We start from the raw sequence: 265123 nt of genomic DNA on the forward strand, positions 1-265123 counted from the left end.
AAACTAATTAAAAAAATTTACGCTTCATGTATGTCAATGTGACAGATTTCGTAAACAAATTACATTAATGTTTACTATTTTGTTAGGGTATCCCATCCTGTCAACTTCGTATTACTGCAAGGAGGTCCACTACGACTACCGGTTGAAATAATGATTAATAATTTATGCGATTATGGTTAATTTTAATGTATCTACATATGGTAAAAATTAAACGAAATTGAAGTGGGACCAAATGTTGACCTCAACTTTGATAAAAAAAAACAACAACTGTGCTTTGTACGTCGAATATCTGGTCCTAAGCAATGGTACCATCCTCGACTAATTTGTACAGAATTTACTATTTAACATTTATTTGGAGAGATATTCTCTATCTTTTCCTTGGAACCTGATTTGAGCACTAACGATAGGTCAGTTGGTAAACTACATATGTAGATACAGTAGGGGACCTACCATAATTCATACTCCGTCAGTGGCGTATAAACTTTTACTTCGATTTCTTATTCCATACGTCCGGGCAAATTTCAACCAAATCTGGGGAATAAGTTTTTTTTTTTCCCAACCAAATTTAACGAAGGTATCGCGCCCCGTAGGCCAATGGTTGAAGCACGTCAGCAGAAACTGGGGAAATCGGCTTCTCCCATATACCTGAATAGATTTCAACCAAATTTGGTATGGTTGGTGAGACTGTTTCGAAATGGGAAATTAGCTAAATTTTTGCATTAAAACGCTACATCTCCTTTATATGTGAGGAAATTACACGTGTACAACCATTTGTTCTGAAACATCGTTAGGGGAGGACAATAAATGAGGCTTGTTCGACGCCTTGGGACAAAAGAGAATGACCCCAAAATTGCCAAAAATTGAAAATTAGTTCAAATGCGACTTTAATCCTTTCAATGACTGAAATTACTGTCGAGTAATGCCATTATTGAAGACAGAATCTTAGTGCCATTTTACCGAGTGGTCTGGATATAAAAATTACTTTTCATGTTGTAAATCTTTGTAGTCAGTTGACCGTTTGTGCCCGCGGGCCTCTTGTGTATATTTACCTGGAGTTGTTGGAACTCCCATTACATCTTGTTGCTGTTGAAACTGTTTCCACAAAGACATCACCTTGACCTGGATGTCTGTTAATGGAATCACTTATTTATGACTACCTAAATCTATCCTTGGCTGTTTTGTTGGTTTAAAAACTTAGTCTGTCCAGCTTCGGCAGATCCTCGGGGCAAACGAGTGACTCCATAGAATAAAAGCCGTTGTTTGATAAATGTTTAACTAAATTGTAATTCGAATAACTATAATCCTTTAACCCCGTTTTGGAAAAAAAAAACCCATTTTGGAAAAAAACCTGATAATAAAGTTCACAATCCTCACTACTAGCCCTATCTACTTCGTCGTCAAACATGTTCATATTCATCAGCCTTGGACTCGACCACCTTTGTCTTTGTAATGAGGTAAATGCCCCAATATCACTGTGTATCATCTCCAATGCATCACCACCGGATATTGCATTAGCTGAAGCGATAAAGTTGAAGCGGGCGTCTTTGTTGATGATAAGATTTCATATATTTCCCCTATAAAATATTGTTCTTGCAAGTTAATACTATTTGTGTGCATATATAAGAGTTCCACCTTTACTATGTATTAACGATAGAGCCTTGATTACGATTCAAATGTTGTTTTGACGAAAAAATGTATCGCCTAATGCAATCCAAATGTCACTGGTGATCATGTTGTTTCATACAATCTGTGTCAAAATTAATTAGTTTATGCTTTTAATTGGCGGAAGACATTGCATATAACAATAATATTATCACAACTCTGAATACATTAGATACTGTGATGGATTTTGAGAAAGAATATACTCTTTTTATATTAAGTGAAATTTTCTGAACGTCAAAATACAACTTCCTATTGCAGTCGATTCGTAATTGTGTGCTAAAAAACATCTCCAAACAGTATAACATAAATTGCCCAAAAAAGTAATTGATTGACAATGACAATATTGATATGTAATTTTTAAAAGGAAAACGAGCACAGGGGGAAATCTGTTTTGCATTGAAATATTATACAGTGAACTGAAATAGAACATATTTATATTTGGTTTCATTAATACACAGGGACTGACACCTACACTATAATAACCAACTAATCAAATATTGTTCTTAAGAATGCCGAGTCAATTTTCTGACTAGAATGCTACATGATAGTTTATGTTGGTTTACACATTAAACCACCTGATATGGAATCCAATATGGCTTCCTCGTCCTAAAATCTGATTGACCATATCAGTATTGGTCTACATCGTAATTTCAATATGTCCAAGTCGACCATACCTAATACATGGAAGATGACGGTTGGTAGCGAAGTCTGCATTACTTGAGGTTTGACTTAACCTTTTGGATGCAAAGACTTGGTGGTTTCCAAATGCATGTATCCTAAATAGTTGATGATAATGGCCACGTGGGGGTGATTCTCTTTACAGTAGGACACTGGCAATAATAATCCTTTATGGGATTAATGGTGTCGGAGCTGCCATGTTGGGTCCAAACATTGTACTTTACATTCCTCTTATGCCTTGAATGGATATCTACTTTATTAGGTGTTTAAAGACTTCGTCAAACGCTGTTTTATAAATAGGATAGAAGCGCTTTAATAAACTAATATTTCAAATCGTGGAAATGGAAGCTATTTTCATTATCAAGAATTAATGACAAAAGAACAATGACATTGGCGTATATGGGGTATGTTGTTGCACGATTTGTTTAGTCAATATCGGTCATGTAATATATCGTATTTAACGTCCTAATTATAATTAACAGCGGTGGCCATATAAAGAAGTGACCTCCATGTCGGCATCACTTGTATGCGTGCTACGGGTTGTTCTATATTAAGAAAGGCACATGTATATAGTAAGGTTTGGAGTGTAACAGGGTGGTCTGTTATACCCTCTATGTTCATTGGGATGACACACATCAAAGCCAAAATTCAACACTTTGCACAAATGGTAAAGCTTCGATCTTTGTGCAAGATTAAGGAAAGTAATACAGCTCTCTATACGCTAAATACTTTCGAACGGACTGAATATGGAAGACATTCAAAATATCTTTTGTTCACAAAAGTTTGACGTTTTTTCCCACAAAGTGCTGAAAAAATAAATATTATCGGCGATATCTTGTTTTAGTATTTTGGTATTGAGTTTATGGTTCAAACTTTTCTATTTCGTTAAAATAAATAATTCATTATTATCCAATTTGTGTTCTTAGTTTAGTAATCAAGTTACGCAATTACTTACTTAGGCAAGTGCATCATCAATTAATTAGGGTTAAATGTATAGCCAAGGGCACCAACTTTGATGTCGGAAAACAATGTATCCGTAAGTGGTGTAAAACAAGAAATATCTTTAAAAAAGAAAAACGGCATAGTTTAAATGCTGGTGGTTATAATGTAAAACTGCTGGTGAAATAAATTAACGTTTCAGCACGATAACAAAATTATATCCGCTTGAATCATTTTTGGTTGAAATAAGACTGCATTTGAATCAGGAATATAATTTTATTAATGTGTCACTTGACAAGACACACCCACTTATTCAGTTTGCATTCTATCTTAACTTTGTTTCGTTTTTAACTGCACATCTGCATTTTGCATTTACCGCTACATTGACCAATCACATACCTCATCTTGGCCAGTAACGCCACCTGTCGCGTCTTCAGGCCGAGCCCTGTGGGAAAGTAACTTTGCTGGAAACCCCACATTTCGTATGTGATCTTTAAAGTAGATCATTTTAACAAACCTGGTAGCCCTTCATTACAACATACATGATGTACAATATAATGATAGATGAGCCAAAACATATTGTGCTCTTTGCAGTTCCATGCGATATAACAACTTAACCTCAGAGATAACATGGGCAACTCTCCAAAATTTTGAATGTTAACAGACATACCTATAAGCACAGGTAATGTTTGTTGGATACACCTGTCTCTTATGTAATCCAGGTCACATCAGTAGGTGTTACATGCTGTAGCACAAAGTTTTGGTGGTTAAGTGTAGGCCATTGACTAATCTTGCCCCAAGATGAATTAACCGACACGGTCAGTATTCCACAATATGTTTGTCAAAATTTGATAGAAATGCAAATTACAAATTAAAACAGATACAGCACAGAATACTGGGACACTGTACCTCAACTTAGTGACCATTGGCCAGTTGAAACTTAAATAAGCTGACAACACTATGCTTATATTTTCATAAAAGTCCACAAAATCCCATTCCCACAGTTCAGAGATATCTCGGTCAACTCTGCCCTGAAACTTCAGTTCAAAAATGTCTTTGTCAAATTCTGCCCTAAACTTTCAGTTCAAAGATTTTTTTTAAAAGCCTCAGCGCGCGAAGCGCGCTCGGCAAAGATCGGCCGGAGGCCGGTCTTTGCCGAGAGGCTTTTAATCTGTTTTTGCCCCTCTAAAACGGAAGTAACTGTAAACCGGAAATCGCGGTTTCGAGATCTCGCGGGTTTTATGAATAAGAAACATAAATAAACTGATTTCAAGAGCTAAAATCGAGAGAATTCTCATACAATAGATATTTTATTATAAAAGTAAATGTGTAGTTGAAGTTCTATAGTATTTTAGTAGAAATATCTGTCGGACAGTTGGATTTGGTTCGAGATTAGGCCGGAAATCGACAAGGTGTCATGGTTGCCAAGTGGAAGCAGACGCTCGGCGATAGAGAGGAGAGAGTTTGTTTTGCGGGAACAATTTGAAAGGTAAGTTCGTTTATAAGTGTTTATATCAGCTAATTTTGGTCTTCTTATGCCACTTACATCTTTAAATAAGGATATAATGGACTTTTCAGGTAAGATAGAAGACTATTTGTGCTGACTTGAACGTTCATTGATAAAGTTTATTGAATGAAGTGATACTGAACCGATCATATTTATGTTTACATACACTTCGGAAGGCTCAGTTGCGGTAATTTGAATATAGAATATTAATTGAAATATTAACTGGAAGTCTAGCAAGAAAGTGCGGAGAAAAATGTTCATCCAGATCAGACTCTTTGTTATTCTTTGTTAGATACAATTATTGCTTAAAATTTCTAAAACGTTTTACATTGAAAATTGTCATGTGTGCATCACAGAATATTACTACTGGAGTCAACAGTTTCGTTGTTCCAGAAGTTCTTGCTTGTAGTTTTTGTTGCATTTCGGTGTATTGGAGAATGGATATATCTAAATTGGGTATATTCTAGAGCAAATAACTTCTCTTTCGGACGAGAAATCTTATCCCCGAAAGATTGCAAAATTTGCTATAATCTTTTCATTTTCCGAAATTTTAGCCTCCGGACCTCTGGCCAAAAACATTCTGCTCGCGCCTATGGCGCTCGGATTACCACTAAATTACTGGAACCCCCCTTTATCCAGTAGATTAGAATATTGGGTTTATAATATGTAGGGTTGCATCAATTGAAGTACAAAGGTTGACTAATGTAATTATAAACTCACATAGTATTTTTGTAAAGATTGCTGCAGACATCAATAATTGTTTACATAAATATCCAGCTGTTTCTAATAGAGATTTGCTTTAATCCATTCTGTAAATAGTTATGATGGATTATACGTATAGATATATATACCTTATACACTTTTTTACCAGTGGGTGTACATGTAGCTATTTGGACTTGATTTCTCTATGCAGATAGTGATAGTACCTTAATTTATCAAATGGATTTGTGCGTATGCTGTTAAGGGATATGTAATATTGATCAATCACAATATTGTTGCTAAGCCTTTATATTAGTCCATTCTTAAATATACTGAAACGAAAAAGAAACGCAACATGGAAAATTGTGATTAATTTTGTATTAAATATACATATCTGTATAAAAATCGCGGAAATAAACATGCACCCTGCCTAACACCCATACCAATCTTCAAAATCACCCAAGTGTGACTAGAGACCTATGCACTTCCGGCGCGGTAAAAACATCAAAAACCGTGCCTGTACAAACATATGCGTTCTTTTTTCATTCAAACCAGTATCAATTCATCACTAACATTGAGCCACATCATCGCCAATACTTTTGCAAACAATAATTCCTTTTACAATTATGCCACGGTTATCAAAGGTTGATAGAGGACGTGCTATAGCGATGCTTCTGGCAGGGAACACGCAACTTCACGTCGCTCGACAATTCAGAGTTCACAAATCGACTATTAGTCGATTAGTTTCACGTCTTAACGCAACAGGAAGAGTCGATGACCAGCCGAGATCAGGACGTCCACGCGTAACGTCGCGACGTCAAGACCGGGTTCTTAGGTTGGCACACCTGCGTAACAGGAGATTAACGGCCGCTGAAACGGCAAGAAATACGATTGGCAATCATAACCGTCGAATTCATCCCCAAACAGTGATCAACAGACTGCGTGAGGCTAATTTGCGTGCAAGGCGACAGTACGTTGGTTTACCACTAACACCGCAACGTCGAGCACGTCGTATGCAATGGGCAACGGCACATATGCCCAGACGTTTTCCTATGAGACGTTGGAGGTCTATGCTCTTCACCGATGAATCTCGATTCACGTTATTTCGAGCAGATGGCCGTCAACGTGTGTACCGGCGTCGAGGCGAACGTTTTGCTGACGCCTGTGTTTTGGAACACGACCGATTTGGGGGTGGATCAGTTATGGTTTGGGCGGGAATCTCCCATGGTTTGAAGACGCCTTTGGTGATAGTCAATGGGAATTTAACGGCCGTACGCTATCGGGATGAGATCCTTAGGCCCCATGTTGTGCCGTTTGTTAGGCAGCATCATCTAACCTTTCAGCAAGATAACGCGAGACCACACGTTGCAAGAGTCTGTAGAGACTTTCTTGCGACACAGAACATTGTTCCTATAGATTGGCCTCCATATAGCCCCGACCTGTCCCCAATCGAGCATTTGTGGGATGAATTAGACAGAAGAATTCGAAATCGCCGTAACCCCCCCAAATACCCTCCCTCAGTTAGCAAATGCACTCGTCCAAGAATGGAATAACATTCCAATACGGAAAGTCAATGCCCTGATGAACTCAATGCAACAAAGAATTAGAGATGTGATAACTGTTCGAGGAGGATACACACGATATTAGGGCACGGTTTCAAAACTGCTGCCATTTCAACTTGGATTCACGTAGGGTACTACCAATCATGACCTTCTAGCAAAGTGACCTGTTCTTAAAAATCTCTAAACATTTAAAGGATGTTACATCAATATTCAATATTAACTATTACATATGAAATTTAAACATAATGCTCACAAGTATTATTTTATTAAACCTACAATTTGAAGTTGCGTTTCTTTTTCGTTTCAGTATATATAGTTTTGACGGATGGTTATAGATTTAGCTAGTGAAAGTTTTATGATTGCCAAATGAATTTTCGATAGTTTTAATTAAATGGATTGATTCAATGACTTAATGGTTCTGCTGATGAAATTAGTTGTGAGGAAAGGAGGAATAATTTATATCTACTTGTGAGAAATTGAATTGCTTTCCATGAACCACACCATGCAAGAATCCTTGATAATTAGTAAATGAAAGTAATACACAGTTTAGAACTTAAATACTTCTAAAGAGAGATAATTTGATGATTGACTACTTTCACTATATTGATTAGTCATTTTAAAAGGATAATGAATCCAAAGAGAAATTGTGTATCATTTGAAATTAATATTTTTATCTTTAAACTATAACACACTTATGCTTGCAAAGTTAAAAATTTAAAACTTGTATTTTGCAGATTCAACAAAAAAAAAAGTAACTGTAATTACAGGATGGACATGCACTTAAAGCCACATACCCACAAAGAAACATATACCGGTATATCAATGTTTACATTTTGAGCTTTTTACAGTTTTCGGACTTGATGCATACCTACCAGATTGATGTGAATCAGAAACTGAAAGAAAATGTGTATTTATGAAAGTATACGGGGAATTCCCAAAAATAATAACTGTGGCTGCTTGACCAAGTTTCTCTGAAAATTAGCCCCACAATGCAACGGCGGGTTTTACAGTCCATACAAAATGGCGGAACGCCGCAAGCGTGGAACTGCAAAAACGCAGACAGATTCTGCCAAAAAAAAAAAGACACAAAAGTGTGTGGAATCTGCAGAACCCAAGTATTTTCTTAGGGAAGGAAATGATTCACTGGAACTTAATGAGAGAAGAAAACGGAATAGACTCAAATTCCGATTTTTCTGGACGTCTATTTGATTGCTGGTTAGCTTTTGAACATTGTCAACTTTACCGATCTATGATTTTATCAATGTGTGGTTTGCATTTTGCTACATTATAGAATAAAGGATTTAAATGTTAACTTTGTTTATTTTGTTCAGTTACCTGTGTATTACGCGAATATTCTGTTAATATGTTTAAGCATTATTAGGCTATTTTATACACTGATGTCTCAAGGACTCCCTCGGTCAAGCGTCTAAGCCAGTAGTCATTTTAATGTTAGGAGAGCGTGAATGAGCATCTTGGATTGCTATTAATGCATGTGTGCAACTAGAATTTTAGGTTGTTCGGGAGTATGTGGCTTTAAAGACGTCCGACTATACGTAGGACACTAACATTTTGAATGGTAAATATCTCTTGAGATTAGTCATTAGTGATGAATAAAACAATTACATGATTTACTTGTCTTTGAAGATTTTTTTTAATGAATCTATCCAGCAGCTTTGCTGCATTTTCTTGTTTAGTCAAACTCTTCCCTGAACCATCTTGGTTAACAATGCCCTGAAACTTCAGTGCAGATAACTTAATAAAACTTTCCCTTGAACATTCAGAAGATATTTCTTGGTCAAACTCTGCCCTGAACCTTCAGTTCAGAGACGTTTTGGTCAAACTCTTCTCTGAACCATACTGGTAAAGTCTGCCCTGAACCTTCAGTGTAGAGATATCTTGGTTGAGCTCTGCGCTGAACCTTAAGTTCAGAGATATCTAACTCTCTCTTGAATCTTTCAAGTTCCTGAACCTTCAGTGCAGAGATATCTTGGTCAAACTTTGACCCAAACCTTCAGTGCAGAGATATCTTGGTTGAGCTCTGACCTGAACCTTAAGTTCAGAGATATCTAACTTTCCCTTGAACCTTACAAGTTCCTGAAAATTTCAATTTATCAAAATCTTGTGCTATGGGGAAAAATAATGAAAACGAAAATCTTGGGATCACATTTTTAATCCTTTGTTCTTAATTATAAAAAAGACACATATGTATATATTTGGGTTTTACATAGAAATTCATCACAAATAAATAGAGCACTCCTGTCCTTTACCACATCACTTAACGCTTTCATCAAGTGTTGGATTTTAACAGATACTTTCTCTTGTTTATCACCACATAAATGTTCTTGGATTTTACCGGACTAAATCTGATGGGAACTAACAAAATCCACTTTGTTCTTTACAATGCAATTTCATGAGCGACATTTTACAGAAAGAATTTGACATTCATGAAAAAAACTACAAAGTTTTGAATATTGCATCTTGCTAATGAGACAATGAGAAATATGAACACAATTTTTTCCTTCATAGAATGCAGTTCAGACAGAAATATTCTGTGGAATTTTGTATTATTCTAAAAAGAAATGCCTCTGTTATTGAAATGTTTGTGTAAATCCTAATCCTTTTCGGTTGTCGACTATTCTGGTCCCTCAGGCTGAGGTGCAGCTTCTTCGTCTTTCTGTCGGGGAGCAGGCATGTCAGCATCTGACATCTTCTTAGTTCCAGAGACTATATCATCAATTCTTAGAAGTAGCACAGCAGTCTGTGGAAAAAATGAAATAAAGTATAATAAATTGTAGCCTTACTGTTGCCACTTTGTTAAGTGGTATCACACACTATAATCCTACGTCTCAAGATATCAAATTTTAGATTTAGTTGAAATTTTGGCTTTGAAAGATTTCTTTGTCAATCCAAAGATATTTCAGATAGCATGTGCTTCCCTTCCGAACCAGAAGTGAATTATGTCACATGCATGACATGACTGAAAAGACAGAAATATTCCCCTGATGGTTCATAGATATTTACAGACAAATACTGTTAACTGTATCAACACTACTACAATTTGGAACCGATAAGTATCCAATTCAAATGACTATTCTATATCATGACCCTTTGACCTTGAAAGAAGGTCAGGTAATTCATTTCAGCACGTAACTGGCCCAGAAACATAACCCTTGGCCTCTTGATGTATCTTGTATAGTAATAACCTTTGTAATATTTACCTCTAATGCAGTCTTGATTGTTTGTACTTTTACAGCGAATGGTTCCCATATTCCGTAATCTTTCATGTCCACAATCTTGCCATTCTCTCCATCAACACCCCACGATGTACAGTTGGGTGCTGCATGTTTCGCCTGTTGACAACAAATACAGCCAAAATAACCTTTTATTGTTTTTGAAGATACAGTAAACTCAGATAAGTCGAAGTTGACGGGACCAAGCAATATTTGAGTAATCCGATGGTTTGTCGGTTTGTATACGGAGACAAAATACACGAGTATCATCGGCTGTATGCCGAACAAGTGCTTGATAACATGGTCGAAAATAAGCAATAAAGAGTAACAAAGAAATTAATTGTAGATGATAACAATTATTCTTTTATCTAATAAACAATATTGTGCACACTTACAGATCAAAACAAAATACATGAGTAAAATTATCTTTGCCATACACAAACGGAGTCGTACACATAATATTCTAGGAAAACATTAACAATACGTACATTATAAGAATATAAATGTATATATTGTACCCACATTATTTCTCCTAAAATCCATTAATATTGTTCTACAATTAAGCAATATGAAACAATGAACAGTTCAGGAAAATTTGATTGACCCTACGCATGCTAATTTTGTATGAGAGGTGAAAGCCGCAGTTATTGATTATCGGCAGCATGATCATGTATTACTAGATGTTTAGTACAGAATAAAAACATCCTGCATATTATTGTTACTATTGCATCAGTGTATTAAGAATTTAGGCATAGATTAATAAATCAATGACGGACAAGTATTTTTACTGTGCATATTTCGGGTGGAAATGTGTAATTTATCATTTTTTTTTCCTTATATTTTTCTGCGGCCATGTGTATTCAAACAGTAAACAGTAGGTCATGATGTTTTGGATTGAAGACTAAAACATGTACATTTTATTCGAAGTTTTACTTCAGCTGTGCACAAGTTTAAACAATGGGATGATGTGTGACTGACAGCCATGTTTGCAAATTTTACCTGAGAAAGCATGATGCTTTTGATGTTCCTCTACCTACCCTGAGAGCAGTCAGTGTATGTGTCCACCTACCCTAAGAGCTGTGAGTGTATGTGTCTACCTAACCTGAGAGCTGTGAGTGTCCATGTCTATCTAGCCTGAGAGCTGTGAGTGTCCGTGTCTACCTATCCTCAGAGCTGTGAGTGTCCGTGTCTACCTACCCTGAGAGTAGTGAGTGTCCAAGTCTACCTACCCTGAGAGCAGTGATCATGAGTGTCCATGTCTACCTACCCTGAGAGCTGTGAGTGTCCGTGTCTACCTACTCTGAGAGCTGTGAGTGTCCGCGTCTACCTACCCTGAGAGTAGTGAGTGCCCATGTCTACCTACCCTGAGAGTAGTGAGTGTCCATGTCTACCTACCCTGAGAGCTGGGAGTGTCCGTGTCTACCTACCCTGAGAGTAGTGAGTGTCCGTGTCTACCTACCCTGAGAGCAGTGAGTGTCCATGTCTACCTACCCTGAGAGCTGGGAGTGTCCATGTCTACCTACCCTGAGAGTAGTGAGTGTCCATGTCTACCTACCCTGAGAGCAGTGAGTGTCCATGTCTACCTACCCTGAGAGTAGTGAGTGTCCATGTCTACCTACCCTGAGAGCTGTGAGTGTCCGTGTCTACCTACCCTGAGAGTAGTGAGTGTCTGCGTCTACCTACCCTGAGAGTAGTGAGTGTCCGTGTCTACCTACCCTGAGAGCAGTGAGTGTCCAAATCTACCTACCCTGAGAGTAGTGAGTGTCCATGTCTACCTACCCTGAGAGCAGTGAGTGTCCGTGTCTACCTACCCTGAGAGCAGTGAGTGTCCAAATCTACCTACCCTGAGAGCAGTGAGTGTCCATGTCTACCTACCCTGAGAGCAGTGAGTGTCCGTGTCTACCTACCCTGAGAGCAGTGAGTGTCCATATCTACCTACCCTGAGAGTAGTGAGTGTCCATGTCTACCTACCCTGAGAGCAGTGAGTGTCCATATCTACCTACCCTGAGTAGTGAGTGTCCATGTCTACCTACCCTGAGAGCTGTGAGTGTCCATGTCTACCTACCCTGAGAGTAGTGAGTGTCCATGTCTACCTACCCTGAGAGCAGTGAGTGTCCATGTCTACCTACCCTGAGAGTAGTGAGTGTCCATGTCTACCTACCCTGAGAGTAGTGAGTGTCCATGTCTACCTACCCTGAGAGCAGTGAATGTCCATGTCTACTTACCCTGAGAGTAGTGAGTGTCCATGTCTACTTACCCTGAGAGTAGTGAGTGTCCGTGTCTACCTACCATGAGAGCTGAGTGTCCGTGTCTACCTACCCTGAGAGTAGTGAGTGTCCATGTCTACCTACCCTGAGTAGTGAGTGTCCATGTCTACCTACCCTGAGAGCAGTGAGTGTCCATGTCTACCTACCCTGAGAGCAGTGAGTGTCCTTGTCTACCTACCCTGAGAGTAGTGAGTGTCCATGTCTACGTACCCCGAGAGTAGTGAGTGTCCGTGTCTACCTACCCTGAGAGCAGTGAGTCTCCGTGTCTACCTACCATGAGAGTAGTGAGTGTCCGTGTCTACCTACCCTGAGAGTAGTGAGTGTCCATGTCTACCTACCCTGAGAGTAGTGAGTGTCCATGTCTACCTACCCTGAGAGTAGTGAGTGTCCATGTCTTCCTACCCTGAGAGCAGTGAGTGTCCGTGTCTACCTACCCTGAGTGTAGTGAGTGTCCATGTCTACTTACCCTGAGAGCAGTGAGTGTCCGTGTCTACCTACCCTGAGTAGTGAGTGTCCGTGTCTACCTACCCGAGAGCTGTGAGTGTCCGTGTCTACCTACCCTGAGAGCAGTGAGTGTCCATGTCTACCTACCCTGAGAGCAGTGAGTGTCCATGTCTACCTACCCTGAGAGCAGTGAATGTTCATGTCTACTTACCCTAAGAGCTGTAAGTGTTCTGATAGGGTTGCCACCACAGTTTTGGATGAGTGTCCTTGGGATGACCTCCAGACCTTTGGCTACTGCCCGATATGGCCATTGCTGCACTCCAGTGATACTCTTGGCCTTCTCGTTCAGGGCCTACAACAAGTACAGTGACAGTTTCTAGTTTGATAACAGTTTTGAAAGAAACAAAATACAAATAACTTTCACGGAAAAATATTAGTATGTTAAATAGTGATCAAAGCAAAAATCTACACAAAAACCCCCTCCTCTTTCATTTTTCACCAATGGACCTGTATCGTTCTTTGCTTCAGCGTTGAAGTTAGTCTAGGTCACTTATGTGAATGCTATAAGCTGTAAACCATTTTACTCACACTTTGTAGCCCTTCATCCCAGCCAGCTACTGGCCTCAAGATACATTTCCTTTTTGTACCGTTACAATGTGGTAATAGCACTTTGTCTTCAAGGATTACCTCAAACAAAATATTACACCAAGAGAAGGTAGGAAATACCATGGTGAAGGATGATTTTCCCCTGTTCTTACATAGGTTCCCCTTTATTGTCACACTTAGTTCCTGTACAGAGCTGTATACTATTACCTGTGCTAACATTACCAACAAAACCCTACCTGTGAGAGGGCCATTTCTGCTGCACCACCCCCTGGAACCAGGAGAGGCTCGGTCATCACATTACGGGCGACATTCATGGCATCTTGGAGATTTCTCTCAACCTCCATCAAAATGTCCTTGCTAGCCCCTCGCAGGAGGATTGTACATGCTTTTGGTTCCTTACACTCGACTAGGAAGGTGAAGTACCTGTATACATATATGTAATATTGTAAATAGGGAGCAGAGGAGTTGATATTCAGGCAATATTCACAACGTCAGAGAAGTCAATATTCAAAGTGAGTACCCTCCTCTGTACTAAAGTGAAGGCATTATTATCACAAGTATATACTGTATTTCAAACAAGAGGCCCATGGGGCCTGTATCGCTCACCTGGTTGGATCGGGCCAAATGTCAAAATAATGTTCATATTCAATTTGTTTTTGTAAATCTCTAACAATGCTATATATGGTTATAGTGTGGTAATCCGAACTGCTTTAAAGATTAATGAAGTCCAGACTCTCTAAGGTCTGAAAGACCTCAAGAATTGCTTTTAGAACATGCATTCATCACTTTATGACTAGTAGCGATTCAAAGGAATTACCTCTATTTCACTTATTGGGCCCCGCCCCTTTGGCCCCTCGGGGGTCAGAGTCACCATTTATGCAAAATCTGTTCCCCTTCCCCCAAGGATGTTTCTGACCAAATTGGGTTCAAATCAATTCATAACTTTATGACAAGTAGCGATTCAAAGGAATTACCTCTATTTCCCCTATTGGGCCCCGCCCCCTTGGCCCCTCGGGGGTCAGAGTCACCATTTATGCAAAATCTGTTCTTCTTCCCCCAAGGATGTTTCTGACCAAATTGGGTTCAAATCCATTCATAACTTAATAACTAGTAGCGATTTAAAGGAATAACCTCTATTTCACCTATTGGGCCCCGCCCCTTTGGCCCCTTTGGGGTCAGAGTCACCATTTATGCAAAATCTGTTCTTCTTCCCCCAAGGATGTTTCTGACCAAATTGGGTTCAAATCCATTCATGACTTTTTGACAAGTAGCGATTCAAAGGAATTACCTCTATTTCCCCTATTGGGCCCCGCCCTTTTGGCCCCCTCGGGGGTCAGAGTCACCATTTATGCAAAATCTGTTCCCCTTCCACCAAGGATGTTTCTGACCAAATTGGGTTCAAATCCATTCATAATTTTATGACTAGTAGCGATTTAAAGGAATTACCTCTATTTCCCATTATTGGGCCCCGCCCCTTTGGGGTCAGTCACCATTTTATGCAAAATCTGTTCCCCTTCCCCCAAAGATGCTTCTGACCAAATTGGGTTCAAATCCATTCATAACTTTATGATAAGTAGCGATTTAAAGGAATTTCCTCTATTTCCCCTATTGGGCCCCGCCCCTTTGGCCCCTCTGGGGTCAGAGCTACCAAGCAAAATCTGTTCCCCTTCCCCCAAGGATGTTTCTGACCAAATTGGGTTCAAATCCATTCATAACTTTATGACTAGTAGCGATTCAAAGGAATTACCTCTATTTCCCCTATTGGGCCCCACCCTTTTGGCCCCTCGGGGGTCAGAGTCACTATTTATGCAAAATCTGTTCCCCTTCCCCCAAGGATGTTTCTGACCAAATTGGGTTCAAATCCATTCATAACTTTATGACAAGTAGCGATTTAAAGGAATTACCTCTATTTCCCATATTGGGCCCCGCCCCTTTGGCCCCTTTGGGGTCAGAGTCCCCATTTCTGCAAAATCTGTTCCCCTTCTCCCAAGGATGTTTCTGACCAAATTGGGTTCAAATCCCTTCATAACTTAATAACTAGTAGCGATTTAAAGGAATTTCCTCTATTTCCCCTATTGGGCCCCGCCCCTTTGGCCCCTCGGGGGTCAGAGTCACCATTTATGCAAAATCTGTTCCCCTTCCCCCAAGGATGTTTCTGACCAAATTGGGTTCAAATCCATTCATAACTTTATGACTAGTAGCGATTTAAAGGAATTATCTCTATTTTCCCTATTGGGCCCCGCCCCTTTGGCCCCTCTGGGGTCAGAGCTACCATTTATGCAAAATCTGTTCCCCTTCCCCCAAGGATGTTTCTGACAAAATTGGGTTCAAATCCATTCATAACTTTATGACTAGTAGCAATTTAAAGGAATTACCTCTATTTCCCCTATTGGGCCCCGCCCTTTTGTCCCCTCGGGGGTCAGAGTCACCATTTATGCAAAATCTGTTCCCCTTCCACCAAGGATGTTTCTGACCAAATTTGGTCAAAATCCAATAAGAACTTTTTGACTAGTAGCGATTTGAAGCAAATGTTGACGGACGACGGACGGACGACGGATGCTGCGCCATGACATAAGCTCACCAGACCTTCGGTCCAGGTGAGCTAACAATCTAGTCATTAATAGTAGGCTACAGCGTCTAAAATTTGGGAATTTTTTAAACATATAGCATCAATGAGGCATACTTCATATATTCTTGTTTCAAGAAGATATAAATGGAAGCTTTGACCCAGCACTTAATATTACAGAAATAATAATAATAATAAAAAAAATAAAAAACACAAGAAAATGTGTGGGGGTATAAAACATGAAACTTACTCATCACCGAATTTCTCTATGTTAAATAGACCACACTGTGTTCCCACATCTTCTTCTTTAATTTCATCAGTACGATTAACAATGGTGGCACCACAGGCTCTGAAATACATTCAACACACAATGAAGCAAGAGACAATTTCTTAACACTTCAAGTCACAGGATCTACAATATTCCTGTTAAAAACATACCTAGTTTTCAGGGAAATGACTCCATGGTTAAATAAAGGAATTTAAAATATACCTCACTTATTGTTTTCACCATCATAACTGTAATGAAGGATATGTTGACGATTTTTTCCATCCATTCTTTATAATCATACAGAAAATATCTAACTACTGATTTTCAACATACAAAAATCATATTTCTTGCTTAATATTCAAGGTGAAAGAAAGTTTCTAAGTTTTTTTCATAACATGTTATATAGTTATGAAAACAATGTTTTTGTGATAAAAAATTGTAAATCATATGCACTTAAATCCTTTTTTGAATAAGAACTATACAATTATATGCTAGTTCACTTTACCTGAACACTTCCATTTCCCATTTTTAGTTTTTTTGTGTTAACTTGATAATGTTATGAGTGTACCTGGCAATCCTGTTGTTGTCGGACTTCCTGACACGCCTGATTACACTGACTCCTGCCTTGACAAAGAAGTGTTGAGCTAAATCAGACACACCCTTCTCAGTGATAACAAGGTCAGGCTTGAAAGCAAGGACTTCATCACAAACTCTCTTCACATATTCCTCTTCCAACATAAGGATCTTACTGCAATACAAACAGGAAATGTTTCACTTCAAATCACCACGTTAATATCTATCAAATCTAAAATGCCTGAACATACCTTGATATAATTACTTGAAGGTATTGTTATAGTTGAATATTTAGGACGCAATTTGAAAACTTTTTTTTTAAATTGCACTGTCACCTTTAAGACTTCATGCTTAACTTTCTAAACCCCTAAATCACTCAGCATACAATATCCATTTATTGAATTTTAGGTTTTGAACAGCTGTTCTGAAACTACTCTGTAAAACTTACGCAAAATCTTCTTCCTTTGATATCTCTATATTTGTCTGGAATGAAAACAAGGAAATAAAATTCAAATTTTTTCTACATTCAACATTAACTACATTCAACATTAATTAATGTCTTTGTGACTTACTATGCAATAAAACATGAAATGCCCACAACCTAACCTGTATAAACTGTAAGGGATGGCAAACAAGATCTGGTACAAGATCCAGCAATATTCGTAATAAAACTGTTTTAATACTGAACAATATTCATAAATTCTTTTTTAAATTTTTGATCTCTGGTGATTCTAACAACAGCAGAAATTCCATTAAATCGGTATTAATGAATAGGTTTTACCTGACTTTCTCCTTTCTTGTATTCTAATGTACAGTCTAGTAAAATAATTCTTGGGTTTTCTAACCTCCTGAAATGAAAATAAATACATGCATAAACTTGGTGCAGCTTGAAACTTTAGACAAGTTTTAGATGAAATATCAAAGGTACTTGTTTTTTCTAATCATGGTATTGTAAAATTTAGAATAAATCACTGATACAGTAGTTAAGACAGTGAATGTGAAAGGTCACAGTACAGATACGTGTAATTTTAACAAACATTTTTTTCTTTTTCAAATAGAAAACAAAATGAAAAAGGAATAATTATCTATAATTTAAGCTTAATAATTTATTTACAGCTCTGTGTAAAAGAAAATTTAAATACATATGTCTATACAATACAAACAGCTGTAACAAGAATAAAGACTGGTAAAATATAAGCCATACCTTTTCATTTTAGGGTGGACAACATCTTTATTTAGCATGACTCCCTTCAGTACTTTAGAGTCCTCCATGGTTCCCCCTGGGACCTGCAAATAAAATATATAGTTTTACACTAAATCCTCAGTATTGTTTCCAATCTATCATTATCATCACACATAAAAATTAGGGTACATTAATGGCTTCTATGACAATTTATAGATAAATTTCAATTTTTATCTGTACCTTTTCTACTTTTGCATATCGCTTGATGTCAATTTCCCGTCGACCGTTCTCCTCGATTGCAACTGTTGCTGTGGCATCTAAAGCAATCTGGCAGGCGAGATCAGACCTGGAAACCAAAAAAAAAGATGTTTGTAAACCACTTGCTTGACATTGCAAACACTAATTAGTAATAAATGATTCATCAGAAATACTCAAATCTGATTTAGTGAAAAAGTAAAAAAGATTAGGCTCCATAGATTGAGAGTTCCAGACCGGGTAGGGCATGAATCATGAAAAATTGTCTTCCTTCATCATTTGTGTTACTATGTTATATACCATACATATACATATATGTTATATACCATACATATACATATATGTTATATACAATTTACCTGTGTCTTGATAAAGGGGCAGATTGCCTTGAAAATTCGACAATTTACTTGTCTGTACTGTCATTATTACTACTTGACATATATCTATTTCTAGTAATACGCATCCAACATTTGTTTGTTAGGATCCAGTACCTATATTGGTTTATACCGTCGTTATTACTTACTAGACCCTATGCTATATACAATACATATACATATATGTTATATACCATACATATACATATACATATGTATTATATATACATATATGTATTACATATACATATATGTACACATATTTAATTATACACTCCAGGATTTCAAAACTTCCAGCATAAGCCTCCTTTACTTAGTACAGTCAAGCTAAAATTACATGTCGCAACAAGAATAGAAAGAAGTGTTACAATGTCAGTTAGAAACAAGGATGACTGACATAAATAGGACAACACAAAATGGTGCCATTTGTGCTCGGCAGCACTCCTGTGGCAGTCCATAATACATAGACTTTAACTGCAGCTTTTATACATACCATTTACTAATGAACTTTGTGCCAACACAACTTTTGACAATTTTCATCATGTCATCTTTGTTGGTCAGATCCACGGGTACACTAGAAATAAAACAGAATAGTTCTTAAAGAAAACTACTCATAAAAGTCTTTGTAAAGAAAGTTAAGACACATTACTAGCATATCATCAATTGGAGATGAACAATGAATCTTAAATTAACCTCCTGAACTTATTAACATTGAGCACCACTGGAAACCTAACTTAACCTCTCAATCTTATTTCACTGAGCAATGTTGGAATCCTAACTTAACATTGACAAGTATGGGTCTATCCCTTTATCTACACTTATGTATGAGTAAGCCTATCCCTATATCCCAAAACATTGACAAGTACGAGTCTATCCCTTTATCTACACTTATGTATGAGTAAGTCTATCCCTATATCCCAAAACATTGACAAGTACGAGTCTATCCCTTTATCTACACTTATGTATGAGTAACTTAGTAAGCCTTTCACTATATCCCCACTTCGTATTTTTTACTTAACTCTTTCCGTACTCACGACGACTACAGACGTCACAAAAATGTGCTCTTGTATCCTTCATGACGACTACACACGTCACAATTAACATGCCTTCCATCCTTGTGACGACTCAAATCGTCGTAAAACATCGCGAAAGATGTTGATATTACTTGCTGGTTTAGCATAGTCATACGAAGGAATTGACACGGAAATGATGTTTTTAAGAAATAAAAAGCAATGTAAATATTGTATTGATGGTATATTTTACGTACCAGAAGCATAATTCATTCGTTAAGATTGTCTATTTCAAAGAATTCCGCCGGTTCATGCTGAGCTGTTTACATAGCTACAAAATGGCGGCCTCAAATTTACTTTCGTTTTCTGCGAGATTGTTGAGGTGTTAAACACAATAAAATCATTAAAAACGATAATATATATATAATTGAGTAACGTTTATCATCAAAATAAGTAAGAAATATGTAAAATATTTTTACACACCGAAAAAACGATGTTTTGGCTGCGTGATTTCTTGCACATGTGTGACACATGTGCCGATTAACATGTCATTTCCCGCGATTCTGCCTGGTGATTTCGCCGTATTTTAAAGGAAAAATTGGGTAAAAGAGTTTCCGTACTCAGTACTTGTTCCATATGATAAACTTCATTTAATATTAAGCATTATACAACAGTAAAAGATCAGTAAAAGATCGTTTTATCGACGTCTGATGTGATAGCCATATGCTCCAATACACAAAGGACCTACCCAGCATTCACTTCCGGTAGCGACCGCGAAATTTGAATGAGTACGTAAAGAGTTAAGAGAAATAGTCTATGGTACTTGATATGTTGATCTTGAATACAAACATAAATAAACATAATTATCTGTTAATAATCCCGCAATTCAAGCATTTTTCAAATATGTTTGAAGACTTACCTGATTTGTTTGCGGAGAATGTCGACAAGATCATCGAGGGCCTGCCTGAAGGCACTGATGACAATGGTGGGGTGCATCTGCTGCTCCAGGAAGGGAAGTGCCTGAGAAAGCATCTCACCAGCTGTCAACAGGGACAAGACATTTAGGATTATTCTGTGTTTTTTCTTTCTTGTGTGATTTTCAATTCACTCATGTTTGCAAGAGCTGCCTTCTCAAATTTTTCATTAACTTAAGTTTTTTTTTGAAAAATAATTCTTAAACGGAAAATATTCAAATGGATTATTTATTTCTTCACATACAAAAGTCTTAGAATATCAAATTCATGACATGAAATAGTGCTTTCAAAGCTATATTCCATTTTTTTCAAGGTTTCACTGATTTTTTTTACATAAGTGTTTTGTACAAAGTCCAACAAAATGTTCTTAAAACAAATTAATCAGTTCAGTTGTTAACAGTAAACACTGTGACAGAGACCAAATGATGTAATTTTCAAAACTTAATTCATTAGTAACTTAGGTTGAGATATTGATAATCAAACTGTATGTATTTTAATGCTGACATTGGTACCTACATCAAACAACCAGGCAGTTATCTTTTGAAACTTACCAAGAATGATAACGGAGGTGGTTCCGTCTCCAACCTCCTCATCTTGTGTGCGAGCTACTTCAATCATGGACTTGGCTGCTGGATGCTGAACGTTGATCTACAAGTATAAACGATAAATATAGTGATCACAAGAAATTATATATTTGGCCAAACAACTTAAATGTTTGTAATTTGTTTTTCAGAAAGGTGGGTAGGTACATAAACAAAACTTTAATACCATTATAGACACATTGTACACAGGACATCTTGCATTGTTTTTCTAAATTAATGAAAAAGAATGGAAATATGTTGGGTGCAACATGAATGACACCCCCCCCCCCCCCCCCCCCCTTCATTTGTGGTAGGATTTTGTCAAACCTTCTGTATATTATATCACAATTAGTTTACATATCACTTTATTTATTAGTGACTGACCATTCCTTATCGGTGTAATCAAGTTCTGCTAAGCTTTAGATGTGATGTTTTCTCTTTTCAAATAATATTCAAAATGTTTCATTAATAAAAGATGGAGATTTTAAGTAATGAAAAGCATTTATAATCATATCATTGAAGCAATTTAAGACCCTACAGGAACATTGATGCCAAACAATAGGATCATTACACATTATCTGACCATAAGATCCTACAACTAAACTCTAATCAATTGGATGTTGGCCAAAATGGACAGATGGACATCAGAAAAGATGCGGATGGTAAACAATAACATGCCCTTCAAAATGATGGGGATATAAAAATCATCCTTGAATCATATATATCCAAACACAAAGACAAAAAATTAAAACATAATTGTACTTACCTCACGGAGAATGGCATTGCCATCATTGGTCATAACAATCCCTCCCATAGGGTCCATCAACATCTGTTCAAAAGTAAAAGTCAGCACATTTATTGGAGTACAAGACCATACATTTATCATTAAAGATTGTGTTAGAATAACATTTCAGAACACAGGATGATGGTAAAATATACAGGATATCAGTTTCAAAATCAAAATATATTTTCATTAATTTTGATCTGAAAATTATTTTTTGGCACAAACTTTAATCATAACTGTTGAAATAATTGTGACAAAAAGTAACAAACGTGACACAAAACCTATAAATGAAATAAAGCTTGTCGAATGTTAAAATTGTTTCATCATTAGTTTTATTTTCTTATGTTCTAGCACTAGTACTAGCAATAGTGCCTTTAACATAAACTTTGGTCCCAAACATTCTTACCTTTAACATAGACTTTGGTCCCAGACATGTTCTGATGATGTCTGCGATAGCCTGTAACAAATATATATATATCTAAATCATCTTATATAATTACAAATTTTAAAATGTTATTTCATGAGCAAATTAAACTTTTTAATAAAGTTAGGAAGCACTATCGGCACTAAAATGATAAATGCTTTCACAAATGTTCAAATGTAACCTTTTTATTTATTTTTTCAAGCAATCCATTTTTCACAACTGAATTTGATAAGGACTACAGACTGTTTCAATTCACATGATGTCTAAACAAGAGTACCTGGGACAGGAGAACATGTCTGTTGAATGCCATATAACCTGTAGAGTGGCTAACTATTAATCTCACCTTTCACTACAAAGTCAATGTTCGGTTTTCTAACAGTTTGAGGAAAACAAGTAATCAAAAGCATCATGATTTAAATACCTATGATCAATGGGCAATAACTGTGAAAAATAGTGATTCGATTTTTTTTCCCAGAGAAACGTAACTTTTTATCATGACTATTTATCAGGGAAACGAAACTTTATATGATCGTTTAATATATTGCATTCCAAGTTTCAAAGAAAGTTGACGCCGGATGGATGGAATAATACTTCAGTCAAATTTGATATGCAGATAAAAATGATATGAGCCATGTAGAGAACAGAGGGATGTTTGTGCCCTCCTAATTTGTTTTATGGAAAACTGATAATTTCTCTACTAATTCTCTTTCATTTCCTTTTTTTATAATTCAAGTCAAGGATCAAGACAGGATTTAGGGCAGCATATGTTTTTAAATATCTAGTGGGGAAATGGAGCAAGTGGGATGCATGGACATGATGTCAGGGTCTGAGGAAACTCAGGCTATAGACCTACTAGCTTGATGGATCAAGAAGTTTGTAGATACCCTAGGGAGTTATTGTGATGTGTAGTGGGATAGGATGTCCTGTTTATCATGTAGTGTTTGTTTTTGAAATCTTGTACATTATTCTGGTCTGATGTTGAAGACAGACTGAAATTGTTTAGTATTTCTGATTTTGTTTCTTCAACTGGATCGTTGACTAACTTGCCATAGTGATGGCAATTCGGTGTTACGATGCTATCTGAGAAGTTCCAGTATGACTGTTCTGGGTTTTTTTATCTGGTGTTTAAGTTGAAAAAAATAATTATTGAAAATTGCACGTGCACCCAAAAAGTATATCTACAGTTAACTTATTCATATAGCTACCATATTTTTTTTACTAATGTTACCATTAAAAGGCCTACATAGTCTTATTTATTTTGGTCTTAGCAATCATAAGATATGTTTAATTATTTTCTGAATACAAAATTTCCCTCATAAAAATGGTCAAAATGCTCCAAATTGGACAGAAAAAAATAAATCCAAAGACTCATTTCAAAAGTATAATCGAATAAAATAAGCAGAAATTAATAAAAACAAAAGTTACATTGTTCTTACCTAGCAAATTTTTAGTTAACCATATAATGTTACAAAAACATTATAAACTTCGATTTCATAAACGTTTAAATAATTAAATTAATATAAATAATATTAAATTAATGTCTATATTTTATTTTTACTTGATAGCATAATGGTTGAAGTAATATTCACATTTCTACATAATTGTCTTAGTCGTTCCTAAATAAAAATTAGAAATAAATCCTTACAATACACGTTCTAACAATAATGACTCGAACAAATCTAGACAAGTCTGGAAGCTTCTCTGACGGCCATGGAGACCATGTGAGAACCATGCTTGCTTACTTTGCCGGCTGCGATGTTGCCTTGCTGGACTTTCTTCCCGGATTCCCGTTTTGTGTTCTGGTCTGCAAGTAATTAAAACATTTATGTACCAAATGTAATTGAAGAAATACATTTAAAACTATGTGAAATAGGATATTTACTTACTAAGAACGATGATGTTGCCTTGTCCCCCAAGCATGCTTGTATCTTTCTAGACCGGAAGTGAAGCGCCGCCTGTTGTCGATAAGAGGGATAACTCTATGGACCAAAACAAAAGATCTAGACTCGTCTGTCAGACACCACTTAGCCAATGTAGGTAGCCTGATTTATATTAGATTATATATTGGGTGTATTGACAGATAGGGCCAGTACCTGTGTTTAACAGGTGTTAATTAAAGTTCCTACTACCAGATCATGATTGACCTAACTCAACGTACTGATTGTCAATATAATTTCGAAAGTGACTGCTGAGAGAGTTCTGTTTTTGGACCATGCTGAGAGAGAGAGTTCTGTTTTTGGAACAAAAGAAAGATTTAACAGGTATTGTAGTATTGTATTTTAGCGTATCATCATCAGATGATGGGTTTGTTCTAATCGCCCTTCCTCTGTGGCTATGTCAAGCAGTTCAGGGTTTTACCCATTTAATTAAGATAAAATGTATCTGTATTTAAATTAGAGATACATGTACATTGCATATATAACGTTAATAAATGTTAAAATCTGTCAAATATTAATATTATTCAGTGTTGTTTATATTATCTGTCGATAGTATTAATGACATGTCACAGCATATAGTTAATGAAGAGAGACAAACAATAAAACAGCAGCATTCAATGTTTTCAGTCAATAAAAACTACAGGGTCAGGGGTTAAAAATAGGGAGGGTAGGGTTACCGGTAACAAAGCCATTTTTTAGGCCTTATTAATTGTAGTGTTTGTGATCAAAACAGCCAGCACAAAATGTGTATAATCTGTTAATTTTATAATTTTAGGATGTCAGATTTAAAGCGAAAAGCCAAAGCGAAGCAGACAGATTCAAAAATAGCAAAGAAACAGTGTCTGAATGAAGAAACCGACAAAACAGATTCTGTGAAAAGTCGTTATTTTGACACAGACAAAGAGGAACTATTAAGTCCAGGACCATCTTGTACAGTACAAAACTCTGGCTTTGAAGCCGATAAAAGACTTTCTTCTTCATTCTACAAAAAGTCATGCTTGCAACTAGCAAGGAACCTCCTGGGCCAAGTGTTAGTACGCCGGTGTCCCACCTCTGGTGGTCTCCTGTGTGGGAAGGTAGTGGAGACCGAAGCTTACCTGGGAAACGAAGACAAGGCAGCACATTCTTACAAAGGGAAGAAAACAGAAAAAAATAGTGCCATGTTCATGGATCCTGGGACTGCATATGTGTACAACATCTACGGCATGTACTGTTGCTTCAATATATCCAGTGAAGGTATGTACTATCTGGCTGTTTTTTTTCTCTAAAAACAGTGTCCGTCCGTCCGTCCGTCCGTCTATCTGTCTGTCCATTAAAGGATTAGTATGATTATAGGTTGTGTGGGGTAATGCTGTTTGTTACCACTGACAATTTCCATGAAACTCTGGCATTTGGCCAGTACCTTGATAGTAGTTACAATTTATATAATTTCGGTTTCTGTTACTTCCTTTGAAACTCGATCAGTTCATGGTATATAGAGGGAGTGTTATACCTATATAGTGTTGATGTTTGTTTATTAAGCAGGTATGGGTTTTAGGTCACCTGAGCTAAACCCAGTGACCTTTCCTGTCTATCTTTGTCCACCCTGTGCATGCATTATCAGTTATTTTTTTACATTTTAGACTTCTGTTCAAAAACTACTGGACCAATTTTGAAGAATTTTTGCAGGAAGCTTCCTTGGCCAAAGGTCAACATAAATTGTAAATTGTAAGGTCACTTCCCTCAGGGAGCCTGAATCCTAGGGTTGGGACTGAAAGGGGTCAAATTAACTAAAATTTTAAAAATCTTGAGTCAAGCCCTAGATATGGTAGAATCAAACATTCCTCATGGATTGATGGGTCGTAAAATGCTTGATAAAATATGGAAATTTCATGGCCCCTGAGTTTTCATGTTTCCCCTGGGGAGGAGCTTGATTGATTGATTGATGGGGCTTAACATCCTTGATCCAGTTATAACTGAGTCTAAGACACTGGGGAGGAGCTTGATTGATTGATTGATGGGGCTTAACATACTTGATCTGGTTATAACTGAGTCTAAGACACTGGGGAGGAGATAAACTTTACTATTGTTGATAAAGGATCTGTTTAGAATTACAGAGAGGCATTGTAAATACAACATGTTTAAGACTAAGGTGAATGTTAAGGTCCTTTGGCCGCTTGTCTTGACTTTCTTACTAGATTTCCATACTTTTGACCCCTATTAAAGCATCACATAATTTATATTACTCCTATCTTTTATACAAGATCTTGATCTAATTTTGCAAAACGTGCACACATAAAGATGTACGGTATACATATCAGATACTGAATTGCACTACATCATTTTCATGATTTTGAAAGTGCTTATCAGCATTGTCATATGTTTTAACATATAATATTTATTTTTCTAAAATGAAAAGCATTTCCCATCGTTGAGTGATTTTGTCTGGTTCCTGTCTGTTGTAGGGGAAGGTGCGGCTGTTTTGCTACGAGCCATAGAGCCCATTCAGGGGCTTGAAGCCATGACTTGTAACCGTAGTAACCAGCGTAAGGAAGGGTCCAAGGCCTTGAAGACCAAAGATCTCTGTAATGGCCCGTCTAAATTTTGCCAGGCTCTAGCTATCTCCAAGAATGCTATAAACAAACAGGACTTGGTCAGTTCTCCGGACATTTGGATGGTGGCTGGAGATCAAATTGATGACCAACATGTAGTGAACAGTAAAAGAATCAACATAGGGTATGCTGAAGAATTTGTAGATAAACCATACCGGTTTTACATCCTGGACAATAAATGTGTCAGTGTCCGAGATAAAAAAGCGGAGGAGTTGCTGAGATCAGGTTGAGAGAAGCTTACTCAGTACAATGATAAGTCCCAGTAAATTTGTTTTGTTACTCTCTTAACTTTGACTATGTACTCTTACTGGATACAAATTTTGAGCAATAAATTTCCCCGGTGGAATGAAATGTACCTATATTAATATTTACATCTCTCCCTTCTTCAGCTTAGTAAACTCTGATTGTGAATAAATTAGTGTAAAGCAGTGAAAAAAGGCTCAGTGGATTATTAAGCGCGGGAATTGGTTACATAATCATGACATCATCTCTTTGTGACATTACAGGAACGTCAACTAGACATCGCCATATTGAAAGGACTAATCAATGCAATTTTAGCGTTTTCTCCTGTTACCCTATGATCTCTGTACAAAAAACTAACGTCAAGTGAGTGTTTTGTCAAAAAATAAACTAAATATTGCGGAAATGGGTGCATATTTAACTTCTCCACGAGGTAAGCTAACAACAAATGGCTGAAGCGTACAGTTCCTAGAGAACATTTGACCACGTCACTACTAAATGTGTGTCACTGCATGCTATGCTTGACAACTGTAGTCAATCTGAGACAGATATTGTGGATTGTGAATGTATATCAGTTAATTAAAAATGTAAAAGGTACTAAACCAAAATGTTGAGTTGTTTCTTTTAATTTTGTTAACAATACTTTTGTCTTTACGTAGATTCACTAGAAATTTGCGTTGCCCGGTGCGAGCATACTACTGTATACGCAGTCAAAATGAGGTACAATCCTTAAATGTTTTTTTTTTTTGGCCCCCACAAAGAAGTTTGGGTGTGTGTGTTGAGTCATCGTGTCTGTCTGTTGACATATCTATGTACAGCTGCCAACTAGTACTCCTCCCAGGATTATACATGGATTTCAACAAAACTTTACACAAATGCTATTCATGACATGTACTTTTTGTCTCACTGAAAGCCATTAATCCATAAATATGGAATACCGGAGTTACGTCCCTTGACATGTTACGGCCCTAGAAGCCACTAAGTGAAACTGTCCTTGTGGTAATGCTTAATTATCTTCGTAACAGTAGACGTAAATTGTTTGCGACGCCAGATAAAACTTTATCTCAAGTGACCAAATGAATTAAAATAAGTTTTATTTTCTTTACAATGGAAGTTTGAACCATTTGGTGGTCAGGTGCTTAATATAGCACTTTTGTAGTCATCATTTCTTCATCATCTAATTACACCTATTTGATGTCATAACAAGGTCAAGTCAAGGTCAGAGTAATGTCAATGTCAACCTGAACTACAGAGGAATAAAGCAAGAAAGACATGCCCTATTGGGCCCGGTCCCTCTGGCCCCAGGGGAGCTTCATCCTCCCCAGTCCCTCTGGCCCCAGGGGAGCTTCATCCTCCCCAGTCCCTCTGGCCCCAGGGGAGTTTCATCCTCCTCTGTCCCTCTGGCCCCAGGGGAGCTTCATCCTCCCCAGTCCCTCTGAACCCAGGGGAGCGTCATCCTCCCCAGTCCCTCTGGCCCCAGAGGAGCTTCATCCTCCCCAGTCCCTCTGGTTCCAGGGGAGCTTCATCCTCCATAATTGTATAGAATGTTGGATTCCTTCACTCAACAAGAGGCCCAATGGGCCTGTATCGCTCACCTGGCTCTACTATGTTGATTACCTCTTTATTAAAATATCATAGTAAGCTAGATTTATTCGTATTAAAAGATTTTCTAGTCCTACATTCCAGCATTCTATTGGCCTAATATTAGGTCTTGCAGGCTCTTGGCTATCGCAAAATTATTATTTACAGATTTAAGCCGATTTCACCCCTGTGACCTTTAATGAAGGTCAAGGTCATTTATTTGAACAAACTTTGTAGCCCTTCACCCGAGCATGCTACAGGCCCAATATCAAGTCCCTGGGCCTCTTAGTAATTGAGAAGAAGTCGTTTGAAGATTATAGCCTATTTGACCCATGTGACCTTGAATGAAGGCCAAGGTCATTTATTTGAACAAACTTTGTAGCCCTTCACCACAGCATGCTGCAGGCACAATATCAAGTCCCTGGGCCTCTTGGTTATTGAGAAGAAGTCGTTTGAAGATTATAGCCTATTTGACCCATGTGACCTTGAATGAAGGTCAACGTCATTTATTTGAACAAACTTTGTAGCCCTTCACCCCAGCATGCTACAGGCTCAATATCAAGTCCCTGGGCCTCTTGGTTATTGAGAAAAAGTCGTTTGAAGATTATAGCCTATTTGACCCATGTGACCTTGAATGAAGGTCAACGTCATTTATTTGAACAAACTTTGTAGCCCTTCACCCCAGCATGCTACAGGCCCAATATCAAGTCCCTGGGCCTCTTAGTAATTGAGAAGAAGTCGTTAGAAGATTATAGCCTATTTGACCCATGTGACCTTGAATGAAGGTCAAGGTCATTTATTTGAACAAACTTTGTAGCCCTTCACCCCAGCATGCTACAGGCCCAATATCAAGTCCCTGGGCCTCTTGGTTATTGAGAAGAAGTTCTTTGAAGATTATAGCCTATTTGACCCATGTGACCTTGAATGAAGGTCAAGGTCATTTATTTGAACAAACTTTGTAGCCCTTCACCCCAGCATGCTACAGACCAAATACCAAGTCCCTGGGCCTCTTGGTTATTGAGAAGAAGTCGTTTGAAGATTATAGACTATTTGACCCATGCGACCTTGAATGAAGGTCAAGGTCATTTATTTGAACAAACTTGGTAGCCCTTCACCCCAGCATGCTACAGGCCCAATATCAAGTCCCTGGGCCTCTTGGTTATTGAGAAGAAGTCGTTTGAAGATTATAGCCTATTTGACCCATGTGACCTTGAATGAAGGTCAAGGTCATTTATTTGAACAAACTTTGTAGCACTTCACCCAAGCATGCTACAGGCCCAATATCAAGTCCCTTGGCGTCTTGGTTATTGAGAAGAAGTCGCTTGAAGATTATAGCCTATTTGACCCATGTGACCTTGAATGAAGGTCAACGTCATTTATTTGAACAAACTTTGTAGCCCATCACCCAAGCATGCTGCAGGCACAATATCAAGTCCCTGGGCCTCTTGGTTATTGAGAAGAAGTCGTTTGAAGATTATAGCCTATTTGACCCATGTGACCTTGAATGAAGGTCAAGGTCATTTATTTGAACAAACTTTGTAGCCCTTCACCCCAGCATGCTACAGGCCCAATATCAAGTCCCTGGGCCTCTTAGTAAATGAGAAGAAGTCGTTAGAAGATTATAGCCTATTTGACCCATGTGACCTTGAATGAAGGTCAAGGTCATTTATTTGAACAAACTATGTACCCCCTTCACCCCAGCATGCTACAGGCCCAATATCAAGTCCCTTGGCCTCTTGGTTATTGAGAAGAGGTCGCTTGAAGATTATAGCCTATTTAACCCATGTGACCTTGAATGAAGGTCAACGTCATTTATTTGAACAAACTTTGTAGCCCATCACCCCAGCATGCTACAGGCCCAATATCAAGTCCCTGGGCCTCTTGGTTATTGAGAAGAAGTCGTTTGAAGATTATAGCCTATTTGACCCATGTGACCTTGAATGAAGGCCAAGGTCATTTATTTGAACAAACTTTGTAGCCCTTCACCCCAGCATGCTACATGCCCAATATCAAGTCCCTTGGCCTTTTGGTTATTGAGAAGAAGTTGTTTGAATGAAAAAGTTGACGCCGGACGGCCGGACGGACGGCCGGCCGGACGGACGGACGCCGGACGGCCGGACAGACGGCCGGACGGACGGACGGCCGGACGGACGGACGACGGACGCCGCACCACGGCATAAGCTCACTTGCCCTTCGGGCAGGTGAGCTAATAATGTTCCATTACAAAGATCAAAATCCACTCACAGTTTAGAACTAGGAGCGATTTAAAGAAAATGTTGATTGACAACGGATGCTGCACCATGGAATGAAAGACCAGGTCAGCTAAAGATGTTAAATATAGAACACAGAAAAAAAGACATAAAATACAGGAAAAAAATCAATGTTGCAGGAATCTTTATTCAAACAAGGTAAAAAGACATGACGAGATATCATGGCATTTATCATATATATGTAACAGATGTGGAAAACGGGGAGAACTGTTCTCTATATCCTTGTAATAGATAAACTCCTACACAGAATCAACACGATCATAAAATAAGATGGATGAAACAGATACTATTTCTTATGAATTATTAATAATATATATTAATATAAATATTATATCTATGTCATACGTATGACGTCAACATTAAAAAAAAGAAAAAGAAACAGAAAAAAAAATCTCATATATATATTTATATAGAATTAATAAAAAAGATTGCTGAAAGACTTTAATATGGAAATTCTAATATATAACTGCATTATTCTATTACATATTACATTTTTATAACAATTGATTAAAATTTTGTAAATTCTTGATTGAAACCTGTATACATATACCTACCTAGATATGTACCATCTACTAGTATGCCTGGGAGAATTTTGTTTATATGCTACATAAACTTTATAAATATTTTACTAAATACACTTTAGTACATGTACCAGTGTTTAAAACTTGTCCTGAATTCTAAATTAGGCCCAATCTACCATATGTATCCACAGCTATGGCCCTTCTTATTTTTTTTGTAGAATAAGGGGATAATTTGAAGATAAATACAGCAACTGTTATATAATAGCCATATCAGTTGTGTAATATTTGGCCTAACTTAATTTCTGTCATTTTCCAAACATATACAATTGTAGATATACTGTATCATTATATAAGTACTTGACTGGAGTATACTTTTTTATTTACCATCACTTCCTTTTTTTAGCTTCATGGAATTTCAACACAGAACTTAAAAATTAAAAAGGATCCTTACAATCATAGAAGAGAATGAATGATTTCTAATATTGCTGATCATGTAATCTTTGACATGAATTGGTCATGATCATAATTGTTTACTTTTGCAATACTGATGTTATTTCAAAACACTTTAGGGTGACTTGGTAGGTTAATTGATAATGTCATCAGCCTTTTTCCCTGTTTATCTTAAATTCATCCACCAAGCTTTGTAATTGTCGATTCACTACTCCAGTCTGAAATCATTTTATATCAGAGTATTAATCAACTGTATACAGTGTTTTATCAGAGGTAAGGTTAACAAATATGGATGTTAATGTCGATTTTAGATACTGTTACATGTATTTGGCTTTAAGATGTTGATAACAATTTGACTGGGACACTCATCAACACCCGTACAACTGTACTGGGATGTTCATCAACACCTGTCCTACTGCACTGGGACGTTCATCAACACCTGTCCAACTGCACTGGGACATTCATCAACACCTGTCCTACTGCACTGGGACGTTCATCAACACCTGTCCTACAGTACTGGGACACTCATCAACACCTGTACAACTGTACTTGGATGTTCATCAACACCTGTCCTACAGTACTGGGACACTCATCAACACCTGTACAACTGTACTTGGATGTTCATCAACACCTGTCCTACAGTACTGGGACATTCATCAACACCTGTCATGCACCTGTCCTACAGTATTGGGACATTCATCAACACCTGTCCTACAGTACTGGGACATTCATCAACACCTGTCCTACAGTACTGGGACACTTATCAACACCTGTCCTACAGTACTGGGACACTTATCAACACCTGTCCTACAGTACTGGGACATTCATCAACACCTGTCCTACAGTACTGGGACATTCATCAACACCTGTCCTACAGTACTGGGACACTTATCAACACCTGTCCTACAGTACTGGGACACTCATCAACACCTGTCCTACAGTACTGGGACATTCATCAACACCTGTCCTACAGTACTGGGACGTTCATCAACACCTGTCCTACAGTACTGGGACATTAACCAACACCTGTCCTACAGTACTGGGACACTCATCAACACCTGTCCTACAGTACTGGGACACTCATCAACACCTGTCCTACAGTACTGGGACACTCATCAACACCTGTCCTACAGTACTGGGACACTCATCAACACCTGTCCTACAGTACTGGGACATTCATCAACACCTGTACACCTGTCTGTTGTTACTGGACTGAGACATTATCAACATTTGGGAGTTTTATAAATCAGAGTTAGGTAGTACGTAGCATTAAATGACAAGTTTTGTTACACTAATTAAATGAAGTAATATAATTTGGATTTCATAGATTCTAAATTTCTTACCACTAAAAAACCAAAACTGTCTAAATACTCTGTATATGAAAAGTTCAATGGATTTAAATACAAGGGAAAATTCCCTCAAAATAAACAGAAACTTAACAAACAATATTGATTAGGAATGATAGAATACTGGATTTAATATACATTGTATAAATGAAAAGAAACATACTTAAAAATATAGGCTATATTGCTTGTTGAGAAACTTATAAATAATTGGGATTTCTTTCAACATAAACAAAATAAATCAGAGGTATATGGTATCTTTGTAAGAACGTTACTGTATATTTGTTTACAGCTGTTTAAATTTCTATCATTGGAAAATTTACATATTATCTTTATAAACACCGGAAATATAGTAAGACAGCTCAAATATTTTGTTTTCAGTATAAAATGAATCAATCGCATGTAATTTTAAGTTCCTTTACATATGGCCTGGCTACAGTGGTGATGAATTTAACATATATAGAATTCAATACATTTCAGTATGTAAAATTTTCAATATATTTTTTCTAAATTTGAATATTTTGATCAATTCTATTTTTAATTTCCCGTACTAGCACAATGATCAGATCATATTGTTTTTGTTAAATTCCTAGTTATAAAAAAGATATCCCCAAATCAGGCTTGTAAGTTGATGATAGATTAATGGAATGTGTATTAATCTGAAAGGAATGGAAATTTTAATTGGTCAAACTTGCCCATACCGACAAGTGTATTTCTATACAATAATGAGATGTTTATAAAACTGGTACATTTTCTATATGACAGCTGCTATGTGTAAGCACTATATGGTATTATACATACACCCTTTAACCAACGTGAACATGTTTTATGTACAAGAGATCAAATTGTCTGATTTTGTTTTGCTTGATATTAATTAAAACAATAACTGCAGGAAAAGTTCCAAACAAATTTCCCTAATAACAAGACTGAATTAGTTTGTTTCTGGTAGTTTTACTGAGGGAAAAACCCAGGGCAATTTTAACTGTCTTTGATCTAAATCAAAAGCGTGAAAGAAAAAATTCTTTCGATGTTCTACATCTGCATGCTTTTCTGTAATGATTTCATAAGAGAAAATGTTACAAAATATTACAAAATATTACAAATCACAATCGATCTACACAGTGGCACTCCCACGAACATGATTGGCCATACAACGAAACACAAATATTCAAAAGGAGACAATTCAAACATCAAAAACTAAAAACGTAATAAAAAATTGATTCCACCAAATGCTTTGGCCTAACATATCAGCATAATCTTATGTATATATATATATATATTTAATTAAATTCTCAAAATACAAATACATTAACACTTCTTTATACTATACAAAAGGCATCACTTTTAAGTAATTGAAAAGATTTTAATTCAAAACAATCGTTTTCCTAATTGTATCTTTTCAATGCTTTATACAACCTACACTATTTACACGAATAACAGCGATATCTGAATTCACAGTGAAATTACACTGTATATCAACATAAAAAGCTTGACATTATCTAGTTCATTTTTTCAAGATAACTTAGCATAACAAAATTCCAGATCTCCCAATCTTGTTCACAAACAAACAGTAAAGTGATTTTATAGACTTTTATAAACAAACTCAGTTACCTCCCCTTTTGCAATATTTTTTATAACCACACCAAATTAATTCCCTGTTTTTCACATATCTCCTTTCCTTGATAAAAGGATATATAAATGTTTTCGACTCCTAAAAGTGCATTTTTGTTATATGGGCAGAACATCTTGGAATCAATTTTCATTTTTTCAGTTACAAATACTTGAAACTTGGAAACAGTCCAAGTCGGATTTCAGAACACATTTGCATATGATGCAGTAAAGTATGTTGGGAACAAACTGTTTGATTACTACAGAAATATTTTAATAAAGGCTTTCATTAAGGAGAAATTTCAAACAGTAAGCCTGTTTTACTGTATACACATGTACAGCACTGAAAACTTTTTTTCATAAAACTTAGATATCAGGAGCCAACTGCATGTACATGTATCCTAGTGAAAGAACAAGGAATGAATTTGGATTGGTAAGCTTTTATCGGTACTCGTTGCTATAGTTTATGCAAGATGATTGCATAGTCAACCAAAATATACATGTGATTGTTACATAACATTCTAAAACACATATTTATTTCATTAATTGCAAAACTTTCCAATGATACTTTTCACAAAATCATGTTATGCTTTTAATTCAATATGAAGTCACTTATTTTTTTCATTCATTCAATATCATGACTTAACTCCCTTAGTTAATTTTGTAGTGCAAATGTAATAACTGATCAATTAACACAATTAGTTCACTTTGATTGCACAAAAGAAATCAACAAAATATTCAAAATAAAAATAATCAATTCTAAGCAGTTATATCTCAAAAAAGCAGAAATAAATACACAATCTTGAATTGTAACATTTATACTGTATAACCAAGGGAGGTAATTTTTGGAGGACAAACTTAGTATACATTTTTATATTTATATATTTACTAAATAGCAATCATTATATACTATAGATCCTTGAATCTGCTAACCTACAAAAATATGCTTGGATGAAATGCATTTTTGGTATCATTTGCATTCTAATTAAAATCTAATGATTTAATAATTTAAAACTGTAAGATTATCAAGTTATACTAAATATCAATTTTTTTAGACTGAACAGTTTGTATACAAATACAGTTACTTATACATCAATGATTTTCAAAACTTTCAAATAAATTACCATTCATTTATATATGTAGCATTTTTTAAATAATTCACAACTACATGTATATATTTCCACTGATATACATTATGTTTGAGAGCCTATTTTCTCAATTAGTTATCTCAGAGGTATGGTCGGTGAACAAAAACACCTGGAATTTCGAGGATGGTATTCATACAGAAACTCTGTAGTAAGTTAAGAACTTAACATTCTTTCTCTTCCCATCAATAAGCTCTAACATGCTGTCAAAATACAATAAGATTGCACTGCATTTGAATTTTATGTAAAAGAGTTAAACTATAAAGTAAAATAAAAATGTGAACATATCAAGACAAAATTATCTTCAGGAATGTTTTTGGTACAATTATGTAAAACTTATAGAAATTGCACGTATTGTTAAGAATCTTGAGAAACGTTAGTATTGGCAGTGTTCTCCTGTAGTCCTAATGTAGCTGAGGAAGTACTTCACAACCTTACAACCTTACTAGTAATGCCTGTTTACTATGTCATACAGACTTTTATGAAAAGTTCAGGGGTTTAATTCATTGCATAGAAAAGGAATTACCAAATAACTGTCAAAAACCAGTAGTAATTATTTAAAAAAAAAAAAAAAAAAAACCTAAGAAAGACAACTCGCATTAGTAGATCAGTTCCAGTTTTCAGAATGCTTCCGAGATGTCCCCTATGATAACAATATCCTCTGGTCATTGTATCTGAGCAAGTGTTTCAGTTTATGTCTAGCTTGGTAACAAGTATGGACAACCAAAGGTATGGGAATGGTATCTACGTATATAGAGAAGGCTATCTATATGAACGTGTGATTTTAGTGATTTCTCAACAGTTTCTTACATCCCAGTAACATGAGATTATATGGGTATTGCAGAGGTGATTGTCAAAACAGTATGTTATACGGGTAAAATACATGTTCGAATATATCTATATAATAAAACTCAATCCCTAGTAATCTTAGTGTCATAAGACATTGTATGCTGGCTGGGCAGATCAGTATTGCCATTTATTTTCATCAGGAAAAGTTCCTTAGTCACAGAACGGACAGCTAAACAGCTAAAACTGATTTTACTCATGTGTTGTATTCCATTTTCTGAGGGAATGAAATACCTCAGTGAATTATCTACTCTGGCAGAAGAATTAGGCATGAGTAACATTGCGTGGCACTGCCACACTAGATAGAGTATACACATATTAAATGAAATGGAATGTAGAATACTTTTTAAATTTTGTTTTGAGACAGGAATTAAGATAATAACTGAGAGGAACAGATTATTCCACACCACCCTGCTAATGTCTGTCAAGGCCATCACCCTGCTAATGTCTGTCAAGGCCACCACCTTGCTAATGTCTGTCAATGCCATCACCCTACTAATGTCTGTCAAGGCCATCACCCTGCTAATGTCTGTCAAGGCCATCACCCTACTAATGTCTGTCAAGGCCACCACCCTACTAATGTCTGTCAAGGCCATCACCCTGCTAATGTCTGTCAAGGCCATCACCCTGCTAATGTCTGTCAAGGCCATCACCCTACTAATGTCTGTCAAGGCCACCACCCTACTAATGTCTGTCAAGGCCATCACCCTACTAATGTCTGTCAAGGCCACCACCCTACTTATGTCTGTCAAGGCCACCCCCTTGCTAATGTCTGTCAAGGCCACCACCCTACTAATGTCTGTCAAGGCCACCACCCTACTAATGTCTGTCAAGGCCATCACCCTACTAATGTCTGTCAAGGCCATCACCCTGCTAATGTCTGTCAATGCCACCACCCTACTAATGTCTGTCAAGGCCACCACCCTACTAATGTCTGTCAAGGCTATCACCCTGCTAATGTCTGTCAAGGCCACCACCCTACTAATGTCTGTCAAGGCCACACCCCATTAATGTCTGTCAAGGCCACCCCCTTGCTAATGTCTGTCAAGGCCACCACCCTACTAATGTCTGTCAAGGCCACCACCCTACTAATGTCTGTCAAGGCCATCACCCTACTAATGTCTGTCAAGGCCACCACCCTACTAATGTCTGTCAAGGCCACCCCCTTGCTAATGTCTGTCAAGGCCACCACCCTACTAATGTCTGTCAAGGCCACCACCCTACTAATGTCTGTCAAGGCCACCACCCTACTAATGTCTGTCAATGCCATCACCCTACTAATGTCTGTCAAGGCCATCACCCTACTAATGTCTGTCAAGGCCACCACCCTACTAATGTCTGTCAAGGCCATCACCCTGCTAATGTCTGTCAAGGCCATCACCCTACTAATGTCTGTCAAGGCCACCACCCTACTAATGTCTGTCAAGGCCATGTGTTATGTAAAAAGGACTGCAAAGTATCATATCTCCCGGTCAGTGTTGAAGTGATAACAAGTTTAGAAGATATCCATACTTGTTTCTATGCAAGACATAAACGAAAATGTCTGAACTTCCTTAGATAACCATTTGATAGTGTTACCAGATTGGGCATCTAGGAAAATTATAAGGATTTTTAAATTGCACTGTCAGTTTTAACTTTGGAGTAGTGAATTTCCAAATCTGTGGCCTTTTCACCTTTTTGTTTCTAATTATCAAGGGTTAAATCATTAATGTAAAACTATCATAATAACTTTAAATATCCAAATAAAACACCATGATTGTTTAAATGATTGTAGACAGTATGATTAAGTTAGATGTAGACAATATGACTAAGTTACACCAATGTCCTACCCTGTTAACTATAAAACACAAAAACAACTTAAACACATTAATAAACTATTGATGATATTAACAATATTATTCACAACCAAATATGAGCTCACAATTGTACACTGGAATGACTGCATCCCTTTGTCTGCCTTAGACTTGCACTAGTCCCTAGTTTAATTTCTTTGGGCCTGCTCATTACATCCTCAATGGATCCTCAAGCTGCTAAACCTTAATCTGAATGTGGTCAAGTTTAATATAAGCAGATATTCTGATGACCAGAGCACTTTAAATGTTTGATATCTGGTTAATTGAGCAGGCCCTGTTTCTTAGACTTGCACTAGTCCCATTAGCTCTCAATAACATTTATACAATCTTGAACAAGTCTTGCTGACAGCCAAAATAAGATCATTTCTCTCAATATAGTGGCAATAACTGATGATATGATGGTTTATTAAGACCCTTTACCTTGTTAATGAGTACAAGCACATTGAAAATTAGTGGCCGAATCAATGGAAAATCATGTCTTCATTTATCCCCACGTTTTAGAGACTTGCTCCATAGATTTTCACTGGTGAAGTACAGTAGGGACTTGAGCAAGTCTGTCTCTCCTTCAGGAAAGACAAGTTGACTTTTGACAATGAAATACACAAAAATATACAAAAAGCCCCAAAATAAATCTATAATAACGTGTAAACATTGATACAGAAGACTGTTACCTGTGTATACAGGATCATGTGGAAGCATGGCACACTGTCTAAACCGACAAAGAACACCTCTGAATAGCGACCATCTTTGTATAATAATCACTTGTGTTTAACTTTCAGTCTAATAACAATTGTTCATAGCTTTGTTTAGTGTGTATAATATGGCCTGTGTATATTGACCACCCTTGAATAGTGACCACTTGTTACTGTGTTCTGTAGAGACGGCCTGTAAACAGTGATCACTGTGTATACCGACCACCTCTATAAAGTGATAGGTTTTTGTTACTATCTATCTAAACTCTACACTGACAAGCAGTGGCTAGTTTAATGAGTTCACCTGTCTAAATCGGCAGATATCGGCACCTGTGAATAGTAACCACCTGTATACAGCACTGTAACATATAACACCACAATCCATCCCACAATTCACCTCTGGACAACTTTCTTGTGAGATCAAATGACCATTAGAAACAGGTTAATGGTCAACAAGTGGGAGCTCAGCCAGTTCCGAAGCAAAATCTGTACACAATTAACAAATTCTAATATCATAGATCAACCTTCAGGATATCTCTTCAATATGCCGGCTTTCTGATTTTAATTTCACAAATTCTTTTGCTACTTCGTCATTAGTTCTTTGTGATAGAATTCGTAAAATGGTCCAGCCAGTTTCATCTAAGTGTACTCGTCGACCTAAAGAGCACCAGCATGCACAGCTTCCTTGTTCCACAATATCCCGCAGCTGCATGACCGCCACTCCAATCAGGCGGTCTTCTCGAGCAAAACAATAGTCCTTTGTACAAATGTGTAGTTCATAGGCATCAGGGTCATCTTCATTCCCAAGAATACTGAAACAGAAATTCATATATAGCAAACAAAATTGGTAAAATTAAAATCCAATGGACATCTTCAACACTAAAATTAGACTTGATGAAGTTAATTGTTGATGGACAGACATACGGACCAGGTGAGCTAAAGAACAATGTATTACCAGTATGTAAAGTCTACACTCTGTATCATGTGACATAATGATTCTTGTATCCAAAAATATGGAAATGTAACAAGAGCAATTGCTTAATTACAATGCTGCTTAAAAACCATACGTCATGGTAATATATCATACAATAGTCCATGAATTGATTTAAACAAAGGCAAAAGAACTTCAGACAAGATTAAAATGTCTGAATAAACAAAGAGCAATACGACTCTTTTGAAAATTGTCAAATTAAAATGTTGTTTAGGAAAACACAACTATTAGTCTATATTTATCTTAACTATATTGATACCTTCATAAAGAGTAGTTGAAATGGAGACAGATATATGCCTAGACAATATGGCATATCATAATATTCCTGTCAAATTTTGTGGTTAATTTTATCATAATATTCCTGTCAAATTTTGTCGTAAAATTTTATAATATTCCTGTCAAATTTTGTCGTAAAATTTTATAATATTCCTGTCAAATTTTGGTGGGCGTACAAGAAGTGGGACAGATGTGGCACTTATTAGCATGAGACAAAAGCTAGCAAAAGGCCCAGTCATACATGTATGCTACGATAACTAGGGGCCAGTTTGGACCAAGTGAGCTAACACAGAATGATTTCCTCAAAGATATTTAGTATAGCTGTACTCATATTTAAATTTTTATTTTTCAAGGCGACCTTGGAATAAGACAGTACTCACAAGTGAAATGTTTCATTGAATTTTGGTGACCAGTTGTTACTCTTTGACTTTGTGGAATGTTTGCGCCGCTTGTCACCCATGTGTGGTCCAATCAGATTGACTTCAACAAATGGTCGGAACATGCCTGACGTCTGCCACTTGAGGTCATTAGCTGCCACAACTGTTCACACAAATAAAATTTGATTAGAGAATTTACAAAATAATGTACTTCTTACAAATAACTGATTTTCTGTAAACTCACCTTAAACCATTTTACATATCTAGACCATGTGTTAGTAGTCAATGGAATGCATTTAATATTAGATACAAGAGGCTCAACAGGCTCACCTCCTTCCGATGCAACTTTAAAGTTTATCAAGGTCAATTATGTGGATGATAAGCTGATTATACTTTATATTTGACCTCTGTGACCTTGAAAATAAGTCACTTTAACAAACTCCATAGCCCTTCATCCCAGCATGCTCCAAACCCAATATCAAGACTCTGGGCCTTTTGATTATACCTAAGAAGAAATCATTTAAACATTTTTACATATTTGACACCTGTGGCCTTGAATGTAGGTCAAGCTCATTCAATCAAACAAACCTGGTAATCCTACATCCATGCATACTACAAGCCCAATATCAGGTGTCCAGGACTCTTGGTTATTGAGAAGACTTTACCCAATTTGATCCCTGTGACCTTGAAAGTATATCAAGGTCATTCATTTGAACAAAATTGGTAGTCCTTTCATCCCAGTCTCAATATCAAGTCTCTGGGCCTCGTAGTCATTTAGAAGAAGTTGTTGTTTAAAGGAAAAGCTGATGACAGCCAGACAATGCCTCACCACAGGCAGGTTAGCTAATGAGATCCCAGAGGGATCTTGAAGCCCACATTGAAAGTTCTTTTATTGTTTTTTTTGTAAGATTCATCTTTTTTCTTCTTTTCTTTCTCTTTTCCACATACTGTATTTACCTTCATTACAGAAACCAGCTAAAACCTGTTAAACCTTTCAAAGGTTTTAGCACTTATTAGTGTGCGTCAGCAGCAATGTCTGCGAGAGGATCAATTTCATTGGTTCATTGTTCAAGCTACAACCAATGGGTGACATTAGTCTGCGAGAGGATCAATTTCATTGGTTCATCGTTCAAGCTACAACCAATGGGTGAAATTAATCTGCGAGAGGATCAATTTCATTGGTTCATCATTCAAGCTACAACCAATGGGTGACATTATGTTTGTTAATACTGACATCTGTGGTAGTCTCACCTTTTACTGTAACCTTATGCTCTCCTGTCCCAGGATGTGTAAACAGATCCACCTGTACAGACACTTCCCCAACTGGATCCTCATTACTCGGCTGGTCTTGTGATGTTTGTGTACTGACAAATGTTTTAATAAGCGTGTCTGTTGTTTGCGTATATAAGGACAGGGCATACCGAAGTGACTGAAGTTCCTGACTCTTATCCAGGAATGTCTTCTTCAAACCTTTACCCTGGGCATGGAAGTACTGTTTAATCGTGTCAAGCGCCATATCCAAAACGGCACATTGTTTCGGACTCAGATTCTTTTCTGCTTCTTTTGACATGTCCTGGTTAAAAGAAAATATTCTCAAGGTGAAAACTTTCCAAAATAACTACCTTTCCTAATCATCACAACTTTATCAAAACAAAGGTCTTATTCCAGAACTGGTTTTATACATATTGTATATATATATAATATAATTACTTTTAAATGGCATGAAAATATTAATAATTAAAACTTAATTAAAATGATCAATCAGTCTACAAAAAAAAAAAAGAAATATTACATATAAAAGTAGCTTTTGCAAAAACAAGCAGACAAAAGGAGAGAATTTAATATAAAACGCAACCATTGAAACAAAACTTGAATTTGATTTTGTTTTTCATATACCAAGTTTGGTTAAAATTGGACTATTATTTTTTTACTAAAAGAAAATTTATAAATTGAATTGTTAACAATGCCTTCGCCCCTGCTAGAGTAGTAAGACCTGACGAGACGAAAATCCATTAACTCTCTTAACATTCCAAGTATTGAAAGTAATAACACAGGTTAATGTCAAATTAAATCTGAACCTGCATACATTTTTATATCATCCCCGAAAAAGAAATCATTGAAATGTATTTCTAATTTCAATACTTATAAAACTTTATTGTTACAATGCATTTTGTTACCCCTAACTGATAAACCTCTGTACAATTAGCATAAAAAGGTGTGAAATGAAGAAATTTGAAAGTAGGCATGTGAAGTCTAGACAATAAATAGACACGAAAATTCTAGTATTCTACAAAACATCAATTGGTAATTGAAAATCTATTAAAATTTAACATTTAATTAAACATAAAATTTTAAAGATATGACAGAAAGTCAAATTAGCAACTAAAAATTAAAATATCTGCTAAATGTTTTAACAATAAAATAAATATCATAACTGTATCTGTATCTACAAAAGTTAGTATATTATAATATATAATTCTACCAAACAGAGATTCAAATATGTATAAAAATGTGCATTCTGTTATGTGCATAAGAGTATACAGTTAGTATACATACAATTAACAATGAAGCAAGCAAGCAAACAAGCAAGGAAAAGAACAAATATCATAATACTGATTTCTACAAGAAGAAAAGTATGTCATCAAAACAAATAGTGTCACAGTGTTTAACAACAAAGAGAGAACCAAGGATTTTGGGGTGGGATAAGGATGCGACAATCATGACGGACATTGAAGCGTGGGTTCACCTGAATCATGGGAACATTCATGGGCAATTGGCTGACATTGTTGAATAGCAAACGGGACACATCTTCTATCTTAGCTTGGGCCGTACCAGGTAGAGGCAGGAGCTGAAAAAGGACGGACGACTCTTGATCAGCGATATAAAGTCATAACCACGTCTCTGGCACTATTTTCCAGAATCTAACCTGTGTCACATGACCTTTGAATAGTGTCATGTGGGTGTGGCATCCTTCTTCTTGAGTCTTTTGTCTGTCAAAATGTCCTTCAAATGTCAAGATGTGCAAATTTCTTGAAATATTATGCTATAACAAATATGGAACATTTGTCATCTTTGCATCGTGCAACCTTAACAAGAGGCCCAAAGGGCCTTAACGGTCACCTGAGATTTGAAATATTTCGGCCAACTAAATTGACCCTTTTTGGCCCCGCCCACCAGCCCGGGGTCAACCAGGGCCAACATGTACATACCATCAAACTTTCATACCATGCTAATAATTTGAACTAAGTTAGAATGAATTCCAATACAAATCCAACAAATAATAGTCAAAAATGTGATTTCCCTATATAAACTATAGTAAAGTTTATCCCCTACCCAGGGGCAAACGTGAGACCCCAGGGTCATGAAATTCACAATTTTGGTAAAGCACCTTAAGACCCTTCCATCTATGAAGAGTATTTGATTCTACCATATCTGAGAGTAGAGAAGAAGATTTTTGAAATTTCAGTCAATTTGACCCTTTTTGGCCCCGCCCACCAGCCCCTGGGGGTCAACCAGGGCCAACATGTACATAACATCAAACTGTAATCCAATGCTGATAATTTGAACCAAGTTAGAATGAATTCCAATACAAATCCAACAAATAATAGTCAAAAATGTGATTTCCCTATATAAACTATAGTAAAGTTTACCCCCTACCCAGGGGCAAATGTGAGACCACAGTGTCATGAAATTCACAATTTTGGTAAAGCACCTGAAGAGCCTTCCATCTATGAAGAGTATTTGATTCTACCATATCTGAGAGTAGAGAAGAAGATTTTTGAAATTTCAGTCAATTTGACCCTTTTCGGCCCCGCCCACCAGCCCCTGGGGGTCAACGGGGGCCAACATGTACATAACATCAAACTGTAATCCCATGCTGATAATTTGAACCAAGTTAAAATGAATTCCAATACAAATCCAACAAATAATAGTCAAAAATGTGATTTCCCTATATAAACTATAGTAAAGTTTACCCCCTACCCAGGGGCAAACGTGAGACCCCAGGGTCATGAAATTCACACTTTTGGTAAAGCACCTGAAGAGCCTTCCATCTATGAAGAGTATTTGATTCTAACATATCTGAGAGTAGAGAAGAAGATTTTTGAAATTTCAGTCAATTTGACCTTTTTTGGCCCCGCCCACCAGCCCCTGGGGGTCAACCAGGGCCAACATGTACATACCATCAAACTGTCATACCATGCTGATAATTTGAACCAAGTTAGAATGAATTCCAATACAAATCCAACAAATAATAGTCAAAAATGTGATTTCCCTATATAAACTATAGTAAAGTTTACCCCCTACCCAGGGGCAAACGTGAGACCCCAGGGTCATGAAATTCACAATTTTGGTAAAGCACCTTAAGACCTTTCTATCTATGAAGAGTATTTGATTCTACCATATCTGAGAGTAGAGAAGAAGATTTTTGAAATTTCAGTCAATTTGACCCTTTTTGGCCCCGCCCACCAGCTCCTGGGGGTCAACCAGGGCCAACATGTACATACCATCAAACTGTCATCCCATGCTGATAATTTGAACCAAGTAAGAATGAATTCCAATACAAATCCAACAAATAATAGTCAAAAATGTGATTTCCCTATATAAACTATAGTAAAGTTTACCCCCTCCCCAGGGGCAAACGTGAGACCCCAGGGTCATGCAATTCACAATTTTGGTAAAGCACCTTAAGACCCTTTCATCTATAAAGAGTGTTTGACTCCACCATATCTGAGAGTAGAGAAGAAGATTTTTGAAGTTTTAGTCAATTTGACCCTTTTTGGCCCCACCCCTCAGGCCCCTGGGGGGTGGGGACCATATAATTCACAATTTTGGTTGACCTTCAGCCATAGAAACTTTCTGCCAAATTTCATTGAATTTTGTTAAGTGGTTTTGGAGAAGAAGTCGAAAATGTAAAAAGTTTACGGACGCACGACGGACGACGCACGACGGACGACGACGGACAAAAGGCGATTAGAATAGGTCACTTGAGACTTCGTCTCAGGGGACCTAAAAAGTCATGAATTGCAGACATGTCATGGTCCAAGCGTGACGAGCCATAATGTATGACGTTAGTGAAATGTTGGGAAGTGATACCAGCTTATCGTCATACATTGTCATATTCATCACAGTTGTATTTGACATCATACAACACAATCCAAGGTGGTTTAGAATGTCAATCTGAGTGTGGTCATTGAGTAATAAAAATGTCAGGTCACATGACAGAGAACAGCAGTTCAATGGAGGACATCACAAAATCAATCTGGGCTATACTTGATAGCTTTGTTACACAGCCAGCCAATCCATGGAACCAGTCAGACCCATTCTACAGCAGCCAAACAAATCGGACCAATCAGCTGGTCACAGGGCTCACAATACAGACACACAGACATACAGGTTTACTGTTCCATAGCCTTGACCTTGTCAGTGACCTTGCCTTGACCTTGTCAGTGATCTTCTCAAGGCCAATGGATCAGTACAGTTTCTAAACTACCCTGACACTCAACACTGGGATTTTAAGATTGAAGACGACATTGACCCCCTTCTTACCTCTTTACCTTCAAGTAGACAAGTCCATACAAATGTGGAAGGGTCTATTAGCACTTAAAAGGGATCAGGGATAGCCCATGGGTAAGGACAAAGAGGCATTTACATCAGGGGCTGTCCTGTTAGTTGATATCTTATTTATCAAAGCAAAGATCCTCTGATGAAATCTAGAATGTCCTCAATCCCATAAACTCTACATGTAAATTTATAATTTGTACATGGTTTTTTAGAATTAAAATTATTCTAAATAATAAAGTATTTAAAGTCTCCAAAAATATCCATTTAAGTAAATTTTCACCGGTGAAAGCCAGATTAATTCAAGTCTCATACTTTATTTATATTTCTAGAAAATAGAAATTCAGGTCAAGATAATCCTAATAAGACAATGTCACGGAATGAACAGCTGAATATGGGTCAGAGTAACTGGGACATGATGATACATGGTTTGGTGAGGGACATTGGGTGAACACTCAAAGCTCTGAGCAGAACAGAGATGTGCTGGATTTTCACATTAACACTCCATGGGATACAAAATGTTAGAGCAGACTTCCTTGCATTTCATATCAACAAGCCAGGTTTATTCAACGCATTATATTACCTTCAAATAAAAGTTACACATTTACCAGAACTGGAACATAAATCATATCTCAATTTTCTTGGTTGAAGAGCATAGAGATCCCATAGAGTGCCTTTACAGAGAGAGAAAGAGAGGTCGGAGGTCGCACAGGGTTGGCTAGAGGTCAGAGTACAAAAGTATGTACAATACATAACAAGCCTGAGGTCAGATGTTATAGTTGAAGCTACAATGACTTGAGAGCATGTGACTTACACCAACAAAGAACAAAAACTTGGGCTTATCATCTAGAATGGAACCTTTCCCTTTACCAGGTAGGGACAGAAACTGCAATTACAAACCATGGTAACATACTTGTCAATAATCACGTTCAATAAACTGCCACTGATGTCAAAGATAGTTTCTCTCATTTTCACTCAAATCACAAAATCCAACATTCAAGTAAGGGAAGGTTACTCAAATCCTGATAATTCTTTTTCTGAATTATTAGTTATTAAAGCAAACAGTATGAATCAATGAAAACTGATCACTAAAACAAGTGCAATCAATGATTGCGAAAGCTCACCGGCGGCAGCAATCACACTATGCATTCATTTTTTATGTATGTATAAGCATGTCATTTTGAAATTGTATGTCACATAATATCGCTCATAGACCTCGAATGGATGTATAAACCAAATTAGAAGGGTGTGGACTTACAAGCTTTTCAAAACTAACCCCCAAAATCTTTAAAGTGAGTTTTTGTGTCAAAAAAAGTAAGTCCACTAAATGGTAAAATGCCAATTTTGTTCTGCATGATTTGCCAAAGCATCACTCCTGGATCTCTAATGAATGTATAAACCAAATTAGAAGGGTGATAGGTGTATACTTTTGGACTTACCCCCAAAACTTTAAAGTGAGTTACCCCCAAAACTTTAAAGTGAGTTTTGGTGCCCAAAAAGTTAACTCCACAAAATGGTAAAATGCGAAAAAATCACATTTTTTTTTCTGCATGATTTTGCCATAAGATCACTCCTAGACCTCTAATGAATGTACAAACCAACTTAGAAGGGCATGAGGTGTATACTTTTGGACTTACAAGCTTTCCAAAAACGCCGACGTGACAGCATTAGCTCTCGGTTACTCGTAACCGGTGAGCTAATAAACTGTACACCACAAACATGTAACCTTTCGAGGAAAAACATGCCATCAGTCTTAACAAATATAGAAACAACAAGAGGCCCATGGGCCTTAACGGTCATCTGACAAACACTTACACTTACAGCAGGGACACACACCCCAATCCAGCATTATTACCATAAATTATTTATCGCAGCCAGTTATGTTTTAGATCAAATTTGGTTTTTATCCATTTAGCTTGTCCAGGAAGAGCAGCATCATAAAGCAAAATTTTTAGCCAAGTTCCCATTTTTGGGGCATGCCCCTCTGTCCCAATGGGTCAGACAAGACTCATTTATATCAATTAGGATTGCCTTTCCCCAATGATGTTTCATACTAAATATGGTTGTAATCAATTAAGGCATTAAGGAGGAATTGCATTTTTAAGAAATGTTTAACCTAAGCGCTCCTTTTGCCCCATCTTTTTTTCCCCAGGGGTCAAACCTGTCTCATTAAAAAATATGATTGCCGTCACCTTATGTTTCACATCAAATTTGGTTGTAATCCACCAAAAGGTTAGGGAGGATTAGGATTTAACAGCAAATATTCACCAAAGTTCCCCTTTTTGGGCCCTGCCCCTCAGGCCCCAGGGGTCACACTAGCCTCGTTTATATAAAATATGACCACCCTTCCCAAAGGATGTTTCACACCATATTTCGTATTAATCCACCCAAGGGTTAGAGAGAAGTAGGATTTATAGCAAATATTCACCAAAGTTCCCCTTTTGGGGCCCCGCCCCTCTGGCCCTAGGGGTCAAACCAGCCTCATTTATATAAAATATGACCACCCTCCACCAATGATGTTTCACACAATATCTGGTTGAAATCCACCAAAGGGTTAAGGAGGAGTAGGATTTTATAGCAAAATTTCATCAAAGTTCCCCATTTGGGGCCCCACCCCTCAGGCCCCAGGGGTCACACTAGCCTCATTTATATAAAATATGACCGCCCTCCCCAAATGATGTTTCACAACATATCTGGTTGAAATCCACTAAAGGGTTAAGGAGGAGTAGGATTTTATAGCAAAATTTCATCAAAGTTCCCCATTTGGGGCCCCGCCCCTCAGGCCCTAGTGGTCACACCAGCCTCATTTATATAAAATATGACCGCCCTCCCCAAATGATGTTTCACAACATATCTGGTTGAAATCCACTAAAGGGTTAAGGAGGAGTAGGATTTTATAGCAAAATTTCATCAAAGTTCCCCTTTTGGGGCCCCGCCCCTCAGGCCCCAGGGGTCACACCAACTTCATTTATATAAAATATGACCGCCCTCCCCCAATGATGTTTCACACCAAATTTAGTTGTAATCCACCCAAGGGTAAAGGAGGAGTAGGATTTTATAGCAATATTCACCTAAGTTCCCTTTTTGGGGCCCCGCCCTTCTGGCCCCAGGGGTCAGACCAGCCTCATTTATATAAAATATGATTGCCCTCCCCCAATGATGCTTCAAACCAAATTTGGAAGTAATCCACCCAAGCGTTAAGGAGGAGTAGCGTTTTGAAAGAAAAAGTTTATGGACGGCGCACGGCGCACGACGACGGACGAAGCACGATGACTATAGGTCATCCTGACCCTTTGGGTCAGATGACCTAAAAATGTGTGATTGACTTTGGGGGCAGTTCATGGCCTGATAAAATTGGTGTTCAGTACACAGGTTATAAAGATCAAGTCAACAGCAAGGTTATTTACTTTGGGTTAACCAACTAAATGTTTTCTGAAAGACCAAGATGAATCCAGTCAAAGAAAGTCTTAGATAAGCTGTGTAGTGGTTCAGTCTTTGATATTATGTTTCCTGGTTGTTTTTAGACTTGGAGACAAGATGGATAAATAAAATCCAAAGGGGGACAAACAGGAGTGATATGATGAATAAAAGTTTCAATTTTCCATGTCTTTGAAAGACCAGCCGTTGATATGTATACTGAGGCCTGAAATTATAGCAATTATTTAAAAAATTGAGGTCTAAAGAAAAGTAGTTTCAATCAAAGTACAGCATATTTTTCTCACTTTGGAATTAATTACGACATAATTACCCTTATTAATGCTTATTTTATGATTTATTGACCATATAGGAGATATTGCTATCTGTGTCACTGACTGTGGAATGTCTGACCAGCGAAAGCAATTTTACACAAGCATTATTCAGAAAACTGAAACCAAGGGCACACAACTCCTACTGAACACCAATGGACACAACAAATGCATGTTTAGCTGCCTTGTGGTGAAAATACTTGGATTGTTTTTCAAGGTACTGACTGGAAGAATGGAGAAAAGGAATTTCCGGAAAACCTTAGGGGAATGGAACAACTGTTTTAATTCAAAATTTGTTAATAATTTCAGAACAGAACCAAGATTTGCTACAAATGGATAAGCTTGAACTTTGTTAGGAGTTAATGCCAGGAAATTAAAGCAAGGTTTAGTTATCTATGTACACTGAAAACAAGGTCCCCCTAAAAAGGTAGAAATACGATGATACATAAGGTTATTCGCATTCTATATCGCACACAGGTACACAAACTCACAACTTCTGCTTTCTCTTAGAAATAATATTTATACACTTGAATATTTATCATACATATTTAAAACATTGAATGATACAATACATGATATAAATCAAATAATATTCTGATTTATTTTCATCATTCGTGAGTCTGAAAAGTCAATTTAAACCCAAACCATTATATATCCAATTTCCATGCAGATAGCATCAATACAAAGCAGCCCATCGGACAGATTTTTCTCCTGGCAAGAACTTGTCATTGAAATTTAAATCATCTAAATTCATGTAGATGTAACCATCATATATATCAATCCCCTCTTACATAAATCAATTATCTGCCTTACGAACACCAGTTATCTCCCTTCCAAAACCAGTTATCTCCCTTCTAAACACCACTTACACCTCTTACAAACATAAATTATCTCCCTTCCGAACACCAGTTATCTCCCTTGCAAACACAAGTTACCCTCCAAACAAACACCAGTTATCTCCCTTACAAACACCAGTTATCCTCTAGACAAACACCAGTTTTCCCTCCTTCAAACAGCAGTTATCCGCAATCATGAAAAACTGATCCTTTAGTAATTTTTTTTTACATTAAACTGGAGTTTATGTCATTTAAAATTATGATTTTATTTCCTATCCTAAAAAAAACATTTATTGGAAAATAAATCCATAAACTAAACTGATTTCCCATCTGTCCTCTTGCCCCAGTTCCCATCCCATTCACTCTCCGCTTCATTTATTATCCTCCACTTATCCTGAAGTTATATTAATCTCATTTGCAAAACAGACAAGCTTATCGTGGTAAAGACAAGCACCATAGCCATCAACCGCCAGATACCACCACTCAAGTTAGTACATTTTAGATTCTGATATTCTCACTTTGAACACTTGTTTAGACTTAAATCTCAAAGGAACAATAAAATATATCTTTAACAATATTAAGAAGAAAAGTTACATGCATATTTATTAAACACTCATATCAACAATGAGATTTAAATGAAAATCACATCATAATACATTAGCTATCAATACTGTTTATTGAAATGTTTACATGAACTTTGCATTAACTTTTTTTTTGTCTGAAACAATCATTAGTCTGAGGGTGAGAAATCAGAATCCTGTGTTAGATTGTACAACTCAATCCCAAATATACTGGTTAAAATGGCAGATATATACCCTGACATCAGATTTTGAGCCTTTTTCCTATAAAATAAAGCAATCATATATCAATGCTTCATATTGAGGAGAAATATTGATAAACATAACATCACATGATCAGAAATTAGAATCATAGGTTAAACTGACATATTTACAAGAGTCCTTTACAGAATTTATTTGTATATTTATGCAATAAAAGATTGTTCCAGTCGATCATTTGAATATTTTTTTTAACAAGATTTCTTAGCATGTTACTGAAACAGATATTCTAATTGAACAACAGTTAATACAGGGTGGCTTACCTGTCTGGGGTCAGAAAGGGGTGGAAGTACCACCTTCTTCTCCATTGTATAAATCACTATCCTCCACAGCTCCTGTAAACAACAAACAAGATTACTGACATGTTAGTGTGGGGACCGCAATGTGTCTATACTGAACTTAATCCAAGCCATACGCTGACGTAGAATTACTACTTATATGCTGCAAATATACAAGGGTCTTTTATGATGTACCTTAAAATATATTCCTAGTTATATTTTTAGTAACCTTGACCTTTTTAAACCCCTATTGCACACTGCCTCATCTGCACATCACAGTGTTACACCATGTGAAGTTTCAATGAAAAACAGCACAAACAAATTCTGGATGACCAGTCAGACTGACAGATTACTGGCAAACCTTAAGCATAACAGCCAACAAAATACATAATGATTAATTGATTTTTGACAGTAGAATATGGAGCTAATACCCATGAACACTTGATTTCTATCTAAAGTAAGCACTTTAAGAAAGAAGCATTGTATGAAGTATCATTTTGATTGGCAGAAAGTAAACTGAACATATTGCATGGAAACTGATTTTCTATGTACTAGTAAAAGTGACCTTGACATTTGACACAGAAATGCAATCCCAAGCACTTTCAATAAGAAAGCATTGCATAAAGTTTGAGTTAAATCAACATCCAATAGAAACTAATGTTATTGCAAGAAAAATTATTTTCTATTATAGTAACAGTGACCTTGACCTTTGACCTTTCAAACTGTAAATCAATTTTAAGCAATCATTTTAAGAATGGAAGTACTGAAAGTAGTTAGATTAGCCAAGGCAAACTCTAGAATTTTCATGGAAGGTGATTTGTTATTTATTTTCAATAACAGTGACCTTGACCTTTGAATTTTGATGCTGAAAAGTAATTCTAAGCAAGCTCTTTCAATAAGGAAGCACTGTATGAAGTTTGAGTTTCATCAGTCCAAGAAAACTCAAGTTATTGCTCGGAAACTGATTTTCTATTTATAGCAACAATGACTTTGACCTTTGACACTGAAAAGCAATCCCAATCAAACACTTTCAATCAGGAAGCACGGTATGTGTTTGAGGTAGATAGTTTTGAAGTATAAGTTTAATTGGCAAAGACAACTGAAGCTATTGCAGGGAAACTGATTTTTTTTATATCTAGCAACAGTGACATTGACCTTTGACACAGAAAAGAAATCCAAAAACAGCACTGTATGAAGTTCGAGTTCGATCAGCCCAGGGAAACTCAAGATATTGCATGGAAATAAAAGTGCTAATGAACAGATTGACAGACAGACAAGGTGATTACTATAGGGAACCCACACTTTTGTGCAGGGCCTAATAATCTTTCTGTACCAACATTCACCAAGTAAACAAATCTAAGGCAGTCAGTGAAAACAGCCAAATTTATTTCCCTATATGACTCCATGGCAATCAAATTACATTATTTATGATAATTGTGTTTTTCTGTACAACTGTGTCAAAAATAATTATGACATGGCCATAATGCAGACCAGTTACAGCTGTATATGGTAGAAATGTTTCACAAATATATACAAAATAAATCGATAAATTATCAACTAGACATTTGTCTTTTACTGAATAAAAACATAAGTAGGTTTGGTATGCAGTAATAAAAATTGAAATTAAAACTGACATCTTTAACAATTAAAGAGTTATCACCCAGATAAGATAGCATTGAGAAATTCGCACTCATTTGACCTTTGCCCTGGAGGTCAAGGTCACAGAGAATTAACAGCAGTGCACGGTTAGTGCACTGCACATCAGCATTAGTTGATTCAAGTACTCTGCCAGTTTCGCCAACATAATTATTAAAAGAATCCAAACTTGTATTTACAATATGTCTGAATCCCTTCATTCAAATGACATCACTATCTAAGCTTTGATCATGACACAAACCTTTAACAGGCGTTTCAGAACAGTCTTTTCACAGAGTTGAGCAAACATTGTCAGGCTGAAAATAAAAATAATAGGAACATGTAAAGAGGTTTTCCCAATATCTGTATCTTGTGTAGAATGACGAGTAGGTATAACATCGGTTTTATTGAGAGAGAGAAGCCAGCATGGACGTTATAAAGTTCAATATTACTACTGTTTATCACCTGTTTAGAACATACAATTAAAACAATCAATTGTATCCCCAACTCTCTCAAAAGTGGTCAAGTGTGACCTTTGACCGTTAGCACTGACCAATGATCATCTATTCCAATATATGGCATGAATATGGTATGACGGTATGAACTGATTTAAAATCAGTCCAGCAGTCCGGTCTTGCGCACAAGATGTTCACAAATGGATAGATGTCAAATAACAGTAGACATGAACTTACGATGAAGCTAGCACTATAATGTAAACCATAAAATTGAGAAATCATGGAATACATCAACACATTACAAAACTAACCTGCCATCTAGAAGGTCCATGAGAGGACCTAGCACCATATCCGACTCCTGTTGTATACTGTTCCTCTGGCTGGGTTGGGCCAAGGACACCTGGCCGGCACCTTTCACTTTAGACAACAATGTGCCTAATTCTTGCATACTTTGTTGAATCTGAGGTTCCAAACTTTTGGCAAATATCATTGCGAGATCATCCAGAACTGTGTTGAGTTTTTGCTGCAGTTCTTTCAACATTTCTGAGGCTTCTGTATCCAGCTGTATTAATATATAGTGGAGAACATTATTTACACACCAAAAGGTTTTATTTTTGTTTCCCACAACAGAGATTTCTTCCATGAAAATTAATGCAAAAATTTTTTAATTTCTTTAATTCATCCTTAGGTGGAGAAGCAGGGACTCGCCATTCAAAACAATCGCATGAATTACAACAACATTATCATCTACATTGTCTACATATGACTGGAAAAATAGACATGTGACAAAGAATAATATGTCAGTAAGATCAATCATTAGGCGAGATGGTGGGAATCTCCTCTGATCGAGTAAGATTTTGAATCATTCTTATTTCACTGGTCATAACTTGACACCAAAATGTTACTTAGAATATTGTCATTAATTTCAATCAATTATTATAAATTGCTTGTGTGACTACTGTAACAGTTACATGATTGAACTCTCATAGGATTTACTTTATGATTATCAAAACCTATATTTTATTACAGTTTTATAATTAACCAATTATACCTCTCAATTACAACAAGAGGCGGAAGGGCCTTAACAGTTATCTGGCTCTTGTACTATTCTAATATATATACACACAGTAGCAAGTACAATGCTACTGTTAGCCATGGTGGCCATCTTGGATGTCTGACCGACCCAAATGACAACACTCGGTCAGGACAATCTCAGGATCCAGAAGTTTGAAATGTGTTTTTTTTAAGATCGTAGCCATGGCAACCATCTTGAACTTCACGCTGACCCAAAAAATAATGACACTAGGTCAGGACAATCTAAGGATCATTTCAGACAAGTCTGAGCTGAATCCCATTGATGGAACTTGAGAAGAAGTTTAAAATAGGTGTAGTTCAGGAAAACTGATTGGGTATATAATTATGTTACAAAATGGTCACCATGGAACACGAAAAGAATTTCAAAATAAGGAAATTTTACAGGCAGCTGACAAAGTACAATGGCAATAGGTCATCCTTTAGATCAGATGACATGATAAAAGGTTGTATTTGTCAGGTTAAAACACATGAATATAACAAAAGAAACCCATTCCTGAATCCTCTCCTTATGTTTACATACCTTTTCTCCTCCCATGGATTCAAAAACTTTCTCCAACTGCACTCGTAATTGTTGAATGTTGTTCATTAATATACATGCCTGAAAGATTAAACGATGAATAGATAAAGAATTATAATCCATTGAATACCACTCCATGTACAGAAAAGCCACTATGACGAGGAGGGAGAGAATAGAGGGATCTCATATTCAAATGTTACCATGGTTTACTCGAGGTACTAGAAACATGTAGATGGGGTGATATTGACTCTGTTAAAGAGACATGGTCAGTACAGACAGGTAATTTTATCACAGAAGACATCATTATCATCAAAACGATAGATAGGTGTCCTTTAAGGACAGTTATAAAATGAATACCTCGTAAAAAACTTAGTTCAAAGAATAATAGATAAGGAAACATTCATACAGAATAATCACGAAAACTAAAAACACAAAAAATGTAAACCATTAATACTTACTACTCGGTTATTGTTTGTGTATTTCTCAAAATCTTTTTTCTCTGTATCTGCATAGGTGAGAAGTACTTTATTTACTGTCTGTAAAACAACCATCAACAGAATTAGTACATGGGTGAAGTAATACAGAACATAAAATCACCCTAATTAACAAATGACATTCACAATGTCACAAAGAACATCATTTGCATATACATTTAAGTAAATTAATCATGCAAAACATGAAATATCCCTCAGCTAGTAGGAAATTCAAGTATGGATGCCTAATTCAATCCTCACCTATGTAAAAATATTAAGAGTCATAAATCTTACAAAAATGGTAAAACCCAAAATTCAATACCTCATGCATATCTACCCCGATGTACAGTGGACCCTCGATAATCCGAACACCTTCGTTCCCTGTCCAAACCGTCCGGATTACGAGTTTTCCGGACTGGCGAATTTCGTGTACCAGGTCAAAAAAAGTGTTGTGTAAGAATTATCTCCCCTGATTATATACACTCAGGGACGTTTCATAAACACGTCAGACTTGTCAGACTTTTTAACAATAAATATACTTATGTTTCTGATATGATTCTTGTTTTGTTTTGTAGAAAGTAAAAAATAAACTATGTTTTTAAAAGAACATGTAAAGTGAAAGTCGTTTTATTTATAGCGGGCATATGTGACCTACAAACAACACACATGTGTCACGTCCCGGAGGTTCAGAAACAAGTAGAAATTACAAACGTTAAATACCTTAAATAAAATACCCGGATTTTATAACTTACCGTCAGTCCATGTTTTTTTTTATGATTTTTACGTACCAGAAACCCAAAGCTATCTATTTAAAAGTACGCGACACCAGCGAGAACTACCCAAGATGTCCGATAATTATTAAACCTGTATTCACTTAACAATGTGACGCTTAGTTAAGTATCAGACGACTATTGACTAATTTGTGTGTAATCAACCCAGTTCTTGTGATCACTGCTTAATACGTAAATGTGTATGTAATTAATAACATGCATCTTTCAATGAGTCGTCGTTTCACGTATGACTACGCACAGTGTCAAGCGATAGTCTGTACAGCTGTCGACACGGGTGACTTGCCCCGACATTTTTTTCTCCTCGTGGTGAAAAAATCGTCCGGATTATTGAGGGAAATTTACTAATGAAAAGTACGTTCCGTTCCCAAAATGGGCTTCCGGAATCCGAATCCGAATTTCCGGACTGGTGAGTACAAATAACGTTACGGAAATCCGTTCCCGTGCATTTCCGTCCGGACTGTGAGTTTTCCGGACTATCGGCGTCCGGATTATCGCGGGTCCACTGTATTCTTTCTATCAACTTTCAACGAAATCCATCAAGAAATTTAAGAGGAGTTGCATTCACAAAGAAAGAACTGACGATGATGACATCAATACCGCGTCACTTATTTGACAGAGTGATAAAAAATTTTGATTTTACTCTTTTAGCCGGGATGTATAACTATGAAAAAAACAAAAAACACACACAGAAGTTTAACATACTTTTGCAAACCGCCTCATATAGCGTTTGACAACTTCAGGGTCTGGACACTCGAGCTTTTTGATGACATCAAAGCACTGATTGAGCTGAGTGAACACATCCACCACAGATGTAGAAAACAGAGAGTGCTCAGAACTCTTTTGGAACTGAAAAAGAAAAAGAAATCACATACAAATTATTTAAAAACATTTCAAACATGAAGTTAGGCCACAAATTTACAAAGTGTGGTACACATTATGTTAGTACTTAAAGGAAATGTCAAATTAAGAATGGAAACTTAGAAATAAAGAGATACAATGAATGTATTAAGTAACTTTCCAGACAATTACCTCTCCTAGCCATTAGTATATCCTCCTATTCTATTTTTAGAAACACTTAACGTGACATTCACCCCAGAGACTTATAAAACTTTATCATATACTGTTGTCTGAAATCTGAGACAATTTCTCCAAGAGGGCATTAATTGGCCGAACAGACAGATAAATGTCCAGACAATGACACTGTCAATACTATATATAGCTACCACATACTGTTAATGTGGAAATCTACATTTCCCTTAAATATGTGTAGGTCATTTGGCCCCAAAATATTTTGTGATGTATATGGTATTTATGGAAGAGGTTAAAAAAAGGAACATTTGTGGAAATAACCACAAGCATCTATTATTCAAATCGTTAAACCCCTCATGGAAACAACCTCTGTTACAGCTGCTGACATTAGCTAGCAGTAGCTATTGGAAAAGATAACAATTGTTTTTTCTGTAGTTTTCCTCACCCCGTCTTTTTTGTCGCGTTCATAGGCACTGTGGAGATATTCCATAGAAACATCGTCATTCTCATTCAACCATTGCATCACAAATGGTTCAAACCATCTACAAAGAAAAAGTATGGATGAGTAAATTAAGAGCTTGACATTATAATACAACAAAGCAATCATCGTTAAGCCAATATATCTCCTGAGGTTTTAATTTGAGTACCTTTACAGTGGATACACGAGGACCGTTGATTCCCCCTCATACTAACAGGACGTCGTGTATGAGGTACTACTTACTGTCCTAACAGGACGTCGTGCATGAGGTACTACTTACTGTGGATACTGTGGGACCGTCCCATGGTACTGACAGGACGTCATGTATGAGGTACTACTTACTGTGGATACTGTAGGACCATCCCCTCATTCTGACAGGACGTCGTGTATGAGGTACTACTTACTGTGGATACTGTAGGACCGTCCCCTCATTCTGACAGGACGTCATGTATGAGGTACTACTTACTGTGGATACTGTAGGACCGTCCCATGGTACTGACAGGACGTCGTGTACGAGGTACTACTTACTGTGGATACTGTAGGACCGCCCCCTCGTACTAACAGGACGTCGTGTATGAGGTACTACTTACTGTGGATACTGTAGGACCGCCCCCTCGTACTGACAGGACGTCATGTATGAGGTACTACTTACTGTCCTAACAGGACGTCGTGTACGAGGTACTACTTACTGTGGATACTGTAGGACCGTCCCCTCGTACTAACAGGACGTCGTGTATGAGGTACTACTTACTGTGGATACTGTAGGACCGTCCCCTCGTACTGACAGGACGTCATGTATGAGGTACTACTTACTGTCCTAACAGGACGTCGTGTATGAGGTACTACTTACTGTGGATACTCTGGGACTGTCCCCTTGTATTGAGGCACATCAGCAATGTATTTGGTATACAGCCACTTTAACTTGAAATGGAGATTCATATACTCAGAGCTCTTACAGGACCGTTCCACTTCATGCTCTGAAAAACAATGTATGTCCTTATTACAATGTAAAGATTGTGACAAGGTATAACAATGTATGTCCTTATTAGAATGTAAAGATTGTTACAAGGTAGAACAATGTATGTCTTTATTAGAATGTAAGGATTTTTACAAGGTAGAACAATGTATGTTGTTACAAGGTAGAACAATGTATGTCTTTATTAGAATGTAAAGATTGTGACAAGGTAGAACAATGTATGTCCTTATTAGAATGTAGAACAATGTATGTCTTTATTAGAATGTAAAGATTGTGACAAGGTAGAACAATGTATGTCCTTATTAGAATGTAGAACAATGTATGTCTTTATTAGAATGTAAAGATTGTGACAAGGTAGAACAATGTATGTCTTTATTATAATGTAAAGATTGTTACAAGGTAGAACAATGTATACTTTACATGAAAAAACATTAATGAACAACAGAATTGAGTGCAGAATTAATACTGTGAATGACCTGGCCCAGGTTTCATTGGGGAGGGTTTGGTATTCTACAACCCGAGGTGAGTGTGATTGGAGGTTGAAGTTGAGTGTTACTGGCTGTTTCCATGTTTTCTGATGTCTCCAGAGAGTTCCGTGATGCAGAGGAGAAAATTGTTTTTAGTTTCTCCAACGTATTGTTGTTTGCATTTAGAGCATGTGATAAGGTAGACAAGGTATCTTGTGGTGTAGCTACCTCGATCGTAATCTACAAGTGTATGAGATGTGTAGCTACCTCGTAGTCTACAAGTGTATGAGAGGTGTAGCTATACCTCGTAATCTACAAGTGTATGAGAGGTGTAGCCATACCTCGTAATCTACAAGTGTATGAGAGGTGTAGCTACCTCGTAATCTACAAGTGTATGAGAGATGTAGCTACCTCGTAGTCTACAAGTGTATGAGATGTGTAGCTATACCTCGTAGTCTACAAGTGTATGAGATGTGTAGCTACCTCGTAGTCTACAAGTGTATGAGAGGTGTAGCTACCTCGTAGTCTACAAGTGTATGAGATGTGTAGCTACCTCGTAATCTACAAGTGTATGAGAGGTGTATAGCTACCTCGTGGTCTACAAGTGTATGTGATGTGTAGCTACCTCGTAATCTACAAGTGTATGAGATGTGTAGCTACCTCGTAATCTACAAGTGTATGAGAGGTGTAGCTACCTCGTAATCTACAAGTGTATGAGATGTGTAGCTACCTCGTAGTCTACAAGTGTATGAGAGGTGTAGCTACCTCGTAATCTACAAGTGTATGAGATGTGTAGCTACCTCGTAATCTACAAGTGTATGAGAGGTGTAGCTACCTCGTAATCTACAAGTGTATGAGAGGTGTAGCTACCTCGTAGTCTACAAGTGTATGAGATGTGTGTATGAGCTGACAAAGTGTTTGATTTAGTTTATAAAATGGCAGACTTAACAAAAAAATTTGGTTTGTTGCAATCAATGACTGGATTGTAAAAGTTGTTGCATGGAAACAGCAGAAAACAATGTTTTTAGTTAATTAAGAGACCATAACTCCAGAGCCTGGCAAAAGTGGTAATCAAACATGGCTTTAAACCAGCTTTAAACCTTGTTAACAAGTTTAAAGAAAATCTGTTGACATTTGTTGCAGTTATTGCATGGAAACAAAGCATGACAGACATTCCCCATTTCAGTGAAAGTGGGAGATAGTAAAATATCGACATGACGACATGACGACATGACGTTAGAACTTGAGACTTACCTTGTAAAGCATAACAGGAGTCCTGGGAGAACAAGGCCCACATGTTGGCAGCACTAACTTGACCCACATTAAGCTCTTGTGGAAACCTAGAATGTGAACAGTGAGCTATCAGGACTAGGGCAGGCTCATGTGATTTCAATACCCAAACATTTACACAGTATATATATAGGTGGGGCAGGCTCATGTGATTTCAATACCCAAACATTTACACAGTATATATATAGGTGGGGCAGGCTCATGTGATTTCAATACCCAAACATTTACACAGTTTATATATAGGAGTATCACTCAAGCACAATAAAACATTTTTGATAAATTGATCATATCATGTCCTCATCAGTGTTTTTAGAATTTGACTGTAAAAATATTTCTGAAATGTTTAGATGGAGTAGGAAGCAAAAGATGGAATAATAACTGAAGAATTAAATGAATTAATTCAAAGAGGATCATATTTAAATTAATGTTACAAATTAGTTTAATTGCTGGTTGTGGCTTCCTGGTATGATGTAATACAGAAATAACACCAGGAAGAGGACGATGTCCTTTATCAGTGTTCTGGTGTGACAAAGGAGGCAACAGCTAACAGAATGTCACTAACTGGTTGAGGACCGGCGTGTAGCTGTTACGGTCCTCCTCGATCACAGACACGATCAGAGTGATGAGTTTGTGTAAAAGATCAAGGCTGTTGGCATTTCCACCCTGTTGGTCTGCGTCGGTTTCTGCGGGATCAGTCTGAAACTCTCGCTGGTATAGCTCGTAACAGTTATCAAGCAGAAACTGGTAAGTTGATTTCATGCAGGCAATGACGCAGTCTTTAACCACAGTACTGGCACGGGGTGGACTCGGTAATTCTTGTACCTGTAATGTTACAGTACATATAACATATTAATCTTTACTGCACTTACTTTAATGCTTTGTTAAAGCACATATTTCTAACAACATGACACCAATGATGGGCTGTTTATGATACAATTACCCGATTTATAGTGATGATGAATGTTTAATGTTCAGACCTGTGTCAAATAAGGTGGTCCCCAGTCCTCACCCCCATCATAATTTTTACAAATGCCACAGAGATAACTATTTTTTTAATCTCACACTGGATCCACATAAATTCATGCCAAAATATTTGCAAATATTACTATATCACTAAAAACTATAATATATAAACAAACAAAATCAAGGGTTTTTCTAAAATCAGTTATCAAATTGATATTGTAATAAATTGATATCAAAAACTTAAAAAGAGTATGTTGTGAATGAAATATCAGCACAAAAATTACATTCTGTAAAAAATTAGTAGGTTAGGGAACTGTATGTAATTTGTGTTAGAACATAAAACAAGAAGCTATTGTTGGTACATGTATCAGTGTTAGAGAACACAATAGCTTATAATCGCAGCATTAAAAAGCTGTGTTTGTCAGAAGCAATGGTGCTCATCATTATACTGACATATTTTTCTATAGCAATATTTTCATGAGCGATCAAGTTTATCGGGAGAGATTAAAATCTCACCTGGATTTTAAAATTAACTCGTCCTTGACCTAGATTTGAATGTCATCAATAATGTAGACGACCTTACTCCTCTAAAACACCTGGTCTTGTTCTTGCACCTTTCAGCAATTTCCATGTAAATCTATATTTTAATGTTTATATTTTGCCCTCATTTATTTGATTTTGACTTTGTATAATTTCCACGTTAATATGTCAGTTTGTAATCACTTATACCCTGCATTTACCCTGTTTTCCTTGACAGGTTGGTACATAAACTTATCATTAACATCAAGATACAAGAATATTTTATTGTGTTTAAACAAATGTAACTTAAGCTCATTAGAGCTATTTTTACACCAATAAAGTTGTCTCTAACAAATTTTTAGCTTGTTTCATGTTATATTTCTTTGTTATGCAATTGTGATATGTTAATTTGCTAATAAACATCTGAGGGAGTTATCAATTAAAGAAAGAACTAAAATAAATTTGTTTGTCATGCATAACCATTTGCTAATAATAACCATGCTTGAAAATCAACAGTAGTTTCTGTTTAGTTAATCATGAAAAAAAACATAAAATGACTGTAAACCCTTTAAAACAATCATTTACCTGATAAATCAATAAAAATAGAAAACACAGGTAGACAGATCCAGGTATGCAAATGTGGAAGACCAACTTAAGGTCAAAATTCAATTAAACTAAATGTTTGAAAAATGGAAATCTGAGAGAGGAATGAAAATAATAAATATTAGTTGTTTTTTTTCCAGCAGGAACACAAGATCAAGTTAATCAGAGTTCATACTAGTTAGATAGTAAAGATACGTTAGTTTGTTTAATTTTAAAGATTTTCATCAAATTAACACGATAAATAATCACTGCATTCATAATTAAGGAATTATCCATCATCATATATAATACCCAGTTGTGACAAAATCAATTAATCCAAATCAAATCGTTCCTATCAACTATCCCTTTATGATCATATATACAATCCTACTCATATGTCCTCAAATTAGTGTAGAATTCATTGATTTTAAATATTGTGATTTTCAAAAATATCCTGCCAATCAAGAACGTTGCAGTACTTGTAACCCTGCTGAAAAATGACAGTCACACCACTGGAAGCCCCTCATTGATGCACAGCAACATCATACATTCCAGCCAAACGCGAGGCACAGATTCAATACTCAATACTCAAAATCAACACTTAGAATCAATACTCAGATTCGATACTCAGAATCAACACTAATAACAAATATTCATTACTGAGAATTAATACTCAGAATCAACTATTGCACCCAATACTTATCATACTAGGTTTTAGCTGCACCTGCTATTAGTTCGATTAAAGTGCAGAGATAGCTTGTCAAATTCCTGGTTAAGTTTTTATGTACCTAAGAACTTTGTTAGTCTGGACACAATGCTTTCGATAATCAACTAATTGAAGACCATATTTAAAAAAAAAAAAATAAATAATAATAATAATTCGGCAACAACATAAAATAGCAAGTGAGTTTGAAACACCTCAATCTTTAAACCAGTAGCTCACAAACTATCTGGAGATTACTTGTTTTTGTTGACAAAACATAACCTAAATCTTCAAATCCGTTTTAAAAATTAAGTATGTCCATACTACCAAATTTCCAAAGCACAATAAGAAATAAACGTTGAAATGTTATGTTATTGTGAAATAAACCAGGTTTTGAGCAAGGTGCTCGTGATTTATTGGAATAAGATAGGATACAGATAGAGAACATGTTCAGCTAAAGAGGCAGACAGCAATCCAAAAACAACACTGTGCTACTCACATCTGGGTTTGACACAATCTGGGAAGGATAACAACCAGATCAGTAACACCGCCCACACGCTCTCTCTAGTATACCGCACCAATTACGTTCATTTAGATTTATCTCCCTTCAAACAAAATTATCTCCCTTTAAAACAGATTGATCCCCCTTTGAACAAATTGATATCGCTTTAAACAGATTTATATCACTTTAAACAGATTTATTTCCTTTTAAACAATCTGTTTTTGAATATTTCATTTAATATATATGATATTCCTTTGAAATAGTCTCTATTTCAATTAATTCCCTTTGGATGATCTCCCTTTAAACAAATCTTTTTGAATAATCTCCTCTTGAAAGACCAAACTTACTCTAAATATCTGACAGAAAGTCCACTTAATTCCATTCCCTTTGAATATAATCTCTCTCTAAACAGTATCAACTCATTTTAAACTATCCCTTCTTCTTAAATGAATTATATTTAGATTTATTTTCTTTCATTTTTCACTTTTTAAATCATCTCTTAAAACTATTTATAAATATTTCTCTAGCACTTTGGTAGTTATTTTAATGAATTAGAATTAAATGATTGATTTATTAAAGTAAAAACAATCAAAATATATTATGTTTTACTGAAATCAATGCAGTTAAAAATCAGAACATATTAATAACAAATGCTTTAATAAAGCAAAAACTTTAAGAAGATTAAAAACATTATAAAAGTTTTAAAAATCCATGCTTTAAGTAAAGAAAACATTCACGGCACTTGACTTATTCCTCAAAAATCCTGAAATCCCCACAAATCTGTGTCATTCAAATTACCTGTGATGTAAAACACTTACAGCTACAACAGAGATCTGTAAACTTCAGCAACATGTACAAGTCATTTGGAAGATATTATTTTGTTACAAACAGTCATACCGATGTACTAAAGTGGTATATAATTACTGATATTTGATCTCCAATGCAAGCAGCACAATGAAATTTTCCTCTAGAATTATTTTACTTTCCCTACATCAGAGATTGTTTTGAAATATCTTTTAGCATTTGGAGAGGACTTTTATAGGCTTGCCTTGTTGTCAAATCCAATTGTTTTATAAACAAAATTAGCTGAAACTAAAAAGTGTAGCATTATCTTTGTCCATTCATCTCAGGAAAACACTTGATCAGGTCTTACAGAAATTTCATCAAATAAAACATTTCATTTCAGACAAAATGAGGATAGTACCAATACTATTTATGTTTTGAAGTAAATTTCACAAAGAAAGGGTAAGCAGATGTGGATTACAAAGAAGAATGGACCGACCAATGACCTCTATGTACCTTATAATGATGTAAGATATGTAGAGATACCCTAGACATTTGTTTGAAAATCTTAGAATATGGAAATCTAATCAGGACACAAGATAATTTGTTTTACAGCTGTTTGTAACAAAAAATATCACCACTTTAAAAACTGTGAATATCTGGGAGACAATAACTGAAATCAAATCATTTCATAGCAAAATATAAAAGTAAAAAAGACAAAACAATAAATGAAAAAAACTGGGCCAAGTTGTTCAGAAACCTGATGATCTTACTGTAACTTGTATCCTAACATCTAGGTTTCTGAATGACTTGGCCAAGACTCTGCTGAATCAAGTCATTGTCAGTTAAGCTACATCTTAATTTTAATTTAGAATGCTTCTGTATTTAAACTGAAGATCCAAGAGGGATCTTGGCTGTGAGATATTGGTGTACACCTTTGAATGATCATTATTGGTTCTGTGTAAGACTGATATTTTCTCGACATTTTCTCATATTTCCTTTTAATTGTTGGAAAACAAGAGAGACCTGCACATGAAATTTGAGAAAGATTGATCAACCTGAGAAAGGACCAAGGGAACCTATGCATCAGTTTTCAGAAATATTCTCCAGCACTTCTCTCAAGAAATAATGATAACAATCTTTAAAAGTCAAATTCCAAGATGGCCACCAGTTAGCCATTGTGTTTGCCGAATCAGACTACAAAATTGAACAGGTACAACATGGGGTAAAGGAGAACCTACACATCAAGTCTGAGAAACATCCTCTAGTATTTCTCAAAATTAGGATAACAGACTTCAATTGTCAAATCCAAAATGACCACCTGTTAACCATCTTGTTTTCTGGATCAAATTCAAAACTGAGTGGCCACAACAAGGGACTGGTGAGAACCTTATTGTCAAGTTTGAGAACACTACTTTTAGTGTTTCTCACGAAATAGCAACAAGGCCTGCTTACTGACGGATGACAGACCGCTGATGAAGAAGTTTGAACAGCTCACCATCTCATTATGGTGGGCTAAAAATACTCATCTCATGAGATTCAGAAAGACCATCCATAAAACTTATTCACAAAATTTTCAGTCAAATGAAAAATGACTTAATTTGGATTACCATAGACACACACATGACAAACAATTCCTGATAGAGCTGGAGTCTGACTATCATATATACAGCAAGGATCGGGTGTTCTTCAGTAAGGGTTCATTCAATACAAAAATAAAGATGATCAAAATATGTCTCTAATAAATACTGCTAGTTGTGCTAATACAAATGTACACCAAAATAATTACTGGTTCTTTGGAATTTTGACAAAAAAATGATTAAAACAAGTTCCCTGTAAACTGTAGAATTCTTCTACAAATCTGCAACTGTTTATAAGTATCTAGGTAAAAAGTAATATGTATATGGCTCTGTTTCAAAATATATATATTCTGTAATATGACTTTGGTGATCATGTAAGAATGATGATAAATTATTCCAAATGACCATTGAAGTTTTTCTGATCCAAAACAACCCAACTCCAACTAGAAGGAAAATAATACAGGACAGGTCAAAATTTTATGGTTTTTATCAAAGAAATCTGCCTGAATTACAGCCATGATTTTCATCGAAATGTCAAAGACACCATTAATAGATTTGGTGTCATTTTACACTTAAACCTATTTTGAAATTGAGTCAGTGAATGAGAGTTTATTGTTGGCAGTCTTACCTTCATCCTAAAGAATGTTATACTGGTAAGTAGATCTACTGTCGACTTGAGATCCTGTAACCGAGCTCGATCGGATGCTGGGAAATTATTCTGTGAGAGGAGAAATCATACAATATACTGGGTTATCTGTGATAGAGACAATACAGCTTACTCCATCTGTGACTAGAATACTGGTATACCAAAGATACTGTGTATACTGTGTGGGTACATGTGTACCTGTACACTATATACATAATAACATATATTACAAAGTGTTTATCGCAGCTTCTCAAAGCAATATACTGTTAATTTGGAAATTTATGTGAGGGGGAATTTATGCTAAATACACAAGTCCATTCTGCTGAGGAAATTTTATCCTGCACATAATATTTTGTTTAAGTTGTGGTACATTTATTGTAAATTTATGGAGCAGGTGAAAAGAAAAATTTGCAGAAATAACCCCCAGTTTGCCTGTCGAAATCACAAATTTAAACCCCCAGGGAAATAACTATGTTTACAGTGATCTTTCAAATATGCAATAACATGAGTTGTGAAAGTTTTTCAAATTTTGCTACACAAAATATTAAAATTAAAACTCTATATCTAATACAAGACAACTTACTCTGTACATAGACAAATACAAGACAACTTACCCTGTACATAGACAAATACAAGACAACTTACTCTGTACATAGACAAATACAAGACAACTTACTCTGTACATAGACAAATACAAGACAACTTACTCTGTACATAGACAAATACAAGACAACTTACTCTGTACATAGACAAATACAAGACAACTTACCCTGTACATAGACAAATACAAGACAACTTACTCTGTACATAGACAAATACAAGACAACTTACTCTGTACATAGACAAATACAAGACAACTTACTCTGTACATAGACAAATACAAGACAACTTACTCTGTACATAGACAAATACAAGACAACTTACCCTGTACATAGACAAATACAAGACAACTTACTCTGTACATAGACAAATACAAGACAACTTACCCTGTACATAGACAAATACAAGACAACTTACTCTGTACATAGACAAATACAAGACAACTTACTCTGTACATAGACAAATACAAGACTACTTACTCTGTACATAGACAAATACAAGACAACTTACCCTGTACATAAACAAATACAAGACAACTTACTCTGTACATAGACAAATACAAGACAACTTACCCTGTACATAGACAAATCAATTCTTAGTGAGTTATGTAACTGATCCAACAGCTTCACAAACTTCTCTTTCTGAAAATATAAAAAAAAACCACAATCATAGTTTCTCTTTCTGTAAAAATAAAATCATGACTTTGAAAGGAAGTCATGACTTTTTTATATTCAGACAAACATTGACCTAGAATGTGTTTCATAAAGAAGGAAACAGGCCATATATCTAGTAGAGGTCATTTGAAGGATTCAACAAAATTGACACTAGTGACCATGCATTTTTGTTCAAAAGTATGTCAGGCTTTCTAGACTATTTATAACAGAGAAACGGTTGGATTATTTTCTTATATCAATGACCTTTCTTTTCCTAAAGTTTGTAAGGCTTCATTCCCAGGAAGTATATAACCAAATAACATGATTGTATATATGTAGATCCTGTTATGGTAAAACACTTATTAAGGTCATCCTTACCCCAAAATTGGAAGCAGCAAATCTGTCGCTGGCAGAGACAGCAGTGGAAGCAGTAGTATGTGCGTAGAATGCGTTGATGTTGGCGAGAAGTGTGCTCATTACAGCGGGCACTCCAGGACACATGTACTTAGTGGACAAACATGAAAAATGTCTGAAATGAAGAGTTATTTATTTAAGTACACAACCTAACTCAGCTTGTAACACAGGAGAGGAGTATGATGACAAGAGGCCAAGAAAGCCTGTTTTGCTCACCTGGAATTTTGCAAACATTGCATTTGTTTTTTCTGATTCCAAAGATGATTAAATCAAATGTGAAACTCTTTATTTCCTGTACTGGGCACTGCCTTCTCCCCTCATATTTATCTCCTTTACCAATTAATGTTCCAAACCAAACTTGCTCCAAATTTCTGTATCCATTAAGAACAGGTAGAATTTTAAAATTGTATTGGGACCAGCCCTTATGTCCCTGGGTTTATATAACACCTGAGTCTCCTTCATGCAACATTTTTCTAAACCAAATTTGGAAAAAGAATCCTTTTATCAAAACAGTCGAAGTAAGATACATTCCCATTTTCTCTATTGGACCTGGCATGCCTCCCCACATCCCCAATACTTAAATACAAGAGATCCCAGAGGGATGTTTGCGCCCACCATTGAATGATCTTTATAGGTTCTATGTCAGATTGATCTTCTCTCTATTTTTCCCTTCCTCTTACTAATCTGTGTAAATTGAGAAATTGATGATGATGGGCTAAAAAAGGATATGACCAGAGCAGAAAGAAACCAAGAGACCCAGAGGCATCTTGGTGCCCACCATTAAATGATCTTATCAGCCAATTGAAAGGCTGATCTTTTCTCTGCTTTTCCCTTCTTTCTATCTTCTTTCAAAGCATATGATAATATCATCTTCTAACATGCAATATGCAAAACTAGGCACAAAGGGGAGTCCACAAATGAAATTCCCTTCATTACTTTCTGAGATCTAGCGATAACAAACTTCAAATGTCAAAATCCAAGATGGCCACTTGTCAGCCATGTTGTTTTCCAATCGGTCCCAAAATGGGATATGCACAACTAGGGAACAGCCAGGGTCATTTAAGGACGTGCCAGGTTTTGGAGGATGAGGAAAGCCGGAGTACCTGGAGAAAAACCACCGGCCTATGGCCAGTACCTGGCAACTGCCCCAACATAGGTTTCGAACTCGCAACCCAGTGGTGGAGGGCTAGTGTTAAAGTGTCGGTACACCTTAACCACTCGGCCACCGCGGCCCCACTAGGGATCAAGGGAACCTGCATGTGCAATTTGAGAAAGATCCCTTCAGTACTTTCTGGGAAATAGTGATAACAAGAATTGTTTATGGACAGACGGACGAACCACGGACCATGGACGCAAGGCGATTTGAATAGCCCACCATCTGATGATGGTGTGCTAAAAACAGTAACATAGATTATGTTGGGTATAACTTACGTCATTGCCTGGTATATAGATTATGCTGGGTATAACTTACGTCATTGCCCGGTATATAGATTATGTTGGGTATAACTTACGTCATTGCCCAGTATATAAATTATGTTGGGTATAACTTACGTCATTGCCCGGTATATAGATTATGTTGGGTATAACTTACGTCATTGCCTGGTATATAGATTATGTTGGGTATAACTTACGTCATTGCCTGGTATACGTATTATGTTGGGTATAACTTACGTCATTGCCTGTTATATAGATTATGTTAGGTATAACTTACGTCATTGCCTGGTATATAGATTATGATGGGTATAACTTACATCATTGCTTGGTATATAGATTATGTTGGGTATAACTTACGTCATTGCCAGGTATATAGATTATGTTGGGTATAACTTACGTCACTGCCTGGTATATAGATTATGTTGGGTATAACTTACGTCATTGCCTGGTATATAGATTATGTTGGGTATAACGTACGTCATTGCCTGGTATATAGATTATGTTGGGTATAACTTACGTCATTGCCCGGTATATAGATTATGTTGGGTATAACTTACGTCATTGCCCGGTATATAGATTATGTTGGGTATAACTTACGTCATTGCCCGGTATATAGATTATGTTGGGTATAACTTACGTCATTGCCTGGTATATAGATTATGTTGGGTATAACTTACGTCATTGCCCGGTATATAAATTATGTTGGGTATAACTTACGTCATTGCCCGGTATATAGATTATGTTGGGTATAACTTACGTCATTGCCTGGTATATAGATTATGTTGGGTATAACTTACGTCATTGCCTGGTATATAGATTATGTTGGGTATAACTTACGTCATTGCCTGGTATATAGATTATGTTTGGTATAACTTACGTCATTGCCTGGTATATAGATTATGTTGGGTATAGATTATGTTGGGTATAGATTATGTTGGGTATAACTTACGTCATTGCCTGGTATATAGATTATGTTGGGTATAACTTACGTCATTGCCTGGTATATAGATTATGTTGGGTATAACTTACGTCATTGCCTGGTATATAGATTATGTTGGGTATAACTTACGTCATTGCCTGGTATATAGATTATGTTGGGTATAACTTACGTCATTGCTGGTATATAGATTATGTTGGGTATAGATTATGTTGGGTATAGATTATGTTGGGTATAACTTACGTCATTGCCCGGTATATAGATTATGTTGGGTATAACTTACGTCATTGCCTGGTATATAGATTCTATCCCATATCTCATGGCAAACTCATCCACAATTTCCTGTGATGGTTCTACAAAGTACACTTTCCAAGCTTCATCCTGTCAAAATAAACAAATTCCTAGTAAATGTTATGGCATTTATTGCTGCTTGAGATACAAGTCCAACTTAAGACAAATATCTATACTTTGTATGACCTTAAGTTACAGTCCATATTCTGGCACATTAAATAATCAAATGTTAATAAGACGAAATACTTATCTTGGGAAAAGCTACATAAATGTCAGAGTTTGTAAGTACTTTGATGAAGTTATCTTTAGTGTTGTCACTGGCTCAGGAAGCGTGTCTAATTCCACAGTACTTACCCCTTTTGCATCAGGCAGTTTGACTGCTCCAGCTGCCAACTCACATAAATAGTGGAAAAGATTCTAAAATAAAAACCAAAAAGATCATTACAAGATATCAAGATGTACCAGGTACGCATAATGTCCTGTTATATACACACCTTGGACATAGGAGGCTTGACCATTAGATGTTAGGGACGACAGACTTGACCATCTGATGTTAGGGGAGACAGACTTGACCATTAGATGTTAGGGGAGACAGACTTGACCATCTGATGTTAGGGGAGACAGACTTGACCATCAGATGTTAGGGGGGAGACAGACATGACCATCTGATGTTAGGGGAAACAGACTTGACCATTAGATGTTAGGGGATACAGACTTGACCATCTGATGTTAGGGGAGACAGACTTGACCATTAGATGTTAGGGGAGACAGACTTGACCATTAGATGTTAGGGGATACAGTCTTGACCCTCTGATGTTAGGGGAGACAGACTTAACCATCAGATGTTAGGGGAGACAGGCTTGACCATCTGATGTTAGGAGAGACAGACTTGACCATCAGATGTTAGGCGAGACAGACTTGACCATCTGATGTTAGGGGAGACAGACTTGACCATCTGATGCTAGGGGATACAGACTTGATCATCTGATGTTAGAGGATACAGACTTGACCATCTGATGTGAGGGGAGACAGACTTGACCATCTGATGTTAGGAGAGACAGACTTGACCATCTGATGCTAGGGGAGACAGACTTGACCATCTGATGTTAGGAGAGACAGACTTGACCATCTGATGTTAGGGGAGACAGACATGACCATCTGATGTTAGGGGAAACAGACTTGACCATTAGATGTTGGGGATACAGACTTGACCATCTGATGTTAGGGGAGACAGACATGACCATTAGATGTTAGGGGATACAGACTTGACCATCTGGTGTTAGGGGAGACAGACTTGACCATCTGATGTTAGGGGAGACAGACTTGACCATCTGATGTTAGGAGAGACAGACTTGACCATCAGATGTTAGGGGAGACAGACTTGACCATCTGATGTTAGGGGAGACAGACTTGACCATCTGATGTTAGAGGAGACAGACTTGACCATCTGATGCTAGGGGAGACAGACCTGACCATCTGATGTTAGGGGAGACTTGACCATCTGATGCTAGGGGATACAGACTTGACCATTAGATGTTAGGGGATACAGACTTGACCATCTGATGTTAGGGGATACAGACTTGACCATCTGATGTGAGGGGAGACAGACTTGACCATCTGATGTTAGGAGAGACAGACTTGACCATCTGATGTTAGGGGAGACAGACTTGACCATCTGATGTTAGGAGAGACAGACTTGACCATCTGATGTTAGGGGAGACAGACTTGACCATCTGATGTAAGGGGAGACAGACTTGACCATCTGATGTTAGGGGAGGCAGATTTGACCATTAGATGTTAGGGGATACAGACTTGACCATCTGATGTTAGAGGATACAGACTTGACCATCTGATGTGAGGGGAGACAGACTTGACCATCTGATGTTAGGAGAGACAGACTTGACCATCTGATGTTAGGGGAGACAGACTTGACCATCTGATGTTAGGGGATACAGACTTGACCATCTGATGTTAGGGGAGACAGACATGACCATTATATGTTAGGGGATACAGACTTGACCATCTGGTGTTAGGGGAGACAGACTTGACCATCAGATGTTAGGGGAGACAGACTTGACCATCTGATGTTAGGGGAGACAGACTTGACCATCTGATGTTAGAGGAGACAGACTTGACCATCTGATGCTAGGGGAGACAGACCTGACCATCTGATGTTAGGGGAGACAGACTTGACCATCTGATGCTAGGGGATACAGACTTGACCATTAGATGTTAGGGGATACAGACTTGACCATCTGATGTTAGGGGATACAGACTTGACCATCTGATGTGAGGGGAGACAGACTTGACCATCTGATGTTAGGAGAGACAGACTTGACCATCTGATGTTAGGGGATACAGACTTGACCATCTGATGTGAGGGGAGACAGACTTGACCATCTGATGTTAGGAGAGACAGACTTGACCATCTGATGTTAGGGGAGACAGACTTGACCATCTGATGTAAGGAGAGACAGACTTGACCATCTGATGTTAGGGGAGACAGACTTGACCATCTGATGTAAGGGGAGACAGACTTGACCATCTGATGTTAGGGGAGGCAGATTTGACCATTAGATGTTAGGGAAGACAGACTTGACCATTGGATGTTAGGGGAGGCAGATTTGACCATTAGATGTTAAGGGAGACAGATTTGACCATTGGATGTTAGGGGAGGCAGATTTGACCATTAGATGTTAGGGGAGGCAGATTTGACCATCTAATGTTAGTGGGGACAGAGTTGACCATCTGATGTTAGGGGAGACAGACTTGACCATCTGATGTTAGGGGAGTCACATAAAGTATCACACTGATGGGGGACTTACCCTGTGTAGGTAAGTATAATGGTATGATGTTGTGGAGACTTACCTCATGTAGACAAGTGTACTGGACATGGTAAGGTGCTACCTTCTCCTCTCCCTTAATCTCTACACTGATGTGTAGTCTAATGGCACCTGACACTGCAGACTTGTCCGTCCTCTTCTCTGTAAATATCATTATAATGGTCAGTATGAGAGTGGACATATGCCAGTCATTGTGAGGGTGGACACTGGTCAGTCATCGCGAAGGTGGACATTGTTCAGTCAATGTGAGGGTGGAAATTGTTCAATTGGTCAGTGTGAGGATGGATATTGGTTAGTCAGTGTGATGGTTGACATTGGTCAGTCAGTGTGTGAATGGACATTGGTCAGTCGGTGTGTGAATGGACATTTGTCAGTCACTGTAAAGATGGACATTGGTCAGTTTTTGTGATGATGGACATCAGTCATTTTGAGATGGATATTGTCAGTCAGTTTGAGGATGGGTATTGTCTTTCAGTGTAAGTTTGAGGGTGGACATTGGTCAGTTTGTAGGTGGAAAGTGATCACTTGGGCTAAGTCATGGAGTCAATGAGAAGGTTTGATTTTATTGACTTATTGGAGTTTTAATCTATTTCTATGACCTTTGACCAACAATTTCATGCTGTATCCAGTTCCATCAATTATGGAGATGAGATTGGCCTTAACAAGAATGGTTTGAGGACTTTTATGACTTTTGAAATTTTGAATGCATTATCAATTACCAGATGCAGGCAAGTTATGTGTGCAATTCAATTTTTAAGTATATTTGTGTTTGAATTAAGGATTATGAAACACTCCTTTTGTAAAATTAAATTAATATTCAAAATTTGAACACTGAATATATCATACAAAATATGAAATCAAATGGCTAAATAAGGATATTCTATAATAAGAATCTTGATCTCAAAGGTGATAGTGGCTCAGTGGTTTAAATCTCCCTCATATTTGTTCACATGCTGAAATAATTTGGATTTGATTTAATAAATGTTTGTTTCTAATATCTAGTTATTGTAAAACTCATATCAGTCTTTTGAAATAAAAGAGTGATAAAAGATGAACTTGTTAAAAAGTCAAAATGTGCAGTAGGGTTGTGTCAATGGTATTAATCAATTCAATCAAAATCATTGAATATCACCCTTCTTTCCATGCTGTCTAGCATACACTAATGAAAAGATAGCAGAAGTCCTGAATCTCTTACATCCATATGTTCAGTGTGCAATTTCTAGCGTGACAAAAAAAAACTACAATTAAGTTGAACAATCACCCCAACTAACTCTAAGTGTGTGGTCAAACATTAGTGGATCCATTTGACTGAGACATAATAATATCAGAGCACAATTAAAGATTTGATTTTAATCAGCCTGTATTAAACTTTATGTCACAAGAAAAACTCAGTTTAGAGTTTCAATTTCTGATTATTTATATAAAGCTAAATTGTGAAATCTTGATAATCCAGTCAGCATAAATTCTAGAAAATAATCCACAGTGGTAACTATATAATCTGGATCAGATTTTCTTAATTATTGTTTTAAAGTTCAGACTTAAAGTTTGATGGAGTCAAAGGCAACTTGTCCAATTCTATTTATTGAAGTACTGATTAAATTTTATAAGATGAAACAGTAAAATGTTATGGGATTGTTATCAAAGTAGCATGAAAAATTGTAAAACTGATATAGCAGAAACTTATCTGGAATTCCACAGGACTCATCATTTAATGAAGAAATAAAAACAATTCATTAATTCAAGCCACACAGCTACCAAAATGAAGTTAATATACATATATCAAAATCTTAATAATTTTTGTGTCATATGCATAAATACAACAATGTTCATGACAATATCAGAAGCTGAAAATACACAAGCACCTGTTAAAGTATATAAATATATTAACAGATTGGAAACATTTTATTAAATGATAATACATCAAAATTGTGATTTAGAAATTTGGGGAATTAATTGAAATATTGTCAAGAAAATTGTTTAATATTTAATTTCACAACATACTCATATTTTCATGCCATAATGAAATCATGCTATTGTTTACAGTAAATGTTTAAAACTTGTTTAAAGTGTTTAGAAACATCAACATTCAATCAAACATATTAACTTAAGGTGATAGTAACTAGACTGGCACAGTTGATAGAACATTTTGATAAAGTTTGTGTGAGTTAATGTTTAAACATTTACCGTCATTTATACATATATCATGCTGTAGATAGATTCTAATAAATGCCTTTTTTCACATTGGAACTTCCATTATGGGGTAAATATTTGATAAACACACAAATTAAACAATGATGTAATCATTGTCATTTGGAAACTTTTTAGTGTCAGGCTGCTGACTGAAAAAAATATTGAAATATTTGTTGCATAAATTTATATTACTGTAAACATATTTTAGCAATATTCGTGCTTGAAGTAATCTACTAAATTATGATTGCGCTGGTTGTAGTTTCTGTACATCATTTTCCATGGCAAGCATTAATTGTGATAGTGCCACAATACATCACTGAGTAAGCCAAAGAAAGTTAATATGAAAGAGGGCATAGGTTCTACAGCACAATACACAGAATAAACAAAAATATTGTTCAAAATGCTGAAATAAATAAAATGAATCATTATTCCACAAAAACATTCCCAACACACATTGGCATCCAGGACAACATCACAACAACAAAAATGTCCAACGAAGCTGTGCACGACGTCCCTATACAACCCAAACCTAGAAACAGCCATCACACATTATACAAGCTGGCCACCTAAATCTTCTCCAGTCTGTGTACAAGCCACAATGTCACACTACAGGCCTAAAACAGCATGTCTCTAGCAAGTAAACCTACATACACTCAACGTATCCCATCCATATGGCACATGCTTCTGTTTTTAGGGGCTGGGCGAATGATAATTTTGCAGCAAATGTGAATTTTCAGAAAGAGTCTGTAATGTACCTATGGTTAAGTTTTTGCTTTTTTTAAAATATCTTTTGAATATTTTGAAATTCCATTTATTTTAAGTCAATTCAGGTGATATGAGAGTGGGTCTTTATTTGAATGATTTAAATGCAAACTCAAATATTTGTATGCATACACATCTGTTTCATAACCCTCTCCAATAAACAAATTAATGTTCTTCAATAAGCCTATTTGGGGGGTTAAAAGTCTTTATTATCAGTATTCTAGATATAAATCAGTAACAGAAATTGGAAAAGGAATGCATTTCCTATCCAATCACCAAGTTATACAAGCATACTATTTACATGGCTATAATCCTGCCAGACACTGTTAACTAGATCTGTAACATATTATTACAAAGTCAATACTGTTCAGGTTATTATCTGTAGGCATGACGAAACCTAAAAAAATGTATCATGTGGAACGTCTGATGTGGGAGGAGGTTCAAAGGGACTTTATCATTTGGGACACCTGATGTGGGAGGAGGTTCAAAGGGACTCTATCATTTGGGACACCTGATGTGGGAGGAGGTTCAAAGGGACTTAACTCTATCAAAAAGTAACTGATACTATTCCTGAACCATGTTATGCCCATCTGTATCCTCAGCTTATTGTCTGCAGAAAAATAGACAGAAAACAACTCCAGTTGGACAGATAGACAGATAGAGAAATGGAGGTAAAAACTATTATAACACCCACCAGTTTGAACAGTAACTGGGACTAAAAATAAAACACAAGTACATTGCTAACAGGTTTGAGAAATGTTGGTTCCAAAATATTAAATAACACCACTGAACAATAAATATCTATTTCTTGTTTTAACTGACAAAATTCAATATGGTCATCTGTTGGCCATAATGATTAGTTTAAACCATAATTTATTACATTTCTTTATATTCCATACATATATCAGAATGCACTGCCAAGGATCTTATCATAGGTTTGATAAAATCTGTTTCAGATGGTAAAATACTGTGTAAAACAGCCATCTCCTGATGTGCTTACACAACCAAACTGAGTCTTTGATATTCCACAAACTTCTATACATAAGAATGAGTTGTTGTAATTCTGTAACATGGACAGTCCTCCACCCACATCTGACCTCTAACCACATCAAAAGGACCTATTTTTAAATTACAGTCATATGGTAATACAGTAAACAACTTTATTTTACATGAAGACACTAGTGTTTTAGTTCACACAGGTTGTGGAGACAAAATATTAGTTATTGTTGAATAAGGCAGGGTTCTACAATGAGTTGTTAAAAATTATTTTTGCTGATGAAAACTATCGCTCGATATGTTACAATTTTACTGATCAATGTGTACTACAGTACTTATCTACTTTAAAATTCAGAAAAAAGTGAAGGTGAAAGATTAGTTTAATATGTAGTGTTGAAAATTCCTTAGCAGAACCTTATATACATAACTAAAGTCAGTAACAAAAGGAGTGAAAATATCCTTCTTTTTTGTAATTTATCAATAGCGGTTTATTTATTTTATTTTAAGTTCATTTGAAAAAATATCTAAAAACTGCGAAAAATCCTCTCAAATCACCTGACAGACCATTCTTTACATCCGTGTAAATTTTATCTTCCATTCTGAAGAGTTTTCTTTTTCAAACATAAATTATCTCCCTTGAGACGATTAGTTATGATTAAGAGATTGAAGACCAGGAAAACAAGATATGTTTACATTATACAACAAGCAGAAACAACAGTTCAAAATTATTTTTACATTTCCATATGCAAAACAATTCATTGTTAGCCTTTTTGTCAGAGAGTATTTCTTGCTAAAATATTTGATTAATAGTGCTTAAAGAAAATATAAAAATCAGCTCTTTATCTTTATTTGAGTAAAGCTATACAGGATGGAAACATGAAGTGAATATCATATTTTTAGAGAAGTTCATAATTATATGCAAGGGAGATAACTAACGCTAATACTGGGCTCTTTAATATGATTTATGCAAGGGAGATAACTAATGCTAATACTGGACTTTTTAATATAATTTATGCAAGGGAGATAACTTATGCGAATACTGGACTCTTTTATACAGAGAGAGGAACTAATCTATGGGAATACACCAGACAAAATTATAAAGAATTAATTTCAAATCAAGGAACACACTTTATTGAGGTGAGAAAGGCATTTGTTATCACAAAGAATGGTACTAACAAAAACAGAAACCGGTGAATATTGAAACGCAAGTACATGTAGTTAATGACTATAAAAATATATATAATATATATATATATATATACGGAAGTGTAGAGAAGGAAAATGATGTGGATGCACTATTATATACTGTTAGGCTGCTTGGTGATTGACAGGTGACCACAGATGACCGATGGATGGTGTCCAGGAGGATACTGGACAGAAACTAACCTAGGTTATACCAAACGTCCATTTCGCCACTCAAAGTGGTCACATCTATGATAGTCTGGCCAAGAAAATCATCCGATTCTCGTGTGAATGTTTGTCGCAGCTTAGATTTTATATCATCATCCTCATCCCTGTAACACACACAAAGCACTGCCAAAAATTAACACAACGCAATTAACAACCAACGAATCACGTCAGGACGACGGAATGATCAAACGGAGGCTACGATGCAGGGCGGGCCACTGGACACTCATAACAGCTGCCAGCTCAGGGAGACACACGGCTAAAAACAGAATAACACACTAGGACGAAAAATACATATACCGTATATATATCAACACTAAAGAAATCACTCTGCTGACACCTGTCATGGCCGACACCATTGCCATGGTTACTCACCTAGATTGTACCATACATCCATTTCACCGCTCAGTGTGCGCACTTCAATTATCGTTTGGCCAAGAAAGTCATCAGATTCCCGAGTTAATTTCTGTCTTAACTTGGATTTCAAATCGTTGTCTTCATCCCTAGAATTCGATGGTCATACAATATTGTTGTAGAAAATTAGATGAACTTAAATCTTAAAAAGTCGCCCTTGAATTGTCTCCCCTTGGGAAATACCAACAACATTAGACAATGATGGATTATTGGTGACAGGACTCACAATTGGGTACATGCTTCATTAAATGTAGGTTAAGGTGACAATTTAAACATTTCCTTATCACCTGGAATGTTCTGTAATCTGACAGGGGATATTGGTCCCTGTGTTACCTGAAATAGTCTCTAAATCAGATGTGAGATATTGGTCCCTGCATTACCTGGAATACTCTCTAATCTGACAGAAGATATTGGTCCCTGTGTTACATGGAATACTCTCTAATCTGAGAGGAGATATTGGTCCCTGTGTTACATGGAATACTCTCTAATCTGACAGGAGATATTGGTCCCTGTGTTACATGGAATACTTTCTAATCTGACCGGAGATATTGGTCCCTGTGTTACATGGAATACTCTCTAATCTGACAGAAGATATTGGTCCCTGAGTTACCTGGAATACTCTCTAATCTGACAGAAGATATTGGCCCCTGTGTTACATGGAATACTCTCTAATCTGACCGGAGATATTGGTCCCTGTGTTACATGGAATACTCTCTAATCTGACAGAAGATATTGGTCCCTGAGTTACCTGGAATACTCTCTAATCTGACAGAAGATATTGGCCCCTGTGTACCATGGAATACTCTCTAATCTGACAGGAGATATTGGTCCCTGAGTTACATGGAACACTCTCTAATCTGACAGGAGATATTGGTCCCTGTGTTACCTGGAATACTCTCTAATCTGACCGGAGATATTGGTCCCTGTGTTACATGGAATACTCTCTAATCTGACAGGGGATATTGGTCCCTGTGTTACTTGGAATATTCTCTTATCTGACAGGAGATATTGATCCATGTGTTACATGGAATACTCTCTAATCTGACAGGAGATATTGATCCATGTGTTACATGGAATACTCTCTAATCTGACAGGAGATATTGGCCCCTGTGTTACCTGTAATACTCTCTAATCTGACAGGAGATATTGGTCCCTGTGTTACCTGGAATACTCTCTAATCTGACAGGAGATATTGGTCCTGTGTTACCTGGAATACTCTCTAATCTGACAGGAGATATTGGTCCCTGTGTTACCTGGAATAGTCTCTAATCTGACCGGAGATATTGGTCCCTGTGTTACATGGAATACTCTCTAATCTGACAGGAGATATTGGTCCCTTTGTTACATGGAATACTCTCTAATCTGACAGGAGATATTGGTCCCTGTGTTACCTGGAATACTCTCTAATCTGACCGGAGATATTGGTCCCTGAGTTACCTGGAATACTCTCTAATCTGACAGGAGATATTGGTCCCTGTGTTACCTGGAATAGTCTCTAATATGACCGGAGATATTGGTCCCTGAGTTACCTGGAATACTCTCTAATCTGAGAGGAGATATTGGTCCCTGTGTTACATGGAATACTCTCTAATCTGACAGAAGATATTGGTCCCTGAGTTACCTGGAATACTCTCTAATCTGACAGGAGATATTGGTCTCTGTGTTACATGGAATACTCTCTAATCTGACAGGATATATTGGTCCCTGTGTTACCTGGAATACTCTCTAATCTGACAGAAGATACTGGTCCATGTGTTACCTGTAATACTCTCTGATCTGACAGGAGATATTGGTCCCTGAGTTACCTGGAATACTCTCTAATCTGACAGGAGATATTGGTCCTTGTGTTACATGGAATATTCTCTAATCTGACAGGAGATATTGGTCCCTGAGTTACCTGGAATACTCTCTAATCTGACAGGGGATATTGGTCCCTGTGTTACTTGGAATATTCTCTAATCTGACAGGAGATATTGATCCATGTGTTACATGGAATACTCTCTAATCTGACAGCAGATATTGGTCCCTGTGTTACATGGAATATTCTCTAATCTGACAGGAGATATTGGTCCCTGTGTTACCTGGAATACTCTCTAATCTGACAGGGGATATTGGTCCCTGTGTTACTTGGAATATTCTCTAATCTGACAGGAGAAATGCGTCTCTGTGTTACCTGGAATACTCTCTAATCTGACAGGAGATATTGGTCCCTGTGTTACCTGGAATACCCTCTGATCTGACAGGAGATATTGGTCTCTGTGTTACCTGGAATACTCTCTAATCTGACAGGAGATATTGGTCCCTGTGTTACCTGGAATACCCTCTGATCTGACAGGAGATATTGGTCCCTGTGTTACATGGAATACTTTCTAATCTGACAGCAGATATTGGTCCCTGTGTTACCTGGAATACTCTCTAATCTGACAGGAGATATTGGTCCCTGTGTTACCTGGAATACCCTCTCTAATCTGACAGAAGATACTGGTCCCTGTGTTACATGGAATACTCTCTAATCTGACAGCAGATATTGGCCCCTGTGTTACCTGGAATATTCTCTAATCTGACCGGAGATATTGGTCCCTGTGTTACCTGGAATACTCTCTAATCTGACAGAAGATACTGGTCCCTGTGTTACCTGGAATACTCTCTAATCTGGCAGAAGATATTGGTCCCTGTGTTACCTGTAATACTCTCTAATCTGACCGGAGATATTGGTCGCTGTGTTACCTGGAATATTCTCTAATCTGAGAGGAGATATTGGTCCCTGTGTTTCCTGATCTGATAAGAGATGCTGATCTGTGTTTCATCTGCCTAATATAATATTTGTTTCATTATCTAATCTGATCCAGATCCATTTTCTGTCAATGACATTAAAAAAAGGGACTGTGTATTTCAGTGATTGCAAATCACTTTCATTCAAATTATAGTACAAATACGTTTACACCACTCAGTACCTGCAGTAAATACTTTCCTTTAACATTTATCTTCCTGGTTCCAAAGAAGATTAAAATTAAATAAGCAGAATAAATAACTAATTTTGACTATGTGACTTCGTTTATTGGTTCCCTCTGTCATGTTGCCAAATCAAATGTTATCTATACAGAAGGAAGATTTAAAAAAATAATCTAATTTTTCCCTATGGGGCCTTGCTCCTTGAACACCTGTGAATCCAGTCCTTTGTTTTAAAGAACACCGGATCTCTCACCTGAATTATACTCCAAATCCATCAAATCCTTCAGATAAAGTGCTAGTATTTTGAGCTGCCCCTCTAGTTCATATAGGGAGCTAGACCCACCATTTATATAAAATTAGCCTTAGGCCAACTGTTTAACTACATATTTATTTTTCTCTGCTATAAACTTATGTTGCTTCACATCTAATATGAACCAAATCCATTCATTCCTACAGTAGAGGAAGGATTTTAGAGAGTTTGCTATACTTCCCCTATTGACCATACCTATCAGACCCCTAGGGGGCCAGAGACCCAATGTATATACAGTTATTTCCCTTTACCCAAGGATGCTTCGGACCAAATGTAGACCAAATCCTTCCATTCCCACAGCAGGAAAAGGATTTTGAAGTATTTGCTATATTTTCCTTATAATTTAAAAACCTGCCCCTCAGCCCCCTTGGGGGTCAGCCTCAATCATTTGAACAATTATACATCCCTACTATGTAGAGATGCTACCAGCTAAATATGATATCTAGTGCAGTAGTTCCAGAGAAGAAGTCATTTATAGCAATATAGCCAAACATCATACTTTTGGCTCCATCCCTCAGCCCCTTGGAACCTCGGAAGCCAGCCCCACCATCTATACGATTATGAATCCCTACTGCCAAGGGATGTTTCCAATCAAATTTAGTTAAATTCAGTGGTTAAGAAGAAAAAGTTGTTTGAAGAAACTGTTTATGGACGGATGAACAATGGATGCGATGTTATGGCATAAGCTCACCATGGTCCTCAGGACCAATGGTGAGCTAATAATAGAAATGATAAAGAGACGATAAACTTACCATACTCGTACTTTGATTCTGTCTGAGGAGTTATGGCACTCACTGGAAAGATAAAATCAATCAAAATAATCACATACATGTAATCAAGTGTTCCGTAGTACTGACACACTGTTAACTTTATTACTATGTATGTATTCTAGCTAGAGGAAGATCTGAATTTACTCATATCTAAATAGCATAACTGTGTAATTGTTTCTCACAACAGGTCCATGGGCCTTATCGGTCACCTAATTTCTGATATTAATTCTGATAGATGTTTTGTTTTTAAACTAAGACCTAACACATTGCACCCCTGTGACCTCGAATGTTGATAAAAAATGTTCATTTGAACAAAAGCTCCATCAATAGCCCTTCATCTAGCATGCCAACTGACTGATATCTCATGACCGTGGGCCTCTTGGTTATTGAGAAGTTGATTCAAGATTTTGACACCTTTGACCCCTTTGAACGTAACTGTAGGTCAAGGTCATTGATTTGTACAACTTCATACTCACTCACAGCCTTTACCCCAGCATGCAACAGGCCAAATACCCTCTGGGCCTCTTGGTTATTGGGAAAAAGTTGTTTAAAGAGCAAAATTAACACTGGACGAAGGACACCACACCATGGATCAGGATCAGTGAAAGAATGATCATCTGAATTTTCTGATTTATGTTTATCATATTCTGTGAATTACTTACAAGTAGAACTTCTCATTCCAGACTGGGTTGAGATCCTGTGGCACTGTTTTTGTCCGTTTCTTCACCTTGCCCACTTGGACTGTTACATATGGATCACTGGTGCCAGTCTTATCTTTGCCGATAAGTCCCTGGGCACATATCACTGTGGGCAGAACACATGTACATATATCACTGGATACTAAAGATTGGGGAGGGGCATTGGGGAGGGGCATTGGCCCTATGGAGTAGGGATAGGGACAGCACAAGTAGGGCCATGGGATCAGGTAGAAAAGTACGGCTAGTACTGTAGCTATATCCAGAAACATTGGGACATCAATGTAGAATCAGAAGAAGCAGTTTGAGAATAACAGAATCTTACATGGGCCTGTTTCGTGGACAGGGAAATCTCAACCTGAGTATAAGAGTTTGGTTGGTCAGTATGAGGCTAATTTAGTGCTGACTGCTAGCCAGCCAAACTCTTACACAAGTTCGAGATATCCCTGTTAATGGTATCTGTATCTTTGTACTTGTCTTACTGCTGTATGTGTGAATGCAAAAAGATTAAACAAATATTACTAGAATTTCGTTAGCCATTCATCACAAAATATGTATAGGTACGGAAATAATTTATGTTCAAACAATGACAAAAACATCAATCAGTTATTTACATTTTAAAATTGTATTCATTATTTAAAAATAAAATTTTCTCTAAGTGTCTATTGTTTTTTCTGTTTTGTTTTCTGTATTTGGATGTGTACAAACACTGATGTGACAATGACTGAACAGCTTTAAATCTCCATAGCATTTGTATAATAGGTAATGACTGAAGCTGGTACTTCAGGCCAGAGGAGTAAAAAACGGCAGTCACATATACCATTTGTATTCATAGATCAATGAATGTCTCTCATTTGATACACTGGAAAAATGTAAACATCATATATTGACCATAATATATGTCAGTCATTGACCTATGAATGAACATCCACTTTTATTTACTACTCACACAGACAACAATGACATGTAAATATATAAAACTCTATATATGGTAAGCAAACAGGATATATATAGAGGCATTGTTCAAACCTATTGATGGAAAATTAATAGGTTGATGGTATATAATATGGACAAGCCCATTCCATACTGTGTAATATCATATCAAAGTGTGGCTTCAATTACTTAGACATCATCGGTTCTCAATATCACTTTACTTTCTCACAATGAATGTAATCTAAATTTCAGATGATTATATGGAAAGTTTAGAAACTATTACCGATAATATAATTTTACCAACACAATGTCATAAATTTTGAACATTTCTTTATAAAGTTTAACTTTAACAATTATTATTTACTCTTTTTGTTTACATTGTAACATTCTGGAAAGAATCTCATGAAATGTAAAATAATTTCTGTCAATAGGACAGTACATACTAATTCATCAACACAAAGTACATGTTATCAAGTGTTTCTGTCAATAGGACAGTACATACTAATTTATCAACACAAAGTACATGTTATCAAGTGTTTCTCAAAGTGTACAGGCATCACGTATCTAAACTACAGGCAGTCCTTACACACATCTCAAATCTTAATTGACCTTTGACCTTTGACCTTGAAATGTATGACATATAGCACCAGGTGTGGGTGATGCATGAAGATATATCTCTAAATGTTAGTTATGCCTCAGACATGATTGCAATGGAACAGAGACAATGAGAAAGACAATCACAATGACAACAACAACAACAACAACAACATTTATATTCTCAAACCTAACAATTAATATCATTACCCCATACCCTATATAAATGATAAATACTCATTTTTGACTATTTCTGGCTTTTTGTCAAATTTAGGCTGTATGGGTGAAACAGGCATAACTGTTTTCCTCATAAGAGCAAGTTCCATGCACAGAAATCCCCCTTGGAGACTCTCTCAAGCATATCTTTCCCTTTGGGTAATAGGTTTGAGGAAATAATGCAAGACGTACAAATCAATGCAATGACTTTCAATTTTCAATTTTTTTTAGTTTTCTTGGTTTACCATCCCATGAACAGCCAGAATATATTTTGAGGCTAGGTCTTCTTGTAATAGTTGGTGACTACCTCGCTGAACAACATATGGGAGATTCATCGCATGCCATCCAGAGCAATTAGGGTAAAAAGTCTTGCTCAAGACACAACCAAGACAGCACAGCCTGGCCCGTTTCTCAGCTTCCCGAGAAACATAAACTGACACAGGTAGGGAGTGTCACACCATGCATCTCGATCCTCTTTACCTGAGGTTACGTAGCCAGCGCTCTAACGAACTTATACCTGAGGTTACGTAGCCAGCGCTCTAACAAACTTAGCTAGAGAAGAGCAGCATTGATACTAATACAAAAGCAATGCTTTGTTGTGATTAATTAGTATGCCAGACCGTTAACAGGTTGTATAGACTTTTACTATGTCAACAACTAATGATTCAGAAATAAGAGAAAATCACAGGGTAGTATTATGGGAGAAATAAGTCACACAGTAATATGATGTATCTGTATCTCCAAACAAGAGGCCCAATGGGTATGTATCACTCACCTATATCAAAGTTGATCAGGTCATTTATTTGGATGTTAAAAAGTGATTATCACTGACCTTTGGCAAAAATTGATGGAAGTAAATCCCTACGACTAGCCAATGAAATAATAAAGTTACCAGGTAGGTTTTGTGATAGAGTCAATGACCAATCAGAATTGGAAAATTATGTTCATGTGTATGTTTAAAACATGAACTTTACTACTATGGACTTCCTGAGATTGTGATCAGAATTCCACCGAGATTGAAAAACTGTCAGTAAAACTGAACATTGTTAGATGGTGCAGGGAAAACAGGAATGGAATGAAAAGAACTATAAATTCAAGATGGTCACATTAAACTACAATTGCTGTTAGTCCAGAGTCTGAGTGCAAAGTTTACTGTCTAACAAAAATTCCATAACCAAGCTAGTGAGATGAAACTGCTGAATGTCTCTGGAAAGCACGCTATATATAGGTATAAAAGTCAGCTGACCTTAGACAAAACATCTAGTGGTCAAGTGGTCAGAGCTACCTGTAATGGACACTTTGGCTGACCACTCATGTGTGCCATGTAATACATGTTGTTGGGATTGCCTTAAATGGCCGCAATGTAATGGCCTAGGAACTTTGAAAACGTCTCTGAAATTACAAATCATCAACAACAACAAGTTAATATACATAAACAAGTCCCCATCACAGTCAGGACAGTCAGGACAGTAAGTAGCCCACTTTACCAACTATAGTCTCATTAAATACATTAATTATATGGCTTTTATCCAATTAACATGAAATTCTAGTTTTATTTCATTCAGAAAAGATTTTGTTTGAATTGTAGTAACTTGATGAGTACTATAAGTGGGTATTAGTTGGTGACTTGTATCCTGAAACAACATGTACACAAACTTTAGGCAGATAATAATGAGGTATACAATTTACTCCAATTATTAAAATTATCAACAAATATGTTGGAGATAACACTTTTTGAAAAAAAAAATTTTTTTCTAAAATTCTTCCTTTCCTCCAAATAAAATGTACACCTTGTATTATCTGCCCAAAATGAACAGGTAGAAATAACAAACATCACCTAGTGGACACACAGCATGCTGGACATCAGGTCAGTGGCTCACTGACAACTTACCAGTTATAGCTATTTTTGCTGACCACTTGGACGTTCCGTCTAAAACACTTTGTTTGACCGCCTTCATGTGTCCGCTATGAGATTTTTTGTCTACCCCGAACACTTCCCTTGATAAATAGTGCAGAAAGCATTGATGACATATGAACAAGGCTAATGGGTACTGGTACCTAACCTTCACCTGTGACAAACCCTTCGTGGACAGTTTGGGTGTCCATCACAGGACATTTTCTCAAAAAAGGGAGGTGCCAGAACCTTTTTTAAGGTACATTTAGTTGAATGTGGGCTTAATATTACTGAGTATGCATAAGCTTATCACAGGAGAATAAGAAAATAAGCTTATTTCTAGTATAAAATCTAATGTCTACTTCGAGAATCTTATTGACATGAAGTGAACAACAAATAAATATATAAATAATTACTCCATTGAATCTTACTGATTATAATGATATTCAAATTCATTAGGGGATTTCATCAGTGTAAACAATATGAAAGCTGATTTCACTAGAAACAGAATTCTTGATTAATGAATCATATCAAATTTTGTTGTAATACAACAGGTACCGCCTGTTTCAGCAATGAAAAGGTTGTCTCTGCATATTGCGACAACACTATTACTCTAAAGAAGTATGACAAGTCCTAGCAAAACAGTCCATTTAAGGGTACATAGTACCTAACAATGTAAATAAGTGGAGGTTATCTCCCAGAAATTATTACTATTTATAAATCTAGAAATTCCTAAATGCTTACAAATATTGTGTAATGTTTACATCTTGCATACTACCAAGAATTCAAATATTTCACTGATTATCAAAGTTAACAAGTAGCCATTCCATATAGAATATTGTTAATTTCTTGGTGTCCAGCTGTTTTTACAGGAGATGTTTATAATACACTTTTATAGTATTACTATAATTATATAACATTGCTATGTACTAAGTAGCATGTAGCTTTAGCTAGATCCAAAAGATAATCAAGGCAAAATGGCTGGAAATATTAAACTTCACATTTTTTTCCCCTCCAGAATTATCAAATTATAAAAAGATATATCATGACATACCTAAAATTAAGCAAACAGTCCAAAATATTGTTGAATGCAAGTGAGTATATTTCTAAAAGAATTTTATTTAAGTAATTCAAAGGTAATATCAATTCGCAATGCATTTATTTATATATATATCTTACCTAATTAGATCAAATATTTCCGGTTTATTGCGTTCACGGATCTTCATCCTATCCTTCATGGCCATTATGATATTATGAGTTTTATCTTCAGCTCCATGCTTTAGAGCTCTTCTCGGCCGCTCCTTGAAGGTAAGAAAATACAACAAAGTTAACAAGAAAGCCCATCGGTAGTATCTGGAATCTATAATTTTATTGATCTGAACAACAAAGTTAACAATATTCTACTAATAATATTGCAGGATGCAGGATATAAAACTATTGGCAGATGGTGGTCAAGTTGGTCTGGATATTTATCTGTGAGAAAAGAATCCCATAGGAGCACCTGTAGCAATGTATTGGTAATAGACAAGTTTGTTTCACCCTGTAACTCCCAATTAGGGGATTCAGCCACTTAACTTGACTTGAACAACTTTTCTTCCTTACACCCTAAGATATCTTCTTCTCTGTGACTTTCCTAGTATACATAAGGAGATATTTAAACAATGTGAATACTGTCAAACATGCCTAAGTGATCACCAGAATTAAGCGACCCCCTCTCTTATGTGACTGTATTTACCCCTCACAACGCTATTCACTAGCTTCCTTAACCTGGATTAAGACACCACCTGTCATATGTGACCTTTTTCTATTGCCTCCCTTGGAAGGTCATATATCACAAGTTTGACTGTATTTACCTTTCTTTGGCCACTTAACCCAACACCTAGCTAGGGGATCTGGGTCGGCCATTTTACCATCAGAGAACCCCACTTGCCTCAAATATCAAATAAACCATCTAGGAACATAAACCAAATTGTAGAGGAAGGTTTTGAAACAACATTAAAGATTACCAGTTTTGAGCCTCATAAACCCACCCCTAGAAACAGCACAGTTCCCCTTTCCCCAAGAATCCATTCAGTGGTTATAAAGAAGTCATCAATGTGAAATGTTTACACATTTATCTAAATAGTCTCCCTTTATCTGACTATGTGTGATAGTAACATTATACATTTATCACATGACTTTGAGGGTGATAGTCTGTTTGTATACTTCCCACCTGGAACTATCCTCAAAGGGCAAGGTAACAGGAAAGTATAGCTCTATCAGAAAAGGGCAGATCATTTCTGATAGAACTATTTTGAAAACTTGAGTGTCGTGATAATTCATCTAAATGTCACAATACTCAGCTTAATGCCAGGATACTCCTATTGGTGTCGTACAATTGTACAATTTGATACTGGTATTAATATCGCATTCCAGGTGGACACAGCTTGCTTATAGTGGCGATTTCATTACAGTCACTATAATGAAGCCTTCATGTCAGCCACCAGTATGAGAAATTCACATCCCCCAACCCCACCTCATGATGCTAAATTTTTTTTAAATTGTCCAATCAACCTTCACCATTTATTTCTGATTATTACATTTGACCTTTTGACCTGACATACTTACTCTGTAAACAGTCAGCGTTGAGAAGATCTTTACACTTCTCGTGACATTTCACCCCACATTCTGTACAGCGCACACCCTGCCGCACCATGCCCCATAGCATTCCTTCACATTCGAAGCAGTAGGTTGGAGATGTAGCCGTCCACACAACAAAGTTATGTGGGGTTGTACTGGAGATCGGGTAGATCAATGCCTGGAGGGTCTTCTTGTAAACATGCATTTTCTGAGAGAAAACAAACATTACAGATGTGTCATGTCTCCATCAAACGTTCCACGACAAAAGACATGAAATCATGCTCTTCTAAATGCTTTAAGTATTTGGAAAAGATTCAAAATGGATGATGAATTCAACATTTTTGTTGTCTAAACAAGGAATTATGAGGTGAAACATCAAAGTATAATTCATATTAAATGATTTTTGCAACCAAATGAGTTATGGAATCCTAAATGACTATTCCTGGTGCCACATGACAAAAAAGGAAGATGGCAGTACTTAAATTTGTAATCATATCCAGACTGGGTGAAGTAATTCTCCTTTTTATTGAATAGATGCATTAATTCAAGATGTGCATTTGCATTAACTATACCAGGATTTGCATTTCAGCTGTCTGAATAGTGATGTTCTGAGTCATTAATGTACTGGCTGCATGGTGTTGATGATTTACGAGTTACGGTAACATTAAAGTACGGAATCATTTAGAAACACTTCCACAGAAAACATTGAGAATTATGTTACAGAGACGGAAGGAAGATGGAAAACACGGAAACACAGACATGACATGTTTAAGAGTTCCAGGAGGACATGATATTGGAAGGAATACACTCACTAGTTCTTCGTCCTTCAATGACTGTCTGGCTACCATGGCTGACGGCACTCCAGCATTTCTGTTCTTCACTTGCATGGTCTGAAAGTCCAGAAAACCATGTATCAATCATAAACAGTATCTAACAGAAAAATGAAGAATGATCTGTTTGATTTCTTGGAATCATCCTTTTTATTTAAGAATGGTCTGGGGTTTTTTTCTAAGATAAGTCAATTTATTTTCATAAAATCAAACCAGTCCACTCAGCAATGCTGGCCTGAGAATCTTCTAAATGTAATACATTTCTTTTCTCTGTTTAAAATTAGAATATCTTCACAACTTTACTTCAAACTTATCTATTACTTCTTCCAGGTAATCACGATTTGTAGGTAAAGAATGTCATACATACATGTACAAATTGAATAAAGTTAAAATGGAAAATTACCCCATATCATCTGGTATAAAAAAAAACAATGCTTTTAATATGACTATTATCCAACAGATTTGTTTACATCAAGCATACACAGGTTTTTTGTAAACTATTGAAATACATCATTTAAGATAAGAATTGAAGACAAATATGATTTGTCAAACTATCAGCTTTCAATACAAGAAGTAAAACAATCCCCAACTTAAATGCCATCAAACTTCTGGGAGATATTTCACTTTGTGAAGGTTTAATTGGAACCTAATCTATTAATTATCAACATATTAACTTTCAGAAATATTATGTAACTATGTATAATTAAAACTTTACAACTAGCTGACATTTACAGTCTAAACAGCAAATTATATCTGTGAACATTTTCAAAAACCATTAAACTTGTACACACCTGATGAACTAATTGTTTGATACACCTAATAGGGAACACACACTTGTTCCTTTTCAATGTTAGACTGTAATTGCATTTTAATGATATTGTATTCATACAACAATTAAGATTTTATTACATTCAGAGACTAAAATTACATAAATCCCAAATCTTACTGAAGAGGCAGCTTGGTAATCAACAACCAAATTGTTATAAATACAAAATTAACTGACTGAAAGTTTTTATTCTGAAATCTTTAAATCATTAAACCATGAAAATATTCTGTTTGTGTCTGGTTGTTTTTTAAATATAGTATTGTATACTGTCTCAACAAATAACAAGACAGGTCAGGACGAGTTTTATCTTATATTACTTCTGGAATTGAAGAAGTGTTTTAAGGTGTTTTTCAAGATGGCAGCCATATTGGACACAACATTTGGTAATGACCATCTCGGGATCATTCCTGCTAAGTTTAAACAAATTCCCACATGGAGAACTTGAGAAGTAGTCTCACGATTATTTCAGACTAAATCCCACCGATCAAAGTGGAGGAGTAGATTTTGAATCATTGTGTTTTGCAAGAAAGGTGGCTACATTATACATACTTAAAGAAGAAGGTCAGTAAAACTATGATTTCACAATTATGTGACAAAAATGGCCACTGTGACTACCATGTCATGTTAACAAGCCAAAACATAACACTTCGTCAGCTTCCTTTCATCAATGTTCCATCAATTTTCCACTCAATGGCACCCGAGTGATTCAAACTGGAGAAGAAGTTTAAAATGCATTTTACAATATATATGTAGTGGCCAGCAGATATCTTGGATTTCGGACCAATGTGACAATTCACACTTGGTCAGGATCATCTCTGGGTCAATCGAGCTAATAGACTGACTCCACCAAATTGAGAAGAAGTTTACAATAGGTATTCTTCAGGAAAACCATGATTGAGCAATCCTATTACAAAATGGCTACCTTGGCTGCTGTGTTAAATTTAACAAAGCCAAAAGATAACAACATTTTGCTAGCTTCCTCTTCTTTGGCATCCCCACCAATTTGTTTGGCTAAATGGCACCAGTCAAAATAGTAAGGCTCTGCAAAACAGCCTTGTATGTTGATGCAACTAATTACACACAAAAAACAATGTTAGAAACGTGTAATGATTGTATAAAACAAATCCACAACAATATCAAGCCAAAGAGTGTAAAAGGCACCTAAACCTTCCTATACATTAGAAAAGCCAAACTGTTAGGACATTTTGTGATGTGTCTAATATATTAGATGAGATGAGATGTGGTTAATACACATAAAATTCACAATTTACCAGTCTGGAAATCTACAACAGTAAAAGATTGAAACTATCTCAATTATTAAACTGAACATTGTGACATTTACACATGAAATGCAGATATTAACCTCTTTCTTTTGTATAAAGGAAAGATCAAAATATGTAATATTATAAAAAAGAAACCATGTCAAATACAAAACTAATGCTAATACTAGTTATCTTTTTTCTTTAACAAAAGCTATTCTCAATTTAAAAGAAAAAAAAAACTGGAGACATTATATTTGCTATCTGAGCTTGTCCAATTTGGAAAGAAATAAAGTTCATACTAATATACTATACAACAAAAACATCTTCCATTGTTCTCGGGACAGGACGGAATTCCTTATGTATCAATATTTAACTTCAATAGAGGTCTCCTAGAAATCTACTGAACTCAGTTATGATGTTATTTTTACAGGTTTCAAGATAACAGATCTTTAAGTATGAAATACTGATTTAACAATAACTGTCACCAAGAAGACTGATTTAAATAACCCCTACTCCTTTAAAGTACCCTGATTTTCACTTTACCCCCAACACTTGTTGATTACTGGATAAGAAAAATACAGGCAAAATAGCAAAAGAAAAAAAAAATTATCATATATAAAATTATCATAAGCACCTGTACCTATTTTAGTATACAGGTGTGCTGACTGGCTAAATTAGTTTCAATAAGTTTGGATGAACACTGTTGAATGAGTAGTCCAGACAAAGGATGGCTGGCTAAATCGCTCACCGTGATATTTCAGTGATCTTAAGAAAAAAACTAGTAGATGAATAAATGACCTCTATTTCTCCTATTGGGCTCCACAACAGGGTATCCCTCGATCCTGCCGGCGATGGGTTGAGGGGGAAGTAATGAGTTTGAGTAAAGTTGACAGACAGACTACAGATGCCGCACCATGACATAATATAAAGGGGGAATAATGAGATGGAGCACTGCGTACATGGACACCAAGATGACCGCAATATATTTGTAATGCAAATAGTAATCTCAATTCAATTCACAAACATCAACTTCACAAAGTGGACATGCAAAAATGTAATCATGTGATCACCCGAGAGACACAGGGATTGAACAAATGTAGACATGCTGGAATAGTATCTGTGAAGTAACTTAGAAAAAAATAAAGTTTAAATAAATACAGAACATTCAATCTTACTGATTTGAACTTGGTTGACATCATAATCTATTAACGCAATTTACTTTTATTCAGAGATCCTGATGTGCTGACCTTTGAACTTTGGTCAACAGATTTTCTATGTTTTCTCAGAAAGAAGAAATATGGAATAAAGAATCAGAAGTAACTACACACTAAAACCAGACACAACACAGGACAATGTGTTAACCTTGACCTCAGAGAGATAGTCTATATATACAAAACTAAAGCTACATACACAACACAGGGCCCTGTCTTAACCTTGATCTTCATTCTCAGAGAGATAGCCTAAATATACAAAACTAAAGCTACACACACAACACAGGGCCCTGTCTTAACCTTGACCTCAGAGAGATAGCCTAAATATACAAACTAAAGCTACACACACAACACAGGGCCCTGTCTTAACCTTGACCTCAGAGAGATAGCCTAAATATACAAACTAAAGCTACACACACAACACAGGGCCCTGTCTTAACCTTGACCTCAGAGAGATAGCCTAAATATACAAACTAAAGCTACACACACAACACAGGGCCCTGTCTTAACCTTGACCTCAGAGAGATAGCCTAAATATACAAACTAAAGCTACACACACAACACAGGGCCCTGTCTTAACCTTGACCTCAGAGAGAGATAGTCTATATATACAAAACTAAAGCTACACACACAACACAGGACAATGTGTTAACCTTGACCTCAGAGAGAGATAGCCTAAATATACAAGAGATCCCAGAGGGATCTTGGCGCCCACCATTGAATGATCTTCATAAGTTCCATGTCAGATTGATCTTTTCTCTACTTTTCCCTTCATTTTACTAATCTGTGCAAATTGAGACATCCCTCCAGTACTTTTCAAACAAGGGAATCCTAGCTATATAAGAAATTTGAGATTTAACGATAATGGCTGTTTGTTTGCCAGGTTGTTTTGAGGACAGACTGGTCCAAAAATGCAATACAAGGGACCAGGGGGAACCTACTTATGAGATTTGAGCAAGATCCATTCAGTACTTTGAGAAATAGAGATAACAAACTTCAATTGTCAAAATCCAAGATGGCGGTCTGTCAGCCATATTGTTTTCCAATTGATCTCAAAATGCAATAAACATAAAGAGGCACCAAGGGGAACCTCCATATGAAATTTGAGAAAGATCCCTTCAGTACTTTCTCAGAAATAGCGATAACAAACTTCAACTGTCAAAATCCAAGACGGCTGCCTGTCGGTCATGTTATTTTCAGATTGGTCTCAAAATGCAATATGCATAACTAGGCACCAAGGGAAACTTACATATGAAATTTGAGAAAGATCCCTTAAATACTTTCTCAGAAATAGTGATAACAAACTTCAATTGTCAAAATCCAAGATGGCTGCCTGTCGGCCATGTTGTTTTCAGATTGGTCTCAAATCGCAATATGCATAACTAGGCACCAAGGGAAACTTACATATGAAATTTCAGAAAGATCCATTCAGTACTTTCTCAGAAATAGTGATAACAAACTTCAATTGTCAAAATCCAAGATGGCTGCCTGTCGGCCATTTGTTTTCAGATTGGTCTCAAATCGCAATATGCATAACCAGGCACCAAGGGAAACCTACATATGAAATTTGAGAAAGATCTCTTCAGTACTTTCTCAGAAATAGCGATAACAAACTTCAATTGTCAAAATCCAAGATGGCTGCATGTCGGCCATGTTGTTTTCCGATTGGTCTCAAATCGCAATATGCATAACTAGGCACCAAGGGGAACCTACATATGAAATTTGAGAAAGATCTCTTCAGTACTTTCTCAGAAATAGCGATAACAAACTTCAATTGTCAAAATCCAAGATGGCTGCCTGTCGGCCATGTTGTTATCCGATTGGTCTCAAATCGCAATATGCATAACTAGGCACCAAGGGGAACCTGCATGTGAAATTTGAGAAAGATCCCTTCAGTACTTTCTCAGAAATAGCGATAACAAACTTCAATTGTCAAAATCCAAGATGGCTGCCTGTCGGCCATGTTGTTATCCGATTGGTCTCAAAACGCAATATGCATAACAAGGCACCAAGAGGAACCTTCATATGAAATTTGAGAAAGATCCCTTCAGTACTTTCTCAGAAATAGCGATAACAAACTTCAATTGTCAAAATCCAAGATGGCTGCCTGTCGGCCATGTTGTTTTCCGATTAGTCTCAAAACGCAATATGCATAACTAGGCACCAAGGGGAACCTACATATGAAATTTGAGAAAGATCCCTTCAGTACTTTCTCAGAAATACCGATAACAAGAATTGTTTACGGACGGAGGGACGGACGGACGGACGGACGACGGACCACGGACGCAGGGCGATTTGAATAGCCCACCATCTGATGATGGTGGGCTAACAAAACTAAAGCTACACACACAACACAGGGCCCTGTATTTACCTTGACCTCAGAGAGATAGCCTAAATATACAAACTAAAGCTACACACACAACACAGGGCCCTGTCTTAACCTTGATCTCAGAGAGAGATAGCCTAAATATACAAAACTAAAGCTACACACACAACACAGGGCCCTGTATTAACCTTGACCTCAGAGAGAGATAGTCTATATATACAAAACTAAAGCTACACACACAACACAGGGCCCTGTCTTAACCTTGACCTCAGAGAGAGATAGCCTAAATATACAAAACTAAAGCTACACACACAACACAGGGCCCTGTCTTAATCTTGACCTCAAAGAGATAGTCTATAAATACATAAATAAATCTACACACACAACACAGGACCCAGTGGTAACCTTGACCTCAGAGAGATAGACTATATATACAAAACTAAAGCTACACACACAACACAGGGCCCTGTTGTAACCTTGAACCTTGAATGAAAACCTATACACAACACTAAAGCTTCACACACAACACATATCCCTGTTGTAAGATTTGAAACGGATGATAACTGAGTTTCATTGTTTTGTTGATCTGATAGGATTAATCTTAAATTGTCACACTTTTTGAGTACAAGACACAAGACTTTATCAATCATCTGTAACTTCTTATGCCTGAATTAAATATTCCTAAAATCTTATTCATGTGATCTGTCCAGTCTACATTAAACAAATAGAAGGACAGAAAACTGTGTCAATATTATGTACTGTATTTCTTAATCAGAACAAATAAAAAAAACAAAAACAAACTGAGGGCAAAAAATAAGTCCAACTTGTTTGATGAAAAAGAATTAAACTAAGGAAAATCAAATCTACCAACTGTTTATGAGAAGTCAGATACTACAAGAACTGTTTTCTCATATATATCATACAGCAGCTTTGTCAAATTCTATGGCTCAACACTTTCTTTTATGGACATTTTGTTAAACAGTCCTTATTTGTTTACTATTCTGACATTATATTCCACTTTGATTCGATATACAACCACACTTATGATACAATATGTATTGAAAGGTAGATTGGTCAAGTCTACATAATTATGCTAGCTACAGAAATTGTAATGCTTAGGGAGATTATTAACATCATCACAAGCAATAAGTTTGGATAAAAATCGTAAAAAATGAGAAATTCATAATATTGTCTGATTCCGATGATCTATTCTGTATTCTATACTCATGATTAGAGATTTGTTCAATAATTTCATATGCCACTCGCCTTTAATGAATTTGTAAAAGGCAGTTGTATAATATATAAAAATAAATAGAAAAAAGATATGCCTAATTAAAGTTCTAAACAACAATACAGACAACACTTTGAGTTACCTTTATAACCTGTCAGTGGAATGAATCAGTACATGGATTAGTAGACAAAACAAATCCAGCTATTTATCATATTATTAAACTGTTTTCTTTCAAGTGTGACCTTCAGTACAGCTATCACATCAAGTTATGGATATTGTGTTTTCAAATTATTCTGTTAATGGAACATGTATATCATACAGTAGTGTTACCATCAAACCTGTCCTCTCATACTTACCAAGTCACTGACTAAAGACACTGATTTTCTGCGTGGAGCTCGGATTTCTGGCATACTGTCTATACTTGTATAAAATGGATTGTGTTCAGGAGGTCTAAAACAAAACAAAAAACTAAAATCTGTCAATTAAAATCTCCAATGTAACATTTATATTATGGGCTATGATTAAACTATGACAGTATATCATTAAGAAAGGTCTGTTATACAGAAGGCTTAAAAGTGAGAAATTGAGTGATAAATGCATAAGCGATCAAAAAGCCTACAATTTGATGTCACGACAACTATGATTTAGGATTAATAACAACCCCCTCCAATCAGGTAGCATGCCTCCTTAACACCGAAACCTGACTGACTTATCTCCCCTGTTTTTGATTGACTAATAAGCGTAGACTAGTCTAACTAACATTCAGTGTGCATGTATCAACCTTTGTATTATTGTATACTGGGTGATTGGAAATCTAGCCTAAAGCAGTTTGTTACATTTTCTGATCAATTCTTATAAAAGTTTAGAATATAAACTAGTGAGGAGATAGTAGGGGATTCTAATGGTGATGTTGTTTGGACAGATGTATAAGCTAGAATGACAGAAAGAACTAGAACTGTCGCCAGGATGGCTGACTAATACCCCCGCAATCTGCATGAGTCAATGGTGAATTGGAACTCTTAATTAGAGGCTAACTAAGATAACCCAGTAATATAGTGACCAGTTTCCATAGCAACCATAATTTTGAGAAAAAGAAAGTGAGATGCACATCTACACATGGTCCTCTATATTTGTGTGATGTTTCATTGAAATCAGCCCTTCAGTTTAGGAGTTGTCCTGCACAAACTTAAACTTAAAGTTATGGTTCTTATCGAAAAACCTGTTTATAGTGACCAGTTGCCATAGCAACCATAATTTTGAGAAAAAGGAAGTGGCATGCACATCTACACATGGTCCTCTATATTTGAGTGAAGTTTCATTGAAATCGGCCCTTCAGTTTAGGAGGAGTTGTCCGGACAAACTTAAAGATATGGTTCTTATCAGAAAACCTGCTTATAGTGACCAGTTGCCATAGCAACCATAATTTTGAGAAAAAGAAAGTGGCATGCACATCTACACATGATCATTAATATGTGTGTGAAGTTTCATTGGAATCGGCCCATCGGTTTAGGAGGAGTTGTCCGGACAATCTGAAAGTTATGGTTCTTATCGGAAAACCTGTTTATAGTGACCAGTTGCCATAGCACCCATAATTTTGAGAAAAATAAAGTGGCATGCACATCTACACATGATCATTAATATGTGTGTGAAGTTTCATTGGAATCAGCCCATCGTTTTAGGAGGAGTTGTCTGGACAAAATGTGTCTACAGACGGACGGACGGATAGACAACCTGATTCCAGTATACCCCCCCTAACTTCGTTGCGGGGGTATAAAAACTGAGGAAGAGAAGAAGTATTCAGGGAGAAAAAAGGTTTTCTCCTTTCAGTGAAAAACCAGTTTGGAGTTATCACTATCTCTTGGCACATACATCCTCATGACCTTTTAACCTCTACAACAAGGTGTCAAATGTTAACGAGATACAAAAAGAAACCAGAGGAGTGATCTAGTAGGTTTTAATACACACAGGTACTGTTACTGTATAATCCTCCATAAAAAGGAGATGGAAAGGAAATGGAGAAACTTGAAGAACTAGATCAGCTCAAATCATTCATAACTTCTGGTTAATGAATAATTGGGTATGTTAGCATTCCCAACCTTTCCCTGAATAGCTCAAATATAAGGACAGCTCTCCACAGGGAACAGGAGAGTAAATAGGCAGGTTACACAGCTCTCCACAGGGAACAGGGGAGTAAATAGGCAGGTTACACAGCTCTCCACAGGGAACAGGGGAGTAAATAGGCAGGTTACACAGCTCTCCACAGGGAACAGGGGAGTAAATAGGCAGGTTACACAGCTCTCCACAGGGAACAGGGGAGTAAATAGGCAGGTTACACAGCTCTCCACAGGGAACAGGGGAGTAAATAGGCAGGTTACACAGCTCTCCACAGGGGACAAGGGAGTAAATAGGCAGGTTACTCTAACAAATAATTACACAATATCAATACATAACTGTATACAGCTTCAGGCTTATTGGGGCTGTTCAAAGTGACAGACTCTGGCTGCATAAATTATTCATTCTCTAACTAGGCATGGTAAAATATATCCTATACTGGTGTCAGATATAACACTACACCCAATCACATGGAAAGTATCTTGAGAATACCATGAAAGCATTTTTTAATCTGCTAATGTTGGTTATCTTATACTTCTCTGATAAATTCCTTTATATAATACAGTGACCCTAAAATAGACAAGTGTCCTCAACAGGAAAAAACCAATATCTACATTATATCTATAGATATAAGATTATAGACAAATGTACCTTTAATATTCACAGCCTAATGAAGTTACATGGAGACTTTGTCTGGTAATGGACTACCTAAAACAGGTCTAAAAACCCAGCCAGAATCCACCACAGAAGATGTTATCACATTAGAAGTTTACTAGGCCAATGTTATCTATCAATGAAGTTTGCCATGACTTCGTTCAGTTTAAAGAACAGACAATTATTTACCTAGATGAAACAGACCATGCAGGTCTCAGTCTTGAAGTAAATAGCAAACTTAGTAAATTGATAAAAATTCTGCAATTTACATTTTAAGTAATCAAGGGTACAGGGGAGGTAATTACATCATTGCCAGACACTACATTGTACCTGTGATGTTAGTGGTAAAGGGGAGGTAACTATCTTACAGATGAGGATTACATACCTGTGATGTTAGAGGTAAAGGGGAGATAATTATCTTACAGATGAGGATTACATACCTGTGATGTGGCCTCAGACCACAGTTACACTTCCGGGTCGTTGTACACGAATGTAGTACATAAGTAAATTTCAGGTATTTTACTAAATATTTTTTCCTGACTTAGCTATTGCAGATATGTTCATAATTTTAACATATATTTGTAGTGCAATATCTATTCTAGTGGGAGAATTTTGTTTTGACACCATTTGCATGTTTGTTTGTGAGGAAGGACACAGGGAGTTATAAGGTTTGAGTAGTGATATTTTGTAATTTTCCGGATTTTCCCATAATATAGAGGGGTGGTGGCATTTAAATAAAAATATCTTTCTTAAATGCCGGTCATGAGGTACTTTCCAGCTCACTGCAGATTCAGATTGAACAGTTCTACAACATATATGAAAACTAGATTTTTTGCAATGTTTTGAAATATTTTTATTTTTATTTTTCTTTGGTATAACATAGAGGGAAATTAATTGTGGTCTGAGGCCTGCATAGGCTAGAGTTATACCCCGTCTAAAACTTCCGCTGTAGTCGGCACGTTTGAAGTAGACATTTGACAGGCTGGGATATTGAAGTTGAAGGTTTGTACTAGGTGTCAGTGTAAATTATGAATGAATTTATATTTTATTTGTCTTATTACATCACTTTTTCTATGATTTTAGCAAAATTTCATGTTAAAATTTGATAAAGTCTTATATATTGAGCCGGGTTGTCAGCAACGCACATGTTTACTTCAGTATACGTACTTTCACTTTCATGAACATCTAAAATTTAATTAGATACAGGAAAATGGAAAATTTTCTTGTGAAATATAGGGAAATGGTAACCCAGAAATCTGTGATTTCTGCGAACAGCAGGTGCAGGGTATGGATGGGACCACTGTCTAACAACAAAAAATATGGCATTGTAAGATACCGGCACCCGGACACAGGTGTCTGGAAAACGGTTACCGCACACCGTTTCTGTGTTATGCTGGATAAGGAAGTTTTAGAATTACCTGCACACTTTGATGCATCACACCTGTGTCATAATAATTTATGCACAACTGTTGACCATATCAGTTTGGAGCCACATGTTATTAACAACAACAGAATTCATTGTAAAAACTGTAATAATTGCACAGGACATGGGGAATATCCAGATTGTTTATTAGAATATATACAGGTACATTATCTGAAATATATGCATCAACATTTTATGTACATTTTGCACAGAGCACGGCTCAAGCTCGGCTCATCTCATACATCTCAATCATGGTTATTTCTATTGGTTTTTGTTTTGTTTTTGTTTTATTTTGTTTTTTTTAATGTTTTTGATGATTTCATTTTATGTACACACATATATATTTATATATAACTATTTGTGATAGTTGTGTTCATCATTGTTGGAGCTCAGTCTACTGGTGCTGAGGTCAGGATATGTGTCAAGCTGTCCCTTTTTATAATCAGATCTAGCTCCCTTATTTTTAATGTGCCTCTGAATAGCTTCTGCTTTCAGTTCTAGAGTCCTTTTCTTAAAAGCTGGGGTTTTTTGGTACTCTTGGTGGTAATTTTGCTCTGACTGCATTTGTCGCAGAGAGCGCCTCACTTCAGGTGCTACTGCTGCACCGAGGCACTCCATTTTTTTCATGAGGGAATTTCCCACCCCATTATTTGCTGTGTGGACAGCTCCATTGAATCGTGCATTCATATTCTTGCTATATAGCACATTTTTTGGTAAGCGGCTGTTAAGCAGCCTGAAAAAAGCCTCGCATCTTTGGGTATTTGCTCCAAGAGACATTCCTGTGATACATTCATCTGTTAATTTCATTTTCAGTATCTCGAGCAATAGCTGTTTGTCATTTTCATCTGGGTTCAAGCTAAATAGTTTATGTTTAGACAGGAATATGGACCTGTTCCACCAAGTACCACTACCAACTCCACCATTGCACACATAGGAGTATCTTTTGCACCGGGAACAATCCCCACTGTAGCACCTGAGGGTAGCATCTAGCACATGGGGTAGTTTTTCACGCATAATTTTGGTTTCCCCGGTACAATCTTTTGTGAGCTCTTTACAAATCAAACTACATCGAGCTTTTATGTCCCTGCTCAGAACTTTTTGTGATTCATTTTTTCCCTCTCTAGTGCTCATTCCGGGGAACATGTCTGAGCTGAAATGTGCTCGTATACATTTTCTAAATTGAGCTTGTCCTAAATGGGTGGGATCAGCTAGACGTTGGACTTTCCACATGGGTATAAAGTTTTTATATGCCGCATCTAGACCTGCGACAGATCTCGCGTCTCCATCAGATGTTGCGTACCGTACAATAAGATCCTGTTGGTACAATTGCTCACCCACAAGCTTAGCAGCTTCGAACTCGGATAGCGGTGTCCCCTCCCCTATTGTAGCACTACAGTCAATGTGGCCACCAGGACATTTAGCATCAAACCCTTTGAGCCGTAACCATTTACCCTTCCAGCATATCTGTGATTGGACGGCTATTCCCAAGATATAATTTTTGTCTGTAATGTCCTCACGCGCTATTAGTGCTAATTGTACAGCACTTGTACCAGGCTTGTTACGGCAGGTTATTGTTGACCTATTGTATCTTCCGTCAACTTGTACGTTAACCATGTTGGGGTCTCCCCTCAACTCGCATATCTCCCTTACCTCTTTTGCTTTATTAGCCATATCCTCTTTATTTAGTGATATTATTTTCTCCCCCACCATATTAGCATTTCTCTGCATACCACTACGGCAGGGGGGAACCAAGTTCATTGAATTAAACAAACGCCGTGCACCTGCTGGCCCCATAGGTGTTTCTTGGAGGCCAGCGTGCATTGTCAGATTTGGTACTGCAGGGTTTGGTCCCCTTTTTGGGGATTGAACTTCATTGTACATCTTATGTGTATCAGACACCCAACCACATGTTTTACATGAGACCTGAAATTTACATGTTACTCCTATTTTGATCTCATTGTAAATATCAACATCTGGGTTGTCACACCTGTGTGAGGAGATAATTTGCATGAGGTCTCCAATTTTCTCTGTATTTATTAATCGATTACCCTGATTTCTGATACGAGTTTGTAATCTAGGCTTTTTATTCATGTTTTCATGTAGGTCTAAAGCCTCTAGATCAGTCGCTTTGGTTTTTCTGGGCCTAAGGAGTTTCACATTACCAGGGTTACCTTCAGTGTCAGAAGTGCTGGGAAAGTTGCTACCAGGGCGCGTTACTGTAACTAAAGAAAAGACATTGGGACTCAATCGTTTCCAGGTGCCTGATTCGTTTTTAGTTAAAACCTTACTTACCCCATGTCCTGCAGTTGTTTTACCCTTATTATGTGGTGTGTTACCATACTGGAAAGCAGATTTTAGTCTTTTCTTCCTCCCTTTCATGGTGCTGTCAGGCCAAATATCCCTCTAAAATTGACCCCTATATATCCAAAACCCTTTATTTTACCTGAACTTACATAAAACACATATGGTCTAAATATATACACCACTTAATAAGGATTACAAGCCCACAGGAAGGGGATATCTCATACCCAAATCCCCCTGGTGCTGACCAATGAAGAGAGGGCACCTGCCTACCTGGGTGTGTTTGTCATGTGTTTACTAATTAATTAATTGGGCTATAAAGTTTCAATTACACTCATTTTATAGGGGGAAACTTCCTGTATACAGTGGTATAAAGTTAGACAGGCTGTGATTTTTGAAAAAAAAACTGTTTCATTTTTACTGAAAAAAATTGTGTTGAAAAGTGTATTTTTTTACATGGATTATTAAAAATTCCTTATCAAGTTCATTTTTGTGAAAATTGAAAAACAACATATAAATTTCAGAAAAGTATTGAATAAGCTTTAATTTGATATATGATGTTGATATATTACTTGAATATTGATGGCCCAATTAGCCATTTACATATTGGGTCTCTCAGAAGTCTCATTGGCAGAGTAGAGTTTTACAGAGGATGGGGGTAGGGTAACTGAAAATGATATAACTTTTTCATTTATGAAGTAAATTTCACAATAATTTGCAATAACATGTGTTATTGTATGCCAAATGTGGTGATATAACCAGAAAATTGTATCTCTAAAAAATACATATATACAGGCCTCAGACCACAGTTACACTTCCGGGTCGTTGTACACGAATGTAGTACATAAGTAAATTTCAGGTATTTTACTAAATATTTTTTCCTGACTTAGCTATTGCAGATATGTTCATAATTTTAACATATATTTGTAGTGCAATATCTATTCTAGTGGGAGAATTTTGTTTTGACACCATTTGCATGTTTGTTTGTGAGGAAGGACACAGGGAGTTATAAGGTTTGAGTAGTGATATTTTGTAATTTTCCGGATTTTCCCATAATATAGAGGGGTGGTGGCATTTAAATAAAAATATCTTTCTTAAATGCCGGTCATGAGGTACTTTCCAGCTCACTGCAGATTCAGATTGAACAGTTCTACAACATATATGAAAACTAGATTTTTTGCAATGTTTTGAAATATTTTTATTTTTATTTTTCTTTGGTATAACATAGAGGGAAATTAATTGTGGTCTGAGGCCATGTTAGTGGTAAAGGGGAGGTAACTATCTTACAGATGAGGATGACATACCTGTGATGTTAGTGGTAAAGGGGAGGTAACTATCTTACAGATGAGGATTACATACCTGTGATGTTAGAGGTAAAGGGGAGATAATTATCTTACAGATGAGGATTACATACCTGTGATGTTAGTGGTAAAGGGGAGGTAATTATCTTACAGATGAGGATTACATACCTGTGTTATTAGTGGTAAAGGGGAGGTAATTATCTTACAGATGAGGATTACATACCTGTGTTATTAGTGGTAAAGGGGAGATAATTATCATACAGATGAGGATTACATACCTGTGTTATTAGTGGTAAAGGGGAGGTAACTATCTTACAGATGAGGATTACATACCTGTGATGTTAGTGGTAAAGGGGAGGTAACTATCTTACAGATGAGGATTACATACCTGTGATGTTAGTGGTAAAGGGGAGGTAATTATCTTACAGATGAGGATGACATACCTGTGTTATTAGTGGTAAAGGGGAGGTAACTATCTTACAGATGAGGATTACATACCTGTGTTATTAGTGGTAAAGGGGAGGTAACTATCTTACAGATGAGGATTACATACCTGTGATGTTAGTGGTAAAGGGGAGGTAATTATCTTACAGATGAGGATGACATACCTGTGATGTTAGTGGTAAAGGGGAGGTAATTATCATACAGATGAGGATGACATACCTATGATGTTAGTGGTAAAGGGGAGGTAACTATCTTACAGATGAGGATGACATACCTGTGTTATTAGAGGTAAAGGGGAGGTAACTATCTTACAGATGAGGATAACATACCTGTGATGTTAGTGGTAAAGGGGAGGTAATTATCTTACAGATGAGGATGATATACCTGTGATGTTAGTGGTAAAGGGGAGGTAACTATCTTACAGATGAGGATGACATACCTGTGTTATTAGTGGTAAAGGGGAGGTAACTATCTTACAGATGAGGATGACATACCTGTGATGTTAGTGGTAAAGGGGAGATAATTATCATACAGATGAGGATGACATACCTATGATGTTAGTGGTAAAGGGGAGGTAACTATCTTACAGATGAGGATTACATACCTGTGATGTTAGTGGTAAAGGGGAGGTAACTATCTTACAGATGAGGATTACATACCTGTGATGTTAGTGGTAAAGGGGAGGTAATTATCATACAGATGAGGATGACATACCTGTGTTATTAGTGGTAAAGGGGAGGTAACTATCTTACAGATGAGGATTACATACCTGTGATGTTAGTGGTAAAGGGGAGGTAACTATCTTACAGATGAGGATTACATACCTGTGATGTTAGTGGTAAAGGGGAGGTAACTATCTTACAGATGAGGATGACATACCTGTGATGTTAGTGGTAAAGGGGAGATAATTATATTAGAGACAGAGATTACATAGCGGTACAAGGGAGGTAATTACAAAACAGACATGACATACCTGTAATGATAGCGGTACAGGAGAGTTAATTACATTATAGACAGAGATTACATACCTGATTTTTAATAATATTAGCTGCACACTTACCCGCCATTGTGCTGTATACCGTGCCCATCCCGGTCATCTGACACATCACCGTCCATCAGTGTACCCGGCTGAAAAACACATGAGAGAAAAACTTGTGATTAGTACAAAATATGTAAATTCTGATGACAGCTCCTGGCTGAATTGATGTTCTACTGATGTCAAACTGCTTGTAATATCATCTGGATATTAATGATAATGGTGGACATCAACATGGATATCACATAAGTTATATCTTGATTTTGACTATATGCATAATGCACCGCTCAGACAATTCTTTGTGACATCAATTCCAGAGTAGTGGCGATGACAAGATAGCACCGTCTTCAATGTGAAACAGCTCCAAAGAAACTCATTAGTGAAAGTTTTGATACAACTTTCTGCTCAGGTCACGTAACAATAAGAAGAATGTGACAGTTACAAATTTTAAGAACCATCTGTGAACCATAAATAGCTGATCCATTGAAAGTCTTGTCATGATATTCAGGAGTACTGTGAAAATGAATAATGGGCCTACTCTCTAGAGCTCATATTCAGTGTCTTAAACAATGAACAATGGGCCATGTCCTACTCTCTATCTGAGGTCCAGTGTCTGTAACAATGGGCCATGTCCTACTCTCTATCTGAGGTCCAGTGTCTGTAACAATGGGCCACGTCCTACTCTCCATGGTCCCCACATCACACATTGTTGGTATAACAACATAATACTACACGGACCTCTCCATGGCCCCTACATCACACACTGTTGGTGTAACAACATAATACTACATGGACCTCTCCATGGCCCCCACATCACACACTGTTGGTGTAACAACATAATACTACACGGACCTCTCCATGGTCCCCACATCACACATACACGGACCTCTCCATGGCCTCCACATCACACCTACACGGACCTCTCCATGGCCTCCACATCACACACTGTTGGTGTAACAACATAATACTACACAGACCTCTCCATGGTTCCCACATCACACATTGTTGGTGTAACAACATAATACTATATGGACCTCTCCATGGTCCCCACATCACACCTACACGGACCCCTCCATGGCCCCCACATCACACACTGTTGGTGTAACAACATAATACTACACGGACCTCTCCATAGTCCCCACATCACACCTACACGGACCTCTCCATGGCCCCCACATCACACCTACACGGACCTCTCCATGGCCTCCACATCACACATTGTTGGTGTAACAACATAATACTACATGGACCCCTCCATGGCCCCCACATCACACATTGTTGGTGTAACAACATAATACTACACGGACCTCTCCATGGCCCCCACATCACACATACATGGACCTCTCCATGGCCTCCACATCACACATTGTTGGTGTAACAACATAATACTACATGGACCCCTCCATGGCCCCCACATCACACATTGTTGGTGTAACAACATAATACTACACGGACCTCTCCATGGCCCCCACATCACACATACATGGACCTCTCCATGGCCTCCACATCACACATTGTTGGTGTAACAACATAATACTACACGGACCTCTCCATGGCCCCCACATCACACATACATGGACCTCTCCATGGCCCCCACATCACACATTGTTGGTGTAACAACATAATACTACACGGACCTCTCCATGGCCCCCACATCACACATACATGGACCTCTCCATGGCCCCCACATCACACATTGTTGGTGTAACAACATAATACTACACGGACCTCTCCATGGCCCCCACATCACACCTACACGGACCTCTCCATGGCCTCCACATCACACATTGTTGGTGTAACAACATAATACTACACGGACCTCTCCATGGTCCCCACATCCCACATTGTTGGTGTAACAACATAATACTACATGGACCCCTCCATGGCCCCCACATCACACATTGTTGGTGTAACAACATAATACTACATGGACCCCTCCATGGCCCCCACATCACAAATTGTTGGTGTAACAACATAATACTACACGGACCTCTCCATGGCCCCCACATCACACACTGTTGGTGTAACAACATAATACTACACGGACCTCTCTATGGTCCCCACATCACACCTACACGGACCTCTCCATGGCCCCCACATCACACCTACACGGACCTCTCCATGGCCTCCACATCACACATTGTTGGTGTAACAACATAATACTACACGGACCTCTCCATGGCCTCCACGTCACACCTACACGGACCTCTCCATGGTCCCCACATCACACATTGTTGGTGTAACAACATAATACTACACGGACCTCTCCATGGCCTCCACATCACACATTGTTGGTGTAACAACATAATACTACATGGACCTCTCCATGGCCTCCACATCACACATTGTTGGTGTAACAACATAATACTACATGGACCTCTCCATGGCCCCCACATCACACATTGTTGGTGTAACAACATAATACTATTGGACCTCTTCATGGCATCGATGTTACAAATAGATTTTCTATCCCACTGGTGCCTTGCGAATCTCATATATTCCAGACAATCTAATTCTACATATCAAGAACATTGACCAAATATGGGACTCATTCAAATCCTCCAATAGGATCCTCTGTGTTAGCTTAGTGACATGTTACTGCAAACAATATGCCCCAAAGGGAAAATTGGCAGAATCAAGCAGCTAAGAAATGGCAGGAATTGCAATAACTGAATATAATGTGTTGACCTGCAAAACTTCAATGCTTACAAACCACATAATATACTGTCAGTAAAACACCAAGTTTACAAGTCACATCTCAAATCATTCAAACAGACCACAACAAGAAGTAATAAGTATAATTGTATGCATTGGTCACAAGGAATGACAACATTGTAAAGTATAGATTCTAACACAACATTGTAAAGTATAGATTCTAACACACTACTATACAGCAGAGTCTGGCTATAAACTATATAATGTTATCCTGGCAGTCGTTACCTGAAATCCAATAAACTTGGAGCTTTTTCCTGTCGACACTACACCTGTCATCCCAGGGACATCCCTGAAAACAGGCCCAGGGTCACTTGACAAGGCTTGAAGTAATTTAAACTGTTCCAATTACATACCTATAGGTAGATATACCTATGTGTTGGATGTTGGACAATAGCAAAAATTGGCCGCCACTATACTGTGGTTCAGAATATATACTTGGGAATACACTAAGCGCCTCAGTGATTTTGAAAGTGTAAGTCTACCTGTATATATAGAAAGCATTGGCTGATCAACAAAAGACAACTGAGGTGGACAAATCAATGTAAATATTTTTCCTGAAGTTTACATTTACAACAAGCTTTTTACCTCATTTTTTTTAACATGAATAATAATGCAGAAATGCTTAAGAGCTAAGCTTTACCAAATAATGAACAACAGTACTGCAAGCTGTAATCAATCAACCTGATAAATTACAATAAAACTGTAGTTCTCAACTGCAAAAAGGCTGTCCACTTTTAACCAAACTGCTATTATAAATACTGTATCAATGTAGTAAACATTGCCAGTAGTGAAAAGCTGTGTTAACACGTAACAAACATTTAATTATTAACCAGAGGAATTGAAACGTAAAACTACCAGTCTAGACAGTACACTAAACACGGAAGCTGTAGGTCCTACTATTTTTAACAGATGTCATATCAGATAGTCCCCTTAAAATCCACCTTTATCCAAACAGGCCAGTCAGTAGCTGCCATTCAAATCTCAAATTAGAAAGGATTTTATATTTTAGAAATACTTAACTGTAAACACAGCATGTAAAGCCATGAGACAGTGGCCTACACTCTCCACATCTAGGTAGATCTCTGGACAACTAGAACCTTTTCCTGTATTGCTTGTCGTCACACAAGGTGTGCTAGTTTTAAAGTTTTGTTTATTTATCCTATCTATTGGAATATAATGACCCTTAGTTCCATTAGTGTCAGTCATATTCTTATCCTAACTGGACAGGGCTTAAATTGGTCAACAACTTAGTCACACAGGCTTTTGGTTCAAAACAAAGAGGTGGGAGGAGAATTTGTACACTTAAAAATAACACAGGCCTTTTGGATGGGAGGCGGAGTTGCACACTTGATGGTGACAAGGGGCCTTTGGTTATAAGAACTGATGAGAAGCTGACTTTATAATGGCATAGGTATTTGGTAGAGAACACAAGGGGAGATTTGTACAGTTTAGTGATGTAGGTTTTTGGTAGAGAACACAGGGGAATATTTGTACAGTTTAGTGATGTAGGTCTTTGGTACAGAATACAGAGGGATATTTGTACAGTTTAGTGATGTAGATCTTTGGTACAGAACACAGAGGGATATTTGTACAGTTTAGTGATGTAGGTCTTTGGTACAGAATACAGGTGGAGATTTGTACAGTTTAGTGATGTAGGTCTATGGTACAGAATACAGGTGGAGATTTGTACAGTTTAGTGATGTAGGTTTTTGGTAGAGAACACAGGGGAATATTTGTACAGTTTAGTGATGTAGGTCTTTGGTACAGAATACAGAGGGATATTTGTACAGTTTAGTGATGTAGATCTTTGGTACAGAACACAGAGGGATATTTGTACAGTTTAGTGATGTAGGTCTTTGGTACAGAATACAGGTGGAGATTTGTACAGTTTAGTGATGTAGGTCTATGGTACAGAATACAGGTGGAGATTTGTACAGTTTAGTGATGTAGGTTTTTGGTAGAGAACACAGGGGAATATTTGTACAGTTTAGTGATGTAGGTCTTTGGTACAGAATACAGAGGGATATTTGTACAGTTTAGTGATGTAGATCTTTGGTACAGAACACAGAGGGATATTTGTACAGTTTAGTGATGTAGGTCTTTGGTACAGAATACAGGTGGAGATTTGTACAGTTTAGTGATGTAGGTCTTTGGTACAGAATACAGGGGAATATTTGTACAGTTTAGTGATGTAGGTCTTTGGTACAGAACACAGGGGAATATTTGTACAGTTTAGTGATGTAGGTCTTTGGTACAGAATACAGGTGGAGATTTGTACAGTTTAGTGATGTAGGTCTTTGGTACAGAATACAGGTGGAGATTTGTACAGTTTAGTGATGTAGGTCTTTGGTACAGAATACAGGTGGAGATTTGTACAGTTTAGTGATGTAGGTCTTTGGTACAGAATACAGGTGGAGATTTGTACAGTTTAGTGATGTAGGTCTTTGGTACAGAATACAGAGATATATTTGTACAGTTTAGTGATGTAGGTCTTTGGTACAGAACACAGGGGAATATTTGTACAGTTTAGTGATGTAGGTCTTTGGTACAGAATACAGGTGGAGATTTGTACAGTTTAGTGATGTAGGTCTTTGGTACAGAATACAGAGATATATTTGTACAGTTTAGTGATGTAGGTCTATGGTACAGAATACAGGTGGAGATTTGTACATCACCACAGGTCGGCTGAGTGATGTATGCCTGTGGAACAGATCACAGGAGAGACATGTACAAGCTTCTAACCCACATTTGGATTTATAAATTGGTCACACAGGACTTCATGCAAACTTGCAAAGTCCAAAACTGAGTTACATGCATTCAAGAAAACAGTTTTACTTATATACAGTATTTATATAGTGATGACAGAGCCAGGATATGTACAGTATACTCATGGAAGTAGGGAATATCTAACTAAAGTACTCCATTCTTCTCCTTTGTATTTCCACCAGTTTTATACAATTCTGTAAAACAGAAACTTGCTATAATATACTCCTCCTAACCCTTATATCTCTAGTAGACTTGCTCAAGTCATAATACGCTATACATTTGTACTTACTTACTAAGTTGTTGTACCATCACACGGAGAACCATCAAGAAAAGAGTTGATTAAATTATCCAAACTAAGATGTAGGTCACACAATCCTCTTATCATATGAACTAAGTCTTTTCATTAGTTCTGATCACATTCTTTGTCAGCAATCCTATTATATAACACAAGTGCAGATGCTTCTATACACAGATAGCTACCATTTAGTTTATAAGTGCGACACAGGAATTAAGTACTCTCTTGTTGACAATGGTGGGTGGATGGTTGGGGTGAAGGATTGTCAGGTTCAACAGGGACATTGGCGGGTTGGGTGTTCAACAAATACAAGAGGCGCAGAGGGCCTGTATCGCGCACCTGGTTGAATTAACCAAACGTCAAAATAATGTTCACGTTCGATTCAATAAAAGCTTTATTTGTTGATGTCTTACAATATTCTATATGATGATTGGGTGAGTATCTCAACTACTTCAAAAATATAACATGGAGACAAAGTCCCTAGGGGGTTGGGGAAAGACCCTAGGGCCTATTTTTACAACATGACTGCATTTATCTCTTGATGCCTAGCAATGCTATATATTGTAATGAGGTAGGTATCTCAACAATTTCAAATATATAACCAAGAAACTGAGTCCCTAGGAGTGGGAAAAGACCCCAGGGCCTATTTCTGTTTTAAATACTTTGTACAAATTTGAATCCCAGCCACATAGGGATGTTTCCTACCAAATTTGGTTAACTTCTTATCAGTGGTTAAGACAAAGAAGTCAATTGTTGATGGCTGTACGCCAGATGCCTGTAATGGTATTGCAAAATATGCACTAATAAGTATAGGCTGCTAGTGTAAGACATTGAATTAACATGTTATTTAGTTTTATGCTGATAACTGTAAAGCTGACGAGGAGATAGAATGGGTTAGATGGTAAGATAGTAGTTTTACCTGTGGATAAGACATGCTCAGTGACACACCCCTCTCCTGGGAAAGGTTTTTTGCCCTAGGGATCGTCATTGTCCTCATCAGAGAGCTTCGATACAATGTCATCCAAGACGGAACAGAGTAGGCAGTATCTGCCGTATGCTTCCAAGTTCTCTTTTCAAGTAATTTAATGTCTGATGGATTTATTACAGTTGAATTACGTCTGAAAAATCTTGAATTTTGATCCAAGCTGTTATCACTTGGAAGCACATAATGTCTCGACCTCGCTCCTGCTTCACTTTTGTCATTTTCACTTTTCCGTCGACAAATAGCCACATGGTGCATTTTGACCAGGTCAAACCTCTCGGGAGAACCATAAGCCATTAATGTTTGTAGTCTTTAGAATTAAAACTTCTATTTGCCCAAAGTTTGGATCCCAATATGGATTTGGTCATACTTTTATAAAATTCTTTTAATACCTTTTCTCTAGACATATCCTTAAATAGTAGAAATAATTTTATGAAAATACGACATCTTATGGAGAATTATGAAAATATGACAACCCTTGTGGTATTAAGAAAATACTATATCTCCTGTGGAATTCAGAAAAAAAATTTGAAAATCATTCAAACAAAATTGGAAGCGATATATATCATATACCCATTAAAATAAGTAGGAATATGCACATCCACTGAGGAAGAAAATCAATGAAATTACAAAAAAAATCAAAGAATAAATTTGAGCTCTGTGTTAAGTAAAAATTCACATACATAAGAAAAAATTATAGATCACCTTTCCTCACTCCAGAAACACCTGTTCACTCAGAAACATAATAGGATTTCTGTTTGGAATACATTAATCCAAAGTATAACAACTGTTTTCTTGAAAATATTTCTTCCTACTATAGGAAGACATGGTCTATCCACTGCTAAATGTATCCGATAGAAGCTTTAAAAAGAGATAAAAACCACATCCATCAATATGAGAATGTCCTGTGAAAATCAAGACTCTTCTTGAGAGAGCACTAGATATTTGTCTACATCCGATGTATATTGATCCAAAATGGACACCTATACAACACTGTGACAAAGTTAGAAGAAACCATGCAACAACACCTTTCGCTGATTCCATCCTAATACGACATTGATTTTCATTGATAAAGTTTGAATTGAAATATCACAATGTTCTAAGCAACACACGAGTAGCACTGTATGACTGCTGGCAAACATTGTCAACTTAAACATAATATAAACATTTCTTTTTTTATCCTGCAAAAATCAAGTTACACATGAATAGTAATATAAGAACCATTTAACGTTTAGTCTATTCTGCGATGATTGATGTTGAATACACTAGCTGAAGAATGTCTTTCCTTGCAAAAATTTTATCTCCGCAGAACAACAGATGAATATGTTATGGACCAAAAAATCAATTTCTCAGGATGTTTTGCTGGAGATGTAAAGAGCCGTGAAGTTCTGTTATGCATTGATGAGTTCCTTATCATACTGTAGAACATCTCCATTAACTTGGCCCTACCGACTTGAAATTGAAATTTTTGTTTACGAGATAGTGTTTAACCGCATCGAGGCATAATCAGTGCACTTATAGTAGTAGTAAGAGGGCAGACAATTAAAATACTGTTAAGAGACGGAATATTTCCTAGTGTTGTGACATTAGCGGTTAGAGGACAGACAATTGACAATACTGTTATCAGATGGAATATTTCCTAGCATTGTAACATTAGCGGTTAGAGGAAAGACAATTGACAATACTGTAAAGTATGCGTCCTAAGGATGCAATGTCCTTCAGTAAACTGTGATTAGCTCCCTCAGGATAAGGATTTGTTCCCGACAACCTTATGACAGAATGACTACCTTACTATAGACCTGTCAATAAACTGTCTGTTCTATACTAGCAGTGTTTTGATGGATCCTTTTTGACCTTGACATTTATAGAACTTTCAGAGACTCTCCAGAGAAATAAAGAGAAGATTGTATTTCGGTTCACATGAAGCACTTAAATTTCAAATGGCACTATACATTACCAACATATGTTGATTGGATCAGAACTCCATAACACAAAGGTCATATGCGGCGGCCCAACTCATATTTAATAACAAAATCACTAAATATTTATTGCTATCAATAACAAAATAAGGACACTTTTTCAAGAACCTTGAGATCTATAAAACCTTATATAAACCTTGTATAAAATGTGGTATAAACTGACCACATACCTTACATTACTAGAATACCGACACGTCAGTGAAGCAGCGTGTCCAACTCTAAACAAAAATGAATTGCAATGTGACCTTACATGAATACTTATATAACTGCAAATATATACCAATAACAACATATGCAATAATTCAATATTATAATTATGGTGAGAGAAGTTGATTGAGGGATAAAGTGAAGCCTTTCACCCATTAACATTGAAGAATATCCACGCAAATGTAACAATTTAGTGACCTTGACCCTAGAAATATTTTAAACCTTTATTGCATACAGTCTACCCTCGTTATACCGCCATAATTGACACGGACGAAATGTGGCGATATAACGAGGGTAGACTGTATGCAATAAAGGTTCGTATCGAATCATGAAAATTACAACAGTAAAAGATAATGTTGTACCAACGTTTTTGTTCGCCAATATGTCACCAACAGTTCGTCTTTTAATTGGTAAATCCGACAAAGTTGAGAAATGATTGACAACCTGTTGGTGTGAAACTTTTGGGTTTTCACTCGCAAATTTAATTATCAAACCCTTCTGACCATGATCAAGAAGAACACGCTTTCGTCTCGGAGCAGAAAATCAGTCATGCATTATTACAAATCAAACCATACCTGTGTGTAGATGTCACATATATAAACATTGATACATATATCTACCTGAGCGATAGAAACTCATTCAAGCGTATAACTAAGTTACCTGTGAAAAATGAAATACCTTAATTCTATAAATAGAACACTAAAGAGTTCCTCCATCGCAGAAAAAACGAACCACGATGGCGATATCGTCGAGGGTAATATATAGGGATTCGGGACGTTTGTATTGTTATGAACGTGGCGGATGGCGGTATGCGAGGGTGGCGAACTTAACGAGGGAATTATATAGAAGGGAAATCCGTTCTAGGGGTGTAGGTGGCGGTATGCCAGGGTGGCGGTAGATTCGGGTGGCGATAGGTCGAGGGTACACTGTATCTGTATATCGCAAGCGTTTTATCATGCAGAATTTCACAAAGTTTGGCCTTCTGTATGGGCCTTAGATGAGATTAATCTCACATTTCTGGTTCTATTTGTAGAAACATTGACCTTAACCTTAGGATCTCTTTACATCCCACATCACAATGTAACACCATGTTAAGTTTCAGAAAGTTTGGCTTCCTTGATTCCAAGATAATCCTCGGAAGCAAATGTGTTGACAGACAGACAGACAGGTGGACACCGTGATAACTACAGATCCCCCGTGATTCCAGGCCCCAATTAAATATAGACACCACTTGGGCATTAACTCAGGACAACAGTATACAATTCACGTAAATTACCTTGACTAGTCAGCCAACCAAAAGTACAAATTTTTATACCGTTCTAATTTTTGTTATACAAATGAAATAAAAGATTTCCCATTTATCAAATCTACCCTAACTTAATGAGTGATTTGCGGATATGACTGCCATCAGGGAATGCCCTAAAGTGTTCCTTGGCTATCCCTGACAACTTTGCCTGGCTTCCTCTTCACTTTCTTAGCGATACGTAATTGTACTTTAGACCCGACTATTTGACAGCAGCTAGGAACAACTCGTATGTCCCTACACCAATGGCTATAAGCCTTTCTTTGAGGGAGCTGTCATTATTCCCATATACACAGCATCTAACAACTAACAAAATTTTTGGGTGTGTTTTAGCCAACTTCCTATGCTATTTTTCAATTGAGACTGAGAGAGTTTACTGCAGTAACATTAGTAAGGCAATGGTAATGTCAAAATTAGTTAAAAAATACATTTTTAAAACAAGCATATGTTCAATATCTATTCCTGAATTTCACAAAAAACTTTTAATGTTTCTCGCTGAATTCACAGAGCAGTTTTCCAATGCTTTTATGTGTATCATTATTTAAGTTACCATTTCAAAATCCACTTATACTGTATGTCACTTAGTAAATACCTGTCACACCCAGATGAATAATTAGATATAATCTGACAATAAATTGACAAGTCATTAAAGGACACATGTATGGCTGCCAATAGAACTTTTGTATGCCTGCTAATAGAAGTTTGTTTGCCTGCTAAAAGATGTTTTGTTTGCCTGCTAATAGAAGTTTTGTATGCCTGCGAATAAACGTTTTTGTATGCCTACTTATAAATGTTTTGTATGCCTGCTAATAAACATTTTGTATGCATGCTTATAAAAGTTTTGTATACAAACTGATAAAGGTTTTGTATGCCTGCTAATAGAGGTTTTGTATGCCTGCATGCAAATAGACAAACTTTGTATGCCTGCTAACAGAAGTTTTGTATGCCTGCCAATAGAAGTTTTGTATGCCTGCTAATAGAAGTTTTGTATGCCTACTGGTGGAGGTTTTGTATGCGTGCAAATAGAAAAATTTTGTTTGCCTGCAAATAGAAGTTTTTGTATGCTTTCTGGTGGAGGTTTTGTATGCCTACTGGTGGATGTTTTGTATGCCTACTGGTGGATGTTTTGTATGTCTACTGGTGGAGGTTTTGTATGCATGCTGGTGGAGGTTTTGTATGTCTACTGGTGAAGGTTTTGTATGTCTACTGGTGGAGGTTTTGTATGCTTTCTGGTGGAGGTTTTGTATGCTTGCTGGTGGATGTTTTGTATGCCTACTGGTGGAGGTTTTGTATGTCTACTGGTGGAGGTTTTGTATGTCTACTGGTGGAGGTTTTGTATGTCTACTGGTGGAGGTTTTGTATGCCTACTGGTGGAGGTTTTGTATGTCTACTGGTGAAGGTTTTGTATGCCTACTGGTGGAGGTTTTGTATGTCTACTGGTGGAGGTTTTGTATGCTTTCTAGTGGAGGTTTTGTATGCTTTCTGGTGGAGGTTTTCTATGCTTTCTGGTGGAGGTTTTGTTTGCCTGCTGGTGGAGGTTTTGTATGCTTTCTGGTGTAGGTTTTGTATGCCTACTGGTGGAGGTTTTGTATGTCTACTGGTGGAGGTTTTGTATGCTTTCTGGTGGAGGTTTTGTTTGCCTGCTGGTGGAGGTTTTGTATGCTTTCTGGTGGATGTTTTGTATGTCTACTGGTTGATGTTTTGTATGTCTACTGGTGGAGGTTTTGTATGCTTTCTGGTGGAGGTTTTGAATGCCTACTGGTGGATGTTTTGTATGCCTACTGGTGGATGTTTTGTATGTCTACTGGTGGAGGTTTTGTATGCATGCTGGTGGAGGTTTTGTATGTCTACTGGTGAAGGTTTTGTATGTCTACTGGTGGAGGTTTTGTATGCTTTCTGGTGGAGGTTTTGTATGCCTACTGGTGGAGGTTTTGTTTGCCTGCTGGTGGAGGTTTTGTATGCCTACTGGTGGAGGTTTTGTATGTCTACTGGTGGAGGTTTTGTATGTCTACTGGTGGAGGTTTTGTATGTCTACTGGTGAAGGTTTTGTATGTCTACTGGTGAAGGTTTTGTATGCCTGCTGGTGAAGGTTTTGTATGTCTACTGGTGGAGGTTTTGTATGTCTACTGGTGAAGGTTTTGTTTGTCTACTGGTGAAGGTTTTGTATGTCTACTGGTGGAGGTTTTGTATGTCTACTGGTGGAGGTTTTGTATGTCTACTGGTGAAGGTTTTGTATGCCTGCTGGTGGAGGTTTTTGTATGGCTACTGGTGGAGGTTTTGTATGCTTTCTGGTGGAGGTTTTGTATGCCTACTGGTGGATGTTTTGTATGCCTACTGGTGGATGTTTTGTATGTCTACTGGTGGAGGTTTTGTATGCATGCTGGTGGAGGTTTTGTATGTCTACTGGTGAAGGTTTTGTATGTCTACTGGTGGAGGTTTTGTATGCTTTCTGGTGGAGGTTTTGTATGCTTGCTGGTGGATGTTTTGTATGCCTACTGGTGGAGGTTTTGTATGTCTACTGGTGGAGGTTTTGTATGCCTACTGGTGGAGGTTTTGTATGTCTACTGGTGAAGGTTTTGTATGTCTACTGGTGGAGGTTTTGTATGTCTACTGGTGGAGGTTTTGTATGTCTACTGGTGGAGGTTTTGTATGGCTACTGGTGGAGGTTTTGTATGTCTACTGGTGAAGGTTTTGTATGCCTACTGGTGGAGGTTTTGTATGTCTACTGGTGGAGGTTTTGTATGCTTTCTAGTGGTGGTTTTGTATGCTTTCTGGCGGAGGTTTTCTATACTTTCCTGTGGAGGTTTTGTTTGCCTGCTGGTGGAGGTTTTGTATGCTTTCTGGTGGAGGTTTTGTATGCCTACTGGTGGAGGTTTTGTATGTCTACTGGTGGAGGTTTTGTATGCTTTCTGGTGGAGGTTTTGTTTGCCTGCTGGTGTAGGTTTTGTATGCTTTCTGGTGGATGTTTTGTATGTCTACTGGTGGAGGTTTTGTATGGCTACTAGTGGAGGTTTTGTATGCTTTCTGGTGGAGGTTTTGTAAGCCTACTGGTGGATGTTTTGTATGTCTACTGGTGGAGGTTTTGTATGCATGCTGATGGAGGTTTTGTATGTCTACTGGTGAAGGTTTTGTATGTCTACTGGTGGAGGTTTTGTATGCCTACTGGTGGAGGTTTTGTTTGCCTGCTGGTGGAGGTTTTGTATGCCTACTGGTGGAGGTTTTGTGTGTCTACTGGTGAAGGTTTTGTATGTCTACTGGTGAAGGTTTTGTATGCCTGCTGGTGAAGGTTTTGTATGTCTACTGGTGGAGGTTTTGTATGTCTACTGGTGAAGGTTTTGTTTTTCTACCGGTGAAGGTTTTGTATGTCTACTGGTGGAGGTTTTGTATGTCTACTGGTGGAGGTTTTGTATGTCTACTGGTGAAGGTTTTGTATGCCTGCTGTTGGAGGTTTTTGTATGTCTACTGGTGGAGGTTTTGTATGCCTTCTAATAGAAGTTTTGTACATCTGCCAATAGAAGTTTTGTATTCCTGCTAATAGAAGTTTTGTACACCTGCCAATAGAAGTTTTGTATGCCTGCCAATAGAAGTTTTGTATGCCTGCTAATAGAAGTTTTGCATGCCTGCCAATAGAAGTTTTGTATGCCTGCTAATAGAAGTTTTGTTTGCCTACTGGTGGAGGTTTTGTATGTCTACTGGCGGAGGTTTTGTATGTCTACTGGTGGAGGTTTTGTATGTCTACTGGTGGAGGTATTGTATGCCTACTGGTGGAGGTATTGTATGTCTACTGGTGGAGGTTTTGTATGCCTACTGGTGGAGGTATTGTATGTCTACTGGTGGAGGTTTTGTATGCCTACTGGTGGAGGTTTTGTATGCCTACTGGTGGAGGTTTTGTATGTCTACTGGTGGAGGTTTTGTATGTCTACTGGTGGAGGTTTTGTGCTCACTCATATCAGTTGTGTTAGCCTGCTAACAGACATTTTGTATCCTGCTGGTTGAGGTTTTGTATGTTTGCTGATGGAAGAACATCTGTAGCAGCAATATCATTAACTTTATTATGTTGTCAGGTACCTAAATAAGACAATGCTGATGTAAATTTGAATTCAATTATAGAATTGAACTAAAACACCAATTTCCTTGGAAAGCTGGGATATAGATTTAGATATATGAACAGCGTATAGAATAACAATGTATTTTCGTTTACAAAGTTAAATGCTGCTTTCAGGAAGTTCTCTGTTATAGATTATTTAAATATCACTCAACTCATTAATATTTGAGTTAATTGATCTATCCTTCCAGATGACAAGCATGGCTGCTGGCCAGCAGGTGTCGACATGAATGATCTGGGTGATCGAAAGTCCTCGGATCACAGACTGTTATAGATGTGACGACAGGTATAAATAATTACAAACCTCTATATTATTGTATTACAGTTTACCTGGTTTCGTCTGCTTTACTGGAGGCAATTGGAGTGTTATAGGCATGAATGATACAATCATGTTATTCACTGTATACCTTTCATTGAGACAAATAATTAGCTGGGGAAAATCTATCAACACAGATCCTGATTAAACAGGACAATTTCTTGCTCTCCTGATTGAAAAAGAAAATTTCTTAATCTCCTGATTGAAAAAGAATATTTCTCATTCTGCTGATTAAACAGGAAACTTTCTTATTCTTCTCATCAAAATGGGAATTTTCTCATTTTCCTTATTAAAATCAAATTTCTCATTCCCCTGATTAAACTGTGAAATTTTTCATTCATAAATGTTTTTTATTTGGGATAAAAAAAATCTTCAAAGTATCTTATCATTAAGAAAATACAGACACTGATGCTATCTCTAAGCTATTGACTGTTGATAACAGGAAGTAATTTTGAAATATCAGAGTCTGAAAACAATAATCTGACATTCAGTATTTGAATTTAGTTGATAAGAATAAATTACAACTTCAGAACTTGATTCAAGCCTCCAACATGTCATTAATATGATTGAATATAATGCTCAGTTATTTACTACGTCTATTCTAGGTAACTCATAATCAGCCCAGCCCAGCGTTGATTTAGCAGCTCAGTGATTTATTCAGCATCGAGAATTAATCATAGTCATTCCCAGGCACCAGTGACAATCCGAAATCAGTGTTTGCTCAAGTCATGTTGAGCCATAATGAGAAAATTCCTTGACTTAAAAGGTCATGTGTCCTCCCAAACGAGCCAGTAAATGATGATGCCCTTAAAAGGAGTAGGGTAATCACATGTGTAGCAGGTGAAATTACAGCCACACCAAATCCATACACTTCATTCTCAACTCCACAAACAAAAGGTCTTCAATCCTTTGAATACAGCTTCTTTACAATTGGAGGGGGAAAAAAATATATAAAAAAATGTTACCGAAAAACAGGCAAAGATAATCTGTCAATGTCTTCACTTGAAAACATTGTTTCTCTACATCTCTTTGTGACAATAACACTTCCCCAAATGTATTTCTTTGTTCTTTTGTTTTAAAGTTACAAACTTGTATTCTTATTCCCATGGTTCTCTGTACTAAGTTTCACTTTTAGCCTGTGAAATTGATTTTGTCTCAAAAATGGGAATTTTCTGACAAATCAAAAGAAAAGTAAAAACAGCTACAGAAGTTAACTGATCTACAGTGATCTATTCCAAGGAACATTAAATACAAACAGCAACGATACTGTGTCTGTGAAACATTTAACAGGCAGCTAGTCTAGTCCTGGGATGAAGATACGGCTGTTTTTTCCAAAATGGTTACACAATCTATAAATTGAAGGAAGGTAATTTCCAATTAGACTCAAAATGTATGAAGATTTTATTCCCTAATTACTTAAATTTAGAGTTATTCTAACAAAGATATAGGCTCTATACAGAAAGAGCTTATTCTCATAACCAGATTGACTCTATACGAAAAAGAGTTCATACGGAGCTAAATTGACTCTATACAAAAAAGAGTTCATACGGAGCCAAATTGACTCTATACAAAAAGAGTCTATACTGAGCCAAATTAACTCTATAAAGAAAGAGTTCATACTGAGCTAAATTAACTCTATAAAGAAAGAGTCTATACTGAGCTAAATTGACTCTATACAGAAAGAGTTCATACTGCCAAGCCAGACTCACTCAAGAGTTTAGAAAGAGCTTAGTCTCATAACTAGATTGACTATATACGGAAAGAGTTCATACTGAGCTAGATTGACTCTACTGAGCCAGATTGACTCTATAGGAAAATGGCTCATACTGAGCCAGATTGTCTTAATATAGAAAGAGCTTTAATTCTCATATCTACATTATTACCTCTATAAATATAGAAAGCAAGTTTATATCTAAATGGACCAAGAACTTTAGACTATATTAAAACTGCAATACATTTAGGTCAATTTCAAAGTTTCTTTACCCATTCTGGAGACATGTGTAAAGTACCTAGGGGATATCTACAATAAACCATTTTACTATAATATAAAATGTATTTACCATTGTATGGCACTGCCACTATATAACCCTACCAATTCAGTTGCGAGTTCACCAGCTTATGAACTGCCAACTGAAATTTGAATTTGAAAATTTCAAAAAAAAAAATCGCACGACAAATAAAAAATCGCAGATGGTAAATATAAGCATTGAACGGCTTTCAGTTGGCATTCATAGTCAATATGAATGCCAACTGGACAGAGGCAAATTCCATAAACAGGTTTGTTCCTTCACTTTAACAGCCACTTACACTATAAATATACAGTGACGGTACCAAGGTTTTTAACAAATCTAGGACTTGGCTGTTTGTTGTTTGGGATACGAAGTATTACAAACTTACAGATTTATGGCCGACACATTCCACTAATCAAAGTATATGTTTTTCATTAATCTCGTATGTGCACTGCCAATTTTTCCTGGCTGCACATACAACACAGCAATACAGATTCAATACTAAATAAATGAACAGACATTGGCCCACCAAAGGGTTCTTCAGACAGAATTTGGTCAAAACCCACTCAGTCGTACATAACTAGTAATGATTTTAAGGAAAAGTTGAGAGAAGGATGACAGACAGACGATGGGTGACAGGACGGATGACAGACAGACAATGGGTGACAGGACGGATGACAGACAGATGATGGGTGACAGGACGGATGACAGACAGACGATGGGTGACAGGACAGATGACAGACAGACGATGGGTGACAAACACAGTGCCATGACATATTATTCAGCCTACAGGTCCTTGAGACCAGGTGAGCTAAAAACCTGCTTCCTTTTAGTTCAAAAAATCTTAGCATCAAGCAAGTGTTCAAATGACTAACAACATCATGAGTAATTCATTGCATTACATGCAGTAATTAGGACACCTGACAAAAATATGTGTACCTTACACAACATGTTTCTATTTTACACAACAACAAAACAAGTTCTGTAATTGATACTGATCATCTTTTGGATATCAACTGACACAGAGGCAGATGTTAACCCTAAGTTAACCCATGTCATCAGGCAACTCAATCCATTCATTCCCTTATCATAAGGACTATTTTATGATTAAGTTGTTGGTGTTCTCTACTTCAGTTAAGTGATATATGTATTACTTTCATGTAGTATTATCCACATATCACTTGTGGTAGTATTAAAACTGTCATGTACTACGAATGTATTATACCCATACAGTATTAGATATAATATACCACACTTTAAATGGTATGTCGCATAATATCAAGGGCAAACATCACATGCCAGAGGATAGTCAAACCAATACTAAATCATATCTATCTCTCATTGCATTTCTAATCATCAGTATTTAAATGATCCTAATCTATTTAATGAATGATAAATCTACTTTCAGTATACCAATGATCAACCTTTTTAATGAATGATAAGTTAAGTGTCAATTAAGTTCTTATGAAACACTGTTTATGCTACTCTACCTGACAGTAGTCTTGGTGATTTCCGTCCTGTACCGTATAATCCAGTATCTGACAGTCACTAGTCTCGTTAACCATGCTGTCCTCACAGTAAAGGCCGCGCAGACCTAAATCTTCGTCCTTTGTCTCGGTGACATCCTCTACCTCACACTCCTCACCTATCATAGGATCCTCAGGTTGTGAAAGATCACTTCCTTCAACAACTGATGACTGAACAATTTCTGTGTTCTCTTCAGAAACTGATGACTCATTAATCCCGTATTTCTCTGTAGTGTCTGATGATTGATCAACTTCTTTGTTTTTTGTCCTTCGTAAAGTTTCCTCAACTATTGGTGTAATCCTACTTTGTTTACCATTTTTTAACCTGATTGGCATTGCAGTATTTCCTGCTGCTTTCTGTGCCTGGTCAAATCCGTTCTGAATGACCTTTGACCATGAGGGTCGGGAGTATGCGCCCTCTGTTGGAATTTGCCATCTCTCCATCTCAGTATTGTCCCCTTGGTAGTCAATAACTTTGTGGTTTTTCCGTGCCTCCTCTCCATTGCTTGTAAAATTTGTTAGCTTGTCAAGAAGGCCTCCCATGGTTAAAACAAAGCCTTTAACCAAATGCAGGATTTTGAATGTCAGTCAATTCTAAATCAATCCATTGCAGACCAATAGAGCTACGAGGACCATCACATCAATATCATGTCTCTAACAGCCCATTCATTGAAAACTTGTCTATTTCAAAGTAATTTAAATTCTATTTGGTTATTTCAACTCCAATTATATTGATATCCGACGTAATTGTTTGTAGAGGCAGTGTTTTCCAAACGACCATCAATTACCTCACTTTACATTACAGATTACTGACTCATACAAGCCTGAATCCAATCCATCCACATACTGTAAATAACTGCTTTCTGGTCATCAGAACGTTGTGTTAAAATAGAGTGTCATCATAGATATGAATAGTTGTCAACAGTTTTCACATGGTTCTGTTGCTTAAGAATAATATAGGCCTTTATTGTGTTCAAACTGTCCTTTTAGAAACTCTCACAATTCAGAATGGTTTCAATGTTGTTCTGTCAATGAAAATCCATTGTTTCCGTATTCAAACTGCTGGTAGTACATGATGCTATCAATAAGTTTGTTTATTGCTATTAATATAATCAGTATTGACATGCTTTTCACAGGGACAATGGCGAGCAGCAGTTCCTGTCACAGAGTAGAGCTGGCAAAAATTTGTTTTTTCCACAAACTGTAGATTCTGTCATTAATTGCCTTAACCTGTGAGAAAATTCTCAGCTTACTGCCAGTGTTGCCCTGTAAACACACTGCCCTGTAAACACACTGTATCCTCCATTAGAGCTAGTCAGAAGAGATTTTTTCCACAACACTACCAAAAGACGGCTACTTAATTAGTTCTTGATCATTCACAATATTTTCCCATGAAATGTCAAAAAGTTCAAATTTTAAGCTATTTTCAGATGATGAATTAAAATTTTCTAAAACTGAAATAAAACAGGAGAATGATGTTTCCAAGAATATCTCCTTATCCAGCACACTAAATCTCCACCTCCATCATATTGTGTCCTCATATTGTTTTTACCAAATGACTTTGGCCTTGTGTTGCTAACACACAGTCTCTATTAGAATGGAAATTATCAATTTTCAAATGACAATTTATGCACATCACTGAAAGAGATGTTCAAGGCTAAGTATTGTGATCAAAATCCTTCTAATGAAATGACTCGAATAGTGATACCCTTGATTTTCCTTGAAAATAAAACATTTTCAGTACTAACGATGGATATGTTTGCAAGGAGTATAGAATCCATTAAAATCTCCACATCATCAATGTCTCCCTTTAAAGTACTAGAAATGCTATTGAGAAAATGTTTTTAACAGGCTTAAATCTTGAAAGAAAACCCAGAATTCCGGATTCAATGTACATACACATGTACTCCCTTCAAAATGGCTGTACAATAAAGGTATGAATTTCACACAATGCAATCTGCCAGTGTGTTATTTCCAGAAGTCTAGCGTAGATTGAATTCTGGGTATACTATTGTCACACCGGTCTACTTGTTTCCACAAACAGTTTCTCATGAACAAAGTGGCCTGTAACGTAATGTTCCAGTTTTTTCCTTTAAAATCCCAATACATGTACATTGATTCTTCCTTAGTGTTGTTTTCTCATACACAAAGTCTCCTCCAAGAAAAATCCATTTTCACAATGCCACCATCCTAATTGAACATAAATCAATTTCAATAAACACTTTTAAAACTTATGCTAACTAGTTCTACAATCTTCTACTCTTTGGGAGTGAAAACTTAATATTTTTTCTAATCCATGAAAATAGTGACAAAAATGAGGATAAGAACTTTTTGAATATATTCTAATATTTTCACTCCATCTCTCCGATGTAACAGTAGTTTAGACCAGTGGTGTGTGTGGGTGAGTGTTGGTTACAAAGTATATTTGCCGTCCACTGTAGGGCGACAGCTGGTGAAACAGCCGGTCTGCCATTATCTAATATACATATGTATATATATATATAGTTACACACATTTTATAACGATTGCTTTTGCTGTTAAAAATCTATAAACAAAAATTCAGAATGATTTTTTATTTACTTATCAACTTCATAATATGAATATATAACTACCAAAATTGAGGGAAAATATTACAAAACGACTCAGATTATTTAATTTGGCAATTGTTGGAAAATGTTAATAACACATAAGAAGAAACCTCATGAATAATTCCAGGAATGTTAACTAGAATATGTAATAGGAAGTAATGTTTCTCATCAGCGATTAGCTGGATAATGGTTTGATAATGGTAGTGGTCATCCAATTTAATCTATCTGACATTTCTACATACACTGATGTCATTCTACCAGTTGGCTCTCAAGTTGGAAATGTGTTAGTCGAAGCTCTCATTGTTCTTTCTATTCAGACCCTATTTGGCTTCATGTCTGATTCCGCAAAATTAAAACCTCAAAAACAAAGTTATTTATCTTTTATAGCCAGAAAAAGTATATTTATCTAAAATAAAACTTTTTAGTAAACCTGACACTCAAAATGTCAATGGGTGATGTTGAAAATTACCCAGCATTTAATGCAGTGTCTACTAATAATATTTATTTATCTTATTTGGTTTAGATCCAACAATACTATTCTAGCCTACCGAGAATCTTTTCTTCTTTTTCTATGAAAAAAATGTACAAATAAAACAAGCAGTGAAAAAATTGTAAATTGAATTTTGATTTATGTTTAAAATCTCAATACAAACCTAAATGATCTTGAATGTTCAAGGAAGATATATTGAAGCATTGTTACATTTAATGATTCCCTACACTTCTTAAAAGCCTGAAAATACAGAATTCCTCCTGGAAGATATATGTAACGACCGTCTAAGGTGATTAATTCTTGTTGTGGATGTCTTGCTAGGGGGCGAGGGTAATGAGGCTATCCGCATGCCTTACACAAATTTCTCCCCATTATACCCATATATCAGGGTGCTAAAAAGTCCACAGTCATGTCATACATCACTTTCATACCTCCATTGTAAAAAGAGTTTCAAGCAGGTATCAGTTGATATCTATCGGTTTTTCAATTCACAGAACAGATGTACCAAGCAAAAACCTCTTGTTGCTGCTTAAACACTTTGGAATTAGATAGATTAAATAGTGTTATGTTTTCATTGGAACTGTGATACATGTCAATGTCAGACAGTTTACATCTCCATGGAAACGATCATTAGATTCTAATGTCACCAATCAATGTTCTTTACCTCTTTCCATGATTTTCTGAGAATTTCTTCTTGTTGAATTTAGCATAAATATATATCTCCAACACAACCTTTACATGCTCCTTACAAATGAAGCAAATGTATCTTATCAACAGCTTACAATAGTCGCATTATTTATTGTTAAATAAGTCGTATGTGATATTTCAAGACAAGAATTCATCAGCACTGATCCATCCTTGGAGGTAATGCTTATCCTTGATTCTGTTCCTTAAAATCAGCACTAATCCATCCTTGGAGGTAATGCTTATCCTTGATTCTGTTCCTTAAAATCAGCACTAATCCATCCTTGGAGGTAATGCTTATCCTTGATTCTGTTCGTTAAAATCAGCACTGATCCATCCATACCTGGAGGTGATACTCATCCCCGATTTTTTTCAGTACAGGTGTTATCAGGATAATTCAAATCTGGGCTGATGATTTTCAAAACCAATCTCAAACACTGATAACTTTTTAAAGGGAAAAATAATAGATATATACATATATATGACAGAGTCCATTTTCTGTTTGTGAATGTATTAGCTGTTGATACTAGAACACTGTTGGACTTCTGGACATCCAACCAATATATTTCCTGATGGCCTGGACTCTGACTTGCGGGATATCTAAGCAATGCAGGTTTCCCGCTCTTCGTTACCTCATATGTATACATAATTACACACAATTTACATGCAAGTCAATGGGCTGGTATTTCCTGTTGATCCTGCCGACTTTCCCATAAGCCTGTTGGATTGGCCACACTCTATTTCCATACTTATTTAAGTCTGTTCGTACATACATAAAAATAAGGTATAAGCATAGTGTTGGGTTCAGGAACATATACATGTAATTTATAATAAACATTGTGTATCTAACAGAACAGTTATTGACAAGTCGTCAGTCAATGTTAAAAATATTTTGTCATCAATATTTCCTAGCCTAGGCTGTAGGCTAATGCATATTTGGACAATGTCTGGTTGGCAAGTATTGTTGATCCACACTGCCAATGTCCATATGAAATGGAAATCGTTGGAATGATTTGCCAATAGGTATATTGTCATAGATGTGCCCCAGAGACTTGGATAATGAGAATCACAAGCCTTTCACAACAGCACGTTTACAGATAATAAACCTGACACTGTAGCTTTCAAATTGTGACAGAGTGATGATTTCTTATACAATCCTAGACATATAATTGGATCCAGGACAGAATTAAAAAAAAAACTTTTTGTAGGTAAATAACATGATAAATTTCATATATGGTCTTATATCGACCTGGTTAGAATCTAAAGTATTGACCTTTGGACTTAATATTTGATTCTTGTAGGTTGGTATAACACCATTTTGACCTCAACCAAGGTCCATAATTGATAACTATATCTACATATCACCCATTGATTTCCTCTATAGATTTGTGAAGGGTATACCACAGAGTACAGAACTGGAAAGTTGAGAATCTGTTGGCTTTAAACAATGGTACATAACAAAATACAATGAGATTATTGTAATCATGCTGGTCTAACAACAATAACACTTCTGAACAATTCATAAGGCCAGCATGTGTTATGTAATCAGAAATATTTATTTCACTCAGAAACAGTTTAAGTTACTGAATACAAATATATTTCTGGTTTATGAGTTGCAGAGTTAAAAACAAATGCTGGTATCTTTGTGAATAATCGGTAAGCCAGAACAGATTTTCTGTCATCATATTTCTGCCAATGATGTACAACTTATGGGTGATTTATGTCACGATCTTGAAAATTTGACTTTTCGCTAACATCATCATACAAGTCCTACAGTACAGCTGTGTCTTACTTTGAATTGATCCCATTGAAGTTCACTATCCTAAACTCCTGTCCCAAATTCACCATTCCTATAGATCAAATTGTTCATTTAAAAACACTTGCAGAAAAATGGAATAAAATGTTTTTTTTGAAGAAAAGGTTATTTGTAAGTAAAGACTTCTTTAAAGAAAAAAAAAAAAAAAAGAAGCTATATGCAATCAACTCCAGCCTACAGCACATTAATTTGTACCTGTAGCATCTAGAAATCAATGGCTATGTGTCATCCATACACAACACACCATCAATCAATGCCACGCTGTTCCTTTTGTTGATCGCTGGAAGAGTAAATCATATCCTTCCTTTTCTATCCGACCTGTTTACTCTGTGTAACATATGTCCTCAATATCCCTCATTATACATCCTCAGGGGATTATCTCCCTTAGTTACAGACACCGGAACTCACCGCAACTCTATTATCAAGTCAGGCTCTTTATAAATAATCTTTTACTGAAACAAATCCTTGTAATATTGTTAATTCTATTGTGCTATATTCCTGCCTTCGATTAACTGAAGTCCATTTAATTATCTCACCAACAATATCATGATTTAATTTAACAGACTACAATATCATGATCAGTTGACTAATCACCATATCATGATCAGTAAGTCACCTAATTGTGATCAATACGTCAGCTAATGATGATCAATAAGTCAGCTAATCATGATTATTAAGTCAGCTAATCATGATCATAAAGTCAAAATATCATGATCATTAAGTCGGCTAATTACGATCATTAAGTCAACTAATCATGATCATTAAGTCAGCTAATCATGATCATTAAGTCGGCTAATCATGATCATTAAGTCAGCTAATCATGATCATTAAGTCGGCTAATTACGATCATTAAGTCAGCTAATCATGATCATTAATTCAAAATATCATGATAACTAAATGACTTGTCATGATAACTTTGTCAATTTCTTACAATGCTTAAGTTTACTTTGAATTAAGTCAAATTTACCATTATAAATCTGATGAGACAATTATCTCGGCACTGATTAAGAGGTGCCAAGACAATTGCACCATAGAATTCTTCCAAAAATACCTTCTTGAAATTTTGGTCATATCTATGGATACAATCTTCATAATTTCAGGATGGCATTAGTAACCAAAATAAATCATGTTTATCAAAATTGTGTTCTTCTGAAATCTGTCGGAGATATTTTTCTAAGAGAAACCAATATTCAGCAATAATGACGAAACTCAATTGGTAGGAATGATACCCAAGACCTTAATACAACTTCAAAACAGACTCTATTAACAAACTCCATAAATCCAGTAGTGGAATGAAAACCAGTCAAATTGATCCAGCTTTATAAATGTCCGGCCCACAATTATCTAATGCTAAATAGACATAAAAGGAATAGAAATTAAGAAAACTCAATTTCATTAACCCAAGGGAACAGTAGAATCCAATTTTGTGACAATTTTCACATTGAACTAAGGCCATTGTCTTCTTTTCAATCAAAATTATATTGAGGATATGACATGGACTTAGATACAATACAAACAAATTATGACAGATATATACACTGTTTTCCTGACATTGTACAGATAGAAACTCAAGTTGATAAGCCTATCCCTTAAACATCAAATCCCTTTCTAATGCCTACCTCCCCTGGGAGGATTAATCCCTTTCTAATGCCTACCTCCCATGGGAAGTGAAATCCCTTTCTAATGCCTACCTCCCCTGGGAAGTGAAATCCCTTTCTAATGCCTACCTCCCCTGGGAAGATGAATCCCTTTCTAATGCCTACCTCCCCTGGGAAGTGAAATCCCTTTCTAATGCCTACCTCCCCTGGGAAGTGAAATCCCTTTCTAATGCCTACCTCCCCTGGGAAGTGAAATCCCTTTCTAATGCCTACCTCCCCTGGGAAGTTAAATCCCTTTCTAATGCCTACCTCCCCTGGGAAGATGAATCCCTTTCTAATGCCTACCTCCCCTGGGAAGTTAAATCCCTTTCTAATGCCTACCTCCCCTGGGAAGTTGAATCCCTTTATAATGCCTACCTCCCCTGGGAAGTTAAATCCCTTTCTAATGCCTACCTCCCCTGGGAAGTTAAATCCCTTTCTAATGCCTACCTCCCTTAAACATTAAATCCCTTTCTAATGCCTACCTCCCCTGGGAGGACTAATCCCTTTCTAATGCCTACCTCCCCTGGGAAGTTGAATCCCTTTCTAATGCCTACCTCCCCTGGGAAGATGAATCCCTTTCTAATGCCTACCTCCCCTGGGAAGTTGAATCCCTTTCTAATGCCTACCTCCCCTGGGAAGATGAATCCCTTTCTAATGCCTACCTCCCCTGGGAAGATGAATCCCTTTATAATGCCTACCTCCCCTGGGAAGTTGAATCCCTTTCTAATGCCTACCTCCCCTGGGAAGATGAATCCCTTTCTGATGCCTACCTCCCCTGGGAAGTTGAATCCCTTTCTAATGCCTACCTCCACTGGGAAGATGAATCCCTTTCTAATGCCTACCTCCCCTGACAAGTTAAATCCCTTTCTAATGCCTACCTCCCATGGGAAGATGAATCCCTTTCTAATGCCTACCTCCCATGGGAAGATGAATCCCTTTCTAATGCCTACCTCCCATGGGAAGATGAATCCCTTTCTAATGCCTACCTCCCATGGGAAGTTGAATCCCTTTATAATGCCTACCTCCCCTGACAAGTTAAATCCCTTTATAATGCCTACCTCCCCTGGGAAGATGAATCCCTTTATAATGCCTACCTCCCCTGGGAAGTTAAATCCCTTTATAATGCCTACCTCCCCTGGGAAGTGAAATCCCTTTCTAATGCCTACCTCCCCTGGGAAGTTAAATCCCTTTCTAATGCCTACCTCCCCTGGGAAGATGAATCCCTTTCTAATGCCTACCTCCCCTGGGAAGATAAATCCCTTTCTAATGCCTACCTCCCTTAAACATTAAATCCCTTTCTAATGCCTACCTCCCCTGGGAAGTTTATTATAATACGATCCTATTAGATGACCAGTTAAGCATTCCCATGGCGGCATATTAAATGCATCACAATCTGCAGATAGTTGTGATTTCTGAATTATCATTTCATTATACATATACACAATTTTTGATAAGTGATAATCCAATTTTATATACATTTTTGTCCAAATGAAATTCTTATACAACTTTTTCCAAGTAGTACAGGTTTACAAATGTATGAATTAATATATGTAAGATATACGTATTAATCATTCAAACTTGCTATATCTGAAGTATTACTCTTTATTTGAAATATTACTCTTTATCTGAATTATTATTAGTTGTAAATAACTGAAATAAAATGTATAAAGCTGCGTAAATCCTGATTGATGCCTGGAATGTGGACAGCCTATGGATACATACATCTAGCTTATTATACAGTAATTACAATACCACATAGGACGCGCCCAACACACATACATAATTGATAAACATATAACTGTTAGTACACAGGGATATAATGCTCCAATAAACACACTCAATAATCAATGAAGGGTGGTAAAATCAAAAGGAAACTATTGGATTATCTCCCTTTACTGAATTATCTTCTGTTATTTTATAGACTGGATTATCTCCCTTTACTGAATTATCTTCTGTTAATTTATAGACTGGATTACCTCCCTTTACTGAGTTCTCTTCTGTTATTTTATAGACTGGATTACCTCCCTTTACTGAGTTCTCTTCTGTTAATTTAAAGACTGGATTAACTGCCTTCGTACTGTTTCTCTCTGCTAGGCTGTGCTCATGAATACATTGTAATTTAAAGTTACATTATCCCCCCTTACTATAAAGGGATAAGTTCTTTTTACCTTTCATTTGGGACACATTAAAAACTTTTGTGGTTACGTTTACCCTTCCAATTTGTTATTTACATTTATTAAAAGTCAAGGAATTCTTATTTTTTCTTCAAATTTTTCATGCTGTTTTTTTTTTTTTATGTATCAATTGAAAACTCATTGTAAGTTTTTTCGAAGATTTCCAAGTCCATAAAAATACATCCTATACCCCTCGTAGTATATAATCATTATAGGCATAGATATATGATAAAATGACTATTGAGTGTCAGAAATATTTGGAATTTTTCAAAATATCTAGTGTTTGGGTATGATTTGGAATGGGAAATTGATATCCTATCAAGCTTCTGAAATTTTAGTAAAAACATTTTGTGATGGCTGCTGCCAATGAGCTTCTCAATCACTGACTGCAAAACAGATGATACAACTCCCATAAAATGATGACAAAGTACAAAAAAAGAAAATAAATTCTACATAAAGTGATGAAAATTAGTCACAGAAATGATGATAGATTTCACGTAAAAATGATGATAACATATTCCAAACTAGAACTGTCGCCAGGATGGCTGACTGGCTGACTAATACCCCTGCAATCTGCATGAGTCAATGGTAATAAGAGGCTAACTAAGAAAACCGTGCATGCCGATATTTCTGAAATTTGTTCAAATCAGTCCACAAGTTTTGGAAGAGTTGTCTGGACATTAAAACCCTGTTTACAGTGACCAGTTACTATAGCAACCATAATTTTGAGAAAAATAAAGTCAGATGCACATCTACACTTGATCATTAATATTTAGGAGGAGTTGTCCAGACAAACTTAAAGTTATGGTTCTTATCGGAAAACCTGTTTAAAGTGACCAGTTGCCGTAGCAACCATAATTTTGAGAAAAAGATGCACATCTACACATGGTCCTCTATATTTGTGTGAAGTTTCATTGAAATCGGCCCTTTGGTTTAGGAGTTGTCAGGACAATCTTAAAGTTATGGTTCTTATCAGAAAACCTGTTTATAGTGACAAGTTGCCATAGCAACCATAATTTTGAGGAAAAGAAAGTGGAATGCACATCTACACTTGATCATTAATATTTGTGTGAAGTTTCATTGGAATCGGCCCATCGGTTTAGGATGAGTTGTCCGGACAAACTTAAAGTTATGGTTCTTAGCGGAAAACCTGTTTATGGTGACCAGTTGCCATAGCAACCATAATTTTGAGAAAAAGAAACTGGCATGCACAACTACACATGATCATTAATATTTGTGTGAAGTTTCATTGGAATCGGCCCATCGGTTTAGGAGGAGTTGTCCGGACGGATGGAGGGATGGCCGGCCGGCCGGACGGACAGACAACCTGATTACAGTATACCCCCCTAACTTGGTTTCGGGGGTATAATAATGCTAATATGAGATGGTGTATAAGATGACAGACAGACAGACAGATACACTTACCTGGCCTAACTTCACACAAACTTTGTTATACACATCTATCCATTTGGCTTTGGCAGGAGAATTTATGTTGAGGTTACTGCTTCTCTCAAATGCTGCACTTTCGTCACTGCATTCTTGTGTACTCTGACGGCTCACATTGGTAGTTGATGACCGACTGTTGGCCGGACTAAAAACATCAAAGTTATTATTATAAAATGACCTGTAGTACATTCTGTTAAGGATAAGATATATTTCTCTAATTTGCAAAATATAACATCAACAATGTGGATATGAAATACAAGATACAATTTGTCTTAAAGCAAAATGAGATAACATATATAAAATGTTTAATTATAGGCATCATTAATTTCACATTAGGAATGGTAATCCTTAACCAATTAGGTGATAATTGGGGGTTTTCCCTTCCAAAACAATTGATGGTATTGTTTTTTCTTCTCTCCATACTGTCTGTGCTGGAAAAAAACGTAAAAGAAACCTATGATATACAAATTTACCTGAAATCTTGTGTACTGTGGCGACTTGTAGTAGTCATGTTAGTCATGTTAGTTAGGGAATCCCTGCTCCGTATAGGGCTTCTAAAAATAGCAACATTAAAATGTCATGTTAGTTAGGGAATCCCTGCTCCCTATAGGGCTTCTAAAAATAGCAACATTAAAATGTCATGTTAGTTAGGGAACCCTGCTCCCTATAGGGCTTCTAAAAATAGCAACATTAAAATGTCATGTTACTTAGGGAGTCCCTGCTCCCTATAGGGCTTCTAAAAATAACAATATTAGAATGTCATGTTAGTTAGGGAACCCTGCTCCCTATAGGGCTTCTAAAAATAGCAACATTAAAATGTCATGTTAGTTTGGGAACCCTGCTCCCTATAGGGCTTCTAAAAATAGCAACATTAAAATGTCATGTTAGTTAGGGAATCCCTGCTCCCTATAGGGCTTCTAAAAATAACAATATTAGAATGTCATGTTAGTTAGGGAACCCTGCTCCCTATAGGGCTTCTAAAAATAGCAACATTAAAATGTCATGTTAGTTTGGGAACCCTGCTCCCTATAGGGCTTCTAAAAATAGCAACATTAAAATGTCATGTTAGTTAGGGAACCCTGCTCCCTATAGGGCTTCTAAAAATAGCAACATTAACATGTCGTTAGTTAGGGAATCCCTGCTCCCTATAGGGCTTCTAAAAATAGCAACATTAAGATGTCATGTTAGTTAGGGAATCCCTGCTCCCTATAGGGCTTCTAAAAATAACAATGAGTTATGTTAAATCATTAAATCTCGCCAAAACAAATCTACAGAAGGGAAACCTACCCTTCAGTGAGAAACTTGTAAGGCTGTTGTGGTCTGCTATTGTAGGAGAGAAGATCAGAGTCTGTATCACTGCGCACTTGGTGGTACGGACTGTCTCGAGGCCCATCCTGTCCAGGACCTTGTCGAAAGTCAGGGTAGTTATTATCTATACTCTGTCCACGATAAACACTTCCAGGATAACTATCCTGACTTTGTGAATTTTCCCGACTGTGTCGATACGGACTGTCCTGAATATTATTTTTACGGTACGGACTATCCTGACTTTGATGGTAGGGACTATCTTGTCCCATGCCGTAAGAACCGTCCCTGAATCCGTCGTTAGTGTGGTATGGACTATCATTGTTATATCCATCTTGACTGTTCTGATATGGACTGTCTCGGTAATAATCAGGATCATCCTGATCATAATATTTATCTTGATCGTAATCATCACGCTCAATTGATTCACCACCAGACAAATGTCGATCAAAAGAATCCACATGACCAAAAGTTCTTTCAGTATCAGAAATTCTGTCTTGATCAAAACTTTCAATATGGTCAAAGGATCCTCCTCGATCAAATGATTCACCATCAAATGAATCAAATGGTCCCATATCTCTCATGTATTCCTCACGACTATCCTCCCGCATGCGGATCAGTGGATCCGTCGTCCCACGCCACTGATGTACAGAGCTATTGTGCTGATGTTGCTGGGGAAAGCTTATGTCACTGGTGTAATCACTGTCTTCTGACATACCTGCTGTAAACCAAAAATTATACAAATAATCATCGTGAATAAACTAAAAATTCCTGATAATATCACAAATACTTTATGACGATAAACTGATATTCCTGATAATATCACAAATACTTGATGAAAATAGGCAGATGTTTCTAGTATAAAAAGAAATTTTGTACTTTAATATGCCCTTGTGTAATAGTTGCCCAGTATTTCAGTTCTATAGACAAGGGTATAGGGGTACTTGTAAGTGGCAAAATATTTCACCCTGATATACCGGTACATGAATATTAAGAATGGTTTCCGGACATGGTTCCATTGGGTGGAGAACTTTTCTTGAGAAGCTCTAGAAATTAGGATGAAGCTCTAGTAATTGGAATGAAAACACAAACATGTACAAGTCCCATCAGATCCATCAGATTCCTCCTAACCACAAACTTACACTGTGTTGATGATGTGTGCCGCCGATGTTGTTCTTGTATCGTCAAAATCTGGAAAGAAAGAATTGTGTTTTATAAATAAATACAAAATCAAACACCTGTATGTTCTGTATGTAACTTAATTCCCCACAGAGACTGTTATAGGTATAGAAGTGCAGCATACATACACTGTATGTTCTTCCATTTCTTTTCTTCTACTTAACTGAGAATTGATCATTAGATTTTCATCTCATGAAAAATATGAAGTGTTATAACATTTAAAAATACATTTTTTTGTATGAATTGTAAAATTTAAATGACATTGTATAGTCAGATTAAGTCTGACACAACAAGGTTCATTACAACAAAATACTTTAAAAATATGGCACAACTATTCCTCACAATAATAGAAATGTACAACATGTTACAGACATAAATATTGATTTAAATAATAAACATATTACATTATAGGTGTAAGCTTGACATTATAGGTATAAGCTTGACATTATAGGTATTAGTTTGACATTAAAGGTATTAGTTTGACATTATAGGTATAAGTTTGACATTAAAGGTACTAGTTTGACATTATAGGTATTAGTTTGACATTATAGGTACTAGTTTGACATTATAGGTATTAGTTTGACATTATAGGTATAAGTTTGACATTATAGGTATCAGTTTGACATTATAGGTATTAGTTTGACATTATAGGTATTAGTTTGACATTATAGGTATTAGTTTGACATTATAGGTATTAGTTTGACATTATAGGTATTAGTTTGACATTAAAGGTATTAGTTTTAGATCACATAGTGATAAAACAACATGATAGTGATACAGTATGTGTGTTCTACATAAGTTCATGGATCTTATTTCTTTAATGAGTGTCAGGATATGTAGATATAGTTGATGCAAAATGGAAACAATCTGTAAATCACTTTATTACAACAAGCTGAAGTGTAACATGTGTATGTTATGTACTCATTGCACCAATCAATGAACTGGTTGACATACCTATGCACAAATGGGATTGACTTATTTACAAATGGTTAAAATATGAATATAGCTACATGTTAATTTTGTTAAATGAAAATAGAACTATATACGTTTAAAGTGTGTAAAAAACTTAAACTCCTATCAGTGAACTTACAATCTGTCAAATCTTTACAAAGTGTGGTATAACTCTGTCAATAGTCTAATTTCAAGTATTCCAATACTTGCCAAAAGCAAATGCCATAAGAACGAACCCTAATAATTTAGTCCGTTTGAAATAAGTGTTACATAAAAACACAAACTTTGTTTAGCAGTGTTTTTTATAACACTGGTTATTCTCGGTAAAGGGAGACAATCTACATTATCGGTAAAGGGAGACAATCTACATTATCGGTAAAGGGAGACAATCTACATTTTCGGTAAAGGGAGACAATCTACATTATCGGTAAAGGGAGACAATCTACATTTTCGGTAAAGGGAGACAATCTACATTATCGGTAAAGGGAGACAATCTACAATCAGAAAATGATGTTTAAATCACAATTGGAAAACCATACAAAAACACTGTTAGTTTCTACAGAATATAGTCACAGTTATTGTCTCATGTCTCATATAGGTACACATAACATGTTTCCCATTTGTTTTACCTCTTGGTCCATGGTGTTGAGCACCTCAAGTTTGTTTTGTAATTCAACAGCCTCCGTCTCGGGAAGATCTGCAACAACATCTGAAGTCAGTGCAAGCACATGTTACTCTACAGCAGTTTTGGCAAAAATCATACAGTTAAGATCACACAAAGCCAAAATAAAACCAGAACATCACACATCACTCTGAATTCTCAAATGATATTAATATATACACATCAATCGGAATTCTCACACATCACTCTGAATTCTCACTTGACTTTCTTTTCTTCCCAGGCAAGAGAAAAGCAATACTTCTTGGAATTTCCATTGTGAAGATATAAAAGGTGTTTTAAAATCTGTAAGCCTTAGAGGAGTACATTTACAATTTTCCTTTAACTACATACAGCAAGCTGTTCTTTATTCTGGACTGGCTGTTTTTATAATTATGAATAATAACAATATTTTACAGGTAATTTATGCCAATCCTTTGATATTCCAAAAAGGGAAGGACTAGGAAGCATGCAAAACAAACAAATTAAAGCCTCTCATTCCATCTATATGTCATACAGGACACAAGTGGAACGTGGCAGAATATGACTCATCATTTTATCAATGAATCAGATCACTAAAAGATTAAAAGTTTATATGAAACATTGCTATCATGTATATCTGATATACAAGCATCTGCTGCCATGTAAAATATTCTACCATAATTTTCCTACAGATACAGCATTTACAAAGTCTTGTGATGTAAAGCCCCTAAATACACAATTGTGGTGCGACCTCAAAAATGTATAATCTTGTGTAACTAAATAGTAGCCTACATGAACCTCTCAGGGGAAAATATCAACAAGAGGTCCAACGGGTCTGTATCACCCAATGCTTCTATAATGCAACTTTGAGGTTAACCTAGGTCATTTATCTGGATGCTTAGCCGATAACAAATAAATTTAAATGCATGAGGCATAATGGGCCTGTATCATTTACTTGTAATTCACTGCTTTAATGATTCAAGGACTTTCATTCGATCAAAACAAGTTTTAGAAAAATTGATTCCTGTTGCATTGAGTACAGGTTGTGGAGATTTCACTATGCTGGACTTCAGTCTCACCACAAAAAGAAAATAGTTTAACACCATGATTCAAAAGCAGGAGCCTACAAGCTAAATATTACAATTGAAAGCTTTTAATCAGATTTTGTGTAAGTGTTTTCAACAAATTTGACCCGTGACCTTGAATATGGGTCAAGGTCACTTCTTTTCACAAGTCTTTGGGCCTCTTATCTATTGAGAATAGTCATTGCTGGGTGGACAGAGGACAAAAGACACCACACAACAGCAAAAGCTTAAATGCTCTTTTTGAAAAAAAATTTATAAGAAAGCCTTGTGTACACTTTCACTCTAAACCCTGTGTAAAGGTTTTAGCACTCGAGACATACCATATGGAAGCTCAAATCTGGCATCGATGAGAATTTCATGGCCAGTTTTGACCCTTGTTCCAGCAACTTCTCCATTTTGTAAAATAAGTTCACTGTACATGGAAAGCCATGACCCATCTCCTTCCTGTAACCAAAAAAAAAAAACATCTGATGAATATAAAAATGTCCAGCCCTGGCAAGCTCCAGTGTCTCATGAACAAGTCACACAATGGTTGGTACCATTTTTCAACTATAGCTGTCACCAGGACCTAATACTCCCTGATAAACCCTGATTCCAACTCTGCCTCAAACAGATCGATGCATACAACATAAGTATACATGTGAGCATAAAATTCAAAAAGTTTGGATGAAAATTGCTGAAAGATTCTGTTAACAAACATAAGACAAGGGGCATAACTATAAAAAAAAGTATACATATCATCAAAATTGGGTACTGGTTTCTGAAATAAACACTCATGGTAGGATATACTGTATTGTGTGGATAGGTTTTTCAAGGCATGTTCTACTATACTGTATGGGAAGAAAGTCTCTCAATGCATGTTCTGCTGTATTGTATGGGTAGGAGGTCTCTCAATGCATGTTCTACTGTATTGTATGAGGTCTCTCAAGGCAAGTTCTACTGTATTGTATGGGTAGGAGCTATCTCAAGGCAAGTTCTACTGTATTGTATGGGTAGGTAGGAGGTCTCTCAAGGCAAGTTCTACTGTATTGTATGGGTAGGTAGGAGGTCTCTCAAGGCATCCAACTGTGATGAGGTAAACTCCCAGACAACACAACCATCCAACTGTGGTGAGGTAAACTCCTACAGAACACAGCCATCCAACTGTGGTGAGGTAAACTCCCAGACAACACAGCCATCCAACTGTGGTGAGGTAAACTCCTACAGAGCACAGCCATCCAACTGTGGTGAGGTAAACTCCTACAGAACACAGCCATCCAACTGTGGTGAGGTAAACTCCTACAGAACACAGCCATCCAACTGTGGTGAGGTAAACTCCTACAGAACACAGCCATCCAACTGTGGTGAGGTAAACTCCTACAGAACACAGTCATCCAACTGTGGTGAGGTAAACTCCTACAGAACACAGCCATCCAACTGTGGTGAGGTAAACTCCTACAGAACACAGCCATCCAACTGTGGTGAGGTAAACTCCTACAGAACACAGCCATCCAACTGTGGTGAGGTAAACTCCTACAGAACACAGCCATCCAACTGTGGTGAGGTAAACTCCTACAGAACACAGTCATCCAACTGTGGTGAGGTAAACTCCTACAGAACACAGTCATCCAACTGTGGTGAGGTAAACTCCCAGACAACACAGCCATCCAACTGTGGTGAGGTAAACTCCTACAGAACACAGCCATCCAACTGTGGTGAGGTAAACTCCTACAGAACACAGCCATCCAACTGTGGTGAGGTAAACTCCTACAGAACACAGCCATCCAACTGTGGTGAGGTAAACTCCCAGACAACACAGCCATCCAACTGTGGTGAGGTAAACTCCTACAGAAAAAAGCTCTCTTTTCATCTAATCAGAACATATTCTTGCACAATGAAATTATCAAATCCAAATTTCTGCATGAGTGATAAAGCCATGTATCTATTGTCCCCCTCACCAGGTAAGAATAGCTACAACCAAGCTACCCTTCTCTTAAGGGATCAATGCCACAGGGTACTCCAGTACCAGACAAAATAGTTTTGAATAACCTGTAAAAAAATTTGGAACACATTCCACGTAAATCTTTTAAGTTTCTAATACCCTGTAAAAGTTGGAACATACTCACTAATATCTTGAAAGTTTCTAATACCCTGTAAAATTTGGAACATACTCTGCTAATGTCTTTAAAGTTTCTAATACCCTGTAAAATTTTGAACATACTCTGCTAATGTCTTTAAAGTTTCTAATACCCTGTAAAATTTAGAATGCACTTCACTATGTCACGGGTCTTCTGATAATACTCCTGTTGAACTTTCCATGAATTTTCTCGTAAGTCATGTACATGCGTACATATGGCACTCCTGATGGTGTGGATGGTTACATAACTATCTGGTGGTGTCTTCCTGGGTTGGGACACAACCTTACAGATTAATTCTCCTTTTCATAAATCACAGAGTTTTCTTCTGAGTCCAATATCTTCTTATTATGGGTCTGGTCTCTAGAAAAGTCATTTCTCATTGACCAAGCAAAAGCCCTATTAACTTGTATCAACCGGTCATTCTGTCCCTAAGTAAGCTTCATTGTGCACCACCAGCATTTTGACCACCAATTTCCTTTCTGGCTAGTGTATGATTTTGGTTATTAAGAGGCCATTACAATATATCTTTTATATATGGCCTGTTACAGCTGATCCACATCCATAACACATAATAATCACTCATTTGACAAACTTATTACTCCTTGAGAATTCTACAGACTTTCGCCCTGTTCTGGTAGTTTTCTCTCAAGGTCCTCCTGATGGCAATTTATCAACACTTCTATCAATTTGATAAGTTTGTCTTGCTGAAAAATTTAGCTATTAAATTCCATGTTGGTGATATCATGCAGAAATGAGGAGAAAAGGGAATAGGGGATAGGGGATGGTCAGAGAAATTGTAGATTTAGAAGGAATGGAGAGAATGAGGGACTGTGAGGGAACTGAGAATGTATGAGGGGTATAGGATGTGGGTCATAGTCAGGGCTGGGGACAGAGAGAAATGAGGAATGGAGAGGGATAGGGGATGTGGGGCATAGTCAGGGCTGGGGACAGAGAGAAATGAGGAATGGAGAGGGGTAGGGGATGTGGGTCATAGTCAGGAGTGGGGACAGAGAGAAATGAGGAATGGAGAGGGGTAGGGGATGTGGCCATTGTCAGGACTGGGGACAGAGAGAAATGAGGAATGGAGAGGGGTAGGGGATGTGGGTCATAGTCAGGGCTGGGGACAGAGAGAAATGAGGAATGGAGAGGGGTAGGGGATGTGGGTCATAGTCAGGACTGGGGACAGAGAGAAATGAGGAATGGAGAGGGGTAGGGGATGTGGGTCATAGTCAGGGCTGGGGACAGAGAGAAATGAGGAATGGAGAGGGGTAGGGGATGTGGGTCATAGTCAGGGCTGGGGACAGAGAAAAATGAGGAATGGAGAGGGGTAGGGGATGTGGGTCATAGTCAGGACTGGGGACAGAGAGAAATGAGGAATGGAGAAGGGTAGGGGATGTGGGTCATAGTCAGGGCTGGGGACAGAGAGAAATGAGGAATTTAGTAGGGGTGAGGAAAGTGAGAAATGAGAAATTTAGTAGGGGTGAGGAAAGTGAGAAATGAGAAATTTAGTAGGGGTGGGGATAGTGAGAAATGAGAAATGAAGGGAAGTAAAGGATGTGGGTCTTAGCCAGGGCTGGAGACTGTGAGAGACAGCATTATTGTCCTTTCATTTTACAAAAAAAAACATACCAGAATAACATCATGGAATATATCTACATATTTGATTGAGTTTTCCAATGAACTGCACTGCATGTATGGCCTTCAGAATTGATTCCCCAGTGTCTAAATCATTACCATCCAGTCCCAAATTGCATCATAATGCACAAAACTGTTAAATTCAAGAATATAATGCTATAATGCTGGAGGAACATCCAGAGCTAATGATAGCCTAGAATAGCATGAAGAGTGGCTCAAGGGAGACAATCCATACTGTGTACATTACCAACCTAGCCTTTGCTTGCTAAATGTTCACTAATTTATTTATTTAGGCCTAGTCTGCTTTTATTGGATATATTTGTCCACATTTTCATGTAATGTACAGTGACAGAAGCTAATATACATAGGGCATTTGTGTTCTAGCCCTTTAAGACAAAGCTTAGAATGTAGATGACGGCATAAAATATTTTAGGGGTGACAGCAGTCTTCCATATTACAAAACACTGTAAACAGGTTAGGATGACACAATACTGTAGGATTCTCCAGGTTATACAGATGTAGTCACTGTCAGATATGTCACCTTCAGACGTCTCTGGAGATGGTGGGGACATAAATAAAATGCTTATTTACTGATCCTATCCAACTGTAGAGAACAGTCTAGCTTTAGTTGATACAAAACTGTCAAAGAAACCCATTGGCTTGTTCATTGTCAACAAAACTGCATCCTTATTGGCAGCCAAAAAAAATGCATTTAGCTTGCTGGTACATAAACAATTTTCATCCTATAGTTTCCAAAGCTATACCGTTTTCCTGAGAATGCAAAGCTGTTGATGATCACAGTATATGAGGGGTTAATTTCCAGGCAATCCAGCCAGAGTAGATCACAAGTCACATTGACTGCTTTAAAACCAATTTTATCTATTGATAACATATGCGGCTAACCTGAAAATTGAAAATCGTGTTGGTCAGTTCACTGTGGCAACCAGTAGGAGGGCCGCCATGGTGAGCATTGCTTCAGGCATGAGCTCAGGTGGAGCCACAATGGGTGCAAATCTTGGTGGTAGTACGTAGCAAATATTCAAACAAAAACTTTGAAGACAGTGGAGAGCTGCGGAACCTAAACACCTTGGATTTGTATTGTGTGTATATAATCATAATATATATTCCAAAACATGGTAGATCCTGGTAAACAGTGGGGATATAGACCTAATAGTTTCTATGTACCATTTTGATACCTACCGTATTTGAGTGATGGATCTTGCGGAGTGGTAGCCAGTGAAGGCCTAACAATTTATCCCACAGCATGCCTTTGTTCCACACTTCCACAATCAGACCTGTGTCAAGCCGCATTGTCTCACTGTGATAAAAAAAAATAATCGTAAAGGCAAACTACCTGATAAACAAGGGAAATAACTCATCTATTCACAATCATCGATTTAGTTTATAATATCTTTTCATTGTTTAATTTGTGTGTGATATTCACTTGTAAAATGCCAAATGATCTGTATCACTGATCTTATGATTGCATTGGCCACCACACACAGAGGTGTAGCCAACTAAGGTCACTCAATATGACTCCAGGGCCACACTCAAGCTACTATATAGCTACTGACCATCAATTAGCTTGTGGTCAAGGCTATATTAATTACTTGTGGTTGTATTTTGTGGGGATGGGAAAGTGCTAGCATCATTAGAGACAAGATCTGCAGCTAAATTATTTTCAGCACAATTAAATCATGCTGTGGCAATATTCTGTCATCACAAAAAACTCATTCTCCTAAAATTGCATTGTTCATCGGGCCAAACAAACCAATGGTTTGGTTTTTGATTTTAGATATGACTATTGATTTGTGAAATAGTTTCACAATGGTTAGAGACAACATTTCATACATTTACACTGTACAGTGTTAATAAACTGTCACAGGAACATATCACTTTCATTGCTGGGTTTAATGTATTGCCCAATCAACTGGCATGGTCATTTTAAGGTGGATTTCAGCATGTAGAAACCTGTAGCTACCTCAATGAAACAACATACAGAATGCCTACCCAATGCTATCTAGAACAACTGGGGTAATGTGTCAGTCCAAGGACGAAACCACACAACAGTAAAGGATCCCAATCACCCTGGGTAGAGATCAAATCACACACATTGGAGAGCACTTGATGTTTGATCCATCAGTATAATTGCGGTATAACATATGAAATGTTCATGTGTACTATCTTTTCGTGGGTCGTAGCTTTAAAATTATTTTGTGAGTACAAACTTTCGTGGTTATCCCATGCAACAATAATATAACAATAATACATTTGTGGCTCCAGAGAAACCATGAAACTAGTGAAAGTTATATATATAACAACCACATGCACAGTTTCATGTTATACAATATGAGATTTTACCTTTTTTTTTTTTTTTTTTCAAAATAGTTCAGTTTCTCTATGTATAATGTTTGTGTATAATTCTGTAACTCTAGCTATATTTCTAGATCTGATAACTACATACTCCGGTCATCATTGTTTGACAGACCAGTAGGTACAATAAATGGAACATAGAATGCACACTAAGTATCCGATTGAATGGTGTTTCAGAAACACACAATTAATTATAGGAGTTGTGTTAGTTAATTGGCTGTCTGATGTGCCTGACAGCTAGGACAAACCAGGAGGTTTTCATATTGAATGCTCAGACAGTACCAGACAGCCTGAGCAATATCTAGGAAGCAGATATAGGTAACGGCAAAGTTCTATCATTCCTATATGTGCACAAGACTGAGAAACTATAAAAATATATCCTCTTCGAAATCTTCAAAATACATTACAATCACCATACTGTACAATTACACAGTAAAATCCAAGAATCCTATCATCACACTAACTCTGCATTATGATATATCATGTGAATTCAGAGGAAAAATCAATCACAAACCTCGTGCAAAAATGTTATTGAATTTTCCCCCAGAGAACCACAAGCCTATACCAGCCTCTAATGGCAAAACTAATACAAATATACACGATGACTCTGGAGTTATATCCCTTCCTTCTCTGAAGCGACAGAGTTAGCCAGAGTTTTTTTCCCAGTGCAAACCTTGCCAGAGTCCTCTTAAAAACTCATTACATGTCCAACACACAGGAAGCTTCAATCCTGCTGGCAGAAGAAAATGGGATTTTTATCATAAAAGCATGAACCCAGAATGTGAAATTTAGTTGAATAAGCTTTGTGACATTATTAGACTTTGAATCATTATAATGAAATCCTTGCTATTCTATATTTTGTTTGCCTTAATTTTGAAAAGCACTCAGTATTGTTATTTGACATGTGTAAAGGTGACAGCAGGACAGCATCAAGTTGAAGATGAACTGCAATATCAAGTTTATGTTCAAGTGATTCATCATCATGGCAGACCATGATAGACATATCCTTGTCTCTGGTAGACATGTTCCTGACCATGATAGACCTATCCTTGTCTCTGGTAGCCTGGCCATGATAGACCTATCCGTGCCTCTGGTAGCCTGACCATGATAGACATATCCTTGTCTCTGGTAGCCTGACCATGATAGACCTATCCTTGTCTCTGGTAGCCTGACCATGATAGACATATCCTTGTCTCTGGTAGCCTGACCATGATAGACATATCCATGTCTCTGGTAGCCTGACCATGATAGACATATCCTTGTCTCTGGTAGCCTGACCATGATAGACCTATCCATGTCTCTGGTAGCCTGACCATGATAGACATATCCTTGCCTCTGGTAGCCTGACCATGATAGACATATCCATGTCTCTGGTAGCCTGACCATGATAGACATATCCTTGTCTCTGGTAGTCTGACCATGATAGACATATCCTTGTCTCTGGTAGCCTGACCATGATAGACATATCCATGTCTCTGGTAGCCTGACCATGATAGACATATCCTTGCCTCTGGTAGCCTGACCATTATAGACATATCCTTGTCTCTGGTAGCCTGACCATGATAGACATATCCTTGTCTCTGGTAGCCTGACCATGAAAGACCTATTCTTGTCTCTGGTAGCCTGACCATGAAAGACCTATCCTTGTCTCTGGTAGCCTGACCATGAAAGACCTATCCTTGTTTCTGGTAGCCTGACCATGATAGACATATCCTTGTCTCTGGTAGCCTGACCATGAAAGACCTATCCTTGTTTCTGGTAGCCTGACCATGATAGACATATCCATGTCTCTGGTAGCCTGGCCATGATAGACATATCCATGCCTCTGGTAGCCTGACCATGAAAGACCTATCCTTGTCTCTGGTAGCCTGACCATGAAAGACCTATCCTTGTTTCTGGTAGCCTGACCATGATAGACATATCCTTGTCTCTGGTAGCCTGACCATGATAGACATATCCATGTCTCTGGTAGCCTGGCCATGATAGACATATCCATGCCTCTGGTAGACATGTCCCTGGCCATGATAGACCTATCCTTGTCTCTGGTAGCCTGACCATGATAGACCTATCCATGTCTCTGGTAGCCTGACCATGATAGACATATCCATGCCTCTGGCAGACATGTCCCATGATAGACCTATCCTTGCCTCTGGCAGACATGTCCCATGATAGACATATCCTTGCCTCTGGTTGACATGTTCCTGCCCCTGGAATATATATCTTTCCCCTGGTAAATGTCCTTGCCCCTAGCCCTGGTAAATGTCCTTGCCCCTACCCCTGGTAGTAATGCCCTTGTCCCTACCCCTTGTAGTCATGTCCTTGCTCTTACCCCTGGTAGGCATGTCCTTACCCTTACCCCTAGTAAATGTCCTTGCCTCTACCCCTAATAAATGTCCTTTAGTGACCCCTACCCCTGGTAGTCATGTCCTTGCCCCTACCCCTAGTAAATGTCCTTGCCCTACCCCTGGTAGTCATGTCCTTGCCCCTACCCTGGTAGTCATGTCCTTGCCCCTACCCCTGGTAGTCATGTCCTTGCCCCTACCCCTAGTAAATGTCCTTGCCCCTACCCCTGGTAGTCATGTCCTTAGCCCCTACCCCTGGTAGTCATGTCCTTGCCACTACCCCTGGTAGTCATGTCCTTGCCCCTACCCCTGGTAGTAATGTCCTTGCCCCTACCCCTGGTAGTCATGTCCTTGCCCCTACCCCTAGTAAATGTCCTTGCCCCTACCCCTGGTAGTCATGTCCTTGCCCCTACCCCTGGTAGTCATGTCCTTGCCCCTACCCCTGGTAGTAATGTCCTTGCCCCTACCCCTGGTAATTCATGTCCTTGCCCCTACCCCTGGTAGTCATGTCCTTGCCCCTACCTCTGGTAAATGTCCTTGCCCCTGCCCCTAGTAAATGTCCTTGCCCCTACCACTGGTATCCATGTCCTTGCCCCTACCCCTAGTAGTCATGTCCCTTCCCTTGGGAAATATGTCCCTGCCCTTGGTAGACATGTCCTTTCCCATGGTAGACTCCAGTGACCTTGAAATTAAAGTAGGTCGATGTCATTCATTTGAATAAAATTGGCATCCATTCACCCCAGCATGTTATATTTTTACTGGCCCAATATTCTGGTCCTGGGCCTTCTGGTTATTGTGAAGTTGTTTAAAGATTCCAATTTATTCCACATCTGTGACCTTTGACAGTATGACAATGTTTTTCATCCCAGCAAGCCACTAGCCCAATAAATAAATGCTAATGGGCCTCTTGGTTATTGAGACAGTGTTGTTTAAAATAAATTAGCTTAAATGTAAAATGTCCTACACACTGAGGAGAGATAGTTGCCTACTCTTTAACAAGCAGGACCGCACACTGAAGACAGATTGTTGTATGGTCCTACACACTGAAGACAGATTGTTGTATGGTCCTACACACTGAGGACAGATGATTGTATGGTCCTACACACTGAAGACAGATGGTTGTCTGGCCCTACACACAGAGGACAAATGGTTGTATGGTCCTACACACTGAAGACAGATGGTTGTCTGGTCCTACACACTGAAGACAGATGGTTGTATGGTCCTACACACAGAGGACAAATGGTTGTATGGCCCTACACACTGAAGACAGATGGTTGTATGGTCCTACACACTGAAGACAGATGGTTGTCTGGTCCTACACACTGAAGACAGATGGTTGTCTGGTCCTACACACTGAAGACAGATGGCTGATGGTTGTCTGTCCTACATACAGAAGACAGATGGTTGTATGGTCCTTCATACTGAGGACAGATGGTTGTATGGTCCTACACACAGAAGACAGATGGTTGTATGGTCCTATATACTGAAGACAGATGGTTGTATGGTCCTATATACTGAGGACAGATGGTTGTATGGTCCTACATACTGAGGACAGATGGTTGTCTGGTCCTACACACTGACGACAGATGGTTGTATGGTCCTATATACTGAGGACATATGATTGTATGGTCCTACATACTGAGGACAGATGATTGCATGGTCCTATATATTGATGACAGATGATTGTATGGTCCTATATACTGATGACAGATGATTGTATGGTCCTACATACTGAGGACGTATGGTTGTATGGTCCTATATACTGATGACAGATGATTGTATGGTCCTACATACTGAGGACAGATGATTGTATGGTCCTACATACTGAGGACAGATGATTGTATGGTCATACATACTGAGGACAGATGATTGTATGGTCCTATATACTGAGGACAGATGGTTGTATGGTCCTATATACAGAGGACAGATAGTTTTATAGTCCTACATACTGAGGACAGACGGTTGTATGGTCCTATATACAGAGGACAGATGCTTGTATGGTCCTACACACTGAAGACAGATGATTGTAAGGTCCTATATACTGATGACAGATGATTGTCTGAACATAAATGGTAGATATCTGTTAAACCTACAGCTTGTTTATAGTGATAGATACTCAATAGGCAGTCATTGATTTTCTGGACAGACTGAGATATGAGCACTGTTCAACTGATTTGTGGCACCCACACAATGGCTTAGAGAAAATGCCCATTAATATCAATTAGGCCCCATTCTGAATGTCCTGCATACATGGAAATAAACAAAGAAGCATTTCACCTACTGTCCTGTCAACAAAGAACTAGGTTTATACATCTTTCTTCTTTTAATGTTATGCAGGTGTGCTCTAACCTTTCAAATCTTTTAATCATTTTTCCATTATCCCTGATCTGGTGATCACAATCCTTTATTCCCGTTATCACTGATCTAGTGATCACAATCCTTTATTCCCATTATCCATGATCTGGTGATCACAATCCTTTATTCCCGTTATCACTGATCATGTGATCACAATCCTTTATTCCCTTTATCCCTGATCTGGTGATCACAATCCTTTATTCCCTTTATCCATGATCTGGTGATCACAATCCTTTATTCCCGTTATCACTGATCATGTGATCACAATCCTTTATTCCCATTATCCATGATCTGGTGATCACAATCCTTTATTCCCTTTATCCCTGATCTAGTGATCACAATCCTTTATTCTCGTTATCCCTGATCTGGTGATCACAATCCTTTATTCCCATTATCCCTGATCATGTGATCACAATCCTTTATTCCCATTATCCCTGATCATGTGATCACAATCCTTTATTCCCGTTATCCCTGATCTGGTGATCACAATCCTTTATTCCCGTTATCCTGATCTGGTGATCACAATCCTTTATTCCTGTTATCCTGATCTGGTGATCACAATCCTTTATTCCCGTTATCCTGATCTGGTGATCACAATCCTTTATTCCTGTTATCCTGATCTGGTGATCACAATCCTTTATTCCCGTTATCCTGATCTGGTGATCACAATCCTTTATTCCTGTTATCCTGATCTGGTGATCACAATCCTTTATTCCCGTTATCCTGATCTGGTGATCACAATCCTTTATTCCTGTTATCCCTGATCTGGTGATCACAATCCTTTATTCCCGTTATCCCTGATCTGGTGATCACAATACTTTATTCCCGTTATCCCTGATCTGGTGATCACAATCCTTTATTTCCGTTATCCCTGATCTGGGGATCACAATCCTTTATTCCCGTTATCCCTGATCTGGTGATCACAATCATTTATTCCTGTTATCCCTGATGTAGTGATCACAATCCTTTATTCCTGTTATCCCTGATCTGGTGATCACCATCCTTTATTCCTGTTATCCCTGATCTGGTGATCACAATCCGTTATTCCCGTTATCCCTGATCTAGTGATCACAATCCTTTATTCCCGTTATCCCTGATCTGGTGATCACAATCCTTTATTTACTGTAACCAACATACATGGACCCTTATCAAATTGAGACCCAGCTGCTGGATTTTGAGATATGTTTTTACCTCATACTTCAGGCTATATCAAGAAACCATTGAAATCCCTTACCTACAGCTGATATATATATAAAACATGTATCCCTTTTGCTGTCTTCTTAAAATTCTATAATAATTGAATTTTATGGAACTTTTTCCCATGCCTCTTCTCTGGTGGAACCTGTACAATTGATGATTTTGTACCTTAAGGCACCATAAGTTATCTACAAGCCCTACCACTCTGTGGTGAGCTTCTGTGTCAGAGCTGCTCACTTAATTAAAAACTCTTCTATCCATCATTTAAAGGACAGGGATTCCATACATAAAAATATTTGGTATGATTGATTTCCAGGATTTTATTTGTTAGAATTTAAATCCCCTTGCTGATGGATATCAATTTCTTCCATTTAAAATGTGATGTATGCCTAGGCCTGCTAAACTTGATATAAAATCAAACCTATGAATAATCCTGAGAAACTAACATAAAGGGCAATACAGTAAAAGTCATTCTACTAAAACAAGAACTAGTGTGATGTTTGTGACATTTAAGCTGCTCACCACTCTAGAATTAGACTGACTTTCTGAGTAAGGTTTGGAGCTGGCAATTCTTGGTTGATAAATGTCTCAGGTATTGGGGAGGAATTAAGACACCAAAGATCCGATATATTTCAGGCAATCTGATCCATTTTAGACCCGCCCATCAGCCCCTGGGGATCAGTATACTATCAAACTGCCATCCAAGATACTAGTAATTCTAACCAAGTTTGATCTGATGCTCAAAAATGTAATTTCTCTGTATAAACTATACTAAATTTTACCTCTCCACAGGGGAAAACAAATGGAACCCAAGGATAATGAAACTCACAATTTTGGTAAAGCACCTTAAAACCTATTCATCTATTAACAGTATTTGATGCTATTATATCTAGGTCTTTCAGTCAGTTTGACCTTTATTACCCCAGATTTCCCAATACAAACTAAAGTAAAGTTCAACCCAACCCCGAGAGATAACATGAGATGGGTTATGAAATTCACAATTTCTGGGTCTTAATTGAGAAGATGATTTTTGAAATATGTCATCAGTCATTTTGAACCTTTTCATCCCACATTGTACCTCTCAGGCCCTAATGGGGGATGGGGACAATACCATTCATAATATTGGCTTCTACAAGCTTTATTGAAATTGTGCATTGTTCAGGGCTTTCAAAGAATTAAAAAATATAAATTATTTATGAATAGACAATGCATGATCACAGGAAAGGCATTTTCAATAGGTCAATAGCTTGTGACTTCATACCTATAACCTGGGACACCCCTGTAACCTTGGAGACCATGGCTGAAAGCATGCCTGTAACCTGGGACACCCCTGTAACCTGGGACACCATCACTGAAAGCATGCCTGTAACCTGGGAAACCATGACTGAAAGCATACCTGTAAGCTGGGAAAACACTAACCTGTGGCACCACTGACTGAAATCTGGGACCTTACTGTAACCTTGGGCATTCTTTTAACCTGGAAAACCTTGAAGCATTGGGACACCACTGTAATCTAGGGCTTCCGTAAATACTGGGACACCTGGAGCATCCTTATAACTAGCTGGAAAACCTTTGTTATCTGGGAAACCACTATTATCTGGGACAATCTTGTATGATTCCGAACACAAGTAAATGTTGCCACTTTTTCATGACTGGCATTAATGGCCAGCAACACTTGAGGCCTCGAGCTCTTTAACAAGGACTTCGTCAACAGCTAGGTCCTTATAAGTGACCTATCAAGGTTACTCAGCAGTGCTCTTTACACTAGTGAACCTAACAATACATGCCACAGATACCATGACTTAGTCAGTCCTCAGTTAGAAAGCCAAATCCATAGATAATCTCAAGTCCCATTCTGAACTGGCTATGTTTTAAAGATCTATTGCACCATGTGTACATTCATCCAGCTGTTGTAATGAAAACACTGATAAGTACGTGCACACCCATGTCTGTTGTGCTGCATTAAAATCCATTTTTGTAAAAATTTCAGGTGAAAATCTTAAAAACGGACATTTCAGAGAAACTGTACAACAAAACACTGTAGTTTTTTATTACAGTTGTTAATTGTTGTCAGCATATTTGGGTAAATTGCTAAGGTTATAGTCATGTTTGATGTCATTGCTATCGAGGCATTGCTGTCTGCTCCTGCCATGCTTCAGTACCAGATGTCATAAATGTTACCATCCCTGGTACCAGTTGTAAAGGATATGACGTGCCTGGTGCCATACTTGAAGGGTTAACAATACAAAACCAAGCCATGCATGGTATCAGTTGTCAAGGAAGTGACCATGTCTAGTGTCAGTTGTCAAAGATGTGACCATGCCTGATACCAGTTGTCAAAGATGTGATCATGTCTGGTGCCAGTTGGCAATGATGTGATCATGTCTGGAACCAGTTGTCAATGATGTGATCATGTCTGATATCAGTTGTCAAGGATGTGAGCATGCCTGATACCAGTTGTCAAAGATGTGATCATGCTTGGTGCCAGTTGTCAAGGATGTGATCATGCTTGGTGCCAGTTGTCAAGGATGTTACCATGCTTGGTGCCAGTTGTCAAGGATGTGATCATGCTTGGGAAGTTACCATGCTTGGTGCCAGTTGTCAAGGATGTGATCATGATTGGTGCCAGTTGTCAAGGAAGTTACCATGCTTGGTGCCAGTTGTCAAGGATGTGATCATGCTTGGTGCCAGTTGTCAAGGAAGTGATCAAGCTTGGTGCCAGTTGTCAAGGATGTGATCAAGCTTGGTGCCAGTTGTCAAGGAAGTTACCATGCTTGGTGCCAGTTGTCAAGGATGTGATCAAGCTTGGTGCCAGATGTCAAGGATGTGATCATGCTTGGTGCCAGTTGTCAAGGATGTGATCATGCTTGGTGCCATCTGTTATGGTTATATCCATACATCATGTTGCTACCCAGTGATTGTGGTTATTCCCATGAGTACTACAATGCTAATTATGTTACTTGACTGAGATAAAGCTTATATACACAGACCCATCTATCGACCACTCCCAATTTCACAAATTAATGTATTTATTAAATGAAATATAGATTTGTGATAATGGAGGCGCCCGCCTTACTGACACTGGGTCCTTGTGTGAGACAAGTTCTGCCAAACAATCATTTAAAGCACCACATACTCTAATGCAGCTCTCATTTCAGTGGGATCATACAGAAAAAATATTCTGTGTATATGCTGTATTTCATATTTTAACTTATTTGTAACAGCTTACCTTTAAGTTCGCAATAAGAATAAAAAGCATCCCCTTTACAGAAGCTGAATACTAAAGAGGATACACCTATATATATATTGTGTAGGTATTTAGTTGTCTGGTACCACACCTATTGTGTAGGTATCTAGTTGTCTGGTACCACATCTATTGTGTAGGTATCTAGTTGTCTGGTACCACACCTATTGTGTAGGTATCTAGTTGTCTGGTACCACATCTATTGTGTAGGTATCTCTAGTTGTCTGGTACCACATCTATTGTGTAGGTATCTAGTTGTCTGGTACCACATCTATTGTGAACATTGAACATGAACATGAACATTGCTTCGTTGTGTTAAAACAAAATATTTATTAATGAAATGATACAAAATTTGACCTTGACTTTTGACTAAGTGACCAAGAACTTTATGACCCAATGATCTAGCCTTTGGTCAGTTGATTCCTTGTTAGATTATAAACATCTTTGTTTTATCATGCCATGACAAAATGTTTGTCAAAATTTTACCTAGACCTCTGACCCGCTGACCTTGACCTTTGGTCAGTTGATTCCTTAAAATCCAACCAATATTGCTTCATAGTGTCATAACAAAATGTTAATCAGTAAAAAGTTACAAAATATAACCTTGACCTTTGAGTCTGTGATCTTGACCTTTGGTCAGTTGCCTCCTTGTTTAATTCTAACAAACATTGCTTTAAAGTATCATCACAAAATGTTCATCAGTGAAAAGCTACAAAATTTGACCTTGACCTCTGGCCAGTAGGCTCCTTGTTGAAGTCTGAACAACTTTGCTTCATCATGTCATAACAAAATGTTCATCAGTGAAAAGAAGCAAAATGAGGACCATGACCTTTGAACCTGATGACCTTGACATTTGACCTGACTTTTTACCTGAAAGTGCATTTTTGTGACCTGAACATCAAGAGTTTCATGTGAATTGGTCGATAAATACCAAAGTTATAGCCAGGAGAAAAATTTGTCAACGGACAGACAGTGATTACTATATGGCACCTGTATCTTTGATTTGGGGCCATATAGCATACAATGCTCACATTTTACTTGTACTATGAAGGCAGTACAAAAAGGTTTTACTGGAAAAATAGTAGCAGTATAAAAAGGTTTTACTGGAAAAATAGTAGCAGTATGAAAAGGTTTTACGGGGAAATAGTGGCAGTATAATAGGGTTTTAAAGGGGAAATAGTGGCAGTATAATAGGGTTTTAAAGGGGAAATAGTGGCAGTATAAAAAGGTTTTACGGGGAAATAGTGGCAGTATAATAGGGTTTCAAAAGCGAAATAGTGGCAGCATAAAAACATTTTTAAATACTTTTTTTTTTTCCCCTAACTTATCCATGATTTTATCTTATCAAAGATCCTAGCACTGATCTTGGTGTGATGTCAGGATAATTGAATTTATCAATGTTACGTTCTACAGTGTTTACAGTGAGGGTCACGCGTGGGGTGACTAGAGGGCATTGAGTGTATCGGGTGCGCGAGGTGCATGTGCTTTACCTGTAATACAGGTGAGTACCACAGATGTAGTAGGTGTATTGGTCATTAGAGCTTTTGCAGCACACCTCGACAAATGCTATAGTGATATCCACCCCCCCTATATTTATGTTGAAAAGAAAAGTTGTCCTTGTTTTGTTTTCTCTGTTACCGGTCTGTAAGCCGGACAAGGATGTGGCAGTGAGGTCAGGATTGGCAAGAACTATCATGGCGGTATCGCGTGCGCTTTATGGACATTGTTGTGGTTTTTGTTTGTGAAAATGAGTGCCCAGTAAATAGCGTTAGCTGCAGTAAGCGGTATTCTGAACACAGCGTGTTGAGTTTTATTTGATAAATAATTTATGTTCATTTGAACTGGTGAATTAGAACATAATCAACACAATGGTTAGGTTGATTCTAGTGATCACCTGATATAGCAGGCCATGTGATGTAAACCTGTCACAAATATGTATTGATCAACTAAATTACGACCCATGATTGAAGCTGTCACTGCCAATATTGATTAAGGAGCGGAAGTCATTAGAGGAAATCTAAGTCATTAGTATGTTTGATAGAACCTGATCCGCGATTATCTGTCCGTAATTGAGTAAATTGATCTGAACAATCTACTCCATCACCAGAAGAAATCTTTTGAAATCCTCACAAATTGGCATTTCTGTATTGAAAATCATTCAACAGCAGCACAAAATAACTTGTTTAAAAGTATAATTTTTTGACATCATCCATAATTTACCCCATCAGAAAATGATACCTAAACGATCAGCAAGGCTTCGTTGAATAATACTGTGGCAACCTGAATAAAGAAATCTACGATTTGAAAACCAGATGAAATCCATCAGGCATAAGAGTTTTAGTGTTCCACTTATGAAGTACAGCATCTCAACTGTTAATAGGAGCCAATTACAATACTTCTGTTGAAAAATTACGTAATTGATAGCTCTTTTCATTGTGTAAGGAGTAAAATGTAGTTATGTCAGTATTTAAACAGTTGCAGGCCATCCAAAGTTTGGTACACCATATATACCAGGCCATGATCCAGTGAAACACAACCTGACCAGATCTGTCGACTCGGAGGAAACTGGAAATCAATTTTCTTTCATATTTTTGCAACTCACTTTCCACAATTTCATGATCAAAGCAAAATCTTGAAATTAATCTTCTACAAATCAAAACAGGAATTACAAACAGTGATTTTCAGAGCTTTGCTGATTAATATGACTATTTCCATACATTTTATCTTTAACACCTATTGTGCTATAATGGACTCAATATGAGGTATAAACAGCTTTAATGTGTTCTGTAAATATGTTATTAATATCAGAGGATGATTTCATGTCAATTAGTTATACTGGAAATATGCATTTACTTTTAATTTGATGTCTGGGTCAACTGTACAAAGCCAACCTTCACTATTGAAACAAGACTGTGGGGACATCTGATTGGTTTGTATTTAATCATTTCTGGCTGTATTTGGAGAATTCTAGTTTTCACATTCACCACTGATGAAGTGTCAAACTCATCCCCATAAAATACTCATCCAAATGAATATTTTATGCATATCGTTAACTGACCTTCATGTTCCTCAGATGCCTTACGAGAAGGTTACCTGTTGTGGCTCAATTACCTATTGTAATTTGGGCTCCATGTAGGGTTTAAAGGAAGACCATGGAATCAGGCAAACGTTATGTCAGACAGGATAGTCTTGTATCATAATACTCCCGTTAAATTTTCACCAAAAATAGAAATGGCTTTTGTGTATTGGAGCAAAGGAGATTCAGATACAGTGTGATTAAATGGTGTTATCAATATGACTCAACATCTCACAAATCACAACACTTTATAACTGACATTGTGGAACTGCAAATCAAACAGATCTCTACTGAATTAATGATGATTTTTTGCAGCTATGCCATTAATATATCCTAAAAAACGCATATTACAATTGTTTTATAAACACAGGTCTCCCTAAAATCCAATCTATATAGTAATTCTTATTAATTAAAGTGACACCTAAAACAGAAAACATAATGTGTTTGTGGAGGTACAACTCGTTGGCTCCAGTTTGTGAGAACACAATATCTGTTAAGACGTCAAGAAACTAAGGTTCCAAGACAATTTGGCTACTGACTCAGATCCAATACATAATCTCTTTAAGAACACTTAAAGTTGTTATAAAGATTAGGGCTGGGTAATTCATCTTCTTGCAAGGAAATTGCTGAAGTAACATCATCAAAGGACCTCTATATCCCTTTTAAAAGAGTTGCTACTAACTTGAATCAAACTTAATCGTCAAAGATGAATTACAATTCTTTCAGAATAACTAAATCAACATTTTGATAATGTCTTGCCATTAGTTTAGTTGACAATATGATTATTTGAAGCCGAGTGTAACCAATTTACATTTTTTTTTTCTGCCCCTGAAACATTAGTGATCAGTATTTCATTGCTATTAGGGAACATGTCGCAGCCCATGAAAAATAGTGTTGATTTTCCTCTAAGAATTTATACAAGTCATTTTTAATTGATTATTTAAGAAAGGTGACCATCAGGATGAGTTTTGAAGCCCTCCTCAAGACAAACCAATGTTACTTACAACATGAAGTCCTGTTCCCAGCAGGGGTTGTTGCCCTTCACTTGTATGGTTGTAGATTTGACATTCTGCAGTTTCAGGGTCACATACGTGTTGAATCGTTCTGCGAAAACAAGGAAAATTAATGACAATTAACAGTTTTTCTATGTTCATAAAGCATGTTATATTGAAACAATTTTCAATAAAGAAATAAGATGTTATTAAAAATCTGAAGAAAAAAAATGTATCAATTTAAATGACTAAATATGTTACTGAAGTGCTATCAAAAGATAAGTATTCTTCAAAAAATTTCTGTTCTTGTTTCATTTCCTGTTTAGTAACTTAAACAAGTCAGCTGAATATTCAGCATATATACAGTTCATTCAGATTCTTCGTAACAAAATTCCAGCACTTCTCAAGCACTTTCTCAGCACTTTTTCTCAATTTTCCAGGTGCATTTTTTTTAGTCCAAACTTATAGGAAATTTGGGTATTTTTCGTCTGTATCTCGATTAAAACATGCATGGTAGGTATTGCTGAAGCAAAACATGTCCCCTACCAGCCCCCACTAAAAACAGTAACAGTGATCTTGATCTTGATTTAAGATTGAAGAAAAGTTGTAATTTAGACTGGAAAGCATTGCTGTTTCATCCCTTAACAACGTAAACTTCCATGCAAAAATCAACATATTAATCTTAACAGCATTGCCCAAGATGTAGAAACTCCATCAGTATTTCCTGTACAGTATTGACTATTTCCTTACAGTATTGACCAATTTCCTGTACAGTATTGACTATTTCCTGTACAGTATTGACCAATTTCCTGTACAGTATTGACTATTTCCTGTACAGCATTGACTATTTCCTGTACAGTATTGACTATTTCCTGTACAGTATTGACTATTTCCTGTACAGCATTGACTCAGTTCTAGAAACTCCATCAGTATTTCCTGTACAGTATTGACTATTTCCTGTACAGCATTGACCAGTTCTATAGAAATCCCATTAGTATTTCCTGTACAGCATTGACTCAGTTCTAGAAATCCCATTAGTATTTCCTGTACAGCATTGACTCAGAACTAGAAACCCCATTAGTATTTCCTGTACAGCATTGACTCAGAACTAGAAACCCCATTAGTATTTCCTGTACAGCATTGACTCTGATCTGGAAACTCCATCAGTATTTCCTGTACAGTATTGACTATTTCCTGTACAGCATAATAATTGACTCAGTTCTAGAAACTCCATCAGTATTTCCTGTACAGTATTGACTATTTCCTGTACAGCATTGACTCAGCTCTAGAAACTCCATTAGTATTTCCTGTACAGCATTGACTCTGATCTGGAAACTCCATCAGTATTTCCTGTACAGTATTGACTATTTCCTGTACAGCATTGACTCAGTTCTAGAAACCCCATTAGTATTTCCTGTACAGCATTGACTCAGTTCTAGAAACCCCATTAGTATTTCCTGTACAGCATTGACTCAGAACTAGAAACTCCATTAGTATTTCCTGTACAGCATTGACTCAGAACTAGAAACCCCATTAGTATTTCCTGTACAGCATTGACTCAGAACTAGAAACCCCATTAGTATTTCCTGTACAGCATTGACTCAGAACTAGAAACTCTATCAGTATGTCCTGTACAGTATTGTATCAGTATGTCCTGTACAGCATTGACTCAGAACTAGAAACTCCATCAGTATTTCCTGTACATCATATTGACTCAGAACTAGAAACTCCATTAGTATTTCCTGTACAGCATTGACTCAGAACTAGAAACTCCATCAGTATTTCCTGTACAGCATTGACTCAGAACTAGAAACTCCATCAGTATTTCCTGTACAGCATTGACTCAGAACTAGAAACTCCATCAGTATTTCCTGTACAGCATTGACTCAGAACTAGAAACTCCATTAGTATTTCCTGTACAGCATTGACTCAGAACTAGAAACTCCATTAGTATTTCCTGTACAGTATATATATATTGACTCTGATCTGGAAACTCCATTAGTATTTCCTGTACAGTATTGACTCAGAACTAGAAACTCCATCATGATCAGTACTTTCTGTACAGTATTGACTCAGATCTAGAAACTTCATCAGTATCTCCTGTACAGCGTTGGCTCAGTTCTAGAAACTCCATTTGTATTTCTGTACAGTATTGACTCAGAACTAGAAACTCCATCAGTATTTCCTGTACAGCATTGACTCAGATCTAGAAACTCCATCAGTATTTTCTATACAGTATTGACTCTGATCTAGAAACTCCATTAGTTTTCCTTGTCCTGAACACTCACTAAACGTTGAATTTTAATAATAAATTGTTTGAATTGTCTATTTGCTAAAAAGTACCTCTACCTCTAAATGTTTTTGAAAGCTAAAAGGTGAAACACAACAACTTGACTGTTTGATCTCACAAGGAGATCACTATACATTCTCCCACTGTGTTTATACAAATCAACTACTAAGTTTAATTCAAAATAATATATACAATAACACTATATTTGATTTAACAGCCCCACTAAATAATATAAATGAAGAGATGATTTCAGCTATTTGATGACAGCTATTTGATGACAGCTATTTCCTATACAATAATTAGTGAAATTGAGTGAGTGAAATAATTTAGAAAAAATGAGTGAAATCCAATAGATTAAGAATATTGTATTGTGGACTGTACCTGGATCTGTCTTTCTCTAGACAGTTCATTGTATGATGTATAGATGTCTAGGTAAATAAAATTGTATACATACACCCTCTCTTGTCTATGTGTTCTCTGGTTATTACACAGTTATAGGTATAGCTATATAGTATATGTAGGCTACAAATCATAGTTCATGTTTGTCAGCTTCACTGTGATTTCTACAGTAATCTGCAATGCCTATTATTTACCGACTAGAAAACTCCAAACTGGCATGCCAGATTTACATATTTAGTCAGAGGACAAAACTGGACAGTAAACATTCAAGGCCAGCTTTTGAGAAGTAGACATTCAGGCAATCCATAGTGTCAATATTGTTGATACAGAGTTTGGAACAAACAGACAAGAGGTCATCCAGATTGTCAATATTATTGATGAAGAAGCAGAAAGACTTATAGCAATCATGATTATCAGTTAACTCAGATAAGAAAACATGAAGCTGAACTAGAGAATTATGAATACAATGACCAATGTCATACAATTCCATTTCATAAGAGATTTAACAAGGGCCCAATGGGCCCAAATCGCTCACCTGCAATGCAGTGATCTTTTCATATATGGATCCTGCAGTTATTTGAAAGCATGCTACAGGACCAATATAATAATGTCTCTCTGCACTTTGGCTTTTCACTAAAAGTCATTTAAAGATTTAAGCATACTTGATCGACGTGACCTTGAATGCGAGTCAGGGTCATTCATTTGAACAAACTTGGTAGCCCTTTACCCCAGCATGCTACAGACCCAATATCAACTCCATGGGACTCTTGGTTATTGAGAAGAAGTCGTTTCAAGATTTTAGCCTTTTTGACTCCTGTGACCTTGAATGAAGGTCAAGGTCATTCATTTCAACAAACTTGGTAGCCCTTTACCCAAGCATGCTACAGACCTAATATCAACTCCCTGGGACTCTTGGTTATTGAGAAGAAGTCGTTTAAAGATTTTAGCCTTTTTGACTCCTGTGACCTTGAATGAAGATCAAGGTCATTCATTTGAACAAACTTGCGAGCCCTTCACCCCAGCATGCTACAGGCCAAATATGAGGTCTCTGGGACTGTTGGTAATTGAGAAGAAGTTGTTAAAATTTTTAGCCTTTTTGACCGCTGTGACCTTGAATGAAGGTCAAGGTCATTCATTTGAACAAACTTGGTAACCCTTTACCGCAGCATGCTACAGACCCAATATAAACTCCCTGGGACTCTTGGTTATTGAGAAGAAATCGTTTTAAAATGTTAGCCTTTTTGACTCCAGTGACCTTGAATGAAGGTCAAGGTCATTCATTTGAACAAACTTGGTAGCCCTTTATCCCAGCATGCTACAGGCCAAATATTAGGTCTCTGGGACTGTTGGTTATTGAGAAGAAGTCGTTTAAATATTTTAGCCTTTTTGACTCCTGTGACCTTGAATGAAGGTCAAGGTCATTCATTTGAACAAATTTGGTAGCCCTTTACCGCAGCATGCTACAGACCCAATATCAACTCCCTGGGACTCTTGGTTATTGAGAAGAAGTCGTTTAAAGATTTTAGCCTGTTTGGTCCCTGTGACATTGAATGAAGGTCAAGGTCATTATTTTGAACAAACTAGGTAGCCCTTCACCCCAGCATGCTACAGACCCAATATCAACTCCCTGGGACTGTTGGTTATTGAGAAGAATTCGTTTAAAGATTTTAGCCTTTTTGACTCCTGTGACCTTGAATAAAGATCAAGGTCATTCATTTGAACAAACTTGGTAGCCCTTCACCCCAGCATGCTACAGGCCAAATATTAGGTCTCTGGGACTCTTGGTTATTGAGAAGAAGTTGTTTAAAGATTTTAGCCTTTTTGACTCCTGTGACCTTGAATGAAGGTCAAGGTCATTAATTTCAACAAACTTGGTAGCCCTTTACCCCAGCATGCTACAGACCCAATATCAACTCCCTGGGCCTCTTGGTTATTGAGAAGAAGTCATTTAAAGATTTTAGCCTTTTTGACTCCTGTGACCTTGAATGAAGGTCAAGGTCATTCATTTGAACAAACTTGGGAGCCCTTCACCCTAGCATGCTGTAGGCCAAATATTAGGTCTCTGGATCTGTTGGTTATTGAGAAGAAGTCGTTTAAAGATTTTAGCCTTTTTGACTCCTGTGACCTTGAATGAAGGTCAAGGTCATTCATTTGAACAAACTTGGTAGCCCTTCACCCCAGCATGATACAGGCCAAATATCAGCTCCCTGGGCCTCTTTGTTATTGAGATGAAGTCGTTCAAAGATTTTAGCCTTTTTGACTCCTGTGACCTTGAATGAAGGTCAAGGTCATTCATTTGAACAAACTTGGGAGCCCTTCACCCTAGCATGCTGCAGGCCAAATATTAGGTCTCTGGATCTGTTGGTTATTGAGAAGAAGTCGTTTAAAGATTTTAGCCTTTTTGACTCCTGTGACCTTGAATGAAGGTCAAGGTCATTCATTTGAACAAACTTGGTAGCCCTTCACCCCAGCATGCTTCAGACCCAATATCAAGTCCCTGGGTCTTTTGGCTATTTAGAAGAAGTCGTTTAATTTTATTTTAGCATATTTGACTCCTGTGACCTTGAATGAAAGTCAAGGTCATTCATTTGAACAAACTTGGTAGCCCTTCACCCCAGCATGCTACAGACCTAATATCAACTCCCTGGGACTCTTGGTTATTGAGAAGAAGTCGTTTAAAGATTTTAGCCTTTTTGACCCCTGTGACCTTGAATGAAGGTCAATGTTATTCATTTGAACAAACTTGGTAGCCCTTCACCCCAGCATGCTACAGGCCCAATATGAGGTCTCTGGGCCTTTTGGTTATTGAGAAGAAGTTGCTTGAATGGAAAAGTTGACGCCGGACGGACGGCCGGACGACGGACGCCGCGCCACGGCATAAGCTCACTTGCCCTTCGGGCAGGTGAGCTAATAAACCAGTCAAAAATTCTTCCTTTAAGCACTCTAATATCGCCTTAACTTCTTCCTGATCATAAATATGAAAAAAAATAGACAAAGAATAAAAATTAGTGATAAGTTGACAATGCCTGGCCAATACACTGCAAAGTCCTGAAAAAAAAACAATTAAATTGATGACAATAAGATATCTTTAAAATGCATCCTATATGTATTCTCAAATTTATCATTAAGCCAACACAGTTATAGGGCCAACTGCACAGTTAGAGGGCCAACACAGTTATAGGGTAAACACAATCATAGGGTAAACACAATCATTGGTTCAACACATTCATTGGGTCAACACAAGCATTGAGTCAACACAATCATCGGGTCAACACAATCACTGGGCCAACACAGTTACAAGACCAATACAACCATAGGGTCAACACAATCATTGGTTCAACACAATCATTGTGTCAACACAATCATTTGGGTCAACACAATCATTGGGTCAACACAATCATTGCATGGTTCAACACAATCATTGGGTCAACACAGTTATAGTGTAAACACAATCATTGGGTCAACACAATCATTGGGTCAACACAATCATTGGGTCAACACAGTTATAGTGTCAACACAATCATTGGTTCAACACAATCATTGGGTCAACACAATCATCAGGTCAACACAATCATTGGGTCAACACAGTTATAGTGTCAACACAATCATTGGTTCAACACAATAATAGGGTCCACACAATCATCGGGTCAACACAATCATCGGGTCAACACAATCACTGGGCCAACACAGTAACAAGACCAACACAATCATAGGGTCAACACAATCATAGGGTCAACACAATCATAGCGTCAACACAATCATTGAGTAAACACAATCATAGGGTTATCACAATCATAGAGCCAACAGTCACCACAGCTCTCTCTATTAATATATACAATCTGTACCCCACCACACCTCCCTCTATCCTTAATATACAGTCTGTACCCCACCACACCTCCCTCCACCCTTAATGTACAATCTGTACCCCACCACACCTCCCTCTACCCTTAATATACAGTCTGTACCCCACCACACCTCCCTCTATCCTTAATATACAATCTGTACCCCACCACACCTCCCTCTATCCTTAATATACAATCTGTACCCCACCACACCTCCCTCTATCCTTAATATACAGTCTGTACCCACCAGCTCCCTCCACCCTTAATATACAGTCTGTACCCCACCACAGCTCCCTCTATCCTTAATATACAGTCTGTACCCCTCCACAGCTCCCTCTATCCTTAATATACAGTCTGTACCCACCAGCTCCCTCCACCCTTAATATAGTCTGTACCCCATGGCCACCACAGCTCCCTCCACCTTTAATATACAGTCTGTACCCCACCACAGCTCCCTCCACCCTTAATATACAGTCTGTACCCACCACACCTCCCTCTATCCTTAATATTAGTCTGTACCCCACCACACCTCCCTCTATCCTTAATATACAGTCTGTACCCACCAGCTCCCTCCACCCTTAATATACAGTCTGTACCCCTCCACAGCTCCAGTCTGTACCCCACCACAGCTCCCTCTATCCTTAATAGGCAGTCTGTACCCCTCCACAGCTCCCTCTATCCTTAATTTACAATCTGTACCCCTTCACAGCTCCCTCTATTAATTTACAATCTGTACCCCACCACAGCTCCCTCTACCCTTAATATAGTCTATACCCCACCACAGCTCCCTCTACCCTTAATATACAGTCTGTACCCCACCACACCTCCCTCTACCCTTAATATACAGTCTGTACCCCACCACACCTCCCTCTACCCTTAATATACAGTCTGTACCCCCCCACAGCTCCCTCTATCCTTAATATACAGTCTGTACCCCACCACAGCTCCCTCTACCCTTAATATACAGTCTGTACCCCACCACAGCTCCCTCTATCCTTAATATACAGTCTGTACCCACCACAGCTCCCTCTATCCTTAATATACAGTCTGTACCCCACCACAGCTCCCTCTACTCCTTAATATACAGTCTGTACCCCACCACAAGCTCCCTCTACCCTAATATACAATCCTGTACCCCACCACAGCTCCCTCTATCCTTAATATACAGTCTGTACCCCACCACACCTCCCTCTATCCTTAATATACAGTCTGTACCCACCACCAGCTCCCTCTATCCTTAATATACAGTCTGTACCCCACCACAGCTCCCTCTACCCTTAATATACAATCTGTACCCCACCACAGCTCCCTCTATCCTTAATATACAGTCTGTACCCCACCACACCTCCCTCTATCCTTAATATACAGTCTGTACCCACCAGCTCCCTCTATCCTTAATATACAGTCTGTACCCCACCACAGCTCCCTCTACCCTTAATATACAATCTGTACCCACCACAGCTCCCTCCACCCTTAATATACAATCTGTACCCCACCACAGCTCCCTCCACCCTTAATATACTATCTGTACCCCACCACAGCTCCCTCCACCCTTAATATACAATCTGTACCCCACCACAGCTCCCTCCACCCTTAATATACTATCTGTACCCCACCACAGCTCCCTCCACCCTTAATATACAATCTGTACCCCACCACAGCTCCCTCTACCCTTAATATAAGTCTGTACCCCACCACAGCTCCCTCTACCCTTAATTATACAATCTGTACCCCTTCACAGCTCCCTCTATTAATTTACAATCTGTACCCCACCACAGCTCCCTCCACCCTTGATTTACAATCTGTACCCCACCACACCTCCCTCTATCCTTAATATACAATCTGTACCCCACCACAGCTCCCTCCACCCTTAATATACAGTCTGTACCCCACCACAGCTCCCTCTATCCTTAATATACAATCTGTACCCCACCACAGCTCCCTCCACCCTTAATATACAATCTGTACCCCACCACACCTCCCTCCACCCTTGATTTACAATCTGTACCCCACCACACCTCCCTCTATCCTTAATATACAATCTGTACCCCACCACAGCTCCCTCCACCCTTAATATACAGTCTGTACCCCACCACAGCTCCCTCTATCCTTAATATACAATCTGTACCCCACCACACCTCCCTCCACCCTTAATATACAATCTGTACCCCACCACACCTCCCTCTATCCTTAATATACAGTCTGTACCCCACCACAGCTCCCTCCACCCTTAATTTACAATCTGTACCCCACCACACCTCCCTCCACCCTTAATTTACAATCTGTACCCCACCACAGCTCCCTCTATCCTTAATATACAGTCTGTACCCCTCCACAGCTCCCTCTATCCTTAATATACAGTCTGTACCCCACCACAGCTCCCTCCACCCTTAATATACAATCTGTACCCCACTACAGCTCCCTCTAATAATTTACAATCCGCACACTACCAAACTACATCCACCTTATCTTAGACATCATAACCACAACATTATTAACCAGTATTGTATGAATGTGTGTTTGTTTGTTTACAGGAAACCATACAAAAGACTTTCATCACTGACTAAGTAAACTAACAAGGCAAACCTTGCTGTGAGTATTTTTCATTGCTGGAGCATGCTTCCTCCTAAATTAAAGATATATCAAATTCTAAAATATTGTGCTGGGAAGGACACTAGAGAAGTTCTGTCAATAATGGAGAGTGTATAGTTCCTGACATACAAGTTTGTTTTCCTAAGCGGATTGGACAGAGCCTGATAGAGACAAAATCTCATTAGGCAGATTGTTCTCCTCCTAGACACTCCGACAACCTGCAGTTTCCAGTTTGTATCAGCAGTATAAGGAAATGGAGGAAGCACAATTTTATTAAAAACAAAATGCTTGTGGGGCCAATATCAATGATCCAAGTATTAATGCTATTATGTTCCACCACGCCAAATTACATGTGGTCTTTGTTGAACTTTGACCCAGGCTGAACCTGATCCATCTGAATGGGTGTGAATATAATTCTATAGCCCCTTGAGGCATGTTTTGGGTTGGAATTATCAGCTTTGTGTACTTAAGAATTTCTCCTGGAGTTAGGATGGCCATATCTAGTAAAACAGTACACAAATCGTGTGATCCAACCATTGTCTGTGTAAGTATTCTTTATATATCAAGTACCACACATCAGCATAGGGACTGAAATGTGGTACTCAAATCTTGTGGGAGCGATAAGCAAATGTCTGAGCAATTGGGATCAAAACCAACCCATGATGTCACCTAAAAGACATCACAATATCAGGTCTCTGGGCATTTTGGTTATTGATAAGACTGAAGATTTTAGCCTTTATGACCCCTGCTTGTGACCTTGACTGCAGGTCAAGGTAATTAATTTGAACACACTTGGTAGCCCTTCATCCCAGCATATATATACAGGCCTAATATTAGGTCTCTGGGCTTCTTGGTTATTGAGAAGAAGTTGTTTTAATGGAAATGTTGATGCTGGCCAGACGTACAGATGGAAGATGGACATGTACACAGCAACATGACATAAGCTCACTTGCCCTTTGGGCAGGTATGCAAACAATCAAACACTGACATAAACTGTCAAATCAAAATGCTGTGCTGGAAACCACAACTTTATATCATATGATTATAAAACCAACTATGTTTCAAACTGATCGCTTGAAAAATGTAGATATCCAGACAAAAATCAAATACTGAGATGCAGGAAACCACAACCAAACAAAAGTTGATCGACAGATGACACCATACAGCAATACTCTCATCAAACATTGACGAGCATACAAAAATGCAATACTTATTTTCATTCTTATGCATCAATCAATTTCAGATCTGCTTTTGATGACCTTGTTACAGATGGCGCTGCATAAAATACTTCACAGAGGCCTCAATCATAGGGGCTCTTTAGTTTTTGTAAAAGACATTGAATTATAATTGATTCAAGCTGTTTAAGAGGGCCAATCCATTGACACTGCTGTGTTCATTTCAATATGAGTGTAGGCTAAGCGTGTTCATTTCAATATGAATGTAGGCTAAGCGGGTTCATTTCAATATGAGTGCAAGGCTAAGTGTGATAATTTCAATATGAATGTAGGCTAAGCGTGTTCATTTCAATATGAGTGTAGGCTAAGTGCGTTCATTTCAATATGAATGTAGGCTAAGCGTGTTCATTTCAATATGAGTGTAGGCTAAGTTATATATAAATATTCATTTCAATATGAGTGTAGGCTAAGTATGTTCATTTCAATATGAGTGTAAGTTAAGTGTACATTTCAATATGAGTGTAGGCTATGTGTGTTCATTTCAATATGAATGTAGACTAAGTGTGTTCATTTCAATATGAGTGTTGGTTAAGTGTACATTTCAATATTAGCGTAGGATAAGTGTGTTCATTTCAATAAACTTTGTAGCCCTTGAACTGAACATATTCCTGGTCCATATCAGGAACCATGCTCTGTTGCTTAAAAAAAGAACACATCTGACACTTGTGTCCTTGAAAGTAGGCCAAGGTCATCCATTTGAACACACTTCGAGACCCTTCATCCTAGCATGCTACAGGCAGACTGACGCAGCATGCCACATCGTGGCATAAGCTCACTTGCCATTGCCATTCTGGCAATGTTATGCCCTTCAGGCAGGTAAGCTAATAACTAGGTTTGGCTTAGCGTATTACAACACAGTTAACCAGGTTCTAAAAATGGACAAAGCACTTATTAATGTGCTTCAACAATATGGATGGATATAAAAATGTGTAAGAATATGTATCCTCATTCAAAGTTAAACATTGGGCACATTAACTGTTGACTAGCTATCTCTAATAACAATAAACCCATCATGATCAATAACTTTAACGAAGCTCATTCTCTATTGAAAGGTTTTTTATCTAACCATTTACAGATTAGATTTCCAGCACAAGTGCTCTGGTACATCGGAGTGGGGAGATATACATTAAATCAACATTAACTGCTGATCTAAGCAGAAGACAATTACCCACGTTAATATCTTATATATGGGTTAATAAATTTCTATATTCACCTCGGCAAGTGGAATTGATTGTATAATATTTATGTGTTTCTAGGAGATCGATATGTCACTCGGCCACGTAATCTCCAACCCACAGCCGTTCTATCTATCGACCATAGATGTCTGTAGGCAGGACTCCTACAACTTAGTCCAAAAATAAACTCTTCCTTAGAGCTTACATCTTCACAAACAGATTAAAATTAATTACACCACATATGGTAAATGTCCTTGGGAGACATCTAAACGTAGCTAAGTTTACCAAAGCATGCCAAAGCTCATGTAGATTGAATTGTTCAGGTGGCAAGTACCTAGATCAGTAAATGACTCTGATTGATACTAATGTCTTTTGTTGGACAAAGTTCCTTGTCAGGATCATACACAGTGAAGCAAATTCAGTTTGGAGATGTTTACCAACAGTAACTGATACCCAATATTGAATATCTTTAGCTAGTCACAATCATTAATCCCACTTTATATGTACAATCCCACTTTGTGTGTATAATCCCAATTTGTGTGTATAATCCCACTTTGAGTGTATAATCCCACTTTGAGTGTTTAATCCCACTTTGAGTGTATAATCTCACTTTGTGTGTATAATCCCACTTTGAGTGTTTAATCCCACTTTGAGTGTATAATCCCACATTGTGTGTATAATCTCACTTTGTGTGTATAATCTCACTTTGTGTGTATAATCCCACTTTGAGTGTTTAATCCCACTTTGAGTGTAAAATCCCACTTTGTGTGTATAATACCACTTTGTGTGTATAATACCACATTGTGTGTATAATCTCACCTAGAGAGCATAATCCCAATTTGTGTGTATAATCTCACTTTGAATGTACAATCCCACTTTGTGTGTATAATCCCAATTTGTGTGTATAATCCCAATTTTTATGTATAATCCCAATTTTTATGTATAATCCCAATTTTAGTGTATAATCCCACTTTGAGTGTATTATCCCACTTTGAGTGTATAATACCACATTGTGTGTATAATCTCACTTTGAGTGAATAATCTCACTTTGAATGTACAATCCCACTTTGTATGTATAATCCCAATTTGTGTGTATAATCCCAATTACCCCAATTTGTGTGTATAATCCCAATTTGTGTGTATACTCCCAATCTGTGTGTACAATCCAACTTTGAGTGAATAATCCCTATTTGTGTACAATCCCACTTTGAGTGTATAATCCCAATTACCCCAATTTGTGTGTATAATCCCACTTTGTGTTTATAATCCCACTTTGTGTGTATAATCTAACTTTGCATGTATAATACCACATTTTGTGTATAATCTCACTTTAAGTGCATAATTCCATTTGTGTGTATAATCCAACTTTGAGTGTATCATCTCACTTTGTGTGTATAATCCCAATTATCCCAATTTGTGTGTATAATCCCAATTTGTGTTTAATCCCACTTTGTGTGTATAATTCCAATTTCTGTGTATAATCCCACTTTGAGTGTATAATCCCACTTTGAGTGTATATGTCTTAAGTATATCTTAGATCCTTATACAGATTCCATTTATTACTATTATTTTATATATATGTCTTTTTTGTTTGCTTGTTTATTTGCTGTGTTTATCATCCCATGGACAGCCATAGTTGCTTTGAGGCAGCGTCTCCTTGTAATAGTCGGTGACTACTTCACTGAACAACATACAGGAGACTATCACAGTGCTATCCACAGCCATTACGGTAAAAAGTCTTGCCAAAGGATACAATTAAACCATGACAGCACTGAGGCCGGCCCAGGTCTGGTATAGGGAAATGTTATCTGAGACCAGTCCTGGTGGGGTATATAGAGAAATGTTATCCGAGACCCGCCCTGGTCTGGTATATAGGGAAATGTTATCTGAGACCAGTCCTGGTCTGGTATATAGGGAAATGTTATCTGAGACCGGCCCTGGTCTGGTATATAAGGAAATGTTATCTGAGACCGGCCCTGGTCTGGTATATAGGGAAATGTTATCCGAGATCGGCCCTGGTCTGGTATATAGGGAAATGTTATCTGAGACCGGCCCTGGTCTGGTATATGGGGAAATATTATCTGAGACCAGCCCAGGTCTGGTATATAGGGAAATGTTGTCCGAGACTGGCCCTGGTCTGGTATATAGGGAAATGTTATCTGAGACCGGCCCTGGTCTGGTATATGGGGAAATATTATCTGAGACCAGCCTTGGTCTTGTATATAGGGAAATGTTATCTGAGACCGGCCCTGGTCTGGTATAGGGAAATGTTATCTGAGACCAGCCCTGGTCTGGTATATGGGGAAATGTTATCCGAGACCGGCCCTGGTCTGGTATATAGGGAAATATTATCTGAGACCGGCCCTGGTCTGGTATATAGGGAAATGTTGTCCGAGACCGGCCCTGGTCTGGTATATAGGGAAATGTTATCTGAGACAAACCCAGGTCTGGTATATAGGGAAATGTTATCTGAGACCGGCCCTGGTCTGGTATATGGGGAAATATTATCTGAGACCAGCCCTGGTCTGGTATATAGTATAGGGAAATGTTGTCCGAGACCAGCCCTGGTCTGGTATATAGGGAAATGTTATCTGAGACCAGCCCTGGTCTGGTATATAGGGAAATGTTATCCGAGACCGGCCCTGGTCTGGTTTATAGGGAAATGTTATCTGAGAGCAGCCCTGGTCTGGTATATAGGGAAATATTATCTGAGACTGGCCCTGGTCTGGTTTATAGGGAAATGTTGTCCGAGACCGGCCCTGGCCTGGTATATATACGGAAATGTTATCTGAGACCGGCCCTGGTCTGGTATGGGAAACTGATAACAATAACCATAAACTGTTATGTTTACAGTGAAAATGTCAATGTAATCTTTTCTCCTCTGCCAAATCTTCATCGCCTGTATTCAAATTGGAATGGTACTTAGTGTTTAACTAAGTAAAATATATCAGAAAAAAATATCATTATTTGTTAAATATCACATTCTTTTTTTTTCCATCTGACAAAAATGAAAGTTCATATTCATTCCTCTATGAACAAACAAGACAGCTAGGGTATACTGTATGTGTGTTAGAATCGATGAAGGTTTTTTTCCAGGATTGCATCAAATATGTAAAAACTCAATAATAACCTGATATACAAGGTATCAGTTCTATCAAACAGCCTCCCTGGGAGAAAGAACGCAGCACAGAAGCAGTATATAAGGTGTCAGATGCCAAACACATCATTTGGCTTGAGCAATGCAAAGGCTATGGGCAACAGGAGACTAAAAATCTATCAAATCTGGCAGAACATCACACAAATATAGAGAGGAAATGGGCCTGACCTACATCTACTTTCCTCCAAGTTATTACTTAATTAACAGCCTCTGGATAGAATTTAACACCTACAAGGAAAATTGTGAATAATCTTAGTATATTTTAAATAAAATCCTTCTTAAAGTCCTTGTAATCTACAGCATTGAGAAACGGTATCATTATATTGACTTTATATGACAGCTGAACTTGACCTACATTTATAGTCCTTGAACTTATATTATTTTAAGTGACACTATTTGGCATTACTTCCGTGACACAAAAGGCATTAATTGGAATTTATTAATTTGGTCCATTTAGCAAAAGTATGATAAAGGTTGTTTTTATGATTTCCACCTCATATTTTTTTATATTTTTATATGAGGTTGGTGATTATTATCATGTAAAAATTTAAAATCTAAACAAACATGTGACATGGACATGTACATCTGTCAGGACAATTGGGATAGTTACAGTCCCAACTAAACCTGATAGCTGTCTTCTGCTTAATATATAGTCAGATATTTGTATTAACGCATCAACTTGATTTAATAAATTCAGTATTATTTCCTTGTATTAATGAAAAGTAAAAAAATTAAAAAAAAAAAGAATTCTCAATGTTTTTTGTACTTTCCAACATGGATTACAGCATGCTGACATCAAAAATTTATTTGGATAGGTCAAATAGATAGAGTTAACATCTTGATGCTAATTTTTATTATTAGAAGTCAAACGGCAAATGTACAGGTGCTGTCACTAAAAATCAGAAAACACCACATTCTGTGATGAAATCAAACCTGTGACGTGATTTTGTTTTAGAATTCTGGAGAAATGAATCCCAAAGTTTTTTAAATCAATAATAACATGTATATTTCTTTATATAATATATATATTGAAGTTATATATATATACAAGTATCTGATAATTGCATTACAAAGTTAGAGATCGAACAAAGGTAATTATATGGATGCTGTGTATATATTTAAGTACCAAGCCCCAGTGTGATCGCCTCACCTTACATACACCGTCATGTAGTAAATATATACCCGATATTCAGCCTCACCAATGATTAATTCATCATCCCAAACACTGCTGCCACCTTCTATACAATTCCAATTAATCAGTAGTCCTACATATTTGATGGATACTATTTTACTTATCTTGAAATCTAATCACAATCACAGACACAATTGTGTACTTGAATCAGGCATTATATATTCACAATAGCATATATATATATCTATATATCTAAATTAATGTTCTTGTTCAGTATCAATTCAACACAACTACAAACCTAAGCAGATAATTATAGTCTTACATCTGTAGACCAATGAGTTTCATATTTCCTATGCCTGATGTCTAATCCCTTTGACAATTGTATTTTTGTCAATAAAATTATTTGAAATTGAAAATATTTCCTATTGTAAAACAAGAGGCCCATTGGAGGGCCTGTATCACTAACCTGTTTTACAGCTAATGAAGTGAAGTGGATACTGTTTAATTCATGTGAATGTGGAACTCAAATTAATATTTTTTTTTTCACTAATTCTTAACTGTAAAAATACTTGGATTTAATATTCATGCATTAACAAATAATTTGAAGATTTTAACACATTTGATCCCTGTGACCATAAAAATACATCAAGGATATTCATTTGAAAAAAAAAATAAAATAAATGTATCTTTGTTTTTGAACTGATTTGAAAGGAATTCATCCCAGCTTGCAATGGTCCAAGACCAAGATCATCCTGGTTATAATGAGGAGATGTTTGAAGAATTTAATTATGATATATCGTATGCATTCCAGTGACCTTGAAATTGGATCAAAGTTATTATAAATTTAACCAAGCTTGAATTGGTAGTCCTTAATCCAAACCTAACTAATAGTCCAATGACCATTGTAGAAACTGGTAATAACTTTGATATAGTCTAATAGATTTGACCACTGGTTATCAGAGGCTATATATAGATCATTATGTCCGTGTCAAAATCAATCAGTGTGTACAAATATGAACCCTACTCTTTTTGACATTTGATCATGTGACCTTCCTTCATTCTAAACAATTCTGTTTCATAATGCCATAAAGTATTTATCAGCAAGAATAAAACTTGACCTCACATGTGACCCAGTGACTTTATGACCTTTAGTCAAACAACTTCTCATTATATTATAATGTTTTAAAGTTGTTTATGTTGGTTTTTGAGATTTGTTGTTGAAAGGAATGATGTCCAGACTTGGTCTTCATCTTCAAATTTACATGTATTTACAAAATATGTACATATTGTCAAAACATTACATGATACTCTGGAGTGATGGGATATATTGAGTGTCCCAACCTACTGGCCGGGGAATGACTCAAACTGAGTCACCTGTAGTTTTGAAGTCCCTTCCTAAATTAATACCAATTGACTTTGTTTCATAATGGTATTCACAAAATAATTTTAGTTAAGGACCATTTTGAACATTAAGAAAAAGAAAATAGAATGAATCTAATATAGACCATTTGAGATTTTCAATTGACCAGATTTGACATAATGTAGTTGTGATAATGATGTATATCATCGATCATATCCTAGAAGGTTTTTACCACAGAATCTATAGCTACAATATATAAATGAGATTCAAGCACTATACATAACTACACTACATTTGTGTAACCCAAACTGGTCGATTAAAAACATTTTCTACCATAAATAATTCATACATGACGATAACTTAATTATTTCAATTCACAAGTGAAAAATTTGTTATGGGAATAAATAATTCAATGCTTCATCCATCTATGTGAAAAACAAATACAAGAAACGGATTCAAAATGAGTACTTATTGATTTTTGTGCAGTGCCATATATTTTCTCTAAAAGTGTCTCACAATTCTCCTGGAGGCTGTTCATTATATACCAAACATTTACACCAACAAAAAATTCAAAGAGACCTGAGAAACAGATGATGTTGATTGGTACCCTTCATAGGACAGATGATATATCACCATACCTCTGAACTTTAAGGAATGAAGGAATTCTGAAACAATCTCAGAATCATTTATAAGCATCTGGATACAATACAGATATATAGCTGGGACAACCGGGACTGACAATCCCAATACAAGTCAAATCTTTTTCTGATACACCGGATAAAGCAAGTACTGTTTACACCAATTACACCCAATTTTACCAACACTTGTTTCACCTTAATGGCATTGATCATCACAGCATTTTACCAACAAGTGTGCGAATCACGGTATTAAATTTACCAATGAGTGTGTGATTCCCAGTACTAACTTTACCAAAAAGTGTATGACTGCATGAGATTGTATGATTTTTATGGGAAATATACAGTTAAAACCTAGAAGAACCCATTGGAAAATTGGTTCTTATCTGACACAAATGGATTAGGAGATATGTGGTCGGAATCTAACAGAAACAACATATTCCACAAACCTTCACAACTGAATCTCTGGTCCTATACCTCTGTCAAGATTGCATAATATCTATAGACACAAGTTGAATGGTAAAGCTGCCTTGCAATCTCAGACAGTTCTCCAAAGGTTATGAATACGAACATGGACATTATCTATTGGACAGGGAATAAATGTCCTTCAAATGGCATTCTTATCGGCCCTAAATGACACGTGTGATCCTGACATTCAGCATTTACTACCTTAAAACAAACATGCATGGTTTCAGCCAGTCTATAAATTTGACACAAGTTTTGGGGAAAATATGGCAGAGTAAGTAGAAAATCATTACGGCAGTTGAAAACCTTTTCTTTTCATTTCATAGAAGGATCAATTTTCAACACTTTCATAAAATAACTTTTGAAATCAATTTTCATTATCTGATGAAGTAGGGCACAACAAGGCAGAACAATTGTTCTTGATGAGGTTATACATTTTGCTTTAATACCTATGTATTTCACTGACTGTAAAACTTCCTAAAAATCCTATGGTTTTTTGATGAGTAAAAACAGGGATCATTTTGGAAGGAGTCATGGGGCTATTGGCCCACAATTTTCCTGAATGATCCATATGTTTCAGAAAAATCCTTCAAAATTCTATAAATGACCCATAAATTATATTACAGATAGTTCTTTTTCTTGAAAATGACCCATCCATTTGGTAACCAAAAATTATCCCTGTAAAATCATTTCTACAAAATAAGCGCTTATTGTAATTCTCAATTTACTTTCAAAGAAGACAAGGAATCCCAGGAAATACAAATCCCCTCCTGTACCTGCCAAATATAACCACCAAACTAAGAACCCTGAGGCTTAAATTCTCTCTACAGGTATTCTCATACTTGACCAATATATGGAGTTTGATCAAAATCCAAACTGACTGGGAAAAAGATACTGACATGCTGACCGTGTTGTGAAGGAAACTATGTAGTCTACTAAAGTAAGTGGAATCTGTAGCCCTTTATATAGAGTAGGGTAGCATAGGGTGGCGCAAGGTGGCCTAAGGTGGTGTAGGGTGGGGCAAGGTGGTGTAAGGTGGTGTAAGGTGGTGTAGGGTGGGGCAAGGTGGTGTAAGGTGGGGCAAGGTGGTGTAAGGTGGTGTAGGGTGGTGTAGGGTGGGGCAAAGTGGTGTAAGGTGACGTAGGGTGGGGCAAGGTGGCCTAAGGTGGTGTAGGTGGGGCAAGGTGGTGTAAGGTGACGTAGGGTGGGGCAAGGTGGTGTAAGGTGGTGTAGGTGGGGCAAGGTGGTGTAAGGTGGTGTAGGGTGGGGCAAGGTGGTGTAAGGTGGTGTAGGGTGGGGCAAGGTGGTGTAAGGTGGGTAGGGTGGGGCAAGGTGGTGTAAGGTGGTGTAGGGTGGGGCAAGGTGGATAAGGTGGCGTAGGGTGGGGCAAGGTGGGATAAGGTGGTGTAAGGTGGTGTAGGGTGGGGCAAAGTGGTGTAAGGTGGTGTAGGGTGGGGCAAGGTGACGTAAGGTGGTGTAGGGTGGGGCAAGGTGACGTAAGGTGGTGTAGGGTGGGGCAAGGTGGTGTAAGGTGGTGTAGGGTGGGGCAAGGTGGTGTAAGGTGGTGTAGGGGGTGGGCAAGGGTGGTGTAAAAGGGTGGTGTAGGGGTGGGGCAAGGTGGTGTAGAGGTGGTGTAGGGTGGGGCAAGGTGACGTAGGGTGACATAGGGTGGGGCAAGATGACGTAGGGTGGGGCAAGGTGGTGTAAGGTGGTGTAGGGTGGGGCAAGGTGACGTATGGTGGGGCAAGGTGGTGTAAGGTGGTGTTGGCCGGGTGGGGCAAGGTGACGTAAGGTGATGTAGGGTGGGGCAATGTTGCTCTAGGCGGTATAATTGTTATTGTATGACTCCATGGCACCACTTGCACCCTCAGTCAGTCATATTATTATTTGATCAAAATCTATTAAAAATTAAGTTACAAGAGCACTGACAAAGATTTCTTACAAATATTAACAATGACCTTAATTGTCCTTGCTTGAATTGACCTTTTACAAATGTAATTGGCACCCTGAAACACATATTCATTGGATGTATTCTCCTACTTGACTAGTATATGAAGTTTGATCAAAATCTGTTTAAAAATGATGTTGCCAGATTGCTGACAAAAGTTGAACTATGAACCTTTAAGATCAGGACACTATATATATCCCCTCCCTGACTTTGTCTCAAGAGGACAATAATGAAAACTGACTTATTTAAACACATATAGACAAAATAGACAAGATTTGGTTTGTATTGTTTAAACTAATGCAATTTGAAGCACAAGCTCACTGAGGCATACTGCTAAAGACATCCAACTAGACACCTCACCTGGTCGTATCATACTGACAACGAGTGAACCAATCATCCAACTCCAAAAATGCTGAACATTAAACAAGTGTGTAGCATGTACCATATTTGTAGACTCTGGTTTGTCTTGGCAAGGGGACAGAACCCAAAGCCTTGACCTCACAGGCCAGTGAACACTCAGCTACAAAGGTCAAGACTGAAGCAGTGTCAAGGGAGACATTAGGAAGAAGAAAGTTGATTAAAAGAAGAGAAAAGATAAGACCCCAAACTTGTCTTTTGTGATCATGCAATGGGGGCAGTAGGTACAATTGGATTCTGCCCTACAGCTCACTTAATTATACAAAATAACTTTTAGAGTGGCGAGTTAAAACGGAGGAGGTGACATTAAAGGTTGGTCCAGCAATGTTTTGTTGTATTGTGTTGTATTGTGTTGTATTGTGTTGTATTGTATTGTATTGTGTTGTGTTGTATTGTGTTGTATTGTATTGTGTTGTATTGTAATGTATTGTGTTGTATTGTGTTGTATTGTATTGTATTGTGTTTTATTGTGTTTTATTGTGTTGTATTGTATTGTGTTTTATTGTGTTGTATTGTGTTGTGTTGTATTGTATTGTATTGTATTGTGTTTTATTGTATTGTATTGTGTTTTATTGTGTTGTATTGTGTTGTATTGTATTGTTGTATTGTATTGTGTTGTATTGTGTTGTATTGTATTGTATTGTGTTTTATTGTGTTGTATTGTGTTGTATTGTATTGTATTGTATTGTGTTGTATTGTGTTGTATTGCTTTGTATTTCAGCATACAGACATCATGACAAATAATGTACTATAGCCGAATTCTTAACTACTTCCATGGATATTCCGATCATAATTCAGCATCAGGCATACAGATCTTAGATGACTGAAAATATTTTGCATTGAAATGGCACATATACTACACAGCTTAATGTCTCTAATAAGACAGCTGGTAACAGCATGTTATTTTCCTAGCCAAGCAAACTCTTGACATTTCACTTGACAAGTCTTCCTGTAAGTTAAGATCAATAATCACTGGAGTAATGCTCAGTAGGTATAACATTTGGTCCCCTGTCAGCAACATTTGATTCCATTTTTTACATACAATCATGATTTAATATGATAAAGATTGGCAGTTCACATGTACTAAACATACTTTAAAAGTTCGAAAGAAATACTGAGTACAGTAAAGATTTAGTATATTGTTACAGAGTTCAATACCAAGTACAGTAAATATTTAGCATATTGTTACAGAGTTCAATACCAAGTACAGTAAATATTTAGTATATTGTTACAGAGTTCAATACCAAGTACAGTAAAGATTTAGTATATTGTTACAGAGTTCAATACCAAGTACAGTAAATATTTAGCATATTGTTACAGAGTTCAATACCAAGTACAGTAAATATTTAGTATATTGTTACAGAGTTCAATACCAAGTACAGTAAATATTTAGTATATTGTTACAGAGTTCAATACCAAGTACAGTAAATATTTAGTATATTGTTACAGAGTTCAATACCAAGTACAGTAAATATTTAGTATATTGTTACAGAGTTCAATACCAAGTACAGTAAATATTTAGTATATTGTTACAGAGTTCAATACCAAGTACAGTAAAGATTTTGTATATTGTTACAGAGTTCAATACCAAGTACAGTAAAGATTTAGTATATTGTTACAGAGTTCAATACCAAGTACAGTAAAGATTTAGTATATTGTTACAGAGTTCAATACGAAGTACAGTAAATATTTAGTATATTGTTACAGAGTTCAATACCAAGTACAGTAAATATTTAGTATATTGTTACAGAGTTCAATACCAAGTACAGTAAATATTTAGCATATTGTTACAGAGTTCAATACCAAGTACAGTAAATATTTAGTATATTGTTACAGAGTTCAAAACCAAGTACAGTAAATATTTAGTATATTGTATGTACAGAGTTCAATACCAAGTACAGTAAAGATTTAGTATATTGTTACAGAGTTCAATACCAAGTACAGTAAATATTTAGTATATTGTTACAGAGTTCAATACGAATTACAGTAAATATTTAGTATATTGTTACAGAGTTCAATACCAAGTAGAGTAAATATTTAGTATATTGTACGTAGAGAGTTCAATACCAAGTACAGTAAAGATTTTGTCTATTGCACAGAGTTCAAAACCAAGACGAAGTACAGTAAATATTTAGTATGATGTTTAATATGGCTAATAAATCAAATTCTTGAATATTATGTCGACAAAAAGCATCTATATTTGAGTTCAACCATAAAATCTTTTAAACATTTCTACAAAATTTTCCAATGTTAAGAAGCTGTATTACATTATAGATTTGTACAGAAATGACTGTTCCGGTCCAACTCTACACTGCTATATTTCTGGGAGTACACCTGTTTGTCTGTTATCACTAAGTCTGGAGTAGTTCACATCATCAATATTAATGTATTTCTGTATCTAAGTTTGAATTTCAAAATAAAATTCAAACATTTAGTGCCAGAAGTCTACTGCCCGAAATCAAAGAAACAAACATGCCAGTTGAATAAATAGAAATCTGTTAAAAGGAAATGTGGACAGTTATGTCTGTTCTAAATACAATACACAGCATTTTGATCTAAAATCCTGTTCATATGTATAACAGGAATCATATAAAACACATTCAAAAATATTACACTCCAGTGTTCAACAGTTAAAAGTTTAAAATATACCACCCCCATCCAATCCTACATTTTTAAAAAGAGTATACTAAATGAAAAATGAAAGTTTGCAAATACATTTGATTCAAGAAATGTGCTTGATATAAATTGACGACCCAGTTGTCAATCTCTATACATGGTTGCCCTTCTTTCTGTCTAGTATTGTGCCTGCCTTACTGTAGTAAAAATTATCATGAAGCATCACCATGGTTATAAATGCTGATTAAATTTCAACACAAGACTAAAAGTTGGTAGAAAATTGTGTTACTGGATGCTGACGATAGGTGGTGCTAGGGTAAACAACTGTTGAATGTCTCTGTCAGCCAAACGCTTGATCACTTTTTGGTAATTTTAGTACAGACAGCAAGGGCATGGTTGAGAGTCCACCTGAACAGCAGGATGTAAAGGCATAACACTGATCTTAACGTAAAACAAGAGTACAGCTGGGTGGAACAATAAGCACATATGCATGTCCCATGCCAAAAAGATACGCAATACAAGAGGCCCAATGGGCCTGTATCGCTCACCTGGCTCTACTATGTTGATTACCTCTTTATTAAAATATCATAGTAAGCTAGATTTATTCGTATTAAAAGATTTTCTAGTCCTACATTCCAGCATTCTATTGGCCTAATATTAGGTCTTGCAGGCTCTTGGCTATCGCAAAATTATTGTTTACAGATTTAAGCCGATTTCACCCCTGTGACCTTTAATGAAGGTCAAGGTCATTTATTTGAACAAACTTTGTAGCCCTTCACCCGAGCATGCTACAGGCCCAATATCAAGTCCCTGGGCCTCTTAGTAATTGAGAAGAAGTCGTTTGCAGATTATAGCCTATTTGACCCATGTGACCTTGAATGAAGGCCAAGGTCATTTATTTGAACAAACTTTGTAGCCCTTCACCCCAGCATGCTGCAGGCACAATATCAAGTCCCTGGGCCTCTTGGTTATTGAGAAGAAGTCGTTTGAAGATTATAGCCTATTTGACCCATGTGACCTTGAATGAAGGTCAACGTCATTTATTTGAACAAACTTTGTAGCCCTTCACCCCAGCATGCTACAGGCACAATATCAAGTCCCTGGGCCTCTTGGTTATTGAGAAAAAGTCGTTTGAAGATTATAGCCTATTTGACCCATGTGACATTGAATGAAGGTCAAGGTCATTTATTTGAACAAACTTTGTAGCCCTTCACCCCAGCATGCTACAGGCCCAATATCAAGTCCCTGGGCCTCTTAGTAATTGAGAAGAAGTGGTTAGAAGATTATAGCCTATTTGACCCATGTGACCTTGAATGAAGGTCAAGGTCATTTATTTGAACAAACTTTGTAGCCCTTCACTCCAGCATGCTACAGGCCCAATATCAAGTCCCTGGGCCTCTTGGTTATTGAGAAGAAGTTCTTTGAAGATTATAGCCTATTTGACCCATGTGACCTTGAATGAAGGTCAAGGTCATTTATTTGAACAAACTTTGTAGCCCTTCACCCCAGCATGCTACAGACCAAATACCAAGTCCCTGGGCCTCTTGGTTATTGAGAAGAAGTCGTTTGAAGATTATAGACTATTTGACCCATGTGACCTTGAATGAAGGTCAAGGTCATTTATTTGAACAAACTTTGTAGCACTTCACCCCAGCATGCTACAGGCCCAATATCAAGTCCCTTGGCCTCTTGGTTATTGAGAAGAAGTCGCTTGAAGATTATAGCCTATTTGACCCATGTGACCTTGAATGAAGGTCAACGTCATTTATTTGAACAAACTTTGTAGCCCATCACCCAAGCATGCTACAGGCACAATATCAAGTCCCTGGGCCTCTTGGTTATTGAGAAGAAGTCGTTTGAAGATTATAGCCTATTTGACCCATGTGACCTTGAATGAAGGCCAAGGTCATTTATTTGAACAAACTTTGTAGCCCTTCACCCCAGCATGCTGCAGGCACAATATCAAGTCCCTGGGCCTCTTGGTTATTGAGAAGAAGTCGTTTGAAGATTATAGCCTATTTGACCCATGTGACCTTGAATGAAGGTCAAGGTCATTTATTTGAACAAACTTTGTAGCCCTTCACCCCAGCATGCTACAGGCTCAATATCAAGTCCCTTGGCCTCTTGGTTATTGAGAAGAGGTCGCTTGAAGATTATAGCCTATTTGACCCATGTGACCTTGAATGAAGGTCAACGTCATTTATTTGAACAAACTTTGTAGCCCATCACCCCAGCATGCTACAGGCCCAATATCAAGTCCCTGGGCCTCTTGGTTATTGAGAAGAAGTCGTTTGAAGATTATAGCCTATTTGACCCATGTGACCTTGAATGAAGGCCAAGGTCATTTATTTGAACAAACTTTGTAGCCCTTCACCCCAGCATGCTACATGCCCAATATCAAGTCCCTTGGCCTTTTGGTTATTGAGAAGAAGTTGTTTGAATGAAAAAGTTGACGCCGGACGGCCGGACGGACGGACGGACGGACGACGGACGCCGCACCATGGCATAAGCTCACTTGCCCTTCGGGCAGGTGAGCTAATTAAAGGAGATTTCAGACCAGATTCAAATACTTAAATAAACAAAGGACAATATCTTTTTGCAAAAAATAATCGAATCAAAATACCATTCAGGAAAAGAAAATAACATATTATGATTATAAAGCCAGACGGGTTTCATAGAGATCAGATGAAAAATGAAGGCGTAGCTATAAATTTCCTGACAAAAATCAAATACTGAAAATAAATAAGACACTAACATTTGCAACAGGCCCCAAGGGCCTGTATTGCTAACCTGGTAGTCATTTCTTCGATAATTCTGTTTTTCAGTTGATCAAAAGAATATTTTGATTCTAGGTAATTTTGTTCACCATAAAAAATAGAGTGTTTTAACAAATTTGCTCCCTGTGACCTTGAACAAAAGGCCAAATAGACCTGCATCATGAACCTGTTATTCACTGATTTAAGGCCTTTCAGCTAATCAAACGAAGTCATTTAAGTGTATTAACAAAGTTAACACATGCAACATTGTAGATGGGTCAAGATCATTTCTTTTCACAAACTATGCTGAATTTCAGCCCTGGAAGCAATTAATAAGTGATTGAATTAAGGAGTGGAGACACCAACCAGCAAATACAGCCCTGGAATAAAACACGAACAAGAGGCCCAATGAGCCTGTATCATTCCCTGGCTCTACAGCAACTTTGCTCTACAGCAACTTTGAAGATTATCTATATGTCATTTATGTAGATACTCTACTGATTACCACTTTATTCAAATATCACAGTAGGCTAGGGTTATTCATGGCAATAAATTTTCTAGACCTTCATTCCAGCATTATATACAGACCAAACATCAAGTCCAAGATAGGCCTCTTGGTTATCGAGAAGAAGTCGTTTAAAGATTTTAGCCAATTTCCCCCCTGTGGCCATGAATGTAAGTCAAGGTCATTCATTTGAATAAACTTGGTAGCCTTCAACCCAGCATGCTACAGGCCCAATATGAAGTCCCTGGGCCTCTTGGTTATTGAGAAGAAGTCGTTTACAGATTTTAGCTTATTTGACCCCTGTGACCTTGAATGTGATACTTTGTGAAAATTTAATTTTGCCACTTTTGCTGAACACGATCATAACCATATTCTGGCACTTGATCCATTTAAATATCAAACAAAGTGGCCACAGTGAACTGATATTAAAGAAAAAAGCATGAATTGATCATAATCTATTTATCATCATTGGAATAAAAACCAATGGATGCAAAAAATTATCATGATTTAAAGAAGTCAATAATGAAATTTGGTATTTTATTGAACAGAGATCAATTCTGTTCTTGTGAGAAATATCTTTTTTGCATTTTTGGGTATATGTTGTGGTACAAAATAATGCATATTCAAATATAAAATATCTTGATTTCAGTCTGTTTGGTGATTCAGTATAAGTTATTGAAGTGCTTTAATTTTACTCATGCAACCTTGATAATAAGTCATGGCCATTTCTTTTTGCAAACTTTGTTGGTGTTCATCCAAGGAACCTATCAGCCCAATATCGTGATTCTGGGACTATGATTTATCAAGAATAAGTTGGTTTAAAGGAAAAAGTTGACGCCAGACAGATGACGGATGCCTGTCCTGCCGGTAGGGTGTAAGAATTGTACCTGCTGCCCCCATTGCATGATAGTAAGAGGCGACTAAATTTGGGATCTTATCTTTTCTCTTCTTTCTGAACAACTTTCTTCTTCCTAAAAGTCTCCCTTGACAATGCCTCACTTTTGGTCTTCAGTTGAGCGTTTGCCCCTGTGAGGAAGGTTTTGGGTTCTGTCCCCTGGCCTAGACATACCAAAGTCATTAAAAATGGTAGTTGCTACTCCTGCTTAGCGCTCAGCATATTAGGAATGGGGCAACTGGTTCGCCCGTTGTCAGTATAATGTGACCGAGTGGGGTGTCCTGCTGGGTGTCTTCGGCAGTATGCTTCAGTGAGGTAGCACTATAAATTGGCAAAAGTTCCAGCCTATCACAAGGATACTTAACACGAACATACCGCAGCCTCCCAAAACACACATACACACTCACTACATGCATGCATGTCGCACGCACGGGAGGCCTTCCTTAAATGACCTTAGCTGTTAGCCAAACCAAACCAATGACAGATGCTGCATGATGCATATGCCATAAGCTCACTTAGCCCTTTTTGTTAAGTACTGACGGAGACAGAACCCGGACAAGATAAATAGCAAAGGGACAAAAGGACAGAAGGACAGATGGACAGAAGGACAGATGGACAGAAGGACAGATGGACAGATGGACATGTGGGCACAATGCAAAATCATCGTCCTCCTCTGGTTCATGTAAGGGACTGATAATAATGGGCAGACTGAATTCAGGGATTTTAACTTACTTCGTGAGCAGCAGAACCTTTTTATCAGGCCTGTTCATCTTCAGAAAGTTTTACTGCAGTATCAAACTGTCATCTCAGGTTTGTAATTCCAATCAATCTGAATTATTTCCAATTATTAATGAGCAAAATTTACCCAAAAAGTATCATTTTCTTAAAGGGATAATGAAGTTCACAATTCTGATAAAGCACCTTAAAACCCTTCCATCTACAAAGAGTATTTGTTTATATCAGATTCCTTAAGATTAAGCCAATTTGACACCTTTAGTACTCACACCTAAGACCCAATGGGTGCGGGGACAACCCACAAATTTATTACATCTATGACTTCTTGTAAAAGTCCATTAAAACGGGATGTTCAAAAATATAGATTTTATATGGCAGATGACATATGATGCAAATTTATACAATGGACAAAAGACGATTGAAATACATAGGTCACTTGAGACTTTGAGCTGACTTCAAAATATAATGGAAAAAAAAAAACAAAAAAAACTTAGGTGAATTTTTAACCAAATATATCAGCTAAACATTTATGAATTAACAAAAACAGGCAAGTGCAGATTATTTCTAAAACTTTTAAGTGAAAAGATAGATTTTAAAGGCCCAACACAACAAAAACTACAACACTGTCATGGTAACACACTTACCCTCCTCAGCAGCTGATGCATATTCAAATATAAAAGTCAAAGTTCAGTATTTGTTCATAATGATAAATGAATAATAACATTATAAAGGAATGATATTTTTGTTAACATAATAATTTATGTTGGATAAAACAAAAAATACACAATTTAACATGAACTATTTTACATATCCACATATTCTTAAAAGTGCTATTTAAAACTGGTATCATTAAATATTTGTATGTGCCCTGAATGGAAAATGATAATTGACGTTTTTCCTCATTTTTATAGATTGGTACATAAGAATATAAAATATGTAGCTTCAATACTACGATACACTGTGAAACTTCGTTCCACAAAATCTTCCTTCTCTGTTTATAAAATACATGTTCATCTTGTTTAAAATGTTGCCCTAAGAATAAATGCTCTATGTAAGGTTTATTTCATGTTTGATACTGAAATGTTTGCCGACACTCTTCAATTCATCTTCTCATTAATTAGGTGGAAATGGTAAAAGTTAAGTGCTTGCAAAAGTTTCCGAGTATAGATTTCATTTATCCCCAACATCTAATGTACACTTCCTGAAATATTACATCCAAGTTCAAAGATTTCAATATGTTTGAACCTTTTTATTTTTCAAATTCAGCAACATAACCCCTATGTGCAGTCAGTATAAGGTGATATATCTTGTTATGGGGTCACGCAAGGTGATACAACTTCCCAAGGAAAGACTGTACAGCTTCAAAAAATGTTTTTAAAGCAAAACATAATGGAAAAAATTCAAAGGGACTGGAGAAAAATTCTGTTAAAAGGAAATATTGACAAAAAGCAGGACCTGAGAGGCAGACAGTTGATGAGGATTGCCCTGGGATAGTGTGTAGGAATAATCAATACATCAGCCCAGCTTGGTAACAATACAACCAGCAACACTAATTTAACATACAGCTAAAGATTTATTTATATAGAGAACTGCCTCCACTGTCAATATCATCAAAAGATATGCTTTCAGAAACATTACATAAAAGTATTGATGAGGAGGATTATATCTATATACCCTTACACTGCATTCATTAAGTACTTATCTGGTTCAGTCAGTGACAGAAAATGATGTCATGTTAATATGTCTCAACCAACAGATTTTCTTTATACTATATTGCAATTTGCTTTCATGAATTATAGTTGATATGATTGAAACAAGAGCATTTAAGTAAATTGAAAGATAACTAAAAACGCAAAAATTACCATCGCACTATTGTTTGTCTAAATGCTCTTTTCACATATGCATAATGGCTCTATGTTGTTGGTTTTGTTGTTTATTTTTTTGTAAAAAAGTACTAACAAACATTAAGCTCTTCTGTAAAAATCTCAGATGCCTTTCTGTGATGTATTATGTACGGCTAGGTCACAGCATAGGAACCTTTCATAGGTCATTTGCAAAAGGTATCATAAAGAGCTAATTTAGTGCTATATATATATATATATATATATAAACTTCGACTTTCAAAATCCAAGATGGCCAATGAAGTATAGCTAGCTGCCTGTCAGCCATCTTTATTTTTTATCAGATAAAAATTATCATATGTATAGCTAGCTAGGCATCATATGTATATGTGATCCCTTTATCAGTAGATCTCATCAACAACAGTACTAGTGGGGCGATGGTACAGTGCTAAAAAAATTGTATATTTAAACTTCGATGAATTTATACCTACACACAAATTACGTTCAGAAAGTTTAATACTAAACTTCTGTTTCAAGTACTTGTTATAATTCAATGGGCAAATTCCTATGTTCTTGAATGAGTTCTTTTAATTCTCAGGTTCCTTGCAATATCCTAAATAAATAGTACTATCCCTATCAGAGACAATGATTATATACATAAATCACGTAGTCAATTGGGGTTTGGAATCACATACATCTGCCATAACCTTGAACACTTTAAATAACCTCAATCCAAAACAAATTCTAAACTGGATCACATTACAATAATGAAGCTACTGATTTTCTTAGCCTTATCTCACAGGGGCATGTACCTGTTCTTTTGAGAAAAAGCTGCTTTTTTTTGTTTTTTGTCAATTCGCTAAAATTTATCTAGTTTTGATGAATAGAAATAAGTAGGATTATTACATCTGCTTGTGAAGCATTACTTCATATCAATCGATTTACAGGGACATTGAAACAATTTCTGATTGTAAAAGTATAAGCATGAAATTGGAAAAATACAACAAATTCCACTAGAGAAGGGGGCCTATATAGGGCCCCAATGTACCCCAGAAATGTCAGTGAAGTTCATGTCTACAGAATATACACATGTATAGTATTTCAGTGATAACTTTACATTTGACAGTCACACTTTTGTAAAACAGCATCAAATATACAGTAATTACGAAACCTAAATATAAACAGGAAGTTACACATAATTATGTGCCTCGCATGACACACTTTATCAGTATAGCAGGTTTTAAATTAACATCAAAAACTTTGTGTCCCCCATTTCCCCTAACATCCCAAAAACAACTAAACAGTTTAACCTAAGCATTAAACCTGAAAAGAAAATACATATGTTACAAAACTTGTTCTAATCTGAATACCAAAATTGTGTAAGTCAATTGGAGAAGCAATATCTTAATGTCAAACATAGTAAATGTTTTTCATGGTAGACAGGTATACATTAAAGGGTGTGTCTGTCTGTCTCCTGGTAAACAGGGTAGGGTAACAGTAAAGGGTGTGTCTGTCTGTCTCCTGGTAAACAGGGTAGGGTAACAGTAAAGGGTGTGCCTGTCTGTCTCCTGGTATACAGGGTAGGGTAACAGTAAAGGGTGTGTCTGTCTGTCTCCTGGTAAACAGGGTAGGGTAACAGTAAAGGGTGTGTCTGCAGTCTGTCTCCTGGTAAACAGGGTATGATAACAGTAAAGGGTGTGTCTGTCTGTCTCCAGGTAAACAGGGTAGGGTAACAGTAAAGGGTGTGTCTGTCTGTCTCTTGGTAAACAGGGTAGGGTAACAGTATAGGGCGTGTCTGTCTGTCTCCTGGTAAACAGGGTAGGGTAACAGTAAAGGGTGTGTCTGTCTGTCTCTTGGTAAACAGGGTAGGGTAACAGTAAAGGGTGTGCCTGTCTGTCTCCTGGTAAACAGGGTAGGGTAACAGTAAAGGGCGTGTCTGTCTGTCTCCTGGTAAACAGGGTAGGGTACAGTAAAGGGTGTGTCTGTCTGTCTCCAGGTAAACAGGGTAGGGTAACAGTAAAGGGTGTGTCTGTCTGTCTCCTGGTAAACAGGGTAGGGTAACAGTAAAGGGTGTGCCTGTCTGTCTCCTGGTAAACAGGGTAGGGTAACAGTAAAGGGTGTGTCTGTCTGTCTCCTGGTAAACAGGGTAAGGTAACAGTAAAGGGTGTGCCTGTCTGTCTCCTGGTATACAGGGTAGGGTAACAGTAAAGGGTGTGTCTGTCTGTCTCCTGGTAAACAGGGTAGGGTAACAGTAAAGGGTGTGTCTGCAGTCTGTCTCCTGGTAAACAGGGTATGATAACAGTAAAGGGTGTGTCTGTCTGTCTCCTGGTAAACAGGGTAGGGTAACAGTAAAGGGTGTGTCTGTCTGTCTCTTGGTAAACAGGGTAGGGTAACAGTATAGGGCGTGTCTGTCTGTCTCCTGGTAAACAGGGTAGGGTAACAGTAAAGGGTGTGTCTGTCTGTCTCTTGGTAAACAGGGTAGGGTAACAGTATAGGGCGTGTCTGTCTGTCTCCTGGTAAACAGGGTATGATAACAGTAAAGGGTGTGTCTGTCTGTCTCTTGGTAAACAGGGTAGGGTAACAGTATAGGGCGTGTCTGTCTGTCTCCTGGTAAACAGGGTAGGGTAACAGTAAAGGGTGTGTCTGTCTGTCTCCTGGTAAACAGGGTAGGGTAACAGTAAAGGGAGTGTCTGTCTGTCTCCAGGTAAACAGGGTAGGGTAACAGTAAAGGGTGTGTCTGTCTGTCTCCAGGTAAACAGGGTAGGGTAACAGTAAAGGGTGTGTCTGTCTGTCTCCTGGTAAACAGGGTAGGGTAACAGTAAAGGGTGTGTCTGTCTGTCTCCAGGTAAACAGGGTAGGGTAACAGTAAATGGTGTGTCTGTTTGTCTCCAGGTAAACAGGGTAGGGTAACAGTAAAGGGTGTGTCTGTCTGTCTCCTGGTAAACAGGGTAGGGTAACAGTAAAGGGTGTGTCTGTCTGTCTCCTGGTAAACAGGGTAGGGTAACAGTAAAGGGTGTGTCCGTCTGTCTCCTGGTAAACAGGGTAGGGTAACAGTAAAGGGTGTGTCTGTCTGTCTCCTGATAAACAGGGTAGGGTAACAGTAAAGGGTGTGTCTGTCTGTCTCCTGGTAAACAGGGTACGTAGGGTAACAGTAAAGGGTGTGTCTGTCTGTCTCCTGGTAAACAGGGTAGGGTAACAGTAAAGTGTGTGTGTGTCTGTCTGTCTCCTGGTAAACAGGGTAGGGTAACAGTAAAGGGTGTGTCTGTCTGTCTCCAGGTAAACAGGAAAGGGTAACAGTAAAGGTTATGTTCATTATTTTTATAATAAACCTCTACGATGTAAAGGATGTATTTATTATTTGTATAATTAAACTCGTCATTGATCAAACACAAAGATTTTATTTACAACGTTAACTAAATCATAGAATTACTGAAGATTATGTCACATAAGAGTGGAATCAGAAATATATTAAACTTGTTGGGTTATAAAATCCAGAATATTCAGAGGAGTAACTAGATCACATAATATTTATAAGGTCAAATAGGATATGAATTTAAGAATCGAGTATAAAATCAACAGACACTAATATGTACACAAGCTTCTGATTTGTAATACATAATATACATACAGTAGATTTTGACACAAGGACAGTACAAATATACATTTAACAGTGATCATGACCTAGTCCTAAAGTGAATGGAATGAATGGCACAGAAACTTGTGAGCAGAATTGTAAACATTCCTGGAGTTAAAATTCATACCAAGTACTGGTATTGTACTGAACAATTGCTGGGGTATTTTGGACCAATGAAAGAGCTATAAAATACCTCTGTATCATAATCTTTTTCTGTGATTTACGGTCAAATCTGAACATTGTAATACCACCCTAATTATATCTCAATATTAAAATATCATATGTAGTACTATGCATTTCTCTTCGAGGTATAATCACTATATAATATACAGGTTAATTACCCTGCCCCCCCCCCCCCCCAAACTACACCAAAAAGGATGAAAATGTGCTCATTTGAAAGACACTTGTATGAGATAACTTTCAAACTATGGCAGCTATACAAGCATAAGGTGAGGTAAGATGAAGGATTGATATTTATATAATCAGGAGAGAGAACTGATGAAAGTCTGTTTATTGGAGAGGAATAAAATTAGCATATTTACGGTAACTACCTGATTGGTACTGTGGGTAATACCACACATAACAATAGAGCAGACATATCCTCTCTATAAATGAAGTCATTTCTAGTGAATGCTCAGTTGGTTATGTTCAGGCTATCTCAGTTCACTGCACATATTGCTACTTCGACATACATCACAGACACTTTATAATACTGATGGTGAGTGTACATCGATCTTTTTCTAAATCTGAAGATCCCAAACAATGGATTGATATATTATATGTCATGATGCATGGCTGTGATCCCACGTGTTACAGTTAAGGCTATATGCTACGTACCTTGCACATTATGCCTGTGATCTAAGTTAGAGTTAAGGCTATATGCTACCTTACACATTATGCCTGTGATCTATGTTAGAGTTAAGGCTATATGCTACCTTACACATTATGCCTGTGATCTGTTAGAGTTAAGGCTATATGCTACCTTACACATTGTACCTATGATCTGTGTTGCTATTAAGGCTATATGCTACCTTACACATTGTACCTATGATCTGTGTGAATAAGCTACATTATACATTAAACCTGTCATATGTGTTATAGTAAGACTATGCAGGACGCCCATGGGTCTGGTTGGTCATAAGAAATAGCAATGAACATGGAGATTCTTAACAGATTGACAGACTTACAATGGACCAGGGATGGCCAGAGACAGAGGCTGATTTGAAAAGCTAACCCATATCTGATGATGATGGTGGGCTAACTAAAATTACAACCATTTACAGTGCATTCCCTGGATCAAAACTGAGAAATGTCATTGGCAAATCTAAAGAAAATCCTTAAAAATACATAAATCAACATTTTTCTTAGAAATAATTACTTTTCCCTGACAAGTTTGCAATTGGAAGATGAAAACATTGAAGCATTAATGTTCAATTGCAGGAACTATTTATCAATAAAGGATCCGTTGGTAAATTCTTTATAATTTCTTTTTAACAACCTACCAAAGTAAAGTTTACTACATATTTGATTGAACTAAATATCCAATTGATTTTCCTCAACAATTTACAATCTTAACTAACGATTTGCAATATTCTTGCTGCATGGGGCTTGTTATTAGAGGCGAACATCAAAAAAGAACACTGCCATCGTGTATTCTACATACTAGACACTCCAGTTCTACAACACACAACACCAACCAATAATGAAAGTAAAGACCATCCCAGCCATATAAATAATGCATCTGCAAATCCAGAGATTTCCAAAGTACATAGTAACAAGAGAACACTTCGATATCTGATGCATCACATGCTGTTTTTTCTCACTAGTTTACCAGTAACATGCAGCATTTACTTTCTACTTGAAGGATTCAGATCACCCCTTGATTGAAACTGGTTGAATGGTTATAACAGTCACTATATGAGGGGTTTTATCTCCTAAGCTGGTGTTTCGTTGTCAGTAGTCAACTGGTACAAACTCAATCATGCTGATTGGATTTTCACACAAATATTTTTTACAAGAATAGCTGGCATTTTATTTATCCTGTTAGTATACCGTAATTATTCTACTGCTGTAACACCCTGATCGCATACCGTAATTATTCTACTGCTCTAACACCCTCATAACATACCATAATTATTCTACAGCTGTAACACCCATATCACATACCATAATTATTCTACAGCTGTAACACCCTGATCACATACCATAATTATTCTACAGCTGTAACACCCTGATCGCATACCATAATTATTCTACTGCTGTAACACCCTGATCGCATACCATAATTATTCTACTGCTGTAACACCCTGATCGCATACCATAATTATTCTACTGCTGTAACACCCTGATCACATACCATAATTATTCTACTGCTGTAACACCCTGATCACATACCATAATTATTCTACAACTGTAACACCCTGATCACATACCATAATTATTCTACTGCTGTAACACCCTGATTACATACCGTAATTATTCTACTGCTGTAACACCCTGATTACATACCATAATTATTCTACTGCTGTAACAACCTGATCGCATATATACCATAATTATTCTACTGCTGTAACACCCTGATTACATACCATAATTATTCTACTGCTGTAACACCCTGATTACATACCGTAATTATTCTACTGCTGTAACACCCTGATCACATACCATAATTATTCTACTGCTGTAACAACCTGATCAAACATTACATTAATTCTGATCATTACATACTTCAGCTGTGTTAAATGATCTCCAACAAGCTCTCACATGGACAGACCCCCATAAATGTCTAAACTCACACATAGATAGGATTTAATTCATCCAAAATATCAATCAACTTGACTTCCTGTTAACCTGTTACCTAGCTGGTCTGGCCATGCTGAACTATGGGGATTGTCCCTGAACTATTGGGATTGTCCCTGAACTATGGGGATTGTCCCTGAACTATGGGGATTGTCTCTGAACTATGGGGATTGTCCCCGAACTATGGGGATTGTCCCTGAACTATGGGGATTGTCCCTGAACTATGGGGATTGTCCCTGAACTATGGGGATTGTCTCTGAACTATGGGGATTGTCTCTGAACTATGGGGATTGTCCCTGAACTATGGGGATTGTCTCTGAACTATGGGGATTGTCCCTGAACTATGGGGATTGTCCCTGAACTATGGGGATTGTCTCTGAACTATGGGGATTGTGTCTGAACTATGGGGATTGTCCCTGAACTATGGGGATTGTCTCTGAACTATGGGGATTGTCCCTGAACTATGAGGTCCCTGAACTATGGGGATTGTCCCCAAACTATTGGGCATTGTCCCTGAACTATGGGGATTGTCTCTGAACTATAGGGATTGTCCCTGAACTATGGGGATTGTCTCTGAACTATGGGGATTGTCTCTGAACTATGGGGATTGTCCCTGAACTATGGGGATTGTCCCTGAACTATGAGGATTGTCTCTGAACTATGGGGATTGTCCCTGAACTATGAGGATTGTCTCTGAACTATGGGGATTGTCTCTGAACTATGGGGATTGTCCCTGAACTATGAGGATTGTCTCTGAACTATTGGGATTGTCTCTGAACTATGAGGATTGTCTCTGAACTATGGGGATTGTCTCTGAACTATGGGGATTGTCCCTGAACTATGAGGATTGTCTCTGAACTATGGGGATTGTCCCTGAACTATGAGGATTGTCTCTGAACTATGGGGATTGTCCCTGAACTATGAGGATTGTCTCTGAACTATGGGGATTGTCCCTGAACTATGAGGATTGTCTCTGAACTATGGGGATTGTCCCTGAACTATGGGGATTGTCCCTGACCTAGTATGCCGTCTTGTGATTTATCATGGCATTACCTCTAAAGTTTACTGCAAATTACTAATACTTTTGGATTCTGTATGATTGTTAAAAATTTTTATTGATTCCATATTGAACTAAGGTTATCTTATTACATTGTAAATATGAACAAAATATCCACTGGTTATGAATGCGCTAAATATATATTACCATCAACAAACTCTCCCTGGTTACATAGACCTGCTAATGACGTACATATCAACATTGTCACCAGAAACACACCTACATATTTATTTTCTCACGTGTTGACTTATGTTAAGTGGCCTTCAGAGACTTCTGTTATCGCTCAAATTACAAACTCTTTATATCAGATATCAGAAGCTTGAAGCAAAAGAGCATTTATTTGTTCTAATTTTGACTTCCAAAATGAAATGAATTGAAATCGAATGGTTTCCTGTTGAATATAACATGAATTTCACTGGTATGACATAATATAGCAATAAATTTTGTCATAATCATGAAATACATTATATTCAATTGTAAACTATTCAATACATCCTCTTTATATGTATTCAATAAAATACTTCATATCCAATGGTATAGAATAAAGAAATCCACAGGGTTTAAGACAAAACCTGAAGCCTGTTGTGGGTTTTTCCCTCACTTTATAAATTCTGACAGTGCATGTGCTTTTCGAATATTCCCCCAACCTTAATTGTATTCCTGTGGTTAATGTGAGTATTGCCATCTTTCCAGTTACTAGAAATAGCTCTGATAACCACAGCAATGGATTTTTGATTACTAACATTTTGAAAATATTTTCTTTTGGTTAAGCTTTTTGAAGAAAATCAACATTAGCAAGCTGTATGCTCCTACCTAATGATTGCTAAACTTAATTTGTACCGATGTCATGTAACTGTCATTATTGTCTTTTGTCCCACAACAAACATCACAATTAGACATACTGTGCTTGAAATGGAGTGTCAGACAAAGTCACTTTAATTTCTAATGCCTTGAACAGTTCTATCAAATGCCACAGACATCACTGTTAAACCACAGCGAATGATGTAATTTCCGGCTATTCTAAGATGGTAACTCAGGCATGTTTTTACAACTGAAATGGCTGACAGATGTAATACATATCGTATGGGAAGATTTTTACTTGTATACAGTACCAACGTGAAACAGAAAATCCTTAAGTGATGGAAACACAATCGCTTAGGTATTATATAATCAGTAGTAAATAATCAATATTTTTAAAACTAAATGAGGGTTAATCACATAGTGATTTCCATTGTTATAGCAGTTCACTATGATAAGCCTCTGTATCATTTTGACGATTTAAACTGAAGTAATTTTCATACAATAGTTAGAACTCTCATTTTAAATTGGAAAATTATAGCTTCATTTTACATTTTACAGCTTTTTTGAATAAATAATATTAAGAACATCATATTGATATAAACTTGTGTCTTATTTGCATATAAAATTTGTTAAATAAAGCAACTAAAAATATTTGACATTAGTTACTGTATACATACCGGCATTTCCAATCAGTCTTGCCTTTTTCACTGCAATGAAAAAGAACATTTATTGAAATAACAAAGAAAACTGACATAATAAAGAAACTTGTGTGATAGAAAACTGAAAATTTTCTCCATTAAACTTTTTTCTGATCAATTACAATATAACTTGCCTAAACACAAAAGGGAAAAACATATATAAATAGGTAATCAAATCAACAATCAAAAATGGAGTCTGAAATAAGAAACTAATTTACAGTGATACATCTTTATTAATTTAGGAAATCAATATCAAGAGTCCATATATGCCTATAAGGCACACATTTGTTACACAGCTGTATCCTATCAGTTTAAATGCACTATAACCAGTTTAAGTTTTCATTTTTTCTTTGAACAAAACAATTCCTCCAAACAGTTTTAGTGCACAAAGTCAGTACAAATGAATCAGACACTTTCTGTGACCTTCAACAAAACACTCAATCTTTGTACATGTTTTCTGTCTCCTTCAACAAAACACTCAATCTTTGTTTGTACAACATGTTTCTGTATCCTTCAACAGTACACTCAATCTTTGTGTAACATGTTTTCTGTGTCCTTCAACAAAACACTCAATCTTGACTATGTAGCATGTTTTCTGTGTCCTTCAACAAAACACTTACTACCATGACAGTAAGTCATTATGGACAGGAAAAAAACATTCTGAAGAACCAACCTTTGTAATAATCCTGATCACACTTAACAATGTTCCTATACTTTTTAAGCTTCAACACAAAAATCTAAAGCAGAATTGTCGCTAAAATATGCTTTACAGTACTTTCAATAACAGTCAATATACATTTTTTGTCAAAAAGCTGGTCATATTCAAAATCTGATGTTTAAGGTTCTGACTGTTTAAATTAATCAACAGCTATTAATCAATGTTAAAAGTTTAATCTTTTTCCTTTAATTTTTTTCAAACTGATTTATGATATTTAACTGAAACATTTGGAAAGGAAAGTGAAATGTAACATGTACAGCAATAATTGATGGAAGTAACTGATAAGATAACAGCTGTAAGTGCCTTACAAATCAAACACAACAAAATGTTACATGTACAGCAATAATTGATGGAAGTAACTGATTAGGTAACAATCGTAAGTGCCTTACCAATCAAACACAACAAGACAGGCTGCATTGTACAAATGGTAGTGGTACCAACAGTCAGCACAGCTGAGACTGAATTCAGTCAAATGACATCTATTCTCAAGCCAATGTGCACATGTATGTGTGACAGATCAATATATCTCAGCCAGTCAGAGTCTGTCAGCTACAGACCACCAACTATAGCCACCTGTGTGACCTCTCACCTTACAATACCCAGCATCCCCCTTTGGGCTTACAATTGATTGTACTACTGCTCAGCTCCAGCCATATGACCTTTGACCCTAAAACTAATGTTATACCCTCTGGGTCAAAATTGATTACATTACAGCTCATAGCTTAGATGAGAGATTTAAAATAAAACTTGGCAGTGTAAGAGAATACATGAACAGATGTTGCTGAGGATGAATTACTGTCAAATAATGGAGCACCATAGTACTGTCATAAGTAATGGAACACCAAACTGGCCTTATAGCACCACACACAATTGGGTAATTTAAAAATCTCCAGTTTCTGATAATCAACAATAAATCATTATCAGGCTTCACATTGGAAACCCCTGAGCTACAGTTCCATGTAAGTTTCTATCAAATAATTGAAATTTTACAACTTTTACAAAAGGATATCAATAGATCCATATTCAACAGAATATTATAATTGATAGTAAAACTATATTGTATACCAAAAAAAAATACCCTACATTATATTTTTTTTTCAAATTCTTACGCAGCTTTCTGAGTTTGGGTAGACAATTATCAGTATATGACTGCCATTGATACTTAACTTATGTAGCCAAACAAATGATCTACTAAGCGGGGGGAAAACTGTTATCCAGCTAATCATGATGGTCTAGCTTAGCCTGAGTTTCCTCTGGCCCTGACACCATGTCTGGTGTAATGGTGTCAGGGCCAGTGGAAACTCAGCTAGGTCTAGCTCACAGTAATACTATATGCATAAACTTAATTTTTTTTTTTTTTTCAATTGGATTCAAATATCAATGACTTCTTTAGGCAAAATCAAATTTGAATTGATCAGAACAGTGGGATCTAATACAACGTTTTCGGATATTACATTTTACATTGGAATTATTCTATCCTGAAATAATAAGCATGGTAGCAACGAGTTGCTCAGAAAAAATCTGGACACATTAAGATAGACAGATGAGCTGATTCCAGTATACCCTACCCACACCTAACTTTGTTGTGTGGAGTTTGATTAAAACAAAGCCACATATTATTAACGCAAGTAACCTACATGTAAATTGTCACTGATTTTCTGATGGAAAATTAAAGTTCTCTAGGTCGCCTGATCCAATAAACTTAAAACCAAGGGTATTAACTCTGTAGATGTGGTGTTGTGGGCCTTGAATCCAGTACAATGCACATCACCTCTGTGTAACTGATGTACTCACCAAGTTTTATTATCCTTGCTCAAATGTTGGCAAAGTTATGCTCCAGACACAAAATATTAACAAAGGGCAATAACTCTGTAACTAAGGGGTTGCAGGCATTGAATCTAGAAACACACTGCACATCATATTAGTGTAACTGTCGTACCACTGAGGTTATGCTCCAGACAAGAAAAGGATGTACAGAAAGATGTACATATAGGTATAGACAGAGAATTCAAAGGACATATGGACAAAGCAGCAATTATATGCCCCCCCTCCCCCCCCAAAAAAAACAAACAATTCAGGGCGCATAAGAATGTGCCTTAGCTTTAGCAAAATTTCTGGCCTCTAGAGTTAGCACAGCCAGTACTGGTCTCCCTATACAAACCTCACGAAGAAGTGATACAACTGGTCAGTTATGCACTATGAGATAAATGATTTTAAGAGATCCTCAGACAAATTGAGCTTTCTTCATTATATTCATCTCATCTGCATAAGGAGTATCGGCACTTCTCTTCATCAGCTTATGAGTGCAGTTAAGTAAACACTCGACACTTAGATGAAAAATTCTAAGTAGTTCTTTATACATCTGATCTAGTGATAGTCTGTGCACTAAGCAATAACATTTTGACTAGAGTGAATGGTCTCAGACCTCTTCTGTCCCAACTGATATTGATCAGTCTGCTGGCCAAGTATCAATCATCCATGACAACATCTATAAATAGAATTGTATCTGATCCTGAAGCTGTCCATCAGCCAATCCATTCCACACAACTGACTGTATACTTTGTAGGTATTATTTGGTATTATGTGCTATTAACTGGGAGATTAAGGAGACATCTATATATATATATTATTGTTGTTCTTTAGGTTTCTATCATAAACTTTCATTATTATTTCACACTTCTCTAACAACACTGGTCTGATCTTCCTGTTATCAGATATACTCATTTCAGTTCCAAGAGTTTTCTATGGCAAATAAATGACTGCATGCATACGAACAAGAGACCCAAGATCTGGCCTGAATCCCTCATTTGTTTCTATTCTCATGATCAATGACCAAAACAAAAAGTCTGAAGTGGTGTGGTGAACTTATGGTGACACAAAACAATAAATCAATTCCTGGTATGGGCAATTACAAGATCACTGGATTAATGTTTAGTAATACTGTGTAACTGAGAATCACTCTGACAACAATAACCCAGCCAATTGTAGGGAAGGGTTATATCTATATCCAACAGTTACCCTACACTCACAAACCTTTGTGTGGGTAGAATTAGCAATAAATACACCTCAACATGCTAACAACATTAAATTTTATTAATTTCTTATCAATATATAGCATTTCTCTTAGTGATTAACGACATCCGGATCCCCAGATAGTCAATGTAACATGCTATTGGCTCTGTTAGATGAAATCTGAATCGTAGATTATGGGAATCCCAGTAGATTGTAGGAGGTAGAGACTGGCCCCGTCTCTAGAATATTTAAATTATAATAAAGTTGAACTTTATGATTTCGGTCCCTATATCTAGGATATGTCTGATTAAAATTTACAGATCTATTGCAAATCATCAATCATTAAAAAATCTCATTCTTCTTCAAATTTTTGCGTCTGAATTGTTGATAAGAAGATTGCTACAGCCTTCACAAAGAATAAAGAATATGACACACTAGTGTGCATCAGTTGTAACATACCCTACTGACATCCACTATCAAACATTACCTTACACTTACACACATGTTGCTTTAAAGCATATCAACAGCAATCCTTTAATATAATACAACTTCTATAGACAAGATAAAAAGTTTTTTCAGATAATGTCTAATGATGACCAGATATTTTTATAAAGGTTAAATGAGGACAGTGTCCAAATGCAAGACAAGTATGACTAAAGGATATTAGAGGGTGAATGTCATTTATCAACATAAAAGATCTGTATCAAAAGGAAATTACAATTCTTAACTTTCGTTTCAGAATCATAGGTGTTATGCAATATGCATTAAACCAAAGGGGCCTGACATATTCCTGTAATACAGAATGAAATATCTACCCCAGGGTCTGATCCCCTGATCACTTTAAATTTACCGCAAGATACGACCTCCGACATCACCTCCTGATCATTTTAACTGATAAGTGATCAGGGGATCTGATCCTTGGGTTTAAAGTTTTCATTCTGGGTCACAGGAAGGTACGAGTAGACCATGTGCATTAATACACAGTAAAAATTGAATACATGTAACAGACAATAATTAGCTCAATGACAGCATTCTTTGAAAAAACAAGAGCTATCTCAGTATCTGTAGTATTATTACACACCAAATTAAAACCAAGAAACTTAAAAGATAAGAAAACTTTCCTCTGAAGTAACAATAATGTAACACACCTATACCAATGTTGCCATCACAGAATAAAACAATTCTCACAGATAGTGTACTAAAGAAAACTGAATAATACACGCTACATTACGCTCGACTTCATTACCCTATTAAAATCACACAATGCTGCAATAGTTGTAATTATGCAATCACTAATAATACAATCCTTCAACCATAACATAACACGGTATATTACATACATTAGAGAAAATTAACTGTTCAGCATTGTGGAAACATGAAAGCTGAATTCTAAAAGATAAAAATCTCCCTTGTCATGAATCTTTTATTGAGTAGGAAACTATTACCAGAAAACACATGAAATATCAATTTATTTGGCATGTGCATCAAAAACTCTAAAATGTTCCATTCTGATTCAATCAAATATACAATGTAATCTGAGGTGAAGGAATTTCAACTGTTCTTGTAATCAACTAGAAAGGCCTTCAATCACAGAACTGAGCAAGGTCACAGAGCTGAGCAAGGTTAACTTCCTGAATTTACTGTTATGTTTGTAGATTTATCCTTCAGATAAAATAAATATTAAATAATTCAAATGATTTAAATCTATTCATGACTCAAGTCTACACTGTAGCATTGTTATTCATTACTATGACAGCTGTGATCACCAAAGTGACCTATAACAACAAATATCAATGGTTGTCAATTATCATTCTTTTAAAATATCTGTAGTTTTCTATCTAGCTAGGAATTGCTAGGCATGACAAGTGTCCACCAATCAGATCACAACATCAGACACATCACCATGTTTTCACATGGAATGAACAAACTGCCCTCAACTTAATAAATTGTCTAGGGTACATTCTTGCTTGCCGATTTTCATTACATTTGTATAACTTTAGGTACAATAATCTTGTTAAACAACTCCTGTCACAAAATCTTCCTCAGGTTCAAATAACTAAATGGAAAATTTCGTAAAAGTTATGATTTCATTTGATAATATGACTGGCTGAGGATGCAACAGTGCGCCACCCTACACCACCCTTCGTCACCCTACCCCACCCCGTGCCACCCTACGCCACCCTATGCAACTCTATAAAAGGCTGCAGGCTCCGCTTGCTTTACCTCTGATGAGTTATGCCTTAGTAACGTAACTGGTCAGGTATTATACTAAGTGGACTGGCATAACGTAACTGGTCAGGTATATATTATACTAGTGGACGGACATAACGTAACCGGTCAGGTATATATTATACTAGTGGACGGACATAACGTAACCGGTCAGGTATCATACTAAGTGGACGGGCATAACGTAACTGGTCAGGTATTATACTAGTGGACGGACATAACGTAACCGGTCAGGTATCATACTATGTGACGGGCATAACATAACCGGTCAGGTATCATACTAAGTGGACGGACATAACGTAACCGGTCAGGTATCATACTAAGTGGACGGACATAACATAACCGGTCAGGTATCATACTAAGTGGACGGACATAACGTAACCGGTCAGGTATCATACTAAGTGGACGATATGGTTCCCTACACAACACAGACACACGTTAGTGTCTTTTTCCTCTGTCAATTTGTATTTATGATTTCATTTGATATTTCTTTCATAAATTTGCACAACAATATATATATATCTACCTAGAGACCTAAAAGACAAACTTTTTCCTAAACTACACTGAATGGACATTGGTTCTTTGGGGATTTCCCCCACTTTAAAGTTTAATTCAAATATCTACTTACGTTCTTTTGGACATTCTACATCTCAATTTACCATATAAATAAACATATTATGTTTAATTTGTGGAAATTCTATACATATCTAGCTAGATCAAATTATAAATGTCCATGTGACCCTGCTTGCATCATAACAGGTTTGTTTTCAATCTGAACATGACACAGAATCATTTTTCACTCTCGCTGACATAGGCAAGGTGTTCCGATTGGTTTGCTATACCCATGCAATATTATGGTACAATATAAAATTAACGTGAAATAAGCCTGATAAAGCAATGAAACTGCGATCCTAACAGAAATTATAAGTGAACAGTGTACATGTATACTTGTGTATGTGTCTCATGGGGGTGGGGTATTCCCATCAATTTCACTTGTCCAAAACCTGGGCTTTTTCTCACTGGTTTGGGAAAGGGACCTTTTCGTCTCATTTTGGAAAGAAAATTGTTGAATTGGGAAAGATTTTTCAGAAGTAAACTGTAAATTTGGGGAATTTGGCTTAAATATGAAATAATTTCAATTGGGAATGGGACTCCTTAATGGCCCCAAAAAGCTCCTAAAAAAGCCCTGAAAACTGAGTGACCACAGGAAGGATATTTTGAAGTTGTCGATAGCTATAAAAGTCATATAAGAAAGTGTTCTTAAAGGTAAAGAATAGCCAGAAATTTTGCAATTTGTGCAGAATGTCCCTTTTTAACACATACCATAATTGGCCTGTTATTACTCTCGCTGGATTGTTTTTCAGCTGTGCGAGTCAGAAATCAATTGTGACATCATAATATGGACAATGAAGTGACATCATGAATTGTGAATGGTGTTATAAAATGACTGTCGACTCCACTTCATTATGTCCTCCACATTTTGGTTAAAATCTTTCAAAATGGAAGTTTTCCAAGTTATGTGATAAAAATGTCCTAAATCTGTTTTCATTTCATATGAGAATTTATGAAACTCTTCTCGAAGTTTTGATGAGAACTTCCAAAACTGATTTCATATAATCTCATACAACAATATCATTTAAATTATAGTGCATTTGTTATGCATATGTTACCATCTTATTTAGCATATTATGTCTTTACCATCTTATTTAGCATATTATGTCTTTACCATCTTATTTAGCATGTTACGTCTTTACCATTTCAATACTGAACAGCATATCATGTTTTCCTGTAATAATAAATCTTGAAACACTTAAATCTGTAGGAACTATATATATACATTTTCCGTCATTTTGGTCTAATCAAAGTTGTGGGTCTCATCTAATTGCAGTGAAAATCAAAGGCTCGAAGCTTCAACCATACCCACACTAATCCCTGATCAATATCAAAATAACAAAATTCACGAGAAGTACAAAAAGCGAATGTTCACCTTTTTATCATTTGAATTTTTTTTCTCTGGTGAAATATATTGAATTCAATTCATAATAATAATTTCAAATTTTAAATATCAGTTTATAGAGAGCTGTATTTATGAAGTTATTATTGCTGTGTTAACATACTATTTTGTTATCCATGTTCTCTAATCAATATCTCAAAAGTTACCAAAATAATATGTATATTTTTTATATAAAATTTTACAGTTTAGTAAGGTTGTTTATAATATTTGACACAAGCAAATTGTAACATATGCAGCTGGAATGTGGTTCAGATCCCTAACTACCAGCACAGGAGATCAACCACACTAGCCTCATAAAATAACATCTTTTCTCAATTCTGAACATATAAAGACTGGTCATTATATATTTTAACCAAGAATATATATCTCCAAGGGTAAATTACAGGTGATATATATATGGTACTTGTATGACTTTATTATATGTTTGACTACCTACTATGAAGTTATTGTGGGGTATAGGTATAACCTTATTATATATTAGACTACCAACATCTACTATGTATACATAGTTACTGTGGGCCAGGACTAAGCCTATAATCAAATTCTTTAACTAAAATGTAACTGAACATACAGATCTGAAATTCTGAATGAAATTTTATTTCTAAACTGAAAATATCTTTTTCTTTGATTTCATTATATTTTCCTTTATATAGTCATAGTATCAAGGACGCTTAATTCAATGAAATATTGACAAATTATGAATTGGTGCCTATTTTCATAATGGACTAATATAAATTGCAGTAGGCAGTGGATAGTCAACCATTATAGGACCTAAATGGCTGATACATACTCCATCTTATCAGGAGAAATGGTTTTGCTTTGATGCCATTAAACAATCTCTATCCGTTTATGTTGTTTTTATTTGTAAAGAGACTGCAGTTTCATTGTCAGTCGCCTGCATGTGAACTGAAGGCTCGTCACGGTGTGTACAGTAGCTGAGTGGGAGTACACTATGTACCGGTTTAACCAGTAATTATATTGTAGATCGTCATACAGGGACAAAGTGTCAGCAAAAATCCTCCCTATACAGTAATAAGAGCAATATTACAATTCTTTGCATACATCAAATACAACAGATGAACCAATAAACACGGCTTTAAAGTGTGTAAATTACAAATCCTCGTTTTGACATTACAGTATGCATTTGCAATACACACACGGCTGAAAAGCCGAACATGTTAAGAAGGAAATTTCAGGTTTATACTCACCGCACACACAAAGTAGAGACATCTTTATGTCTTAAAATCCAAACAGAATAATATATACGTTATAAATCATCCCCGTTCCTTCATTTTCACGTTGTAAACACAGATACTTTCACCCGTCTCTGCATCTGTCAAACACAGGATTACTATCGGCGGCCATGTTTGTGACGTCACAGCACTAATCAGAAACTTGCTCATGAATATTCAAGTTCTAAATGTTCAATAAGTTTGAATACTGCGAGGTAAACGATTGCGGGAAAATCGAAGGTAACGGTGGAAACTTGAGAATTATTATTGTTCGTTTGTTGATGGAAACTATTGAAGCGTTTGTTGTTAATTTCTCTGTAGATCTACTACACATAAATGTATTTACGTGAGATGATGGAAATCATAAAAAGGTACACATGTAGACTATCTATTGATTAACATTTAAAAAGCAGGCCTAGCAGAACGTCAGCCTGTATTTGGGTGGTTCAACAAGATTCCATTGACCATGCTAGAGTTCTACCCCTTCCTTTGAGAAAACTAAAAAATATAACTTTTTGTAGTTTCACTTTCCATTTCGTGACGCCTTTCAAATTTACATTTGCCATTAATTATGGCATCATCTACTTACAGCAATGAAATAACCGATGTCTTCGAGGGGAAAAAAACTCATCAAGAAATGAAAATAGTCGACCCTTTCCTTTTGTTTTATTCCCATATCATAGATAATGTTCATCCGAAGAGTTCTGACGTTAATATCAACTTTAAAGCTGGCTTGTAAGATCGTCAGAAAATTCGGACTAAGATACTGTAGTTAGTTCGGTCACATATATAATGTAACACTGTGCATGTAAAACCAGGAGCTATGGCGTTAAATTTCAATTGACGTTTCTCGAAGGTTTAGAACTAAAGACAAAATTAATAGGCCATCCTAATCACCTGGTATACATTACATATTACCAACAGACCTATAACTGGCGGTATTTTATGCTGTGTTGAGAGTTATTCGCTTTATTCTGTATCAAGTATTGGTGTCTGAGTAGTGAAAATCTTGCATTATTGAAAAGGGACAGTGTAAGGATTTATATGAAAATGACCCATACTTAATGAATACTTATAATTGACAATAAGTGATCTGGGGGTCGGACTCGGGGGCTACATCCCTACCACAGCGGCTCAATTTCAAGATTTTGAGTAAAGGATTGACATCAGGTAATAAGTACACCTTTCAGATCCAGTATTTGGGGGGGGGTATCGATGTATGTTCTGTAATCGTTATTATTTGTCTCACGGTTTACTCGTCCAAGATCTCTCAGTCACCCTGGGTGTGGCACCCCGCGTAGTTAACATACATGTCGTCTGAAGCTAAGGGGGAGCAATAGTCACCCCTTACCTCTCTAACCATCGGGATGATATAATATATATGTGTGATCGACAAAATCTATAACAAAAGATCAGTATACAGAAATAGCACAGTGATAATCATAACTCGCCAAATGGTTATTACCTTTGTTCTGAAATCATATTTTACTGAACACGTGTATGACGAGAACCTCACTACTCTGTTGAGACTCCAGGAAATGGTCGGGCATTCAGAGAGATTCTGTCTATTTTGTAATTCTAACCTAGGGGACGAATTTCACTACTTATATAAAAGTGATCACAATTCAATGGTAAGAAAATTACTTTAAAACTCGTCTCCTATAGGCGACGAAGATATTTTGACGCAATGAATCGGTGCATGTACCCCACAGGGATGTTGAGTAAGTATGGACAGGCGGACGGACAGAAAGGCGCACAAGAAATGTGAATGTTTTTATATCACTGTACATGTGCTTTTTGGCTTTTTATATCACAGGGGACTGTAACATACCCATTATCTACACTTTGTAGATATATATCTAAGGGGACTGTAACATACCCATTATCTACACTTTGTAGATATACATCACAGGGGACTGTAACATACCCATTATCTACACTTTGTAGATATACATCACAGGGGACTGTAACATACCAATTATCTCCCCTTTGTAGATATACATCACAGGGGACTGAAACATACCCATCGTCTCCACTTTGCAGATATACATCACAGGGGACTGTAACATACCCATTGTCTCCCCTTTGTAGATATATATCACAGGGGACTGTAACATACCAATTATCTCCCCTTTGTATATATACATCACAGGGGACTGTAACATACCAATTATCTCCCCTTTGTAGATATACATCACAGGGGACTGTAACATACCAATTATCTCCCCTTTGTATATATACATCACAGGGGACTGTAACATACCAATTATCTCCCCTTTGTAGATATACATCACAGGGGACTGAAACATACCCATCGTCTCCACTTTGCAGATATACATCACAGGGGACTGTAACATACCCATTGTCTCCCCTTTGTAGATATATATCACAGGGGACTGTAACATACCAATTATCTCCCCTTTGTATATATACATCACAGGGGACTGTAACATACCCATTGTCTACACTTTGTAGATATACATCACAGGGGACTGTAACATACCCATTATCTCCCCTTTGTAGATATTCATCACAGGGGACTGTAACATACCCATTGTCTACACTTTGTAGATATACCACAGGGGACTGTAACATACCCATTATCTCCACTTTGTAGATATACATCACAGGGGACTGTAACATATCCATTATCTCCCCTTTGTAGATATACATCACAGGGGACTGTAACATACCCATTGTCTATACTTTGTAGATATACCACAGGGGACTGTAACATACCCATTATCTCCACTTTGTAGATATACATCACAGGGGACTGTAACATACCCATTGTCTCCCCTTTGTAGATATACATCACAGGGGACTGTAACATACACATCGTCTACACTTTGTAGATATACCACAGGGGACTGTAACATACCCATTATCTCCACTTTGTAGATATACATCACAGGGGACTGTAACATACCCATTATCTCCACTTTGTAGATATATATCACAGGGGACTGTAACATACCAATTATCTCCCCTTTGTAGATATACATCACAGGGGACTGTAACATACCCATTATCTCCACTTTGTAGATATACATCACAGGGGACTGTAACATACCCATTATCTCCACTTTGTAGATATACATCACAGGGGACTGTAACATACCAATTATCTCCCCTTTGTAGATATACATCACAGGGGACTGTAACATACCCATTGTCTACACTTTGTAGATATACATCACAGGGGACTGTAACATACCCATTATCTCCACTTTGTATATATACATCACAGGGGACTGTAACATACCCATTATCTCCCCTTTGTAGATATACCACAGGGGACTGTAACATACCCATTATCTCCACTTTGTAGATATACATCACAGGGGACTGTAACATACCCATTATCTCCACTTTGTAGATATACATCACAGGGGACTGTAACATACCCATTATCTCCACTTTGTAGATATACATCACAGGGGACTGTAACATACCCATTGTCTACACTTTGTAGATATACATCACAGGGGACTGTAACATACCCATTGTCTACACTTTGTAGATATACCACAGGGGACTGTAACATACCCATTATCTCCACTTTGTAGATATACATCACAGGGGACTGTAACATACCCATTGTCTCCCCTTTGTAGATATACATCACAGGGGACTGTAACATACACATCGTCTACACTTTGTAGATATACCACAGGGGACTGTAACATACCCATTATCTCCACTTTGTAGATATACATCACAGGGGACTGTAACATACCCATTATCTCCACTTTGTAGATATATATCACAGGGGACTGTAACATACCAATTATCTCCCCTTTGTAGATATACATCACAGGGGACTGTAACATACCCATTATCTCCACTTTGTAGATATACATCACAGGGGACTGTAACATACCCATTATCTCCACTTTGTAGATATACATCACAGGGGACTGTAACATACCCATTATCTCCACTTTGTAGATATACATCACAGGGGACTGTAACATATCCATTATCTCCCCTTTGTAGATATACATCACAGGGGACTGTAACATACCCATTGTCTACACTTTGTAGATATACCACAGGGGACTGTAACATACCCATTATCTCCACTTTGTAGATATACATCACAGGGGACTGTAACATACCCATTGTCTCCCCTTTGTAGATATACATCACAGGGGACTGTAACATACACATCGTCTACACTTTGTAGATATACCACAGGGGACTGTAACATACCCATTATCTCCACTTTGTAGATATACATCACAGGGGACTGTAACATACCCATTATCTCCACTTTGTAGATATATATCACAGGGGACTGTAACATACCAATTATCTCCCCTTTGTAGATATACATCACAGGGGACTGTAACATACCCATTATCTCCACTTTGTAGATATACATCACAGGGGACTGTAACATACCCATTATCTCCACTTTGTAGATATACATCACAGGGGACTGTAACATACCAATTATCTCCCCTTTGTAGATATACATCACAGGGGACTGTAACATACCCATTGTCTACACTTTGTAGATATACATCACAGGGGACTGTAACATACCCATTATCTCCACTTTGTATATATACATCACAGGGGACTGTAACATACCCATTATCTCCCCTTTGTAGATATACCACAGGGGACTGTAACATACCCATTATCTCCACTTTGTAGATATACATCACAGGGGACTGTAACATACCCATTATCTCCACTTTGTAGATATACATCACAGGGGACTGTAACATACCCATTATCTCCACTTTGTAGATATACATCACAGGGGACTGTAACATACCCATTGTCTACACTTTGTAGATATACATCACAGGGGACTGTAACATACCCATTGTCTACACTTTGTAGATATACCACAGGGGACTGTAACATACCCATTATCTCCACTTTGTAGATATACATCACAGGGGACTGTAACATACCCATTGTCTCCCCTTTGTAGATATACATCACAGGGGACTGTAACATACACATCGTCTACACTTTGTAGATATACCACAGGGGACTGTAACATACCCATTATCTCCACTTTGTAGATATACATCACAGGGGACTGTAACATACCCATTATCTCCACTTTGTAGATATATATCACAGGGGACTGTAACATACCAATTATCTCCCCTTTGTAGATATACATCACAGGGGACTGTAACATACCCATTATCTCCACTTTGTAGATATACATCACAGGGGACTGTAACATACCCATTATCTCCACTTTGTAGATATACATCACAGGGGACTGTAACATACCCATTGTCTACACTTTGTAGATATACATCACAGGGGACTGTAACATACCCATTATCTCCACTTTGTAGATATACATCACAGGGGACTGTAACATACCCATTATCTCCACTTTGTAGATATACATCACAGGGGACTGTAACATACCAATTATCCCCACTTTGTAGATATACATCACAGGGGACTGTAACATACCAATTATCTCCCCTTTGTAGATATACATCACAGGGGACTGTAACATACCCATTGTCTACACTTTGTAGATATACATCACAGGGGACTGTAACATACCCATTATCTCCACTTTGTAGATATACATCACAGGGGACTGTAACATACCCATTATCTCCACTTTGTAGATATACATCACAGGGGACTGTAACATACCCATTATCTCCACTTTGTAGATATACATCACAGGGGACTGTAACATACCCATTATCTCCACTTTGTAGATATACATCACAGGGGACTGTAACATACCCATTATCTCCACTTTGTAGATATACATCACAGGGGACTGTAACATACCCATTATCTCCACTTTGTAGATATACATCACAGGGGACTGTAACATACCAATTATCTCCCTTTGTAGATATACATCACAGGGGACTGTAACATACCCATTGTCTACACTTTGTAGATATACATCACAGGGGACTGTAACATACCCATTATCTCCACTTTGTAGATATACATCACAGGGGACTGTAACATACCCATTATCTCCACTTTGTAGATATACATCACAGGGGACTGTAACATACCCATTGTCTCCCCTTTGTAGATATACATCACAGGGGACTGTAACATACCCATTATCTCCACTTTGTAGATATACATCACAGGGGACTGTAACATACCCATTATCTCCACTTTGTAGATATACATCACAGGGGACTGTAACATACCCATTATCTCCACTTTGTAGATATACATCACAGGGGACTGTAACATACCCATTATCTCCACTTTGTAGATATACATCACAGGGGACTGTAACATACACATCGTCTCCACTTTGTAGATATACATCACAGGGGACTGTAACATACCCATTGTCTCCCCTTTATAGATACATATCACAGGGGACTGTAACATACCAATTATCTCCACTTTGTAGATATACATCACAGGGGACTGTAACATACCCATTATCCCCACTTTAGATATACATCACAGGGGACTGTAACATACCAATTATCTCCCCTTTGTAGATATTCATCACAGGGGACTGTAACATACACATCGTCTCCACTTTGTAGATATACATCACAGGGGACTGTAACATACACATCGTCTCCATTTTGTAGATATATATCACAGGGGACTGTAACATACCCATCGTCTACAGTTTGTAGATATATATCACAGGGGACTGTAACATACCCATTATCTCCCCTTTGTAGATATACATCACAGGGGACTATAACATACCCATCGTCTCTACTTTGGTAGATATACATCACAGGGGACTGTAACATACCAATTATCTTCACTTTGTAGATATACATCACAGGGGACTGTAACATACCCATCGTCTCCACTTTGTAGATATACATCACAGGGGACTGTAACATACCCATCGTCTACACTTTGTATATATACATCACAGGGGACTGTAACATACCCATTGTCTACACTCCTGGTATCTATGTAAACTTGGCATGAAGACATCTAATTAGTGAATGATGAGAAAGTTGGACGGGAGAATTGAGGAAGGTCGTAAAACAGGTAGAACAAGATTGAGGGAACGGGAAAGTGAGAGAAAGGGGATACGTAATTATTATCATATGTTTAATTGTTTATTATAAATCATGCATATGATGAGGAACTTATTATCTTTATTTACCAGTGATATCTCTTAATGTAATTTTTGTGATATCTGTACTTTTTCTTAATCTGTTATCATTCTTATGTCTGTCCCAATAATAGCTCGCACGAGCTAATGTAGCCGAGATTCCTCTGGCCCTACACCAGACATGGTGACAGGGCCAGAGAAAACTTGGGCTAGAGCTAACGTTCTTTGTTTATATCTATACGACGTTAAATAAATGTTCTTGTATCTTGTATCTTATTATAAACAGAAGGGAAAACTCGGCAAGTTTCGGCAAACATCGTAATTAAGATGTCAATATCTCGGTCAACTTGATTGGCGGGCGTGGGTGGGGAAAATCAACATACCATGTAGTATATGTGTATACAGTTTTATACATGAAATCGATTCCTGGAAACAGATGCTTGATGGTGCCCGTGACACTTGAACGGTTGTCTGAGCCATACACACATTCCGATATGGATTAATTTCACTGAGGTGTCGGACTAGTGAATCACAGCCATTGATGCCCTTACACTCAATACTTTTGAATATTTTCAGCTCAAAAAGACTATTGATCTATTGCTTCAGGCACAATGACTTATTAAAGCGTCATTGTGGCGATGACTGGAGCTTTGTTCAAGTTTTAATTCACCCTTGTTACTTCTGTAACAGGAGAAGGACCAGAGCCGGTTTCGAACCCGGGACCTCCGAAGTCTAGACGAACGCTTTAACCGTTTGACATACCTGGCCAGCGGCGTTAAGCTCAGTCAAATGAAAATTAGACAAAAAATATCAGGTACCTTCATGTAATAAAAACCAGGTCAGTATAAAACAGTTGTATTAAATACTAGGGCGAACTCCTCAAGTCATATGGTTAACTGAATGTGAGAAATATGCGTTTCAAATTTTGTACCTAATCCAGACAAAATGTTAATTATTTCATGACGATCAAAAGATGTCTTTAAAGCAAAGACAATATGTCACATTTCAATATGTAAAAGCATGACTCATGATGACTGTTGATTTTCTAGTCTAATAGCTCTCGTTTGAGCCGAGATATTCAGTCGGTAAGTGTGCCGGACACATAACTCCAGGTGAAGGTCCGAGGTGCGTGGTTCGATGCTCCCTACACTTGTTGGTTTGTGTTTCTCGGGAAACTGAGAAACGGGCCAGTCTGTGCTGCTGTGGTTGTGTCCTTGGGCAGGACACTTTAACCTCACTCTCAATGGCATGTTCAGTGAGGTTATCACCAACTACTACAAGGAGACCACGCCTCAAAATGACCACGGCTGTTCACAGGGTGATAATCACGTATTATTTAAAAGTGACTGAACTAATAATTCAACGACACAAATGATTTGATTAGGACAGTCTTTACTAACTCAAAACAGATTTCCATCAAGTGTCTTGTGTCCGCAACCGTTTATGCCTAAATCATTAAATAAAAACATACAAACATTCCAAATCTGTTTGTTAATATTTTGTAATCATTTCTATTCATAAGTAATAATCTGCGTAACCGTCGAGAGGAAAGTTAGCAATAGGCAGAGTCATATAGACTAAAAAACCAGTAACTAGCTAACTCACTCATCGCTATTAGTTAGTTACTGGTTTACTGCCTACATGACCCGCCCTAGCCCATTGGTGAATGGCTCGGTTCCGTAACTGTATCTGTGTGTCCGTCGGTGAATGGCTGGGTCCGTAACTGTATCTGTGTGTCCGTCGGTGAATGGCTGGGTCCGTAACTGTATCTTTGTGTCCGTCGGTGAATGTCGGGGACCTGTGTGTCGGTCGGTGAATGTCGCGACTCGATAACTGTACCTGTGTATCCGTCGGTGAATGTCGGGACCTGTGTGTCGGTCGGTGAATGACGGGTGTCAGTAACTGTACCTGTGTATCCGTCGGTGATTGGCGCGACTCGATAACTGTACCTGTGTGTCCGTCGGTGAATGTCGGGACCTGTGTGTCGGTCGGTGAATGGCGGGGCTCAGTAACTGTACCTGTGAGTCCGTCGGTGAATGTCGGGACCTGTGTGTCGGTCGGTGAATGTCGCGACTCGATAACTGTACCTGTGTATCCGTCGGTGAATGTCGGGACCTGTGTGTCGGTCGGTGAATGACGGGTGTCAGTAACTGTACCTGTGTATCCGTCGGTGAATCGCGCGACTCGATAACCGTACCTGTGTATCCGTCGGTGAATGGCGCGACTCGATACTGTACCTGCATGTGTATCCGTCGGTGAATGTCGGGACCTGTGTGTCGGTCGGTGAATGACGGGTGTCAGTAACTGTACCTGTGTATCCGTCGGTGATTGGCGCGACTCGATAACTGTACCTGTGTCCGTCGGTGATTGGCGCGACACCGTAGCGTTTAAGGGTTAAAACGAGTCCAAGTTTTCTTTTTACTTATAATGAACTTCGGAGAGTGACTAACACGGTATTTCATGTTAGAAAGTTTGAATCAATCACATTGATTAGTTTTCTCCCGGAATCCCGACGGATCGCCATCGCGGATCTGATGTCTCCGAAAAATTGTTTAAACCTGACGTTTCCGGTACAGAATCACGACTGCAATTTTTAAACAAAAACACACTTTATGACAATTAAACCCAATAACCGATAACGTTTTGTGTCAGTATAACGGTGAATTTCAAAAAAAAGTTTTATCATAGGACAACAGCGGGGATTATTGCGCGACACAATAGTTGTATCTTCTACTGATTTTGTCGGTTCTGCCGAGTAAACTTTCGTGATCAGTTCTCGATAGCAGTAGAATTAAAAAACAACCGTCATATCTCTTTAAAACGATGACTTTACCCGTCCTGATCTATCGAATCAATCTGACAAATTATCTTGTGGATGTCGCAATCGCTAGTACACCCACAACTCGAGTGTCACCCAATCTGTAAGTCCGTGATCATACTGATCTCTTAAATCTGTAAACAAATTATCGATAATCTTGACAGCTATATCGCTCTCAATAAATCTCTTTTTTCAGTAACAACAGATTGGCAGGATGTATAAATGCCAAGAGATCCCAGGGGGATCTTGGCGCCTACCACTGAATGAACCTGTTTGGTTACATGTAAAACTGATCCTTTCTCTACTTTTCCCCCTAACTTTCCCCAGCTTTTCGTTCCAATCATTTGATAAGAATGGGAACACACAAATGAAATCGTAGAGGAGTCTAAGGAGGTGACCAGACCTACAAATGAAATCGTAGAGGAGTCTAAGGACGTGACCAGACCTATAAATGAAATCGTATTGGAGTCTAAGAAGGGGAACCTACAAATGAAATCGCAGAGGAGTCTAAGAAGCGGAACCCACAAATGAAATCGTAGAGGAGTCTAAGGAGGTGACCAGACCTACAAATAAAATCGTAGAGGAGTCTAAGAAGGTGAACCTACAAATGAAATCGTAGAGGAGTCTAAGAAGGTGAACCTACAAATGAAATCGTAGAGGAGTCTAAGAAGGTGAACCTACAAATGAAATCGCAGAGGAGTCTAAGGAGGTGACCAGACCTACAAATGAAATCGTAGAGGAGTCTAAGGAGGTGACCAGACCTACAAATGAAATCGTAGAGGAGCCTAAGAAGAGGAACCTACAAATGAAATCGTAGAGGAGTCTAAGAAGGTGAACCTACAAATGAAATCGTAGAGGAGTCTAAGGAGGTGACCAGATCTACAAATGAAATCGTAGAGGAGCCTAAGAAGAGGAACCTACAAATGAAATCGTAGAGGAGTCTAAGAAGGGGAACCCACAAATGAAATCGTAGAGGAGTCTAAGGAGGTGACCAGATCTACAAATGAAATCGTAGAGGAGCCTAAGAAGAGGAACCTACAAATGAAATCGTAGAGGAGTCTAAGAAGGTGAACCTACAAATGAAATCGTAGAGGAGTCTAAGGAGGTGACCAGACCTACAAATGAAATCGTAGAGGAGCCTAAGAAGAGGAACCTACAAATGAAATCGTAGAGGAGTCTAAGAAGGTGAACCTACAAATGAAATCGTAGAGGAGTCTAAGAAGGTGAACCTACAAATGAAATCGTAGAGGAGTCTAAGGAGGTGACCAGACCTACAAATGAAATCGTAGAGGAGTCTAAGAAGGGGAACCTACAAATGAAATCGTAGAGGAGTCTAAGGAGAGGAACCTACAAATGAAATCGTAGAGGAGTCTAAGGAGGTGACCAGACCTACAAATGAAATCGTAGAGGAGTCTAAGAAGAGGAACCTACAAATGAAATCGTAGAGGAGTCTAAGGAGGTGACCAGACCTACAAATGAAATCGTAGAGGAGTCTAAGGAGGTGACCAGACCTACAAATGAAATCGTAGAGGAGTCTAAGGAGGTGAACCTACAAATGAAATCGTAGAGGAGTCTAAGAAGGGGATCTACAAATGAAATCGTAGAGGAGTCTAAGGAGGTGAACCTACAAATGAAATCGTAGAGGAGTCTAAGGAGGTGACCAGACCTATAAATGAAATCGTAGAGGAGTCTAAGGAGGTGAACCTATAAATGAAATCGTAGAGGGGTCTAAGGAGGTGACCAGACCTACAAATGAAATCGTAGAGGGGTCTAAGGAGGTGACCAGACCTACAAATGAAATCGTAGAGGAGTCTAAGGACGTGACCAGATCTACAAATGAAATACAAATGAAACAGTAATAACAAGCTTCAACCGTTAGAATTAAGAAATAGTGGCCTATCGGCCATTTTTCCCGATCGGTCTCAAAATCAAATATGCAAAACTATAGGGACAAAGGGAGCCTACATATGAAACAGTCTGGACAAAAAATGTTAAAAACTTTCGGAGAAATAGTGGTAACAAACTGTCAACGTTAAGAAGGCCGCCTGCCGGGAATTTTGTTTTTCGATCTGCCTGAATATTGAATATGCACAACGTAAAAGGGACCATGGAGAATCTACAGGTGAAATTTAAGAAAGATCCATACGTACGCGTGCTTTTTGAGAAATGAAAATAACACATTTCAACCTGTAAAATTCAAAATGGCCGCCTGTCGGCTAATGTGTTTACGGTCAGTCTCAACAACTAGGGACCAAGGTGAATCGACATGTCAGATTAGTAAGGTAAGATTATAGTCCGTCTTCTCCCGCAAAACATAAGTGATTAAATATACATATGACTGTATATAACTGTACCCGCAAGTCTGTATAAACGTGTGTTCATATGCAATAGTGTTATATATAGAGAGGTTACACAACGAGTGAGTGTTGGATATGGAATTTATTTCACACTCGTAAGTTATTTTTTAAAAGTTACAAAAGACACGAGCTTTAGCGAGTGTCTTTTGCAACTTTTTAAAAATCGTCGATAACAATTGCAGCATGGGTCAAAGTTCGAATTCTTGACCAATCAAAAGACCGGAAGGTCATATAATATACCACTAGTGGTATATAACATATATTTATCCAACAGTCGGGTCATTTATACAATGGCTTGAGAGTTGAATAACACAGGGTTTTGTGGTAGAAATATATATATTATACATTGGTCAACTTTAATGATATTCATATTATTCAGACAAACCAAATTGTCTACGTACGTACGTGCCGGATGTAATCGGGTACATTCTAACAAAACATCGTCCGACCAATTATATCCGGGATTCGACCGGTCATTCTTCTCCAAACAGAACCCTCTGTAAACCGAACAAATATCCATGTCCCATGCATGTTCGGTTTATAGAGGTTCCATTGTACATTGTATAACTAAAATGAGCTTCAGCTTATAACATGGGGGACATAACATGTTATGACAGAAAGATAACTTGCTGACACAGTAGACCGCATACAGTAGCACCACACCATTACATGCCAGTCTTCCCTCGGTTATGTAAAACACAATACAAGTCTGCTATAAGGTCATATCATCAAATCAATGACCTATCCGGGATTTTTTAAGGTGCCAATATGAACGGTCTCGGTTTGACTCTGGGGTTGTTTTCCCGGTGATTAAATCTTCTTTCTGCGAGACGTTTACCAGACAAAGGTGATATTCAAATTGTATATGGGTGTGAGAAATAACGCCAATAAGAGAAAATATCAATTTGCCCTCAGGCTACATTTATAGTAACGTATTTTGAATAATCTACCATCATTTGAAGAAATCAACAATGTGTTTAATTTTGTTTGTTCTTAAATATGTTGGTCTTACACACCGGCGCATCATCTCTCTCGGTAGACAGGGATGGGTGGTGGTGACGACAGACAGGGATGGGTGGTGGTGACGACACACAGGGATCGGTGGTGGTGACGACACACAGGGATGGGTGGTGGTGACGACAGACAGGGATGGGTGGTGGTGACGACACACAGGGATGGGTGGTGCTGACGACAGACAGGGATGGGTGGTGCTGACGACAGACAGGGATGGGTGGTGCTGACGACAGACAGGGATGGGTGGTGGTGACGACAGACAGGGATGGGTGGTGGTGACGACAGACAGTGATGGGTGGTGGTGACGACACACAGAGATGGGTGGTGGTGACGACAGACAGGGATGGGTGGTGATGACGACAGACAGGGATGGATGGTGGTGACGGCAGACAGGAATGGGTGGTGGTGACGACAGACAGGGATGGGTGGTGGTGACGACAGACAGGGATGGGTGGTTGTGACAGACAGTGATGGGTAGTGGTTGTGACAGACAGAGACGGGTGGTGGTGACGACAGACAGGGATGGGTGGTGGTGACGACAGACAGGGATGGGTGGTGATGACGACAAACAGGGATGGGTGGTGGTGACGACAGACAGGGATGGGTGGTGGTGACGACAGACAGGGATGGATGGTGATGACGACACACAGGGATGGGTGGTGGTGACGACAGACAGGGATGGGTGGTTGTGACAACAGACAGGGATGTGTGGTGGTGACGACAGACATGGATGGATGGTTGTGACGACAGACAGGGATGGGTGGTTGTGACAACAGACAGGGATGGGTGATGGTGACAGACAGGGATCGGTGGTGGTGACGACGGACAGGGATGGTGGTGGTGACGACATACAGGGATGCGTGGTGGCGACGACAGACAGGGATGGGTGGTTGTGACGACACACAGGGATGGGTGGTGTTGACAGACAGGGATGGGTGGTTGTGACGACAGACAGGGATGGGTGGTGATGACGACACACAGGGATGGGTGATGGTGACGACACACAGGGATGGGTGGTGATTACGACACACAGGGATGGGTGGTGGTGACGACAGACAGGGATGGTGGTGATGACGACAGACAGGGATGGGTGGTTGTGACGACAGACAGGGATGGGTGGTGATGACGACAAACAGGGATGGGTGGTGGTGAAGACAGACAGGGATGGATGGCGGGATGACAGACAGGGATGGGTGGTGATGACGACAGACAGGGATGGGTGGTTGTGACAACAGACAGGGATGTGTGGTGGTGACAGACAGGGATGAGTGGTGGTGACGACATACAGGGATGGGTGGTGATGACGACACACAGGGATGGGTGATGGTGACGACACACAGGGATGGGTGGTGATTACGACACACAGGGATGGGTGGTGGTGACGACAGACAGGGATGGTGGTGATGACGACAGACAGGGATGGGTGGTTGTGACAACAGACAGGGATGGGTGGTGGTGACGGCAGACAGGGATCGGTGGTGGTGACGACAGCCAGGGATGGGTGGTGATGACGACAGACAGGGATGGGTGGTGGTGACGACAGACAGGGATGGGTGGTGATGACGAAAGACAGGGATGGGTGGTGGTGACGACAGACAGGGATGGGTGGTGACGACACACCGGGATGAGTGGTGGTGACGACAGACAGGGATGGGTGGTGATGACGACAGACAGGGATGGGTGATTACGACAGACAGGGATGGGTGGTGATCACGACACACAGGGATCGGTGGTGGTGACGACAGACAGGGATGGGTGGTGGTGACGACACACAGGGATGGCTGGTGGTGACGACACACAGGGATGGCTGGTGGTGACGACACACAGGGATGGGTGGTGGTGATGACACACAGGGATGGGTGGTGGTGACGGCAGACAGGGATGGATGGTGGTGACAGACAGACAGGGATGGGTGGTTGTGACAACAGACAGGGATGGGTGGTGGTGACGACAGACATGGATGGATGGTGGTGACGACACACAGGGATGGGTGGTGGTGACGACAGACAGGGATGGGTGGTGGTGACAGACAGGGATGGGTGGTGGTGACGACAGACAGGGATGGGTGGTGGTGCAACAGACAGGGATGGGTGGTGTTGACAGACAGGGATGAGTGGTTGTGACGACAGACAGGGATGGGTGGTGATGACGACAAACAGGGATGGGTGGTGGTGACGACAGACAGGGATGGATGGTGGTGACGACACACAGGGATGGGTGGTGGTGACGACAGACAGGGATGGGTGGTTGTGACAACAGACAGGGATGTGTGGTGGTGACGACAGACATGGATGGATGGTTGTGACGACAGACAGGGATGGGTGGTTGTGACAACAGACAGGGATGGGTGATGGTGACAGACAGGGATCGGTGGTGGTGACGACGGACAGGGATGGTGGTGGTGACGACATACAGGGATGCGTGGTGGCGACGACAGACAGGGATGGGTGGTTGTGACGACAGACAGGGATGGGTGGTGTTGACAGACAGGGATGGGTGGTTGTGACGACAGACAGGGATGGGTGGTGATGACGACACACAGGGATGGGTGATGGTGACGACACACAGGGATGGGTGGTGATTACGACACACAGGGATGGGTGGTGGTGACGACAGACAGGGATGGTGGTGATGACGACAGACAGGGATGGGTGGTGATGACGACAAACAGGGATGGGTGGTGGTGAAGACAGACAGGGATGGGTGGTGATGACGACAGACAGGGATGGGTGGTGGTGACGACAGACAGGGATGGGTGGTGATGACGAAAGACAGGGATGGGTGGTGATGACGAAAGACAGGGATGGGTGGTGGTGACGACAGACAGGGATGGGTGGTGATCACGACACACAGGGATCGGTGGTGGTGACGACAGACAGGGATGGGTGGTGGTGACGACACACAGGGATGGCTGGTGGTGACGACACACAGGGATGGCTGGTGGTGACGACACACAGGGATGGCTGGTGGTGACGACACACAGGGATGGGTGGTGGTGATGACACACAGGGATGGGTGGTGGTGACGGCAGACAGGGATGGATGGTGGTGACGACAGACAGGGATGGGTGGTGGTGACGACAGACAGGGATGGGTGGTGGTGACGACAGACAGGGATGGGTGGTGGTGACGACACACAGGGATGGGTGGTGGTGACGACAGACAGGGATGGGTGGTGGTGACGACAGACAGGGATGGGTGGTGGTGACGACAGACAGGGATGGGTGGTGGTGACGACAGACAGGGATGGGTGGTGGTGACGACACACAGGGATGGGTGGTGGTGACGACAGACAGGGATGGTGGTGGTGACGACAGACAGGGATGGGTGGTGGTGACGACAGACAGGGATGGGTGGTGGTGACGACAGACAGGGATGGATGGTGGTGACGACACACAGGGATGGATGGTGGTGACGACAGACAGGGATGGGTGGTGGTGACGACAGACATGGATGGATGGTGGTGACGACACACAGGGATGGGTGGTGGTGACAGACAGTGATTGGTGGTGGTGACGACAGACAGGGATGGGTGGTGGTGACAGACAGGGATGAGTGGTTGTGACGACAGACAGGGATGGGTGGTGATGACAGACAGGGATGGGTGGTGGTGACGACAGACAGGGATGGATGGTGGGATGACAGACAGGGATGGGTGGTGGTGACGACAGACAGGGATGGGTGGTGACGACAGACAGGGATGGGTGGTGGTGACGACAGACAGGGATGGTGGTGGTGACGACAGACAGGGATGGGTGGTGGTGACGACAGACAGGGATGGGTGGTTGTGACAACAGACAGGGATGTGTGGTGGTGACAGACAGGGATGAGTGGTGGTGACGACATACAGGTATGGGTGGTGATGACGACACACAGGGATGGGTGATGGTGACGACACACAGGGATGGGTGGTGGTGACAGACAGACAGGGATGGGTGGTGATGACGACACACAGGGATGGGTGGTGATTACGACACACAGGGATGGGTGGTGGTGACGACAGACAGGGATGGTGGTGGTGACAGACAGACAGGGATGGGTGGTGATGACGACACACAGGGATGGGTGATGGTGACGACACACAGGGATGGGTGGTGATTACGACACACAGGGATGGGTGGTGGTTACGACAGACAGGGATGGTGGTGATGACGACACACAGGGATGGGTGGTTGTGACAACAGACAGGGATGGGTGGTGGTGACGGCAGACAGGGATCGGTGGTGGTGACGACAGACAGGGATGGGTGGTGATGACGACAAACAGGGATGGGTGGTGGTGACGACAGACAGGGATGGGTGGTGATGACGACAGACAGGGATGGGTGGTGATGACGACAGACAGGGATGGGTGGTGGTGACGACAGACAGGGATGGGTGGTGGTGACGAAAGACAGGGATGGGTGGTGGTGACGACAGATAGGGATGGGTGATTGTGACGACAGACAGGGATGGGTGGTGGTGACGACAGACAGGGATGGGTGGTGGTGACGACAGATAGGGATGGGTGGTTGTGACGACATACAGGGATGGGTGGTGGTGACAAACAGGGATGGGTGGTGGTGACGACAGACAGGGATGGGTGGTGGTGACGACAGACAGGGATGGGTGGTGGTGACGACAGACAGGGATGGGTGGTTGTGACGACAGACAGGGATGGTTGGTGGTGACGACATACAGGGATGGTGGTGGTGACGACAGACAGGGATGGGTGGTGGTGACGACAGACAGGGATGGGTGGTGATGACGACACACAGGGATGGGTGGTGGTGACGACAGAGAGCGGTGAGGGGCTGAGCCGAGAGACAGGGATGAGGTTATTTACAATACTGGTTGGAGTATTACCTAACTAGCTGTCCTGGTTGTACCATATAGGACTACCTGAATTATTTCGTGGCTCAAATGTGTTACATCTTTTGAATATTCATTTATTCAGTGTGTGGCATTATTATATCATACAATGTATTTGTTGATTGATTCAAGATTCAAGATTGTTAGTGAAACACTAGACATATATTTGTAACGTGAGGAAGGATTTACAGACATGAAAAATGAAATACCTGTACACTTAGCATCTGACAAAAAGGACGATTCAATTTAGAATCTATTATAGTTGATTATGTATGCAATGGAATGTAATACATAAGTCTACGTCTTCACGCATGTTTCTCAAGGAAAATAAAACACCTTTTTTTAAAAAAGTATAAAACTCACTAAAGACATAAATATAAAGCGATAAACATACATGTTAATAACAAGACGGGACCAACTTTGTTAGGAAAACATGATCAGAGAGTTTAAAAACGGTTATTAAAATTACTATGATCATTTATTAAAATTAGGTCACAAAAGGTAAGGAATTCAAAAGGGCAAAATGGTATTCGTGTGCAGGGTTGGTGTGATTTTAACAAAATCAACAAATCTGGATTTTTTTTTTAATTGCAATTAAAATGAGGGCCAAGAAAACAAAGAACATCAATCAAACTTATAACTGATAATACGTTTGTCTTGTTCTTTCTGAATTTGATTGTATATCATATCTAACTGTGTATGTCAAATGTATCCATTATCCATATTTTAATACAAGTACCACTTTCACCTTAATCCAAATACCTTACCTGTAATAGACTACTAAGGAGAAATGAGAAGACGAAATTCACGGCTAAAACCATTGATTTTAGCTTTGTTTTACCTGCCTACATCCTATATACAGATCCCAATGTAATGACCTGGAGGCTAAGTTCTCCCTGTACGGGAGGGGGGGGGGGTGGGGGGGGGGGGGTCTTTGTGTAACAATAGGTACTAATTACAGGTAAGGCTATAGTCTGTTTTGGGAAAGTGACATGTTCTTAGGTGAAGTATACACAGCGGGCTGAGGTTAACAGCGGATTGGTTATTGGGGATTCGAGCCAGCAGCGGATTGGAGACTCGAATAACGAATCCGCTACCAGGGGATTGGAAATAACGAATCCGCTACCAGGGGATTGGAAATAACGAATCCGCTGCCAGCAGCGGGGATTCAGTTCTTTATGTTTAATTGATATTTATTTTTATTTTGACGTTGAGATTTAAATAACGAACCAGCAGCGGATTGGGGATTTCGATCAGTTTCTTATGTTCAAATGGTAGTTTTCTTAAAAATTATAATAGGAAATTCGAATAATGAATCCGCTGCCAACAGAGGGCTGGGGATTCAGTTCTTTATGTTTAATCAGAGACCTATATACTATATATTAATTAGTATATAGGTCTATAATTAATTTTTCTTTGTTTTCATGGTAAACACTCAAATGTGATTGGTCGAAAAATTCTTTTCATTCTTCTATTAAAGAAATTCCGAGAATGGCGCGAAAAATGTGACGGCACAATGCGACAATTGACGTTGCGTATTGATTTGAGAAAAATAATCCCATTTAAAACCAGTAAAATTGTACATAAAACATGTTTTAAATTAGAAAATCTTTTTCAAAAATTAATCATACGCGGATTCATACAGTTTGCAAACAAAATTTGTTTCATACCCCGATGAAACTAAAAAAAAATAACATCAATGCTTAATTGGTTTAATTGCTATCTCCTATTATTGACATTTATATGTTGGAATTGAACATAACAAACTGAATCCCCAATCCGCTGCTAACTTCAGCCTGCTTGCTACGTAAGTATTGTACATATTACGGCAAAAATGTTTTTGCTTGAAATAATTCATATAATCATAATGAGTAATTATGTTTAAAACTACTAATACAATAATATATTTAAAACTGGAAAGGTGAATCTCGATACCTGTAATAAATATTTAATATTCACCGTGATACACTGTACTTAATTTTTTCTAGCTCATACTTGATAAGTCAGAGAAAATGCATGAAAATATACTATCCCTCTTGGTGACATAATCGTATGTTTGGGAGACATTAATAATTATTTACCTTTTAGCAAATAAAAACAGTACATTACTTCACCACAAATGAACAGATTTTACAGCTGGTGGTGAATATTTCGTTTGGGTGGAGTGACCTGTAAATCCTTGTCTCCCAGACAGATCTTTTCCTCATTTTGATCAACTCTGACGTATCATTCGGCATACGTCAATAAATTTAAATATTAACTGTTGAGCAGATGACGTTGACTAATTTATAATTTTCTCCTGATAACCAGATTCCTGATGACTGAGAACATCGTATGTTTTTCAGCACAAGAAAAAAAAACTAGCGATATAGTATAAATATCTATAAAAAATAAATAAATAAATAAATAAATAAATAGTGCATATGTTTATGTTAAAGACGGTCAGCAGTTTCTAAATTAAACATAATAATTGTACACATACATTGTATATTTTGAAAAGGCCATACTTAAAATGTGTCCAAGTAGACAATTGCAGCATGTTATCTCAGTGTGATGAACCGTTGTTTAAGTTTCCACACCTTCATGCTTCAGACCAGTACCGGACGGTGAGGGGGGTATTTTATGATCTTGTCTATTTTACCTGTCCCTTGCCTTGTGATCTAGTCTATTTTATCTGTCTATTTTACCTGTCCATTGCCTTGTGTACTGATGCCATAGTGATGTCTATACCTACAGGTGACTGCCCCGACTAACAGTGGTAGTCGCTTTCTCACCTCCATGTGTCAGACCAGGTACTGCTTTTAGGTTGGGCTAGTCGCGAATCGATGATGAGTGTGAGGTTGGGCTGGTAATTCGAAAATACTAGTTCAATAGAAACAGTGCTTCTTTCGTTTGTTATAGAGCCTTAACTTAGAAGCTTTGGGTCTCAAAATTGGTATATTAGAGTCTAACTTATTAACCATGGATCTTAAAATTGCTTTTGACAACTATTTTTTACCCGCAATCCCCCCTTTTTTGTATGAAGTTTATTTGCCTTAAAAAATAAGACAATAAATCTGTGTCAGTCCGCTGGTTTAATACGACAGAGTTATGTATGACCATCCTTTCCAGTTGGTGACACCCGTCACAGATAATTCTATCATACGATCTAGTGTGATATGATGTATAAAGTCACACGGAAATCGACACCATCGCCGTTGTTGAAACACGCCGGTTTGATTTATAATTTGTTGCAACCAGTCCAATCATTTTAACCCGGAAAACGGGACCACATTCAAAATTAATTGTTGGATACACGAAAGGCGTTGCTGTTTCAAACCAAAGACAATTTTAAACGACATTTTATGATTGTATTCATATATGTTTTCCCTTGAATTTCGCCATCAGTTATTAATTATGGCAGCTATTTCAATTAAGATGAAGCAGTCATATCTACGCATACTAAATATCTATACATACCTCAATTAGTTTCATTATAAAACTATATGTTATACGATTTATTTTACATGACTAATAACAATTTAAATCTTAAAACTCCTTCGATACTTTCAGGTATGACAAATTTATTGCAAAATCAATGAAAATTCAAATCGTCATATAAAACAATACAATGGATATGTTTTATTCAAACGATTATAAAATTTGTCCGAAGATTTTAAATATTTTGATACCAAAGAGTACCATTGTAATACAATCAATAGAACTTTGGGGGCCTGTCTGTTTCTCCATTAGGTTCCCAACAGGACATAAATAACATGGAAATATACCGACGTAACCTTCCTCACACAAAATACCACGTTTTTGTTGGCGACAAACCTTTGCGCGCACAACAGGAAACTCGATAAAATATTTATAATCACGCGAACTCAGAAATCGGAATGAATGAGTATAGCGGCATCGCCCGGACTGTCTTTATAGTACCAGGGTTAAATTGTTTTTATTTGTTTTTATCCTTGTTACGTGATTGACTGCCATGGATACGGTAATATGTCAAGCCGTAGGTCGTTAATGAGCAGACATCACCATGATTTAGGTCCATACCATGTTTAAGGTATTTTTTATCTGGGTATATTTTCTGAAATATCTAGAGATAGAGGACGTTAAATACCAGTTACCTAAACTAAATTTGCGACCCTGTCTTTAGCATACAATGTTTCGTCTTGAGAGAGAATGAGATGTTATATTCATGCAGCAACTGTGTGGTCTCGACCATTTACGCGAAAACTATGGACTTGAAAAATTGACGGGTATGTTGTCTATTGGTAGATTTTATCAGGAGACTGATCGTAACCCTTGGCTGGCGAAGGTGGGTAAAGGTACAATCTTATATTAATTATTATTGATTTAAGTCTGTGATGGAGGTAATCATCAGCCCATTCCGTAAACTGTTACAATTTCAGGAAACGTCTTAACGGCACCAATAGGTTTCCAATGTGAAGTCAATCTTTAGACGTGATGAGCTTTCCCTCACTATATAATGACTTTCCTCCCTTCACTATATAATGACTTTCCTCCCTTCACTATATAATGACTTTCCTCCCTTCACTGTATAATGACTTTCCTCCCTTCACTATATAATGACTTTCCTCCCTTCACTGTATAATGACTTTCCTCCCTTCACTATATAATGACTTTCCTCCCTTCACTATATAATGACTTTCCTCCCTTCACTATATAATGACTTTCCTCCCTTCACTATATAATGACTTTCCTCCCTTCACTATATAATGACATTTCCTCCTTCACTATATAATGACTTTCCTCCCTTCACTATATAATGACTTTCCTCCCTTCACTATATAATGACTTTCCTCCCTTCACTATATAATGACGTTCCTCCCTTCACTGTATAATGACTTTCCTCCCTTCACTATATAATGACTTTCCTCCCTTCACTATATAATGACTTTCCTCCCTTCACTGTGTAATGACTTTCCTCCCTTCACTATATAATGACTTTCCTCCCTTCACTATATAATGACTTTCCTCCCTTCACTATATAATGACTTTCCTCCCTTCACTATATAATGACTTTCCTCCCTTCACTGTATAATGACTTTCCTCCCTTCACTATATAATGACTTTCCTCCCTTCACTATATAATGACTTTCCTCCCTTCACTTATAATGACTTTCCTCCCTTCACTATATAATGACGTTCCTCCCTTCACTGTATAATGACTTTCCTCCCTTCACTATATAATGACTTTCCTCCCTTCACTGTATAATGACTTTCCTCCCTTCACTATATAATGACTTTCCTCCCTTCACTATATAATGACTTTCCTCCCTTCACTATATAATGACTTTCCTCCCTTCACTATATAATGACTTTCCTCCCTTCACTATATAATGACTTTCCTCCCTTCACTATATAATGACTTTCCTCCCTTCACTATATAATGACTTTCCTCCCTTCACTATATAATGACGTTCCTCCCTTCACTATATAATGACTTTCCTCCCTTCACTATATAATGACTTTCCTCCCTTCACTATATAATGACTTTCCTCCCTTCACTATATAATGACTTTCCTCCCTTCACTATATAATGACTTTCCTCCCTTCACTATATAATGACTTTCCTCCCTTCACTATATAATGACTTTCCTCCCTTCACTATATAATGACTTTCCTCCCTTCACTATATAATGACTTTCCTCCCTTCACTATATAATGACTTTCCTCCCTTCACTACATAATGACTTTCCTCCCTTCACTATATAATGACTTTCCTCCCTTCACTATATAATGACTTTCCTCCCTTCACTATATAATGACTTTCCTCCTTCACTATATAATGACTTTCCTCCCTTCACTACATAATGACGTTCCTCCCTTCACTATATAATGACTTTCCCCCCTTCACTATATAATGACTTTCCTCCCTTCACTATATAATGACGTTCCTCCCTTCACTATATAATGACTTTCCTCCCTTCACTGTGTAATGACTTTCCTCCCTTCACTATATAATGACTTTCCTCCCTTCACTATATAATGACTTTCCTCCCTTCACTACATAATGACTTTCCTCCCTTCACTGTGTAATGACTTTCCTCCCTTCACTATATAATGACTTCCTCCCTTCACTATATAATGACTTTCCTCCCTTCACTATATAATGACTTTCCTCCCTTCACTATATAATGACTTTCCTCCCTTCACTATATAATGACTTTCCTCCCTTCACTATATAATGACTTTCCTCCCTTCACTATATAATGACTTTCCTCCCTTCACTATATAATGACTTTCCTCCCTTCACTATATAATGACTTTTCTCCCTTCACTATATAATGACGTTCCTCCCTTCACTGTGTAATGACTTTCCTACCTTCACTATATAATGACTTTCCTCCCTTCACTATATAATGACTTTCCTCCCTTCACTATATAATGACTTTCCTCCCTTCACTATATAATGACTTTCCTCCCTTCACTATATAATGACTTTCCTCCCTTCACTATATAATGACTTTCCTCCCTTCACTGTATAATGACTTTCCTCCCTTCACTACATAATGACTTTCCTCCCTTCACTATATAATGACTTTCCTCCCTTCACTATATAATGACTTTCCTCCCTTCACTATATAATGACTTTCCTCCCTTCACTATATAATGACTTTCCTCCCTTCACTATATAATGACTTTCCTCCCTTCACTATATAATGACTTTCCTCCCTTCACTGTGTAATGACTTTCCCCCCTTCACTATATAATGACTTTTCTCTTCACTATATAATGACTTTCCTCCCTTCACTATATAATGACTTTCCTCCCTTCACTATATAATGACTTTCCTCCCTTCACTATATAATGACTTTCCTCCCTTCACTATATAATGACTTTCCTCCCTTCACTATATAATGACTTTCCTCCCTTCACTACATAATGACTTTCCTCCCTTCACTATATAATGACTTCCTCCCTTCACTATATAATGACTTTCCTCCCTTCACTATATAATGACTTTCCTCCCTTCACTATATAATGACTTTCCTCCCTTCACTATATAATGACTTTCCTCCCTTCACTATATAATGACTTTCCTCCCTTCACTGTGTAATGACTTTCCTCCCTTCACTATATAATGACTTTCCTCCCTTCACTATATAATGACGTTCCTCCCTACACTACATAATGACTTTCCTCCCTTCACTACATAATGACGTTCCTCCCTACACTATATAATGACTTTCCTCCCTTCACTATATAATGACTTTCCTCCCTTCACTATATAATGACTTTCCTCCCTTCACTATATAATGACTTTCCTCCCTTCACTATATAATGACTTTCCTCCCTTCACTATATAATGACTTTCCTCCCTTCACTAATAATGACTTTCCTCCCTTCACTATATAATGACTTTCCTCCTTCACTATATAATGACTTTCCTCCCTTCACTATATAATGACTTTCCTCCCTTCACTATATAATGACTTTCCTCCCTTCACTATATAATGACTTTCCTCCCTTCACTGTATAATGACTTTCCTCCCTTCACTATATAATGACTTTCCTCCCTTCACTATATAATGACGTTCCTCCCTTCACTATATAATGACTTTCCTCCCTTCACTATATAATGACTTCCTCCCTTCACTATATAATGACGTTCCTCCCTTCACTATATAATGACTTTCCTCCCTTCACTTATATAATGACTTTCCTCCCTTCACTATATAATGACTTTCCTCCCTTCACTATATAATGACGTTCCTCCCTTCACTATATAATGACGTTCCTCCCTTCACTACATAATGGCATAATGACAATTTTACCAGTCATATTGTTCGTCATGGCCAAGAAACAATGTTGATTTAATTCGAAGTACAGGTTGAACTGTGTGTACATGATTATTAACTAAAATTGTTTTATAGTTATAGTTACTAATTGAAAATGTAAATACAATGCAATCTGTATGGACGTGGAACGTGAACCGGGGTTACAACGTAGCGGTCACCCATCCAAGAGCTGACCACGCTCGACGTTGCTTAACTTCGATACACAGACACGACACCCCGTACCATCGCACAGCCACAAAAACCAGCTGTTGAAATGTTTACGATGTATTTTTCTTGTTAAGTACCCGTATGTCCCAATTTAAGTCACACTTAAAACAAATAATACATTTTACAGCCGACAAAACACTTTTACATCAGAACTTGTTACATGTCGCTGTAACTCGTCCCTAAAACAACTATCACAACAACACCGTGTACTGATTACTCATTTCAATTTTTCAAAAATGGATGCCGACAATGCTCCAACGATTGTCACGGGGGTCAAAGTTACTACTGATGTTTGCTGTCTAATGGTATATGAAAATGGCTGACTCGTGCTATAGAAACTGATAAGCCAGCAATGCCAGATGGAAACAAGGAATAAAATAACCGCCGTCGTCTTGAAATTCGATTCTGTAACATGCGTAGTTACTGTGATTCCTTATACGATTGCGAAGTATTCCAAGGCCTTTACCGTGTAAAACACAGCTGACAACTCCCAAGACATGCGATGGCAAGGAAGCGTTGCGTTGCCGCGGATGTTTTATGCGTTTGTTTTAATAATCTTAAATTTCAAAAATCACCTCCTGCTTCCCTAGAGAGATATGTGATCTTTTATGGTTAAGACGGCGTGCTTCAGTCAATTTATCAGTTACACTATGGTTATCTCCCCTTACAGTTGATAAAGTTGCCATGGCGGACACTTAGTTGTCCGTCGTCACCACTGTTGTTGTGTTCGTCAATCGCATTTTAGTGTCCGGAATGTTTTCCTTGCCGTTCGCCAAATCAATTCATAACTTAGTATGTAGCCTAGTTTTGTCATAATGAAATACAGTTTAAGTTCGAAGCCCGTGTCAATATTTCATTTCCTGCTGAAGTTATGGCCCTTCGCACAAATAAAAATCCGCATAATTAACAGTTTACCTGACTTTTATTCGCTACCGCTTTCTACATCAATTCATAACTTATTATGTTGATTTGTCATAACGAACTATATTTTGAGTTCGAATCTCGTCAACAGTACATTTTAATGGAGTTATTGTCCTTTGTACATAGGAAATGATGTTAATTACATGTTTTCTGGACTTGTTTGTTCCTTGTCCTTGGGGTGTGGCTTTATCGTATCAGATTACAGACCGACTTTGAACTCCGTGTGCAAATTTTCACCTTTTTGCTGGAGTGATAGCCCTTTGCACATAATGATTTTTTTTCTCGGCATACACTTGCTTCAATATGTTGACCATGACATTTTCAAAATTTAGGTGGACAAAGACGGCACATGCTTTGGAATTCTAGTGGTATTCAACATTCGACTTTATGGCCATTTCCCGGCATCTGATTTGTTGAATTAAACATTGCCTGACGAAATGCAAGGGTATAGTTTTTGGGAAATTATAATGTTCCCGGTTACAATAATAACCAGTGTTAATTAACATAGCCCGTAACTGAAGCACCTCAAACTACCACCGCTGTCACTAATGAAGCTTCAATAATCCATAATATTGTTCCTGAACTCATAATACCGTTAAACATAAAATTTCATTGAAATCGAGCAACATCTAAGTTCACAAGCATCAACTAGTCAATGTCTGCCATTTTTCAAAGCCCAGAATGGAAGATTGAGTGCTGTTTTTATTGTCATATTACGCTTACATACCACATAATATCGCACAATTCAGTACTTTTATGGCTTGACATAAGTATTCCCATTGGAACGCTATCATTTTTATTACCAACGGGTTTACCGTTCGCTAATACGGCATTTCGTCCCTTTGGAGTACACCAAGACAGTCCAAAGGTAGTCGACCTGTGTTAGTGAAAATCAAAACTAAAATATTTCCATTTCAAACCTGCGCCGGAAGTGTCGGAAAACTTAACGACGGCCAGTCTACTCCGAGTTTGTTATTAATAGGTGTTTTGTAAAGAGGTGTTTTTATCAAGTGATAAGCAGAGTGAAATATCAAGAACATGATTTGATGACGTCTTACGCAAAAAAAAAATAAGGTCATCTATGGTTGTTATCAAATCCTACTTTTAAATATACCGATAACACTCCAGCCACTGCTGATCCAGATATCTTGTTTTCCAATAACCCGTCACCACTAATCTAGTTGTCCCACTACCCACTCACCACTAATCTAGTTGTCCCACTACCCACTCACCACTAATCTAGTTGTCCCACTACCCACTCACCACTAATCCAGTTATCCCACTACCCACTCACCACTAATCCAGTTATCCCACTACCCACTCACCACTAATCCAGTTATCCCACTATCCCGTCACCACTAATCTAGTTTCCCCACTATCCCGTCACCACTAATCTAGTTGTCCCACTACCCACTCACCACTAATCTGGTTGTCCCACTATCCCGTCACCACTAATCTAGTTGTCCCATTACCCACTCACCACTAATCTAGTTTCCCCACTATCCCGTCACCACTAATCTAGTTGTCCCATTACCCACTCACCACTAATCTAGTTTCCCCACTATCCCGTCACCACTAATCTATTTTCCCCCTATCCGGTCACCACTTATCTAGTTTTCCCCATATCCGGTCACCACTAGTCCAGTTGCCCCACTATCCAGTCACCATTAATCCAGTTGTCCCTCTATCTAGTCACCACTAATCCAGTTGTCCTCTATCCTGTCACCACTAATCCAGTTGTCCCTCTATCAAGCCACCACTAATCCAGTTGTCTCTCTATCCAGTCACCACTAATCCAGTTGTCCCACTTTCCAGTCATCACTAATCCAGTTGTCCCTCTATCCAGTCATCACCAATCCAGTTGTCCCTCTATCTAGTCACCACTAATCCAGTTGTCCCACTATCTAGTCACCACTAATCCAGTTGTCCCACTATCAAGTCACCACTGATCCAGTTGTCCCACTATCTAGTCACCACTAATCCAGTTGTCCCACTATCAAGTCACCACTGATCCAGTTGTCCCACTATCTAGTCACCACTAATCCAGTTGTCCCACTATCTAGTCACCACTAATCCAGTTGTCCCTCTATCTAGTCACCACTAATCCAGTTGTCCCACTATCTAGTCACCACTAATCCAGTTGTCCCACTATCTAGTCACCACTAATCCAGCTGTCCCTCTATCTAGTCACCACTAATCCAGTTGTCCCACTATCCAGTCACCACTAATCCAGTTGTCCCACTTTTCATGGCGCTATTATATGTTTACACACCTGATGAGATTACGACGTTCAAACAGTAAACAACTAAATAGAGAAATGAGAAGAAACACGCTGTTAATGTAAGTAAATACACAGATTTAAATCCTGGTAATGAAATAACTACGTAAATGAAAAGATCTCACTTAATCTGAAGTTTTAGATGTTTCCGCACCTCTTAACCCTTTAACCAGTAATGCAGATTCTACACGGAGTAAATTGGTCTAAGCGTTTTGCTGATGCAGAATCAATTTACAAGTGTGCTAAAGACGATGATGAATTGAATTGGAACATACGTCGACATTGATGTTTTCGTCCGTACTGCCATCCGTATCTGTGTGCCACCAAGCTGTGTAGAATGCCACGTGACCTTTGTTGAATTTTGTTCCATTAATTATTAATGGCTACACACAAAATACCTCATTTACATAAATCTTTCTAACACACACAGACAACCGTTACTGACATTGTGCAGTATACAGTATACTGTCGTAAACAACACTTTTACATCTAAAACTGCCTTTATTTTAGAAACCTTTAGACGTTTTTAATTCCAATGATGGACATTAAATATTCCCGTACTAAATGTTCTATTATCAATAACAAAAAGAGAACGCCCACAGACAAATTCACTATTGACAAACAGTATGGTTTGCTGTTAAGACGTTTTTGTGTAACGTCCAATTTATGTGGCCAACCGAAGGGCCATGCCGCAGGTATCGTGACATGATCTTCTTCTCTCTCGGTGCTTATATTGACAATAGAAAGAGCTGGCCTTTCCCTTCCGGTGCTGCGCGTGAAGCATGGGCCTCAAAATGCCATTTTCAAGACTTTGCGATGTCATGGAATGGAAAAAAGATTTCAACGAGATTTATTTTCACTCAGCTCAGCCACACTGTGTGGAACAAGAGGTCACATTTATACAAAAGAACACGTCTTCACCACAAGGGCGAGCGCTCAACCAAAGAGAGACAGCGAGGCAGTTGCAAGGGAGACATTAGGAAGAAGGAACTTATTTAGAAAGTTTACTCAGTTCTTACGAATTTTTGCTATGGGACATCAGGTACAAGTTATTTTATACCGCATGTAAACAGGTAATCTACGGCGTAAGACGTCACCGCATGTAAACAGGTAATCTGCGGGGTATGACGTCACCGCATGTAAACAGGTAATCTACGGCGTCTGACGTCACCGCATGTAAACAGGTAATCTACGGCTTCTGACGTCACCGTATGTAAACGTAATTTACGGCTTCTGACGTCGCCGCATGTAAACAGGTAATCTACGGCGTCTGACGTTACCGCATGTAAACAGTTAATCTACCATGTTTGCTATGCAACGCCAGTTTTGATTGGTTTAAAACCATGTACAGTGGACCCTCGATAATCCGAACACCTTCGTTCCCAGCCCAAACCGTCCGGATTACGAGTTTTCCGGACTACCGAATTTCGTCTACCAGGTCAAACAAAATTGTTGTGTAAGAGTTATCTCCCTTGACTCTATACAATACGGGACATTTTAATGACGTTTCATAAACACGTCTAATTGTCAGTCTTTTAAAAAAATAAATATATTTATGTTCTTTATATGATTCTTGTTTTCTTTTATTTTGTAGAAACTAAAAAATAAACAATGTTTTTAAAAGAACATGTGAAGTGAAAGTTGTTTTATTGATAGCGGGAATATGTGACCTACAAACAACACACATGGGTTACGTCCCAGAGGTTCACAAACGAGTAGAAATTACAAACGTTAAATACCTGAAATGAAAGACACTTAACAATGTGACACTTACTGATGTAAATCAGCGGTATCTGACGACTTATTAGTGTGTAATTAACCCGGTTCTTGTGATCACTGCTTAATACGTAAATGTACCATGTGTGTAATTAATAACATGCATCTTTCAATGAGTCGTCATTACACGTAACGGTGTTACAAGCCGATATCCTTGTTTACCCAATACAATTGTTAGTGATGTTAATTACCGATAATAAATTTATTACATGCATTTGTGATTGATTAAGTATCGTATCACATACTGTATGTTAGTGAATTAATTATTGCTAACTACGAAAAAGCACTATGTAAAATAACTATAATAGATATTGAACGTCAAGTTGATCAAAGCAAGACCAGTCTACACTGTAAAACCCTTTAATACTGTAGCATTTAGGTCGATCGTAAAGAAAAGCAATGTACCGTTATAAAAACAGAGCTACATTGTAACACAGGTAAACACCCGGGGCTATGACCTGGCAGCGGTCGCTATGACTACGCAGTGTCAAGCGATAGTCTGTACAGCTGTCGACACGGGTGACTTGCCCGACATTTTTCTCTCCTCGTGGTGAAAAAATCGTCCGGATTATCGGGGGAAATTTACTAATGAAAAGTACTTTCCGTTCCCAAAATGGTCTTCCGGAATCGGAAACCGAATTTCCGGACTGGTGAGTACAAATAACGTTACGGAAATCCGTTCCCGTGCTATTCCGTCCGGACTGCGAGTTTTCCGGACTATCGGCGTCCGGATTATCGCGGGTCCACTGTATTATTTTCCAATAATACACGCTCGTGCCAATAATACACGGTCGGGAGTCACGGCTGTAACAATTTTATATATCTAATATTCACCCGTTTTAATAAAGGTTACTATAGCCGAGTGGGCTAATGGGTTAGTCTTTCATTCATTTTTATCACGACGCGAGTTCGAATCCTACGAAGGCCCACCTTTTTTATCCTTTTTTTTTATCCTTTTTTTTAATTTTCAAAATCAATGCCATATGAAAGATGCTCTTTGATCGTAGTACTGTATTGCCTGTATATTTCAACAACAAATAATGCAATACTCAAGAAATAAATTACAAGGTTTTCTCGGGGTTTCTTTGCTGTTTTTCTATTAGAAAGAGGTCGATCTCAGAACTTAACAGTACATGGTAGAATAGAAATAATCAACTTTGACTCGTGTATTGTTGCAGGATATACAACTCGGACTCGGATATTTTGCAATTTTAATTAATAACTCAGGCCTGCGGCCTTCGTTATTAATTCAATTGCAAAATATCCTCGTCCTCGTTGTATATCCTGCAATAATACACGTATCATCGTTAATTATTTCTTAAATCTACGGCGTCTGACGTTACCTATGTAAACAGGTAATCTACGGCGTCTGACGTCACCGTATGTAAACAGGTAATCTACGGGGTATGACGTCACCACATGTAAACAGGTAATCTACTGCGTCTGACGTCACCGCATGTAAACAGGTTATCTACGGCGTCTGACGTTACCGTATGTAAACAGGTAATCTACGGCGTCTGACGTCACCGTATATAAACAGGTAATCTACGGCGTCTGACGTCATCGCATGTAAACAGGTAATCTATGGCGTCTGACGTCATCGCATGTAAACAGGTAATCTACGGCTTCTGACGTCACCGCATGTAATCAGGTAATCTACGGCGTCTGACGTTACCGTATGTAAACAGGTAATCTACGGCGTCTGACGTCATCGCATGTAAACAGGTAATCTACGGCGTCTGACGTCATCGCATGTAAACAGGTAATCTACGGCGTCTGACGTCACACTTACCTTACATCGATTAGGACTGTCTAGTGATGGGACGAGAAATAGATGTGACAGGTTCTGCGTTATGTATATATGAACATCACATGTCACATGGTACTCTTCCGAACACACTGGTTAAGATTCATACTGAAATATATTTCATGACTTGAATGGATTCCTGAGATGGAATACGGCGTCGTTCTGATGTGAATTAATGGCGAATTTGACATGTCCGTTGGAACTTGTAATATTGAAGCCCCATTTCAGTCATGCTAAACATGTATTTTATCAAATGTACGATTTCTAAATGTCAGAAAGCCAAATGTCGCCTCAAACCTATACATGATGTGTCAATCTGTCTTTATCTTGAAATACCATGTTACCTGTAGATATGGCGGCCAGTACTGGACCAGAACAGACGGAGTATATCTTAATATTTACATTCTGTGTAGCATTTGCCTATATGTCATTAGTAAACCAAATTACTCCAAAATCCGAACCCGAGCCCCTGTGAACATCGTCTGCTACCTAGCGACACTGATCTGACCGAATAGATATAGATTCGGTTTTAAACGATATAGCATTGAGATCGTTGTTACCTACAGTCAGGAGGAGTTTCATTTAGAATTTTAGAGCTGATATTCTTCTGAAAATAACGTAAACCCAGCCGATAGAAACATAAGCGTTTCCGAAGGAACAGTCGAATCTTTCCGGTGCCCGTTATACGACTTTACGGTACCCGTTATACGACTTTCCGGTACCCGTTATACGACTTTCCGGTACCCGTTATACGACTTTCCGGTACCCGTTATACGACTTTCTGGTACCCGTTATACGACTTTCCGGTACCCGTTATACGACTTTCCGGTACCCGTTATACGACTTTCCGGTACCCGTTATACGACTTTCCGGTACCCGTTATACGACTTTCCGGTACCCGTTATACGACTTTCCGGTACCCGTTATACGACTTTCCGGTACCCGTTATACGACTTTCCGGTACCCGTTATACGACTTTCCGGTACCCGTTATACGACTTTCCGGTACCCGTTATACGACTTTCCGGTACCCGTTATACGACTTTCCGGTACCCGTTATACGACTTTCCGGTACCCGTTATACGACTTTCCGGTACCCGTTATATGACTTTCCGGTACCCGTTATACGACTTTCCGGTACCCGTTATACGACTTTCCGGTACCCGTTATACGACTTTCCGGTACCCGTTATATGACTTTCCGGTACCCGTTATACGACTTTCCGGTACCCGTTATACGACTTTCCAGTACCCGTTATACGACTGTCCGGTACCCGTTATACGACTTTCCAGTACCCGTTATATGACTTTCCGGTACCCGTTATATGACTTTCCGGTACCCGTTATACGACTTTCCGGTACCCGTTATATGACTTTCCGGTACCCGTTATACGACTAAAGCTTGTTTTGACCTGGGACATTCACACTGAGAGTTGATTTGTTTGTTTTCCGATTTTTCGAAATATGATAATTCTAGATTCACGATGAGTAATGGTCTGGTCCAGATGTGACATCCGTTAAAGTGTTGAGTACCGACAGAGGACATTTTATACCAGGTTGACGTTCAACTATAAGTCGTCAAAATATTACTGGTATGTCTTCTGTTCCTTTGTATTTAAGTACATGTATTAAAAAAAATCCTTAACGAAGTGTTTTTCCTTAAATTCAGTAATGCTGTCGTATTGAACATTCTACGTTAAGGAATTTCCTTTAAGCTAAGGAATGTTGATGAAACATGCGTTTTCTGTTTTTGCTTCCTTGTATCTTTTTTGTTTTTTTTTCTTGTAAAAGTGGTGGTTTTCATAAAAATGATAGTATTACCACTGTTGTCCGGGTCAGAGCGCGTTTCACTTAAGCTATTCCCCCAGCGCTGTGTTATAACATCAATGATAAACTTATCCGAAATTTAAACGATCCCAGTTATTTCAAACACAATAACAGTTACGTCTGTATTTTATCGGAGGGCCTTCCTAAGTTAGTTTCGCTGATCGATACATTGACCGAATTTTATAAACCACGTGACTTGTCGTAGATTTGTTAAAAGCATAGTCAGCTTAGTGCGGTATTTTATTGTTATTTATTATTTCATTTAAAATATAAATATCCATCATCACGATTAAGTCACTCGGAGTCACCCAGTAGAATGATCCTGGTGATTGTGTTCGACCAGCCCATTGTTATCATAGCCGTATTGTAATTACATCGCGATTTTCAAGGAGCAAAAGTTACATTTCTCGCTTAATATTGATGATAAAAGTCTTACTATTATCATCACACATTATATGGTTATATCAATTCAAACAGCAGATGTTTTATTGGGGGACTATCGTAGACCTGAGCCATTCAATACCGTAAAACAGAAGTCGATAACGACTTAAAGTCTACCGATTGTACAACTCAGGGTATGTATACACACTAACACCGTGACGTCATATATTATATGTCATAATATCATCACAAATATCTTATGTCCTTTAAATGAACAAATATGAATATATTCTATTCAGTAAATGTATCACAAGGGGTCGAATTTAAACACCTGTAGTTAAAAGATTAGGTACACCTATAGTTAAAAGTTTCTGTACATATGTCGTTACAAAGTTAAGGTACATACGTATTTAAAAGTTTCTGTACATATGTAGTTAAAAGTTTAGGTACATATGCAGATAACAGTTTAGGCATACATGTAGTTAAAGGTTTAGGTACATATGTAGTTTAAAGTTTAGGTAAATGAAATTAAAAGTTTTGGTACATATGTAGCTAAAAGTTTCGGTAAATGTAGTTAAAATTTTTGGTACATATGTACTTAAACGTTTCTGTGCATATGTAGTTAAACGTTTCTGTACATATGTAGTTAAAATTTTAGGTACATAAGTAGTTAAGTTTCGGTACATGTAGTTAAGAGTTTCAGTACATATGTAGTTAAAAGTTTCGGTACATGTAGTTAAGAGTTTCAGTACATATGAACTTAAAAGTTTCGGTACATATGTAGTTAAACGTTTCTGTACATAGGTCGTTAAAAGTTTCGGTACATATGTAGTTAAAAGTTTAGGTACAAATGTAGTTAAACGTATCTGTACATATGTAGTTAAACGTTTTTGTACATATGAAGTTAAACAATTAGGTACATATGTAGTTAGAAGTTTCGGTAAATGTAGTTAAAAGTTTAGGTACAAATGTAGTTAACGGTTTCTGTACATATGTAGTTAAACATTTAGGTACATATGTAGTTAAAAGTTTAGGCATACATGTAGTTGAAAGTTTAGGCATACATGTACATGTAGTTGACAGTTTAGGTACATATGTAGTTAATAGTTTAGGCATACATGTAGTTAAAGTTTAGGCATACATGTAGTTGAAAGTTTAGGTTCATATGTAGTTAAAAGTTTAGGTAAATGTATTTAAAAGTTTTGGTACATACGTAGTGAAACGTTTCTGTACATATGTAGTTAAACGTTTTGGTACATGTGTAGTTAAAAGTTACTGTACATATGTAGTTAAAAGTTTAGGTACAAATGTAGTTAAAGGTTTCTGTACATATGTAGGTAAACGTTTCTGTACATATGTAGTTAAACGTTAAACTACATGTACATATGTTGTTAAAAATTCGGTAAATGTAGTTAAAAGTTTAGGTACATATGTAGTTACATGTTTAGGTACATATGTAGTTAGAAGTTTCGGTAAATGTAGTTAAACGTTTCTGTACATATGTAGTTAAAAGTTTTGCTACATGAAGATAAAAGTTTAGGTACATATGTAGTTAAAAGTTTCGGTAAATGTAGTTAAAAGTTTAGGTACATGAAGATAAAAGTTTAGGTACATATGTAGTTAAACGTTGTTGTACATATGTAGTCAAAAATTTAGGTACATCTTAAGTTAAAAGTCATTGGGTCTTGGTTGTTTCAATGGCGACACATACAAAATGTATGGAATGATGGTCAGGCATTTGAAATTTTTCTGAATCACAATTTTGATTGACAGTTTAGGTTAAAACGACAAAAGAAAAAACAAGTTTTTCTACAACGAGCATAACATTATGACCATCAGATGAATATTTGTACTAAATTACTGGTGATTTACAATATTGCATGATAATATCACGCCCAGATGAATATTTGAGTTGAATTACTGGTGATCAATGTCATAACACGATATAATATGACCTTCAGATGGATTAGATTACTGGTGATTTGCGTCACAACAAGCATTGGACATTGTATTTCCTAAATCCGTTGATTACAACATTTGGTTCGTGCAGTAAAAGAATAAAACTTTATTTCAGTGATAAATTAAAATGTTTAAGCCATTAGATTGTTATAAAATACAATGGATGTCAGTTGAAAGGGTTTTGATGGCAGCATGCACTCTACCTAAAATATTGTGCCGACTACCCAAAGCGACGCTAACTGAATTTCCGCATGTACTTCTCAGATGAATCAAGAAGTAAAAATCAACTGATATTGATTTTCCTGACGCTGTGGAAGGTGTCACAATCAACATGCATTTAGTGATGATGGGAAGTTTTCTGCAATGACATTCATTATTCCCAGTTCATCAACAGAATTAAGTTTTAAAAACCAATTGTGCTCATTGGAAACATTTGAAGGCAAAGTCCTACAAAATCAGGACAAATGATGTTTCCACTGCAATATCTTACGGACAGGGACTGTTTGTGTCAACTATTTGGAGACATATCGACTTAAATAACGCTACCAATAGACATATTACCTAAACAACACTACCAATAGACATATTACCTAAACAACACTACCAATAGACATATTACCTAAACAACACTACCAACAGACATATTACCTAAACAACACTACCTATAGACAAATTACCTAAACAACACTACCAATAGACATATTACCTAAACAACACTACCAATAGACATATTACCTAAACAACACTAACAATAGACATATTACCTAAACAACACTAACAATAGACATATCACCTAAACAACACTACCAATTGACATATTACCTAAACAACGCTACCAATAGACATATTACCTAAACAACACTACCAATAAACATATCACCTAAACAACACTACCAATAGACATATTACCTAAACAACACTACCAATAGACATATTACCTAAACAACGCTACCAATAGACATATTACCTAAACAACACTACCAATAAACATATCACCTAAACAACACTACCAATTGACATATTACCTAAACAACACTACCAATAGACATATTACCTAAACAACACTGCCAATAGACATATCGCCTAAACAACACTACCAATAGACATATTACCTAAACAGCACTACCAATAGAAATATCGCCTAATCAACACTACCAATAGACAAATCGCCTTAAACAACGCTACCAATAGACATATCACCTAAACAACACTACCAATAGACATATTACCTAAACAACACTATTAATAGACATATTCCCTAAACAACACTACCAATTGACATATTACCTAAACAACACTACCAATAGACATATTACCTAAACAACACTAACAATAGACATATTACCTAAACAACACTACCAATAGACATATTACCTAAACAACACTACCAATAGACATATTACCTAAACAACACTACCAATAGACATATTACCTAAACAGCACTACCAATAGACATATAGCCTAAACAACACTACCAATAGACAAATCGCCTTAAACAACGCTACCAATAGACATATCACCTAAACAACACTACCAATAGACATATTACCTAAACAACACTATTAATAGACATATTACCTAAACAACACTACCAATAGACATATTACCTAAACAACACTACCAATAGACATATTACCTAAACAACACTACCAATAGACATATCGACTTAAACAACACTACCAATAGACATATTACCTAAACAACACTATCAATAGACATATCGACCTGAAACAACGCTACCAATAGACATATAACCTAAACAACACTACCAATAGACATATAACCTAAACAACACTACCAATAGACATATAACCTAAACAACACTACCAATAGACATATTACCTAAACAACACTACCAATAGACATATAACCTAAACAACACTACCAATAAACATATCACCTAAACAACACTACCGATAGACATATTACCTAAACAACACTACCAATAGACATATCGCCTTAAACAACACTACCAATAGACATATTACCTAAACAACACTACCAATAGACATATAACCTAAACAACACTAACAATAGACATATTACCTAAACAACACTACCAATAGACATATTACCTAAACAACACTACCAATAGACATATTACCTAAACAACACTACCAATAGACATATCGACTTAAACAACACTACCAATAGACATATTACCTAAACAACACTATCAATAGACATATCGACTGAAACAACGCTACCAATAGACATATAACCTAAACAACACTACCAATAGACATATCACCTAAACAACACTACCGATAGACATATTACCTAAACAACACTACCAATAGACATATCGCCTTAAACAACACTACCAATAGACATATTACCTAAACAACACTACCAATAGACATATAACCTAAACAACACTAACAATAGACATATTACCTAAACAACACTACCAATAGACATATTACCTAAACAACACTACCAATAGACATATTACCTAAACAACACTACCAATAGACATATCGACTTAAACAACACTACCAATAGACATATTACCTAAACAACACTATCAATAGACATATCGACTGAAACAACGCTACCAATAGACATATAACCTAAACAACACTACCAATAGACATATAACCTAAACAACGCTACCAATAGACATATTACCTAAACAACACTACCAATAGACATATCGACTTAAACAACACTACCAATAGACATATTACCTAAACAACACTACCAATAGACATATAACCTAAACAACACTACTAATAGACAAATCGCGTTAAACAACGCTATCAATATACATGGACACTTAGGAATCATAGTGTCAACTCTGAACACAGTTTTCTAATAAGTCTAGTAAATCGAATAATTCTGCCGCTCCATGTTGCTCAGACCAAGTTGAAGGGGCCCGTTAATCATATCCGCTAAGGAGCCATGGATACCAAGGACCCACGGTTTATTATTAGGCGTATCCAAGGGACCGGATTAGATAATAAATATGATGGCTAAGTAATAATATTGTCTTTGATAAGTCCACGTTCCTAACAGGAATCGATACCCAGCTATTTGCCTGAAAGACCAGTGATAAAATACGACCCCATCAATTCTAAATTGAAATCCTTTGATAAATAGACGTAATTAAGTATAGTTGGCATCTCTTTAGATTTGATCCAGGAAACCATACATAAGCTACCAATGTATTTTAGCTTAAACGTTGCTTTTTGATGGTAATCGACCACATTGGATACATATGGCCGTTTCGGTAACTCTATAAATACCAAGGAAGTCCAAAACTGGTTGAGGCCACTTAACATGTATCCATAGTAAAAACAATGATTATACAGGTACAACATTACCTGATACGTGGAGTGATTCTACTGGTACAGGTACAACATACCTGATATATCGAGTGATTCCACTGGTACAGGTACAACATTACCTGATACATCGAGTGATTCCACTGGTACAGGTACAACATTACCTGATACGTGGAGTGAGTCCACTGGTACATGTACAACATTACCTGATACATCGAGTGATTCTACTGGTACAGGTACAACATTACCTGATACATCGAGTGATTCTACTGGTACAGGTACAACATTACCTGATACATCGAGTGATTCTACTGGTACAGGTACAACATTACCTGATACATCGAGTGATTCTACTGGTACAGGTACAACATTACCTGATACATCGAGTGAGTCCACTGGTACAGGTACAACATTACCTGATACGTGGAGTGATTCTACTGGTACAGGTACAACATTACCTCATACATGGAGTGATTCTACTGGTACAGGTACAACATTACCTGATACATCGAGTGAATCCACTGGTACAGGTACAACATTACCTGATACATCGAGTGATTCTACTGGTACAGGTACAACATTACCTCATACATGGAGTGATTCTACTGGTACAGGTACAACATTACCTGATACATCGAGTGAGTCCACTGGTACAGGTACAACATTACCTGATACGTGGAGTGATTCTACTGGTACAGGTACAACATTACCTGATACGTGGAGTGATTCTACTGGTACAGGTACAACATTACCTGATACATCGAGTGATTCTACTGGTACAGGTACAACATTACCTGGTACATCGAGTGATTCTACTGGTACAGGTACAACATTACCTGATACATCGAGTGATTCTACTGGTACAGGTACAACATTACCTGATACATCGAGTGATTCTACTGGTACAGGTACAACATTAACTGATACATCGAGTGATTCTACTGGTACAGGTACAACATTACCTGATACATCGAGTGATTCCATTGGTACAGGTACAACATTACCTGGTACATCGAGTGATTCTACTGGTACAGGTACAACATTACCTGATACATCGAGTGATTCTACTGGTACAGGTACAACATTACCTCATACATGGAGTGATTCTACTGGTACAGGTACAACATTACCTGATACATCGAGTGATTCTACTGGTACAGGTACAACATTACCTCATACATGGAGTGATTCTACTGGTACAGGTACAACATTACCTGATACATCGAGTGAGTCCACTGGTACAGGTACAACATTACCTGATACGTGGAGTGATTCTACTGGTACAGGTACAACATTACCTGATACGTGGAGTGATTCTACTGGTACAGGTACAACATTACCTGATACATCGAGTGATTCTACTGGTACAGGTACAACATTACCTGGTACATCGAGTGATTCTACTGGTACAGGTACAACATTACCTGATACATCGAGTGATTCTACTGGTACAGGTACAACATTACCTGATACATCGAGTGATTCTACTGGTACAGGTACAACATTAACTGATACATCGAGTGATTCTACTGGTACAGGTACAACATTACCTGATACATCGAGTGATTCCATTGGTACAGGTACAACATAACCTGGTACATCGAGTGATTCTACTGGTACAGGTACAACATTACCTGATACATCGAGTGATTCTACTGGTACAGGTACAACATTACCTCATACATGGAGTGATTCTACTGGTACAGGTACAACATTACCTGATACATCGAGTGATTCTACTGGTACAGGTACAACATTACCTCATACATGGAGTGATTCTACTGGTACAGGTACAACATTACCTGGTACATCGAGTGATTCTACTGGTACAGGTACAACATTACCTGATACATCGAGTGATTCTACTGGTACAGGTACAACATACCTGATACATCGAGTGATTCCATTGGTACAGGTACAACATTACCTGGTACATCGAGTGATTCTACTGGTACAGGTACAACATTACCTGATACATCGAGTGATTCCACTAGTACAGGTACAACATTACCTGGTACATCGAGTGATTCTACTGGTACAGGTACAACATTACCTGATACATCGAGTGATTCCACTAGTACAGGTACAACATTACCTGGTACATCGAGTGATTCCATTGGTACAGGTACAACATTACCTGATACATCGAGTGATTCTACTGGTACAGGTACAACATACCTGATACATCGAGTGATTCCATTGGTACAGGTACAACATTACCTGATACATCGAGTGATTCTACTGGTACAGGTACAACATTACCTGATACATCGAGTGATTCTACTGGTACAGGTACAACATTACCTGATACATCGAGTGATTCTACTGGTACAGGTACAACATTACCTGATACATCGAGTGAGTCCACTGGTACAGGTACAACATTACCTGATACGTGGAGTGATTCTACTGGTACAGGTACAACATTACCTCATACATGGAGTGATTCTACTGGTACAGGTACAACATTACCTGATACATCGAGTGAATCCACTGGTACAGGTACAACATTACCTGATACATCGAGTGATTCTACTGGTACAGGTACAACATTACCTCATACATGGAGTGATTCTACTGGTACAGGTACAACATTACCTGATACATCGAGTGAGTCCACTGGTACAGGTACAATATTACCTGATACGTGGAGTGATTCTACTGGTACAGGTACAACATTACCTGATACGTGGAGTGATTCTACTGGTACAGGTACAACATTACCTGATACATCGAGTGATTCTACTGGTACAGGTACAACATTACCTGGTACATCGAGTGATTCTACTGGTACAGGTACAACATTACCTGATACATCGAGTGATTCTACTGGTACAGGTACAACATTACCTGATACATCGAGTGATTCTACTGGTACAGGTACAACATTAACTGATACATCGAGTGATTCTACTGGTACAGGTACAACATTACCTGATACATCGAGTGATTCCATTGGTACAGGTACAACATTACCTGGTACATCGAGTGATTCTACTGGTACAGGTACAACATTACCTGATACATCGAGTGATTCTACTGGTACAGGTACAACATTACCTCATACATGGAGTGATTCTACTGGTACAGGTACAACATTACCTGATACATCGAGTGATTCTACTGGTACAGGTACAACATTACCTCATACATGGAGTGATTCTACTGGTACAGGTACAACATTACCTGATACATCGAGTGAGTCCACTGGTACAGGTACAACATTACCTGATACGTGGAGTGATTCTACTGGTACAGGTACAACATTACCTGATACGTGGAGTGATTCTACTGGTACAGGTACAACATTACCTGATACATCGAGTGATTCTACTGGTACAGGTACAACATTACCTGGTACATCGAGTGATTCTACTGGTACAGGTACAACATTACCTGATACATCGAGTGATTCTACTGGTACAGGTACAACATTACCTGATACATCGAGTGATTCTACTGGTACAGGTACAACATTAACTGATACATCGAGTGATTCTACTGGTACAGGTACAACATTACCTGATACATCGAGTGATTCCATTGGTACAGGTACAACATTACCTGGTACATCGAGTGATTCTACTGGTACAGGTACAACATTACCTGATACATCGAGTGATTCTACTGGTACAGGTACAACATTACCTCATACATGGAGTGATTCTACTGGTACAGGTACAACATTACCTGATACATCGAGTGATTCTACTGGTACAGGTACAACATTACCTCATACATGGAGTGATTCTACTGGTACAGGTACAACATTACCTGGTACATCGAGTGATTCTACTGGTACAGGTACAACATTACCTGATACATCGAGTGATTCTACTGGTACAGGTACAACATACCTGATACATCGAGTGATTCCATTGGTACAGGTACAACATTACCTGGTACATCGAGTGATTCTACTGGTACAGGTACAACATTACCTGATACATCGAGTGATTCCACTAGTACAGGTACAACATTACCTGGTACATCGAGTGATTCTACTGGTACAGGTACAACATTACCTGATACATCGAGTGATTCCACTAGTACAGGTACAACATTACCTGGTACATCGAGTGATTCCATTGGTACAGGTACAACATTACCTGATACATCGAGTGATTCTACTGGTACAGGTACAACATACCTGATACATCGAGTGATTCCATTGGTACAGGTACAACATTACCTGATACATCGAGTGATTCTACTGGTACAGGTACAACATTACCTGGTACATCGAGTGATTCTACTGGTACAGGTACAACATTACCTGATACATCGAGTGATTCTACTGGTACAGGTACAACATTACCTGATACATCGAGTGATTCTACTGGTACAGGTACAACATTACCTGATACATCGAGTGATTCTACTGGTACAGGTACAACATTACCTGATACATCGAGTTATTCTACTGGTACAGGTACAACATTACCTGATACATCGAGTGATGTCAATGGTACAGGTACAACATTACCTGATACATCGAGTGATTCCACTAGTACAGGTACAACATTACCTGATACATCGAGTGATTCCACTAGTACAGGTACAACATTACCTGATACATCGAGTGATTCTACTGGTACAGGTACAACATTACCTGATACATCGAGTGATTCCACTAGTACAGGTACAACATTACCTACTTCCTGGAAAAACGCTCATGTCACTCCGATTTATAAAGGGAAAGGAAAAAAAGTAACCCAACTAACTACAGACCAATCTCTGTTACTTCTATTTTTAGTAAGATACTAGAGAAAATTATCTTCAAGTATATGTTTAACTATCTCACACTCAATAACATTATCTCTAAAAATCAATCTGGCTTCTTGCCTAAATATTCCACTGTCAATCAATTATTAATTATCTATGACGAAATTGTTAAACATTTAGATAAAGGTAAAGAAGCAAGAACGGTATTTTGCGATATTAGTAAAGCTTTCGATAGGGTTTGGCATGATGATCTAATTTATAAATTAAAAAGATATGGTATAAGTAACAATATTTTAAAATGGTTTTCATCTTATCTAACTGATAGAAGACAGAGAGTGGTCATTGATGGATTTAAATCTACATGGAAAACTCTACAGGCAGGGGTACCTCAAGGTTCAGTTTTAGGTCCTTATCTGTTTCTACTATATATTAATGATATATGCGATAATTTAGTGTCTAAAGTGAAACTTTGCTGATGACACTTCCCTATATGTTTTAATTGAGAGGGACAGACAAGAGGCTTCCACCATTCTTAATCAAGATTTGGAAAAAATATCAGTCTGGTCGAGGAAATGGGGTATTATATTCAATCCTGATAAAACTGAATCTGTTTTATTCTCGAGAAGGTTAGACTCTGAGACTTCACACCCTGATTTATACTTCAATAACTCATTGATTAAAAATGTTCGTACTCATAATCATCTTAGTTTAGTATTTAACAATCATGCAAAATGGTCTGACCATGTTAGCCTTATTTATGAAAAAGCTTATTAAAGATTAAATATTCTCCGAATGCTAAAATATAAAATTGACAGACACTCATTGCTTTTAATTTATACAACATTCATTCGCCCTATATTAGAATATGCCGACGTAGTTTGGGCAAATTGTACTGAAAGAGAGTGTGAGCTCCTAGAGTCGATCCAACTCGAGGCTATACGCATCATTACTGGTTTGAGACGGGGAACAAGTCATGCTATTTTGTATAGAGAATCTGGTCTTATTCAACTTTCTAAGCGTCGACATCTTCATCAACATATTCTGTTTTATAAGATTTTTAATAAAGTATGCCCTGCTCATGTTATCAACGGCTCAGCATGAAAAATCGAGGGGCACAGAGGAAAAGATCACTTGTGGGACACAGAGGAAAAGATCACTAGTGGGAAAGTTCACTAGTGGAAAAGATCACTAGTGGGAAAGTTCACTAGTGGAAAAGATCACTAGTGGGAAAGTTCACTAGTGGAAAAGATCACCATTGAAAAAGATCATCAGTGGGAAAGATCACCAGAGGAATAGATCACCAGTGGACACTATTTCTAGAGGAAAAATCAAAGTGGAAAAGACATTGGAGTAGTTGTTTACAGTTTGAAATTTAGTACATTTCTATAATCCCTAATGGCTTTCTGTTGGCGTCTGACTGATGGGATACACATGATACTATTGTTTGTCTAATATGACAAACGGTGGCCTTCAATCATTCACAGGACGCTGCTGTCACAGACTGTACAGTAACGTTCGTATTGTTTGAAGAGGTGCTGAGGAGAAAGAGAAAAAAGGGAAATACTCGCGGATTTTGTATTTTGAAAAAAAAAAAAAACAACAACAACAAACAAACAAAACAAGCAACAACCCCAAACCAAAGGGCAACAATGTATAGATGTAAAGCAAGATGTTAAGGTATAAACATGGCGAAGAGCACTACAGCACAGAGAAAGATCAGGCCCCCAGTTTCCACTTCATTCCAAAAGAAAAGCATCACGGAATTTAGAGAACTTCCTCGTCTCAGATACTTTCAATAGTACTTTGCTATGGACTGTGTGTCGTTATCCCAAAGGAAAGGAACCAGACATACCAACAGTGTATCTGTTGTAATTGGTGTTGGTCACTTATAGCTATCTGGTCAGTTGCATAAATATACCCGGAATAACACACTCATCCGATTAATGATACAAGTCCAAAGACTGAGATTTCAATTAACCGGGACTTGAATTTTCCGGATTTCCCTCCAGGTTCTACCAGGATACCATAGCTACCTTTATATTCTACTAGGATACCATAGTTACCTTTAGATTCTACTAAGATACCATAGTTACCTTTAGATTCTACTAGGATACCATAGTTACCTTTAGATTCTACTAGGATACCATAGTTACCTTTATATTCTACTAGGATACCATAGTTACCTTTAGATTCTACTAGGATACCATAGTTACCTTTAGATTCTACTAGGATACCATAGTTACCTTTAGATTCTACTAGGATACCATAGTTACCTTTAGATTCTACTAGGATACCATAGTTACCTTTAGATTCTACTAGGATACCATAGTACCTTAGATTCTACTAGGATACCATAGTTACCTTTAGATTCTACTAGGATACCATAGTTACCTTTAGATTCTACTAGGATACCATAGTTACCTTTGGATTCTACTAGGATACCATAGTTACCTTTAGATTCTACTAGGATACCATAGTTACCTTTAGATTCTACTAGGATACCATAGTTACCTTTAAATTCTACTAGGATACCATAGTTACCTTTAGATTCTACTAGGATACCATAGTTACCTTTAGATTCTACTAGGATACCATAGTTACCTTTAGATTCTACTAGGATACCATAGTTTACCTTTAGATTCTACTAGGATACCATAGTTACCTTTAGATTCTACTAGGATACCATAGTTACCTTTGAGTTCTACCATAGTTACCTTTAGATTCTACTAGGATACCATAGTTACCTTTAGATTCTACTAGGATACCATAGTTACCTTTAGATTCTACTAGGATACCATAGTTACCTTTACATTCTACTAGGATACCATAGTTACCTTTACATTCTACTAGGATACCATAGTTACCTTTACATTCTACTAGGATACCATAGTTGCCTTTAGATTCTACTAGGATACCATAGTTACCTTTACATTCTACTAGGATACCATAGTTGCCTTTAGATTCTACTAGGATACCATAGTTACCTTTAGATTCTACTAGGATACCATAGTTACCTTTATATTATACTAGGATACCATAGTTACCTTTAGATTCTACTAGGATACCATAGTTACCTTTAGATTCTACTAGGATACCATAGTTGCCTTTATGAAGTCATATATCTCAGCAGCTTATAATGAATACATATAACTATCGATGGAAGTACATTAGACACACCTCCTTGTTACAGCTGCTTCATCGATTTACATATATTATGTAAATTAGTTCAGAATATCGAGTCATATGTTTGTGCTTTGTTCAGAGCGAGTTACATGCTTCTGAAAACCACGTATATGACAATCATATTCAACAAAGACTAATACTAACAATAAATGTTTCATTGCAGTTAAAATTACGTATACGATATTCTCTTGGTGAAGATTAAACTCTATCTCAGACTTGCTGTGACATCTAAAGAAAAATAGAATTAGAAAAAGACACAGGCTACAGTGGATCTTAAGGCTCATCAAAATGGAGTATAACATTTAGGTTAAAACTCATGAGAAATACCGGTATAGAAAAAATAAACACAATAAATGAAATAATCTCTAAGGATCTCTCTCAAGGTGAACGTGATGATAAAATGACATCTAGTGATATTAGTTTTCAAAAGACAAAATCTGAAAATATATTCATCGGGATATTTGCAAGATATATCCTTAGTATGATATGTCAAAATATTTATTTTATACTGAATACTATTTGGGTTATTTTTTATGGTTATGTTAAAAAAGAAAACAGAAAACAAACATTCTCTTCAAATGTACGGATGCCACGTGTTGTTTTCATCACGTGACATAAATGAAATCCCTTATTAAACATTCCGTTCCGACATCAATGGTCCTGTAAATCAGTTTGATATTATGATAACGGTATTACACGGAACACTTCCGGTACGTGATAACGGTATTACACGGAACACTTCCGGTACGTGATAACGGTATTACACGGAACACTTCCGGTACGCGATAACGGTATTACACAGAACACTTCCGGTACGTGATAACGGTATTATACGGAACACTTCCGGTACGTGATAACGGTATTACACGGAACACTTCCTGTATGTGATAACGGTATTACACGGAACACGTCCTGTACGCGATAACGGTATTACACGGAACACTTTCTGTATGTGATAACGGTATTACACGGAACACTTCCTGTACGCGATAACGGTATTACACAGAACACTTTCTGTATGTGATAACGGTATTACACGGAACACTTCCTGTATGTGATAACGGTATTACACGGAACACGTCCTGTACGCGATAACGGTATTACACGGAACACTTTCTGTATGTGATAACAGTATTACACGGAACACTTCCTGTACGCGATAACGGTATTACACGGAACACTTCCTGTACGCGATAACGGTATTACACAGAACACTTCCGGAACGTGATAACGGTATTACACGGAACACTTCCGGTACGTGATAACGGTATTACACGGAACACTTTATGTACGTGATAACGGTATTACACGGAACACTTCCTGTACGCGATAACGGTATTACACAGAACACTTCCGGAACGTGATAACGGTATTACACGGAACACTTCCGGTACGTGATAACGGTATTACACGGAACACTTCATGTACGTGATAACGGTATTACATGGAACACTTCCTGTATGTGATAACGGTATTACATGGAGCACTTCCTGTACATGATAACGGTATTACACGGAACACTTCCTGTACGTGATATCGGTATTACACGGAGCACTTCCTGTACGTGATATCGGTATTACATGGGACACTTCCTGTACGTGGTAGCCGATTTATCAGAGTCAACACTTCCTGTACGTGATAACGAGAACACACGGGTAACGGTCGGGTTACCGATTTATCAGTCAGCACTTCCTGTACGTGATAACGAGAACACACAAGTGACGGTCGGGTAACCGATTTATCAGAGTCAACACTTCCTGTTCGTGATAACGAGAACACACGGGTGACGGTCGGGTTACCGATTTATCAGAGTCAACACTTCCTGTACGTGATAACGAGAACACACGGGTGACGGTCGGGTTACCGATTTATCAGAGTCAACACTTCCTGTACGTGATAACGAGAACACACGGGTGACGGTCGGGTTACCGATTTATCAGAGTCAACACTTCCTGTACGTGATAACGAGAACACACGGGTAACGGTCGGGTTACCGATTTATCAGTCAACACTTCCTGTACGTGATAACGAGAACACACGGGTGATGGTCGGGTTTACCGATTTATCAGAGTCAACACTTCCTGTACGTGATAACGAGAACACACGGGTGACGGTCGGGTTACCGATTTATCAGAGTCAACACTTCCTGTACGTGATAACGAGAACACACGGGTGACGGTCGGGTTACCGATTTATCAGAGTCAACACTTCCTGTACGTGATATCGAGAACACACCGGTGACGGTCGGGTTACCGATTTATCAGAGTCAACACTTCCTGTACGTGATATCGAGAACACACGGGTGACGGTCGGCTACCGATTTATCAGAGTCAACACTTCCTGTGCGTGATAACGAGAACACACGGGTGACGGTCGGGCTACCGATTTATCAGTTAACACTTCCTGTACGTGATAACGAGAACACACGGGTGACGGTCGGGTTACCGATTTATCAGAGTCAACTCTTCCTGTACGTGATAACGAGAACACACGGGTGACGGTCGGGTTACCGATTTATCAGAGTCAACACTTCCTGTACGTGATATCGAGAACACACGGGTGACGGTCGGGTTACCGATTTATCAGAGTCAGCACTTCCTGTACGTGATATCGAGAACACACGGGTGACGGTCAAGAATGGGAGTTTAAACGGACTTGATTCTACACATAAATGCCAGTAGTTGTACCAAGAGACCTACCGTGCGTTATATTTAGGGTTCTGCTATGTGATAATTGATCACAGAACGAAAGAGGGTATGGACCTGTCAACTCTAATGAGTCAGTCACTCCTTAATTAGCAGGTGTAATAAACAGGTCACCATACCTTGTGTCTCACCTGGTGTCTCTCCAGACAAGTCGTTATCATAACATGGGCTTTTAGTACATTTTAAAAAGTAACTCACTGGTTTTAAAAATCAAAATGCGAGCATTACCCATGGCAACTAAAACGACCACAAGAAGACACGGGCCAATTATCAATTTGGTTTAAAACAGTAGAACGGAGTTATTGACTGGTTGATGATACTTAAATAAAATCCAGAGATGAAGATGTACCTGACAAAGCAGTTTAGATATGATCAAAAGGAAACGGGATCGTTCCCAGCCTAGATAGAATACGGTATTTTACCAGTCTGATATACCAGTATAACAGATGGAGGGCGTTACTTGAGCGTAGGGATCTCTACCGGAATTAAAATTCGCATCCGACATGATCAGCTTAGGAAGGTTAGCAAGTACACATTAGAAAAATTGAAAAAAAATATGATTCTGTTTTTCAAGCGAGAATCGCGTTCTGCATCTAACTGTGTGTGTACGATGAATGTATACCTGTCGTGCTCACAATGCTTTCAATAGGATCTTTGAGACAGAATACATAATACGGTTCGGTATAAGACACCGCAGGAGGTAGCTCTATAACGGCTCTTGGTAAACAAGTATACATATATAGATGCCGTTAAAGACCCGTGTCGTGAATAAACAACCACTTTCTGGTTTACAAATCCCACACCGGTACCACACCATCACTTTGACGAAACTTGTACATAACGGTAAAAAATAGAAATCGAAATTTGTTGTATAAACATTGAAAATCTTAACGAGTTTAGTAGAAATAATAATTTTGGCAGGTCCGGAAGGGCCCTGAAGATGTATACATGTATAAGGGCATCTCACAACATCAGGGTTTGGGGTTTCTTGCATCAATTGTGTGCAAGGGGTAGAAGGTTCATCACAAAGAGACATTTCCTGCTTCACCTCGGCACACCTGTATATACTGGGTCCATCATCTTAAGCCACAAAACAAGGTCATAGATACATTCTGAGTGCATTAGAACCATTCTCAAGATGGCGTAAACCATTTTTTTGTTCTCCTTATGTCAATCAACGAACTTAGCAAAGGTATTGTACCGGGCTGTGTTGACTAGGTGCTAAGTAAGACCGGTCTGACAAAGGACACGTTTCTGTATCAGATATGAGTACGTTTAAAGATAATTTGAGAATTAGACACAGTACAGCAAAATTAAACTGTAAATTAAACTGAATTAAACTGTACCATGCAACTGTTTTGTCCTTCTATAACTCGTCAGTGAGGTTAGGGACATCATACAATTGTTTCATCCTTCTATAACTCGTCAGTGAGGTTAGGGACATCATGCAACTGTTTCGTCCTTCTATGACTCGACAGTGAGGTTAGGGACATCATACAACTGTTTCGTTCTTCTATAACTCGTCAGTGATGTTAGGGACATCATACAACTGTTTCGTTCTTCTATAACTCGTCAGTGATATTAGGGACATCATACAACTGTTTCGTCCTTCTATAACTCGTCAGTGATGTTAGGGACATCATACAACTGTTTCGTCCTTCTATGACTCGTCAGTGAGGTTAGGGACATCATACAACTGTTTCGTCCTTCTATGACTCGTCAGTGATGTTAGGGACATCATGCAACTGTTTCGTCCTTCTATGACTCGTCAGTGAGGTTAGGGACATCATACAACTGTTTCGTTCTTCTATAACTCGTCAGTGATGTTAGGGACATCATGCAACTGTTTCGTCCTTCTATAACTCGTCAGTGATGTTAGGGACATCATACAACTGATTCGTCCTTCTATGACTCGTCAGTGAGGTTAGGGACATCATACAACTGTTTCGTTCTTCTATGACTCGTCAGTGATGTTAGGGACATCATACAACTGTTTCGTCCTTCTATAACTCGTCAGTGATGTTAGGGACATCATACAACTGATTCGTCCTTCTATGACTCGTCAGTGATGCTAAGAACCTAAAGTGTTTATTATAAGAGGCGACCAAAAAAACTCGAAATAGTTCCCCTTCATTCGGAAGACTGTAGTATATGGTTCCAAATGAAAACTCCCAAAACAACAGTATCCCATTCACAATACTCCAACCCAAAAAAACGCAGTATCCTGTTTAAAAACTCCCCAATCCCTAAAACGGCAGTATCCCGTTTGAAAATTCCAAAAAACGTATAGACTCCTAATAACCTCCATTGCGTATGTTACACAGCAGAGCGCATCCCTGGCGGAGAGAAGACAACTAAGGAAGGAATCCAGTCTAGGGTGAAAGAAAATGGAATTCAATAAGGCAGAGAAAACCTATTTCGGGAAAGATGAATTGCCACAGTAATCGTCTTATGGACAGTAGGTTAGAGTTAAAGAAGGGGATAGTGCAAGTTTAAAACTTTCCACATCGTGATTAAAATTGCAGTTCCTCTTAATAATGCGTACCTCACGAGTAGTCTGCTAAAGTGGATATCGCCTCGGGCGTCGAGTGTTGACATGTCAACCAGTTTGTCTTAGTTTTAGTTAGCGTGAAAGCTATGCTCTCATTTGAAAATTAAAACTGAAACACAGTCAACGTGCTTGTCGCAGTAAGCAGAAACGAGATGAGCGTACATAATGCTTTGTGCCAAGGTAGGTAACTGTTGGGCTTCCGTAGTTTTAACTTATTATAAAAGAAAAAACAACAACAACAAAAACTAGTGGGTTTTGAATGTAATATCGGTTGATTAAATGATGAAATACGTGACTTAATTTTAGCGTGAAATTGTTACCTTGTAGAAACATTGCACAACCCTATTTACCTGAGATGGATTTGTTTGACTTCGGGAAGATATTGTAACACGTGTCTGACTTTGAGGACGGTCTTAAAATGATTAATAACTTATCTTAATACGACATCGTAACAGAGATTGATATGTTTGATGGAATTCCCCCCAAATCATCCTGTCGTCTGCTATAGTAATGACGGGAGTCTGGACCAGATGGATAGTGGTTTATACATATATATACATTATTTGTGTTCATCGGCCTCGTCAACGGACAGTCCATCCCGCTATCTGGAGGAACCGAGTCACGCCACAAAGATTGTGATTTATTAAAACCCATATTACTCATAAAGTCTTTTATTGGCCAGACACCGCGAGCTGTTGTGATACTCGGCTCCCTAAGATATAACTAAACGCTCGCCGGGATAGAAGTCCGAGAAATAGTGTAATTATGTATAGCTATATATAAGGCTATAGCGATAAAGCATTCCCTATATGTCTGAATGTCATTTTATGCAATTCTCGTGAGATGTCTATGAACGTCCAACCAGTCTGCAATTAGTACGTCTGTTCTCTAAGACATTTAGTTTTTTCTGAAACGGTCCGGTCCGTACAGTCAGTATTTCTATTTTCCCTGTTAG

The 265123-nt window shown here is 37.8% G+C and overlaps 3 protein-coding genes across 4 annotated transcripts; 1 reads left to right on the forward strand and 2 right to left on the reverse strand.

Moving 5' to 3' along the window:
* Window positions 1–9199: 9199 nt before the first annotated feature.
* On the reverse strand, window positions 9200–24561 carry LOC117334355 (T-complex protein 1 subunit gamma-like). The gene is made up of 17 exons (XM_033893928.1): window positions 24473–24561; window positions 24329–24390; window positions 22569–22619; window positions 22145–22207; window positions 21349–21445; window positions 20743–20863; window positions 19307–19387; window positions 18425–18530; window positions 18206–18288; window positions 17783–17849; window positions 17450–17484; window positions 16997–17176; window positions 16411–16509; window positions 13831–14017; window positions 13200–13340; window positions 10266–10397; window positions 9200–9805 (listed from the first exon to the last, which is right to left on the reverse strand). Exons 1-17 carry the CDS (start codon window positions 24504–24506, stop codon window positions 9680–9682), a joined length of 1665 nt encoding a protein of 554 aa, XP_033749819.1. The 5' UTR covers window positions 24507–24561; the 3' UTR covers window positions 9200–9679.
* Window positions 24510–27956, forward strand: LOC117334356 (putative 3-methyladenine DNA glycosylase). 2 transcript variants are annotated; one of them, XM_033893929.1, is made up of 3 exons: window positions 24510–24619; window positions 25299–25759; window positions 26968–27956. In XM_033893929.1, coding segments are annotated over exons 1-3 (840 nt in total). In that variant the 5' UTR covers window positions 24510–24617; the 3' UTR covers window positions 27345–27956. The 2 variants fall into 2 exon arrangements, with proteins under 2 accessions (XP_033749820.1, XP_033749821.1); XM_033893930.1 differs by having other exon boundaries at window positions 24531–24847.
* A 3351-nt stretch (window positions 27957–31307) lies between these two features.
* Window positions 31308–210787, reverse strand: LOC117335123 (protein unc-13 homolog A-like). Its single transcript, XM_033895048.1, is given in 42 exon segments — window positions 31308–40475; window positions 41311–41470; window positions 42559–42880; window positions 52264–52290; window positions 52548–52619; window positions 54460–54514; window positions 54964–55214; window positions 56268–56345; window positions 56723–56800; window positions 58231–58374; window positions 59003–59099; window positions 59886–60012; window positions 61733–61818; window positions 62331–62590; window positions 65035–65052; window positions 68029–68118; window positions 69219–69287; window positions 69678–69828; window positions 72368–72465; window positions 72730–72792; window positions 75244–75359; window positions 80949–81076; window positions 85002–85043; window positions 85682–85823; window positions 89349–89455; window positions 90531–90631; window positions 90633–90652; window positions 91959–92178; window positions 92783–92860; window positions 100013–100106; window positions 108952–109019; window positions 137948–138113; window positions 138442–138522; window positions 139256–139994; window positions 140416–140464; window positions 142033–142112; window positions 143449–143572; window positions 148081–148198; window positions 162472–162571; window positions 191258–191269; window positions 201423–201452; window positions 210622–210787. Coding segments are annotated over 42 exon segments (5169 nt in total). The 5' UTR covers window positions 210644–210787; the 3' UTR covers window positions 31308–40189.
* Between the last annotated feature and the right edge of the window lie 54336 nt (window positions 210788–265123).

The sequence above is a fragment of the Pecten maximus genome, chromosome 9, assembly GCF_902652985.1.
Source record: "Pecten maximus chromosome 9, xPecMax1.1, whole genome shotgun sequence".
Classification (NCBI taxonomy): domain Eukaryota; kingdom Metazoa; phylum Mollusca; class Bivalvia; order Pectinida; family Pectinidae; genus Pecten; species Pecten maximus.

Excerpts from the sequence above, each read along its gene's own strand:
- LOC117334356 (XM_033893929.1), top strand. Across the intron at positions 25,760-26,967 it reads CTTCAATATATCCAGTGAAG|GGGAAGGTGCGGCTGTTTTG; the intron begins GTATGTACTATC and ends TGTCTGTTGTAG.
- LOC117334355 (XM_033893928.1), bottom strand. The coding sequence starts at position 24,506 with ATGCTTGGGGGACAAGGCAACATCATCGTTCTTA. Across the intron at positions 22,620-24,328 it reads GCAACATCGCAGCCGGCAAA|GCTATCGCAGACATCATCAG; the intron begins GTAAGCAAGCAT and ends TATTTGTTACAG. Across the intron at positions 16,510-16,996 it reads GACAACAACAGGATTGCCAG|AGCCTGTGGTGCCACCATTG; the intron begins GTACACTCATAA and ends AATGTATTTCAG.